Source organism: Cryptomeria japonica, chromosome 8 (genome assembly GCF_030272615.1).
Source record: "Cryptomeria japonica chromosome 8, Sugi_1.0, whole genome shotgun sequence".
NCBI lineage: Eukaryota > Viridiplantae > Streptophyta > Pinopsida > Cupressales > Cupressaceae > Cryptomeria > Cryptomeria japonica.
Genome location: NC_081412.1, coordinates 172,440,871 through 172,729,228, shown reverse-complemented (window position 1 = coordinate 172,729,228; position 288,358 = coordinate 172,440,871). Strand labels below are relative to the sequence as shown.

Genomic DNA, 288,358 nt, shown 5'->3' with positions numbered 1-288,358 from the left:
GGTGCAAATGAATATTATTTTGGAGTAGTTATAAATATGCAATGTCTTGTGCATGCTAACCCTATGAATGCAGCCATACTGAAGAAGCCCATGTCTAAGGGAAGAACCTCATGCTAGCACATTAAGCACTCATAAAGCAGATTCTTGAAGAAGTCCAAGTCCAAAGGAAGGAGATCGTGCTAGCACACCAAGCTTTTATGGAGCAGTTTCTTAAAGGATTCAACGGGTTGCTCAAAATATGGAAGACTTCCAGTTCTATTAGGAGGCATCTGCCTACCTCATAATTCTCATGTTCGATGGCAGAATAAATATAGGATAGGTTGTTTTGCTAGATTCACTGAAAATGGATTGAGTCATGTTCAAACACAATTTCCTTTCCTTATTCTATGCTTTCAATAAATTCCATCCTCCTAGTTGTTGGAAGCAGATCAGCTAAGTAGTTAGGATAGTTAGTTTCTTTTTCATAAATGCATTAGTCCTTCCTCTTATAAAAAGGATGAAGCAGTATACATGTAACAATTTTTCTTCAATTATATAGTTAATCTAAATATAGTTTACTCTTGTGCAATATCATTATCTTGTGAGAATGACTGATGAGTAAAATGATATACTTATTTTATGTGTTTGATTAAGTAACTGGGAGACTCACCCAAGGGGGCCCACTTGGTGAGGATTTTGTCTATTTCGTTAGCAGGTAGATTTTATTTGATTAGTATTTGCAATTTCGACAGTTGACTGTTCTTGCAGCCACATAAATCCCATTATGTGATTGAACAAAGTAGTTCCTCTCTACTTTTTGGAAACTCTTCCATTCAGTATGGTTTCTATTATTAGGACATGTTTGGTGTTTGTGAGAATCTATCTCCTTTTCAACAATTTCTTTAAGCAAAGCATTTTCCTTAAATTAATATGGATTAAGAGCAAATCCAAGTATCTCTTAGCGCACAGACTGTGTTGACCCATTATAAGTTACACACCCCTAGGTTGACATATAAATTAGCTTTGATGATGAGAATAATAGCTACTTATTAAGGATATCCTATCCCTAAGTTGAGGTTGTATACCCAGTTATTAGACCATTATTGGAGTCTAACACCTATCTCCATCCTATCCAAATCCATCCCTTGATCCTGATCAAAACTAAGGACATAAAATGCAAAACATGTTATTCAAAATCCTCTTGACATAACCATGCATGTGGACTGCATGTCATTCATTGCACCAAGCTATCACCTTACCTCGCTATATCTAGTCCCTTAGGTTGGATAAACATGTTATCTCATTGCGAAATAGCCCTTGGAAACCCAATAAACTTCATATTTCACCCATCCATTTATATCCCACTAGTTCCTTCATGTTGCAAGTTGTGCGCCCTTGGTCTCCTTGTGTTGTCCAGTGCATCACTCAAGTTTGTGACATGGCTTAACTGCCTCATGTGGATTCTATAAGTCTAGTGGTTGTATCGGGCATTAACAGGTCGATCCTTTGGTGCAACAACAACCGCACTTGTAACAAGTTGTATCAGAGCTTAGTCACAGGTTCAAACCCCTCGCTTGCGCTGGTGGGAATGTGGCAAGGTGTGTGCCCTTGGTCTCCTTGTGTTGTGCAGCTCAAAATTGTGACATGGCTTAACTGCCTTGAGTGGATTCTATAAGTAGTGGTTGTATTTAGCATTAATAGGTTGATCTTTTGGTGCAACGACAACCACACTTGTAACACTTCATACATTCTTAATGTTTTATGCCTTGCTAGACATTGGGGAAAACAAATATGTTTTGCTTGAGAATAAATCTTGATACATGTCTTTTACCTTAATTAGTGATCTAGACATCTATCAAAGTCCAAAAAAAAAAATCAACTATCAAAATGCAAAAAACTAAAATAAATCTCAAAAATCCTAAAATTCAAATAATGTCCTCAGAAAAATTTTAAAAAATCAAACAATCTATCAAAATCCAAAAAAAAATCAAAGTTTAAAAATTAAAAAAAATCAAATAATCCTAAAAACCCTAAAAACAAAGCAATAATAAAAAACACAAAAACAATCCATCAATCACAATTCACAATAAACTATCCTTTGCAAACAACAAACACAAAACGCAAAACAAATCATGCATCAATAGACAAACTGCCAAGCTAGCCTACAACCTAATTGATCAACATCTTATCAGTTTTTGGAGCAGTCACCGGTGAGGAGGGACCTCAAGGAGATCAGACCAGACTGGTCAGCAAGAGTAAACACAACGGAAGCACATAGATATGATGGAGGCAATGCAGAACAAATAGTTTTATTGCATGAAATTTGATTACATCCAACCGGTAACAACCGGGTTACAACATACCGCCACACAGGCCTGGTAGAATAGGTCACAACCGGGACCTTGAATCAAAAGATATATCTTCTAGGCACAGTCTATCTATCTGATACTCTGATTGATTCTAAATTGATTACATTCTAAAGCATGATTAAAAATATATATATCGATCCAAAGGATCTAGTTGGCTCAAAAAGAGACCAAAACCTGAAGAACAAGACCTAACGTGCAAAGTGAATAAGGTCGGCCTCTGCCAAGAGATTCCTTCGGAAAATCCAAAGGAAGAAATGTGGAAGGTCGGCCACACGCCAAGAAACATCGAGATCAATGCTTAAGGCTCTACAAGTTTCGGAATGGATTCTAGTAGATCACCAGGATAGGTCTCAAGCAACCGGTAACAAAAAATTGTCACGAAAAACTGGTGGCGATATCTTGCTGGAAAGTGATCCAAATGAGATGGGGTTTGAAAAAAGAAAGACGATCAAGTCTTCAAGAAGAATCCAACTCCATAGGATTCGGTGAGCCAAAATCAGGACACACAGAAAGGAAAACTGAAACTGCAAACATAAAACAAAACAAAAAGGAAAATGTTTTTGGTTGATGCAAGATCGCTGTGAACCAGGGATGCTCCTGCATCAGACATCTGGGGTTAATGAAAAGTGAGCCTCTCACTTTGTTGGGGTCAGAGGCAAACCAAGGTGGTCTACCTCTTCCTGAGAAATCCAAGATAAATCTTCAATTGGTATGCTCTTCCACTTCACAAGATATTCTTTGTACTAACTATTCTGGGTACTACGCCCAATCCTACTATCCAAAATCTATTCAATCTAATCTGGTTCCTTCTAGGGCAATTGTTTCTCCAAGTCTGCAACATTGTCCTCACTAAATTCTGGTTCATGGTACTCATGAATATTTTCAATGTTAAATATAGGTGAAATAATTAGACTATCTGGTAGCTCCACTTCATATGCATTTCCAGAACTGAACTTTCTCAAAATCTTGCAAGGTCCAAACTTCTTCATCTGTAACTTCTTATAAGTTCCAACTGAGAATCTCTCTTTTCTCAAATATACCATCACTTCATCGCCAACTTCAAATTTCTTGTGTCCTCTTCTCATCTGCCTTCTCCTTATATTTGTTGTTCATGTCTTCCAAATGCAATTTAACCTGAATATGCAATGCTGCCATGTGATATTCAAAATCTTCTACTTTTGAACTCTTCTGGTCTTCACTGATAATGTCTCTCAATTCTGCTATTCCTCTAGGATGCACTTTGGTAACAATCTCAAAAGGTGTTTTTCTGGTACTTCTATTAACTGAATTGTTATATGCAAACTCTACTTGTGCAGGGATCAAATCCCAACTCCCAGTTTTATCTCCCACTAAGCATCTCAACAAGTTTCCCAAACTCCGGTTAACAACTTCTGTCTATCCATTAGTCTGTGGATGAAAAGTAGAACTAAACTTCAAATTTGTCTTCATCTTCTTCCAAAGTGTTCTCCAAAAATAGCCAACAAACTTATTGTCTTTGTTTGAAACTATGCTCTTAGGTAATCCATGCAATCTCACCACTTCCTTGAAAAATAGGTCTGCTATATGTAATGCATCTGATGTCTTCTTGCAAGGTATGAAATGAGCCATCTTTGAAAATCTATGCAAAACCACAAATATAAAATCATTCCATCTTGGTGTCCTAGGCAATCCAAGTACAAAATCCATTCTTATATCCTCCCAAGGTCTTACCGGTACTGTTAAAGGTTTATACAATCCCACATTCTGACTACTGCCTTTTGCAACTTGAAAAAATCTACAACTCTGAACATATCTCTTAACATCCTTATGAATCTGGGGCCAAAAGTACTACTCACTCACCAATGCAGTTGTTTTGTCAATGCCAAAATGTCGAGGTAAACCTCCAATATGTTTTTCTTTGATTAGGTTCTCTCTCTTGGAACTCTTAGGTATGCACAACTGAACTCCCCTGAATAACATCCCATCCGGAATAAAATAATTCAACCATTTGCTCCTATCAACCATAACCGGCTCTCTGCATGTTTTCCAAGATTTTGTAAAATTCGGGTCTTCATCATACAAGGTCTTCAAATCTTCAAAACCTAATACTATCACTCTCATCTCTGTCAGCAAATTCCTTCTCCTACTCAATGCATCAGAAACTTTGTTAGATTTCCCACTTTTATGCTTCAACACAAAGGTGTAACTCTGCAAGAATTCTACCCAACTCATATGTCTTTGATTCAACTTACTCTGACTGTTCAAATACTGCAAAGCTTGATGATCTGTATACAACGCAAACTCCTTAGGCAACAAGTAGTGTCTCCATTTCTTCAAGACTTGAACTATGGTATTAAATTCTTGATCATACATTGAATATCTCTTTCAGACATCATTCAATTTCTCACTAAAATATGGTACTTCTCTCCCTTCATGACTCAAAAATGCTCCTATTGTTGTTCCACTTGCATCACAATCCACTTGAAATACCTTATTAAAATCTGGTAAAGCTAACATAGGTTGCTCAGTCACTTTTTGCTTCAACAATTCAAACTTATGTTTGCTTCGGTGGTCCACTTGAATTCTTTCTAATCTCCTCTCATGGTCTCAGTCATAGGGTTACAAATTAAACTGTAATTTTTGATAAACTTCTGGTAAAAACTAGCCAATCCATGAAATGATCTTACCTCTCCAATGCATTCCGGTGTAGGCCACTCAACAATGGCTTTCACTTTCTTAGGGTCCATCTTCAAACCATCCTCAGATATCACAAATCCCAAATAAACTAACTCATCCTTCATGAAAGTACACATCTTGATATTGATCATCAACTTTTCTTCTCTCAACCTTTGTAAAACTTGTCTTAACTGCAACAAATGCTCCTCTTTTGTTCTACTGAAAATTAGAATGTCATCCAAGTACACAATAACAAACTTACCCAAGAATTTCTTTATTACCTCATTCATCAGCCTCATCAAAGTGCCTGGTGCATTAGTCAATCCAAAAGGCATCACCAACCATTCATATAGTCCTTCATTTGTCTTAAATGTTGTCTTCCACTCATCACCTTCTTTGATCTTGATATGATGATATCCACTCTTCAAATCTTTCTTTGTAAAGTACTTTTCTCCACTCAAACAGTCCATTATGTCATCCATCCTAGGCAAAGGAAACTAGTATTTCACTGTGATCTTGTTTATTGCTCTTGAATTAGTACATATCCTTCATTCTCCATTCTTCTTAGGTGCTAATATTGTTGGTACTGCACAAGAGCTCATACTCTCCCTAATCAAACCCTTCTTCAATAGCTCCTACACTTTTCTATTCAGTTCTTCATTCTTTGTCGGTGTCAACCGGTGTGCAGCTTTGTTAGGCAAACTAGCTCCGAGAACCAAGTCCATGCAATGACTAATACTTCTAACAGGTGGCAATCCATCAGGTACATTATCTGAAATGATGTCCTCATATTCTGTCAAGAAATTTCTTATCTCTTATGAGTGTTCTCCTTCCAGTTCCAGTGTCTCAATCTTCTTAGGAATTAAGGCAAAACACACATTCTCATGTCTCAGTCCATCCATGAATTTCCTTCCATCTACTAAACAGATTCTGGTATTTGTACAGACTTCACTCTTCAAAGGTTCCTCCAAAGGTAACAAGGTTTGCTTCATCCCATTAGCCACAATAGTGTATGTATTCTTACTCCCATCATGTATTGCGTGTCTATCAAACTGTCAAGTTCTTCCCAATAAAAGATGACAAATATCCATAGGCATAATATCACACAAAACTTCATCATGATAATTCCCAATTTTTAATTTTACCAAACACTGTTCACTTACTAACAACTTATGTTCATCCTGAATCCATGCTATCTAATAGGGCTTAGGGTGTTTCAATCTTTCCAACTTCAACTTATTCACCATCTCTTTTGAAACAAGATTATCTGAACTACCACTATCAATAACAACTTTACACCACTTACCGAATACCTTACATCTAGTTTTGAACAAATTCTTCCTCTGCAAGGGTTTTTCATCTCCTCTAGTATGACACAAAGCTCTCCTCATCATCAATAGTTTTCCATCTTTCGGTTTATTGTCTGATCCGGTGGGGTTTTCTTCCACCACTGCTGCTCATCCAGTAGCCTCTGTCTTCTTACATTCAAATGCATAGTGTCCTTATCCTCCACACTTAAAGCAAGTTCCTCTAAATTTCCTCTTGTCTTCTCTTCCAAAGTTCTCATTCTGGTAACCATCTAGTTCTCTCCTTCGGTAGAAATTTCTATCATCCTTCCAGTATGAATTACCTTATTTTCACACTTCCTTGTCCTTGTTCTGATTTGTACTGGTTTGTCTTCGTCTGGTATATCCTCTTCCTCCTCTACCTCTCTGTCTCTGCTCATATCTTTTGGTCAATTTATCTTCAACCTTTAGTGCATACTGGTAAGCCTCTTCAACACTCTCCAATTTGATCATATTGAGTTCATCTTGAATAGACATCTGTAATCTGTTCAAATATTTTGCAATTTATTCAACTTCATCATCAACATGTCTGAATCTGATGTTCAATTTGTAAAACACTTCAATGTACTCCTTCATACTAGATTCCTTTTGTCTCAGGTTTTGCAACTTCCAGAACAAATCCACTTGATAATTCACCAGGACAAACTTTGATTTTAACTTAGCAATCATTTCATCCCATGTCTTAATCTTTTCTTTACCTCTTCTTTCTCTATCAACTTGCAAATGCTCCACTAAAGAGATGCATGACCTTTCAATTGGGTATAGGCATATTTCACCTTCCTCTCTTCTGTAGTGTTTTCAAAATCAAAATATTTCTCCATCTCCAAGATCCAATCCTTCAATTCATCTGAATCTAACTTCCCATCATATTCTGATGGGCTAAAATGAGGTTTAGTGTCTGCCCTACTCAAAACCCTTAAAAACCTTTCTTCATCCAGATCAACTACCGGTAGGTTCACTTTTTCTTTTGGGGCTTCTTCTCCTTCATCTTCACTTACATCCTCAATATATCAGCCTCTTCTTTGGGCTGTCTCCACGACTTCTAACTGGGCTGCTATTCCTCGCAACATCTCCATCACAGCAGGGTCTGCATTCCCACGCACTCCACCATTTCTAGTTCCTCTTCACGCCATTGTTTCACGCTAGTCCTCTGCAATTGCAGGTCGGATCTGCAATCCGCCACCATACAACAAAATTTAGGACACGCAACCTCTGGAATGAAACTTTGCTTTGATACCACCTGGAGAAGTCACTAGTGATGAGGGAACTCAAGGAGATCAGTCCAGACCGATCAACAAGAGTAAACACAATGGAAACACATAGATATGATGGAGGCAATCCAAAACAAATAGTTTGATTGCATGAAATTTGATTACATCCAACCGGTAACAACCGGGTTACAACATACCGCCACACAAGCCTGGTAGAATAGGTCACAACTGGGACCTTGAATCGAAAGATCTATCTTCTAGGCACAGTCGATCTATCTGATACTCTAATTGATTCTAAATTGATTACATTCAAAACAATGATTACAAATATATATATCGATCCAAAGGATCCAGTTGGCCCAAAAAGGGACCAAAACCTGAAGAACAAGACCTAACGTGCAAAATGAACAAGGTCGACCTCCACCAAGAGATTCCTCTGGAAAATCCAAAGGATGAAACATAGAAGGTTGGCCACATGCCAAGAAACATCAATATCAACGCTCAAGGCTCCGCAAGCTTTGGAATGGGTTCCGGTAAATCACCAGAATAGGTCTTAGGCAACTGGTAACAATAAATTGTCACGAAAAACTGGTGGCGATATCTTGCCGAAAAGTGATCCAAATGAGATGCAGTTTGAAAGAAAGAAAGATGATCAAGTCTTCAAGTAGAATCCAACTCCACAGGATTTGGTGAGCCAAAAATGGGACACACGGAAAGGAAAATTGAAACTGCAAACAAAAAACAAAACAAAAAGGAAAATGTTTTTGGTTGATGCAAGATTGTTGTGAACCGGGGATGCTCCTACATCAGTTTTCAACATCCTTATCAAATAATGTTCCTTTATGGATACATTGTTTCTAAAACAATCACCCTATTAGATATCATGCCCTAAAAAATACATATTTCTATGATGGGCATCATATCAAACAATCATCCTATCCAAAAACACTTATCCTTGGCAAGAATATTAGTATGGCTATTGACTCATTTGGTCCAGTGAGTCTTATTTTTTATCTGAGTTATTTTTACATCACATTCTATGCTACTTAAGGATGTCCACAAGTGACTAGAGGATTTGGGATGGTTTGTAATCCTTTTTCTTTGCTTGTATTTTATGGTGTACTTTCATGAAGTTATAGGGAACATGTATTCTTGGTGTCTATGTTGAAGCGTTCATTCGAAAAGTATTCTATACAAAAATGAAATTAGGAATCACTATACTTGTGACTATTGTACATACCTCGACACTTATTACAACAACCCCGAAATGAATGGATACACTCCTTGTCTGTTATATGTCTATTATTGCAATGGGAAAGCATTTACACCTTGATATTTCATACCTTAGTGTACAAACCTCCATTGATACATAATAAGGCTTGATGATGAAATCATTGCACTACCTAAGAAGCACAAGAATTCATGATAGTTCATTTTCTTATATCAACTATTATATTCATCGATCGTTTCTATTCCCTAATATTCTTCACTTCTTTTTAATCATTCTTCACTTTCATAATATTTCATCATTCATCCAACTTTCATCTATCATTGATCTTATACAACATTTGTCCTTTCTGAAACCAAACATTTTTTATATATCTTTGGTCTTATACAGGATGTGTCTTTATTGAAACCAGAGAATCATTTATTATTTGTTTTATATAGGATGTATCTTTCCTGAAACTAGACGATCTTTTTGTCTTATACAGGATGTGTCCTTCCTGGAACTAGACTTGATCTTTACCCATCAATCCAATTAATTTGATCAATCAATCAATCTACAAATCTCTCTAGCCACTTCTTTTACCCAATCAAACCCATACATGTCATCAACTAACGGGTCTTCTATCTCGCATATAACATTCTCTTTTTGAGAGATCATTCATGCCTTTAATGCACAAACAATCTCTTGAGTGAGCATCTTACCTCCATCTGTCACAATACTGGGGCATGTTTTTCACTTTTTCTTTGAAACAATGCAACTTCAAACATTATATCAAAGAGGGGCAAAATGTAGACACCTAAAATTGTCCCATGCCTACAAACACTATTTCTACTAATTATTCCTCTTTCTTCATTAAATAATTTTAATTATTTAATTAATCTAATTTTAATCTTCAAAATCATTGTTTCTCATCATTTTCATAATCTCTTCAAATTTCCATCTTAGTCATTTAATAAATTAACTATTTTTCCTCTAAATTAATTAAATAATCTAATTATTTAATTAATTTCAATTTTTTACTTTAATTAAATGACAAAAAAAGAAAAATCTTAGATAGAACTTAATTCAATATCTTTGTTGTTTAATTAAATTCAATTTCTACTTTTCCCATAATTAAATAATTTCTTTAAATTATTTGATTATCTAATATGTTTTCTAGTTAAATATATCTCCTAAATTTGTTTAATAAATCAAATTTCCCTCCAAATTCAATTCAAATTCACTTCCCACTAATTTCAATTTGATTTCATATTTTTGAAAACCCAAATTCAATCTAAATGACATTGCATCCTAGACTTTCTACATCACATGTGGAAATTCCTAACTGCCACTAACTCTCAGCCAATTCTCAATCACCTCCCCCTTTTTCGAAATCAACTTTTTTGAACTACTCAATCAAGTCAATTTCATTCCCAATCATGTCTCTTAACTAGTCAGCCAAGTGAGTTGTTCTTGTTGAACACACAAAAAGACTGGGGGGGTGAATTAGTCCGGATCTCTGACACAACTTTATTTCTAATCTATTAAACTTTTAATTTTTGCTAACATATTCTAATGAAACCATGAAAGCACAAAACATAGGCAACTCATGAACATCAGATTCACATGGAAAAACCAAGAAGGGAAAAACCACGGTGAGAATCACACTCACAATAGAGATATAACTAATTCCAATAATTAGTCCACATGTTAGGGAGCTCACTGCTCCGAACTTGCAAGCTAAAGCAAACAACCTTAGGGAAAGATGCAAAGGACTTGCACAACTAAAACTCACTTCTTCGTGGTAAGATAAAAAGAGTGCTCAAGAGAGACACATTGTCTTTCAACAAGAATAGTTGGATTAAAAGTGAATAGGATCTTATGATCATGAAATTGACCTTGAATCTTTGTGTTAAGTGTCCAATATCATGGCAAATACATTTGACCTCAAACTCTGTGACAAAACACTATCAAGGATCTTCTCAACTAATTGTCGCATACCTTTTCAAGGAAATCTATATGTATATCATTCACATCATTTTAAACACATCCCATACATTTGCACATTCCAACACACACTTTTACTCATCCTTATGTACAAAGATATTCATTAAAACTCTCAACTAGGTCAATTGAAAACAAAGCATACAAATTACATAAACTAGGCCATCCAAACCAATAATATCCAATACGGTCCAATCCAAGAGAAAGAGGGGACCCAAAACAACACCACTGATCCCTCTAAGTTGATTCCAACAAGCCACATCCTCTAACACATCTTCCAAAGCAACACATATTGATATCATATTCTTCTAATCATCTTCCACAACAAACTTCAACTGGGGCACCAATCAAACTCAATAAAACCAAATTTTGATACTCTTAATCAACAATATAATATAGAGAAAACTTCATTTACTTGCATGACAACACTTCATTTACTTGCATGACAACATAATAACAACTCACTTGTCCCCAACTATAACCAATAGTATTTTTCATACTACAAGACAACTCACCTATCACTAATGGTCATCAACAATATTTTGCACATTACAAGACAACTCATTTTTTACCAATTGTCACCAACAGTAGTTTGAACAGCACAAGATTGTATCCGAACTAGATCACATTCGGACCAACAAAATTGACATTAATGACAACATACAAGACTATATTTGGACCAAACCACATCCAGACCAACAAGTTTGACATCAATGACAAACTCAAATTTCCAACAATTTCCCCCTTTGTCATTGATGGCAACACTTGTACCATTTGCTGCTAAAATCTCTCCCCAATTGACATCAAAGACAAAGGGCATACATTTGAAATATAGTCACCTTCCTTCAAAGCTCTCTCCCCCTTTGTAATATTCCTTTGAACTCTTTTATCTTAGCATGTTCTCTTTCTTTGATCCATGCAATAGTCCCCCTGACAGGGACAACTCTCATTTGCAACCATTTTCCTAAAACTGAGGAAACATTTACTACACTTCTCCCCCTAAGAGAAGCTATCGCACCAATCCAAGTGACAAAAGGTAAGCTTTGAGTCTCTTACATAATACTTCATCTCATGAGATGAGTACCACAAAGAACTATCGCAAGTATTTTGCTACAACAATAGATAATGACACTGAATTTTGCTCCAAGAAATCACTCTACCACTATCTAAACTTATTTTGTTATCTACATTACAGATTGATTCCATATTTGAATCATATCTTCTACATTTCAAAAACTCACATTGGGAGCACAAGATTCCTAAGCAACAATGTTGAAGACAATTCAACACCCAAATATTTTAAGGGGTTTCATAAGATTTTTCAGGTAGATCTCCCCCCAAACACAACACTATTCTTAAGTGCCAAAAGAATTAGCACCAACTGAGGGTGTAGATCCAATCATATCTTTAGCTGATTTATTCATCCACAATGTGTTCAACTTCTCTTTAAGATTAATCTTATTTTCTAAATTAGTAGAATTTTCATTCCTTTCTCTACAATACTTAGCAATATGCCCAATCTTGTTACAGTTATATCATACCAAACCTTGATGTACTCCACTTCCATTCATTTTGCCATCGCCAGTCCTTTTGAATTTTTTATTAGACCACACGCAATGGCCTTGTGCCTAGAGATACTACAAGTATAAAAATATCCTTTGAAAGGTTGAACATTCCTACCATACCTTGAATTCATATTGTCATTCCATATTATTCTACTTTTGTACATATTATCTTTATGACCAAATTTATTACAAGCATAACATTGTTTATTGAATGAATGTGATCCCTTCTAATTTCTGCATTCACTTATTTTCTATCCAAATCTATTGCATGAAAATCAATTACCATTGAAATATTATGAGTACCTTATTTGAGAAGAAGACTTCTTAAAATTCTTTTTGTTCCAGACCACAGTGTTAGGGTTTAGGCAAATCCGGAGCAAATACAAATTAACAATTATATGTAAATACAAACACAAAAGATGAAGAAAAATACATAACATAGATAACACAGAGATTTAACATGGTTCACCCAAGATGAGTTACATCCACATAACACAGTCGTCCAATTTTTTCTTATTATCTAGTAAATTAGTACAACACCATTTTTGCATTCCAACCGCTTATAACAAGTAATTTTTAGGGCAACACTCAAAGTCGGTTTTTTTTAGGGTTTTTCAATTTTAAGGGCGAGGATACATAACGAGTGCATAGTACTTGCATGATCAGCCACCACATATAAACACACAGTAAGTTCATCTTGATTTAATTCATTTTTTATCTTTTCTTTTTCTTTATCATCGTTATTCAACCTACTTGTGAACATCCTCTTGATTATTGTCTCACTCTTGTTCACTGCTACAAGTACATGTTCTAATGTCTAACTTTCCTCAATCTGATTCATATCCTCTTCAACCATCTTTATCCAACTTTTATCTTCTATAAATTTCTCTTCTTCTACATCAATATGAATAACCTCATTCTGAACTTCAAGTGCAGTCTCAATATGATTCCATTTTCCACAAACTTGCACCAACAAATAGTTGCTTCCACTATTATCCTTCACATAATAGGCATTTACATATGTTCTCATACCTTCTGCAACTAGTTTTGTGATAGCTCCTTTTTTATTTCATATATAGACTCTTTAAATATGACCTCAAAACCTTTATTGCACATCTGACTTACACTCAACAAATTATGTCTTAGACCTTTGACATAGTAAACACCATTAGCCTTATGCTTACCATCAATTGTAATGCATCCTTTTCCACAAATAGGTGTAGTTCCCTCTTCTACAAACTTCTCTAATCCATCATCATACTTCTCAAGGTTAATGAACTTCCCTTTATCACTTGCCACATGGTTTGAGAAACCGAAGTCAATGATCCAAGCCTTCGATCCAACTTTAGCATACAAAGTAGCCTTTTAATTTACAAGGTTTCCATTGTTATTCATATGTTTTGTTCTTTCAAACCTTCCTTTATCCTTCTCCCTTACAGCCAAGAACATGAATTCTTCATTTTAACCATCTTCATCTTCAAGATATATATGTATCTCCATTGATCTAATTGACATGTAGATTTTGGTTGTCTCTTGATCTAATTGACATGCAAACTTTCCCTCATAGATACCTAGCATATCATAGTATCATGACTATTGAAAAGGGGGATTGTGTTGACTATGATTCTAATGATGGGTAACAAGTAGGTTTTATTATGAAATGAAAATTTTCAAATAATAATTAATGATGATTTAAATAATTGCACAAGAAAAATCTTGAAAATGGGATAGGTACGGAAGCATTTAATGACAAGCCTCAAGAGGAAAATAATATCGATAAAAGGAAGGATAGGCTGTAAATTCCTTGAGGAGGAAGACATAGGTAAAAAAATCTTCAAGAAGATAGTAAATTGGGATGTAAAAGATTGCTAGGATGGTCTATAATGTTAAAGAATTGTAGAATATTGACAGAACTAGAATATAAATATAAATAGAATATTTGCAAGTCAGACACAAGAAAAAAAACATAAAACCAAATGTGTAATAAGTTAGATCCAAAAGCACACATGTTATACTAGTAGAGGGAACAAATTGTGCATTACCCAACATAGACTCTACTAGCCCCAATAAACATCTACACATTGTTGATGGGGAATTTTTCACTTATGTCGACACAAAATAACATTTACAGAGTATATCCTATCCTCTCTTAAATAAGGTGATATTATATGCCCTCAAATTGTCCAAACAAGATGATCCCAAGGTTTCCAATGTTAGGTCTTGACAACAATTGGATAAACTCAATGATAATGTGATTTGATGGTAATCACAAAGGGATTTATGCATTTGACAAGCTAGTTTGCATCTAATATGGCAATTTGATTGATGTTTCACTTTTCAAATTGATTAAAATAAATACAAAAAGGATAAGGTTCAACGAATCTAACCTAAATTCATGGACAATGACAATAATGGCTAATGTTATAGATAGACAGATTCCTCGCATAAAATTGGTTCCTTCTTAACCAAAGACAACTCATAATGCCATAGAAATAGTGTGATCTTTAAAGGAAAATGAAAGATTTTTAGATCATGAACATACATCCAAGTACCCAAATTTGGTGCAACTCAAAAAACATCCACAATTGAACTGATAGTTTAATAGGGTCAGACTAACCATACACAAGAACTTACAATCAACAAATCCACAATGGTATGAACCGTAAATCCAACAAATATCCTCACACTTCACCATTATGTTCATTGAACTCTAACTAGTTTGATGAAAGAAACCATGCAAACAGGAGAAGGCAACTAGTAAACATCATACCTCAATGCTTTATTCATTTGATTCAATTGTTGATACAATGATTCCTGTCCAACAACTCCTACACTACCATCAACTACCTCTAATTTTAATTCCCTTTACAATGAAAGAGGCACTGGCCTTTTTATAGATATTGCATTTTACATCAATGATCAAGATTTGAATGATATGCCTTGTAGAAACCATGACAACTTTTATTTAATGATTCCAACTTTCTAACTAATTCCCAACAGTTTCTACTACCAGATGAAATTTACACATTTCTTAAGATGAAATAACAACTTTTTGTCACAAAAGGACAAAATTGCAAGCTGGATAAATAACTCACTTTTGGATTTTATTGTATTACATTAAATTTAGCAAAAAAATTGTTATTTTTATAATATATCATACTATATCTCATATTCAATTGTTATCTCTTTATTTTTGTATATTTCCTATAGCATTTCTTTGAAATCCATCACTATTTTTTGAAATTCTGGAAATGACAACCTCTAGATTGTGAAGGTGATCTTTCATATTTGTACTTTGTCTTTGGCTATGTATAAAATTCTTTATTGGCAAATTTTATAAATTGCCCTATCAGAACCAATTTTGTGAACATGTTACTCTCAATCTTCTTTAGGAATACATCATCTTCAAAATTTTGATCTTGTGCTTCCCACTTCTTCTTAATAATCCCGTGGCACATTTGGAAACAACATATTAGAGTTAAATTATTAGCTTCTCTAGACCACTCTTCACTATGATCATATCTTTAATCTATGCTCATTCCCCATCTTTTGGCTCCTTTTAATTTGAAAGGAAAAATGGCTCATTAAGTATCTTAAGCATTTCTAGTAATTGTAAGTCCTGTGATGTTCTAAATTGTTTCAACACACACATCCACCTCCTCACACATTCTTCACATGATCCTCTTACTCATTAAAGGATGCATCTTCTCATCTTTGTTGGGATTTGGAATTCTAATTTAAGTAGGTAGATTTGAAACCTTGGCACTTAGAACATGATTAGGATTCTAACTTCTTGATGCAGTTGTCTTAGGAAAGTCTTTGGATTTAGGATTTCGACACTTAACTCATCACTTGGTGATGCAAACTCGGGTCTAGGAAAGGATTTAGGAGGTATAGATTTTCTTCTTTGAACTCAGACCTCTAATAGCCGTTAGGACATTATGCACTTAAAATGCTCTTTGGAAACCTGGGATTTGTCCTTTTTTCCTTAAGACAACTTTTTGACAACTTTCTCCCAATCTTGGACTTGGGACAACTATTGGAAAACCCAATACATGGATGCTAATTAGGAATTTTGAATTAGGAAAGTGATTATGAACTTTAGACCAAAGTAGGACCTATAACTCAAACTTGGAATCAAATTTGTGTTAACCTTGGCTTATGGACTGCCTTTTGGATTGTTGACCTCAAATAGTATTTTGATAACTCATTCATAAACTCAAACCTTGGAGAAGAAGTATGATTTGTACTATTGGAAACTTAGAGTTTAGACTATTTTTTAGGATACCTCAATAAAAAACTCGGTGCTAGGAATGAAATCAAGATCATTGGTTGTCAAACTCGAAGATTGAAGGGATGTTGGGATCAATGCAAACTTGGGATATGGAAGGATTTTAAGATTAATCTATCGACTCAGATTTTGGAAACAAATTAAGAATCTATTGTGTCAAACTTGATATCAAGAAACCCTTCAGAATTACACACAAATTTGGCATTTGAAAGTGATTTGGGATTAAGGGCAAAATTGGTCTAAAACTTGGAGTTAGGAAATTTAGTCTGAACTTCGAGTTAGGAAACATTTTAGGAAACTCAGTCTGAAACTTTGAGTTAGGAAACATTTTAGGAAACTCGGTTTGAAACTTAGAGTTAGGAAACACCTTAGGATTAAGACCTTATCACAAAATGATGTGCAAAATCCAATTATTGAACCAGTTATGACACGTCTTATAAATCGAAGGTGGGAAGATTTTTGGGAATGAGGCTTATTCCCACTTGTTATGCAAAGTCTCATTTTGGGATTGAAGTGTTTTCTAGTTGGATTTTAAAGGCTTAAGAAGGCTTTCAAGTTCAAGTTTAAATAAATATAGATTCAAGCTCATCAATTTGTACTTAAAAACTCCTCTTTCATGCACTTCATCTCTACCATGATTCTCCATTTGAAAGTTCTTGTTCCTTGGAGACTTTTTATCAAATTTGTTCAATATGGACACTCCTAAGACAAATGCCTTTAAATTCTAGTTGCAATGAAATCATTTACCTTAGATCTCATACTCACTTATCACAACACTACAAGCCTCTTGTGCTCCTTATCATACTCTTGTGACTGTGAGGTGCATTTTGATCTAACTTCTCTCTTACTCTAGCAATCGTTGTAAGACAAATTTGAGGTCGACTACAAGCAGAGCAAGTGAAAACAAAGGATGTCCTTGTTGAATATGGGGCGTATGTGTGCAACACAACAAATGCTAACTTGGCTAGGGAAATGTTCATAAACATTTCAAGAATGACAATCTGGATCAAACCCAAAATCTTTTATTAACACTCTATAGACCAAGACAAATGACAAAAAGAAACATTCAAGGTGAAAACAAAATTACAAATTGAATATATATATATATATATATATATATATATATCCGCCTTTGTTTGGATTATAAAGTGTGTACATTGAGTTCATTCTAGCTTAAGGAGGGTTGGGGTACCATTGTTCCATTATGAAAAGATATGTATATGACTAACTCCAAAGTAACCTAGAAATTGCCTTGCTACCAATCAAGCGTCTATAGCCTCGACGAGGTTATTACAGCCATTCTCATGAACATTGTTCTACTACCATCCAAACATTCATAGGCCTAGTAGAATTGCTCACGTCTTCCCTTTATTGGATCATTAATCCATTTATTTTTTCGTTTAACAACACAACATCATGCATTTTCTTTTTTATTCAACATTTTATATTCAGAAGAAGTGAATCTTATCATGGGTGTGAGAATTGTCATGGTCACTAAAGCAGATTTTTAGATTTTTCAATTGGTATAACTTCCCTTTCATTGACCACAACAAAATTTAAACAAATATTTAAATGTAAAATGTGCAATGGTCGCCATGTTGGTGACAAGACACAATAAGTAATGACATTTTCAAAATGAATACACCTTTGAACCAAATGAGTTGATTGTATTGACAACCATTAGCTAATTGCTCTACTAAAGTTGGTATAAAAGAAATGAATTGAAGCATATCCTTAACCTCATACACCAAAGTTGGACAATGAACACAAACCCTTTGCAAAATGACACAGGACCAACCTTTCTAAAAGAAAACCCAAACCAAAGTAGACAAAAGGAAAATACTTTAGAGGCTAAAAGCAATCTATACTAAGAACTTAAAGTAAAATAAGATAAAGACAGAAAAGACACCTAATCTAAAGTAGAAAGAAAGAAATCTAAGCTAAGGACAAAAAACCAATCTTCTTTAAAACAAGAAAACTAAACTAAACTAATAATGTACAAGGAAAGGTTGACTAAACAAACTATGGACTACCTATGTGAACCCTTGACCTAGGATGATTTCTCAGAATATGCAACAGTAACAAGGTAAAGGGAATAGTCTTGAGTCTAGCATGTGTGTCTTTGTATTTTGAAAGAAATTTTTGTAGTGGGTCATTCTCATGCTCAACCAGGACATCAAGCAAGATAAATAATTTAGGTAATTCATTCGGTCCATGATTGATCCATATGCAAGTTATTTTTCCTAAACATCATAATCAAATTAATAACATTCAAAATTAATAGTAGTAGGGAAAGAGACAACTTGTTGTGTTTCTAAATCATGCAACAAATATTGTTTACCATCGAACAATGTGTCATTTGGTAAGACATCCTCAGTAGCTTCAGTAGGTCGCAACTAGTGGTGCAATATCCCACTTGCATTTGCATTATATAAATCAACATAATATTTATTAGTAAGCAGTGTTGAGTGAAAATCAAATTCATGTTTGAACTTTGGAGCATGAAACATCTCATTTATTGGGGTGTCATCATATTGCATAAACCATGCATCCATGTGCAACTCTGTAAGCATATCCTCAAGCACTAAGACCTCCTTGATAGGTTGATATTCAAATATCATCTCAGGATGCTCCTCTAACTTAATCTCCATGTCTTCTAAAATTTCTCCATCTTGATCAACAAGCAGGTCTTTACTTGGATCTTCTTCATTTTTCTATTGCATAACTGAATATCTATAAACAATGCCTTCTTCTTGTAGTTTGTCTAAATCATCCTCTTCCCCATGAACCAATGAAGCAATGAGTAGTGATGGATAAGGACATTCATATAGGCTATGCAATTTCTCTACAAAATGTTTAAATTCCTAGCTATCCTCAATATCAACAATAGCAATTTCTTGATTATTATCACAGTCAACTATTGGATCTTCAATTGTTCTTTTAAATTTTGTTACGATGTAATTCTCTAATGTAAAGTATGTTTTCTAGATTCTATCTATAATGCATTTGTCTACAGTGCTTCATTGTTCTAGTAGGCCCAATTGGACTTGAACTTGATTGATGGCTAGTTCACATAATGAGCAAGTAAACTCTAAGTGTGTTCTATTGAGAATCCTACACCAACAAGATAGTATTATATTTTCTAGCCTCGGTTCATCTTCAACACCCAACTAACTCTCAATCCACCCTGTGAATTTGGTCAATGCTTCGTATCTAACTCTTTGAGTACTAAAATCATTAAATTATATGAATGTCACTAGATTGGGTATGTCCCAAAAGAAGATCTTTCCTTGTAAGGCTAACTCTACCTTTGATAGAAAAGTCAAATAATTCAATTACTCATGTCTAGTTGTATCATGCGTTCTACATTTTCTTATACATGTATATTCAGATAAATTCCTAGGATACAGATGTGCATTCAAATTCCTATGAACTTGAAATATATCAATCAAAGAACTAACCTTATAATAGGGTTCAAGAAATGGTTTCCCACACATTTTGACTCAAAATTTTTGGTATTTTAAGATTTTCTACTTTTTGGGTATTTTTCTATTTTTTTTAGATTTTTCAATATAGAAGAGATCTAACATATCTTAGATATAGCATTTGAAAGCTCATACTAGAATCAACTTGTTACAGATTTGAGCACACCTCGTTCTAGTGCCAATTCTGTTGATGGGGAAGTTTGTACTTCTATCAACACAAAATAAAATTTATAGAGTATTTCCTATCCTCTCTTAAATAAGGTGATATTTTATGCCCTTGAATTCTCCAAACAAGATGACCCTAATGTTTCCAATGCCAAGTCTTGACAACGGATAAATCAGTGATAATTTGATTTGTTGGTAATCACAAAGGGACTTACGCATCTAACAAGCTAGTTTCCATATGATATGACAATCCGATTAATGCTTTACTTCTCAAACTAATTAAAATAAAGAGCAAAAAGATAGGGTTGAAAGAATCTAACCTAAATCCATGGACAGTGATAGTTTTGGCTAACGTTGTAGATAAACAAATTCCTCGCATAAAATTGATTCCTTCTCAACCAAAGACAACTCACAATGCCACAAAAATAGTGTGATCTTCAGACAAAAAAAAAAAATTAGATCATGAACATACATCTCAATTTACCCGATTCTAGATCATGAACAAACCTCCACAATTGAACTAACAAAAATAATAGGCTAAGACTAAACATAGACAAAAACTTACAAACAACAAATCCCCAATGGTATGTATATACGATGAAAAATGATGATGATAAACTATTGTAAAACGACAAAGATCCAGCCACAACAAACCCTAGTCCTACAAGGAAACATTCGCCATACACTAATGAAGATACAAAAGAACATGAAAATCAACAAATGCACAATATTACCATTCACATGCCAAGTAGGGTTTCAATCTCCATTGTCTCATATCTTCATTGATTGCGTTTTATATATTTTCTCTTAGATTTTGTATATGAACAAGAGCTCAACAAAGAACGAATTGTGGTTGTGAAGTTGCTTGATCGCAAGAAGGCTTGATTGCATAAGTATCAATTAGGGTTGATAATGATAAAATAATCCTCTTATATAGAAGATGCTTTCAAAAATTGAGGGATAAGATTAAGAGGTGAAAGAAATAAATGGTCGGCTAAAATTAAAGGGTAGGTAGAAGAAATAATAGAATAATGAAGGGGGTAGGTAGAGGAAAATTAAGAGATAAACGACACATGTCATACAAGAAAAAGCTAATGAATTAATTAAATAATAAAGATTTATTTAATTAATAGAGCAAGTGAGACCAATTAAATAAATACAATTATTTATTTAATTTAGGGAGAAAGATAATTTAAATAAATAAAAATATTTATTTAATTGTGAATAGGCTAGAAGGGGATAAATGAATTAATTAAATAAATGAGAATTTATTTAATTAATAGAAAACTTAGGATTAAAGTAATTAAACAAATAAAAATATTTATTTAATTAAATAGGACAATTTTAGGTGTCTACAATATGAACCAAAAATCCATCAAATATCCTCACACTTCATTAAAATCACTAAACTCTAACTAATTTGATGAAAGAAACCATGCAAGCATGAAAAGGAAACTAGTAAAACACCATACTTCAATGCTTTATTCATTTGCTTCAACTGCTAATATAACAATTCAAGTTCAGCAGCTCTTACACTACCACCGACTACTTCTAATTCCAAATCCCTTTACAATGAGAGAGGCACTGGCCTTTTATAGATATTACATTTAACGTCAACAACCAAGATTTACTCCTTTGAGTGGCCCAGATCTTCCTTTTAGAAACCCTAACAAATTTTATTTAGTGATTCCAACAACTTTCTAACCAATTCCTAATTGTTTCCAACTATTTGCACTATATGAAGAAATTTACACATTTCCCAAGACGAAATAACAATTTTTTTTCACAAAATGACAAAATTGTCAGCTAGATAAATAGTTGACTTTTGGCTTTTATTGTATTACATTAAATTTAGCCAAAAAGTTGTTATTTTTACAATAGATCATACTCCATCTCATGTATTCAACGATTATCTCTTTATTTCTATATATTTTATGTACCATTTCTTTGGAATTAGTAACTATTTTCCAAAATTTTGGAAATGACACACTTTGAACTGTGATAGGGATCTTTCGTCTTCGTACTTTGTCTTTGTCTTTGTAGCATGTTCTTCATTGGCAAATTTTATAGATTACTCTATCAAAATTGATTATGTGAACATGTTACTCTCAACCTTTTATAGGAAGACATCATCTTTATAATTTTGATCTTGTGTTTCTCACTTCTTCTTAGTAGTCAAATGACACATTTGGAAACAATCATTAGCTTCTTTTGACTACTCTTCACTGTGAACATATCTTCAATATGTGCTCTAAATTCCCCATCTTTCGACTACTTTTAATCTACAAGTACAAATAGCTCATTAAGTATCTTAAGTGTTTCTAGTACCTATAAGTCTTGTAATATTCAAAATTGCTCCAACATGCGCATATCCACATCCTCACATATTCTTCACTTGATTCTCTTACTCATTAAAGGGTTCATCTTCTCATCTTTGTTGGGATTTGGAATTATGATTTAAGAGCAAAAATTTGAAATCTTGGCACTTGGAACATGATTAGGATTCTAACTTCTTGATGCACTTGTCTTAGGAAAGTCTTTGGATTTAGGATTTTGGCACTTAACTCATCACTTGGTGCTACAAACTTAATCCTAGGAAAGGATTTTAGGGGACTGTACTTTAGATTTTTTGCTTTGAACACAAATGTTAAGACATGAGGCACTTAAAATTCTCTTTGGAAACCTGGGATTTCTCCTTTTGTCCTTAAGACAATATTTTGTCAACCTTCTCCCAATCTTGGACTTCAAACAGTTAATGGAAAACTCAACACATGGATGTTGATTAGGAAATCTAACTTAGGAAAGTGATTATGAACTTCAAACCAAACTAGGACCTATGACTCGGACTTGGAATCACATTTGTGTTAAACTTGGCTCATGAACCCTCTTTTTGATTGTCGATCTCAAATAGCATTTTGATAGCTCATTCCCAAACTCGAACCTTGGAGATGAAGTAAGATTTTTGCTATTGCAAACTCAAAGTTTAGACTAATTTTAGGATACCTCAATCAGAATCTCAGTGCTAGGAATGAAATCAAGATCATTGGTTGTCAAACTGAAAGATTTAAGGGATGTTGGAAACAATGCCAACTTCAAATATGGAAGGATTTTAAGATTAACCTACCAAGCAGGTTTTGGAAATAAATTAGGAATCTATTGTGTCAAAATTGATATCAAGAAATCCTTCAAGATTAGATACAAATTTGACATTTGTAGGTGATTCAAGATTAAGGGTAAACTCGGTCTAAAACTTGGAGAGGAAACATTTTAGGAAGCTCAGTCTGAAACTCAGAGTTAAGAAACATTTTAGGAAACGTGGTCTAAAACTCGAAGTTAGGAAACATTTTGGGAACCTCGATCTAAAACTCAAAATTCGGAAACATTTTAGGATTAAGACCTTGTTTTAAAATGTTGTGCAAAATTTGAGTTTTGAACCAGCTGTGACACATGTCTTGCAACTCGAAGGTATGAAGATTTTTGGGGAATAAGGCTAATTCCCACTTGTTATGCAAAGTTTGAGTTTGGGAGCAAAGTTTGCTTTAGTTGGATTTTAAAGGGTTAATATAGCTTCCAAGTCCAGTTTTAAAGAAATTATAGATTCAAGCTCATCAAGTTGTACTCAAAAAATCCTCTTTCATGCACTTCGTCTCTACCGTGGTTCTCCATTTGAAAGTTCTTGTTCCTAGGAGAATTTTGATCAAAGTTGCTCAATATAGAAAATCCTAAGATAAATGCCTATTCTAGATGCAATTAAATCATTTTCCTTGGGTCTCATACTCACTTATAGAAACAATACAAGCCTCTAATGCTCCCTATCACACTCTTGTGATTGTGTGATGCATTTTGATCTAACCTCTCTCTCACTCTAGAAATCCCTATAAGACAAAGTTGAGGCAAAAGACTGGCAAAGAAAGCAAAAAAAAAGAGGAATCCTTGTCAGAGATGGGGCATGTGTGTGCAACACAAAATACTCTTCCTCAATCTAGCACATGTTATCCTTCTCTAGCGCAATAATTTGGAACATCAACATAGGTATCCAATTAGCACAATGTACACTCTATCACTCCTAGTATTTTGTATGTTCAAGCTCAGCCTTTGAAACTCTAGAATATGATACTCTATATGTAGATTTACTTTATTTACAAACCACAATTGATAACATGCAACTATGACAGAATGAACAACCAAACACCATGGCAATGCAATTGAGTGCACCTACTATTTTTGAGCTACAAACTTCATAAACATACAACAGATACTTGTAGACAACAACACATGTGATGTACAATTAGGAACATCTCAAATCATAGAATAATGATAATATTAAGAGAGTTATCCAATCAGAGATTGTCATAGTCCTTCCAAAACACAAATTCTCAAACATGTCATGTCAGAAGCAATCAAAATTATTGTAGCTATTTGACACATGATATTGTGTACAATTATTAATGGTAAACAACAAAATGTTGCTAGCACACCAACATAATTCAAGCCAATTAGAAACTCCCCCTATTAGGTATAACTAGTTTTATATGAATCTTCTGAGCATTTGAATTCTTTTAACGCTCGTGAGAGATATAGAATTTGGATCTTTTTCTTCCCCTTTGACATCAATGGCAAAGGACAACAATCTCACCCTCCAAAACATCAATTCACTTGCATTTTCTCCCTAAAATATGAACTAAAACACTCAACAGGATTACCAAGTCTAGTTGTGGTAAGGAATGAACACTCCCCCTCAACTTGTATTCCCTCTTGAATTAAGAGGAGCAAGCAACCACTCCCAATTTTGGTTGGATATACTCAAAATTATCCTTTAGTGAAAATGTTTGTAATTTTCTCTTTAGTCTCAACATATTCTAGCTTCACTTACCTGCTATCTTAGGAAATTATACTTGATTGAAATATGTTTTGTCCTTGAATAAATCATCAAATTCTTGAAAATGTTTATGACACTTGTATTGTCATAAATAATAGAAGTAGACTCATCAAACTCTGCATTCATCTTCTTCAAGTTACGTTTTATCCATAAAACGTGAGTGCAACAAGAAACTACTACAGTATAATTTGCTTCTATTGTAGATAGGGATATTGAGTCTTGTTTTTTACTCAAGCAAGATAGAAGACAATCACCAAGAAAGAAAGCTTCTCTACTTGTACTCTTTCAGTCATCTACACTTGTGGCCCAATTTACAATTGTGTTGTATGAAATCAATTTGAACTTTTTACATTTGGGATACCATAAAAAAAAATCTAGTGTAGTCTTCCAATATATGAAAACATTTGATACTAACTCAACATGAGTTTTCTTAGGTGCTACTTGAAATCTAACAACCTGATGCAGTCATAACCGGTGAAACCCTCAAAAGAGAATTGATTGGCTTATGCAGCAAGAGAAACATAACGAAAGCAACATGAAAACATAACAAGATAACAGAAACCAATCATATTATTGCCTTAGAACATCTGGTAACCAACCGGCTATCATCATATAATCATCATAGAATATCCGGTAGCTAACCGGTTACATGCAGGCTATCAGCCAGATACAATCCAACCGAGACTCTAAGAATCAATCGGATCACTAAATGCGAATTTCAATCCTTATTCTCAATTACACTTCCTCTACCCCTACAAATGATTACATAATATCATATTTATACCCACTGGAACATATCCGGGTTGGCCTCATAAGATTACATTTACCAATGCAGGAAAATGAAATGTGTAACTAGGTCGGCCCTAAGAATTAAAGAAATCTTTCCAGAAAATAACAACCAAGAGGTGTGGTTCAGTAGGAAGGTCGACCACACACCATAGAACATCGGACAAGACCCAAAATAGATCCACATGCAAAGAATCACTTTGGTAATGAAGGAAAACCAACCGGTAAGCACAAGAACTATCCCGGAATCCCAGAAACAATCAACTGGAAGCGATAATTGACTGGAAAAGAACACAAATAAACTGAAAATCTATAATTAAGCACATGAACCAGCCTGGAAACTAAACATAAGATCTTCCACGAAAAGCAAGCAACTATCGGTACCAATCGGTAAGAACATAGAAACTGCACAATCACCTAAACAAGAGCAAAATTGAAAGGAAATATTTTTGGTTGACTCAACATTGCTCATCGACCGGGGATGTTCCTGCATCAGACAACCTAGGTAGAAAAATATGTTCCATGAGAGGCAACTCATGAACATCTCAAAGGATTTGGAATAAAGAACCCATGTTCATTTCTGATCCAAACATCTTCCTTATCTGCCAACCTCTTCTTTAGCTCCTCCGGTGCCTCAACCGGCTTTTCTAACCCCTGACTCTTTTTGTCTTTCTTCCTTTTCTTTAGATCTGCACACTATCTCTATTTACTGCTTTCCTTCTTCTACAACTCTAATTTGCTTCTGCCACAAGACTTCATCCGGTTTGTTTCCATAAGCTTTATGTCATCAGGGTCCATCTGTTCATCAAGCTCATCTTTTAAACCCTTTTGCAAACTCATGTCACCCTCCATTATAACCTCTGCAACTGGTTCTATTAGATCTTTCTGCAAACCTTTTGGTATAACCTCTCCAATCGGTTTCTTAGTACTGCAACTTTTCCCAAGGTTCGGATTCTTCACTTCCTTCTCCTTCTCCTTCAAATAAGTCAATGTGAACTTTCATCCATATTTCTCAATAGTGACTAGGTTTCTTCTATAGACATAAATAGCTCCTCTATCAAACTGCCAAGGCCTTCCCAACAAGACATGACAAGCACTCATAGATACGACATCACACAAAACTTCATTTCTGAAAGGCCCAATATTTAAATTCACCAAACACTGCTCCTTTACTTCTATCTTTTGATCATCTTGCAACCAACTTACCTCATAAGGACAAGGATACTCAAGCCTCTTCAATCCAAGCTTCACAACCATCTCCTCAAATACTAAATTATCAATACTCCCAGTATCCACAATAACCTTGCAATACTTACCACCCGATTTGCACACAGTCCAGAAAAGACTCTTCCTCTGAGTAGATCTAGTATCCTTTCTTCTGAACATAAGGGATTCTCCTTGCTTCGGTGCACAGTCAGATATGGTACCTTCACCTTCTGGTTCCTCATTTTTGACACAACTTCTTGCCATTCCCTGCTTACATTCATAAAATCTCTGTCCAGTTTCTCCACACTTGAAACATTTACCAGGGAATTCACTGCTACTGCCTTTCCTTTGTGTTTTATGTTTCGGTTCTTTATTCCACTTAGGTTTTGATTCATTTTCCTCAACCGGTTTCTTCATACTGTCACTCATTTGTCCTTTGAATTTCTCCTTCCCTCTATTCAATTGTCTTCTTCTCATCTTCTCCTCGGCCTTTAAAGCATACTTGTAAGCTTCCTCAACTGTGGAAACCCTCAACATACTCATCTCATCTTGAATGTTAAATGCAAGTCCATTTATGTACCTCGCCACCTTTTCTCTATCCATCTCTCTATGTCTAGTTCTAATCATCACCTTATAAAAATCCTCAGTGTACTCTTTCACATTCATGTTTCTCTGTTTCAAGTTCTGCAACTTCTTGAACAATTCCAACTCATAGTCTCCCGGAATGAACTTGCCCTTCAATCTTACAACCATCTCTCTCCACCGTGTGATCTTCAACTCACCATTCTCTACTCTGTCTTTCTGTAATTCTTTCCACCACAATGTAGCATGTCCTTTCAACTTAGTCTGTACCAACCGGACTCTTTGTGGGTCCTTGACATCCTCAAACTCAAAGTAGTTCTCCAACTCTCTGATCCAATCAATCAGATCCTCCAGGTTCAGCGTTCCGAAAAATTTTGAAACTTCCACTTTGTGAAATTTACTTGCTTGTGCCATTGCTCTCAAGAATCTTTCCTCTCTTCCATCTTCCAGTCCTTCAACCTCTTCTTCAAGCTCTTCACCAGCTTCTTTATACTCATCCTTAGATTCAGGGTTTCGTCGCAAACCAACCGAAGTGTTTCAGATTTTGTTCCTCACTTCATTCTTGAAGTCTTCCATCATCTGCTCCACCCTCTGGGGGTTTGTCCTTCTAGGCGGAATCTCCTCTTCCACTTCGGTGAGCTACCTCAACTCGGTGATCTGACTACCGATTTCAATTGCCTCTCCTCGGCGATCTATTGAACATGCGTGCAAACTACCTCCAATTGGCGATCTGTCCACCCAAAGGAATGCCTCAATGTTCACAAACAACTCTTCCACCAGCCAGTTCATAACCAGCTCTGATACCACTTGATGCACCATAACCAGTGAAACCCTCAAAAGAGAATTGATCGGCTTATGCAGCAAGAGCAACACAACAAAAGAAACATGAAAACATAGCAAGAAAATAGAAACCGGTCATATTATTGCCTTAAAACATCCGGTAACAAACCGGTTATCATCATATAATCATCATAGAACATATGGTAGTTAACCGGTTACATGTAGATTATCAGCCAAATACAATCCAACCGGGACTCTAAGAATCAACCAGATCACTAAATGTGAATTTCAAACCCTATTCTCAATTCTACTTCCTCTTCCCCTACAAATGATTACATAATATCATATTTATGTTAGAGTATTCAAGTATTTACTTGATTAATTAAACAATATTTGTTTAATTATGTAAGTTCCCTTTATCTCTTTTACACTTAAGCTAACTTTAGGTGCATAATAATTAATTCTTTTATTAATTATTATGTGCAAGCCTAGGTTTTCCTTTTTAGGGTTTCTTGACCTATTAGAGGTTGGATTCTTTTCATTGTATTGTAAAGATTATCACATTACACATTTTTGTGAATATTGAGCTCTCATCCTTTTGACCATTTTTTTCTGTGTATTTGTTTTATCTGTTATTTGCTTCCTTGCTTCTCCTTGTAATAGGTTATTCAGCTTGCAGAGATCATTTGGGCTCCTGTGGTGTTATGTTTCTCAACTCTCACAATTTATACCCACTGGAACATATCCGGGTCAGCCTCATAAGATTACTTTTACCAATGCAGGAAAATGAAACGTGTAACTAGGTTGGCCCTAAGAATTAAAGAAATCTTTCCGAAAAATAACAACCAAGAGGTGCGGTTCAATAGGAAGGTCAGCCACATGCTAAAGAACATCGGACAAGACCCAAAATAGATCCACACACCAATAATTGCTCCGATAATAAATGAAAACCAATTGGTAAGCACAAGAATTGTCCTAGAACCCAGAAACAATCAACCAAAAGTGTGACCGGAAAAGAACCCAAATGAACTAAAAATCTGGAATTGAACCAACTTGGAAATCGAAAATAAGATCTGCCACGAAAAACAAGCAATTACCGGTACCAACCGGTAAGAACACAAAAAACTACACAATGAACTAAACAAGAACAAAACTAAAAGCAAATATTTTTGCTTGATGCAAGATTTCTTATTAATCGGGGTTGCTCCTACATCACAACCATACCTATTGCTTGCATTTTATAAGTCTAGAAGTAGTTACATAAAACAAGCTACCTTGATCATTGACCTATAAAAGGTTTCTTTTTCCAAAGCAAACTCATCATCATTAGTCAATTTACACCTATTAACCATAGGTGTTCTTACCCATTTGCAATCTTTCATCTTAAACTGGATCAACATTTCTTTATTTACTTGGTTTAAAATAAGAATATACCCTTTTCTGATTGAGAAAATTGTAAATAAGAAATAAAGATAACTTACCAATCACTAACATTTCAAATTCTTTTTTCATAGCATCTTATAACTCTTTGCACATTACCTTATTACTATCTCCAAAAATAATGTCATCCACATAAACAATTATGATCAACAATTTGTTAACTTCAATTTTGATGTACAAATTATTGTTTGCACTACCTCTAAATCATTGTTGATGCATATGTCTATCCAATCTTGAATACCAAGTTCTAGGTGTTTTCTTGAGTCCATAGAGGGTCTTCTTTAATCTACACACAAAATCCATTTTTTCTAAGAGCTAGAATGCTTTTGGTTGTTCAATGTAGGCTTCTTCTAACTCTCCAATCAAAAATATTAATTTGACATCCATTTGATATACTTTAAAGTTCTTGAATGTTGATAATGTCAAAAACATTTCAATTGCTTCCAATCATGCTATTGGAGCAAATGTCTCCTTGAAATCAACTCCCTCAACTTGAGCATATCCTTTGCATACAAGTTTGGCCTTGTTCTTGATCACCTTTCCATCTTCATTCAACTTGGTTTTAAAGACCCATTTTCTACATATGACATTCTTGTCCTTAAGTCTTGGAACTAGCTCCCAAGTTTCATTTTTCTCAATCTAAGTTAGCTATTAAATCATAGATTCTAACCAACCTTTATCGTTTATTGCTTCTACATAAGTATTAGGTTCAATTTTTTACAACAAGGCAAAGTGTACATTCTCATTTTTTTTACATATTTAGTTGGAATATTTGCAACTGTATTTTTTGATTAACTTTCAATACCCTCATCTCCATTATAGAATGATTCATCATTGTCATCTTCATTCAGAACTTGTAATGATTGTTAGCACTTTCCCCTATCCTCTACAATCTTTTATTATAACATCTATATGCCTTGCTTCTCATAGAAAAATCCAAAATAATACCTTAATCAAATATAGAATCAAACTTACCCAATTTTTTTCATCCTTTCTGATACAATACTTACTTTCAAATATCTTGATGTACTTGACTAATGTCAGTCTTCTTTTCCATAGCTCATATTGAGTCTTAGTGGTCCTTGGCCCGATTTAAGCTATATTCAAAATATGCACTACTATTTGAACAACTTCTCTCCAATGTACATATATGATAACTTTGCTATACTTGCCATTGTTCTTGGCATTTCTTGTGCAAACGTGTTCTTTCTTTTCACCACTCCATTTTTTTGAGTCTTAAGAAAAGAGTATTGTCTTTGAATCCCGTGCATCTCACAAATTCTTCATATCTATCAGAGGTAAATTCTTTGTCTCTATCTAATCTTAAACATTTGATTGTTCTAGTGTTCTCATTCTCTACCATTGTTTTAGATAATTTAGACTTATCAAAAGCCTTTGATTTTTATTTAAGAAAAGTAAGTCAATTAATTCTAGAATAATCATCAATAAAAATCATTAAATACTTGTCACCTTGTAGACTATTTGTCCTCATTGGTTTTCACATATTTGTATAAATCAGATCCAATGGTTTTGTTGTGGAATACTCCTTGGTTCGTAATATAGTCCTTGTTTTCTTTCCTTCGTTACATGGTTTGCAACTAGTAGATGGAGGATTCTTAATCTTAGGCATGTCCCTTACTGCACCTTTTGAACTAATCCTCATATGATCATCAAAATTGATATGTCCCAACCTTTTATGCAAGAGCCAACCTTCTTCCCTCTGAATTGAAAAACAATTTTGTCCATTAAATTCACTAAGATGATACATATCACTATCAAACCTGCTTCCATCCACAACAAATTCATCAATATCAATTTTCTTGATTTCATAACACTTTGCATTGAATGAGATATTGTGCCCTTTATCACACATCTAACTTACACTTAGCATATTATGTTTCAAACCTATTAACATAACTATGGTTGTTGGGTGCAAATTGAGTAAAGATGATGAGTCCCCTCTAGCAAATAATTATAAATCTACGATCGGAAGTTTGTTTTTCGTAACTGCTTCTAGATTGGACATAATGAAAGTAGTAGATGTGGTGGAAAATTTTCAAGAAACGCCTAAGGGAACTCATGTAAAGGTAATAAAGATAAAAAAAATTTAGATATTTGAAAGATAAATTGAATTTTGCTATATGGTATCACAAAAGCAAGAAAATTGATTTGACACCATACACAAATGCAAATTGGGTCGGAAGTATGGATGACAAGAAGAGTACAAGTGGTGGAGTATTATTTCTTGGTGACATTTTTTTGTCATGGTTGATCAAGAAGCGAGACTCAATATACTTATCTATACCAAAAGTTGAGTATGTTGTATCAACCTTTTATTGCACTCGAGTTCTATGGATGAAACAAACCCTAAAGGAGATGAAGATTAAGTTTGAAGAGATCATATTTATTTCTTGTGATAATACATGTGCTAATGTGAATGTTGTAAAAATATCAAAGAATCTGGTAATGCATTCAAGGACAAAGCACATTTTAATTAATTATCATTTTTTATAGTAAAGACTACAAACAAAGAAATTAAAATGGAGTATGTTGAAATAAAGGAGTAGATTATTGACATCTTTACAAAACTTGTTCCAAAGGAAACATTTAAATATATCAATAGAAGTTGGGAGTGGTAGATCTCTCCTCTTAAGTCAAGAGGAAGCACATGTTTAGGGGGAGTGTTGACTCCCTGCCATAGAAAGATTTCGTGGTCTTACAGTAAAGTGAAGGATGTAAACAAGTATGCAATTTGTATAAGTTCTAAGGAGAGATGAATCTATGCAAAGATGTATGCGACCCTTTTCCATTGATACCAAAGGGGGGAAAAGAAGACTAAAATGCTTAGAGAACTCTAGAAGATGAGATTGTATTAGAGATTGTATCAACAACATATGTTCTACACAGGGGGAGCATTTCATAGGATTCAAAGTATTGTTCATAGGGGAAGCATTTTTGTACTTTTCCATCAATGAAAAATGAGAGATTGTTAAACATTATGTTGTTTGTTTTGTCACTTTAATGTCAAAGTTGTGTGTCATGGGATTTGTTAGACTGCCATTATATTGTCCTTGATTTCAAGGTATCTAAAAGTTTTTTGCATTTTTAATTACTTCTATCAAGTCATGTCATGTCAATACATCTATGTATTGGAAGGACAGAGTAAGCTATATTAGATATATCTCTTGAAGGATGTCATTATTATTATCTTGTAGTAGTTTTCATTTTTTGAAAAGATCCAAAAGTATCTGCAGTATGTTTTTGAGGCCTATTGCTAAAAAATTATATGTACTTAGGCACAGTGTTCTGTATCATATTCTATCATAGTGATATTTTGTGACTTGTAGTCTTAAAGATAAGAAAGGATACACACAAAGACAAATCTATTCAAGTTTTAGAGGTGGACTTCAAGATGGAAATTTATGACTAATAGTGTATTCATAGTGCTAGTTTACTAAATATGTTGATGTCCCTCATGAATATGTCAGAGTATTACATTGTGCACCAGCTGGTTAAAGTGTGCTAAGGTTTTTTGAGACCACATGAGATAGTGTTTAGTAACACATAACATGTTCCTACTCTTGGTGTAACAAGTCGACTTTTGGACTAGTCCTATTGCACATTTGGTTTAAGGTTTATTCATTTGGCCAACTTGTGGATGTTGAAAATAAGTTCTAGGTTGACTTGATGATATAATTAATGTAGGAATTTATATATGATAGTGAATGGATTCATTCCAATTTAGCAGATGTATTGTTGCAAATGTGAAGTTGATGGTGTGTCAATATGGTTGTGATTGATGTCAACATATTGATTCTTTGTTTCAGTGAATGGTTTATGCTCTGCATTTCTAATATGTTGCAGTTGCAGTCATGAACTTTTGGTATGTTGTTGGATGTTGCTTCGGGATGTCATGTTTATGATTTCGTGCTTTGGAAGTGTATTCAATGATGATGATGTTTGACAGTATTCATAGTGCTCCGCATTTCTCTGCATTTTTGGTTTTAATGATGATATCTTGGATTTATGTTGTCCATGTCTTTATCTTTGTTATTCCGATTCAAGATGTGATGATGTGCTCTAAAGACGTAGTTACAGACATGTTAATTTTAGGTCTGATTGACCTTAAATGTTCTATTTTTCACTTTCGTGATTATGGTGTATGGATAACGTGTTGTTTTTTATTGATGAAGTGCATTGTGGTGTGGTCCACTTCTCATTCCTTTCCACCACGATAATTTTTAGTGTAGACCTATTTCAAATTGTGTTTTGGTAAATTCTTTGGCTGACTTTGGAGACTTCTCTTTCAATAGATTAGTACAAATAAAGGATGATTGTAATGAATAAATATAGATGTAAGTGGATTGAAAAAGAAGATTTGTATCCTATTGGTGTGAATTTGTGCGAGGTTGTGTGTAGTTGTGGTTGAGCAATATGGTTTTGTATTGATGTTGTTTCATACCAGAGACACTGAGCTAGAGGTCTCTTTTGGCATTGCAGCTTAGTGGCAGTTGTGCTACAATGGTGGACTCTTTCTTTTTCCTTTTTCTTTTGGGAAATGAGCCCTTTTCTAGAAATTTTAGCCAAGAAGTGAGCCCGCCCATAGTGAGCCACCCTTTATAAAAATCACCTTAACCAGTGTCACCCTAATAGGTATTTTATACTTGATAATTATCATTCTCTTTGGTTTTTCCCCTCTTGGTTTTTCCATGTTAAATATGTTGTTTCATGTGTGTGCTCTCTCATTCTTATATTAGTTTATGGTTAAGTAATCAAGAATTAATTTACCAGATCTATTTCTATGGAAAAAGTAAAATATTTTAATTAACAACTGATTCACCCCCACTCTCAGTTGTTTGGGATATTCAACAATTGGTATCAAAGATTTAGTTCCTAGAAAGTGAGACTAACTACTCAAGGAGATCTGATGGCAAATAAATTGACTATTCCTACTTTCGAAGGATCCAACCATAGCTTATGGAGAGTGAAGATGAGAGGATATTTGATTTCTCTGAGTTATAAGACTTGGAAATTTGTGGAGACTAAGTATGTGAAGCCGGCAAATGGACCTACTACCTCGGATGAGATTGAAGACTATGAAGAAAATGAACGAGCAAGGTATGCTACCTTTAGTGCCCTATCTAAAATTGAATTAGTGAAGGTTGTGGCATTAGATACTACTTATGAAGTCTGGGAAAGATTATAAAACACCTATGAAGGAAATGATAGAGTTAAACTAGATAAGATGTAGACTACTAAAGGCAAGTATAAGAACTTAAGGATGGAAGAAGGTGAAGACATAACAAGTTATTTTCAAAAGGTTGATAGTGCAGTGAATGAAATCAGAGATCTTGGTTGCACCTTGGATGATAAGGATGTGTTAGAATAGATTATGAGGACTTTACCAGAGTGTTATAGTGACAAGATTTCAGCCATTAAAGAAACTTATGATTCATCCAAATTCACCAAGGAATAGATGTATGGTACCTTGACTACATTGGAGATGAGGAAGTTTGGCAAAGACAAAGCAAGAACTGAGATAACCTTTAAAGCCACAAAAGCTATGGATGAAAATCCAAATGATGAGAGCCTAGATGAAATGGAAGCAAACTTTATAAGAAAGTTGAAGAGAGGAACCAATGAGTATAAAGGTATGTTACCTCTTAAGTGTTTTAAGTGTGGAAATATTGGTCATTATGCATCTAGATCTCTAGAGAGAGGAACAAAAGAAAAGCTTAAAGAAAAGAAAGGAAAGTTCGATAATAAAGCCTACTATGTTAAAGATGATGTTGGTATTTTATATGATAAATTCAATTATGAAGATGATGACTATTTGTTCTTGGAAGAAAAAGATGAACCTAAACCTAGCAATAATAAGGAGATATCTCTGAAAGGTAATACTAAGATTGTAGAAATTGTTGCTTCAACATTTCATTTTAGAAGAGAAAGAAATGAATAGTTGGCTGATAGTGGATGTTCTAAATCATATGATCGGTGACAAAAGTAAGTACGTAGAACTTGAAAAGTGCGATGGTGGTAATGTTAGATTTGGAGATTATCAAACTGCATAGATTGTTGGAATAGATTCTATTACCTTTGATGGAAAACATAACACTGACAATGTATACTATGTGAAATGATCACATCATAATCTCTTGTGTTAGACAAATGTGCGAAAATGGTTACAATGTTGTCTTTCAGGATGGTTGTTGTGAGATCTAGAAAAAGTCCAAAACTGTTATTGTTGCAAGAAAAAGGACAAGAGGAAACATGTATCAATTGGAGGTTGCTATAGGGCATTGCCTGTTATCTCAGATCAATGAAAGTTGGCTATGGCACCGAAGAATGTGTCACATCAACTTTGACAATTTGGTGAAGATTAGTTTGACAAGATCTGTGAGAGATTTACCAAAAGTAATTACATCGAATAACAGTGTTTGCAGAGAATGTCAAGTGGGAAAACAGACAAAGGGAACATTCAAAGGAAAGGAACAATCTTCTACTGGACTATTAGATTTGGTGCACACAAACTTATGTGGTCCTACCATAACAAGGAGTTTACAAGGTGAGAGGTATTTCATGCTCTTAATTGATTATCATTCTAGAATAACTTGGGTTGCATTTTTAAGAGAGAAGTCAGAGTTGTTAGAGAAATTTAAGGTATTCAAAGATAGAGTTGATATAAGAATCAAATTCTTAAGACCTGATAGAGGAGGAGAGTTTGTTTCTTATGAGTTTGACACTTTTTGTGAGATATATGGGATTAGGAGAGATTTGTCTGCTCCTAGGACATCACAACAGAATGGTGTAGTGGAAAGAATGAACAAAACTATACAAGAGGAAACAAGAACTGTGATCAAAGAAGAAAATCTACTGAAAGTTTACTAGAAAGAAGTAATACATACTACAATATACACACTCAATAGAGTTCTATTCCAGAAGAAATTTGGGAAGACATCATATGAGTTATGCCATGGGAGGATTCTATCACTAAAATACTTCAAAGTTTTCGGAAGTAAATGTTACATCCGGAGAGATGAAGGAAATATTGGAAAGTTTGGTAGTAGAGAAGATGAAGGTATATTCCTAGGATATTCTACAAAGAGCAAGGCTTACCAATGTTACAACAAGAGATTGAATAAAATAGTTGAAAGTGAAAATATGAAGGTTGATGAAAATATTTCCAAAGATTCTAGTATACAAGAAGGATATGAATATGATGAGTCCACAAGCAAAGAAGGAGAGGAGAAGAATAGAGAAGAAGATAAGTAGAGATAAAATAGGTTTCTTCAGTAACTGTATTAAAAATTTAGAGGTATGTACAAAATAATCACTCTAAGAACCAAATTATAGGAGACAAGGACAAAGGTGTTATTACAAGAACCAAAGTTGTTGAAGAACAAGTTCTTTTGTGTTTACTTTTTAAAATTGAACCTAAGATAATTGAAGAAGCTTGTAGAGATTAGAGATGAAGGCTATGAAGAAAGAGTTAGATCAGATTGAGAAAAGTCAAACTTGGGAACTAGTCCCTAGACCGACATATAAGAATATCATTGGAACAAAGTGGGTGTTCTAGATTAAGTTGGATGAAGATGGATGTGTTGTAAGAAACAAGGAAAGATTGGTATGTAAATGTTACACACAAGTTGAAGGCACTAATTTTAAAGAGACTTATGCTCTTGTTGCCAGAATGGAATCTATTAGGATGTTTTTAGTTTTTGTGGTGTATAAAGATTTAAAAGTTTATCAAATGGATGTGAAGTTAACATTTTTGAATGGGGAGCTAAAAGAAGAAATTTACATTGAGAAACTACAAGGATTTAAGTTGTCAAATGATTTAAATATTGTCTGCAGATTGAAGAAGGCATTATATGGATTGAAGCAAGCTCCTAGAGCTTGGTATGGAAGGCTAGACAAGTATTTATTGGTTCAAGGTTTCCAAAAGGGGTTTGTCTATTAGACACAATGCACCACTGAGAGGGGGGTGAATTAGTTGTTCTCAAATTCTTTTCCCTTTAACTATCCTATGTGAGTATACCAGGTATCATATCTAACTCAATGCAAACTTACCGGTTAGAGGAGAGACCGCCACAAAAGAAAACACACACAAAGGGACATCACATAACACTAGTATGTACGAGGAAAACCCAAGATGGGAAAATCCTCGGTAAGCAATGTTGTTGGAGTCTACTGCTCCAATCCAACCTCACAATGAATCTCTATTACAATGTTTAGGGCACCAACCCCTAATTTAGGGTACCAAACCAAGGAGCACCAACCCCTAACAGATTTATGGGCTACAACCCAAAGGAGATACAACACCTACTAGTTTATGGGCACCAACCCAAAGGAGCTACAACCCCTGAACCGAGCTACAACTCAATGATCACAATGATAACTTCATATACAAAATTAGTTATACTATTACAAGTGAATCTTGTAACCATTCCATATACCTCACTCTACCGACGAGACACCATCTCTGCTGCACTGGTTCACTCTTATGTTGCTCTCATCTACTATTGTAATACTGGTAAACTCTATCGGTTTGCCTCTACTCTTGTTCTTCTTTGCTGGATCTCCTCCTCACTACTTTGCTCTTCAGTCCTCTCAATTGTCTTCCTGTCAGTACAAGCACCTATTGGTTATCTTCTCATATGCACTCTAACTGCTATATCGGTTGCTCAAACCATACCGATTAACCCTCTATTAAACCCTATCACCAATTTAACATTCAATCCCTCAGTCACTATCCTCTTCTGCTCTTTTCTCTTAGACTGATCTAACTTTCTCATGCAACACTAAATCACTTTGCAACATCTCTATCTTCTTCTATTCAGCAGGAACCTTCAATGATTTTGGCTTTCTTATTTATAGCCTGTTTTTCTCACCAAAAGCAAATTCAAAAACATGGGTGGTTAGGGTTTCCCAATCAACCTAGAGGCAAACCAAATCCAATCAGATCTTGTCTGATATGATCACCCAGATAGTTGTTTGCTCATCACCGCCATTAACACGCCTTCCAATACACATTTTCTAAACTTAGCAACCACGACTCTGTATCTCGACCTGCATCTGTCAAAACGCCATTAATAATTCTATTGTTTCCTTCTCGAGGTCTTCTCACAATATAATTTTATTGCTTCGATTCATGTGCCAACAACTCTCTGATTTTTCTCTATCGTTCATACTTCCTCGAGCCACACTCCTCTGATCCGATCCACAAATCACGAGATCCATATTAAATGCACATTTGTAGAAACACATGTCCCTACATGGTACTTCACGAACCTCTTCAAGCTTGCCACTTCATCTCTACGTGACATCCATGTCGACCTCCACCTCTACTAGATCATCTATGTTGGTATGAACAAGATCATCTACCTGCCACACAACCAATTCTTCTTTTATGCCGATTTACTAACCCTATCGGTAACTCACACTTTACCGGTTAACTCCTCATGTCTGCTCTTATTTGAATTGCCAGTGGAACTCCTTAACCAGTCACCAGACATGTCAATCCATAGAATGCTCATTCTCACTAGGTAGAGTCACATCTCTTAGCCTCTTCACTTCCTTACTGGTTCTCATGCTCACCGGTAGCCATCTTGATGACATCATGTCATCAACCTTGAGTGGTTTCCATCTAAGACATCTGCATGTCAGTTTCATTCTCTATTTTTAGCTGCTCCACTTTTCCTTTTTCATCATCAGACTTGAATATCATCTCAGGCAATTTGTCAAGATGACAAACCCATCACTCTTCATCTGCATCGGCATCCCAACATGCCTTCTCTGTCAATTCAATGCATAACCCTGATTTCATGCACTTGAGGTATTCCTTTGTTTCACGAGTAGATCCAGTGTGAGCCTTCAAACACTTGCCTTTACCTATTATTCTTTATCTCACAAAACTATAATGCACATTATGCATAATAGGAGATAAGCTCCACTTACCGGTGGAGTGATACCTCATCATCTGCATCCAACAATGCACACATGTGGCTTCCCTATTTGTGCAATACATCTTCAACCAGGTACATGTGATCCGGTATGGGCACATTCATTGTCAGTTATCTCTTCATATGGTGACTGCATCTTCATCCAGTGGGAGTCTCGTTGTTCTACAACCTCATAGCATACTGATGACCTATTGATTCTTCTCCTCTGGTGTTGATGTGATTTAGGAAACATTCTACCTCTTCATCACAAACAACAACTCAAGCACCTTGCCCATCCTACTTGTACACTAGTCATGAGCTTGTTAGTTGGAAACTACACACCATCAACACAACACTTATTAGTTGACATCCTTTCCTTACCGGTGATATATTGTATGGGTAACATTGCCCTTTCATCCACACAAGTCAGGCACTAACTTGTGTACTGGTGACTCCAGTGATCATTCCTCTGAATGACATTCTCTTCCTTACCTTACCGGTGTTCTGCAACACAAGGTGATATCAAAGATATCTCATTCTGTACTCCATGATAGTGTTGCACATACATCTCTCATACCAATAGTCATCCCATACCGGTTGACATCAATGACAACACAATGCCAACATTGTCAACAACAATCTTTACTTTAAAGTTGAATCAAATAAGATCCTAATCGTTGTAGTATATATGGATGACATAATATTTGGAGGAAATGATGGCATGTTCAAGAAGTTTGTTGATGAAATGCAAATAGAATTTGAAATGTCCATGATTGGTGAGTTGAAATTTTTTCTTGGGTTGCAAGTAAAGATATTTTTATTTCTCAGTCAAAGTATGTTAGAAAATTGTTGAAAAAGTTTGGATTGGAGAATTTTAAACCGGTATGTACTCCTATGACTACTGGATGCAAGTTGACTAACGATGATAAATCTCCTAAGATTGATGCAAGCAAGTACAAATCAATGATTAGAGGATTGTTATACCTGACTGCTACCAAACCGGATATCATGTATGTTGTCTTGCTTGCAAGTAGATTTCAGCAAGATCCGAAAGAGTCACATGTTGTTAGAGTAAAGAGAATTTTTAGATATTTGAAAGGAATAGAAGATTTTGGACTGTGGTATCCTAGAGGATTAGATTTTATTCTAAAAGCTTATATTGAATTAGATTTGGCAAGAAGTGTTGATGACAAAAAGATTACCAGTGGATGAGAATTTTTCCTTTGCTCCCGATTAGTTGCATGGTTAAGTAAAAAGCAAGACTATGTCTTTATCAATCATAGAAGTTGAATAAATTGCAGCTACATCATGTTGCACTCAAATACTTTGCATGCAACAAACATTGAAGGATATTGGTGTGATGTTTGATGAACCGATCTCAATTATGTGTGACCATACAAGTGTGATAAATATCTTCAAGAATCTGGTACTGCATTCTAGAACAAAGCATATCTCTATCTGTTATCACTTCTGAAGGGAGAAGGTGTTGGAAAATGAAGTAAAACTTGAGTATGTACCTACAAAAGAGCAGGTTACATATATATTTATGAAGGCTTTGTGCAAAGATGCTTTTGAGTATCTGATGCAGAGATAGGGCTTAGACATTAAAACAACAACATAAATACCACATAGGTTCAAATTTCCAAAGACTAACTTGGAAACCTTTCTCCAACTCTTTGAGGGGTGATTTGAATGATGGTTCAATTCCCAATCATACACACAAAACTCATCTTGACTTCATACAACTACTATCCTCAAAATTGTCATAACATGCCTATTTAAGAAAGTCATTAATAACTTTCACAAAACAAATGATGAATCCAATCACTTCAATGAAATTGAAGATAATATAGATGCATAATTTTATTGCAATTTTCATCAAGATCCAACGATGGAAAATAAATTTATGTCTCTTTTCTCAAACTGGAAACTCTAGGGCAGATTCAGACCTATTGTTACACAATATCATAACTTTTGAAAATCTAAATTAAAAAATGCTCAAACCAAAATAAAATGAAACTAGAATCATATTTATAAATAATTTCCAATAGGTCTCATGTCTTTTTCTTATCACTATAATCAATACCATGCCAAACAAGATGATTGTTACAAAATTGTCATGTGCAGTCTCACTTAAGACAACCAATAGAATATTTGTTTCCTCTATCAAAAAAAAAAATTAAATCTTTTTTATTGTTTGTTTAGAGACCATTTGATACCCTTATCCAACCTTCCACTCTTTTGGAGCCCAAACACACAACCAACTCATCAAAAATTCAGCTTCAAATGCACCATTCTTGACAGATACATAGAGATATCAATCATAATGTCCATATTTTTGCATGTGTCATCTTTGACCTCAAGACCTGCAACAAAGGAATTAAAAAAACATAAAAATACATAATTCTGCCTATTTATAGAATTTTCTTTGGGTGGAATGATGAGAAATACATTTTTTAAACCCACTACTAACCCTAACTAGGGTTTGGGGCTGCTTTTACAAAAATTGCAATAACTTTTACAAAAATTATAAAAAATTACTCAAACCAAAATAAAAAGAAATATAACTCCTTTCTCTAACACATTAAATTGATTTCAGACCCCTGGGAGTCCGTACAAATCCATACACAATGAAAGAGCAACAAAAAACATTAAAAATGCACAGGAAAATGAGGTTTCCTTCATTCACTTGCTTAAAAACGATCAAAAGGTCCATAAAAAAGGTTTAGATAGGCCTATTTATGCATATTGAATCTTCTCATAACTAACTCTTTTTTCAAGAAGTGAATTTTCAACTTTTTTCCAAAATATTGCAACTTTTGCAAAGTTGCTTAACAATGTTTCCGCAAAATTGACAACTTTTAGCAATTTTCAACAAATAGACTCCAAACTTCATGAAATGACTTCTAATGGTCCTAAATGACCTTATGTAGCCTCAAAATAACTAAACCAATCATAAAACACCAAAAATAAACCCATATACAAAATATGTCTTGATTAGGACTTGAGGGTGCTCCTCCACCATATCTAGCAGAAGTTGGGGGTAACACCCCTTCCTAGTTTGAAATAAATGCATTTAGAAGTGCATTATTCCAGGGATCTTCTTGTATATATTTTAGTCTGCACTAATGATTGGGCCTTCCTCTTAGGGGGAGGTGTGTGAGTTTTGAAGATGGTTCCAAATGTTGGCTTGTCGCCTGCCTTTGTCCTTGATGTCAAAGGGGGAGAGATTGGAGAGATTTGAGAGGTGGAAGAGATTTATGAATATAAGTTTATGTTTGTCATTAATGAATGTTTCCATCAATGATAAAGGGGGATATTGTTGCAAATGTGAAGTTGATGGTGTGTCGGTATGGTTTTCATTGATGTTAACATACCGATTCTTTGTTTCAGTGATTGGTTTCCGCTCTGCATTTCTGATATGTGTTAGTTGTAGTGATGAATTTTTGGTATGTTGTTGGATGTTTCCATCAAATGTCATGCATATAAATTAGTTCTCTATAAGTTGTGCTCCAGAAGTGTATTCAATGATCATGATGCTCAACAATTCTCGCAATGCTTCGCATTTCTAGTTTTGATGACAATATCTTGGATTTATGTTGTTCATGTCTTTATCTTTGTTATTTTTATTCGAGACGTGATAATGTGCTTCAGAGAAGTGGTTACCAATGTGTTCATTCTGGGTTTGGTTGACCTTGAATGTTCTATTTTTTTCTCTGATTATTTGTGGTGTATTGATAACATGTTGTTTTGATCGATGAATTGCATTGTGGTGTGGTCCACTCCTCATTCCTTTCCACTGTGGGAATGTGGTGCAGTCATAGCAAGAGGGTTCTAAAAGAGAACATTTTGGACCATGCAACAAGATTTAACACAACAAAAGTGACACAATGTGATGGAGGCAATGCAATATAGACTTTACTATATCATAAAAATTAATTACAAACTGCCGACAACATTCGGGCTTACAGGATTCGGCACACTGGCCTTACTGCTTACATGCTCAAATACAATATTTGGGCTCAAGCAAGAATGCAAACCAACTTCAGGCCTCCTAACCTTCATATCTATCTTCTATTTTTTTAACAACTAACTTCTCCATTCTTAATTACATTGATTTATATTATCAGGGATGATCTGCATCGACCCAAGATGAAACAATAGCCAATGAATCAAGATGTAACATATAAAACAAGGTTGGCCTTCGCCAAAGAGATCCTTCTGTAAAATCCATAGAATGAAGTGCGGACCAAAGGGAAGGTTAGCCACATGCTAAGGAAAATTAGAAACAACGAACTAAAGCTCTGCAAGCTATGGAAATGATCCGCAGGATTCACCAATGGCAACAAGAAGTTCTGGTATTCCAAGCCAGAAAATTATCTCAGATTCTGGAAGTGATAACTTGTCAGAAAAATATCCAAACGTCTCATGGACTTAGGATAAGGTAGATGAACATGTCCATGAACAAAATTGAGCTCCACAAGATCTAGTGAACAAATGCAAAGAAACGCAAAATTAAATACATTGAAACTACAAAATAGGAAAAAAATTGGAAAGAAAATGTTTTTGGTTGATGCAAGCTTTCCATGAACTAGGGATGCTCCTGCATCAGACATTCGGGGTTGTTGAAAAAAGTGAGTCCCTCACTTTTTGGGGATTAGAGGAAAACCAAGGAGGTTGACCTCTGCTTGAGAAATCCATGATGAATCTTCAATTGGTCTACCCTTCCACTTCACAAGATATTCTCTGTATTGATTGCTTTGGGTGCTACGCCTAATCCCATTGTCTAAAATGTCTTCAATTTGATTCAGCTGCCTCTAGGGTATCTGCTTCTCCAAGTCTGCTCCACTATCCTCATCAAGTTCTGCCTCATGGTACTAATGGAGATCTGCAATGTCGAATATAGGTGAAATACCCAAACTATTTGGTAAATCCACCTCATATTCATTTTCAGAACTAAATTTCTTTAAGATCTTACAAGGTCCAAACTTCCTCATCTTTAACTTGTTATAGGTTCCAATTGGAAATCATTATTTTCTCAAATACACCATCACTTCATCTCCAAATTCAAATTCCTTATATCTCCTCTTTTCATCTACTTTCTCCTTATACTTGTTGTCCATGTCTTTCAAATGTTGTTTGACCTGAGTATGTATTGTCTTCATATGCTCTGCAAATTCTTCTTCTTATACACTCCTTTTATCTTCATTATTGATGTCTCTCAATTCAAATATGCCTCTAGGGTGTGCTCCAGTAACAATCTCAAAAGGTTTTCTTCTGGTACTCTTGTTCACCGAATTATTGTAGGAAAACTCTTCTTGTGGAAGGATCAAGTCCCAACTTCTAGTTTTCTCTCCAAATAAACATCTCAAAAAAATTCCCAAACTTCTATTTACCACTTTTGTCTATCCATTAGTTTGTGGGTGAAAGGTAGAGGTAAATTTCAAGTTTGTCTTCATCTTCTACCAAAGTGTTCTCCAAAAATATCCAACAAACTTAGTATCAATGTTAGAAACTATGGTCTTAGATAATCCATGTAATCTCACCACTTCCTTGAAAAATAGGTTAGCAACATGTACTGCATATGTTGTCTTCTTACAGGGTATGAAATGTGCCATCTTTGAGAATATATCCACCACCACAAATATAGAATTATTCCCTCTTTGTATCTTTGGTAATCCATTTATAAAATCCATGCTTATGTCCTCCCAAGTTCTCTCTAAAACTGTCAAAGGCTTATACGATCCAACATTCTAACTACTACCTTTTGCATGTTCACAAATTATACAACTCCACATGAATTTCCTAGTATCCTTATGAATCTAAGGCCAAAAGTAATTCTCACTGATCAATACAAATATCTTGTCAACATCAAAGTATTCGGGTAATCCTCCACTATGCTTTTCCTTTATTAGGTTCTCTTTCATAGAACTCCTAGGTATACACAATTGAATTCCTCTGAACAACATCCCATCTTGAATGAAATAATCTAACCACTTACTTGTGTCCACCATAACCGGTTCCTTACAAGCTTTCCAAGGTTCTGCAAAATCTAGGTCTTTCTCATACAAGTTCTTCAATTCTTCAAAACCTAATACCTCTACTCTCATCTCTATCAATAGATTCTTCCTTCCACTCAATGCACCAACTACTCTATTTGACTTTCTACTTCTATTCTTCCAAATAAAGGTATAACTCTGCAAGAACTCTACCCATCTCATGTGTCTCTGATTCAACTTACTCTGACTGTTCAAATACTGCAAAGCTTGATGATCAGTATACAACACAAACTCCTTAGGCAATAAATAATGTCTCCATTTTTTCAATGCTTGAACTATGGCATAGAATTCGTGATCATACACTGAATATCTCCTCCTTGCATCATTCAACTTCTCACTGAAATAAGCTACCAATGTTCCTTCCTAACTTAACACTGCTCCAATTGCATTCCCACTTGCATCACAATCCACTTGAAATACTTAGCTAAAATCTGGTAAAGCCAACATAGGCTGCTCTATCACCTTCTGCTTCAACAATTCAAAGCTCTTATTTACTCTGGTTGTCCACTTGAAATCCTTTCTATCTCCTCTCATTGTCTCAGTCATAGGGCTACAAACTGAACTGAAATTTTTGATAAACTTCCGGTAGAAACTAGCCAATCCATGAAATTATCTCACCTCTCCAATGATTTTCAATGTAGGCCATTCAACAATTGCTCTTACCTTCTCAGGGTCCATCTCCAAATATCACAAATCCCAAATAGACTAATCCTTCCATCATGAAACTGTACTTCTCAATGTTTATCAACAACTTCTCTTCTCTCAACCTCTGCAAAACTTGTCTCAAATGCAACATATGTTCTTCCTTTCTCTTATCGAATATCAAAATTTCATCCAAATACACAATAATAAACTTACCCAATAATTTCGTCAATACTTCATTCATCAATCTCATGAATGTACTTGGTGCATTAGTCAATCCAAAAGGCATCACCAACCATTCATATAGTCCTTCATTTGTGTTGAATGTTGTCTTCCACTCATCTCCTTCTCTAATTTTGGTTTGATGGTATCCACTTTTCAAGTCTATCTCTGTGTAGTATTTGGCTCCACTCAAACAGTCAATTATGTCATCCATCCTAGGCAAGGGAAATTTGTACTTCGCTATGATCTTGTTTATTTCTCGGGAATCAGTACACATCCTCCATTGTCTATCCTTCTTAGATGCTAATATTGTTGGCACTACACGAGGACTCAAGCTTTCCCTGATCAAATATTTCATCAACAAATGTTTCACTTGTCTATTCAGCTCCTCATTCTCTGTCAGTGTCATCTGGTGTGCTGCTTTATTAGGCAAACTAGATCCGAGAATCAGGTCCATGCAATGGCCGATACTCCTCACAAGGGGTAATCCATCATGTACATTATCTGAAATGATGTCTCCATACTCTATCAACAACTCCTTTATTTCATTCAGTTGTTCTCCTTCATGCTTTGAAATGTTGGTCTTCTTAGGAACTATGAAAAAACACACTTTCTCATGTCTCATCCCATCTAGGAATTTCCTTCCATCCACTAAAAAAATTCTATCACTGGTACAAACTTCAATTCTTAGAGGCTCCTCCAAGGGTAACAAGGTCTGCTTCATCCCATTTGCAACAATAGTTTATATGTTCTTCCTCCCATCATGTATTGCTTGTTTATCAAAATGCCAAGGTCTACCCAACAAGATATGATATATATCCATAGGCATAATATCACACAAAAACTTCATCATAATAAGATCCAATCTTCAATTTCACCAAAAATTGTTCACTTACTTGTATCTTATGATCATCATGAATCTATGCTATCTGATAAGGCTTAGGGTGCTTCAATCTCTCCAAATTTATCTTATTCACCATCTCCTCCGAAATAAGATTATTTGAACTACCACTATCAATTATAACTTTAAAACACTTACCAGATACTTTGCATCTAGTCTTGAACAAATTCCTCCTTTGCAAGGGCTCTTTATCCTCTACGGTGTGACACAAAGTTCTCATCATCACCAGTAAATCTCCATCTTCTAGTTTATTAGCTAATTCGATATGGTCTTCTTCTACCAATGTTGCTCTCCCACTTCTCTCTGCCTTCCTACATTCAAAATCACAATGTCCTTCTCCTTTGCACTTAAAGCAAGTTCCTCTAAACACTCTTTTATCTTGTTTTATGTCTTCTTTTCTATAACCCTCATTCTGGTTCTCTTCTTCGGTAAAAATTGTTATCATCCTTCTGGTATGAATTAGCATCTCTGCTAACTTCCTTCTCTTTGCTCCAATTTGTATAGGGTCCTCTTCCTCTGGAATAGCTTCTTCCTCCTTGAAATCTTCCACCTCTACCTCTTTGCTTCTGCTCATGCCTTTTGTTCCACTTCTCTTCTGCTTTTAGGGCATATTGATAAGCTTCCTCAACACTTTGCAACTTGATTAGACCGAGTTCATCTTGTATAGACATCTGCAACTCATTCAAATACCTAACAACTTGTTCAATTTCATCATCAATATATCTAGGTTTGATATTCAACTCATAGAATGCTTCGCTATACTCCTTCACACTAGATTCCTTCTACTTCAAATTATGCAACTTCTAGAACAAATTCACTTGATAATCAACAGGTATAAACTTTGATTTCAACTTGTTAACCATTCGTTCCCAAGATTTAATCTTCTTTGTCTATCTACCTGCAAATGTTCCCACCAAAGAGATGCATGTCCTTTCAACTTAGTGCAAGCATATCTTCCTATCTTCAGTGGTGCCTTCAAAATCAAAATACTTTTCCATCTTCATGATCCAATCTAGCAATTCATTCGAATCCAACTTGCCATCATAATCTAGTGGGTTAAAATGTGATCCGGTATTCGCTCTAGACAATTCTCTTATAAACCTTTCTTAATCCGGGTCATTCACCAGTGAATTTTCTCCTTGTTCTCCAACTAATTCTTCTTCCTCATCATCACTCACATATTCAACATGTCAACCTCTTATTTGGGTCATTTTTTATGAATAATGATGAACAACTAATACCCTAACTGGTATTGAGAGGGGGGGTGAATCAGTACAGACAAAAACTTTCTCAACACTTTATCGTATTAAAACACCGCTGACCGGGTGTCTTCACCACTGAACTTAACCATGCGTATACCGGTTAAACTCAGATACTTCAGACATCTAAACCGAGTAACCAAATGTACTTTAACAAATCTTGGATCTTGATATCTACTTTACCAATATAGTCATGCATGAGTTGTATCAATAATACCACAATCACTTAGCACTGCATGGATATTCAACTTTAATTAAAAACTACTCAATCATCACATGAAAACTCACAACCCATAACACACAGATTTTTTACGTGGAAACCCAAATGGGAAAAACCACGGTGGGGATGAATACCCACAAGTTTGTTTTAAACTCTTTTGAAGTCCACTCTGTTAGGAGCCTAGTCTAGTTAAGGACTTTACAATAAGGTTATGTTAGGAACCGATCCTGTTAGAGATCACCCAGTTAAGGGATATTTATAAACCCTTTAAAAGGTTGAAACCCTGTTAAAGGTTACCTCGCTAGAGGATTTAAAGAACTCAATGAGCTTGAGTCACCTGGCTAGAGGATTTGCAACAAGCCTGTTAAAGCTACCTGGTCAAGGGATTTTCTTTCTGTTAAAATGGTTAGAAGTCAACAGGTAAAGTTTTGATCTGATAACAACACTACTTGCTAAGGAAAATACTTTTCAGCTCCTCTCCTCTACAATCACACTCTGCAGATTCCACACTCTGGTTTGGCAAGTATCTCAACATGCGGACACAAACACATCATTTGCTAACACAAACAATAACAAACATCATCGACCTTATAGACAACAATTAGGTCAGTAGCATAAACCCTAAACCCTAAACATTTTAGGTTTACAATTACAAGCAGTCCAATCCTGACCGTCAAATCCATTGCATAGAATGAAGAGATCTAAAACAGATCTTAAGTCATTATGCATCGTCCATTCTTCACCGCATCTGGAAATCAGTAGCCCATCACACGCACCTCATACACCGCTCAAAACATCGCGCATCCCCAAGGTAGACATACAAATGCATTCGATCTTCATGCTCACAAGCACATAGCTGACGTGGCAGCACGATCTCATCCTTATCTCTTAACTAACTCATCGCAGAATGTCATCAGTTGCACCGCATAGGCCAAACCGGAAACCCTAGAGCTGAACAGGGACTACCAACCGGTATTCATACTTAGTGAACCCTGACACTGATCCACTCCATCCCGATTGACCATAACCACTTCCAATCTTCATACTAGTTCATATCAGTTCACCTATTGACATCAATGACAACATACATTATCACCGCTTCATCATATGCCAACAGTTTTGATAGCTTCCATGCACTCCACCACCTCTAACATTTCCTCTTTGCACCATCTACACACTAGTCCTCTAAAGTTGTAGGCCGAATCCTCAATCCACCACCCTACAACCAAAATCTTACAGGATAACGCAATCTCCAAAATGAAATCTCTCTCTGATACCACTCGGTGCAATCACGACAAGAGGGTCCTCAAAGAGAATAGTCTGAATCATGTAGCAAGAGTTAACACAACAAAAGCGACACAATGTGATGGAAGCAATGTAGTACATACTTTATTATATCATGAAAATCAATTAACAATTGTCGACAACATGCGGGCTTACAAGATTCAACACATTGGCCCAACTCCTTACATGCTCAAATATAATATCTGGGCTCAATCAAGAATGTGAACCAACTCTGGACCTCCTAACCTTTAGATCTATCTTCTATGTTTTAATAACTAACCTTTACATGCTTAATTACATTGATTTATGTGTATACGGTGAAAAGTGATGATGATAAACTATTATAAAGCCATAAAGATTCAACCAAAAATAGCCTAGGTCCTACAATGAAGCATTCACCGATACCAATAGAGATAACTAAGATCATCAAAATAAAGCAATATTACCATTCACATGTCAAGTAGGGTTTCAATCTCCATTGTCTCCTATCTCCATTGATCTTGTTTGATATATTTGCTCTCAGATTTTATGTGTGCGCAAGAGGTCGGCAAATAATGGATTATGGTTGATAGCTTGATTGCAAAAGGCTTGATTGCATAAGATTGATTAGACACACTAACTAAGGTTGAAAAGGAAGAGGGCATCCTCTTATATAGAGAACATTGTAGTAAATGGAGGGATAAGATTAAGAGGTGTAAAGATAAATGGTCGGCTAGGATTAAAGGGTAGGTAGAGGAAATAATTAAATGATAAAGGGGGTAGGTAAGAGAAGAATTAAGAGATGAATGACATGTGTCATGGGTATAAAAGGCTAATGAATTAATTAAATAAATAAAGATTTATTTAATTAATGGAGGAAGTGGGATCAATTAAATAAATAAAATATTTATTTAATTTAAAAAGGACAATTTAAATAAATAAAAGTATTTATTTAAATAACGAGGAAAGGCTTAGAAGAGGATTAATGAATTAATTAAATAAATAAGATTTTATTTAATCAATAGAAGACATAGGATAAAATAATAAATTAAATAAAAATATTTATTTAATTAGGCAGGACAATTTTAGGTGTCTACAATATGATCAAGGATGATCCGTGTCAGCCCAAGATGAAACAATAGCCAATGAATCAAGATGTAACGTGTAAAACAACAAGGTCGGCCTCTGCCAAAGAGATCCTTCCGAAAAATCCATAGAATGAAATGCAGACCCAAGGGAAGGTCGGCCACATGCCAAGGAATGTTGGAAACAACAAATTGAAGCTCTACAAACTACAAAAATGATTCGCAAGATTTGCCAACAACAACAAGTGGTACTGGTGTTCCAAGCTAGAAAACTGACTCAGATTCCAGAAGTGATAACATGCCAGAAAAAGATCCAAACATCTCATAGACTTAGGATAAGGTAGATAAACATGTCCGCGAACAAAATCCAGCTCCGCAAGATGCAATGAGCAAATGCAAACAAACGCAAAAAGAAATGTTAAAACTACAAAACACTCAAAATAAAATGTTTTTTGTTGATGCAATATTGCCATGAACCAGGGATGTGTTGGAAAAATGGTCAGCGCTCCCCTTGGGATTCATGACAAGGGACTAACCACCTCCCATGTGATCCATATCTCTACAGTTTGTATCAGGCGTTGACAGATCGGTCTTTTGACGCAATGACAAACTGGGCCAACGGGATGCTCCTACATCAGAATGTTTACTGTAGACCTATTTCATTTTGTGTTCTAGTAAATTCTTTGGCCGACTTGGGAGACTTCTCTTTCAAGAGATTAGTATAAATAAAGGATGATTGCAATGAAGAAATATAGATGTAAGTAGATCAACAAAGAAGATTGTCTCTTGTTGGTGTGAATTTGTGTGAGGTTGTGTGTAGTTCTGGTTGAGCAGTGTGGTTGTGTGCTGATGTTGTTTGGTACCAGAGGCAATGAACCAAAGGTCTCTTTCGACATTGTCGCTTAGTGGAAGTTGTGCTACAGTGGTGGATTCCTTCTTTTTCCTTCTTCTTTTGGGAAGTGAGCCCTTTTCTAGCAATTTTAGCCATGCAGTGAGCCCACCTACAATGAGCATTCTGGTAGTAAGCTACCCTTTGTAAAAATCACCTGAACCGGTGTCACCCTAACAAGTATTTTATACTTGAGAATTAACATTCTCTATGGTTTTTTCCGTCTTGGTTTTTCCACGTTAAATGTGGTATTTCATGTGTATGTTTCATGTGTGTGCTCTCTCATGCTTATATCAGTTTATGGTAAAGTAATCAAGAATTAATTTACTAGATCTATTTTTGTAGAATAAATGAAATATTTTAATTGACAACTGATTCAACCCCCCTCTATATTTGTTGAGATATTCAACATGAATAAGTAAGTAGAAATTGATCGTGGCAAAAGTTGTGCAAGTTGTCTACGGAATTTGTATAAGTGTGTGAATTAAAATGCAAATCTCATGCACATTGTGAGAGTGTTTTGAAGTATACCAAATTAGGGAGATGTTGATGGTTCACCCTTAAAGTTCCAAATGACATATATTTTGATTTAGGTTGGTGCCTCATTACTTGAGTTGGTGCTTAGTTATGGGATTGGGGGATTGGTGTCTCTTGTAGGTTGGTGCCTGGAAATCTATTTGGGGTGAATCAATATATGCAAAATTTACCTTATTTCAATATTAAAATTACCATTAATAACTTCTCCAACTATAATTAATCAAAATTACAACAACCTTTTGAATACTTAAAATTGAGAAGAACATAATGATAATCTAATAGTTCCCATGGCATACACCTTTGACATGAATCATAACAAAAACAACAAAATGCTCAATAACCACAACCAAAGAGATCAGGTAGTTGCGTTAGACCTTTTTTTTAACAAATGAATATTGTCATAGGAAGCTAGGACTCTTAGACAATAATCAATGTCAAAATAATTTTGTTGCATGATTTCACTACGTGTACATATGTGCCTTTATGATTAGGTTCTTCATTTGAAACTAAAACAATTGTTGTAGCATTTTATTTCTAAGGTTTTGAGTTGTATCTTTTTGAAAGAATAATCCTCTTTCATCTTAACAAGAATGTGAAAATTTTAAAATTCTAAGTTCTAATTGATTAGAACTAGCAATTCTTTATATAGACTACAAGGTTTTGTTAAAAAATGGGTGTGAGTTTCCAAGTATTTTGTATTTTCTCTTTCAAAAGAAAGAAATTGAATTGAACAATTTTAATGTATATTTCTATGAAATGATTTGAATGAATAATTGATTGTTGATGGATAATCCATTTGTGTGAACGAGTGAATCTACCTCAAGCAATGGCTCACTTGAGGTATATTGTCACTATGTTATTAGTTGTTAATATTCTCTATTTGATCATTACTTAAAGATTATTTGGTAGTTCATGTAATAGTTACTAATAGGTATTGATTGTAGAACTTGACACTTAATTTACAATCACCCATAGTTGTAACTCTATAGCATAAATAAATAAAAAATTCACTAGTTTTCACAATTATTTCCTGGCTCAATATTAGCTACTTTTCATTTTAATGATTTTTTTACTACATGTAGTGTCATAAAATTGTGACCCTAGCAATTTTTGACCGCATTAGGGTCCTCATGTATGCAAGATCAAATCCTCTAGCTTGATCAGAGACCGGAGACTGCTCAACCCTCAGAATTTGCTTCATCCTTGGCCTCCGCATCACCCTGTATACACTCTGCTTTGGAGAAAGGGGTAGGACAGGGGCATGGCGCCCCTGTCCCTACCCTATTTTGGGGTAGGACCTTTCTTAGGCATGTATTGTAGGTTGTGCAGTGAGCAGGAAAACTTCCCCGATGTCGGCCTGTGACGAAAATCAGTTTCATTAACCCTAATTGACATGTATTTAAGTCGCATTTGCCCTCTCATTTGGGTAAGTTGTAAGTTGGTCAAGTTCGATAAAATTGAAATCAAGCGTTCAAGAGCATTAAAGCATTCATTTCCAGCATTGAGCATTCTCAAGTCTCTCTTCAAGGCTAGGTGTTGCATTCAAGTCAAGGATTCAACCATTGAAGAGGAAATTGATTCCAACATTCAATTCCACACAAGCATTTCTATCAACATTGCTATCACAACCTCCCTTGAGGTGATTTACATTTCAGTCTTTCATCTACATCTACTTGCAAGTACTTTCTTTCATTACTTGGTTAATTCCAAAAGTGGGGTTTGACCTAAAGGCAAACCCCCAATCCCAACCCACTTTTCTCTCTTTTATGTGTGTAGGTTGCAGGTGCACAACTGTACTTTTAGATTTGGGCTCCATTTGTAGGGGCGGAAAAACCCATTTCATTTCACGGATTTTTTGGAGGACCGTGTATATTCTCGACACGGTTCGGGCAACTTTTCCTCAAATTTGCAGGGCGGCTTCGTCTCAACATATTACTGCTAGATCCAGGTGCACAACTTCATCCCACACTCCGATCTCAATTTATAATCAGTTCTTTGTCACTTTTGCACTACATAATTCAATAAATTCCATTTCCATTTCAAATAGGAAGAGGGGATTAGCTTATCATTCCCATTTCACTCAGAATTCTATCTTCTTCTATGGAGATTGAATGTAGTGAATTTTCCTCTCCTCTTCTAATGTAATTGGGTGAAAGGTGTTTAAAGAGAAATCCGTAGTGAAACTCTCATCTCTTCTTGGAGAGAAAGGGTATTTTCCCTCTTAATCTCTCATTCACACATGTTTCACCCACCAATACACAGTGACCACATTACATTTGGGTGAACCCGACATGAAGCATGCTTTCCTTTGAACAAAATTGCATATTTTTCATTTGCAAGTTTCAAATTTCTGCAAACTTAGTGGTTAAATCATTAAAAACCCTAGTTTTTAAAATTAAAATTAAACTTGTGATTTGTAAAAATTGCTCGTGGTTATCTTAGATCTGAAAATTGTTTTGTTTATTAAATTCAATTTCCTCATTGTCTTGTTCAATTTGCAAATCAAATTTACAAAATTAAGAGGTTACTCGTTAAAACCCTAATTTTCAAAAATCATCTTGAACTTGTGCAAAAATTGGATTTCCATTTCATTTTCAGATTTTTGATTGTTCTCAAACTTGTTTTCATTCCTACAATTCAAATTTTCAATTTCCCTCCCTTTTCCCAAAATTCAAATTTCAAAATTAAGTGGTTGGGTCATAAAACCCTAATTTTCAAATTTAATTGGATTTTGTGCCAATTTCAATCATTTTCATTCAAATTCAGATTTCCAAACATTTTTCAAGGTGTCCCTATCCATTAGGTTTGACCTTTTTCTAATTTGCAATTCAATTCCTCTTTTTCATCAAAACCCTAATAGGGTCCTATTTTTACATTTGAACCATCTTTTCACCCATCTAGAAATCGTAAAATTCATAATTTTTTTGGGGTTAGCTTTGAAATCATCGTAATATTCATCCCTGAAATTTTTTGAGAAAAGTTAGTCGGACCATGTGCGTTCCCACCATGGTCCTCAGCTTTTTTCCCAAAATTTCAGGAGATTGTTATGACTGTGTTTAATAGCCTAAATCCAGAAGATTGGTTGATTTTGTCAATTTTTTATCCCTCTAGAATCGGAAATACCTCCAAAATTTAACATTTCAAATTTCAAGAATTATTTTAAAATTATGAGGTTAATTATAGTCTGCCCTTATTTTATAAATTCTGATTTTAAAACTAAGTGGTATTCCCTTGGCTCTAATTTTAAAATTCCAATTTCCTTTCATTTTTGGAAATTGTATCATCCTCCTCCTCCAACAAAGTTCAAATTGCATAATCATTATTTTGTTAAATTTTTCATTAATCAATTTTGTAAGCTTTGTTCCAAAATTCAAAATTCAAATTTTCCCTCTAGTGCATGAGTTTTACCACTATTAGTCCTACCTATCCTATCCCCGTTAGACGAAGCATTAGAATTAAGGCCTCCAAAGGTTTAATTACTATGGAGATGGAGCTTAATCTAGGTGACTTCTTTAATGAGGATCATGCTAATTCTTCCCATCTCAATCATGTGCCTATTCGCCCCATTGATGAATCCCATGATGAAGTAGAAACTTTAACTAGGGTCTCTATAGATCAACTTTCCACATTGGACAATCAATTTGATAACTTTCAACAATGGATGTCCCAAGAATACCCTAATAGTGAAGCTCTTCAATTAATTGAAGGGCTTAAGCGCATGATTCAAAGTGATAAGAATGAAATTGATATATTGCATGACATTGCACATATTGTTGATTCTAATGTCATGCCTATCAAGAGTTGTGTCGAAACCCTAGGTTATTCACAACCTTCAACACAAGTCAATCCTTCAATTCCTTTGACTACTCTTATGACTAGTATTCCTACTTTTACCTCCAACATCATGGCTACTTCAACTCAAAATGTCATTCCTACGACCAATGGTCATGGGGGCAATCCCTCTTCTTCATTTAATCCTCCATCTTTACCTATGTGTTCCATAAGTATTTCTATTATTCCTCAACCAATCAATGTGACACAAGGGGGCAATTCCTTCAACAAATTTGTTCCTCCTTTAAGTGTCCCTTTTCCTACCCAATCATCACCTATGCCTACTTATCATATGTCCCACCACCTTATTCTTAGTCCATGCCTTCTTTCAATAACATCACACCACCTTCTCAATCAACTATGTCTAATATCAATTCTTCTACCAAAGCGACAATTAACAATCTTGCTCAAACCATGTCTTCCTTACAATAACAAATTGCTTCTATGAGTCAATCCAAGTTTAGTGTGCCCACCTTTGATGTTGAGAGCCCACTTTCTCTTGATATTGTTAAAGTCGTGCCACCTAAACATGTTGAGATCCCTCAATCAGAACTCTATAATAGAAAAGGTGATCCTCTTACGCATGTCAAAACATTTCAAACCTTGTGTATCGATTTTTCTTATGATCAAAGATTGCTTGCAAAATTATTTATGAGAACACTAAGAGATAAGGCTTTACAATGGTATTTCTCTTTGCCTTCCTTTCAACAACTCGCAAATGCTTTCATCCAATAATTTCAAAACAACATTGGTCCTAAAATCACTTTGACTGATTTAATGCATTGTAAACAAGGTGTTAAAGAAAAAGTGGTTGATTTCATTGGTAGATATAAGCATTTGTGTGTTCAAATTTCTTTTCATGTACCTGATAATGATATTTAAACAATTTTCATGTCTAATTTACAAAAAGATATAAAGGACAAGCTTCTTTTGTCTGAGTTTACTTCCTTTCCACAATTGTGCGCAACACTCCACAATTATCAACTAGTTGTGAGTCAAATGGAGCAATCCACTCTTATGGCTCTGAGTGATAAGGGGGAGAGTGTTCGACAACCATTTGCGAAGTTCAAACCAACAAAAATCTTCATCAAGTTCAATGATACAATCAACAACCACAATGTGAATGCTACAATAGGTGTGCCTTCTATTTCTAATATTTTCCAAAGAGAAAGACAATTTACTTCTTTGAATGAATATTTACATGGTATTATGTCTCAGTTGTTGCTCAAAAATGTTAACAAAATTCCTCCTATAAAACTAGTTGATCCTTCTAAACTTGCATCCCCTTATTTTGACAACAATTCATTTTGCCAATTTCATCGTCAGCCTGGTCATGATACTAAGAAATATTTCACATTGAAAAATAAGATTCAAGATTTGATTGATAATAATACTATATCTGTGGCAGGTGTGAATGATAAAGGGAGTAAATCAGTAGCTCCTCCTAATCAAAATCTTAAGATTTTCACTGATCCCTTGCCTTCTCATACCTCTAACGTTATTGAGATTGTGCCTAATTCTTTCTCTTCTGAGGAATTCACCTTTATGGCTCCAAACTTGGTAAATATGGTAGAAAAACAAGATATGCCTAAGGATCCTTGTATTACATTTGACCCTAATGAGACAATTAGAGCACCTGATGGCCCTTTATACATAGTTGTGAAGGTTAAGGATATCCCTTGTCGTGGTGCCCTTATTGATCCCTATTGCATGGTTAATGTCATCATTGAGGAGTATATTTTCACTTTACGATTGCATAAACCAATATATGATGCTTCTAATGTGGTTGTAAAATTATTTGATGGATTCTCTTGTCCTACCATTGGCTCTATCATCCTTCCTATTGAAGTTCATACTAAATCCATGGATGTTGACTTTGTTATCATACCCTCTTCTGAGAAATTCCATGTGAAGTGGGGCTATCCTTGGCTATCTTCCATGAAGGTTGTTGCTTCTCCAATCCACAAGTGTCTAAAATTTACTCACAATGGAGAAATCATAACCGTGAACCATATCTTATTTTGTCCATTTGAAAGAAGCCTCGGTGTTCCTATTGATTTCTTTTGGCCTAAACAATTTCAATCTCTTCCATCAAGGAGCAATGCTCTTTTTTAATCTTATCAAAAATGAAAGAAAGATATTATCTTATCCTTAATTCAACCTAGATCCCTAACAGTTTACATTCCTATTATCCTTCAAGATGAGGTCCTTCCCCTCATGGATAGAACTAATCTCCCTTCTAAGGAAGATCGTCAACCTATTCCTATGGATGTGAGTATACTTTATCCTAAGGAGAATGCCAATATTCTTCCTAAGGTTAGACCTATACCTCCTCCTCATGATGGACCTGGTCTTCTTCCTACACCTACCATTCCTCCTTTCTATGGTGCAGTTCCACCTTCTTCCTCTTATCCAGAGAAGAGGCCTGCTTCTCCTCTTGTTCAACCAAAAAGACCTCAACCTAAACCTTCAATTATCAAGGAGAGAAACATTCCTGCTTTTTCAAGTGTTCCTCCTCCTTCTCAGCCTTCCACTAAGACTCACCGGAATCATTGTGCAAGAGAAAGTTGACAAAGATGCCATGTTCAAGCTCGTGAAGCTATCCCTCAAAATACTCAATCTCCTCAGACTCCGACAGTCGATATGATTCCCTTTTCTCCCAAGCAAGAAGTTTAACCTACATCTCCAAATCATAAGTTGCACAAAACATGTGATGGTTTTACTCCTATTCATGTTCTTACTCCTCTTTCTCTAAACTTTGATGAAGAAATGGGTGAAAATGTTATTCATGATGGCAATACAACTCCTAATGCTTCTGATAGTGAGTATGAATATGTTGATGTGGACAAGAATTTATCAACTGAATTTTCACAAACCCTAATCCTAGCTCCTAGAATCAAACAAAGTGACTTACAACATGAGCATAGTCCTTGTTTGGATCTTGTGATAGCTCCATCTGTTGTGCTCAATGTCGGTCCTTTGGTGTGTTGCTCACCTTCCCGAAATAGTGATCAACAAGATTGGGAGGCAGATGTCGTGCTAGATTAGCAATATTAGCACCGTATATCTCCTCTCTCTCTCTCTCTCTCTCTCTCTCTCTCTCTCTCTCTCTCTCTCTCTCTCTCTCTCTCTCCTTCTCCTTTCTTGCTCTTTTGTGACCATTCTTTTATGTGTATCCCTATTCTTCTATTATCCCCTTAATGTCTATTTGGGGATGATGCAAAGCATTGAGATCTTTTCTTGGTCTCTTTCATGTTGATTCAAAAGACATCCCCTTTTCCCTTTCTTCTAAGGTAGTGTCCTTCTTTGGGGAATGCTGATTATTATATGCATATACATACATGATATACATGAGTTATCATACAACATACTGACCCCAAGGAAAGTGAAACTACCTCGTACCTCATGTTTTTTGTTCATTATCCTTGGGTTTATTCCTTGATTGGGGGCTAAATCCTTGCGATAATGTGCTCCCTCTCTTCTCTCTCTCTCTCTCTTGGGTGTATCCTACCTTAAAGCAATCTCTTACGATAAGGCGCACGCGATCGCTTTAATGTGGGGGCATACACTACGCTCATATTTTCCTTCTTGATACTTAGAATTACTTAGTGAACTTTGTTTTGCTTTGTAATCTTTGGTATCCTTGCTTTAATGACTCATAGTGAGGGGAACTTTTCTACTTGTAGTCATGGTTCTCCCCCTCTTGATCTTCCCTTTTACTTTGTCAATCGAAGTCGTAAGATCCTAAGTCCACTAGGGGCTTGGCACATCTTGCCTCCTTGACGTGGTAAAAGTCTTTCAATCATGTTTCCTTGTACTTTATGGATAGTATTGGCGTACGCTCATACTCTCGCTAAAGTTGGGGCTAAATGTACTGTCATAAATTGCGACCCTAGCAATTTTTGACCGCATTAGGGTCCTCATGTATGCGAGATTGAATCCTCTAGCCTGTTCAAAGACCGGAGACTGCTCAACCCTCAGAATTTGCTTCATCCTTGGCCTTTGCATCACCCTGTCTACACTCTGGCCTGGAGAAAGGGGTAGGATAGGGGCATGGCGCCCCTGTCCTTGCCCTATTTTGGGGTAGGACCTTTCCTAAGCATGCATTCTAAGTTGTGCAGTGAGCGGGAAAACTTCCTCATTGTCGGCCTATGACGAAAATCAGTTTCATTAACCCTAATTGACATGTATTTAAGTTGCATTTTCCCTCTCATTTGGGTAAGTTGTAAGTTGGTCAAGTTGGATAAAATTGGGATCAAGCGTTCAAGAGCATTCAAGCATTCCTTTCAAGCATTGACCATTCTCAAGTCTCCCTTCAAGGCTAGGTGTTGCATTCAAGTCAAGGATTCAACCATTGAAGAGGAGATTGATTCCAACATTCAATTCCACATAAGCATTTCTATCAACATTGTTATCACAACCTCCCTTGAGGTGATTTACATTCCAGTATTTCATTTACATCTACTTCCAAGTACTTTCTTTCATTACTTGGTTAATTCCAAAAGTGGGGTTTGACCTAAAGGAAAACCCCCAATCCCAACCCACTTTCCTCTCTTTTCTATGTGTAGGTTGTAGGTGCGTAGTTGTAATTTTGGATTCGGGCTCCATTTGTAGAGGCAAAAAAACCCTTTTCGTTTCACAAATTTTTTGGAGGACCATGTACACTCCCGCCACGGTCCAGGCATCTTTTCCTCAATTTTGCAGGGCGGTTTCGTCTTGACATATTACTTCCAGATCCAGGTGCACAACTTCATCCCATACTCCGATCTTAAGTTATAATCAGTTCTTTGCCACTTTTTCACTACATAATTCAATCAATTCCATTTCCATTTCAAATAGGAAGAGGGGATTATCTTATCATTCCTATTTCACTCAGAATTATATCTTCTTATGTGGAGATTGAATCTAGTGAATTTTCCTCTCCTCTTCTAATGTAATTAGGTGAAAGGTGTTTGAAGGGAAATCTGTAGTGAATCTCTCATCTCTTCTTGAAGAGAAAGGGTAGTTTTCCTCTTGATCTCTCATTCACACATGTTTCACCCACCAATACACATTGGCCACATTACACTACATACACCATCTTAGGAATTCCAAATATTCCTTAGTGAACATACAATACTAGCCTCATTTTAAGTATATGTAGCTAGTCATTATTTAAATGTAACCTTTTGCAACTAATAATTTCTTGATATAGGATAATCCTATCCATTAAGTAGACGTGTGTAATCTTGTTTCTCCATATTAGTATTTGTTACAGGAACCATATATTTTTGGAACCATTTGTGGGGAATATGCCAAGCTATAAGAGTATCCCATTTTTTAAAAGTTATTTCTCGTTTTCATAGATATAGTGTATTTCATTTTCAACATTTAATATTGTTATACATCATACCAAATATCAAATTTTCTACTAACATTTCACACGAATGGTTGGAAGTGGTACATAAGTGTTTCATGCAAATAAAGAGAGATCCTCTAGGGAGATCTTTACCAAATTAGACTTATCATAAATACATATTTGTAGGAGTGGTATAAATAGGAGTAGGCCATGCAAGTGAATCCCAAAATCTTGATATATAGAAACCTAAAGAAAATTTAATAATCCCATATAGCAAAGAATTCAACAATACACCACTTTAACCTACTTCATCTATACCTAATCCCAATCCAAAAATCACAATGGGGGACTTGGGAGGAGCAAGAGGTGGACAACCTCCTAAAAATACTACTTTTGAATTCCACATTTCTAATACGGAAAGGAATTCTACCATGAAAAATATGTCCTCCTCTTCTCTCCCTAAATTTTATGGTCTTATGATAGAGGATCTTGAAACTTTCTTATTTGAACTTGATGTCCTCTATATGACTGATGATTGCACCATAGGTGGACATAGATTAAAATTGTTTCCAACCATGTTAAATGACTATACATTAATCTTTGGTTCATGGGAATTGGAAGAAATAGGATAACTGATTGGAACATTATGAAGGAAATATCCTTGAAGAAATATAAGTATTACTATAGAGGAAGAGACATGAAAGGAGATGAAATTTTATATAGTGAGTCGAAAGGAATATGAGCCACTAGAAAATTAGGTTGAAATGTTTGTATTCTACCTCCAAAAGTCTTGTTAAAATAGGCTAATAGGAGACTCCATTTAATTGATTTTCTTACAACGAGTCAATGATGATTACATGGATTCCTTGGACTTAATGAGAGGAGGTGACATGTCACAAGTTCCATGGGAGGATTTCTATAATCTTTGTAGGAAATACTCACATTCTATCGTGAAGAAGAAATGCACCTTGCAAGCAATGACCATCAAATACAAATCAATTAAAAGGCATTAATAATGAAATAATCAACCATATGAAAACCCAAATGGATAATTTTCATTCCATTAAGAAATAAGAGGATGTACAAGCAAGTTTATCAAGATATTGCCCTCATTTTCTCCAAAAGAAAAGAGATCACAAGTGTAAGAGGTTGGCAATAATTGAAAAAAAATGAATGGCTATAGTTAAATGAACTAGAGGATAAGGATGGGAAAGTAGTTTACCTAGCACAAAAGAAGCCATAGAGTCAATGAAAATGTACCCCTTAGGATCCATCAACTTATAGTTCTTCTTTCTCAAATTCTTTTGTAAAGAATTCCCAACGGTATAATCAACCTCATTGAACATGGCCAAACTATGTGCCAACAAGATAGATACCTCACAAGGAGTTTTTCCATAATAGTAATACCAATAAAAAGCCCAAAACTAGAATTGGCAATCACCTCAATCCTCATGACAACAATAAATGGTGGGGAAGACAACCTTGGTTTAATCCCAAAACAAGATACCTATAGTAGCCACAAGATTTGACCCCACACCCAACCATTATACCAAATGTTGTTAATCCTACCCCTAACCCACTAATAACTACATGAGTACCAACCTAGCCTATGCCTAATCCTAATAGTAAGCTTGTTGAACAAGTTTATTCTATGATATTATCCAGTATCTGACATATGTCATTAAGATCAACAACATGCAACTCTATTTAGGAAAAATGATACTCACTCCTAACTCACTCCTACTTCAATATTGATCATTAAAATTCCCTTTGAGTAATCTTATAATAATAGTTTGCAACCAAATCATTTAAGTTAGCACCTTGAGCAAGAGGAAGTTTTCAATAAGGAACCTCCAATTCTAGAAAGACTAAATACCAAGAAGTTTGAACTTGAACCTAAGTTTGAATTTCTTGGACAATTAAAAAATATTCATGTAAAATTTTATTTGTTCCGAGACATAAAATATGTTCCAAGATATAGAAAAACAATTCAAGAATTGTGCCTAAAACAACAGGTAGGAAAAAATGATGTCCAAATCGTCCACATTGTTGGACAACTTGCAGATTTCATGCTAGGTAAGGTGGTTGTTCTAGAATACACATACCCTAATAGCCTAGTTGGTGATCTATATAATAATGGTTATATGATATGCAATACCTTGATTGACTTAGGTGCAACCACTAATGTTATGAGTAGATACACCATGCAAAATCTTCTATTAAATGACCTCTGATATACCCCTATAGTATTACAATTATCAAATAGTTCGATCATTAAACCTGAATGGGTCATAGAAGATTTGATTACCATAGATGATTCATGGGAATTCCCTACTAATTTATTGATTATATAGCCAAAAGATAACTTGGGAGGATATCCCCTCATATTGGGTCACCCATGGTTGACAACCACAAACACTTTCATTGACTATAGGTTTGAATATACGATCATTTCTTGTGGGAATGTGACAAATAAATCATTCTTATACCCACTTACATAACCCTTTACTGAGATAGATAAACCAAATTGGCTAGAAATTGGGGATAGTGACTTTAATGTTTTACAAACATAAACGATGATTGAGAAAATCCCTGTGATTGAACTAGAAGATGAGGACACCATACTCTAACATTATGTGTAATAATTATGCAAGCGACACTAAACAAAACTCTTGTTTGGAATGTTTGTCTTACCCATTGCACAGTGAGATTTTTGCAACCTCTTTTATTAGATATACTTCAACTACATGTATATTTCATGAGCTATTACCTAATCACTATGATCTTAATATGTCATGTTTAGAAACTATCTCCATGATAGCCTTGATAAAGTAGGTTGAAATATCACCAAGTAGATTTGTCAATATAAGCAACCAATTAAACACATAGTAATAAATAGAGCAAATTTATATGTTACAAACCCATAACATAATATTTTCCCAGGAATACCTTGATATGAAAGACTTGGATCCTAATTTGTGTGCTAACAAAATATACCTCAAAGAAGAATGTAGACCAATTGAAAAATCCAAAAGAATATTGAAACTAATTATCTGATAAATACTACAAATTGAACTGCAAAAACTTTTCGATGTTGTTTTCATCTACCCTATATTAAATAGTCAATGGGGTCTCATCTCTTGTGATAGTTCCTAAAAAGGTTGAGAAATGGAGTGTCTATGTGAATTACAAAGATCTTAATAAAACTAATAGAAATGATCATTTAACTTTGTCTTTTATAGATCAAGCCTTGGATTCCTTAGTAGGAATGAATTGCTTCTCCTTTTTGAATGGGTTTGGAGGTTACAATTAGATGAGAATTGTACTAGAAGATCAAGATAAGACAACAATCACTTGTACATGAAGTAGTTATATGCTTATTCAATCATCCCATTTGGGTTGTGCAATGCTCTTGCCACAATCCAAAGGGCTATGAAGCATATTCTCTTACCTGACCTATGATTGTATGGAAGTGTATTGTTTGCCTTAATGAATCACGATGTGTATGGATTTCCCATGTGTTCAAGGTGGATATCCCTAAACGTGTGGATCATCGATGTTATTACATTGAGATGTGTGCATGTGTGTTATTGTGTTTGGCTCCTTGTGAGGGCTTGATATATTATCTCTTGATGATAGTTTATGTGATGTATCTATGATGGTGTTTACTTGACTTCGTATGCTTAAATTTAATGATGTTTGATATATTGATTAAAACTATTTTTGGCATTATTATTTGTATCATGATGAAAATAAACGATAATGTATTTAAAATCATTTAATCGCAATTAAGTGATATATGTGATACTTGACCCCGGTCGACGAAATTGTATGTGCTTTAACTACTAATATAGGGTATCCTTGATGTGTGTTGAGTAGTTGCATGTATAGGGTATTTACTTCACCTAGCTACATAGGTTTGAGTGTACCCTGACAATGGTTATGAGGAGATGTCACATGGGTTGAATATGTTTAACCCTAACCTGTTGTATTCAATTTGAACACGATTCCTATGTTACTACCACTATTACACCCTGGATACTGTGATTAGTAATATTCCATAAGCACTAATCCCTTATGTGATTGACTCACGAAGGGTGCCTAGATGTTTATGTTAATTTGCACTTTTTGTAAAATTTAATAATGATATATGCATTTTGTGAGTTTTAATGGTTATTTAATATTTTGAGAATCTATATGTGGCTTATTTATATTTATTTTGATTGCACTTCATTATTGAGGTTAAATTTCAATACTTGGGAATTAAAGTTTTAATTATTTTATTTAAAAAAAGTTATCTAAGTCTTATAAATGGAAAACTGCTCATTTGATAATTAGCCAAATTTTTGAGTTTTTGAGAGCTTGAAAAATTCTCTTCCTCTTATATTTTGAAATGAAGATTGTGAATGCATATGTAGGTAGATTCAAATGAGATTTGTTGCATTAGGATATGAATGGGTAGAAGTTTGTGTTTCTTCATGGGTTTTTCTTCTCATCTGTGTTTTTAGAGAATTTTTTGTTTCAATTTTGGTGCACTCCCCTCTCTTGTTCTCTAGTACCTAGTCTTATAGTTGAGTAGCATCTGGAAGATTTTCATGCCTTCCAAGTGTTGGTGTTGATTTATAAATATTTATATGGTTTTCACGTGAGATTGGCTCTATAATGTTGCGGCATACCTTGTGCTTGGATGTTGCAAAATTTTCATGCTTGATGCTATGTATTTAGCTTACATGGATGAGTGTTGTATCTCTTCTCTTTATCTTTTGTGTGTGTGTGTTTGTGGCATTTATTACTATCTCTTAAAATGGAGGGATTGAATAGTTTGGTTCCACATGGTCAAGTGGCAAGTATACCACCGTTGGGGTTCATAAGATAGTAGATTGAGCATGCTTGATGGTTTTTTCTCGTGAATGTACTTCATGTTTCTTGTTATTCAATTTATACAAATGTATATTCAAGTATATTTTAGTGCTCATGTAATGTATTTGTATTAGGGTATATTTGACCTCCTTGGTGAGGATATGTAAATGATTGGGATATGTAATTGGATATGGATTTTTTTTTGTGTCTCAGTGTTAGAGCCAAGCACAATCATTGTTATTTGATCAAGATCCTCATGTTTGGTTAAGGTGAATGATTCTAGGAATATTATTTAGGGTTTTAAATGAATCTAGTATATTTTAGAGATGCCTTGGAGGGTGTTGTAGATCCCTCATGTTGTCATCCTATCTTCTAGAGGCAAACCATGTCATGTTGTGAAATTTTTAGACCCATTGGAGGTTTTTCAGAGTCTTGTAGAGTGTTGTAAATGTGTATCAATGTCATTTTGTTGTGTCCTTTCATGTTTAAGACTAGGAAAAGGAGTTTAGGATGTTGGTGAGATCATTATGCACTTCAACATCCTCTCTATTTATGCATTGGTGACGTCTAGTGTCTTGGGGAGTCATTCTTCTTCCTTATTCCTTGAGTCTTTCTAGCATTTTCATGTTACTAGAGATTCATGGGCACCTTTGGTTTAGTCCAACACATTTGTAACGTCGTAGTGACCAATCTCTACCTTTGGGTGGCTCATTGGCCAAGGCAATTTTGTGTCTAGAGGATGACAATGCAAGTGTTGGTATGCTAGGGACATTAATGCCCAAATTAGACACTAGCATGCCCAAAGGACTAGGGTGCACCTAGAGGGCACTAGCACACCACACTAGTGTCCTAGTTGGGGGTAGAAATTCACCTAGGGTGCCAATGTCACCAACTATTTGGTGATGGAATTTTTGGGGCCTCAAATGTGTGAAACTTGTTCATTGAAGTTGCTTGTTGGTTCCTCAAGTATCTAGGGGAACTTTGAGGGGGTAAATTTATATATATACAGTGTTTGGTTGTGGTGTTGATTTCATCAAATTGTGTGCCCTTATTTCTAGGAGGTCAATCATCACACCCAGGACTTAGGAGATGATCGAGATCATCTTGTGACATTCAGTAAAGTCTTGTGAAGATTTGTAAGAGTCAAAACCCATTATTGATCATTCCTAAGATACCACAAGCCTTCCATTGTGGTTGGTTGGCATTTAAGGACCTCAATCTACCATTTTTACATAGTTGAGTTATGACATGATGATGTATGTTTGCAGTTTGAGCTAGTGAATTTCTGCTTATGTTGAAAGATTTTAGGCTTGAGTGAGCCGACCTAGTTTGATGTGGATTAGAGGTTAATGATTCCCTCATTGCATCCTAGTTTGATGAACACATGAGAGGAGGAGATCATGGTGTGTTCTTATTGTTGTTTGTCAAGGAGTTGTTCTTCCTCTCTCTCTTCTGTCATTTCATCATGGTGAGTGGTTCCACATTTCTTCATACTCCATTGTTGTCACCTTGCTTATGCAATGGTGAGGTCTTATGTTGGCATACCTATGTGTCATGGTGACACTCATTTTCACGTTGTCCTGCAAGTGCGACATGTTGTGTCATATCTTTCACAATGAAATAATCAAGTTCATCTGGAATGTTTCAAAAAAAAATATTCCATGTATATTGGCTGGTTTCCTCGGGGGTTCCTCGATGGAGCATTACATTAGGTTTGTAGTGGGTTTCAACTATTATCATCCATATAAAGTAGCATTGTTGGAATAGATTCTAATTGATGCAAACAATGAATTAGATATTATAGATTGAACATCAGGCCCATGAAATATTCTAGCAAACTAGTGTGATGTATAAGTAACAAAATAATTGGCATGATGTCCCTCACTAGTTCCATCTAAGTTATAAAGTTTGGTCGCGCCTTTTAAATGCAAGCCTTCATAGCCTAAATAGGAACCTCAAATCTTTACAATGTGAGCAATACACTTATCAAGCATGTGGACAACACTACACTATCTTGAGTTTCATCTACTACCCTATCTTGAGTTTCATCTAGTGTTTAATATAGAATGGTTTCAGTAATTTTTTTTGCCAATTTTGGACACATTAGGCATTGCTAAGAATTTATAGAGAATATAACTAGCAATTGCACCTTGGTGTGCAATGGGTATGTTGAAGAGATGTGTAAGCTCAACTACAAGAAACTTTGGTATTTGTATATAGTGAAATCAAGATTATAAACCATTGTAAAACCAAACTAAGATCCAACCACATAAAACCCTAGTTCTATAATTAAAATCCACCATACACCAATGAAGAACCTAAAACATGTAAATCACAATAAAATTGAAAGATGATACCATTCACATGCTTAGTAGGGTTTTATCTCCATTGTTTCCTATCTCCATCGATCTTGCTTGATATGGTTTCTCTTAGATTTTGTATTGTGCACAAGAGCTCAACAAGAATGGATTGTGGTTGTGTAGATGCTTGAGTGATTGATTGCTATGAAAGGTTGCATGAGCATTGATTGATTGATTAGCTAGGTAGGGATTTGACAAGGATGAAATGATCCTCTTATATAGAGAACACCTTAGAAATGGAGGGATAAGATTAAGAGGTGAAAGGATAAGTGGTCGGCTAGGATTAAAAAGGTAGGTATAGAAAATAGGAAAATATTAGAGAAGTGGTTAGGATAAGATCAAGAGATGAATGACAAGTGTGATGGAGGGAAAAAGACAATGAATTAATTAAATAAAAAATAGTAACTCAATATTGATCTGGTGCATGCATTTGGTACGGGAGAAACAATTCTATAATACGGGTGCTGCTTATCTAAGCCCTGCCCTTGCCTTTTCTCTTTGTGGTTCGACTTTTGAAGCAGTGTTTGCTTCGACTATATGGTCCAATGAAGATTCATTTAATTTATAGAAGAAGTAGAACCAATTAAATAAATAAAATATTTATTTAAATAGAGAAAAGCTAGAAGAAGATAAGTGAATTAATTAAATAAATAAATAACTATTTAATTAATTGAAGGCTTAGGACAAAGTAATTAAATAAATAAAAATATCTATCCAATTAGGCTAGGACAATTTTAGGTGTCTACAATTTTTTTTTGCATACATTTGTGCTGTACACGAGGTCAATTGGTAAGCCATTTATAAAACAATGTTTTAATGCAACAATAGTCCCAAAAAAGAAGTGAGATTTAAACCAATTGTGCATTCATTTATAGGGAACTAAACATAAGTAAAATAAAACCTTTGAATGAAAAATACATTGGACTCCCTTATTAATGGGTTCATGTTATGTTTGCAATAGTGAGAGGGGGAGAGAGATGGATAGATAAAGAGAGTCATACATGTCTAGAGATAAGAGAAGAGAGAAAGAGAGAGATAGAGATGGAAATGGAGATGGAGAAGGAAAGGGAGAGAAAAAGTGATAAATGAGAGATGTTGTTGTATCGAGCCTATTTTGACTTAGAGGTTAAATATTCCCCACTTCTATTGGTACAATTTTCCCCCAAATTATTCAACAGGGGTTTGGGGGCAACACCCCTTGCAGGGTCCAGGGGCAGTGCCCCCCCCAAAATGCTCAAACAACTTTTATTATTTTATAAAGGCGTCGAGAGTTATTTTTTATTGGCTGACATATACTAACCCTATTTTTGTAACCAACAAAAGTCTTGATAAAACAACTAAGGGTTAGGGTTTTCATTGAGATTTTTGTAGCATTTTACAACGATATTGAGTTGCAATAGATTGCTAGTTGTAATCTGTTCGATTTGGTGGATTAATATAATATTGAACTCTATGTTTGGTGGATGTAGCCTAAGTTTGGGAGAACAATGTTAAAAATTGTCTCTTCACTGTTATTATTTCTATGTTTTTCATTCCTTTGTTTAATCTTTATTTGCATTTAATGGATATTTTCTGCATGCAATTCCTAACAAGAGAAGGACAAATAAAGATTGAAGAGATAAATATAGAGAGAGATGGAGATATAGAGGCTTATAAGTAGAGGTCTAGGAAGGAGAGGGAGAGGGAGAGGGGATGAAAGAGATTTATGGATGGGTGAGAGAGAGAGAGAGAGAGAGAGAGAGAGAGAGAGAGAGAGAGAGAGAGAGAGAGAGAGAGAGAGAGAGAGAGAGAGAGAGAGAGAGAGAGAGAGAGAGAGACGTTTGGGCCAATTTGTAATTGACTCATCAACAAAGATGTTGACATAGGTTAACACATAGTATGGTGTCTATACCTTTGGCAAATATTTGAATCAGTGGTAATAACTTTTTTAAAAAAAATATTGAATTATTTGTAGTTGACATCCATAAACTCATTTTATTTTTATTTTCACATATACAGTATCCTTTAGTGCCTTATCCACTTAAACTTTTCAATACAAAATACACCCAAGGGATTTTGTAGAGAGTGCCAAGGAAGGAAGCTACTTAGAAATTGAATAGGAGGTGCCATTTTTCATTGAATATGTATGAGCTTTCATAAATTATTTATTGGTTTGGCTTTGTTGCAATTGATCTATTGTACATTCTTTCTCACTTGTTTGTACTTGTTTCTCACCTTTGGGAGTTTTAAATTACACTATGCCATTATTTTCCTCATTTTCGTATTTGCTTTGCTTTAGTTTCACATACAACCTTATGACCTTTAAGATACCATTTTGATTATATGTTCCTTAATATTGATGCATATGAGGTCAAGTCATCCTAAAGTCCATACAACCTTGCACCCTTTTAATGACTTTTATGTGTTGATAATTACATTAAAAAATTAATTAACATTAGGTTTGATATTCTATCCAACAACCATTAATTTTAATTTAATCTAAATTGTTCTATTATATCTATACATTATTCATAAATTTAATTATTAGCTAAAATATATTTTATTTCTATTGTTACAATGATATTAAATCAATTAAATAAATACAAAATAATATTAAAATAACTTATTATTTATTATATAATGTTAAATATAATTAAAAAACATTAAACATATAATTTACTATTAATTTTTAAAATACATTATTAATCATTTATATTTTTTTATTATTTAACAATATAAACCTTAAAAATAATAAATAAGAAATCTAAAAGAGAGATTAAAATAAAATATTCTAAAACTCAAAAAACAATTTCTTACGTCAAAATATTCTTCTAAGGATAGACAAATGTGCTATCAAATAAAATAGCATAAAATATAATTATAAAAAGTTTAAAATTGAAATGTTATATTTAAATAGTCTTTCCCTTTATTGGCACGTGAGTTTATGGGTTTTCCTGACACATGAACCAAAAACCATGGTAAAGTAAAATCTCCCTCACAAATGATAAAATGATGGTGGTAATAATGCAATCCACAAAAAAAAGACATGCAGACATAGAAGAAGAAGAAGAAGAAGAAGAAAGAATTTTAATGTCCACGAGGCTAAGAATAGCCTATGGGACAATCTGATCAAGCTGAATCAGTTTTTTTAAGGTCCAATCTCTGCTTATTCAGGCTGATGATGAGAGCACCCATCTTTACGATATGCTCCTCGCTGAATAGGTTATACCATGTGCTGGCAGTTAGGAAATTGGCAAACTTCTCTTGGCTGACTTTAAGTGCTTCACACTCCAAGATAAAATGTTTTTCAGTTTCCACACTCCCGCTGATGCAAAATGGGAAAACTCTTTCTTCCCAAATCTCTTTTGGCCTTTTCCACCGCCCGGTCTCACACCGAAGTTGGTGAGAGTTGGTTCTAAGCTGTGCGATTAGAATTTTAGCCTTCCATGATATATTAGCCCCTATATAGACTTTTTGAAGATGATCATAATTGGGGTTGAACTCATTAATATAGTATTGTTTCTTCCTTCCTAACCCAATACTCCAATTTTTCTTGTAAAACTTTTCCATAACAAAGACCTTTATCTCCCTTCTGTTTGTGGGGCATGAGTTCAAATAAATATCCCATTTTTCCAACCATTTGATGTTTTGTTTCATCCATGTCTTCTTCCTTTTGCACAAAGTGTCGTTGACAACAACCTTAGGCCGTCTATCTTCTCCCATTTGCTCATTTCTTTTTAAATAGCTAATGAGATGCACCATAGCAGCTGCCTCAATAGGGGCAGCACCCGTTTCACTTAACATGATATCATATGGGACCGTGCTTTTAATTTTGAACTTGCTTGTGATCAAACGTTTTTGAATTCTCTCAATTTGCTTCCATTGAGAATCTAAGGTACTGCTGGCCCAAACTTCACAACCATATAGAATAACCGGCAACACCAAAAGCCTAAAAAGTGTTTGGATGGTTTTCCAATCCCAAAGCTCAGCCTCTTTGCATCTATTTTGAAGTGCATAGAGTGCCTTCCAGCCGCCTAGAGTTCTCTTCTTCCTGCAACCTTCCCAACTAAGACTCTTGTTGAAATGAATTCCAAGGTATTTGTAATCTGCAACTTCTTCAAGAATGCTACCTTCAAAGTAAAACTTATGTTGCTCTTGTTTCCTTCTACTTGAGAAAACCATGATTTTCGTCTTGCTGATATTAACTTGCATTCCCACAATATTGCAAAAGCGCTCAAGGGCAAATAAGTGCTTTTGCAAACCACGGGCGGAATTAGCAAGCAAAATGAGGTCATCAACATAAAGGAGCAGCCTTATCACAAATTCACCCAATTGAATACCATCACCATTCTGCATGTTTAATCATTCTTCAAGTTTGTCAATGTATAAGCCAAACAAGGTAGGGGAAAGAGGACACCCTTGTTTGACACCAATATCACTCCTAAAACTAGTTGAAATGCCATCAGAAGTTCTGATTTTCACTTTAACCTCCTCATAAAGCCTATGAACAACAGCCCTAAGATGAGTCGGGATACCGAGCTCTTCCATTTTGTGCCACAATTTGTCACGTGGGACTGTGTCAAAAGCTTTTTTGAAATCAACAAAGCAACAGAAGACATCTTCCTTTTTCTCCCAGGTTTTTTCGATGATGTGTCTCAAAGTAATACCATGATCAACTATGGAATGTTTAGGTTTGAAACCAGCTTGGCCTTTTGCACGTTTATGATTTTCTTCTGCCCATTTGCTGATTCTATTTTCTATCATTCTGCCAAATAACTTAGCAAACAAAGGATTGATCATTATAGTCCTATAGTTGGAGGGGTTATTGACATCTCCACTTTTGAAAAGAGGTATAGCAAGACTTGTAGTCCAATCTTTAGGAAACCCATGAGGAATGATGTTATTGAAATTTTTTGCAATATGAGGGGCAAGGACTTTCATGCCCCACTTGAGAAACTCTGCTTGAAGTTCACCTAAGTCTTTAGCTTTACCAACACCCAATTTCTCAATACCCAATTCAATTTCTTGCACGGTGAAAAGATTAGTAGAAATGTTGACCAAGGGTGGGGGAGCCACCTCCAAATCATGTTCATAAAGTTGCCTAGCATAATCAAACCATTGAGTGGCTGTGATACTATTGTCAATCTGTTTCTTTTTTTATTGCAGCTCTTTCCAAAAAAGTTTGGGATTATATTTGTGTTGGTGAACAGATTGCCCTCTTACTTAATTTTCTTTTAATTTACTCCATGCCCAATGTTATGAAGAGAACAAAACCATTCACTACAGTTGAGAAAGTATTAATTCTACTTTAACTTCCTCTCTGAATTTTTCTGCAGGTACAGCTCCCTTAATGAATTCAACTTTTATAATTACACTTTTTCCTGAAAGTGCATAAGGTTCTCTCAACTACTCTTAGGTAGTGAGGTAATTACAAAATACAGATCGCAAATGAAAAGATTCACATACATATAATCAGCAAAATCTATCTCAAAGAATGGATTTTCTGCTAGATTTTCAACATATATCAAAACAGGAAATAGATGAACTTACGACTAACCAACAGCAATAAGGAAATTTCGAATCACTGAATTATCTCCGCAAAGTGATAATAATTCAACACTCAGAATGCAAAGTTTCAAAGTATAACTTGAAATTTTTCATATATGTATATCCAACTTCAATGCACAAAGTCTTTGGAAGCTAAAACATGCATATACTATCCTTAATCACTGTACTTCAGAAAAATCTATCTTAAAACTATATTTAACTTGCTATTCTTTTCTCCTCTATTGCTAATCCCCCTTAAACAGTTTAATGCCCCAGCATTTATAGTCCCTTTTTTTTTAAATCCCGAAGGGCCTCCCTTAAAACCCAGCCCTATCGGGTTAATACAAGAAACCGTTATGAAACTAGAAAGCGGTTATCAAAAAGACAGAACGCCAGCGGGTGATGATTCAGTTCCCACTATATTCGTCGGCTTCCTCCTCATTTCCGATGGTTTGTCGTACCAGCTTCCAGCTCTGGAAAGTAGACATGAATTCCTGCGTGGCCTGTGAGTGCGGGTTCTTTAAACTCATCAGCCGGGCTCTACATGCATCTTTCTGCCACCTGTACTCCTTCATCTTTAGGCTCTGACACGGCATCAACTTCTCATTGAGGCGCAACATGGATTCTATACCTGCCAACGAAGTGAAATCATCGACCTTGGGCGTTTCTTTATCTCTAATCCATTCAACTGCTTCGGTGAAACTCTTGGTTAACACTTCAATGTCCATGCTACCTTCATCCAATTGTAAGATGCCTGTGGGGTTGACAATCGTCATGTCTTTAACCAGTTCCTTATGCATGTCTGTGATTTGATTCTTGACGCTTTGGACCTCTTTGATGGCTTCTTTGTAGATGGACTCCTTCCAGCTCATATTACTTTTCAGGATAAATAATGTGCACGGGTCCGCGGCTTTCATGGGGTTTTCACCTAAGAATTTGAGAACTCCAAACTTTTCAACTTCAGTTACTCGGGAAACTATGGTTTGGCACCTTGACAATTCTGTCTCCCATACTGGTATCAAAGTTTGAATCTCCCCAAGCAATACCTCACCCTCAGAATAGATACTAGTAACTTCGGAAATAAATTTATTCCCTTGCTCTAATATGCTATTTACCCAACTAACCACAGCGTCAGACAACAGTTTTCCCCTCTGCGTCTGTTTCATCAATTGCTGGCTTTCGGCGGAATTTGGATCGAATGGCTGAGGCAGCTGGATTATTGGGTTAGGCCCTAAATTAATCAGCGAATTGATGTATGTGGCCATCGTCACCACCATTGCTTTCAATTCTTTCTTCTCTTTAGAATCTTTTTCTGATTGAGTGAGCATGTGGTCAGCAGAAAATTTAAAGAAATTATTACCAGTACTCCTATTAAGGGTACCTAGTTCAATGGAAGTGACTTTGAATCCTTCCTCATCAATTTCCCCTGATTCCCTTTTCTGTTTATAAGTAGCCACCTCCGCTACGATTTTCCCCGTCACTGGATCTTTAGTGAGACAAGCATCCGTTTTCATTTTCTTTGCTTTAGATCCTCTAGCCGCATACCTAGTGACAATATCTTTTACTGGCGAGGCCACTGGTTGTAAACTCCGTTTCTTATTGATTGAATTTGACAACCATAAAGGAACAGTGGGAGTGGTTGATATCATCTGAGTATCTTTAATCGGAGTCAAGAAATTGGGTTGATCTGTCTTTGGTGTTTCAATGAATTGGACTTCATCGTCTGCTTCATCTTGAAAAGGGGACTTATCACTTGAATCCCGCTCTGGTGATGTCGTTTTCTGCTTCTGGGAACTAGGCTGCTTCAAATCTTTGTTCCTGGAATGGGATCTCGTCCTAGGAGCCGTGACTTGGGAAGGAAACTTTATTTTCTTATCTGAGGCCAATGTATCACCTGCAACATGAGAAAGTGGAATGTCAGATTGAAGCGGTTCCGAGAGAGAAATCACCTTAGGAGAAGACTCATTGATGTTTCCATTTCTTTTCCTTTGCAGCCAATCATCCGTATGAGTTAATATGGATCTGGCTCTCAAATTAATATCATCATCTTCCTCCTTGCTCCAATCAACTGTCAAGAATTTTGCTTCGTTTGATCCTTCCCATCCGGGTTCAACTAAAAATGAACCATCTTCGACGATTCCCTGTGTTTTGAACTTCAATTTGAAAGAACTAATTTGCTGCAAGGTGAGTCTAGAATGATCCCTTTTCAAGACTTTTTCTTCATTTTCACAGTCTTCCCATAGATCTTCTAGTTGCGGAGCAACTGATGAGTTGATTTCAAGGTCGAGGGTCAGAGCTGCATATCCTTTACTATCGAAGTTTCTCCTGCTGCAGTAGAAACCAAGATTGAATCCCAGCAAATTGCTTCCGATGATGGAAGCGTCATTCATGTTATTACAAACCAAAGAGTGCAGCTTGATAGGGAAAGCCGTCTCCCATTTCTCCTGAGGGAGGTTATCCTTAATAACAGCAGAAAGTTGCCTGCACAATTCGGCTAAAATGAAACAATCAAGGGCATATCGAGGCAACCTCACAGGTTCTTCCTCAAATCCTCCGACTCTCAAATATGTGAACCTAGGAAACTGAATAAAAGAACTCCCATAATGTTGAACCAGCCTCAGTGATTCGGAAGAGAGTCGTGGCATCTGAACACCTTCTAGAGCCAAATAAATGTTTTCAAACAATATATCATGCACTTTACGGAAATCCTCCAGAACTCTGTCTTTTTGCAACAACGGACAATATTGGAAGATGGTCATTTCCTCATTCCATACCTCATGCGAAAGAGCGGTGAGATCACATGTGCAGGCAATACAATAAGTCAAATATGAGGCCATACGAAAATCTTCTCTAGACTCTTTGGCGCGTTTGAGCTGGCTTCTCAGGGAAGTGGCAATAATCTCCGCCCAATCCATCCATTGTTCACCCTTTAAGATAATTTCAATGTACCTATACATCCATTCTTCGAACAAACATACATCGGCTGAACCTTTCACCCTGTGTAATAATACCACCAGGTCGTGTATGTGGGGTTTCATGTGGCTTCTAGTAATGACCTTCGGAAGCCTAGAACCACCTCCATAGTTAACTTTGGTCCATTTCCTGGCAAGGGTGTTTCGGTACACACTAGGGTTTTCCCGATACTCAGCTTCAGCTTGAATGGGTGAGAAAGCGGCGAAGGTACTTGTTGTTAATTTCAAAACAGAGGAAATGGTTTCCCTGGAGACAGGAAGTATGACATTACCATTTTTGCTTACTATGCTCTTGCTTCTTACATCATAATGGTCAATGCAAAGTTGTAGGAGTTCAGGGTTTACGAAGGCGGGGGGAAACGCAGCAGCTTCAATTAACCTGCTCGTTAATATTTCCATACATCCCTTAACCTCTTCCGTATTCGCAAGAAAATTTGCTTGAAGACTTTCCACATTTACCCCTTCTAAATTGATATCACAAATCACTGGTCTTTTACATTCAAGGCTAGAAACATTACTGAGAAAATGCATAACCGACTTCATTCTCAACTTAAACAAGCAAGACCTCTTTCAGACAAACCTTTGAAAATAACAGTTTTGCAGAACACAACAAAGGTTACTAAATGCTCACCTGTTTTCCATTGAAAAGCAAATAATCTCCTCTAGCTTCCCTAACTGCTCCTTTTCTCCGAAATCAGACCTCCTCTCCTTTATCCTTTTTCTTTGTTTTTGGATAACTTACTAGGCAACTGAATGAAAATTTATCACAGGGGAACTTTATACATGGGAAGATCGGATAATGATAGTTCATCACCTCACATCAGGATTGACATGCTGGAGGCGTCGATGCATAAATGCCTCGATCAATGATTTACCCTTTCGCATGAGTTAATAATAATTGATTTCATGCGATATCCAGTCATTCATAAGACGAAGGTCTACTCACACTCATAACAATGATGCCCTTTTCCTTGAAAAAGAAATAAAATCTTTTGATTTGACATGCTGACGGGACCATTGATTGCTTTGAGAGAAAAGCGGCGCATCGTACTCCAAAAATAAACTCCCGCCGTTAGTACTTGCCAAAAACCACTTTGAATAGGCTTGAATCGAGCTTCAAAAGGGTTCAAAGTATTTCAAAGAAGACCGCCGCGATAAAAGATACTTCCTGCCAAAGAAAGAGTATTAGTATGAAAAATTTGGTCGAACCACTTTGAACTACTTCAAACCGAGGTTCGAAATGATTCGAAGCGATTCAAAAGGGAGGGGAGGAATGACCGTGGAAGCTTGCGACTTTGACCAACTTCTTCAAAGGACGATAGACACTTAGATGATGCAGGGGAGACCTCGAATAAGATAGGTGTGGTTTTTTTTAAGGGGGAACCCTTGAATTAATATGGCGACTCTAAACGCAACTAACAATTTGCTAAGAAAAATTAACTCTTCCCTCCTAGTACACATAAAATCAGCTTTCTTTTTCTTTAAATTATGTTTGTAAGCTTTGATGTGAGTCTCTTTATTATTTGACTTTCTTAAACCTCTTCTAGCCATTTTGCATTCCTCATCAAACCAAGCATTCACCGGGAAACAATTTGTCTCAGATTTTTTGTTTTTTGTTCTTTTGCATTTTGAGAGGGCCACATGGATTAGATTTGTTAACTTATGACTATTGAGATCATGAAATGTCTTTTTCTCCCATTTAAGAAGTCTCTCCAAAGCAGCCTGGAAGATACAAGCTTTTTCTTGAGTCAAAAGAATTTTGCCCTTTGAATGTTGTTGTAGGGAAGGTTGATTTTTTTCCACATAATACCTCTTTTCTGCCCAAACAATACTTAAATAGATCGGCTTGTGATCTGATTTGAGGTCCCATAAATGTCCACCAATCACCATATCTTTGATTTTTTCACATAGGCTATGCGAACAAACAATGTAGTCAACCACACTCGCCCCATTGTAAGTGTTGCAAGTGAAATTCTTGGAATTTGTCCATCTAATCAGACCATTACAGATAATTAAGTCAAACATGCCACAGAGAGTAAGCAACTCTTCCCCAAATTGGTTGCAATCTTTGGTGTCTTCTGACACTCTCTCCCATTGATAATTTTCTTCTTCTAGGAGTCAAATAGGATTACAATCATCTTTATAGCTAAAGATGCAAGCCTATTCACTTGCAGTTCTAGCATTGAAATCCCCCACAAGGAGGACCTCGCCAAGCTGAGAGAACACATCAATATATTTTTTTAGGGCAGCAAAGGGGTCTTTGCTGTCAAGACCACATTTCTTGTAAGTTTTGGAGACCTGCGGAGCAAAATAACATGCTGCAATCCTAATAAAATTGTAATTTTCTGAGATCTTAAACGATAAAAACTGTTTATTGGAGTCCTCTTTTTCAAGCTGAATGAGACGCCCTTCTTTTTCTTTCACTAACACCAATATCCCACCATGACCCTTGCCATTGCTAGCTGCTTTGTTCCACACTGTCATTTTTGAATAACCTTCGAACGTGGGAGTTTTACAACCTTCGTGTTCATGAGTCTCAACAAGACAAATAACGTCTCTACCTTCCGCAATAGGCCCCAAAATTTTCACAACAAATCTAACGATCACAGATGTTCAGATCCTTTTGCATCCCTTTTTCTTTATTGCAATTCGTTAATGGTCGAAGTTAGGTCACCCCTTTCAAACAAGGGAACGCCTTCGACATAATTAAACATTGACATCCAAACTATAGTGTTTATTAATTATATCATTGATGCAACATGGCCAAAGATACATAATATCAAAAAGTTCCACTCTATAAAGTGGCAATGCCAAGATGATTTTTGGATTAGGGCAAGTGGTCCAATAGGACCAAGTTTGACAAAAAATCACACATATGATGTAGAATATAATAGCATCATGCAATTGAGATGTGTGTGTGTGTGTGACCTAATACATGCAAGTTGTACAATGTTGTATTGAAAGAACAAAAAATCAGAGCATATTTTTGTGTCTTTCTATGTCTGATAATAACTAAGCAAACGAGTCACCATATGATTAATCACATTGACTTTTTTTTTTTGCTAATGATAAAACACTTTTGATCATTAAATTAGTATTATAATAGTTTAAGACTATTAACCCCCTATGTCTCTCTATATATGTACACACACACAAGTATGTGTATATGTATGTATGTATGTGTATACATATGCATATGTGTACATGCATATATGTATATATGTGTATATGTGTATATATATTTCTGTGTGTGTGTGTGTGTGTCTACACACGCATGTATACACACACTGATACACATCTACATACATATATACACGTGCGTGTGTAGACACACACACACACACACAAAATTAAATCCTCAATGATAATTGAGCCATGACAGGGAATACACCTCGACAACACTAGAAAGGAGCCCTAGCCTTCCTTTATGTCATTATAGCTAGAAACTACCATACCATTGCCTTTGTGTAATTAATCTAGTTAATGTTAGTAAATGAGGGACATATCTTCTATCCACAAAAGACTTATGTTAAATTCTTACGCTTTTGAAGAGTAATCCTCATATAATAGCTGTAATTTGGCTTTAAAGCTTAATGTTATTTAAAATTTGTTTATGACATAGAAGCTAAATCTTGCTTAATCGCACTCCCTCTCTCTATCCCTACCTCCCTAATAATAATTATGAAAGATGTAAAGTCTTATTCAAGGTTACAAAATTGTAAGTTATTGATACAATTATGGATAATATAATAGTATGTCAGCTTGAGGGCATTTCGTTTATGGACTAACAATGGAGTTTATCTTCTCAATCAATTTGATGCACTTACGTCTAAATGGAGAAGAGAACCAACCCATGAAATTGTTCCCAAAGAGTTCACATGAGATATTGTCTTGTTAAGTGCAAAACCCTAATTCTTTAGAGAAATAAGATCAAAGCTTAAACAGATTTGATAAAATAGACACTTCTTACATCTTAACTCTTTACCAAAAAATAATAATTCATACACTTGATTCCAAAATATGCAAAAACTAACCTTATAAAATATTTTATCATATAATAATTATAAAACTCAAATTAGGCTAATATGATAAGCCATGTGTCCTCGCCCTAAAAAATATTCCATCACCCTAAATAGATAACCAAAACCCAAGTGCATGCACATACCTTATCCATTTTTAATCACAGCTAAATTGATTTCGATGAGCACCTCCCGTTTCAAAATTTAAATTCAAAGCGCAAAAAGTAATATACGCCATTCCAGCGTTGATTTAAGCAGAGGCGAGGTCCAAGGATCGAGTCCCCATTGGCCAGCATTTTCCATGGCTCGTGCTCCGCCAAGATTTGTCGCATCCTTCTGGGGCGAAGCAGCAGCATCCCGCTCCTCTCTATCAAATTTCAGCCTCCGAAAAGGTACTTTTCAATCTTTTTGATCTCCTCATTACGCAGAACGAACCAGCGTAAATTCATTGAGAAATTATCAAGAAATTAGAGTCACCTCAAAAAAAAAGTGTAAATTGTCTAGCAAACATGTCAAAAGGACATTAGTACGCATTTAGTTTTTGCCCTAAAACCGGAGGTTAGCACAGCTTCTCAGTTTAAGAGAGTTCGGGAAATATGGAGTTAGTTTTTTTTTTCCAACGTTGATTGGAATGAATTTCGGCTTTAACGTATTACAGCCGAAATTAGTCTGTAGGATCTATCAAATAAAACGGCTGAAACCTGGTGCCTTTTTTAATTACAACTTTAGACGGGAACATCTTTGAGTCGTACGAGGCTAGCGTTTCTCTCCTATGCTGATTCAAGCAGATATCATTTTTCCCCCATGCTGATTACAAGGAGTTTACTTTATTGTTGACGAGGAGAGAATGGTGGCCTTTGGCTTGTAAATAATGTTCATGACAAACGGTTTGTAGGAACTATCAAGTAATTTGCTCTTCTTTTATTACAGGTTTAGAGTTCAACATCTTTTGAGTATCTAGGAATCGATTAGGGATTGGGAAAACTACAATTTATTCACGACGATTAAAAGGACAGACGACGGATATTAACTTTTAACTCGTTCAGGGTGGAATCAGTTGGTAGGATTTATCAAATAAAGGGTTATTTATAGGGTTCATCATCATTAGAGCTGTTTCTTATACTATAATAGTTATTATATTGCGCATAAATTATTTTTTCAATACCTTTTTCAATTCAGCTTATGGTTAGATAAGTCCCAAGAAAACTTGTAGGAACCAAAAAACTGCAGTATTGTGGTAATTTTAAGGGCATAAACTGATTTCTTCAACACATTTTCAATTCAGCTTATGGTTAAGTCCTAATCATTTGTAGGAGCTGAAAGGTTCTAGTGTAGTCGTAATTTAGACGCACAACTCTGTTACATTATGGCCTGGAAAAATATTAGTGTGATTAGATAAGTTTTTTTGCACATTCATCTCACTTTCTTCATTCTGTTCAAGCCAAGTCTTCATTGTTGTTGCATCTATCATTTCATAAATCGACCCTCAATAACAACACAAAAACACATAGATAGACGCCCTCAATACATTTTGGGAACAAAGGATTTGTAAGATGTGTAGTTTAATTGAAGATATTTTTATCTTTAATGGCACATGTTTCATTTCAAGAACCTAATTAATGCAAACTTCATGATGAAATAGAGAAACCACTGAAAGAGACCCTAGGAACAAAGAATTTTCAAGGTGTTTGCTTATAATAATTGGAAAACTATAAAAAAACCCAATAAATGTATTTAGAAAAGACATGTTGGAAACAAAGAATTTTAGGATGGATGGCTTAAATGATGAAGATGTGGCTGCGATGGTTAATGTTTCACTTCAAGAACCAACCCCAAGACAACCTAACAATGAAATTGACAAACCCTATGAAGACATTTTGGGAAGAAAGATTTTTTAAGTTTGTAACTTAAAAGAAGTAGAGGGTAAACCATAGTGGAAAAATTCTTTCTCAAGATTGATTTGGCAACCCAAAAGATCAAAAGCTTTTCAATTAATTTGGAAAAACTAGGGTAATTAAAAAACATTGAATAATTCAAAAAATAGAGAAAAACTCCATTTCAAAAATTTCATGCCAAATAATTTTCACAGAGACAAAAAGTGAAACAAAATGAGAGTGTAAGACATGAAATATGGATCGTTAATTTTGAGTTTGCTAATTACAATGCATAGTATATTATTACAATCTTTTCTCTAAGTTTCAAGCTAGAACCATTTACAAATTACAAAATACAAAGTCAATTTAAAAAGTAACAAAATAGGGAAGAAGCCTCGAAGGGTAGTGTTGTGACCTTTTCACACATCAATCCATTGAAAATGGGGACCCTCCCTTTTTCCTGCTTTCTAGGGTTTTTTTTAGAGCCTTGTGACCTTCCTGCATTGGTGTTGCCAAGTTTGTTAGTTTTGAACGGTCTGAATTTTGAAAGTCATGAGTTAGTTTGTGCAAACCAAATTAGAACAGAGTGTAGACACCGTCAAAGTGCCTAGAAAGGCCAAAGGACGAAGATTGCAATTGATTTGAGTGGATTTGGACAACTTTCTATTTTTGGAAAGTTTTTTTTTTTACTTTTTCCTATTTTTTAGGAAGTTTCGTTTTTGTCACTTCAAGCACGATCCCCGAAGTGGCTATTTTTAGAATTTATTTTCTATTTTTTAGGGATGTTTGCTTTTTTCTATTTTTGGAAAGGGGATCTAGGGTTTGCACTATTGGCATTGAGATGCATCAAGAATTTCCTCTAAAATCCAAGTTTTGACCCAAAAAGCCAACTTCCTAAATTTTAGGGATCTTGATGAATTCAGTGGATGAATGAAGTATGGTTTTCAAATTTCAAGATGATCTGACAGGAATTGCAAAAGTTATCAAGATTTTAAGGTTTGATCCCATGGTGCCTAAATCTCATGAAGTCCGCCCTAAGGCATATCATTTGATGCCTATGTTTGACTAAGTCCGCCCTTTGTGAGGTATATGACTTCAAGCAACCCCGCCCTATGCTACAAAGGCAATGTTCATAAGTTTCATCAAGTCCACCCTAGGGAATGGTTGCAAAGTGTACAAAATTAACCAAGTCTGCCTTCATGGTGCACAAGATCGATAAACTCTGCCCTTGGTTGAGTGTGAAGTGCAAGAGCTTAATGAAGACTGTCCTATGGATGATGAAGAAGTTATTAGATAAAGGAAGTCTGCCCTAGCATGATGTATGATGCCCAAGTTTGGAGAAGTCCGCCCTTGGTTGGATTTAATGGTACCCAACCTAAGGGAAGTCCGCCTTGAAGACAGAGAAATTTGGTGAAGTTAAAGTGCAAAGTACAAAGAATGGAATGGTTCCTAACTTCCTCCAAGTCCGCCCTATGCTGCAAGAGAAAAGTTCCTAAGTGTGGAGAAGTCTGCCCTGCCTTTGATTGAAGTGGAAATAAATCACTTGAAGTCCACCCTGCCTTTGATTGAAGTGGAAACAAGTCAAGGAAAGTCCGCCCAAGAGAGAGATACATGCTAAGTTTGGAGAAAAAGGAATATTCTTGAGTGATGTCAGCAAGATCTTCATGAAGTTAGAACTGAAAGAGAATTAGAAAGTTTTTGAAAGGAGAATATTGCAGATTTGGTTCGAATTATGAACTGAAAATCAATTTAGAAACTTGCACTTGGTGAACCAAGAAGAAGAGTTCGAACTTGATAGGGATGACAAGCCAACTAAAGACCAAAATAGAAACTTTCTTTGTAGACTCGATGGATTGAGGATGAAATAGAAACAAATTTTAAAGAGATCCTCTATGTTTCTAATTTCAGATTCGAACTTCATTACAAATACTTAATTTATTCTTTCATTCTCACATATGAAGTTCAAAGTTTTGAGCATATTGAGAGCAATTTTGAGAGTTCTTTTGCAGGTTGAAGGTGATTTTGAAGTGCTTTTTGCAGATTAAAGGTGTTTTTGAGGAAGTTTCAAGTATAAGCATGAGTTTTCAATCTCTTATTCACCAAGTTATACTCAGGTTTTGAAAATTTCTGACTGGTTGGAAGACAACACCCACTGATTTTCTGAGTGTAGCATCTGAAAGTTGTTCTTGACAGCTTTTTTTCTCATTCTTCTTCATTCTTCGAAGGTGAAAGTTCATCAAGAAAGAGTAAATTTCACAAATCAATCTTCTTCTCTTTCTCATTTTTTGCCCTTCAAAGCAAGATTGAATGGAGTTTCTTGGACTTAATGTTTTCAAAATCTGATTTTGAAGTGAAAATCAGACCTTAAAAGGTTTTCTTAAGATTCTCAGAATAATCAAGTGTGGAAAATCCCATTTTTGTGGCTAAGTGTTGGAAAGAAAGTGAAAACCACAATTACTTAGCCATCAAACTCGCAAACTACGTTTAAAAGTATAGATTTTAACTTAAGTTGGTCTGATTGTTTTGCAGATTTTGGAACATCTCGCAGCCAGGATGAAGTTTCAGGTGGATAAAGATTCTCCTCCAGAATCTAAGATGAAGTCCAAGTGGAAGCTGGTCGAAGACACTAACTTGGGACATATCAACTTGAGAGAATTCAAGAAGCGAATGTATGGCCTAGACAACCTGATGCCTACAACAACTGCCAGAAAGATGATGAGAAATGGAATTGTATAAGCTGCTGGTTTCCTTCCAGCGATGTAGTGTACTGAGTTGGTGGTGGAATGCTCTAAACACTACAATCCTATGAACCGAGAGATTGCAACACCTGACGGGAGAGTCTTGGCAAACATTAGTGAGGTTGCTATCAGGGAAGCTTTCTGCATCCCTGAATACCATAAACCCGTCTACATGACCAAGGAGGAAGCAACACAGTTGTATCAAGATAATGTTGAGGAATGTGAGGCCAATATCAACTATTCGTGGTTGGATAAGCCAACGAAGGGTGCTTCTAAGTTACCCAAGGATCTCGTGAGAACCTACTTCAAGGAGGATATTGGAGACATGATAGCTTTGTTGAATAGAGTCATGGGTAGTCCACAAGGCGCGCCATTTGAGCCTTGGATGTACTACTTCATCAATGAAATAATTACCGGGGTGAAGATGATTGATTGGGCAAAGATTATAAGTAATAATCTTGGTGACCAACTGAAGAACTTGGAAGAGAACAGGTAATTTTATGTGAGTTCTTATTTGGTATACTCTCTTGCTCAAACTTACAAGTATAGAGGACTCACCTGTAGAGGAGAAGTGGGGAATAAGGAGAATGAGTTTGCCGTTTATGATTGCTACCCACAACTCCACTTGGAGGAAAAACTTCACTTTAAGAGAGTCAACGATGCACATTACCAAGATGCTCCAAGGTGGTCTTCATCAGAGGCTCTCTCAGGAGTCTAAAGATTTGGTCAGCAAATTCGGGTATTGGTACATCCAATACCCTAGATTACTTACCTAAGAGTTCAAGGATTCTCCGGACTTCCTTACAAGTTACCCATGTATCTCACCAATAGAGTAGTGTTGCTTGAGGTTATTAGGCAGGTTGAAAGTTTTATGATTGTTTAGAGAGGGAAGCAAAAGACAGGAGCGTCTTTTCCCCTTCATGTTGGAAAGGGATTGGAGACATGTTCATCAGCACAAGCTGCCACTAGTGTCAAAAAGGAGCTTTCTTGGTACCCATTCTTTCAGTATAAGGCCATAAGGCATTTTGACCCTTTTCACCGGATGAAAAAGGTTGATGGAGAGATGTTCCAACATAGACCTGATCTTGAAGACTATTGGGCTAATGCAGATGATAGCTTTGAAATCAGAAGGAGATTATGGTCTAGACTTCCCTTGAATTTGATTAGAGTATTAGAAGTATTTTGAGTAGCAGATTAGCTTGAGGATGATCCTATGTTTGAGTAGCCTCACTTTGATAAATTGAGAAATGAGCCCCTTGCCTTGGTTGATTGGTCAGATACTGAGAGGTCTGATTTGAGCGACCTCATGAAACCAGTGATTGAGTATTCGAAATGGTGGGCAATGGAGAAGACAAAAGGTCTTAGATCAAAAGGTGTCAATCTCACATATGATCTCATGGGAACTAATGAATCAATGTCTTCAAACCATGGTGTTTCGTCAAGTGTTGGGTCCAGGAAAAGGAAAGAACCCACTGAAAATTCTATGAGGGGTAAAGGAAAGAAAATAGTTGGAGATGCAAGTAGAGGGTATAAATCAGATGAAGGTCATTCGACCTTAAGTGCCGCATCCACTGCTCTAGTCAGGACTATAGTTAATGAACAGGAGATGAATACTAATATGGGAGATAATGAAGTAAGAGTTCCTTCTCCTTCAATTGAAGAGATAATGGAAGAACCAGCTCAAGAGCCAAATTTTTGCCAAGGCTGTAGAAGTTGAAGAAACTGAGCCGTCAAGAGAATTCCTTGATGGCATTGTCACTGCGCCTAAGGAAACTGAAGATAAATTTGATGAGAGTGGCATGGAGCAATCAACCATTCCAGATTGGTTGAGAGAAAGAATAAAGGCTAAAGCTCTTGAGGAAGCTCATTCAGAATAGAACACAACAACATTTCTGGCAATGGTGAATAAACCAATTGAGATAAGACCACCTAAACCAGCTAAGAAGTTCTCTTTAATTCAAAGAGATAGTGCAGGATTCAGATCAGTACAGGTAGCTGTACCCAAAGAGGTAAAACTCGGGATAATATTGCTCCAGAAGATTATGAGATCACCACTGTTAAACTTGGAAAGAGTACCAAAATCCAGGAAGTTCAGGAGTTTGATATTACTTGCAATACATTGAAGGAAAGACTGAACAAAGAAGTAGAGAAAAGGAAAATATTGGAAGAAGAGAACGAGCAATGGAGGAAGTATGTGATGCACTTGATGAAGCCACTCAATCAAGAAATACCAGTTGCTCCTCCTGCACCTCTTCCACAGGAATTCATGAGGGACTATGATGGTATGAAGGCTACCTTTAGAGAAGCCAAGGAATGGACTTCTAAGGCATTAGAGCGTTTAGATACACTTGTTGAAAATCTGGTATCAGCATATGAGTCTACCTCTTCTTTGTTGGTCAGAATTCATGATTTGTTTGAGAATTGGGAAGAAGTTGAAGAAATTCAGAATAGGGTTCTCTCACAGTTGAAGATCATCCGGGGGCTTTCTCAGCCAGAGTTAGTAGATGGAGGAGTCGTTCAAGTAGGAAATAGATATGACTTAAACACTTGGTATTTTACTTTGATAACTAGGGTCAAAACCTTGAAGAAATCTGAAGCCAAGTGTTTGGAAGTCGAGAAAGTTGTTAAGGATATTCAAGATAAGGTATTTCATGTGGCAGCAGAAATTTGGCAGCGAGAGGTGGTGCGAGAAAAAATTTGCATGCCGAGAATTTGAGAGCTAGAATCCAATCGAACTTTTTTAAGGTTTCAGGAACGATGCTCAAAAGATATTTCTCTAGAATTTCGAGTTTTCTCCTCATTGATGATAATTTCCTTGCACAAGCAGTTGACTGGGAATGCATACTCGCCACCTATTCTGATGATGTGGACATGGTCGACTTCCAAATTAGCAACTTGCCAAGTGTCACCATGGAGGAGGTGCGACTTCTTGTGTCCAGATACATCGAATCTACAAAAAAGGAAACTAGACACTCACCTCAGCGAGAATAGCTGCTGTGCCACTTGTCTCCTTCCTATTCATTTTAACTATTAGAGTTTGAGGAAACCCTAATTAGGGTTTTGAACTTTTAATCTGAGCCCTTGATCATTGTTCGATCTCGGTCGTTCATAGTTTTTGGACTCCTATGTAAGGTTGCCTCCTCTCATTTGGAGAGTGTGGTGAGGTTTTTGAAATATTGTTGCGTGAAGGTCATTTTTCAGATAATATATTATATGTGTGCTTTCTCTTAAGGCTTTGTAATCCCTATTGTTTGAGTGATTAAGCAAGGTTTTCAATTTCTTCAACACATTAATTAGAATTTATTTTACGTTGTTAGATGAATGAAAGATCTGATAAGTATTGGTTTATGGTGTATCTCTGCTCATACTTTTGGTGAATGGATGATTTTCATTCACTGTGCAAAGTTAGTCTGAGCTTTCCATTTTGTGTATGCTTAAACTTCCAATCATAAGCACATCCCTTGAAGATTGCATCCACTTTGTGTAAGTTGTCTTAAGTGAGGCAGAACAAAGTGTGGTTTATTGAGTTCACCGAATCAATACCGTCTCTGGAATTCATAGGATTAGAGTAGATTTCTTAACCCTTATCCCTTTTGTCCTTTTTTGAAAGTCTTAAACCCCAAAAATCCCAAAAAGAAAGAAAGAGAGAGAGCTTTAATTGACAAATCCATCTAAGTCCCAAAGTTGTTGATAATTCGTTCAAGTATAAGTCCCTTTGTGTATTACTAGCAAATCACAACACCCATTGAGCTTATCCACACGTCAAGACCTGACAAAAGAAACCTTCAAATCGCCATATGATCTTCTAGCAATCTTAGCATAAGCGGTGATTTTTCAAGAGAGGGTAAATTATCTTTGGGTACTTTATTCTAATGTTTGGTAGATGATAAAACAAACACCAACAGGTAGCCACTACAACTCAGGATGGGGCTGCAAATCTGCAATGTCCCTGTCCTAAACAGTTGGTACAGTGGACCATTGGCTTATATAGTTTGGTTTCCATAGGCTAATGAGTTAGGGTTGGAGAACTTTGGAGGCAGTTTGTAGAGCAGTCTGGCAGTATTTGATGTGTAGTTGAGCTTTGACCGTTGTTATGAGCATAAAGCCCTTTTCTAGAGTGATTTCGGGTCAGTTTTCCAATATTATTTTTAGTAAGTCACTTTAAGGCACCGATTGAGCCAACTGGCAGGGTTACTATTTTTAGTATTGTTGGTGGATTCACTTTTACAAGATTTTGGTTGAGATCAAGTATGCAATGGTTGAGGTTATGAATTATATTGTCTTAGGACAATAATTGATGTGTGAACTCCGAGTTTCAGAAGTTACAAAGGGTTAGAAAGGTTGGTAATTTGGAAAGAGCATCCTTGGTAGTGTTGAAGACCGTAACCAATGTTCACAGCCAAATTGCTTAAGCTCAAAAAAGTGAGTAAGAGCATCAAGTTGTCTTTGCAAACCTTTGAGGATTGAGAGAGGAGGACAATGCCATTGCCAACAATCAAAACATGATGCAACAAGCATCCATCATACGCATGAGTGTGGTGCCAAAGAAAGTCCTTGAGATTGTCAATGTAAAGATGAATTAGGGTCAAGTTGAGAAGGTACCCTTGCTGGACCCCAGTGGCACTTAAAATAAAACCTGAGAAACCATAGGGAGTCTGAAAATGGCCAATAACTGCCTCATAGAGTTACTTTTTTTATTGTTTGGTAACTCATAGAGTTACTTACTAGTGAGCTCAAAATCCACAATAACACAATCTTTAAAAAGCATCCTATAATGTAGTTGAAGGTCAACAAAACAACAAAAGACTTTGGAACCATGGATGACATGGCCATTTGACATGGATGGTGAGATTAGAAGGAACTCATGGAGAGTAACACTCCACAAGAAGATTGTTGATTGATGTGTACGAGGCATCCATATTGGCATGTATAATTGCACTTGTTGTTGGTTTAATTCCTGAATTGTAAAATCCAAGAAAAGAGCAATTTGTAGAAATGTATTTTTTTGTACTTCCCATAGGTACATGTATGTTTGCATTTGTTTTGATGCAAGATGAGTTATAAGTACCTAAAAGGGACGGATTCTTAAGTTTGAATTTGAAGACTCCAAGAGAGCAAAGATAGGTTTCCCCTTTGACAAACTTGATCTTGAATCTTTGTTGTAGGATGTGTATGTTAGTGTTATAATTTGTCTCTTGCAAGATAACACAAAATAGAATAGCACATACAATAGAACTATTCTTCAAATTGTATGGCAAAGCTTTTTGAGAGCAAATTAAACCTAAAACTAACCTTAGATGAAAACTATAAACATAATTTACAATTATGCATACTATACAATAATTCAATGGAGGGTTTTGCATGAATGAAAATTACTAACTGCCTAGGATTTTACCTTGGACGCACGCATTTCACTTTTGATCGTCAAGCATTGCAATGAGATTTTCAGATTTAACAGAGGGTAAACTATCAAGCATAAATTAATAGTTGGCTAAAGTACATATCAGTGTTGGATTTTGACAAATATATTGGAGAAAATTTAGAAGAACATTTACTACTAGCTAAATCAAGAATAAAAAAATTAGCATTAGTAGGCAAAAATTAAATGAGCGAACACAACAAAATTTCATGAAATAAACATCTAAATTGCATACAAAGCTACAGTTTAGAAAGATGGATCTTGCTGATACGAAGCTTGACTAAATGTAATTTCATGTCAATTTACTTCACGAAATTATGAACATGCAATCACAGTTACAAACTTACAATAACTTAAACGAAGTAATAGTTTTCGCAATATAGGCTTCGCATCAACTATTTTTAACAATTTATGTGCTTAAAGTGCTTATTTATAAGTTCACAAAGGGTAGCTTTTAGGGATTTAAGAGTAATAACTGAATATTCCCAAAAAGTATTGCTTTAAAGTGATTTTGTCCCCATCCGTGAAAAAAGGTAAGTAAAACTACTTTAAAGCAAACTAATTCTAAAACAATTAATGAAATGCTAAAGGCCTAAAAAAGGCTCATATCCATTGTTCAAGAATAGCCACTTCAAGGGTTGACAATTCCTTGATTTGACTGTTGCTAAAAAAATAGCATGTGCACATAAATGATTTCTACGAAATTTTGAAGCAATATCGTAGATCTTTTGAAATATGGCAAACCTTACAAAGCTTTTGAAACCCTAACCATGATGAATCCACCGACATCCTTGAAAAAATGTTTTTTAAAAAAGCAACATTCTTAAAATAGAAAGGTGGATCTTTTAATTTCTCACTATTCCTTGAAAAATCATACCTACTAAAAATATTAGTTGCTAAAAATAGAGTTGTTTTGAAAAATGGACAAACTTTATGTTGAACTGTGATGAGCCCTTTCTTAAATTCACCATAAAAACATAAATTAGCAAAAAATTTAGGATTTAGGAATAGGAGCTCACCCTCAATAAAAATTGACTGTTTCCATATTATCCAACCACAGCTAATATCATGCATACCTATCAATCATTTACTTATGCCAATAATGAAATGTTAAAATATTTTCAATTAAGATGAATAGATTGTTAATTTGTTGTATGATTTATTTTCATAGCTTTCATGAGACTCCTCTTCCCTATTCTGCTAAACCTTACAAGATGGAAGATTTACTATGCCAAGGGCACATGACACAGTCTACATGCGGCTCCCTCAAGGTTTACTACCCGTGTTGGGACATTTTTCGCCACGTGACTGATTCACTTTGCCTTTCCCCCACACACACCCTATCTTTGCAAGTATTAGAGAAAGACGAAGAATCAGATCACTGCAATCTATGGTTTAAGAATTAAATTTAATATGGCATTATCCCAATTACATTGTCAATTATTTTACATGGTGAATTGTCCACATTTCGTTGCTATCTTTACAGTAGTAAATTTGACCAATAGGAGGTGTATTGTTTAATTATTACGAGTATTAATATTATTGATAGAATTAACTTTGTATGAATGTTTTGTATTATCATGAGTACTTTGTATTAATTGTATTAACCATATCAGATTGTATTAACAGTGTTAGCCTCAAATTATTATATTATATTGGCACCATTAAGTTATAACAATTCAATGGTATTATTATGTACTAACAGAATGGAGTTGTGTTAACAATATTAAATTGTATTAATATTAATTAGTTTAACAATATTAAATTGTATTAAACAATATTAAGTTATATTAACCATATTAAATTATGTTCTTAGTCTTTAATTGTATTAATAATGCTAGACTGTATTCATAATGTAAACAGCAGGTGAGAAGCAACTAACATACCCGAAATGCTGCCCTGTCAAAGTGACTGCAGTTCCCTTTTTGCTTTCCCTCCGTATTCTCCCTCTTTCTTATCTGCCGCGACTTTCTCTTATTTTCCTTCTCTCCTATCTGTCTCACCGAACCCTTACTACCTATCCTTCATTTATGCTTCTCTCTCCTCCTATATTTTCTTTGCCCCTTCTGTGTCCCCGTGAGCAGTATCGGGCTTTTCTTCTATATTCTAAGTGGTCCGATGTCTCTTTGGGGAGAGACATGGCTTTAATGAAGGTCACGTCTCCCTCTAATAGTTGCTTGTCTTCCTAACCCCTGACTCGTAGTTTAGCTTTCGTTATTATTATTCATTGCTTGGTAATATTCTTTTGTTAATTAACATAGGAAATATTTACTTATTATTTTTAAATTGGTGTATCATATAATTAACTACTGATTATTAATCAGTAAATGATACATCAATATAAATCTATTAAAATAATCAATATAATAATGCATCAATCTAATAATCAGTAAATAATACATCAACATTTAATACATCAATATAAATGTACACAAAAGAATTATTGATTAGAATTTGAACCATTGCATTTACAAAATATGATTTTTATTAGTTTTGGTTTTTTAGTATACATAGAGTAGGCATGGTTCATGACATGAACATTTGCCCATGAGCTTATACCCAACACTCAAGTTTGGATTTCCATAGTGGCAATTTTGTGTTTGGAAGATGAATTCTATATTGTATGAACTTGTCTCAAGGTTTCAAGATGAGGTGGAGAAAATAGATGGGAAAGCCACAAGGAATGTGCATTGGAGGAGATTCATTTGGCTTCAATCCATCAAAAGTGTGCTTGGAGGAGTTATCTCATGGTAAAGCTAGCTGGGAAGTGTTCTTGATATGATTATAATGTTTCTTGGCATTGGCCATTGAAAAGTATGCTTGGAGGAACTTTTGGATGGTAAAGCTATCACAAAATTATGCATTATTGTGGTCCCCAATTTGACTGTGTCCAATTGTGCTTGAATCCTTGCCCCCTTAATGCATTGGCCTTATTTTTTCCATCATAGATAATTGATTTGAGATAGTTTCTTATGGGTCTTCTTGTAAATGTATTGTAATTTCCAATTTAATGGACAAGCTATATGCAGGATGGTGTATTTCAATTTGATATTATGTCAATGACATTAATATTGTTATCTTTCTTTTACTGCAGGTAAGGAGAATGAACATGTATCGATTTCAATGTAATCTCCTTTGATTGGAATGATGTATAAATAGTAGGGTGGCCACGATCAAGTGGCACCTTGATCGGACATGTCTTTTAGACATGTCCAACCAAGATATCACTTGGTCGTGACCCCTACTAACAACACCCAATTCATAACTAATCGGTGCTTCAATCATACCCAATAATGCATCGGTATCTTTAATGATAACAACGTTTATAACATGCCCGATAATGAATCGGTATCATCGCTGATGATAATAGTGCTTAATCATATCGATCGATATGTTAATGATAATAGTGCTTAAACATATCCGATCGATATCATATGTCTTTTGTTAACTGTTGCAGATATATAAAACATACCCGATTATGAATCGGTATCAAAGCATATGGATTAACATAAACAATAATTGTTAGCATTATATGCTATCGGGTTAATACCCTGATAGCATATTAATGCCGATATGAATCGACATTAATATGCTATCGGGTTAATAGCCCAGATAGCTTTACAGATTGACGCTTAACATAGTTAAGCATGTTGTCAATCTAATCCAATATCAATATCATAATTGTGACTAATGTTATAGTCTGATAAGCATGAAATGAGTAAACAGAATATAGGAGATTACTGAGTTAGGAGAGTCTTATCTTGCAGAGGCTACTAATGCATTAACACTCCCTCTTAGCTTTTGGAAGATAAGGTAACCTGCATCACATTTCTTTTTCAAAATGTCAGTCTCCAAGAATATATATCATCTATACATATAATATGAAGTACCATCAGAACATAGGATACAATCATAAAACATTATCCTAAGTATGTGACATAGGGTACCAACAATTTATGTGATATAATAGATTCATCATTTTATTATAACAAGATATAACCTAAACACGTGATATCAGTATTGCCTAAACACGCAATACTGAGGATAAACATATGAGGATGGTTAAATTCTCATCTTATCCAGGTTGTGATATGTGCACAAACATTTCATACAAATGTTTTATCACAACAACATCATGGCACATCCACGACATACCAGAGATCCAACATGATAACTGGTTTGAGAATCATAAGATCGTCACCTTATGATGTCTGCATACAAGTGTTCATAATCTGAGAGATCGTCACCTCTTAGATATGAGCACAGGGGGTAAAACCCAAAATGTCCTAACATGACAAAAGAAGTTTACATTTTCAACATCTTATTTACAAAGCAGATTTCCTTTCTATCATACCTAAACCCTTTCTGAAGTGATCAACCTTCACTCTGGAAAGTGGTTTGGTTAGAATATCTGCAGTCTGATCTGTTGTACTAACATATTCTAATTTGATCACATTTTTGTCTACCATGTCTCGTACATAATGGTATGGGATCTCAATATGTTTGGATCTATCATGGAACACTAGATTCACTGAAAGTTTTATGCAACTTTGATTGTCGCAATGGATGATAGTAGGTTTCATCGGATTGCCAAACAATCCCACAAGCAACTGTCTAAGCCACACTGCTTCTCGTGCAGCCATGGAGGCTGCAATGTATTCAACCTCGGTGGAACTTTGCGCTACAGAAGACTGCTTTCTGCTGATCCAGGATATCATGGCTGATCCTAAACTGAAGCAGCACCCAGAGGTGCTTTTTCGATCAGTCACACTTCCAGCCCAATCCGAATCTGAGAATCCGTGTAGATTAAGATCAATTTTCTTATACTTGAGACCAAGGTTTAAGGTGCCTTGTAAATATCTCATAATGTGTTTTACTGCTACCAGGTGTATCTCTTTTGGCTCACACATAAACTGACTCAAGGCATTTACTGCATAGCAGATATCTGGTCTTGTGTTTACTAGATACATAAGAGACCCAATCATTTGCCTGTATGGAGTGGAGTTAGTAGAAGGTGATTCTGCTGCTGCTTCTTTAAGTTTATGAAGATTGGTTTCCATTGGAGCGGTCATAGGTCTACAGTTGAGTATTCCAAATCTCTTCAGGATATCTAATGTATACTTGCCTTGGTTTAGCACAATATTGTCAGGATTCTGCCATACTTCCAACCCTAGGAAATAATGAAGGAATCCCAAGTCCTTCATATCAAATTCTTTGGATAGCTCTTTCTTGCATTGATCTATAAGATGATCCTCTCCTGTGATTAATAAATCATCAACATATAAAATCATTATTAGCATATCACCTTTATTCTGTTTGTAGTAGAGATTAGGATTTGCTTCATTTTTAGAGAAGCCTAGTGATGATAGATATGTGTCAATTCTTTCATACCAGGCCCTGGGAGCCTGTTTGAGCCCATATAGAGCTTTCTTGAGTCTGCACACATGAGATTCTGCATGATGGATCTCAAACCCTTCAGGTTGCTCTAGGTATACTTCTTTAGATATCTCTCCATTAAGAAAAGCTGTCTTTACATCCAGTTGATGTACCTTCCATCCCTTTGCTTCTGCAATGGCTAGTATAGCTCTTACTGAGGTATATCTGGCTACAGGAGAAAATGTTTCTTCATAGTCTATCCCTTCTTTTTGAGAAAAACCTCTGGCTACAAATCTTGCCTTATATTTTTCAATGCTGCCATTTGCTGCATGTTTGATCTTGAAGAGCCATTTAGAAGAAACAACAGACTTCTTAGTTGGTCTAGGGACAATTTCCCGTACATCATTTTTCATTATGGATTGATACTCTTCAGACATAGCATCCTTCCATACTTGATGTTTAAGGGCATTTGTTACATTGTCAGGTTCGTTTTTAGATAGATCATTCATAAGAGCAACATAGCTAGTAAATTTATTAGGTCTTTTGCTTTCTTTGAAGGTTCCAGAAGGAGCAGCAAACCTTTGAGCTTCTTCTACAGTTTTGGTGGCCCATAGTGGTCTTTTCTTGAGATTTCTAGGTGTGTTTTCATTTTCATTTTCAGTTTCATCTAGATTCTCCCTCTGAAACTCAGGGGCAGGATTTTCATCTAAGTTAGAGGTAGGTACATAGATTTCAGGTTCTATGAAGTTCTGGGCTCTTTTGAAAGCTAGGTCTTCTTCAAATATTACATCCCTACTTAGTTCAATATTTCTTTGACCAGGTACATAGATTCTGTAGGCTTTGGAGGTTTCACTATATCCTACAAGCAATCCTCTTTTTCCAGAAGGTTCTAGTTTTAGTCTCTTTTCTTTAGGTATATGGATATAGATAGGACATCCAAATATCCTAAGGTGACTAATATCAGGCTTAATCTTAGTGAATACTTCCTCAGGAGTTTTGTCCTCAAGATGGGAGTGAGGGCACCTGTTTTGTATATACATAGCGGTGCTGGAAGCTTCAGCCCAGAGATTAGTGTTAAGGTTTTGATCTAGTATCATGGCTTTGGCAGCTTCAACTATAGTCCTATTTTTTCTTTCCGCTACCCCATTTTGTTGGGGGTTATAAGGTATAGTAAGCTCCCTCTAATCCCATTATCTCTACAAAATTCTTTGAATGAATCTGATGTGTATTCCCCCCCATCTTCAACTATAGTCCTATTTTTTCTTTCCGCTACCCCATTTTGTTGGGGGTTATAAGGTATAGTAAGCTCCCTCTTAATCCCATTATCTCTACAAAATTCTTTGAATGAATCTGATGTGTATTCCCCCCCATTGTTGGTTCTTAGGGTTTTAATTTTGTTTCCTGAGTGGTTTTCAGTTAGTGTTTTAAATTCTTTAAACCTAGAGAGGATCTCTTCTGATTCTTTACTTTTCAGAAAGTAGATCCAAGTCTTCCTAGAGTAGTCATCAACAAATATTACATAATACAAGAATCCCCCTAGAGAGGATACGGACATAGGTCCACATACATCAGAATGAACTAATTCTAGAATTTTGCTTGTTTTCCTAGTACTATTTTGGAATGCACCTTTGGTATTCTTACCTAGGGCACATCCTTTGCATGCCCCTGAATGATCTTGCTTTAATTTGGGTAGACCTGTGACAAGGTTTCCCATTGAAGATAAAGCCCTAAAATTCAGATGGCCTAATCTTCTATGCCAAACTTCATTTGCATTAGTGGCTTCATGGATTAGAGCTAGATTGGTTTCCATGCACAACTCATACAAATAGCCCTGTCTCTGTCCAATGGCTTTGCCTTCTTGATGGAGGAGTTCTTTGGCTAGGCCAATACTTTGTTGTCCATGAACGTCACTCTGTATCCTTTATCTTCCAGTGCTGATATAGAAACTAAGTTTCTTTTGATGCTGGGGACATATAGTACTCCTTCAAGCTGTAAGGTTATGCCTGTCTTCAATTTGATGGTGCAGGTTCCTACTCCTCTGACTGGATATGTGGAGTCATCTCCGATGGTTACGTCCTCATCACTCTCCTCTGTCATGGAATCAAGTGCTTCTCTAAACCCAGTGATGTGCCTGGATGAACCACTGTCAATCACCCATGAGTTGATTTTGTTAGAAGCTTGACTTGTGAGTGCTGAGTAGAATACGTATTTAATGGAGTCATCTTCCCCTTTAGTCTTCCCTGCTTTGACAAATGTAGCATGTTTCTTGGTTCTTTCTGGGCATTTTGCAATGAAGTGTCCGAACTGATCACATCTGTAACATTGAATGTGAGATAAGTCCTTCTTTGAAGTGTTCTTGCCTTGACAACCTTTTCTCTTTCTAAACTGCCTTTTCTTGTTTTGCTTGGTGGAGTTGGTGTTTAGAACTTGCAGGTCTTCATCTATATTCTTGTGTTTCATTCCTATTTTGTTCAATCTTGATTCCTCTTGGAGACAGTCATCCCTTAATCTTTGAAATTTGGGATATTTAGACCTTGCACTGATGCCTTGAATGAATGTGCTCCATCCACTAGGCAACCCATCTAAAGCAATGAGTGTTAGCTCTTTGCTTTGGATCTCGTAGTCCAGAGTTGCAAGTTCATCTTTTAGAACTGATATCCGCATAAAGTAGGTGTTGATTGTCTCCCCCTTGTTCATGGTGATATGATTTATTTCTCGTTTTAGTGCTAGAGTTCGACTTGCATTTGATATCTCAAATGTGCTTTCAAGAGCTTTGAACATTTTATAGGCTGTCTGATGTTTTCTTATGATGGGCATTATGTTGTTTCTCACTCCATCAACTATTATTTTTATTGCCTTTTCATTTCCCTCAATCCATGCTGTTTTGTCAGGTTCATTTTCGGGTTGATCATTTTTAGTTTGAACAAACGAATCCACTTTGTTCTCCTTTAAGATCATTTGAATTCTGAATTTCCAGGCTGAAAAATCATCGCCACCTCCGAGTCTGTCTTCGAATCTGATAGCACTGGCCATTTGAAGAAATGTGATGTAGTATATAACCTTGTTCTTTAAATTTGTTTCACGAAATTAAATAGCCTCAAGTTCGATCAACTTGGCTCCGATACCATGTAAATGTATTGTAATTTCCAATTTAATGGACAAGCTATATGCAGGATGGTGTATTTCAATTTGATATTATGTCAATGACATTAATATTGTTATCTTTCTTTTACTGCAGGTAAGGAGAATGAACATGTATCGATTTCAATGTAATCTCCTTTGATTGGAATGATGTATAAATAGTAGGGTGGCCACGATCAAGTGGCACCTTGATCGGACATGTCACCTTGATCGGACATGTCTTTTAGACATGTCCGACCAAGATGTCACTTGGTTGTGACCCCTACTAACAACACCCAATTCATAACTAATCGGTGCTTCAATCATACCCGATAATGCATCGGTATCTTTAATGATAACAGCGTTTATAACATGCCCAATAATGAATCGGTATCATCGCTGATGATAATAGTGCTTAATCATATCGATCGATATGTTAATGATAATAGTGCTTATACATATCCGATCGATATCATATGTCTTTTGTTAACTGTTGCAGATATATAAAACATACCCGATTATGAATCGGTATCAAAGCATATGGATTAACATAAACAATAATTGTTAGCATTATATGCTATCGGGTTAATACCCCGATAGCATATTAATGCCGATATGAATTGACATTAATATGCTATCGGGTTAATAGCCCGGATAGCTTTATAGATTGACGCTTAACATAGTTAAGCATGTCGTCAATCTAATCCAATATCAATATCATAATTGTGACTAATGTTATAGTGTGATAAGCATGAAATGAGTAAACAGAATATAAGAGATTACTGAGTTAGGAGAGTCTTATCTTGCAGAGGCTACTAATGCATTAACACTTCTTTGGTCAAAGTTTGCTTAAGTGTTGTTCTTCATCACCCCCATGTGCCTATCATGTGTTGGAAGTTGTAAAGGTCCCTAAAAGCTTTAAGTGTGGAGGTTTTATGTTCAAAAAATTCCCAAGGATTGTGCTTTGTGTTGGAGTTTTGGAGTTTCCCATCTTAGCATAGTTTTTCCTTGATCCTTGCCTCTGTCCCATTTTCTTGTCAAAATTTTGTAGTTTTCCTTTGTTGCATCCTTTTTCTCCAACCTCTGCCCTTTCCCTTCTTCTTGTTAAAGTTTCACACTTTTCTCTATTGACATGTTTTTCCTCAAACCCTTGACTCCCCGATCCTTCATAATAAGTTATCTTTTGGAGACTTTTGGTCATCTCTTTACTTGCATTCATTGTGGCATGACTTTTGTGGTATCCCCAATCCTTGGCTTCTGATATGTCCCTCCATATATTTTTTCAGAGTTAGAGTTGCAGGAATATATCTAATGCGGTGCTTCTGGCATGAGTTACTAAGTTTCGCTAACTCTCGGTCCTTGATATTTTCCCCTATTATTATATTGGGTTCACGAGTTCAAACCTATTCTTATTTGCATGCCTTGTGGGATGAATTCCTTAGTGTCTCTGATCCTCAATTCTCATTAACTTCACATATTCTTTTGCAGTCAAAGATGCAGGTACCCTTATCTGTTTGTATTGAGCATGAAGTATGCCATACTCTTGATCCTTGATCTCCGACAAGTGACATGGGTTATGAGGTAGCCTCGGTCCTTAATCATCGAATATAATTCCCCCTTCTTAGGCCTTGTTAGCAGATTTGATCATCAACCTCTTCTAGAGTTCACATAGGCTAATTGGTAGTGGTTAGGAGACTCCAATGATCTTGGAGAACTCAAATTCAGTTTTTCATGGTGGTGTTGAGCTTAGTTGATGTCTTAGATTTGCAATGATGCTTTCTGAAGCATTTTTGGCCTCTTGGGTTGTTCTCGACACTTCTTGGAGAACAGACCTATTTTTAGTGGGTCTTCGAGTTAGTGTTGATCTTCATCCCATTGCCTCAAGTTCATCTTGGCATGTTTAGTTTTGGTTCCCAATGCTTTGGTAGTGCTTTTCACAACTTAGATGAGATTTCTAAAAATCATACACTAAAGTTCTAATGTTAATGGTTTATAAGTGTTATAAATTTAATGAAGTTACGCTATTTATCCCAAAATTGGATGCTCAGGGAAGTGGACTAACACTTAAGTCATGTTTAATTTCAAAAGTGCTTGCTGGGGGGGGGAGAATGAATTATTTGAATTTTTAAATTGGCTTTTTTCCCTCCAACTCTATAACAAGAGGTCTTGGGCTCTCATTTGGGGGATACAAACAAGTACACATATAGGATGCTATCGGATTGAATCGGAGAGTTGTTCCAAGGATCGATTTAGGACAAAAGCCCTCATTGATTTACTAGTTTTGGATCTTAGAGATGGTACCTAGCTGGTTGGAATGATTCTACATAGGGGTCACTGTTGTTTTCATTTTGTTTGCAGTTCGTAGTTTCAGGAAAAAATGAAGATTTTCAAGGCTCTCTTGCTTGTAAGGTTTTGGGTTTGTTCTTTGATGATTTTTTAAAAGATTCTTGGTGGTGTTTCTAAAGCTGGCCGTGCAGTTTGCCTAGGTGTGGCCATACCATGATTGTTGATGAAACTTTGACAGGTTTTTGAAATCACTAAGGGCCATCTAGGTTGTTTTAATCATTGATACAGTTATGTTTGGAATAGAGGCCATTTGCAACAGATCTAATATTTTTGGGAGGGTTGTACGGTGTACCTTTGTGTAAGCTGTACCTATCATCATTTGCTAGCATGAGGCTTCTAGTGCAAAATTGCAGGGTGTTGAGGGGTCTTTATTTGCTGAACAAGGGCACCAATATTATTGAAAGGGATTAGAACAGATTGGAGGTGTCGTTTTGGTGATAATGGATGCCTTTATGAGGCTGTACATTTCTGGGGTTGAAAGGAAGATTGCTGTCACAGACCTAATACATGCTCAGATTTGATTTGCAGACCTGTTCATTCTAATATCAGTCAATTTGCAAGGTGATGGAAGTGTTGTTTCAGGGGTGTAATCTCAGTTCTGACTTTTGGTAGGCATGGATGGTGAGTTTGAGAGTGCTGGGTTAAAAAATATTCGCTCGATTACTTGTAGCAGCCTTTGGGTGTCATCATCAGACTTGCAACCTATAAACTTATCTCCATTTTAAGGTATTTCATACTAGGTTTAACATATTTCTTAATTCTTATATATTGAAATATTGTTTGTATCATCCAAGAAGCATGTAATTACAGCATTGCGTATTGAAAATTTCAATATCGGAGCTTGTAACAGCCAAATGTCACTATCTTGCATGTTTATTGTATGAATTCCATTGCAAAAGAATTAAAAAAAAAGTAGGGTGGTTATTACATTGAAACTCGTGTTTTGCATGTTTCCACCCACCTACCTCTCTGCACGACCTAGGTCACCATTAGTGACCATAGTTGACAGCACAACTACTCCAAGGGGATTTTCTTGCCTAAAAACAATTGTCCACCTTAAAGACATGGATTCAAATGTATTTCAAGCAATAGAGGATGAGGAATGCCATGCCACCATTAGTGCGATGATTATGTCTCTGAGGCAGATTGTTTTCATGCAAGCTCTAGGATGCCATTTTAGTGGATTTTGTGGGATCTAAGCTTGCCTTGCATGCCTCATCCACTGATTGCCAGTTTCTTCTCAATTCTTGCAGCAACAAGGCAATCAAGAAAGTGCCATTTATGCCAGTTTGTGTTCCAAAAAGAAGGTCTATCAATTTTCCCTTCCACTTGACTACAAGCTGAAGTAGCTTGTAAGGTTTCAACTCCTACAAATCTTATTGTCATTAAAGCAACATAAATTGTAAATCTCAAGGAGGTTAATATTGTTAATGATTCTTGTAGTTGAATGTATCCATGGTTCCATTTGTGGTTTTTTTGGCGAGTTCTGGCTTGGGCTTTTCTCTTGCTAGTTTTCTGGCATGAATGTAATAGGTGTTTAATGAATGTTGCAACATTCTAATGCATTACAAGCTTTGCAATGGTTATTTCTTTATTACATATGATTTTTTGTAGTTTGGGACGGATAACTAAGAATGTTCAGTTGCTTCATGTCATTATTTGTGTTGTATGTGTATGAATAGCTCATTTTTTTGTGATTTTGATTTGTTGTTCCCCATGGTATAGTTGGACTTTGACCTAATGAATAGACACTGGTTTTGGCAATAATGATCCACCATGCACCTAAACAGAAAACATCATTCACCAGTAGATTAGGAGTAGTAAGTTGTTTGTATGCACTTTGTGATTCAACATTCTAACCAAGGAAAACATCTTCAACGATCCTTAAACTGCTATCATTCTAGAGAATCATGTTGTGCATACCCACATCTTGGTGTTATGCAATGACGTTCTTATCAGCTTAATAGAGGTATAGCAATAGGTTAGTCCTTGGCCTAGTGATAGCTTTTGGGGTCAGGCATACACCCTGTCTATTTTTAGTTGTGTTTAATCCTGTCTAGTATACCTCTAGGGAAGCCCCTTGGGTCTAGTTGAGCCTGAAGTTGAAGGTCTTACTCACTTTAGTAAATTGGTCTAGTATTGCCCATCTTGATCATAAGTTAGAGATTTGTTGCTCTAAGTTTGACACCCTTGGTGCTTAGAGATCATCTTGAATTTAGGGATTTGGTAACTACAACTTTGTGTACCGACACAGAAAACGCGTTTGAAAACTTCTCACATGCTGTGAGCACATAACTTCCATCTTCTACAAGGAAGTTAGTAGCAAAGCCACTCAAAAGTGTGCCCTATTTTAAGTCCCTTATTCCCTATGCTGGGCTCATTTCACTTAAGGTATTGCCACTTTGGTGGGATTTTCTTGTGGCAATGCCACCTGAAAAGGGCACTTAAGACTGATTTTGAGCAGAATTATTTGTTTCTTTTGCCAACTTTAATTGGCTGGCATGGAACTGCTGAGTTTTAGCCTTGATTTGTGTGATATTTTGCTGGTTTGAGCCACTAAAATGTGTGCTCAGCTAAAAGACTTTCTACTGCTGCTGGATTTGGCATGGGTTACTGTTGTGACGTATTCACACATCGCCCCATTGCAAATGGGGACCCCTACCTTTTTGCTTTCTAGGGTTTTGTTTCTAGGTTTTTTAGGGTTTTGTCTATTAGCCTTTGCATGCTAAGTGTTGCCAGGGGGATCACTCGGATGGCATGCTCTTCTTGAGCCAAGGTGAGTCAGTGGATGCTCCGGGTCAGGATCATCTTTGAAAGTCTTCCTTAGGACAAAGTTTTGCTCTTATTGCTAATTGTATCTTGTTTGAGTTTGAGGAGGTCAATGAAGCTTGGTGAGTGAATATCATCTTTGAAGGTCTGAGTTAGCTCAAATTGGTGAGTGATGAAGTCTTGAGCGTTGATTAATGAATAGTTGACCTATCTGTCCTTTGGAGACGCCTTGGACAAATCTAGACATGATGATTTGATGAAAACGTCAAGGAATTTGAGCGAAACTTGAATTTCGCTCCTGACCCTTCCAAAGGGTCCAGAGCGAAATTTCACAAGGAACCTAAAATTTGACCTTAGTCAGTGAGTGGTTGAGAGAATTGGTAAAGATAGGGAAGGAAATGCATCAAGGGCACAACGAATTCGCCTTGAGAAGACTGGAATGTCATCCTGATCCTCAAATGTCCTGAAATTTGGCTAAGTCTGGAATGTCATCCTGATCCTGAAATTTGACTAAGTTTGGAAAATTGAAGAATCCTCCAAAAACTAGATTTTGCATTATAACTCTTGGAGGTCCGAAACCACTCTCAAACATCCTGACAATATATATGGAATATAACTTAAAGTATAAGTCACTTATATTTAAATGTTATATTCCATATATGAATCCTGATGAAGAGGCTAAAATGTCAAATTTCGCTCCTAACCCTTCCAAAGGGTCCAGAGCGAATTTCAATTTCGCTCCTGACCCTTCTAGAGGGTCCAGAGCAAATTCCTCTATAAGACATTCCACCTTGACCCAAACTAGGAACTAGCTCATTCCCAGGAATCATTGAAGGCAATTCACTTGTTTGGATGAAGAAATGTGAGAGATGAAGTCAAGATTTGAGCCTAAAAGTGAATTTCGCTCCTGACCCTTCCAAAGGGTCCAGAGCGAAATTCTTGTATGACCCTATTTTTTTCACAATCTTGAACTAAATGCCAATTTGATGAGCAAATTCACTTGATGATGATTGAAGGAGGCCTAACAAAGTATGTCCAAGGCATGAAAAGGAGAAAATAAGTGAGAAATTAGCTCAAAATGAGAATTTCACTGTTGACCCTTTGCGAAATCCTCATTTGACCCTCTATCTTGCCTAGGACATTGGAAAGACCTTGTTTTGAACTAAGTAGGTGTCAAATTCACTTGAATGTGGTGAGAGGAGGGTGAGTTTGATCAAGTTTTAAGATGGATTGGATGAAAGAGGTGTGAAATCAACCAAGATTGTGAATTTCGCTTGTGATTCCAAAGGTTCCAGAGCGAAATTCTTAGAAGACACCTTTTTTCTTCCTTGTTTGCATTGAAAGCCTTGTTCCTTGGACATGGTGGGGGTAGATTGATATGTTCTTGCCTTAGGAAGTGATTGAAAGCATTGAAAAGTGAGGATTTTGTCCAAGATTGTGAATTTCGTTCCTGACCCTTCCAACGGGTCCAGAGTGAAATCCTTCATAAGCCTCATTTGCTTCCTTGCTTAGACTACCAACCTTGTTCCTTGGGCGTATTTGGAAGTAGATTAACATGTCTTTGCCTTTTGAAGTGATGGAATGCGAAGAAGTGAAGGATTTTAGCCTAAAACTAGAATTTCGCTCCTGACCCTTCCAAAGGGTCCAAAGCGAAATTCCCAAAATCTACCTCCTTCTCTCAATTTTGTGTCAAGCCAAGTGTGGATCAAGATTGAAGATGTCCTTAAGCATGGCTTTGAGTTGTTTGTGATCACCAAATGTGAAGGAATTGAGCTAAAACTAGAATTTCGCTCCTGACCCTTCCAAAGGGTCCAGAGCGAAATTCTTGAAGAACACCTATTTTTCCTTGGAGAAGGTCAAATCCTTAGTTTTTATGGCGTGGATGGGAGTGGAGTGATGTTTCCTTGCCTTTTGAGGTGGATTGGGGTTGAAAAAGTGAAGAAATGAGCTCAAAACAAGAATTTCGCTCCTGACCCTTCCAAAGGGTCTAGAGCGAAATTCCTCAAACCACCTATTTTCTCCTTGTGTGAAGCCAAAACATTGATTCCTATGGCGTGGTTGAAGGTGGAGTGATGTATTTTTGCCTTGCAAGATGAATTGAAGTGAAGGAAATGAAGGATCAAGTCTAAAACTTGAATTTCGCTCCCGACCCTTCCAAAGGGTCCAGAGTGAAATTCTCAAAATATCCTTTTTCTTCCAAATTTGTGTTAAGCCAAACGTTGATGAAGGTGAATTGGACTTAAAGATTGCCATAGGCATGTATTTGAATGGGTTATGAGTTCAAAAAGTAAGGATTTTGAGCTAAAGAATGAATTTCGCTCTTGACCCTTCCAAAGGGTCCAGAGCGAAATTCCCAAAATCACCTAGTTTGCCCATGATGAAGGTCAAGGTATGAATTCCCAGGCCTTGGTGGAGAGAAGGCTAGTGTATGCTTGCCTTGGAAAGCATTTTGGAGTAGAGAAATGATAGAATTTGTCCTAGAATGTGAATTTCGCTCCTGACCCTTCCAAAGGGTCGAGAGCAAAATTCTTGAAACCTCTATTTTGCTCTAATTTTGCATCAAACCTAGTGCTGATTGAGATTAAGGGCATCCTTAGGCATGCATTTGAGCAAGTATGGTCACAAAATGAGAAGAATTTGAGCCAAGAATGCAAATTTTGCTCCTGACCCTTCCAAAGGGTCCAAAGCGAAATTCTAAATAGGTTCTGCCCTTGGCCTAGGTCCAGAGCAAAATTCCCTATAGGTCCTGTCCTTGGCCTAGGTCCAGAGCGAAATTCTCTATAGGTCCTGTCCTTGGCCTAGGTCCAAAGCAAAATCCTTTTTTTGGTATTTTTGGGGGTCAAATCAATGATGTCTTCAGGAGAAAGCGATTCAAAGGTCAAGAGAAGTTCAAGGCAAAGAGATGATGAAATTTGAGCTAAATAGCAAATTTCGCTCCTGACCCTTCCAAAGGGTCCAAAGCGAAATTCTTCTAGGGCCTGTCCTTGGGGAGGATCTTGAGTGAACTTCATTTTAAATGTCTTGTTGTTGATGATTTAAGGTAGAATACTATGTTAGAACAAATTTATTATGTGTCCTTAATCACCTTTTGATTTGTTTTGCAGATGAAAGAAGACCAGGCCAGGACAAGGACGACCTATTCCAGTCTCATCATTGTCAGGGACATTCCAAGTGCATAAAGGAGGACTCAAGGTGTTTTGAAGCATTGGAAGACTTCAAGTGTTCGAGGAGTTGCATGCTAGCTTTAAGACCTCATTCTACCACATGAAGAAACCACATGATGACAGAGAAAAATGACCTTACCAACACTTCAAGGCGAGGTATGCTACCGGAGAAAGAAGACTTGACAGTAAGGAAGCCTCATCAAGCACATGGGAGTCAAGGAGATACACCATTCATCACGTCAAAGATAGAGGAGGATCAACCAAGACACAGACGTCAGACAAGGTGGCATCCCAGTCACTGCTCCTCCAGTCAGATTGGTCCACCTCAGCATGTCTAGATTCAATGTAACTGACTCATCGGGGATGACACAAACTCCGGTGTACCTACCCTTGCTTCTTATTGGTCCTTACTCCTGGAATGTAATTTTCTCATTGGCTAAGGAAGTTTGTTGTAACAAACCCTAATTAGGGTTTCTATCCTTTAATCGTAGCCATTGATTCTAAGTCAATCAGAGCCGTTAATTTGTAAAGGGCTCTCTATATAAAGCTTTGGCTCTTCATTTGTAAGGGTTAATAGTCGAGGAATAGTTAGAGATAGTCAATAGTCGGTAGTGGTAGTTCAAGAGCAATTAGTTTTTAGGGTAGAGTAGAAAGAGAAGGCAAAGATTTTTGTCAAGACATTGTTGCAAAAGACATGTAAACTTCATTGAAGAAATGGTGAATTCTATGTGTTGATTCAACAATTTGCATGGTCTCTATACTTCTCAAATTTAATTTCATGTTATTAGATGAATGGAAGAAATTTGTATGATCAATGGTGAAATTTGTATATCCATACTACTAGTGGTTTGTTAATTGCAAACTTGCCTTGTGTAGTGAATTGGAATCATTCAACTTAAGCTTAACTTCAATTATCGCTCCTTCATTGATATGCATCAACCTGACGGTGTCTATGCTTGTAGCGGTGATCAGAACATCATAAAGCTATCCTTAGAAGATCGCCCTAACCTTGTGGAGATGATCATAGCATTTCAAAGCAAGACTTAGTTAGAGTTTCATCAAGGGTCATCCATTGCTCCTACATTCTTAGTGTTAGAATTAGATTCCTCTCCAACCCTTATCCTTTTTCCCTTTTAAAAAATATCAAGGATCAGTAAAGACCCACGTTCCAGTGATATCCCAAGTAAATCAGACGCTCAGGTCATCAAATGTAAGTCCCCTTGTGATTCCAGCAAAATCACATCATACCGCAAGAGCTTATCCACACGTAGAGACCCTACATATCAGAACCTTGGAGTTGCTCCGATTGATCCTTCGGCGAGATCTTCAGCAGTCGGGGAAACTTTGTTCAAGAGAGGATAAGATACCTTGGTATTTTATTCTGTGTTCGCATGTGCATGAAAAACACATCAACAGTTACCTGTCTTTGCCTGTTTCAGTGTGGATCATTACTGTTTTATTGTAATGTCCTGAGCCCGTACAAAGGCTGTTGCCGTACGGTGACTGGGGTCACTCGAAGGCTTGGTGTCGTACGGTAACTGGTCACTTGTACGGTGGCTGGGAAGGTCGTACGGTGGATGTTGTCCGGCCGTATAGGGTGTACAGTAGTGGCCGTACGGTGGGTGAACACCCGCCAGTAGATGTTGTTTGGCCGTACGAGGTGTACGGCAGGGGTCCGTATGGTGGATGAATACCCGCCAAGTTTCACCCTCATAGCCCTCCGGATACTTCGTCAGTTCAATGTTGCATAGAGGTGTGAAATGGATTATTGTTATGCCAGACACAAGAGACTTAGATGAAGATTCGAACATACAAAGAGAAATTATATTGATAAGATTGGCACAACAGATTACACACTCCAAATAGAAGTAGAATAGGGTGAGGGATGAATCCCATCGAAACTACGGATACCAAGTAGGGAGGGTCTTTCACCTCTGAAATGGTGGACAACAGAACTCCAACTGGAATTTGCACAAACAAGAAAAGATACCAGATTCCCATCCTACGACAATGACTAACTCGGCCATATATATGGGCTCCAGGAAGTTTCCCGAAGGGTTTCAAACGGGCCGACATAACTTAAACTAATAAAATAAAAAGGGGCCTGAAAGATTTTATTATTAAATTTAGGGCCATACAATAATTAATATTATTTAATTATATCGGGGACATTACATTTATCCCCTTTTCTCCCATGTTTGGCACACATTTTTAAGGGCAAAACCATCTCCAAGGTGTTTTTTACTTGATTTCAATTCCTTTCTATGCTGCTGGTGAAGACTTGGTAATATTTTTGCCACATTCCAACTTGCTGGGTGGAGAAAATTTATGGCTGAACCACCATAAAAGTGCTCCCTAACTTGCCTGCACAAAAGCAGAATATGACTGTCTTTGCCAATTTTCTCATTGCTGCTGAAACAGTCTTCATTCTGCTGTTTATAGATGCAGGCTGCTATTACTCTTCTGCTGAAGGAAACAAATGCCTAATTCTGCTACTTGAATGTGGGTTCTGCTATTTATTCCCTTTATTCAGTTTGAAAAGGTAAATGAATGTGAATAAACAATGGTCTTATCCTACACATATATGTTTTGCTCACAATAGCATTCTACATTGGTCCAAGGTAAAACCCTATAAGGATAGGTCAGCTTTAATCAAGAAGTTTTGTTTTGTTCATTGGAAAATTTTCAGGGTTGTGACAGTTTGTAACTTTGTAAGCTTTTGTGGGATCAAAAGGCCTTGTAATTCAAGAGGTGTGATCTGAATTTGATCAGATAAATATTCAATCACAGTTGGATTGTTTATAACTTTAATAGTATGCAAATGAAGTTCCTTCTGTAAGGGGAAAAATAACATAAGGAAGGTATCTAAAATGATTTTTTTGTGTATGGAATTCTCCTAAAAAATTACAGTATCCAAAAAATGGCTTCTAGTTTTGAGTATATTAATGAGAAATATGACCTTTGCAAGTTGCAAGACACTGTATCGGTGACAGTTTTGGTTGGGGCCAAAAATGTCATATTATTTTGCTAGGACCGAAAATGTCATGATAGTGAGGATTAGTTGAGAGTTTCAGCAACAATCAAATTCATCTCACGTACGAAAAAAAGTAGGACCCAGATTCATCCAGGAAGTTGAATCAATTCTTCTTCTATCTTTGCATATGGGAGAAAGTTGAGCTACTCTTGTCAACTTATGTGTTCATCTTTGGGCAATAATACAGCCTTTGGGGTATGAGGTAAGGGAAATGTAAGAAGTTGGAGAGAGCTTCAAAGGAGCTCATTTGCGAAATTCAAATTTATTCCAAATTTTTATCCCAGATGTTTGACAATTAAAGATTACAGTCCATTGCCATGGTTTTAGAGATAATCTGACTATGTTTAGTCATTGAATTCACTAGCTGCAAGTGAGAGGATGCATTGTTGTTGATGTCGTCAATGACGCTTATGAATGGAGCAAGCTTATACAAATTGGTTGACAGTGGATTCTTTGTTGGAGTCTTCTCCATATTCAGATTCCTCTAGGGTAAATGATTTGCGTATGTTTCTTTCAGGCGATGATGTTTCTCTTACATGCTTATGCTATTCCTTGCAAATGGCTAACATCTTATAACACATGTAGATAAGAATCATCTATATGTAAGAATGAACAGCTGTATGAGTAATCACAAGCATAGTTCTTATTCTTCCCTTGTAATTGTTGGATTTAACTTCACATTAGCATACTCTTGGTTGCACTATGGTTTTGTGAATTGGTTAAGCATTCACATGTGTGCAGAATGTTTGACCTTGTAACAGGAATGTGTGCTGTTAGAAATCAGCCATTGAGCTGTAGAAACATCATAATTTGCAGCCTTAAATATTTTTTGACTAAGCATAGAACTTGTGAGTACAAGTTGTTGAGTAAAGAATTTGTGTTATTGAATATCCATGTTGATTACAGATCACTTCCTCTTATGGAGTTTGGTTCTCCTCTTGACCAATCTAGTTTAAATAGCTCAACCACCTCAGTTTTGCTTTTTGGAATAATCTATTGCTGGAAATGTGTTTTCTTTTTGTGACCATATAATGCGATTCTGTAGCTAAATTTCCTTTTGTGTGAGCTTGAAAACCATTCTATATTTGTTTTAGCCTTTCTTTTCAAGAGTCTGTTGTCAATGACCTGTAGCATTTCATCCACAATTTTTTTGACTAATATAATATAGAAGGATTGGATACAGTAAAATTTTATTCTTCTGAGCTGACTGTCTTGCTGCGTTTTTTTTATATTTCCTTATCATGCTCTTTTACTATCCGCTCTCAATATTTATTCATTATTTTTTCTTTGTACAAATTTACATACGATTAAAATGTTCTAGCATGATAATTTGGAATATATAATGGGATCCTTTTTGTTCTTACAATTTTAATCTTTGCGTATAAACTTATGATTAAATGTAATAGCTTTCATGACATGCCACATTTATCATTTTGATGTGCAGCTAATTCATGCAAGTCAAAACATCTGCTGGTTGTCTCAAGAAAATTATCTGGTCTAGCCGATCTTCTATTCAACAGAAGGTTGGTCTTCAAATTCTTATGCCTTTGTTTTGATAGGGCTTTGGATATGTGGAAGCATCCTTCTGTCTAAGTGAAATTCTTTTTAATGCTACCTAATCAACTTAAGGAAATTTAATAACCTGGTGCGATTCTAATTTCTGGATTCGATTGTTCAGAAGTTTTTGATTCAAAAACTTTTACACAATTGAATCCAGAATTTGGAATTACATCAAATTATGGATTCTGGAAATCTGATATCATTGATTAATAACCTGTCATTGTGCTTATGTATGAATTGCACTCTGATCGTACAAACTCAAAATAATGGATCAAAAATACTGATCAATCAGGTCCAATTCATAGACTATTTCAAACGGTTGTGCTTTGTCATCACAGGCCTTTCTGTTGGAAACAAAACCGTGGTCATGAAATTTGGTATTTCTTACACATTCTAGTTATTAAAAGAGTAGCACTTAAATAACGTTATATGAATTACACTGAACAAGTTACATTTGGTTGTAGGGATACAATATAATAGAAAATGTCGTAAAACGAAACCCACAGCTATGTTTAATGAGATGCAATATAATCAACTGCCAATTATCCTTTTCTTTTTTGGTTAATTTCTAGCTAATGATAGGAAGCAGGCAGTGGTATTGGCCATTCTGAATGATTATTTTAAGTTTAATTTCTTAGTTTATAGTTCTACCCTAGAATATTTTCAGGCTTAGACCAATTGAGTAAATCTTTAATTTTAATTAATTCTTCTGGAAATCTTAATTTTAATTAATTCTTCTGGAAATCTTAATTTTAATTAATTTTTCTCTAACCTTTCTAATGTTTTGTGTCTATTTTGAATCTGTCCATATTCCCAGTTTTGGTTTTGGTCATAGTCCTAAATGTTCAATTTTCAGCAATTCCTCGCAAGGAGATCAGATTTTTGACACAACATTTTGCATGGGGTATTTCATTTCCAGTCAGCTATATGAAGATTCAGGTGTCATGTCCCCTTTTTTTTTTTTGGTTAATATCTGCTGTCTGAATGTCCCCTTTTTATTTGATTGCATCTTATTTGATCACCCTTTTCCATGCTGCATCGATTCTCTGTGGTGATTCAGTTTGTTTGGGTTTTTGTGGGCAAATCAGTTTTTATCAACTTAGTGTATCTCTTTAACTCTCAATTTGGTTTGTATTATCATTGCTGTCAAAATGATTATTTTAAGACACTAATTGTAAATGTATAGTACAGATTGAAAGTATCCGTGTCTTTTCCCTAGCATCACATCATACTGTAAGCTGTGTGGCAAATGTCTGCTGTAGCTATTCTAGGTTGGTTTGTCATTTATGATGCAATCTGATTTATATTTTAATCCCACTGTAGTTGCATATACATATGATATCCAGGTATTACTTTTAGCATATTTCATCAGTAGCTGCTCTTATGTGATAGTGGGATGATGGTGGTCTTCTTGTGCTGATGGTATTTTAGTTGATACACTGACCATTTTTTTTAATGACATTCCCAACCTTCACCTACACACAACACACAAAAGAAACTGTCAGTTTTCAAGTAATGAGGTCGAAACAGACCATACTAAATGGTAAAATGACAGCATCAATTAATCTAACTAGTCTAAACCAAAATAATGGTATTCAGGTGACTACAAGATATAAATTATACTCTTATTATCTCTGTCTGAAACTATACTCTTAGGTATAGTCCAAAATCAGGTCAAATAAAAAAAAATACAAAAATAAAAAAAATACAAAAATCACTTTTCATTTCTGGTTAATTAGTTTCATTTCAGTACTTTACATTTTATTTTTGCTGCAGAGTCTTCTATTTCAAAGTTAGAAAACTAAAATAATACTCAAATCAAAAGAATACAAAAATCACTTTTCATTTCTGGTTAATTAGTTTCATTTCTGTACTTTACATTTTATGTTAGCTGCAGAGTTTTCTATTTCATATCCATCACAAAATGCAAAAAAATAAGAAAGTTCAGAAAACAAAAATTATATAGTTCATTTACTTCGGAACAACCCTAGGACAGGACAATATCATGCTAACTTGGCAAGTTGCAAGACATCCTTTAAGTTTACATTTATTTTGTAAGTGGAGACCCTTATCCTATTTTATTTATTGTAGGCTAATTGGGATGTGGTAAGGGAGAAATTAATTAATTAAATTAAGTTGTCTAAACTCAGTCATTTTATGAGCAACATATATTTAATTAATTATTTTATTGAAGTTTGATAGTTTATTAGAAAGATGACTTTTTGGGGTTCCAAATTTTAAGTTAAATTAAAAAGAAATATTAAACGTTACTTTGAGAGGGAAATGAAATATAATATTTCAAATATTGGAAGGGGATATAAAAAAGAGAGTTTGAGAAGAGAATTTTATTCTTGGCATTTTATATTTCAATCACCAGCTTTGGAGATTGAGCAATTGTTTTTCTTTCCGCCTTAATATGAAAACCCTATGGCAAAGATTGGTTTTGAGGACACAAACACTCCTAGCCAATTTGTGGGTGGATTCATATAGGATTCACAAATGTGCTAAATGTTTGGAATTTGCGGAGGTTTGTGTTAAATGAAAAATAAATTGAATGAATGATTCAATAATCGGATGATTACATTGAACGATTTACACACGTATATATAGAGGTTACAAGACGATGTTCTATAATTAGAACATAACATTAAAGTAAAAGATTAAAGAGCTAAAAGCTAAATTAAGTGTGAAAGCTAAATTAAGCTTAAAAGCTAAATAAAGCTTAAAAGCTAATTAACTAAAAAGCTAAATGCTAAATAAAGCTTAAAAGCTAATTACATAATAAAAGCTAACTTAACAAGCTAAATAAGTCGACAACTTAAAATAGAAGATGATCACTAAAAATAGAAGATGACCATTATAGAAGGTATTAATATTATTTTAACACCCTCCCTAATGGTCATCGTACTCAATACCCTATAGAAAACACTGCAGGTGTTATGATCACAGATGCAAAGAACACTGCTGCTATGGAGACCCTCCCAGGATTTGTAGAATGTAAATGACCGAGAGTACCAAAAGCCATCCAAGTGAATGTAGCCTTCACATGCGAATTAGAGATCTGGCATGCACGAATTACTGAAGCCTGAAACAATGATTTTGAGGAAAAAATCAGCAAACCATGGTTGCAGATGTTCGCCTTGGCAGGTGCGACCCAAACTGACTGCAACAAAGCTCGATTTTTGAGGAGAAAAATTAATCAAAACCAGAGAACTTCGCGAATCACAAATCCCACGTGAACTTCGTGTATTACAGATGGTTTTTGAGGAAAAAATCGTAAAAACCAGTAAACAATTTTTGAAAAAAAAATCGTGAAAATCTAAAAATCCCACGCAAGCTTTGCGGATGACAGATAATAATTTTTAAGGAAAAAAATTTGAAACCCTGCAAACAATTTTTGAAGAAAAAAATGTGAAAACCCTCCCATGATTTTTTGTGGAAAAAATCAGAAAACCGACAGACAATCTTTCAGGAAAAAATTGTGAAAACCTTGGGACCTGTAAGATGAGGTCTGGCCTAAATCAATCTGATAAAAGTAATGATATTCAGATATCGTGAACATGCATTATTGTCTCGGTGTAGAAGTTTGGCAGATTGATAGCCACATATTCATTTCTCAGTCAAAGTATGCCAAGAGCCTACTAGATAAGTTTCGAATGTAAGATTGTAAACTTGCATCTACACCTATGGAGATAGGGCTCAAATTATCAGCCAAATCAGATTCACCTGTAGTGGATGAGTCTTCATTTAGGCAACTAGTGGGCAGCCTCATCTATCTCACCGTCAGTAGATGTGACATTAGTTATGCTGTGAGCTATATTTCTCGCTTCATGTCAGCCCCAAAAGTTGAACATTGGGTTGCAACGAAGCGTGTGCTTAGATATGTGAAGGGCATTCTTGATTTTGGCATTCTGTACAGCAGAAGCAAAGATCCTAGGCTGGTTGGTTTTACAGACTCAGATTAGGCAGGTTGTGTTGATGACAAAAAGTCAACTTCTGGGTATGTTTTCAGCTTGGGTATAGGTGCAGTCACATGGACTTGTAAGAGGAGGTCTGGCCTAAATCAATCTGATAAAGGTAATGATATTCAGATATCGTGAACATGCACTATTTCCAGGTGTTGTGGCAGTTGTTGAACTTTTGTCTATGTTCCAACATGATGCTGGTCAAAGATGCCATCACGCAAACCGAGGTTGATCGAGGTCAACTGAGTGAAAGAAAGAGACAAAAGAATTTGATTTAATTAAAAAATCAGAATAGAAGCAGCTGCACAAAAAATCTGAAACCCTGGAGGAGAATTTTGGCACGAATTCTAAGGTGCGAATTTCGAGGTTTGGAAGAAACCCATAAATTAAAATTTTCTGCAAACTTAAAACCTGAAATTTTTCCGAAAAATAATTAGAAAAAATAATAATTTGCAGAAAAATAAAAAAATACCTTTGATTTTTTTTTTTGTAAAAAAAAACAGAAAAATATAGACAAAAAAATAGGGGTAGAAACCCTAGGTCGGATGTACAACATAAACAACGCCCACAGAATTAGCAGAAATCGTGTTCTGTTTTTAAATTCCAAGGCAAATTTGCAAGCACAAAATTTGAGGCACGCAAAACGAGGCACCCAAAAAATCTGAGACCAACTGAGAAAATCTCTTGAAAAATCCACCAAGAATCTGAAATCAAAATGTAGATCCGATGGCTCAAAAATTGAGGCACGGAAAACGATGCACAAAGAAAATCTGACGATGACCTAGTTGAGGTCTCGGAAAACCCACCAAGAATCTGCAACCAGAATAAAATTTCGATTTGAACTAAAGGGTCAAAACCCTAGTCGAAAATTTCAGAAACCCTCAAAAAGTCTTCAAAAAAGAAAATCGTTTTTTTATAAAAAAACAATAAAAAAAAAATTTGGAAAATATTCCAAAAAGAAGGCCATGAATTTTTATTAAAAAATTCGCCAAACTTTAATGAATCCCATTGACCTGCTTTGATACCATGAAAAATAAATTGAATGAATGATTCAATAATTGGATGATTACATTGAACGATATACACGTATATATAGAGGTTACAAGACAATGTTCTATAATTAGAACATAACGTTAAAGTAAAAGATTAAAGAGCTAAACGCTAAATTAAGCTTAAAAGCTAAATAAAGCTTAAAAGCTAATTATCTAAAAAGCTAAATGCTAAATAAAGCTTAAAAGCTAATTACATAATAAAAAGCTATCTTAACAAGCTAAATAAGTTGACAACTTAAAACAGAAGATGACCACTAAAAATAGAAGATGACCATTATAGAAGGTATTAATATTATTTTAACATTAAAGAGTTAAAAAATATTTCCAGGTTTGTTTTTGGTATTCGCTTATTCGGAGAAGTTGTAGATTGAAGGATTATCAAAGATAATTGTGTAGTAAATAATAATCAATATTTGAGTGCTTGCCCTAGTTTGGAGTTATATGTTGGATAAACAAAATATTATTTAAGATTTGATCAAACCCTAGTTGTGAATTTAATTGAATATTTATTGAAAATATCTACAAATCACATAAGTGAGAGAGTTCATTGTTTTCTGGCCCTTGTAAGACTGGTTGTAAGGAGCAGGCCAAATATTGGCCATATCATTTATTCCCAAGAATTGTTGCACAAAGTCAAGAAGAGGGGCGTGTGAATGAAAGGGGGGAATAAATTCATATTTTGAAGACTTTGGGTGACTGTTTCCTTACCCACATTTTCCTCTAGGATCAAATATTATTTACGGAGTGATCGTAGCTCTTTGTGAAGGAAAGATAGGGCCCTCAAGGGATCAAACTGCCTGATGAGTCTCTGTTAATTAACATTCAATTTGCGGATGGTACAACTTTATTCCCTGTTTTGGATAGAGATAATATGATAAACCTTAGAAACATGTTGGAGTTATTTTGCCTTGCATCTGGGGCCAAAATATTTGAGTCCAAATCCATCCTGCTTGGTTGGAATAATGTAGCTCTAGATTGGGTAGCAGGATTTGGCTGGCAATGGGGCGGACCTAACAAAATTGTCAAATATCTTGGCATTCCATTCTTGGTCTCCTCCACCCTACCTAACATGTGGAACTGGATATTTAGTAAAATTGAAAAAATATTGAATAGCTGGAACAGAGCCTACCTATCCCTGGATGGCAAAGCCCAAGTTTGTCAGAAGGTCCTCTCTTCTTATACTATTTACTACACATCTGTGTGGTTTTTTTCTAGTTATCAAATGAATACTATTTAGAAGGTTATTAGGAGACATCTATGGTTAGATGGGAAGGGGGGTAAAAAGAAGCATGCGATTAGATGGGAGTGGTGTTGTATGGACAAGCAAGATGGGGGAATAGGACTGAAGGATTTTAAAACCCAGAGTATAGCACCAGCTATGAAATGGATTAAGAAAGCTATGGAGGGCAATGAGCCCTGGAAAATCTTAGTCAGACAATATTTTAGAAGCCTACCCTAAAACTGCAAGGAAGTGGGATAACATCCACATTGTTGACAACCTTTTCTCTAAATATAGCATTATGCCTTCAAGTTTTGTAGTCTTTCACAGCATTTGGAGGGCTTGGGAGACATGTAAAGGTATGGTAAGATGCAGTGATGCTATTGTTTATAATCAAGGTATAATAAGTGGTTGTAGATCCCCGTGGTGGAACATAATGCACAAGGGCAAACCTCTAGCTTTGTTACAGGGGTGCTCTGCTAGGAAATGAAACAACCTTGGTATCTCCACATTCAAAGATATTTTTTGCAATGACAATTTTAAAAAGTGGCACACATTACAGGAAGAATTTAATCTGTCTTGTAATAATAAAAGAACATATGCAGTTCTAGAGAAGAGTTTGATGTTTTTAAAGCAACCTGTGCAAATAAAAGATGATAATGAATGCCTTTCTTGTGCCAAATGGGCAGATGGCTCTCCTTTTTTGAAGCTTAAAGCCATATGTCTGTATAAGATCTTAGTCCATTCTGATTGTATTCTTGAGTATGTTAGGTTTAGAATCTGATAAGTTAGAATGTGGTCCAAAGTCTTTTCTAATTGTTGGTCGGGTCTGTCTGATCCTAAAAAGAAACCTTTTAGATGGCAAATGATGATTCGGAAATTACCATTGGATGATAGGTCTGCCATGTGTCTTTTGTGTGGATGTCTTGAAAATTATGTGTCTGTTCTTCAATTGTCAGTATGCAATCTTTGTCTGATCTTTGTTTATGGGTCAGATTGATGGTTGGAACGTATGTGATATGAACTCTTGGTCTGAAATTGTAACTGGTCATGTTAAAGGGCTTAAAAAAAGGCATAATATGTTTTGGTTCTGTCTTTCTACTAAAATATTATGGTTCTTGTGGAAAAAGCATAATGAACATCTTTACCAAGGCAAGGATAGAGTTCTTACTGGGTTTGCTCTTAGACTCACATCCTCATTGATTATTGAGCAGGTCACTCTAACACTTATATTACTAGCAGATAGATTTATGAAGTTGTAGAAGAGGGCTGCTCTTTCCTGTTCAAAGAAGACATAAAGGAAGCGGATTATTTCCAAAATGTGTACATCAAAGAGCATCAGTATCAGCTCAAAAGGGATGCAATGGCTAGATACATGGAAGTGTCCCACCAGAACTTTGACACCACAAGTTGGGAAAAGATTTCCCCTCCACTAGGCACATATGAATACTTCAAGGAAAGAAAGGGATAGCCAAAGCACCAAGACAAAGGTAAAAGGAAGGGTAAATAGGTGGCAACTAGTAAGGCTCAACATGAAGAAGAAGAAGATCAGCAAGAAGAGGAGGAACAACAAGGTGAGGATGCTTATCAGCCGGCTGAAGAGGAAGGACAACATGAGGAAGATGAGGAACAATATGATGGTGATGAAGTAGGTGATGCAGAAAAGCAAGTGGATGTTGTTTTTGAGCAGGAATATGATGTTGAAGGGAGGATGGATGATGCTGATGACGTGGGGCAAGATAGGAACGATGACTAATGATGATAATATGTGCTTTTTGATAATTTGGAGACACTCTATGTATGTGCTTGTAATAGATCTTAATATATGCTATTTTAGACTTTAATATGTTGGGTTCACGATATACTGTGATCTTTTGCTATTATTTTTGAATTAATAGAATTGGTATATGATCTTCAATTTTTAAATTTTTTTTTGGCCAAGTCCCGATTTTTCAAATTTTTTGGGCTTCTTGAGTTATTGCTGAGTTCGAGTTTTTCAACTATGGCCCATACCCACATTTGATGGCTCTAACAAATGCACAATGCATTCATGGGTTCAAAAATTAGTTCCATGTGTTTCATTAAATTCCATGTTTAAAGATGAAGCAATAAAATATGCCACTTCATTTGGAGAGGGATGCTCATGAGTGGTTGTGCCGTGGGATAGCGGCACAAGGGCATAGTCTTATAGACTCCTATGCATATTTTAGCTAGAGAGTGATTGATAGCTTTGATCAGAAGGATTTGGATCTACATTTTAAAGAGTTAGCATAGCTGAAATAGTATGGCTAGTTGACAATCATGTGTCTGAAATTTAGAGGCTTTCTATGATGGTTTTTGATGTATTAGAGAGAAGACGTTATTTTTATTAAGGGCTTGATAGAACCACTCAAAGGTTGGGTGAAGGCATTTGACCCATGTTTTGTACAGGATGCTATAAATAGGGCAAGAAACATGGAGTTTTCCACACCCCAAAATAAATTCCAGCCTATGGCATACCTACCAAAGAAAAGACAAAATACCTTTTAAGAAGGAATGGCTTAAAAAGGAAAACATGGATGAGGAGAAAAAGAAAGAGTTGCAGAGGAAGAAATTATGTTTCTCATACAATGAGCCTCGAGAAATAGGTCATAGGTCTCTTGGAAGGGGCAAGGTTCATTACATTGAGGTTGTCTCCTATAGTGAAGAAGAAAGGATGTTGAGTCATGAAGCAAACATGAAGACGGAGATGTTGAACCAAGAGACCAAATGGTTCGAGTTATAGGATGGAGTTTTGCTACATTATCAAGTACACCCAAGTACAATTCATTTAGAGGTGTAGAGGAGTACTACATGGGTAGAGAGTGATTGTTTTGATTGATGGTGTAGCAACCACAACTTCAGTGATGAGGGTCAAGTGGTGAAGAGGACTTGATGTGGAGGATTCGAAAGATTTAATGTAATAGTTGTTGATGGGTTTATTATGACACGGACGAAAAAGATATCACGGTTGATGTTATGCCCCCGCCTTGATACCTTATTGAAATCTGATTAAGAAAATTGTCTTATTTATAAGACATCACAATTTTCTCATATCTGGTCAACTCCCTTATGTAAACACTTAGGTTTGATGAAAATAAGTAAAATTAATGCTGGCCGACCTTTATGAACAAAGAACAAAATGGTCAAAATGATGAAGGGCCAACCCAGTCTTGATTGCCCAAGATAAATACTTAAGGAGGTGAAGTAGTTGAGAGCAAGATGAAATTAACTAAATAAGGGCCGACCTCTAAGTATTAGCACTACGTTCTTTGTGGGGTTTTAAACAAAACCAATAGTCATTACTAATGGGAGGCCGACCCTTCAAAGCCTCCCTTTTAAATACTCACCCATTTTGAAGAGGAATGGAGGGGTATAAAAAGAGGATAAGGTGGGAGTGGGAAGGGAGAAGAAATTAAGATACAAGAGTCCATTCAAAAAGCAGAAGCATCAAATAAGTGCAGATCTTATATAAGGTATCAGAGTCAGCCATACAGCAAATTAAGTATTACACTTATGATGTGGTATGATATAGTAATAATTGTGGTAGGCAGCATAATGTAATTCTTTGCATAACTACTCACACATGAACAATATGTATGCAACCTAATGATACAAGAAGAGAACTGATACAATGCAGCCAGATTCAGGCATACACTCATTAGGTATTACACTCGTGATTTTCTGTTAGGCAATATAATGTGATTCTATATTGATGCAATCCAATATTATATTATTATATGATCACTTACATATGGAATGCAGACAATAATATGTAATTCTTCATATGTTTGTTTAAATGTTGTAGAAAACTATGATAGGGATAATGAGTTAATACAAGGAGAGGAAACAGTTATGAGGTCCTCTTCTAAGCACACCACATCATGGTGGTGACGAATAGTCCCATGAGGCCATGGGGGTGCAAGGAGTGCCCCACCCTTGGGCTTAGAAGGGAAGGATATTCCAGATACCCTATTGTACCGTGGTTGTCCATTGGTTTAAGGAGCCCAATCATAGGGAGGAGAATAAGGATGGCATGATGAAGGGGAACTGTTATAGAATTCCTCAGTTGATACACCCCCCTCATATGGATGGCAAAGGGCCACATGAGGCCAAGAGGGATGGTATATCTGCTCTTGGGACTAGGGTAGAGGTTTGTTTTAGGTACCCTATTATATCTCTACCTTACCCATACTCTCGTATGATTGAATTCCATTAATGAATTAGATATATCATATGATTGAGTTAATGTTCCCAACTCTAGTAGGATTTTAGGTAAAAAACCAGGGCATTTAAAAAGGGGACATTACAATTGGTATTAGAGCTTAAATCCTGCCAGCTTGTGGGACAAACCTACTTTGATAAACTTTCACTTGGGTTTCAAGTAGGTCAACAGTGCATTTCTTTATGTGTTGAGCATGCTTATTCCATGTGTATTTTATATGCATGCTTTTCTCATGTATGCCTTGTGTTTTTTTCATGGCTGACATGTTTTCAGCATGTGTTTTTTATGTAGGCTTTATATTCATGTGTACACTTCATGCTTTACCATGTATTCGTGTGTAAGAATCATGCCTTATGTGTATGCTCCATGTTTTATGTGGATGCTTCTTGCCTTACGCGCATTCATGTATATACTCCATGCTTTACACCTTATGTGTATGAATCATGCCTTACATATATACTTCATGCTTTTAGTTGGATTATTCTTGCCTTATGTACATTCATATGTATACTTAATGCTTTGCACCTTATGTGTATTCTTGTGTATGACTCTTGTCTTATGTATTCATGCGTATGCTTCATATTTGATGTGTTGGATTCATGCCGAATGTGTTTTCCGCATATTAATTGGAAGGATATTCAATAAATTGTTGTTTTTCACCTCTCCACCTTTCTTTCTTTTATACCTCACGAAATACACCCTTTCACCCAAGAGGCATGACTGTTCAAGGAGGGCAGCCATGAGGGGAAAAACTACTTTATTTAACTTCCACAACCCTTCCCTGTTTGGGTGCCAATATCAAGAGGGCTCGGCCCCTTTTAAAGATTACTTATTTGCAATTTTTAAATGACTCCAAAGAGGGTGCTAAATTGCCACAGGTTGGCTTAGGCAAATAAATTAAATTCCAAGTAGAAAAAATGCTAGACATGGTTCAGCCCATGTAGGAAATAATGAAAAAATATTTACGTAATTTAATATTTAGATTGCCTCCTCTATTTTGATCACCAAGATGAATTAAACACTTGGTTTGGCCATCTCTAGATTTTGGACTTGCCCTTTGACATCAATGACAATAACTCAACATATTGGAGAAAGGTGGAGCTGCATGGGGGCTCAATCATTGCAACTTTTATAGTGGTTCTTTAGCCTCAAATTTGTGACATTATGGATACACATTTGTATTAGATAGACACATAAGAAAAACTGTGCAAGATAGTCATGTCTCTTGCAAGAGTATGCTTTGTACTAGACATAGATCAACACAGTTTTCTGTTCCGTTCCATTATCTTTCTTGTGCATTATTCTTTGATTGTTATTTTGTATATTGCTTCCACAATAACATATATGGATTGTAATAGTTATATGAGTGTTTTCCTCTGGATATCTTCTAGGCTCAAGCTAGAAGGTAAAAGTGCTGTTTTTTGAGATGCTAAGGATCATGGACTTAAGTTTTAATGATGTGAATATATGTTGAGCATTAAAGGGTAGGATGGGGTGCCAAAGTTTAGGATCAACCTAAAGTGAAGTTCACGAAGAGGTTTGTCAAACTGGGCCCAGGACCTCAAAGATAACTTCAAGTGTCTGCTTTGTGATCTTTTGAAAAAAAACATAAGCATACAATAAAGAAATGTTTCAAGTTTTGAGATGGTGCTGGAGAATTTCTTTCAAGGAATATTAGCAACCAAGCAAGGGAATCCTCGAATAGTGGTAGGTCTACATAAAGGGAAATTTGTCATTGGGTTTTATAATATATTGCATTGAATGAATTGGACTTGGCAATAACTCGATAGGCCCAAAAAATTAAAAAATTCCGGACTTGGCAAGAACTCAACAGATTTTTATTAATCAATCTCAAATTAATTTATAGTCTAATTATATTGATTACATACCAGTTTTATTTACTTCAAAATTACATAATATTTATCAGAGGAAAACTATAGTTTAACTAAAGTATTTGTTAAATTAGTAAATAATTCTTGGAAGAAAACTAAATATTACGTAATTTTGAAGTAGAACCTATCGCATCAAAATCATTGCAACCATTTTTTATTAATCAATCTCAAATTAATTTATAGGCTAATTATATTTATTACATACCAATTTTATACCACTGCAACTTTAAACATTCAAAAATTATGACAATAAAACCAACTTTCAAACGTTATCTACAACCTATTAGCAGACACAAAGAGAAAACAATTAGGCTCATCATCCTCACAATTACATAATATATAGCTAAATTGCGAATCCAAATGATGAATATGAGTTGTGTGCTGCTGTCGCTGTGCCCTTTGTTGCCCAGTATATTTTTCATGTTGTCAACAAAACAGCCAAAAACCCTTTTAAATAAATTGTGTTTTAATATGGATTGGACTAATATTTTGACAAGACAATTTTTTATGGATTTTAGGGCAACAATGCACACAATTTTGCAAATTTTTGATGAAAAAGGCCCTGCATGTTTTCAATTAACTCAAGGTTGAGTTATCTTGCAAGTAATTCGCTGCCCCTTTTATGGCACGAGTATTTACAAGTACTCTCAAAGTCTTGCAACATTGGTTCAGAATTTTATTGTATAGATCTTATAATATTAGCTACACAGAAGTAACTAGTTTGAAGGAAGAATTATAGGCTAATTGAAATGCCAAGATTTCCATGGTCCATTGGTCTTAAGGAAATTGTAGCGAGCACAAATCTGCTCTAGAAATAGGAGGAGAACAAGGCATAGATTTTTTCTAGGGAAATGGGCTGAGAATTGAAATTCTAGAGAAGGTGGAAATATAATAAAGCATGAATTTTTTTTATATATTACCAGTTAGAGGTTAACTTGTTTTACATGATATGTTCATAGTAAACTTATTCTCTCTAGATATAGAATAACATTTGTTCTAGTCATGATATGCATGTTCTTATTTACATTCACATAGGTATGTAATATAATGAGAAGCTGGTAAAAAATTCCAAACACAGAAGAAAAACATGCTTTGTTAGAAGATTGCTTGAGAAGAACAGCAAAAGCTTTCCCTTTCATATGTGTATGTGTGTGACAATGAGGGTGTGCTGTTGTTGTAATAGCTTCCTATTTTGCATGTGGACACTAATCATCTCTGTAGTTTAGAATTGCAAATGGACAATCATAAATATGTGGCAGTTACCATCCTACTTGATGACACAGCATGATTAGATGGGAGTTAGGAGTCCACATGATTCTTGTAGCTTTGAAAGTACTGATAGCTTACAAATATCCATGAACATAGACTAGAGTTCATGTAACATCCTTCTAGTGCTTTGAAGCTCTTTCAAATGGCATTCTTGAATTTCTCTCACCATATAAATCTTCATCCATGTTTTACCCATGCATTCTTTGGTATCTCTGTGTTAAAGCTGTCACAGACTCATAGTTCTGGCATGTCCACTAAAAAGTTCAGAAAATCTACTTGTGCTTCTTTGCAAAGTAAATGAAGTGCTCTTTAATTTAGATCTGGTCCATTCTTTTGTCCAAACCAGGATAAAGCATCTTTGTTTAGGTGTTTTAGGTCTTCAACACCCTCAAGAATCTAGTGTTTTGAATTGTTTACTCATAGCTCTTACCAGACATTTTTTCATCAGTATATCTAAATATAGATTTGTTAAGTCTTTCTTTGCAAGGAGAGAAATAAGCTAATTTTATCACCACATTACATAGACATGAAACAATTTGTCTCCCAATTCTAAGGAACAAAAGCCTCTAGGCTTAATGGTGAAGCAAGAACCATAATTAAGTATCGTATTATTCCTTAATATTTTCTTCTTCAATGCTTGTAATTCCATGGTTTCTGTTGAGATCGTGCTATTGAGTGTAGTGTTAACTGTTAAGTCATAAGCTACTTCTCATTAAGTCTTAACAGTAGCTTGATCTTTCCTCATGCCTCTTGATCATTTAGTTTTATTTCACACACACACACACACAAGTTTTGACTAGAAGTTCATAAGGAATACTACTTTAGGATGGTTATATTGATGGCTACTCATGCTCATGAATGTTCTGAAGAAATGGTAATAAACAAAAGTTCAATGAACAATAAACATGTATTGTTCTTTCTCAATGGAATAACTTTAACTTTAAAGCCAATTTATTTCTTGGATATAAAATTTCTGTTGTTTTTATTAGATGAAGATGCTGTTTCTATTTAGAGAGCCTCATTTGTGCTGCTTATAAATCTAATTTTTTTGGGTATCATTTGTGCAAAATAGTGAATTTCTACTAGCTGTCATCTGTGAACAACTTCTCCTTTTTGCAATCTTGTCAAAGATCAAAATGAGTTTTAAGATTTTAAAGTCATGTTTTAGAGCATGGTTATTTCCTAGATTGTTGATTTGTGCAGGAGTCGAGAGCAAGAACAGTTAGAGTGGCGACATACACATACTAGATTAAAGCCTGGAAAATTATCACCTCCATTACCTGTTCCAGACCATATATTAAAGCCACCTTATGTGGATTCAAACTTTGTACCTGAAGTTGCATATGGAACACAAATACATGATGCTGAGGGGATATCACGTATGAGAGCTTCAGGACAGCTTGCCTCTCGTGTCCTGGATTATGCTGGAACATTGGTTAAAGTATGCTTTAGTATCCAAACTTTCAATCAAACTATTTGGTCTAAATGATTTTTCATTGAGAAAAAGAACATACAAAATATGCTTTATATACAATCGAAATTTGAATTAGGCATAAATTCCATCTACAAAGAAGTTCTTTTTTTTTGTTTTTGGTGTAAACTTTGAGAAAAACAAGTGGACGGGTTGCATTGCATGGATTAAATTTTCTTTGGCTTAGATTCCAAGCTTATGGACCATCTATTTCACTGAATCCACCTGACACATTCACCTGGCTTCAGTTTGATTCCATGTAATTCTGGTCAGGCTGACCACATTTAGAAAGGATCTCTGGTCAATAGTGTGGAACTCCATCCTATTGTTTTTAAAACAAAATTCGACAATAGTATCATGTTTTCACTTTTTACTAATCCTTTTACTTTAAGTTTCATGAAATGTTTTCTGGTATTATTTTTTAAATGTGCATGATAAACTTGAAAGTAATTATTGCCTATATTATATGTTGGAATGTTTGAAGCTTTGAAGTAATTTTTGATCATTCTCAGATATATGTACACATAAAACTTATTGGCATGTTATTATTTATTGAACTACTACATGCTGAATGGAGTATACATGCAAATATTTCCATTATAGTTAGCCAATTCTGTAATAAACCAAGATTCTAGTCACAAGGGAGAATATCGAAGGCCTAAATGTAGGAACTTCAAATTTTTTTGCTGTGTTTAATCTTGGTTTTATGTGTAGGTTTATTCCCACATGACATATGAAGATCACACAGCAAATACTGAGAGGGGGGGTCAATCAATATTTGGGCCTTCCCAATTTAAATATCACTCTTGAAAACAGAAAATTAGAAATCAGAAATGCATGAAGATAGAGACACCAATATTTATCACATGGAAAACCCTTTCGGGTAAAAAACCACATTTTCAACTGATTCTTTCAAAACAAAATGGGCACCAGCCCAGATTACAAAGGTGAGCGCCAACTCACTGAAAAAAGAGACTTAACAGAGCACCAACTCTGATTACGGAGGCACCAACCTCTAACTGAAATAGTTCACACAGAAGATTTTAAAAATAGAATGGCAACTTTCAAAAATTGTATAAGTGATCAGCACTCCACATGAAACATTAAGGACATCACAGCTATTATTCAATATAGCTTGATACATATCCAAAACAAATCATAGAACATATAGCCTTCAAACCTCAATCCCAAACAACCTTCAGAGACTATTCAACCTATATGTACATCAACCTCTCCAAAACCAGACTCTCTGAAAATTAGTATCCAGTTATCTGTCACTATATATTTATTATTCCCAAAGGAAAACTTTCTATGATACTATTCACATAGAATCAACGCTCAGCATGACTTCTTTTCAACAGTTTAAATATTGCTTCTGTAAAAATCTGTATCACCACATAGCCCAGTGAACACGATATCTGCTCCAAAAAACTAATTCAACTCCCTATACCATCTCATACTTCCGCATAAAGTCTGCAATTAATTTCTCACTTTTCAATACAGCAAAACGTGGGCACCCAGAATTCGTGTTTTTTTCTTTTCAGATCATAGACTTGTGCACATTTAGTGAGGCACAATTTCCTCAAAAACTTCACCCACACACCACATAACTCCAGTTTTAAAAAAAAACGTTATTATATATTCCTCCAGCTTCTTACCGGCACATAAGAGATATTCAATAAAAATCATTACCCTCCACGCATAGTTAGAAATTTTGACAACACAAAAAAAACGTATTCCTTCTTTAAATCTGTATGCCATGTGTATGAGAAATAACATGTATCAGCTCTCGAAAAAGTGTCTTCAGAAAACGGCACCAAAAAAAAACGAAACCTCTACTTCAAAAAATAACTTTTTCAGCCGCATCACTTATTCACTGCAGACCCACGATATCTCTGTTCAGAAAAAAGTCAGAGGGTCAACCAATAAAGCTGCCATAATGAAGCCGCCACTCCCTTTGGATAAATAAATTTTTGAAGCCACCGAACCTTGTACTAAATATAGCGCATGTATTGGTGTCTTTTTTTATTTTTTGAACAATTCTTTGAGATTTGAACTTAAGACCTCCCATGGAGGAGGCTTGCAGCTAATCGCTGCAGTGTGGGGTCATCCCCTATGTATTGGAGTCTTATGGCAATGATAAATAAAGATTCAAATGCCAGCTGTAGCCTTCAAACAGAAATAAAAGAAAAGTCGGTTTCCTCAATAAATTCCCAAAAACATTCAACATGCTACTATTGAATTAAAATAATAGGTTCTTTGACTATTCAAGAGAGTGATGTGGCACATGGGTCCTCAAGTAACTTTTCAAAAGCTTTAGACATTTCGATTCAACTTCTTTGACAAATCAAAGAATGACGTGGCACAATGTATGATTAAGCAGTTGATAAAAAGACAAGTAAGCAAACACCTAGCTGAAGCTGACAGCCAGACACCACAAGAAGCCAACTAGGCACCTCAACCAACCAAGCAAGCAGCTGGAGCAAGCAGGCAAGGAGCTGAAGCAGGTCAAGCACCTGAAGCAGCTCAAGCACGTCAAGCAACTCAACCAAAATTGAGAAAATCTAATGAATAAACAGTAGCTTGAAAAGCACTTCAAACTCAGTCCAGTATTACTTTGAGTTTGAGTAATCCTCCAGCTTGAATACCACAAGCTTGACAAAAACACTTGACATCAATGACAAAATATCTAACAACATATCTATATAAGGATTGCAACTATGGCAATTTGTTGTAAATACACTTTCTATCTAGTCTTTAAGAACCAAGAACAAAAACAACTTAATGATATATAGTCTAGATGGCTACTTATGCCTCCAAGCAGTTGAACTTGTAGTCATCTCTTAAGTACAATTCAGATCTATTTTGGTTGTTCACTGGTTAGTGTCCTGCCAACTACCAAAACATCATAACCCTAAAAGACTCTTTAAATGTGAAATTCACATAAACTGTGAACTGTGATAAATTTTTGTAGGGAGTATCACTTGTATATGGATGGATTTTTTTTAGGAATAAAGGAATATGGAAAATTAAGATTTGTAGAAAAAATATATAAACAAATATTGACAGTAATATAGATTCAAAATATGAAATTTGACTTGCCAGATGCATCACATTTGAATTCAAAGGTTTTTAAAGTGTAGTAGGATTTTTCTGTAGTTACAAGATTTGTAGATAATAGCTATCTGTAGGAGTTGTAGCAGCTTTTTCTATCTTTAGCTTGTCATAATTCAGAGGTACTGCTCAAGCTCTTTCATCAGATACGGCACTAATTCATTTGAATCATTTCCAGTCTTTGTTGTGTGAAAATAAGGATCCTGACCATCATTTGTACTAGTATCACTCTAGAACCTTTCTTGTGAGGAAAGAATATCTGTTATATGAATTTCAGGACACATAAGAGAATCATTCAAGATAAACAATTCAGTAAACTCAACCCTTTTGAGCAAATGCCTCCCATAAGCACATGGATCCATTTTATCATCATAAATTCAGGTGGAAATCCTGACATATACTAATCTGCAGAGATGAAGTTTATATTTATTGGTACCATGATCAATACCTAGGTACATATGGGATGGGCATTAATAATGCTGAATAAAGAGGCAACTTTCTGTCTATTTAATATTACAGATCCAGGTGTACATGTAGAAAGTATCTGCTATCAATATTCAGCCCAAAGTCTAATGAAGAAAGTAATTAATCAGCATTGTGAAAGTAATCTCCTTCTTGATCCAGAACCAAATATGTGAAGAATGTTAAACAAATATCACTAAAGTGACCATCAACCTAAATCATTCAGGTGTGAGGCAATCTATATGATTTCAGCTGCTAATCCAATCAGATCCTTGAGCACACAGCACGAAAAGTCATACTTAGTAATATCTAAAGAGAACTTTTAAAGCTTTTTGGGGCTTTTACGTGCATCAGTAAGGAGAATGAGATGATACCTAATAACATCCTGAAACATACTTAGAGAGCACCGCACAATTTCTAGGAACATCTTTGATGCAGGAGCATCCAAGGTGCAAGGGCAATCTTGCATCAACCAAAATGATTTTTTCCTTTCTTTGTTTTCTCCATTGTTTTGCATGGAGGAGTTGGTGAGCAATTTCTGAAGTTTATGGTTCATGACCAAGTGACAACATCATCTTGTTAAGAAGCCAAATGGGTGCTCATATTTCAAATTTGGGAGAGTTTGGATCAAATTCAGGCAAGTTACAAAATTGTGGAACTTTTGGGTATGTCTGGACCTGTGGAACTTTTGGGTATGTCTGGACCTGTGGAACTTTTGGGTTGTTCTGCATGCCTATCGGATCCCTGCAATTCCTCTTCTATCTCATTTTCCCACAAAATCGGCTGAGGTGTTTTCCTATGGAACTTTCATGTGTTTCCAGTGTAAATGTTATTCAATTTTCAATTCAAGATGCAAGTTATATTCAAGGTTATCTTTTCTTTCAAGTATGTGTTAAATCTTAATATAATAAATCTGATTATTGTCTGGTATGTTGCAGATGGAGAAAGAGCATTTATCAATTTCAATGTTCTTCTCACAAATACCGATTAATATATATATATATGTCTGCAAGGAGGATCAAGCAATACCTTGACCGGTCATGTCTATTGGACATGACCGATCATGTCTATTGGACATGACCGATCAAGATATTACTTGATCGCACCTTTTCAATTATCATCGCATTTACTAATCAGTATATATATAAAACTTAACAAATCACCCGATACTAATCGGCATGTATATCATAAACAAGTCAACCGATACTAATCGGTGTGTATGCAGTTATAAACTAAAACCCGATAACAATCGGTGTTCACACAGTTAACATGTTTGACCGATACTAATCGGTGTGCATACGATTTACAATGTAAACCGATACCAATCGGTATTCTGTGCTATAAGATTTACAACCGATAATTATCGGTAGTTAAGCATTGGTTTAAGAATCTGATATTGATCGGAATATGCAAGTAAGGTTGTATATATATAAGTCGAAGAATATCAATAACTTGAAGTCTTTATCATAGTCTATCGATAAGATAGATGATTGAATGAGAGACTTCATTTATCTCTCATTCAATCATTTATCTTACTGAGGCTATCATGCATTAACATCCAGACATATCGTGCTGCCTCATATTTTCCTGTAATCTTCCAAATTTCCAATGACTCCTATTTCCTTGCAACATGGTGAATGATGGTTTTTCCTTCGCAAAGGCGACCCTTGCAGAACTTTCCTACAACTCTAGATATTATCCGATTGCCCCTCAAATTTTCGCAACTTCCCCTTTAGCCTTATTTTCCTGAAAGATCAGTAATGACGAAACCTTTCTATGCCACATGGATAAATCCCTATACCTCTCAATTTCTGTAACTGTCCTGAATGCCTAGAAAACAACAAAATGATGATTATAATGGCCTACACATGGATCCTAAGGGCCAATAAATGCTTGCCACATGTCCTATCATGCCTGAATGTGTGGTGGTGACCTCTCTTCCATCTCATATGCTATAAATATGGATTTTGAACTCATTTGGAGGGAGCTTTTGGGAGAGTCTTCCACAGGGTTACAAGTATGGTCAGCAGAGTTAAAAGATTACAATGAGCAAAAGCTGGAGCAAGTTTCTTGAGTTGATGCATGTAAGACTGTAAGGCTTGAATGCCAAGGTTTGTGTGAAGGCATGTGAGAATGTTGGCCTGAGATGTCATTGTAATGATTTGTACCTGTGTTGTTATTTTTTTAATTGCTAAATAATAAAGGAAAATTTCAGTATTGTGTTTGGAAATGTGAGAGTTGTGTGCTTTACCTACATGACCAGGTGATTTGATAAGACCCCCTGGTCACAATTGTACCAATCTTGAAACATACTTAGAGACCATAGCATACCTAGCAACATTCTGAAACATACTTAGAGAACACCTTGAAATATCATTGCAATACAAACAATGAAGAACATGTCCTTAAGAACCAAACATTCAATGACAAAACTATGTAGAAAGTTAGAAACACAACCAAAATGCACAACACATGTATAGAGGGTACAAATGTAATTAAATAAGGACAATTTGCTATCTAATTGATTGTGTTGAATGGTATTGCTTCTCTAAGAAGATAAAGTGATATCTATCTTACATCATCTTGATATATACCTGCTAAAAATAAATCATGTGGCTAAATTGTGAAGAATCAGGATTATATCTTGTGCTATGTTTAAATTAGATATTATGTAATGTTGATTTAGTATTTTGAACTATTTTTGAGATGCAACCTGCTGTTCAAGGAGGCATGTAGAGTTAAGGATATATGTTATAAATATTCATCTTTAAGAATTTAACTTTTCAGGCATCCAGTAGGTTCTCAATAATAAATAAGGCACAAGTTGTTATTCCTTTTTTTTCAAAATTTACTTGTGTTGTTTCTCACAGCCAGGAGTTACAACAGATGAAATCGACAGAGCCGTTCATCAGATGACCATTGGTGCTGGAGCGTATCCTTCACCTCTTGATTATGGTGGTTTCCTAAAGAGTGTATGCACTTCAGTGAATGAATGCATCTGTCATGGCATACCCGATTCACGACCATTGGAGGTTGGTTTCCATTGATTTGTGAATTCATTTCCTGTAATGCTTGTTTTTCTTTAATGTTAACAGATCAGAGCATGTTTATATTTTTTGCGGTTACTTATTCTATTATTGAAATTTTCAACAGGATGGTGATATTATCAATATTGATGTAACAGTTTATTTGAATGTAAGTATTCATCTGTGATGTAATTTTAGTGATCTATATCAGTTGTAGTATTTTTTATTTATATCTTAAGAATATTTCTGAAATTAATTTTTTTTTTCCATGATTAAATATCATTTGTGATAAAGTCATGCTGAATTGATTTCGTTGATAAATGCATGAAGTTTATATATTATTGTGTTGGCTTGAGCCCACCAAAAGATTACCAATTAAGAAACATTCAGTAAAACATATATATAGCTTTTGAGATCAGTGCTACCTAGAAACGCGTTTCCACCCTAAAGGCACATGTTTCAGAAATGGAAACAGTTTCAGGTACGGGTGGACAGCTAGAAACGTTTCCAAGCCGTCCCCGATCAAGCAAAATTTTCGGAAAACGTCTTGGAAACTCAGAAACGGTCAATGATGTGGTTGGAGACCGTTGACCGTCCTCTGGATGGCTGGGGATGGCCAAGCCATTCCCCAACCGTCTCAGGGATGGATGGCTGTTTCCAGTGGCAGGAGGCATTAAAAACCAATTTTTTTTATAAAATCTATTTTTTATATTAAAACAGTGATATTTTTAATAGCGAAGTGCAGTGATAATCAATGGAATTAATAATTTAATTATTAAATTAAATTTTAATATCGATATTAATTGATGGAAGTGATATTCATATTCATATGATATAGATATTATATCGATATCATATCGTGATACCCAACAAAATTTGCAAACTAATAAAGATTTCAAATTGCAGAAGTAACCCTAATTTTATATTTGCATCAGAATTACAAATAGACAATGAAGATACACAGAAACATATCTGGGCTGTCATGTTCCCTCCTTGATCATTATTTATATCCCAAATGAAACAATTACTATTATAATTAATGATACACAGAAACATATCTGGGCTGTCATGTTCCCTCGATCATTATTTATATCCCAAATGAAACAATTACTATTATAATTCATATATTTATCAACGAATGATTATTTTGAATTATTAGCTATTTATTTGTTTGTTAAATATTATTATTTAATTAATATTTATTTAAATAATAATAATAATATTTTTGAAATATTTAAATCAAATAAACTAATATTATATTATGAGATGACAATAAAAGAATACAGCGAATTAGTCAGATGACCAATCATTAGAAACCGTTTATCATTCACAATCATTATCTACCCACACGATGGCTATCGGGTATGAATTTAATATCAATTAAGCAATGCAATGATAACATAATAATCATCGATAGTGAATTGAATTAGTCATAAAAAATGTTAAGGGATGCGATCAATAGGATATATTACTTTAATAGAGAATGCGATTAAGACCCCTTAACCATCATCAATTAAAGACTGTTGCGTACCGGTTACGAACTCTTGTGAAGAAATGGGATCTCTAGAAGAGATAGGTAGTAAAGAATAGACATCGATTGGGAACACAGCCTTTCATGTCTAAATACAAGGTATATTAATGCATTCTTTTGGACTCGATTCAAGATCGTGGAGCTTATATTTTAGGTCTTCAACCATTTTCGGATTTTCTCTTTGAGAGCAGCAATCAACAAGATCTTCCATGCACGTAAGAAAGAGTCGATACACAGAGACAATATCCACTAATTGCAAGAACCAACCAAGTAAGATGTGAAACAGCGATAGCCTATTACCGACAATCACTGGATCCTCGCCATTACAAGCCTCGTATTAAATAAGTGATCTGTTGACGTGTTTTTTAGGATAGCGTCTAACACAGAATAAAGTTACCAACGATCACCTTACTCTCTCTTGATCAAAGTGTGATTGCATGCTAAGATTGTAGGAAGTTCAAACAATCGACTCCAAGGTTCCTTTATGCTACGAACATGACTCAGTTGGCTGATGTGATTGCTGGTAATCCAAGGGGTCTTACATTTGGATCGTTTTTTCACCTCTTTGCTGTGGCTAGAACTCCATCATCGGATGTGGCGATTCTGCGATGCTTTTGGTTCGAATGAACTAAAATGAACTGAAAATAAAGGGGGAAGGGTTTAGAAGGATCTAAATCTACTCCTAAGGGCAATGATATCAATGAATAGTGCTCTGGTGGACAAATTCCAACTAAACCAAACTCTGCTTTGCCAAGTTTAACTACAACTCCACAAGAACTGGTGCAATCTTCTGAGGATGTTGAAGGATTTTCACATTGAGAAAGTGCATTTGAATACCCAACTCGATGCAATCCAAACGACTATTCACAATCAAACTTAGCACAAATTTGGTGGCTTAGGCTAATGTTACATTGCAACTTACAATCAATAAGATGCAAAAGGTATGAACCATGAAAATTCATCAAACACCATTACATTCTCCATTGAAATCAAAACACTTTATCTGACAACTGAGAATAAAAATCTACTCTAAGTGAGGAAGGTGAAACCATGCAAGTTTTGAAAAAATAACTTAAGTGGACACCATCAAAGAACAATGTTTCATTGTTATTATCTCAAAAACTTATCGCTACAATTTCATACAAATCTCCCTCCCTCCACAAATGAGGGGGGTCACCCCTTTACATAGGCTTCATACCTTGAGGACACATGCAAAGCCTAATTAGGGTTTGCCCAAAAAGATTCCCCACACATGATGCAACAAGGTGGAAATCAGCAATTAATGACCCATCATGCCCATATACAATTAATTTTACGTGCCCAAAATGGCATCCATTGTGCATTAAATGCACCACTTCTTTCAAATTCGCCCAATGTGTAATAAATGCTCCATCATCTCTAGAAGACGATAGTTACATGTGAAAGATGCTCCACCACTACATTAAGTACGACGACTGCCATGCAATGAATTAACGCCACCATGGTCAAATATTCCAGCAATGAATGCGCCACTATGCCTTCACGTGACGACTGCATGCAAAAAGATGCTCCATTGACTCAACATGTGTTGACCCGACTACCACTTGGCGAGAAACCGCTGGAGAGAAACCGCTGGAGAGATAATAATTTGGTCCATGAAGAATTTTCTTGAAGTTTTTCGAACTTTCCTTGCTCTGGAGGAGATATTTAATGATTTTCCACCATCTCCAATTTTTATAGGAACTTTCCAAAAATAGGGTTCCAAGTTCCAGGAGAGAGAAAATTCTCTCACGAATCCAAATCTGAAAGAATTCTGAAATTTGGATGTGATTTGATGTCCGAAAATGGATTTTTCAAACTCTTTCCCAGGGGAAATTTCTTGTTTAGTTCATCCTTGATTCCTTCCTTGCCTTAGAAATTTTATCTTTAATTCATCCCTGGGTGTGATTTCTTCCTTGCTTGAAATTTCTTCTTGAAGGAAGGAATTTCCAACACTTAGTCAATTTTTCACCTTTTCTGGAATTCTAGGCGGAAGGAAGGAATTTGCAACACTTAGTCAAGTTTTCCAGTTTCTTGGAATTCTTCACCTTAGGCGCATTTCTTCCTCGAGGAAGGAATTTTTGTGCTTTTTGAGTTCATCTTGTCCTGAGGAGGCTTTTTCATCAATTTGCCACATTTCCTATTTTTTTGGAATTTTTCTAAAATTTAGGACTCGGGTCTAGGAGAGAGAGAATTCTCTCACAATTCAAAATCTGCAAAATTTTTGAAATTTGGACGAGATTTGGTGTCTGAAAATGGATTTTCCAAAAAAATTCTTGAGGGGATTTCCTGCTTCTTCATTCCATTCCTGACCTTTGAATTCCCCTTTGCCTTGGAAAATCTCCACTCTTGGGCATGGAATTCACCTGGTGATGGATTTTATGTCGTTTGACGAATTCCATGGCACATGAATTTTGGCACCCTCCAGACCCCACTTGGGCGCTAGATTGACCTCATGAAGGAATTCCTTCGTCTTTCATGAATTCCTGACTACTCAGTTTTGGCGCCCCAGTTGCTTCCTTGGGTGGAATTTTTACCTAGTCTTGGATTTTACATAATTTCACAAATTCCATGGCACATGGATTTTGGTGCCCTCCTGACTCCTTGCGCAAAATTTTGACCCGGTCCTGGATTTTACGTAATTTCACGAATTCCATGGCACATGGATTTTGGCACCCTCTTGACTCCTTTGGCGGAATTTTCACCTGGTCCTGGATTTTATGTAATTTCACAACTTCCATGGCACATGGATTTGGGTGCCCTACTGACTTCTTGGGCAGAATTTTGACCCGGTCTTGGATTTTACGTCCTTTTCATGAATTCCGGACTACTTGATTCCAGTCACTGCCAGATCAAGATGACATGTTTGGATTTTGAAGTGATTTTCCGGACTAAGTGATTTTCAAGCTTTCCATTCTTGGACTGAATATCCACCCTTGCCAAATTCTGATCACTTTGCTTGCTCTTTGACTTTCTGAATTTAGAAATGATCGTGCATATTTGGTCTTCAGTGTTTGCCTGCAAGGACCAGCAACAAGTAGACTTTCCAAAAATAGAAACTTTTTCAAAATGTCAGCGTTAGAGCAAAACATGATGTTGGGAAACTTTCTAAAATAAGAAACTTACTAAAAATAGAAACTGCTAAAAATAATAAGTTTGATTTTCGGTGAAATGAAGACAATCTGGGAGGCAGTGAAATCCCTAAAAAATAGGAACTTTCTAAAAATAGAAAGTTGCTCAGAATTCACTCAAATTTCACATGGTTCCTTAAGGGATCTTGACTCCAATGCAACTTTTAGTTTTCAAAAATCCTAAAAGGAAATCCCGAAAATCTAGGATTGAAGGAAAAAACCCTAAAAGTGACAAAACGAGCCCTAGACTTGGCCAAAATTACTCAAACGAAAAGTAGACTAGATCAAATTGGACCCACTCACTCGTAGACTTGGAGCATTGACGAGATTGCCGCGAAAAGACCCATAAACCAAAACCAAAAGACCGAGAGGGCCTAAAAAAGTAGGGGGTTCCCATTTGCAATGGGGCGATGTGTGAAAACGTCACAACATGATCCGATCCAGTTGGTCAGCAATAGTAAAAATTGCATATACTTTAAAAGTATATATAGGGAATATTATATACTCTTAGTCAGTAGCAATTCCATGTGCATATACATAAAAATAATATGAGGAACAACAGTCGATATATAACATACTCTAACAGTGAAGATCGCAACCATAATAAGGAGATATTCATATCGACTTTGTTATCCAAGGCATTTGGATATAAATATAATCATTGCAGACCAAGGATAATTTCCATCATTTGTTACAAATACATTAGATAAGAGGAAGTAAATAATTGCAATAAGCTTATCATGATTCATGACTATCCAAATTCATTTCGGTATAAGTTTTAATAGAGGAAATCTCTTGCAATTGAAATTATAAGAAATTGGTCTTAAATCTTAAAAGATAAAAAATAAAAGGGACATTACATGGGCATTATCTACTTAGCTTATCATTAGAATAGAAATCTTTCCATAGATCAGATCTGCCTTACAATTCATCAGACAATTTTCTATCAGATTTTTCAACAAAAAATACATCAATGAAACTCAGATTTGAGCAATCAGCAATGTATCAATTTAATAATTTCACCATACTGATACTTCACCAGTTTGCATACTCCAAAATACATTACTGTGTAACATTCAAAAAATATATATCTGAGCAATGTTCAGGAACTGAGTGGTAACATAGATCTGGGCATTATCTACTTAGTTTATCATTAGAATTATGTTGCTATGATTTATAAGTTTTATTATGTTGCTATGATGAATGTTTATTGTGTTACAATGTTATAAAAATATATAATTCATGAATATATTTAAAATTGCAGATCTCCATATATATATATATAGCCATCCCCTGCTTTGGAAAAAAAAAATCTCGGAAACCCGTTTCCCCGCCCCTTGTCCTGGAAATTCGTGGTAACATAGTTTGAGATCTAATCTAGTGCTGCATTGCCATATTCATCTTACTTTTCGTCATCAAATGACAAATCATATTAAAAAAAGAAAATAGAACAACAGTAAAGAAGACATTAGTTAAAACCATTAGGAACATAATGGCCAGTGGGCTGTGGAGCTCATCAATTTGCAAAATCATGTGTCCATTTCCATCTCTGCATTGATGCAGAATTCATAATCATGCTTGGAAGCTGGATAGAAGCTTCCTTGTTATCGGGAAAAATGGCCAGTTTTCAGGGTAGCAAGGAGGATATGTAAATAGCTACTTATTCATAATTTTTGTCTCTTGCCAGATCCTAAACTACATACTATGATCCTCATATCAAATCATCTGAGTCTGTAGTTGTTTGGCCAAAGTAGGGAAATGTTTGCTCGTGGTAAATAAATCTCATTCAAATCTTTTCTTCCAATTTAGGAAATTGCTATTTAGTGTGATTAAACTGCACATCAATATTCTACTTTAGTTTAGAAACAACTTCATGCGAATTGGGATACAATGTTGTAGCTACAAAATGGATATTAAACTTGGATTTAGTTCATCTAGGGTTGTGTGGAATAGTGGAGGATATGTATGAAGAGCACACGGTTATTCTGAGAGGGGGGGTTGAATCAGTATAACAACAATCTTTTACCAATTAAACCTTTTTCAACTTCAATCATAAGTATATAACTTATCTCATTAACATATTCATTTCATATCAACATTCACATGTGATCTAACTAATATGAACACAAATAGAACACAAGATATATACGAGGAAACCCTTCCGGGAGAAAATCACGGTCAAATCAATGCTTTATATATTTCTTCTTTTACAATGTTTGTAGGCACCAACCTACTAGAGGCACCAAGCCCTAACACTGTTTGTGAGCACCAACCCACTGGAAGCACCAACTCCCACTTCAGAATCTGTGAGCACCAACCCACTTCACATAAATCTGATTTTCCACCTTTACAATGTTGCTGTACCAGCTGATGATGGATACTATTTCTTTTCACAAAACTGACTATATCTTCTTCTTCAAAAATCTGTTATAATTTGATGAAAATCTGCCACCAAAGGGGTCACAGTCTTCACTTCAAAATCTGTTATAATATTGTCAAATATCTGCTGTACAAGTCTGAATGCTATCTTCACATAAGCTGCTTAAATACCCATAAATCACCTCCTCATAGTCTTCTTTCAGATCTGCATTTAATCTTCTTAAGAATCACTTTTGTCTGATTTATTTTTGTTATTATGCAGCCATACCAATACACTGTATATCTTCTATCTTCTTTGATAAATCTGCTTCAAAGATTACTCTACAGTTTACTGTATAATGTTCTTCAATCAGTCTTCTTTCTTCTCGTGGTCTTCTTATATTTTCTGTCCCTTGAACCCTCTTTCAAATCTGCATATTCATGTTCATATATCTGCTAGTATATATGATATGTCTTTAACACACAACACACCTACGAATCTGGAATAATTTTCTTTGATAAAATCTGCAGTGATTTCATTGATATTTAATTAAATCTGTATGCTCATTCCTTTGGTGTATAAGCGTTTTCCTACTTATACTCACCCATACAACTCACGTACTTCTCCTATACTCTTACTTAATCCAGTGCACATATTATATTTGATTGTCTTCTTCACACAGCACACCTGTATGCAGCACTCTACCCACATCCACCTTAAACTACAATTTTGAACTTCTACATTTATTTATAACTTCTCATCTTCTTAGAGTCATTTCATTTCATCAAGTAGACATAACTCTTCACACAAGTCATATCTCTTCGTGTTAATAATAGTATTTCTTATTACTAACAAAACACACCATTCATAAAGTCGACCACAACACTTTATGAGTCGGTTTATACTTATTAAATATGAACCGACTTGTATTAACTAATTGCAATGTTTAATATTAATCATCGACTTTTTACACAACAAACTACATGTCTTTGTTGTTACTTGCTGCTAAGATCAGACTTGTTCATGCTACGACTCCATTAAAAGATTATCAAGTTGCACTTTACTTTGGATAATCACACTTTTTACTACGTTCACATTATAGTCGCTGAATAGCCAATTTTAACGCTACAATCAATACAATCGATTGCATATGTACATTGATAAGTCACTGCTTTCAATATTATCTCTGCATGAATCAATCAAAAACATCATACGTTATACCCAAGTCGACTGTTATTTGTCCAAAGTCAGTCTCTTAGTTTTGTATAAACTTTCCGCCACTTAATATGCTGCATATTATCTCATACGTTAATTGCTTTCATGTATGCGCAGGCTGTACACATATCATTGCTGCTCTGTGTATGAAACAAATTTAATCCTTAATAAAGTCGCTACTTATTTCTTATGAGTCGCGGCTGTTTGGATTTGTTCTGCACCAAGTCGCTGCTCTTATATAATCACTGACATTAATATAGATCTTAATCGCTCCGTAATACATAGCAATCATTTCCATCTTTAACGTATACAAATCCTTTCTAATTTGTTGCTGTGTGTTTCAAACAGATCGCACTTAATGATGAAGTTGCTGACCATGATTGTTATCCCTGTACTTAATATCAAAATCTTCTTATAAACTTTAATCGCTTCTTCACAAATAGAATGTTACTTTTGATGAATTGCTGCTCATACAAATCGCCACCATTAATAATTTTAGTCGCTTCTCTGATATTAATATTCCTTTGACCACGATTTTTGACCATTAATATTTTATGGTCTCACTAAAATTGCAGGTCTTTGTCTTGCCTGTGTATGATTCCTTCTTTGTATCGCAGATCTTCCTTGGGTGTCGTGACATCCATCAAGGTAATATCGGCATCCAAAACATGAAAAACATGAGTTTGCCATGTGAAATGCAAAACTTACACAGCTATGACTTCAGGCTATGTGTCTTATGAATGGTGATCTCTCTGTCAATAATGCAGTCTTTAGTCAGTTGTTCACTATCGAATTAATATGAAAAACATTTCCACTTTCTTTGCAAGGCTGCAAAGTCTCAATACTTGGACTTCATACATTTGCAATTGATACCAAAAGCATATTATATGATTTGGACTTATAACTATGTGGCACCATCCATATTACTATTAATGCAATCACTGCCACCTGTACATGAAGTTGACCACCACGATTCTTTTTTATTTTCTTGGAGTCATCTCTTACTCTTTTCAAATCTTCATATATATAAATATATATCTTTAGATGAATGTCTTCTTTGATGAGTCTTCTGGATATTAATGATCATATTTCATTTGTATTGTTTATTAAGCTCTTTGATATAAATCACAACCATCCAATTCCTTAACTAATGACATTCTCACCTTTGACATCAATGACAATATTTCCATCAAGGTAGGATAATTTTTTGAGAAGTGTTTGGTTTGACGAGGACTGATCAAAGCAATAAGCATAACATGAGTACGAAGTATGCTCTCTCATGACTAGTGTTAACCTCTGTCATATTGGCATAGGAAACCATATATAGGGGTAGGCGATTCCTATTGTCTTATTTTAGCAAAAAAAAGAATTGTGGATAGGGAAGGGATTTTTCTATATCATGGTGAAGAGACGGTAACTTGGGAGGACATAACTAAAAACTGCCCCCAATTTTTTTTTTTTTTGGTCAGTAATAAGTTTTTGATTTTATTAATATATCAATACAAAAAAGTGCATAGTTCTAAAAATCACCATCCCAAACATCTACCCAAAAAACCCCTCCAAAACATGCACAGGAAAATACCCCTGAATTGCCTAGTCACTACTGCACAGTGCATACTATAGCTGTGCATCACGAAATAGTTTCAGGGGCAGTTTATCATCCCGACAAAGATAAAAAATTACATAAAAGTTTTTCAACACTAAAATTGAAAAACTGTAAACATAGGCTAATGCAAACAAAGTTCTCAACTAGCATTTCAATGTTCTTCATTGAACCTGGCAAGAATTCGCACCACCTCCTCCGTGCGTGCCCTCGGTTGCAATTCTTGTCCCACTTCCACCCTGGCAATTTCATGCGCCGCACGAAGGGCTTCTTCCACCCGCATTAGCTGTGCAAAAGTTTTGAAAGCCTCCCAACCTCTCCACACTGAAGCTTTGCATCTTGCTTTTGTGTCATCCTCTGGCCAACGGACAAACAAAATAGGGTTCACATGTTCAATTGATCCTTCCGATATTTCTATGCTCACTCTCGGGACAACCTACTCAAAAATAGAGTCCAAATTACCCAAGTAATTCTCTGCAATTAAATCATTCATCACGTTTTTCACCTTAGCCACCGTATCTTCGAATTCAAGTCCCCAAGCAGCGATTAAAGAGTATATTTCCATATTAGTCCTGTATCTGTGATTGATATGAACAATGTCTGCTCCCAGCATAAGCTTCACCGCCTCTGTCAATCTTTCAGCCTTGTGAAGGAAGAGGCCTTGAATATGTCTGTTCGACACCTTCCCCACAAATGGCACAAGCTTCTTTTCTATTTTGAAAGTGAAACAAGCCTCCATAATTATTTGCTACAGTGCCACCACCCTAAGACCCCAATCTCCACTCTCTGCAAATTCTTACAATGACTGCAAGAAGAAAGAATGAAAATGGAAACACAAGGCAAACATCACTCGTTATTGCTATTAATGCATTAAGCACTTCGCCCAAGCTCAACATCCAACACTGCTGCCAAAAGCCAAGATCATAAATGCACAACCATCAATTCTCTGTCCGAGTATGATTTCCCTTTGTGTCCGCACGATTCGGCAATAACTTCGCCTCTGAATCGTGCCAACTACCTTGACCCTCTTCCGATGCATCCTCTATCCGCCATTCTCGGAATTGCCATTTCCATAATGTCTTTGCCCACGTCATCCTCCAACAGATTGTGAAAATCTTCTAATTGGAATTCCTGTACAACTTCAAATGTGCAAGCCCATTTTGATAATATATCTGCTTCTCTGTTTCCATCCCTTAACACATGAGTGACTTTAAAGTCATTAAAATAATTCAAATCATTTTTGACCTTCTGAATATACTTATTTAGCATCCAAGCTTGAGTATCTCCTTTGATTATAGCATTGATTATGATCAATGAGTCACCCTCCAAATGTAGTTTTTAAAAACCATATTTAAGACCCCACTCAACCGCCAAGAGTGCTGCTTGCATCTCGACAACATTGTTCCTGCCTCTCTCCAATCTTTTGGCACCCCAAGCTACAATATTGCCTTGCCAAACCCTGAAAACCACCCCTGCACCAAAGTTTCCTGGATTTCTTTTTGATGCCCCATCAAAATTGGCCTTTGTCCACCCTTCTTCTGGTGGAGTCCACTTACAATTTATATGAGCATGTGGATGCCCAATAGACAGATCATCCTGCCTAGGCCCATGAACGAGCCAGTTTTATCAGTTTTATTAATTTCAATGCACATACATTTCGTCCACAATTTTGCGTACCAGCTCTTCTGAGTTTGTTTCAACGGTTTTGGAAAGGATACTGGAAATAAGTATTAAAGCATTAACTTCCTAAATTGCTTAACTGCATCATTTATTCAAGTAATGTTTTTTTTCTTTGGAAAAGGAGGTAAAAGTTTATTTATCACCAAGAAAGATTTCAAAGCAAAAGGTGACAGGCCCAAAAGAGAACAAACAAACAAGTAGAAAGAAACCCTGATAGGATCACCGAAGAAGAAACCAGCAACACATTCTTGTCTTCCATAGGTAACTTTCCCAGGGCTTGAGAACACTTTGGAGATAACACTCCCCAATCACCAACGTTCCACCCCTCCAAATACTCAAAAACCCATTTAGGCATACAATTTGCCAGTCTATTCCGCTCTCTAGGAATATGATGAAAGGAAACGGATTCCAAGGAGCAGCTCAAACTTAGAATCTTTCTAACCACTAGGGCCAAGTGCCAGTCAACCATCCAACTTTTGCTCATTCAACGTATCCACTGCAATCTGTGAATTAGATTCACAAATAATCTTTTTCCATCTAAGGGAGCAACCTCTTTCTATTGCATAAAGAATAGCGAGGGCCTCCATGAGGTTATTGGTGTGTTGCCTTTTATAGATAGAAAAGATGAACATGGCACTATCTTTGCCAATGTGAAGTAGTCATCGGTTAGGAGGGACCTCAAGGAGATCAATCCGGACCAGTCAGCAAGAGTAACACAACGGAAACACAAATATATGATGCAGGCAATGCAAAACAAATTGTATGATAACATGAAAATTGATTACAACCAATAGGTAACAACCGGGTTACAGCATAACCGGGCTCACAGGCCTGCTAAAACATGCTCAAAGTACATAATAGGTCACAATTGGGACCTTCAATCTTAATATCTATCTTCTACGCTCAGTCTAGCTACTTGATTGTTCAATTGTTACATTCTAATGCACAATTACAATTATATATACGATCCAAGGGGATCCGGTCGGCCGAAAAAGGGATCAAAACCCGAAGAACAAGACCTAACGTGTAAAACCAACAAGGTCGGCCTTTGCCAAGAGATTCCTCCGGAAAATCCAAAGGATGAATTGTAGATTGCGGGAAAAGGTCGGCCACACACTAAGACACATCAGAATCAATGCCCAAGGCTCCGCAAGCTTCGAAAGGGGTTCTGGTAGATCACCAAAATAGGTCCAGGCAACCGGTAACAAGAAACTGTCAATTGGTAACAGGAGATTGTCAAGGAAACCAATAGTGATATGTTGCCGGAAAATGATCCAAATGCGATGCGGTCTAGAAATAAGAAAGATGATCAAGTCTTCAAGCAAAATCCAACTCCATAGGATCCAGTGAGCCAAAACCGGGACATACAGAAAGAAATGCTGAAACTGCAAACATAAAGCAAAACAGAAAGAAATTTTTTTTTGGTTGATGCAAGATTGCTATGAACCGGGGATTCTCCTGCATTAGACATCTGGGGTTATTGAAAAAGTGAGTCTCCCACTTTGCTGGGGTCAGAGGAAAACCAAGGCGGTCTACCTCTGCCTGAGAAATCCAAGATGAATCTTCAACTGGTTTGTCTTTCCACTTCACAAGATACTCCTTATATTGATTGTTCTGGGTACTACGTCCAATCCTATTGTCCAAAATGTCTTCAATCTGATCCGGTTCCTTCCGAGGCAACTGTTTCTCCAAGTCTGCAATACTGTCCTCACTAAATTCTGGTTCATGATACTCATGAAGGCCTGCAATGTTAAACATAGGTGAAATACTCAAACTATTTTTTAATTCCACTTCATATGCATTTCCATAACTGAACTTCCTCAAAATCTTGCAAGGTCCAAACCTTTTCATCTGTAATTTGTTATAAGTTCCAACCGGGAATCTCTCTTTTCTCAGATATACCATCACTTCATTGCCAACTTCAAATTCCTTAGGTCTCCTCTTCTCATATGCCTTCTCCTTATATTTGCTGTTCATGTCCTCCAAATGATGCCTAACTTGAATATGCAAGGCTGCCATGTGATCTGCAAAATCTTCTGCTTCTAAACTTCTCTGGTCTTCACTGCTAATATCTCTTATTTTTGATATACCTCTAGGATGGATTTCGGTAACAATCTCAAAAGGTGTTCTTCCGGTACTCCTATTTATTGAATTGTTGTAGGCGAACTCTACTTGTACAAGAATCAAATCCCAACTTCCGGTTTTATCTCCCACTAAACATCTCAACAAATTTCCCAAGCTCCGGTTAACTACTTCTGTTTGTCCATTAGTGTGTGGATGAAAAAAAAGAATTGAACTTCAAATCTGTCTTCATCTTCTTCCAAAGTGTTCTCCAAACATAGCCAACAAACTTAGTGTCTCTTTGTGAAACTATGCTCTTAGGTAATCCATGCAATCTCACTATTTCCTTGAAAAATAGGTCTGCTACATGTAATGCATCTGATGTGTTCTTATAAGGTATGAAATGAGCCATCTTCAAGAATCTGTCCACTACCATAAATATAGAATCATTCCCTCTTGGTGTTTTAGGTAATCCAAGTATGAAATCCATGCTTATATCCTCCCAAGGTCTTGCCGGTACTGTCAAAGGTTTATACAATCCCACATTCTGACTACTACCCTTTGTAACTTGACAAACTCTACAACTTTGCACATATCTCTTAACATCTTAATGAATCTGGGGCCAAAAGTATTGCTCACTCACCAATGCTACTGTTTTGTCAATATCAAAATGCCTAGCTAATCCTCCATTGTGTTTTTCCTTTATCAGATTCTCTCTCATAGAACTCTTAGGTATGCACAACTGAACTCCTCTGAATAACATCCCATCCTGAATGAAGTAATCCAACCACTTGCTTCTATCTACCATAATCGGTTCTCTACATGCTTTCCAAGGTTCTACAAAATCTGGTTCATCATCATACAAGGTCTTCAATTCCTCAATTCCTAATGCTGTCACTCTCATCTCTGTCAGCAAATTCCTTCTCCTACTCAATGCATCAACAACTTTGTTAAATTTCCCACTTCTATGCTTTAACACAAAGGTGTAACTCTGCAAAAATTCTACCCATCTCATATGTCTCTGATTCAACTTACTTTGACTGTTCAAGTACTGCAAAGTTTGATGATCTGCATACAACACAAACTTCTTAGGCAACAAGTAGTGTCTCCACTTCTTCCAGGCTTGAACTATGGCATAAAACTCCTGATCATACACTCAATATCTCCTCTGGACATCATTCAATTTCTCACTGAAATAGGCTACTGCTCTCCCTTCTTGACTCAAGACTGCTCCTATTGCTGTTCCACTTGCATCACAATCCACTTGAAATACTTTATTGAAATCTAGTAAAGCTAACACATGCTGCTCAGTCACTTTCTGCTTCAATAGTTCAAAGCTTTTGTTTGCTCCGGTGGTCCATTTGAATTCCTTCCGATCTCCTCTCATGGTCTCAGTCATAGGGTTACAAACTGAACTGAAATTTCTGATGAACTTTCGGTAAAAACTAGCCAATCCATGTAATGATCTTACCTCTCCAATGCTTTCCGGTGTAGGCCACTTAACAATTGCTTTTACTTTCTCAGGGTCTATCTTCAAACCATCATCAGATATCACAAATCCCAAATAGACTAACTCATCCTTCATGAAAGTACACTTCTTAATATTTATCAACAACTTTTCTTCTCTCAACCTTTGTAAAACTTGTCTCAATTGCAACAAATGCTCCTCTTTTGTCTTACTGAAAATCAGAATGTTATCCAAATATACAATAACAAACTTACCCAAGAATTGTTTCAATACCTCATTCATTACCCTCATGAAAGTACTTGGTGCATTAGTTAACCCAAAAGGCATCACCAACCATTCATGCAGTCCTTCATTTGTCCTGAATGCTGTCTTCCACTCATCTCCCTTTCTGATCCTAATCTGATGATATCCACTCTTCAAATCTATCTTTGTAAAGTATTTCGCTCCACTCAAATAGTCCATTATGTCATCCATCTTAGGCAAAGTAAACCGGTATTTCACTGTGATCTTGTTTATTGCTCTGGAATCATTACACATTCTCCACTCTCCATTCTTCTTAGGTGCTAATACTGTTGGTACTGCACAAGGGCTTAGACTTTCCTTGATCAAACCTTTCTTCAACAGCTCCTGCACTTGTCTATTCAGTTCTTCATTCTCTGCCGGTGTCATCTTGTGTGCTACTTTGTTAGGCAAACTAGCTCCGGGAACCAGGTCCATGCAATGACTGATACTTCTCATAGGTGGCAATCCATCAGGTACATTATCTGAAATGATGTCTTCATATTTTGTCAGCAAATCTTTTATCTCTTCCGGTTGTTCCTTTTCGTGCTCCGGATTCTCAGTCTTCTTAGGAATTAAGGCAAAACACACATTCTCATGTCTCAATCCATCCATGAATTTCCTTCCATCTACCAAATAGAGTCTAGCATTCATACAGACTTCATTCTTGAAAGGTTCCTCCAAGGGCAACGAGGTTTGCTTCATCCCATTGGCTAGAATAGTGTATGTATTCTTCCTCCCATTAGGTACAATATCACACAAGATGACAAGGTCTACCCAACAAAAGATGACAAATATGCATAGGCATAATATCACACAAGACTTCATCATGATAATTCCCAATTTTCAATTTCACCAAACATTGCTCACTTACTAACAACTTATGTTCATCTTGAATCCATGCTATTTGATAAGGTTTAGAGTGTTCCAATCTTTCCAAATTCAACTTATTCACCATCTCTTCTGAAACAAGATTATCTGAACTACCACTATCAATAACATCTTTACAACACTTAACGGGTACCTTACATCCGGTCTTCAACAAATTCTTCCTCTGCAAGGGCTCTTCATCTCTTCCGGTATGACACAAAGCTCTCCTCATCATCAACAGTTCTCCATCTTCCGGTTTATTGTCTGATCCGGTGGGGTTTTCTTCCACCACTACTGCTCTTCCGTTATTCTCTGTCATCTTACACTCAAAAGCATGATGTCCTTCTCGTCCACACTTATAGCAAGTTCCTCTGAATGTTCTCTTGTCTTGTCTTGCAAAATTCTCATTCTAGTCGCCATCCAATTCTCTTCTCCGGTAGAAATTTCTATCATCCTTTCGGTATGAATTACCTTCTTTGTTCACTTCCTTGTCCTTGTTTTGATCTGTACAGGTTCCTCTACCCCCGGTATATCCTCTTCCTCTTTGAAATCTTCCTCCGGTAAACCTTCCATCTCTGCCCCTCTGCCTCTGCTCATGTCTTTTGTTTAGCTTCTCTTTTGCCTTTAGGGCATACTGTTAAGCCTCTTCAACACTCTCTAATTTGACAAAACTAAGTTCATCTTGTATAGACACTCGCAATCCATTCAAATATCTTGCAACTTGTTCAACTTCATCATCAACATGTCCCGATCTGATATTCAACTTGTAAAATGCTTCGGTGTATTCCTTCACACTAGATTCCTTCTGTCTCAAATTTTGCAACTTCCGGAACAGATTCACTTGATAATTAGCTGGCATAAATTTTGACTTCAACTTAGCAATCATCCGATCCCATGTCTTGATCTTCTCTTTACCTATTCTTTGTCTATCAACTTGCAAATGTTCCCACCGAAGAGATGCATGACCTTTCAATCGGGTACTGGCATATTTCACCTTCCCTTCTTCTGTAGTGTTTTCAAAATCAAAATATTTCTCCATCTCCGAGATCCAATCCATCAATTCATCCAAATCCAACTTCCCATCATATTCCAGTGGGGTAAAATGAGGTTCAGTATTCGCCCTACTCAAAACTCTCAAAAACCTCTTCTCATCCGGATCAACTATCGACTTGTTCTGCCAGGGCTTCTTCTCCTTCATCTTCACTTACATCTTCAATGTGTCGGCCTCTTCTCTGGGCTGTCTCCACAATTTCCAACCGAGCTGCTATCCTTCGCAATACTTCTATCACAGCAGGATCTGCATTCCCACGTGCTCCACCATTCCTAGTTCCTCCTCGTGCCATCGTGTACGCTAGTCCGCAGTTGCAGATCGGATCCACAGTCCGCCACCCTACAACAAAATCTTAGGACACACAACTTTTGAAACGAAAACTTCGCTTTGATACCACTTGAAGCAGTCACCGGTTAGGAGGGACCTCAAAGAGATCAATCCAGACTGGTCAGCAAGAGTAAGACAACAAAAACACAAATATATGATGGAGGCAATGCATAACAAACTGTATTATAACATGAAAATTGATTACAACTAACCGGTAACAATCGGTTACAACATAACCGGGCTCACATGGCTGCTAAAACATGCTCAAAGTACATAATAGGTCACAACCGAGACCTTCAATCTTAAGATGTATCTTCTACGCTCAGTCTAGCTACTTGATTGTTCAATTTTTACATTCTAATGTGCAATCAAAACCCAAAGAACAAGAACTAATGTGTAAAACCAACAAAGTCGGCCTCCGCCAGGAAACATCGGAATCAACGCCCAAGGCTCCGCAAGCTTCAGAAGGGGTTCCGGTAGATCACCAAAATAGGTGCAGGCAACCAGTAACAAGAAACTGTCAATCGGTAACATGAAACTGCCAAGGAAACCGATAGCGATAGCGATAACTTGCCGGAAATGATCCAAATGCAATGCGGTTTGGAAATAAGAAAGATGATCGAGTCTTCAAGTAGAACCCAACTCCACAGGATCCGCTGAGCCAAAACCGGGACATATAGAAAGAAATGTTGAAACTGCAAACAAAAAGCAAAACAGAAAGAATTTTTTTTTTTTGGTTGATGCAAGATTGGTATGAACCGGGGATGCTCCTGCATCGCAATGCCATCAATTCCTTTATGTCTTGGATTCCCATGAAGGAGCCATTAGTGTTTACCTTCAGAACTCCTTGAGGAGGAGGAAGCTACCAGCCTTCATGATGAATCTTTTTTTTGACTTGACAAGGTTGTAAACCTACAGACAGACCAAAACTATTGCCAACAATATTCAATTTCCTTATGATAGCCAAATCACCAAGATCCATTGTAATTGAAAGATAACATTTTGCCGAAATAGTCTCCTGAAGCCTGCTGATAACCTTTCGCCATAAATGAACCACCACCATTTTTGTATCCTAGAAAATCCTTCGCTTCATTTCCAACCAAAGATGCCAAATAATGAAAGTAGGGCCAATAGCCGAAGCTACCTGGAGAAAAGAGGTCTTAGCTGGAGGCAAACCCAAGCTTTCCTAGGACTCAACCAAAGAAGTATCATGAACATGAGCTTAATTCCAAACTCCCCACCAGAGGTGCCAAAGCTCCCTAGACTAAGGACATTGGAAGAAGATATGTGGAGCACATTCTTCATTGTTGTCACAAGGAATACAGATCGAAGGACCTTGGACGCCTATCTTTTGTAAATTCCCCTAGGCAAGACAACTGTGTTGGAGCACTAGCTATAATAAGTAGTTACATTTGGGCCAAGAAAATTTGTTCCACACCTGCTTCCACTAAGGAATTCCAAACCCTCCCATACAACTATCTATCCAACTCCAAGTAACCTTGAAATAACATAGAATTTGCCCTTCGGACCAGAACCCCAAGCGAGGATATTTGTCCCTTGAAGGGAGAGATACACATCCTACCTGCCAAAATCTTAGCTAACTCTTGACAAGCCTCCTCAATACGCTCCAATGGCCATTCCTAAGGATCTGTAATGTCCCCACCTTTTTAGCATCTCAGTGGAGTTCTTAGCCTTTACATTCTCCGAAGGCTAAGTGGAGAAATAAGGAGAAATTGATTAAATTAATTTCTTATTAAGTCATTAAATAAAATAAAATAAAAAAAGGTGACTTTATATTTAATTAATTTAATTAAAAGTGACTTAAGTGATTTATTTAAATATTTTAATGTTATTATAAAGTTATAAAGTAACTTTATAATAATAAAGTCACTTTAATATTATAATGTGTGAATATGTCTTTAATCCCACATTGGCCAAGAAAGTGTTCGAGCTCTCATAAGAAAGAATAAAAAGGGACTTAAGAGTTCATTTTATATCATCCATCCAGAGAATTGATATTTGTTTGTTATGAACTTGGGAGAAGAAGCCAAGGGTTTCTGATTCAGTCAGCCATTGGAGAGCGACAATTCTTCAGTGTTGCAACCATTTGAGGTGGTGAAATATCCACTGAATTTGGCATTTCAGGAGAGCTTCATTCTGGAGTTCTATTTGGGCTTTAAAAAGAAGGGAAGACATCTAGGGTATGCAGATTTTCGAATATATATCAATTGCAGACCTATAGTTTCATTTGGCAGCCATTAAAAATCAGAATTGAAGCAATCATTTCAAGATACAATTGTTGCTATAGTACCCGCGCTACAGTAGATGCTACAGTAACCGCGCTATAGTAGACGCTACAGTACTCGCGCTACAGTAATCCGTGAATAGTGAAACGCTACAGTGGCGTGAATAGTGATGTGCTACAGTACTAAGAAATCAGGCATTTAATTGGCAAATTATTCGTAGCTACAGCAGGAACGTGTTTAATAGGCAGTCCATTGTAGAGTGGAGACCATCATTTGCAGCAAGCATTTTACATATCAGGTTCTCTAATTTTGCTGTCATAAGTTTTGGAAATTACATGTTATACCTTTGTAACTATTTGGTGTGAGAATAACTAATAAAAACTTCATTATGTTGCTGCCACATAATTTCTAGTTTGCATGCCAAGTGTTTGATGATTTGTCAAGCAGCTGTAGTTGTTATTTTTAGTTACTTATATGCATCAAAATCAATTGGCATATCATTTCTATGACATTGTTAGTCAATCTTTCATGGTTAGAGGCATTCAAAACATTAATTGCAGTGTACAAGACCCAAACAATACAAACAGAAAACTCATAACAGCAAGTACAGACTTTGCAAGACAAGTGTTTGACAAAATTCCCAAGGGTAGAAATCAATGATTTAAGGGCAAAGTTAGTAAGGGTTCTTACATCCTTCCAATGCATTACCTCCACTTGACCCAAATTCTGAACAGTTTTGAAGTCTTCCACTTTTCTCCAGCCAGCTTCTTGCAAACTGTTGCAAAGGGTTTGTAAAAGAGAAAACATTGATATGATAGGGGGAAAATTATTCCAAGAATCATAGCAAAAAAGAGCATATAAGCCCTTATTACAAATTCAAAACAGACCCTCCTTCATAAGATTAGCCCCCTTTTTAAGAGTATTCCAAGAATCCAAAGCATAGAACCCTTCCCCATAAGGATACAATGTGGTACATCAGCGTTGTTCACCCTCTAGAGGTACATAAGAATTTTGGCTCACACTTGGTCTTGACATGTACACCATCACCAATATAACTTGGCAGCTAAATCTTGACCATTCAAACCTGCAAGCCAAAGCCCAAGATCAGCTTCTTGCTTCGGTCAGCAAATAGATTCCCAGTTTACTAGACTCCACTTCGACAAGAGTAAATTGCCCACCCATAAAAATTGATGGGCAAGGACATCAAACTCCTTATCAAAGCTTGAAGAGGAAACTTGAACAAAGCACCTGCAAATAGGAAGGGCCTGGACCACTGACTTCAAGAGAGTTAGACGACCAGCTGTCCAAAGCCATCTACAAGTCCAATGGCTCACCTTCTTGTGAAACTCATGTAGAATATCTTGGCAAAACTCTCTAAGCTGAGATCCCACCACAAGGGGAATCCCAAGGTATACTAGAGGAAGGGAGCCAATCTAGATTCGTTGAATCTAAACAATCCTGCTCTTAATAAGGCGAGGAGTGTTGAAGAAGAAAATAGACGACTTGTCCTCATTTAAGTATTGTTGCACAAAGTGAATACAAAAATTTTCTCTTTAATTCTTGGTATTGCTGTTGCAAAAATAAAATACAAACAATTTCATCCAACATTTCCATGTTAATATTATAAACTTAGATCTGCTGACTTGGACTTGGAAAAGGTCAAAATCTAATTAGAAACCCTTTTTACAACTTCATTGATGCTTTATAGCTTCCTCCATATGTTTACAACACCGTATGTGAATAGTACGATAGCTTAAAAATGAAAACTTTCCTTAGGCTGTGATACTCCTAATATTGTGGTCGGTGTTGGGCAGCCTTTGGCACATGTTGGTGTGTGTTTTATCATATACCGAACATTAGAATAAAAAATATCCAAGGATGCTCTATCCTCTCCTGAACAAAATCACTACTTGTACCAAGATTGTGAGAAAGACCACAAGGCGACTCCAAGGTCTATATATGTGAACGAGGGACTTTATGTTGGATAGCTTCGTTGGTGATGTATGCTGAAATACAAGGGGGACATACGCTCAAAAATATGTCATTCACAAGCTAGGACTTAGACAAATGTGGCAACGAATGTTCTCTTTTTTTTTTTTGCTTTTGAATTTTCAGATTTTGGACTTACTCAAAAAAAGGATAAAAACGATAAGGGTTCAGGAGTTCTATGATATTTCTAAGCTATTCCTTTGAACTCAAGAGACGGTCAAGACTGGGTGAAAGCAATAACAACACTTTGTTTTGCCACTCTTGGACAACTACGCAAAGCGGGTGCAATCTTCTAGGGTTGTGCTCAAGATTTTCATACTTATGAATAATACCAACAAATTTTCATACTTATGAATAATACCAACAATTGAACAATATTACTCAAAGTAGAAGTTAAGCATTCATATCCAAAGATCAGGCTAACTTTACACATTGAACGAAAATCATCCATCCAAAGAAAGTATGAGCAAAAGTTTCACCAATCTAAACTATCAATCCTTAATTCATCTAACAACTTCAAAGCAAATTACTTAAAGCAAATCTATTCTATGTGTTGAAGAAAATATGCTACCATGCAAACACTTGATAATATTAAGACTTCAAAACAATACTAATAATGAACTTTTTATTATTCAAGTAGCTCTAAGCAACAATTTCATAAATCTCTCCACACTGAAATGAAATGAGAGAATGAGTTTATTTATGGTTTTTGAAAACAAATGAATGGCCGAGATCAATCTAAGATCAACTGTTGAGATTAAGACTACCTAACCTTAATTAGGGTTTCCCAAAATAAAATCAATATCAAGTGCATGTGAGACAAGTGGCACAAGGTGCTATCTTTTAGGATTGCAACCCCTTCTCCTGTTGAGAGGCAGAATGTTCAATGAACTTGGACACAATCTGATCAACCTCCTCGATTGTGACATGTGGCAGCATACTGACTCTGAATTCTAATCCTTCCAAATCATCTGCACATACATCAAAAGTGATCTCCCAATCTAGTTCATGTTTCTAGAAAGTAACTCTGATGGACAGGAGGTTTGATGCCTTAAACAAATTTTGCTTTAAGATTGGTCCAGTGGAGAAGATTTCCTGTGTCTTGATCTTTAGGTTTTCCGGCTGCATATCCTTGTCTCGAATGGTTTCTTTCTCAAGCACTTCCGCAGCTACAAGGAAAACCTTGTCTTGGATTTCTTTTATTTCCTCCTTAGCTCTGTCAGCATCAGCCTTAACTTTCTCCAAGATCTCATTCCGTGCAACCAATGTCCAGTGCGAACTGCTGAAATTATATGCTACCGCTGCTTCAATTATATTCACATCTATCAACTCTTGTTTTAGAATTCCTTTTAATGTTCTAAGGCATGAGATAATTCTATCTTGAATGTCTTGAAGATCAGTCCATGCTTCGGCCATGCTTGCAATCCTGGAGAGTAGAGAGGAGGTTTGTCCATATGTTAATGCTCAGAACTTCTGACTATTTCCTATGAATTCAAGAGTTGAGGAGCTTTTGGATTTGCTTGATCAAGTGGCTTAATCAAATGCTGAATATAATCGCTTAGACGCTCAACTTCTTTCTTATATTCCTTCTTCTTTTCTACTTCCTTGTCCAGTCTTGGCTTCATGGAAGGAACTGAATTATCCAAGTCTTCAACTTCCTGCTTCTTGGTAATTGGTCCTAAACTGATTGTAGTGATTTCATATTCATGGGGACCAATATCTCCCTTTGCCTTGTCCACTTTTGGCACAACAATTTGCACCGTGTAGCATCCGGCTTCATCTCTCTAGATGGTGGAAAACCTTTTGGTTGGCTTCTTTATTGCAACTTGTTCTAATCTGGCCAAGAAATCTGCCATATCATCCTCTTCTTGAACTTCTATTTCTTGTGTATTTACTTTCAATCTTTCCTTCAACTAATCAGGAACTTAAACCTCTTCTTGAGCTGCTCAATGCCTTAAACTGCGTGATTGCCTTCTTCACATGTAATACCCCAAAGGGTGGAAATCATTTTTTCTTGAAATTCACCTTCCTAAACATCCATTTCATTGTGGGACTCCAATACTTCTGTGTCGGTAGGAGACAGAGGTTGCTTATCTTCTTGATGGATTGACTCTACGTTTTCTCCATGAACTGGGGAAGGAAATTTCATCTTTGCCAATTACTCATCAATGGCCAATATGTCATTTATATTTGTTGATGCGATAGAACGAGATGGTTCTAGCCTTTGTTTCTTCGGAGCAAGTCCTTCATTCACAACTACCTTACCTTTCTTTTTAGCATTTTCAATTAGCCTGACACTTTGAGATGCCTCTGCATTGGAAGAAAATTCTTCTGCTTCACCCATCAGGTCATAAGTCAAGGCTATATTTCTTCGTCTTAATCTATGATTCTGCCGATCAACCCACCACTTGGAATATTTCATAATTGGCTGCATTAAGGTGGTCAAATCTGCATGCTCTGGTTTTGACCATTTGATAGGGGAAAGAGGTGCATGCTCATCAAAGCTAGGCTGAGTATATTATGCATTAGCTTCTAGCTGATCCGGCACAAGGGAAGGTTTAGTCGTTCTGATCAAGCTTCTTGCCATTCTGGACCATAGTCTTTTCCTAATGTCAATCTTATCTGTAGCATTTGCCCAAAAATCCTCTATATCCACTCTATGTTTGAATCTTTCTCCATTCACTGATCCAATATTGCTGTGAGGATCATAAGTACCTCTGGATCGGTAGAATGTAAAGTGATACCACTGCATTTGTAGCTTGGCACTTTCAGCTGTCTGTGTTGTCGGACAAGACTCTTCCATATTTCTAATAAAGAACGAAAAGGATATAGATGCCTTCTGCCTTATTCTTTTGAAGCTCTGATATGTTTTTAGTTGTCCGAGAACTTGAAGTAGGACCATCCTGTTGGTTGGATAGATCTGAAGTTGGTAAGGACGACTATCAAAACCTTGAACTCTTATGTATGTAAATTTCGGAAACTGGATAAACCAGGATCCATACTTGCTGATTAAACTTTTGGCTTCAGGAGATAACCTTTGGTGAGTTCCTCCTTGTAATGTCCTTGTGATGTACATCAGGAGTGCATCATTGACTCGCTTGAAATGGCTCTTCTCCTTAAGCTGCAGCTGCAGGTAACAGTTATAAGACTTGAATTCATTTACTCCATTGCCAACTACGCCTTTGCAAATCAGTCCAAAATATTTAAAATTTTTGGCAAATGAGTTGATAATGTAGGAGCTCATGTAGAATGACTTTGTCTCTCCAAATTTATCAACTGTTCATGAAGATTGTTGCTGATTATGTGGGACCAATTGAACATCTTGACTCTCGAGGTGATTTCATCTATGAAGTAGTACATCCATATCTCAAATGGGGCACCTTGAGGGCTGCCCATTACTGTATTCAGCAGCAAGACGATGTCACCATATTGTTCCTTGAAGTATGCGCGCAACAAATTCTTTGGCACTTTCCCTTGGAGTCTTTTCTTTTCCAACCATGACTTGTTAACATTTGCTGCACAAAGTTTAGACTAGTCATCATAAATCTTTTTGGTATCTTCTTTGGTCTTGTAGGAGGTTTTATTGTAGTTTGGTATTCGGAACGTCTCTTGAATGGCTAACTTTGAAAGATTAGCTAAGACCCTTCCATCAGGTGCAATGATCTCTCTTGATTGTGCATTGTAGTGTATAGCACACTCAACTATTAGCTCAACACATTCTTTAGCTGGAGGAAATCCAATTGCTTGGACGATGCCATTTCTTATCATCCATCGAGCAATGGGTGTTGGCAGGTGTCCATCATGACCGTACATTCTCTTTTTGAATTCTTCTAAATCCACATGTCCAAGGTCGGTGAGTGTGACATTCTTCTACTTGCATTTGATCTTGGATTTCGGCTGTACTCCTTTACTGGCAAACTTCATTTGTGCTTTTCTAGAAGGTGCTCCTTTGGTGGTCATTAACCTGCATAATACATGAAAATTCAATATTATTTTCAAGACAACTTGCTGATTTTAATTCTGATTTTTAACTTGAAAATTTCACTTTCAGCTTGTCAAAAAATTAAATTTCTGCGAAAAAGCAAACTGAATGTGAAGAATCTGGTCTAAAAATTGATGAATTTTGAGAGAAATAAGACAGAATAAAAGAAGAATTCATTCAAACTCAGATTTTGGTTATTCGAAATTGATCGTGACTGAATTCAGTTTCAATTCTGATGATTCTGTTTTAAAATCAGAAAAAAGCACTTCGTTCTTGTGTTTCAAGTTCAACACTTAGAAAAAAATTTAATCCTTCAAAATTCCTTGTTGAAAATCATTTTTCCACAAAATTTGAGATACAGAAAACTTCTCAATTGCACTCCAATCTTCCAACCTGATAATGAATTTGATAGTGACTGGTTGAAAATATATACAACTTGATAGGTTCGATTTTAGGAGCCTTAAGTACCTTTTTTTTTTTTATAATTTTTTTTATGTTTTAATGCTTTAAATCTTTCTAAAATGGAAAGTTTTGTTTTTCTTCCAAATTTCATCCTTAGCTAAAAAAAGCAAGGAATCTTCTAGATCTTTCTTCCAAATTCCGAAATTCTTGAATTTTCGAAAATCTTTCTATTCCCTTCAAAAATAATTCAAGTGTTGGAAAATATAAAAAATATTTGATGTGCCAAGTTTATTTTCCAACTAGTTCGTTGATTGACCGTTGATTTCATGTGCAATTTTTTTTGTCGAAATTATTGTTCCTTTAGCCAATTTTTTGTCTTTTGGCATGGCAAGTTGATTGTCTTCATGTTTTACCCATAGGTCATGGGTGAATTTTTATGTCATGCTCAGGCATCTTCACATATTCTATTTATGCCTAGGCGAACTTGGTAGGTCTAATGTTTTATTCATCTTGGCCAATTTGTTTTTCATGTCCAAAATTGTAATTTCTTCTTTGAAGTGTGCTTAGCCAAGAGTGGGTGGTATTCATAGAAGTTTGCACATCTTGTTTACCTTTGTCTTGGCCTTGAGCGAGTTTGGATGTTTATGTGCCAAGGTTTGGCCATCCCTTTCTTTTCCCTTTGAACCTTGTCTTAGGCGAACTTGGTATATGTTTGCCATATTATCCTTAGCAATCTCTTCCATAGGCGGACTTGGAATGTTTTTAGACATGGTGGACTTTACCTATGGTTTGGCCATCTTTTTATGTGCCTAGCGGACTTTCATGCTTGTTAGACCTTCCTTACTAGGGCGGACTTCAACTTCCCATTTGCCATGCTTTTTATCATCCAACCTAGGCGAACTTTGAAGCTTTCATGCCAACTTTATTTTAGCTTTGCCTTATTCCATCATAGGTGGACTTGAGAAGTTTTAGACATGTTATTTTATTCCAACTTTGTCATGCTTTTCCAAGGGCGGACTTGGACAGCCTTGTGCCAACTCGTTTTGCTTTTCTCACAAGTGTCTTGGTTTACTTTCAAATGGCAAACTTGGAATGTGTTTTGCCATCCTTTCTCAAGGCTAGGCGGAGTTGGAAGACCTCTTGCCAACCTTGTTTTAGCTTTTATCTTTCAAACCTCGGCGGACTTTGGACAGCCTTAGACATTGCTTGCTTTATTTGCTTTTCATGTTTCCATACTTCATGCCTTCCTGGCGGACTAGGATGTATCTTTGCCAAGGTGGACTTGGCATGTGTTTGGCCAAAGTAGGGCGGAGTTGGATGTCTCTATGCCATCATGTCTAGGCGAACTTGCTTTATTCCTTTGCTAGGCAGACTTTACCTCCCTCTTACCATCTCCTTTGTTTGCTTTGTCTTGGACATTCTAAACCATAGGTAGGAGTTTGCTTAACTCTTGCCATGGGTTTCTTAATTGAAGGTAGGAGTTTGCCATTGATTAGGCATCTTTCCTTATATGCCTAAGCGGAGTTTGAAGGTGTCTAGCCAACTTTGCTTCTTGCCATGCTTGAATGTGCTTAGGCAGAGTTTGAATATGATAGGATATAGCCTTGCAACTTGGGCGAACTTTGGCTTTGGACAGCCATGTGCCTTCTTGCATTGTCACCTTTGTATTTGATTAGCCGCGTTCATGCCATGTCCATGCTATGCCTCATTCCACGGGGACGCTTCCCCACCCTTTTTGGGCGCGTCCCCCTGTCAGAAACGTCTCGGGGACAGGGGGACGGGGACGTGACGTCCCCCGCCGTCACGCCACCGCCACCCAAGTGCCGCCGGGACGCGGAGACGTCCCCACGTCCCCGCGTCTCCCAGGGAGATGGGGAGACGTGGAGACGTCTCCTTGGGAGACGTTTGGGCGTCTCCCCCGTCCTTCGAGAGACGTGCAGACGTCTCTTCAAGGACGGGGAGACGCCCCAGACGTCTCCTGTCGCCCCCACGTATATGCAATATTTAATATTAAAATTTTAAAAAAAAGTGACTTTTTAAGTTTTTTGAGGGTTAAGGGGTAACTCTAATTGGACGTGGGCCAAAAGAAAAATAACACCCGACGCCTTTAGAAAATAATAGGGGGAAACCGCGCCGATAGAAGTAGGGAAAATCTAACCTCCGAGTCTGATTAGGCTCCATATAACAACACAACTTAGAAATCTTGGTATTTAGATTTAGTATTTCAAATTTCCTATAGTCTCATTTGAAATATAATTCTTACACTGTAATACTGTCATACATCTTTTCAAAACTAGTTTTTCAAGTACTATATGTATATGTATAACTATATCAGCACCACCACCCCGCCACCCCCCCCTGCCGTCCCCAAACTTAGGCCCTTGCTCCCCCAGTCCCAGAAACGCGTCCCTGCGTCCCCCCGTCCCCAACGCTCGTGGAACACTGATGCTATGTTTTATCTGGAACAAAACCCTAATTAGGGTTTTCACCTTGCTTTTTTTACTTGAAGACATAATTTTCAATTCTGAGGACATGGGCACTGATTATATGGCTTAAGAAGTGATCTTCTAGAACAAAACCCTAATTAGGGTTTTTAACCTGCTTTTTACACTTAGAGACCAAATTTCTCAATTCTGACAACATGGGCAGTGTGTAATATCCCTTGTTCTTATATGTCTGAAAATGTGCTTATGAGACACAAGGAATATTGTCAAACATTTCATGTACAGCCTTCCAGCTTGCTGGTCTTAAGTATCAGTCTGATATGTTCTTATTAAAATGACTATAGATGGCTCCCAAGGCTTAAGAATCAACACTTCAATGCACTAATTGACACTTTGGACCCTTAACAAATGCATAGAGATGAATTTACAATATTAAATATTTCTGAAGACAATGGGCAGGCATGGTCAAGTTCTCTCTTATCTCCTAATAGTGATCGATGCCACCTTCCAATTGTAGCGCTACCTTCCAGGGTGGAGTTCGATTGCTTCTAACCAACACAATAAGCCAAATCATGGGTAAGTCTGACTGTTGCAGGTTTGTAGATTTGGTAACAAATTATTACCAACATGTAAGGCTTCTTTCAGTCCCTAAACCTTATCGCTGATCATTCCCAAGGATAGTGCTTTCATCCAATGCTAGGTTTGTTGCCCAAACAAGAAGATCTTGTCAAAATCGTGGTATTGGTAAATGTAATTCGAACTGCTTCAGATCTGATTATACCCCTGCATCTTCACTTATTCACCTTCAAAGCATCATAAGATGAGCTCACCTTGAATCCGACAACAAATAGATGCCAATGTGATCTTCTATGAGCAAGTCATGGGTTTCACCTTAGCTATGGCAGGTCTGAAAATGACTGGGATAAACTCAGTAAACCAGAAGATGTAATCAGCATATTTGTAGCCCAACCAATGAAGACTTTCACACCAAAAAAGGTCTCCCTTATTTCCTCCAAAATCGAACTCTAGCAAGTTGGCCCTTGGCCACAATTGAGCACACTTGAGATGACTGAAGTATCACCTCCTCAATGCAACCCCTCAAGAAATCTTCCACTCCCTCAGTTATGCAATCCATGGGAGTTTTTGTTCCCAAAGACTATGATCTGTAGACACCTCTCGGTTCTACAAAACCCACTCAAAATCAAAAACCAAATCCAAGCTGCCTTGAAGCTTTATCTTGATCTCCTTTAATACTTTTTCACCCCAACATCCAGAAGCTTCTAGAAGTGACTTTATGATATATTTTGTAATTAGTCACTTTATTAAATTAATTAAATATAAAGTCATCATTAATTTTTAATTTATTTGATAACTATATAAATAATTAACTTAATATTATTAATTAAGATAATTAATTAACTAGCTTGCCGGTTTGGGTTCGAGCACCGGTTCGAGTTCGAAGAACCGGTACGACAAAATTTTGAAAAGGGATTTGGGTTCGTTTGGGTTCATTAGTACAAAAACATGTAAATTTGTTTTTCATATATATATATATATATATTTTAATATTTGTGCAGCCTATAAGCATGAATTAAGATTAGCATGTCACTTTGCATCATATGAACAACATAACAAACATAAACTTGTAATCATAGCATCATGATCATACCATAATAGCATCATGATCATATACATTAAGTTTAATATCAAAATGACAAAATATTCAAGTATCATGGTTTCAACTTTCAAGAATATAAAGTTTAAATCATCAAATGGGTCAGCCAATTCATCATCTTCCTCCTCCTCCTCCTCCTCATCATTGACATTGACATTAGATGAGCCAACGCCACTTGCACTTGCACTATAAGTTTGCTCGCCCTCCAAGTCATCAAGTGTCAATGCAGGAAGCTGAGAAGCGGGAGCATCCAAATCAGTATGCTCTGGCTCTATATCTCACATCTTCGTTTCCCCTTGTGTGTAGTCATGTTGTTTGTGTGAAAGAAGACGTAGGTTGGAATGCACATATACTAAATTCTCCGCTCTTTTTAATAGCAACCTATTGCACTTTACTGAGTGGATGAAAGAGTATGTGTTCCAATTTCTTTCTGAAGCAGATGAACTAGCAACCTATGAAGACAAAGTAAACAATTAAAGTTATACATTAATCAAATTAAAATTAAAAATTACTAGCAACCTATGAAGACAAAGTAAACTATAAATAAACTTGTGATAATTTTAATTAATTAAACTTACTTGTGATAAAACTTTTACAGCGAGGGGTTGTAGGTGTTGGAAGCATGCACCATGGAAGTACCACCAGCTATGAGCATCATTCTTGGATCTATGACGAAGTGCCTCAACACTTAGACCATTCCCATTTGCGAATTCTATGAACTCATTTGTAACAATATCTCGCAAATCATCATCATGATGTAGTCTAAGAAATGCTGCCTTGTACCCATCAGATACTTCTAGATCTCTCCATGGTGGAATCCTTCCTGGTTTATCAAGAAACTGATTGCTATAGTACTTTGGTGTCAATGTATAGGCAAGAAGATGCAAAGGAGTGGTCATCTTATTCCACCTTTCTACAATAATTGCTTTCACTTCTTTGAAGAATTGCTCCTCGGGATCATTCTCTTTTGCATTTATAGTGAACTTTATTTTTTCAAGCATTGAGTCATTGCCATCATAAATCTCACCAATGCAAGGCGTATCCACGTCGTTATAGCGAATCATACTCATAATGGGCTCAGTGATACTTAGGAGATATGTAACAAGATCCCACCATTTCTCATTCAATATTCTCTCCCTAATTTTTTCTACCCTCTCATTGCTACTCTGCTTCCATATCGTCCAATTGTTTCTGATCACATATTGCATAGTGCCACTCTAACTTTCACAAGTCGTCTCAAGACGATTGTGTTTGATGCAAAACAGGTCTCAGCAACCTATAACACAAATTAATGCGAAAATGATTAAAAAATAAAGCTAAACTTTAAAGAAGAATACACAATATAGCTTACACAATGATATTATGAACATTGAAATTAAAAAAATCAGAAAATGTAAAATTTAACTACAATTTCACTTACCTTCAATAGCTCCAAATTCGAAAAGGATCTAAAAATCCCTTGAGACGTGGTGGTTTGTGATGAACATCTGGATGTCCTCAGCCTCTGCATACACATCTCTAATCCATTTTATTTTAGTCCCAATCCTTTATAGCATAAGATTGAGTGAATGGACCGCACAAGGTGTCCAAAAGATGTGATCATAGCGTTCCTCAACCAACAAACCAACAACTCTACAATTTCTTGCATTGTCCATTATGACTTGGACAACATTGCGAGGTCCCACTGACTCAATGGCGGAGATGAGAATTTCTGCAATAAATTGGCCATCTTTTACTTGGCCCTCACAATCCACAACTTTCAAAAACATTGCCCCTCTAGGGGACACCGCTATGAGATTGATCAAGGGATGATTTTTAGCATCCTTCCACCCATCTGAAACAATTGTTACACCTATCTCTGCCATGAATCCCTTATGGGTTTCAATGCATCTTCAACCCTCTTCACCTCTTTGTCCAATAATGTTCCACGTACCTTCTCATAACCAGGGCCCTTATACCCTGTTGGAGCCTCATTAACACTTTTTATCATTTGCTTCCCATATGGGGAGCGAACTACATTGAAAGCCAACCCATTTGCATAAATGCACCTATCTATATCTTGATCAGCAATGTCTCTACTCTCATTTTGAAATGTGGTTTCTAGAGGCCCCTTTGTTCTTTTGCGTGTCAAGGGTGGTTCATTTTCAGGTTCATTTGTGGAAAAGAAGGGGTGGTCTTGTACTACAACATCGGGATGAGATGGGGCTTGCATTCCCCTTGTTTTCTTTGCAGAGGTTTGAGTCAATCTACGGGCTTCTCTCTCTTCTGCCTCATGCTCCTTAAAATATTTCATCATTATCTCATTTGGTATAGGGTTACTATCTTTTCCAGGGCATTTTTTGATGCCTCTTCCTTTTATTCCACACAAATGGCCTACTACCCGATAATATGAATTATTACGTTCAATATCACATCCTTGGCATCTCCAACAGAATCCCCCACCTCCAGGAAGTGGGTTTAAAATGTCAACATACTTCCATAAGGGAGAATTCAGATCATTTCTTTGTTTTGTAATTGTTTGTTCATTGCCAACGGAGGAAGAGGTAGATGCCATTTTAGTTCCTATAGAAGGAAATAACATAAACATATTAAAAAACAAAAACAAAATAATGAAAAACAATTAATGTTTCATGTTTGAAAATTTGGGAAACAAAAATAGTTGGGAAAAAATGTTAAAAAATCTACCTCTTGTAGGCAATGGGAGCTTGCAAATGTATGGAAATGATGCTACCGCACTTGTTGAAGCTTCAAAAATCAGTCTTCAACTCCTCCTATTTGATCTTGGAATTCAAATTTTGTTCACCTTTTCTTCAACCTGCTCTCATAAAACTTTTGTTTGCAACACAAATGAGGTGCACTATGCATTAGGCATCCTTTAGTAGCTAGTATGACTTCTTTGAAAGTCTTAATAAGTATTGCTTCCTTGGGAAATCCTAAGGGGGTATGGGTGGGTATTAACTCGAGAAAATAATATAATATTTTTATTTTTTCTTTCACAGCACACACTACACATATTTTCTACTTTTACACCTTTGCACATAGAGCACTATAACTTCTGCCTTTGATATTTTGCAGACACCACAATAACGAATTAATTATTTGCTGACAAATCTCAATTAATTTATGTTTAGAAAATTGAAGTTGGCAACTGCAAACAAATCCTTGTTTTTTCACTTAATCCCAAATGTGAATCATGTATGAATCCATCATATATTTGACTGGAAAGAAATCTTTTATCTTTGAAGCCAAATACCACTATGGTTTCCATCCTAGGGTTTGAAGTTGAACTCGCAGTCCAAACTTGTAAATGAGAATAAAATGTCCAATATGTGCAAATAAGCCCTTCATTACTCTTTTATAACTTTCACGGGAAGATTTAATTTTAAATTCACGTTTAATAAAATAATACCTTTTGGCCCCATAAAGTTACATTTTATTTCTGCATTTTCACTCACTCACTTTATAAAAATAATTAAATAAAGTCACCCGCAACAACTTAAGGTGACTTAATTTAATTAATTTAAAATATTCCTCTAATTCTCCAAATGATGCTACAGGAATAAAATAGGCTAATGACATTTTCTCAAACGCCTAAGATGAAGAAGGGGACATTACAGCTACATGTCAAATTTGAGATGCTGGATGGGCACTCTTCTGGAATCTATTGAAAAAGCAATGTTTATACCTATATATTATCTTCATAATTTGTCTTACAACTATGTTCATATAATTTTTGAGAAATTGGAATTTACACCCCATAGAGTCTCATGGAAGGATTGAGTGGTAGGATTTATAAGGGCTTATAGACAATGGATATAAAATAGGATAGCCCTCTGGGATCCCTGTACATTAAGGATGACATCAATTGTAGTTTGTACTCTAGGTTGCATCAATTTCTTCCTTGTTTGGGTAATGATTTAGAGTAGCCTTGGACAACACAATAGGTATATAACAAATAAGAATTTTCATAGGAGTATCTGCTGTTGGGTAGCATATTTGCATATCACAAGCTCATCTTCTAATCACAATCCTAAGATAGATATTTTTTTGTGTTAATTAAGGTGAGATGTTATATGTATTAGCTTACCATTTTCTCAATAGTACTACCTATTATAATACTTTTGAGTATGTATTTCCAATTTGTCCTGCTCATAATTTTTCACTTACTCAAGCATTCCTTGTAGTCTCTTGGTTTCTATGCACGCCTTTAACAATGCTAACCATTTTTTTCCCGCAAAATATTTTTTACTTTGTATATTTATTGAAATTTAGCATTGATAGTTGCATTACAATCTGTGTTAGGGTTATCATGGAGATACTTCAAAAACATTCTTTTGTGGGATGGTTTCAGAGGAAGCTAAGCAACTTGTAAAGGTACAACAATTGCCTTTCTATTTTATAAGAAATCTGTAACATTGACTAGGGCTTCTTTGAACAATTGGGAGTTTATTTTTGTAATTTCTATTATATGTTGAATTGGTTGGAGGGAGGGTGCAATTTCCTGAATTTTCTTTTGGCTAGAGATTTGTATCCTTTATCATGTGGGTTTGGAGTCTTTAATATGCTCATTTAGAACAAGCATTTGAAAGTGTATTTTATCAGGAGGGGGTGCAATAGAGTTGTTGGACACATCTAGTTCCAAACTTTAGTTAATATGTCATTAATTATTTTGGGATTGGTTTCTATTCCACTCCAAATTATTTTCTAAGTAGATTTTTATATGCATATAGTAATAAGGTACCTAGCTTCTATTCTCAGTTGCAAAGAAGCATACGCTGGTTTAAAATTTGCTTGTATGGCATTGATTTAGGTTTGTGGAGAATAATCTAGGCACAATATGCCTTGGCATATTCTATTATGATATTATCTATATTGAACTGCTGTATTGGCAAAATTATAGTTTAATAGTAAAATTCTCAATGTTACTGTACTCTCATTGATGCAATATAACTTATGTGATTATCTTTATTAGCAACGTTTCTTATGTTGGCCATTGTTTTGGTGTTGTCAAATTTATCAAGCATGCATTTAATTTTTTCAATCGTTTTTAACATGAATCACTGGACCTGCATGTAATACGTTCTTTGAATGTTTCATACTTGATGTTTTAATTGTTCTATGCATATTTTATCCACTAGGTGACTGAAGAGTGTTTGCATAAAGCAATAGCAATTTGTGGACCAGGAGTGGAGTTCAAGAAAATTGGTCGAACAATAAAGTATGTATATTTGAAAGTATTATAGCCTTCTTGCTAATTGAATAAATAATGTTTTATGTTATTTTTGTAGTTAAAATATATCATATATTCCATGTTATTTACTAAATATATCTGTCCTTTGATTTAATCGGATTTCCACAATCCATTAGTTAATTATCAAGCTGCTTCTGGATTTTGATTGTGTGTTTATATATGTCCTTGTATGGTAATTATTTAAAAGTCTTGAATATAACACTAGTTCTTTTAATCCGAATTCAATTGATGAGTACCCTAACAAACATGACTTCGATCCTTTCAACTGCAAATTCAACTATCAAATATGCATGATTCTAACTTAAATTTGACCTCATGGAGGGTATTGTATATGAAGATTCAGTTTAAACGAAGGATCAACAATTGGATCAACCAAGTTGCTTGTCCAAGGTGATAACAGATAATCTATTTGAATAAACATACACACACACACACACACCAAGTTGCTTATTTTAAATTTTAGCAACTATAATGAAAAAGTTGAAAGCATCCACACAAGTAATATCTTACAATTGTAAACACAAGATGCACACACGATTTACATGGAAACCCTTGTGAGAGAAAGCCACAGAAAAATATTGCTTTTATAGGAAACTTCTTACAATCTTCGTAGACGCCAACCTATGGGAGACACCAATCCCCTCCACTGAGCACCAACTCAGCAAGAGACACCAATCTCTTTGGATCAGAGGCACGAACCTTCAAAATGCGATGATTTGTTTTTGACTTCTTGGATCTGTCCTAAATCACCTTAAAAAATATGCTCACTCTTTGAGCAAAGTTTGCTTTAAAAGTAAAACTATGTTCTCAAATCTGCAAAATATCTCCACTCAGATCTGCAAAAAGATCTTCAATAAATGCTCACGAATTTGAAATATTTCTTCACACAAATCTTCACTATATCTTCTCCAACATGTAATGTCCCCTTTCTAGGTGACAGGAGATGAGTAGGGATTGACCTATCGTTTGAGTTTCCATAGGTCAACCAGATGGCTAGGGGACTCATTCTGAGGGGCATAGAGCTTTGCATGGGCTCTGTGAGCCGTTTTGGACCTTCAGACGACAGTTCCTACTTTTTAGTGAGGTCTCCTATTTTTTAGGGAGAATTGACAGTTGACTGAATGACCACCCGAGGGACCAGGGAGCAAAGCAGGATCCTTTTGAGTAGTTATAGGTGTTTGGAGAGAGGTTCCTATTTTTTAGGGCATCAGTGAGCACTGTGCTTCAGACGAAATTCAGATCTGAGTCCTGGATTGTATTTTATGAATAAATAAGGAAATCTTAAAATATTTTAATATTTCCTAAGTTATTGTTATCACAAAGCTTGCACCCTTGCTGAGCTATCAACTCAACAACCTTGTGAAACATGGAAACAACCCCGAAGTGTGGGACCTTGCGCAAGGGGGTTGAATCTCGAACCAACTCAACACTTCAAATCTTACTTCTAAACTTATCCTAACAACTTGCAGAGGAAAAGGGAAGAGAGAAATGCTAAAAATGAAAGGAGGTGATGCACCAAGATAAGAGATGATTCTCTCCCCACTCGAAATGGCACAAAGAATCAATTGAAATAGGCAGGAGATGCACAAACTTTAGTTGCATGAATGACCTTAACGCGCGTATGGAGGATAGGACTTGTTGAATGTCAAGAGGGGAGAAGGTTTCCCACAAGTTGTTGATATGTGGCGACTGATCAGCAAAGTATCGTACACTCAGCACGTATCCTCGCCAAATTTTTTGCCCTTTTTTTGTTGATGAAAACCGACATTGTAATAAAACCCTAAAAAGGCCGACTTTGTTTGTTGCCCTAAAAACACATGTTATAAGTGGCTGAGATGCTTAAAGCATTGTAAGGTTGATGTACTGTTTTTGCCGGATAATAAGAAAGATTGGACGTTTCTGTATGGTGGACGTAACCCATTCTGGGTGAACCATGTTAAATCTCTGTGTTATCTGTGTCCTGTTTTATTTCTTTATCTTTTGTATTTAAATCTGCATATAATTGTTAGTTCATATTTGCTTCGGATCTGCTTGAAACCCTAACACAAGTCACACCCAAAAACAGGTTAACACAACATATATGTGAAAGAAAGCTACAAACATACACTTACAATGAATGTAAGAACACATACACAACATACATAAGTTGAAGTCAGGAAAGAATGATGATTTCAATTAATTATAAGGCCGATGGCCAAACTTACAGTTGCAGAAATGCAAGATAAATACAAGTCTTTAAGAGAAGTGAAACAACATAGAATAGCTCAAGCCAGCAGGGAGAGAACCCTTTACAATGAGGCATAACAACCTTATATAGAAAACTGGTCGCATAGGAGAGGCCATTGGTCAAGGGACACAAGCCTTGACCCTTGCGTGTGCAGGGAAATGTCAGTCAGGCAATGCAGAAATGTGCATGTACTTGACATTGTGTACATGCAAGCAACCTGGCCATACCCTGAAAATGCATTCCCAAGAAGAAAGGTACTTCTAGAAGGTGGATTCATTGACATTCCAAAGTCAGAGCATGCAGGCATGACATAAGTAACTACAAATAAGAATGGCCCTGTACTTCTCTTGATGGAAATCTTACAAAAATCATTAAATAAGCCCCTGTAGCTCTAAAAAAGGTGTAGAAGTCGCAAGAGTTGTTGGAGCATTAAGAGCCTTGAGTGTTGATCACGCCATTTGGAAGTGTTGCAAGCCAGAAGGAAGTTGGGAAGACTTCGGAAACACAGGTTACCAAAGTTGGGTAGACTTAGGCTTGGGATTTCAGGATTCCGAAGTTCTGGGGTTGAGAACTTAGGAACTTGAGAACCTGGGGGTTCCGGAGTTCCAGGGTTGAGGACTTAGGAACTTGGGAACCTGGGGGTTCCGGAGTTCCAGAGTTGAGGACTTAGGAACTTGGGAACCTGGGGGTTCCGGGGTTGAGGAAGAGAAGACTTACGAACTTGGGAACCTGGGGGTTCCGGAGTTGAGGAAGAGAAGACTTAGGAACTTGGGAACCTGGGGGTTCCGGAGTTCCGGGGTTCAGGACTTAGGAACTTGGGAACTTGGGGGTTCCGGAGTTCCGGGGTTGAGGAAGAGAAGACTTAGGAACTTGGGAACCTGGGGGTTGCGGAGTTCCGAGGTTGAGGAAGAGAAGACCTAGGAACTTGGGGGTTCTGGAGTTCCAGTGTTGAGGAAGAGAAGACCTAGGAACTTGGGAGTTTCGAAGTTCCAACAAGACCACTTTATACTTAATGATTCCTTTGTTTTCTCTTTGATCAACTGAGGCAGTGCTGGTCCATAGAACATATGTTTGATCGGTTCTCACTAATGGACCAAGGGTGTCATAAAATGACAACAGTTATTGTTTGCCTCACTGGGTAAACAGAAGGAATATAGAAATAAACAAGGCAATAACAACATGAATACAAGAATAAGCTTTCCATTAATAACTCAAAGTGTATACATTGTTCATAGCATTATCTATCGTAAACTACAGACCCCTCAATACCCGCAGGTAGTACAATATATAACAGCCGAAGGGGTGCGACCCAACCGTCGCGACTCCAACTACCTACCCGTCGGCTAACTAACTACTAACAAACAACATTACTACCAAAACATAAGATATACATATTTCCGGACAACAGTTATGAATTTAAATAAATTATATTAAAGTGATATTATAATCACTTTATAATAAAATAACTTATAATAAGTTGGCCCCCTTTTTCGTAGGCGTTTGAGGTATAAAATGTTGTAATAAAAAGGGGAAAACATTATAATAATAAAGTATAATGCTTAAGGGGTCAATGTTTAAATAAAGGCATAGATTTTATTAAAAATAATAAGTTGAAAATATGAAAGCCCTAAAAGTGATGACCTAGGGTTTGGAGCCTTTTAAAAAGGCATTCGGAGGTCATTTTTCATTATTATTGAACTCATTTATTATACTTTCAGCATTGGAGAGGTCTGCAACAGCAAGCCACCATTGGAATTCAGTTTGCGAATGAAATCTTTCAATCTTTTACAGTGTTTGGACGAAAACCCACACACTTTCTCGAATTGAAGGATCCTCTTTCAAGCCATTAGGGGCCAAATTACTGAGGAATATTGCATTTACAACAGATTTGAGACAACAATTTGTAGATCTGAGCAGTATAGAAGACATTTCTAGCAAGCAGAGAGCCAATTAATGCAGGCCGTACCTTCCTTAGTAGGCCGTACCATTGAAATCTTGCCTGAGAAATAAAAAATAAATAAATAGAGGAGTTGTAGAATTGAATTTTGTTTCAAAATTCACCGTTGGTAATAATAATCGGCAGATGAGAGGTTCAATCAGGGTTTTGATGACTTATTTGATTGGTATCAACGATTTATTGGGGAAAATCAGTCAAATCCAAGGACGTTGCTTGGCAACTTTGAAGAACTTGCACCAGATTTGCCATTTATCCATCAATTTGATTTAGATAATTATTTATTAGGAGAATAAAGCTCAGTGGAGTCATCAGCTACAGCTGGAAGTGCTCCTATCACTCTATTTCTCATTTCAAGCAAATAAAGTCTTTATTGAGGCCAGCATTGGATCCCTGGTACGCCAACTTTGACTTTGGTTGCGGAAAGTAATCATTTATTTACATTTGTAAATTGCTGGCAAATAAATCAGAATTCTGAAAATTCAATTCCAGTCAATTATTCTTTTATGTGTCGCATTTGTTTTCCATTCCTTGTTATCAAAACTACAAGCACAAAACCTCAAAAAAGAATAAAACTCAAAACTTCTCAAAAAAAACCAAAACACCTATTCGCTGGTCAAAGCCTCAGATGGAAACAAACAAATCAGATTAGTGCCAATTCTTAGTTGGCATCTTACACAACATATGTTTGATTTTTGCTCATAAATTTACCTCAAATCTTCCTTAAATGGGATTACATGTATCTCATAAAAGTTGCTCGAATTTGTAATGTAAATCTGCTGTAATAAGCCTTAAATTCTGTCCTTTATACACAATTGATCTGTTTGAATGAATTGCCTTTTGATTGCCAAATGACTTTTATAAATACCGTTCATCTTGCCTCTTCACCCAATGGTCAGGCCTCCTCAGTGAGGTCAGCCAGCAACAATTAATATATATTTTTAATTTATTTCCCTTCCATAAGGTTAGCACTAGGCTCTAGGGAGGTCGTCCTTCGAAGAGGAGCCCAAAAATCAATTGAAAAAATATTTTAGATTCCCTTAAATAAGGGGGCTCTGAAAGGGGTCGTTTAATTATTTTATTTGCATTTAATTTATTTCTTTTTGGATGCTTAGCATGGGTTGGCTCGTGTAGACGAGAAAATCAGTTTTTTTTGCTAACAAAGACTCTATAAAAAGTGCCATAAATTTGGCAAATGTTAACTTCATCCATTTTAATTCTTTCATCCATGACTATGCTAATTGGTCCTTTGACATAATGAAAATAATTCAACAGTTTTTCCGTTGTCATTGATGGCAACCCTATAAAAAATTATCTCTTGAAAGCAGCTGGATTAAACTTCCCCCTGATTGAAATACCCCACCCCACCCCAACTCTATTTCTCCCCATTCGACATCGATGGCAAAGGGTATTTGAGGCTAACGGAATGAATATCTCCCCTTGAACACATGGTTCACTTGAGTAAAAAGTGAATGGATGAAAGTGACATCACTCCCAATTTTTCCCTTAGGTACTCAAAAGTCTCGTTTGGAAGAGGCTTCGTGAAAATGTCTGTGATTTGTTCCTTTGTAGCAATATACTCCAACTTTACTTGCTGATCAAGTGATATTTAATCGAAATATGCTTCATCTTAGAGTGCATAACTATGTTCTTTGAGATGTTGATAGCACTTGTATTATCATAGAATATGGAGATAGGGTGCACGTATTCAACCTTAATATTTTTCAAAGCCTGATTCATGCATAGAACCTCTGTGCAAGAAGATGCTGCTGCAATATATTCTGCCGCTCCTGTAGGTAGAGAAAGTGAAGCTTATTTTTCACGCAACCAAGATACAAGATTGTTGCCAAGGAAAAATGGTTCTCTACTTGTGCTTTTTCTAGTCATCAACACTGCCTGCCAAATCCGTGTTCGTATATGTTGTAAGGGTGAAACTTTCACCTCTTGGATACCTTAATCCAAAATCCATAGTCCTCTTCAAATATTTGGATATCCTTTTGACTGCATGTACTTGGGTTTCCTTTGGATCTGCCTGAAGCTAGGCCACCAACGAACAACTTGCATAATATCATTCCTTGTAGCTGATAGATATAGCAAACTTCCAATTATAGGTCTACACATAATCCAATTTGCTGGAGGAGATTCGTCATCTTTGCTTAATTTACAACTAGTAATCATACGAGTGCTTATTGGATTATAATCTTCCATCCCGAAATTATTCAACATCTGGTTAACATATGTGATTTGTGAAATAAATATTCCGTTATCAAATTGGGAAATTTGCAAACCAAGAAAGAAGGATAACTCACAAAGCATTAACATTTCAAACTTTTGCAGGTTCAATGCGAAGTCTTGACATATCTTGTCACTCTTACCCCCAAAAATGATACTGTGCACATAGACCACAACAGTCAGCAAGTCATCTCCTTCATTCTTGATATACAAATTGCTATTCGTAATTACTCTTCTCAAAACTTGAAATGTCCCTTGCTAATTCTTCCCTCAAATCACTGATTTCTACCCTTGGGAATATTGTCAAACACTTGCCTTGCGAAATCTGAACTTGCTGATTGGTGATTCTCGTTCGTATTTCAATGAAGATAATGATAATATGCATTCAATGGACTCAAATGAACGTATGCAAATGACTGAAATGAATTTAGGATGTAATACAAGGTATATATAATGCAATAAGATCACTGATATGCACCTACAGCCAAGGGACATTGATGCAAACACACGGCAAGCAGCCTACCTATGCAAATAGACACCTATAGCAAGGAAGTATTTTAACAAAACTCTTTTATTACATCATTTTAAACTGATTACAATGATTGAAAATGCATAGGCATTATTACAAATAGTTGGCATGCAATACTTTCATACCCGGATTTCAATGTCAATGACTGCAGGTCAGAAAACTGTTATGACAACAAATTTTGGAAGTGCAAACCAGTAATCAAAGTTCCCAATAAATATTCTCCAATAAGTATGCCATCTACACTTAACAAACTTTAATCATTGCTTGATATAAACCCACATGCCAAGAGGAAGGTGCTGTAGCAATTACTGTTCATGGGTACTGTATTGTCACTGGACACGAGTACTGTAGCATCAATGTATATGGGTACTGTAGTGTCACGGTTCATGGGTACTGTAGCAGCACATCAAACCCTTGTGAAACCTTTGAAATATTTTACCAATATGCACAATGTTGATTCGTGAATGGAACCAATCAATTACAGGCAATCTTTCGCTGGTATCTCACAACCTCAAAATGCACAACTTCAAAGTAGCTACACTCTCCAAAGTGATAATGGCAGAGAAACTTTGGTTTTCCCTCCAAATTCCACAAGCAACAAAAGCAAATAACATAGAATGAAATACAATGCTTTATGAGTGCTATTTATACCCTCCTTCACATGGCTCGATTTCCAACAATTGGCCTATTTTATAATTTTAAATTATATCAAACACTAAATGTTTAATATATGTCTCACAAGTGGGCGTCCAATCATTAATAAATAAATTAATAATCATATTGACTTAGAAGATTATTTAATATCTCCTTCAAAACATAGTTAATATAATTATTAATGATATGCCATTATTAACTCATCACTAATAATAAGTATTATTAAAGTATTACCTTAATAATAATTATAATATTATAACTCCAAAAATAAATGGCATTTATGAATTCTATTGACATTGCCGATGTACCCACTGAATAAACTGTCCATTTGAATGCCTTACTAAAATTAGTAAAGTCCACCACTATCAACCCATTGACTTACAAAAATAGTAAGTTCATGCAAATTAAGCCGTAAACTCCTAAATATCGCCACCACCAAATCAACCAATGAATTGGAGAGAATAATCATTGCCAATTGCCTCTTGAAGAGCTCATGAGTGCCCAAAATGGACCCTCTAATCCACCATACTAGCCTACGAGGGTCAAATGATAGGCTAGTCGTTTGAACTCAGGTGCTCACTGAGAAGGGGACACTATAGTCTGCCCTCCCTAAAATTTGCTTGTCCCCAAGCAATTTGCATTTGCATAGCATACCAACTGCTATTGGCACATGTATGCCACTCTGAATAACAGGATCCCAAGTCTAAGAATCATAATACATTCTGAGAGTTGTTGGATAAGTATTCGCACATAAATCCACCAAAGGGAGTATCCTCACGCTGCTAAAGGATCCCTGTAACATAACCACCCATGGGTGTGCTCCACCTGGATCCCACAAACAAAATGGCCATCCACCTTCCCTGATATCTGAAAACTTTCGCTGCTCTATACCGGCTACAGGTGGAATGCCAAACTGCCACAACACTGCCTCTCTAACTTGTAATCCAAAAGAGTCCATCGCAAAGAAGCAAACTGGAAGGTCTGCAAGATTTAGCTTCCTCATCCACAGGAGGAGACACTTCATACCACTCATCCACCCCACATGTATATGTCATCCAAAACATCAAGTCATTTGTGGATGAGCTAAATGAAAAAGAATATGCATACCTCACGGTGTAACACCTCCGCTATGAGGCCAAAAGGACAAAACAAAATAAACCAATAAAATGCGAATAATTTTTTTTTTGAAAAGAGGAAATGAATCCTACATTAACAATGCCACAAGAGATACAAGATAAGATATAAAGAACATATAATCAAACAAGTCCTCAAGGCCTCACAACGACATAAGCTAAAGGACATAATCAAATGTAAATGATAATGAGAGTAACTATTACAAATAGTACAACATTGTCTTGCTCAAGGGACAAGGTTCAGATTACATTGCCATGAATATACATATGATCATAATTACATTACAAGGTATCCAAAAGGATATAATTCTACAAAGTACAATAATGCCACGTGCTCGAAATCTGGAACACAAGGTAGAACTTCAGTCTTCTTTCAAACCATCTTGATCAGAATGCAACTCGTACCAAACTCCAATGGGTGCAAATAGCACTCCACCCAACCATGTGGTACCATCAGGGCCACCCCCTGTGCTAGGAGGTATCAGTCAGACCCCAGAGACAAGAGGTAGCATTAGCATGATGCAATAACACATTCAAGGCTTGAAAGAAAACAACACAAATATAACACAGACAAGATCAAGAACTCACATGGAAATCACAAGATGGAATAGAGAATTCAAAAGTTCAACAATCAATTTCCAGATTCTAGAGGCCCAAGCAAGCACATAGAAATAACCAAGGAAACCACTAGGTATGCAACTGGGAAGAGTGTCATCACTAGGTTGTCATGAGTTACCTTGGTAGGTCTTCACTAGGTCTCGACATCCATCTTGGGTTACCCTGGTAACCCCTCTTGACCCCCGACCCCCATACAACTCTAGTGGACCACACCAACCTTTTGTGGGGACAAGATTGGTGGACGCCATTCCAGGCCTTCTCATCTTACCCCAAACCTAAACGAGCGTTCGGGAGTAAGAGAGGCATCCAAAAAAATTATCTTATTTAGTGTGAAATAACTACCCATCCCCAAATTAATTATGTTATGTTATCACTTATCAACAAACTTTCATTGGGTTACCTTGGCGACCACTTTGGGTCCCAGCCCCCAATGAAAGCCACTTTCCCACGAATGCACCTAGGAAACTAAAATCAAAGGTCCAAACAGGAATACCCAACATGATAAACTCAAAACACCGTAGCAAGGCCTGACCCTCTTGCTATAATAAATAAAGAAAATCTTAGGAAGGATTCATGAAAGGCCAGGAATCACCATCTAGCTTCCAAATAAATATTCAGTCTGGAAACTTAATCCAAGAAGGAAACATGACCATACAATGAGAAGTCCACAATTACCTTCCCAAGGCCTCTGGAAATAAACATAGGTTCATTGAACTGAATAATACACCCACAAGAACAAAGATCCAAGAACAAAACTAAGGTCTCAAATTGCCAAAATTAGAGGAATTAAACCAAACATCCAGTTCACACAATCGCATCAAGTAACAACATCATTATTTCATCAATGAGGTTATAAGAGGCAAGAAATTTCTTTAAGCCATTCGTTAAAAGATTCCAATTGCATGACATCACCAGAGGTTCCTATCTAACTTTATTTCCCAATCACTCAAAAAATTCATATAGTTTCAATTCGTATCTAATAATACCATTTTAGTAAGAGTACTAATATTTTATTGATTGTACAAGTATGGAAACCAAGTCTCGTTCAACAATTTTGTTTCATAACCCGATAATCCTATGAAATAAATAAGGGACTTTATTCTTTAAGGACGTACTTCATAGATTGAATACACACACACACAAACACACACACACTATATATATATATATATATATATATATATATATGATAACATTAAATATAATAAAATACTGTCGAAACTGAAACCCATTAACCACAGAGACCAAATAATCCATAGCGGAGCCACGAAAATCACAGCAAAAGAAAAAAGGAGGGGCCGTGGATTTTTACCCACGGCTGTGGGTAGTCCCCCATAGTCGTGGGAAGCACCCATGAAAATAAAAAAATACCCAAGCTCAAAATAATATAAGCTTTTGAACAACATAAATATATATATATATATATATATATATATATATATATAGGGTGAGAAACTTTTCACTTATTAAAATGATTCTATTTAAAAATTAAATAAATTTATTATAATAAAAAGTGTATGGTATTTAATTATGTTGAAGGTGTATTATATTCATATATGGATGTAAAAACGTTTGTCAATAAAAGCTAGAAGCATTTAATTTGATGTCTTTGTGACATTTATATGCATGAAAAACTTTGAATTTAACTAGTATAACCGATCAATCAATTATATATATATATATATATATAAAAGAAATCCAAAATTCTCCAAACAGAGAACAGTAACCACAAAAAAATAGAACGCAAAGTTTTAACATTAAAATAATCATGAATAACTTAATATATATATAATCCCGATTACAAAAGAATTTACAGACAGGTATAAATATACCAGAATTACAGCAATTACACAGAGGATTCCATTGCATAGAGAATATCCAATTTCTCCAAACCCCCAAATAGCTTAAAAAATCAAATGCAACTCAGCTGAAAAGATGTCATTTCACAATTAATCTATTCCCATGACAACCCCATTTCCAATTTTTTTTTTTTATTTCCATAGAAGCATAAAGAAAATCTACAAATCCTTTGATTAATTTTCCCAATCACCCAAAATCAATTTAATTAGATTATGAAGAAATACAGTTTTCCCCCATTTAAAAGAAACTCAAGATCCCCTAAAGCCAATTTTCACAAAACTAAAATCTGAAACACCCAGCCATTTTTTCAGCATGAAAATAAATTTTTATAAAACTTGCAAAACCAGAAATAAAATCTCTACCTCAAACGCTTTCCAGGAAGAAATTTTGAAGAAACTGAGGCAAGAAACACATAAGATCTTCAGTTTATCCAGAGAGCTCGACAGATCCAAACAACATTCACAATTTCTCCAAACCAAGAATAATTGCAAAATAATTTTCCCTAAACCCCCAAAAAATTTCATCAGCAAATTCCCATTTTTACTTCATGCACCATTTTCCTCCCCAAAAGCTCCCCAAATTTTTTTCCATGCGAAGCGCTTCCTGCACCACCCCCAAAAATATCCTCCTGTCCAGCATGCGAGAATCCCCAAAATAGTTTCATTAATGACATTTTCATAACTCCCAGCATGCATGTTGTCAAATATTCGCCGAAAAGAAATTTACTTCTTTTTAAATTATAAAAATTACATTAATAAGAGAGTGGGATAAAATTTATTGATTTAGTTTATTTTTTTAATAATATAAGAATTATTAAATGAGAGTCCACAAAACAATTATAGTATATAAATATTTTTTTAAACCCTAATTTCTTGAATACAATTACCCGTTTAGTTAATTTAATTTATAATATGCATTATAAACATTCAATAATAATCAAAGATATAAAGAGCTATTTAATATAGAATTAATTCTTGCGAAACTAATTAATTTAATTTACTCTTGGACTATTTTCATTTTATTAACTTAAGTGAATAATCAAAATTTTTAGAATGCTATTTAATTGCAAGATTAATTTTACACTAATTGACATAGAGAGAGCAACTATGGTCTACAACACCTCACAAGGGTAAAATTGACAACACAAGGCTAACCACAACCTCAAGGTTACCTGACAAAAGGGGGTAATGTCTAGGGTCTGACTGATATCTCCGGTTCCACTTTACCATTGGGTTGATGAGCACGCTCAGACTTGAAGATTTAGGTGGAGTCGATGCTCAGTACCTGCAGCTGCATAAGCAAACGTCGAACATGTGCATATAACATATAGCATCACATCGTGAAAAGGGAATGGAAGCGGCGTAGCTTGCCCATAAAGAGCAGTGCGGCGCTTTTCCCCTTCACCCTAAACACATCAGAGATAACATGCAATGTAAGATCAAAATAGATATACATCTAAGAGCATCAAGATCAAATTCTAACATTACATAAATAATCATCTATAATCATCTAACACTCAGAGCATAGATATGTCAAATAACATCACATGATTAAAAAATCGTTATTCTAACATTCCATATAACATAAGGTATCAAAGTCACATAGAAATCCAGGAAGCATAGTCAAGCATCACATCAAAACAAAAAATCGACCAACACCAAAGGGGTAGAAACTATACACAGAAAGTTCATAAATCTAAAGTCTGACTAGCTAAAAGAGAGGGGGCACTACATCCGCCCCCCTAGAGTCAGGCTTACTCCTGGAAGCCTGCAAAGAGATATGGATAAAGCTCATGCATACAAGGAGCCTCCTCCCAAGTAGCAAAAGACTCATCATTAGGATCCCATTGGACCCTGACCTGCTTAATGTCTCTGCCTCTGAGAACTCGATGCCTGTGCTCCAAAACATACTGAAACATGGAAAACATCATGAATGCGCAAGAGATTAGGCGGCAGAGCAAGTCGATAGGCAACAAGACCAATCCTCTCTAAAATCTCAAACGGTCCCACAAAGCGCGGTGCAAGCTTAGAGCCCTTCCCGTAACGGATTGGACTCTTCCACGGTCGCACACGCAAGAACACTCGATCCCCAACAAAAAACTGACTATCCACTCTGTGCGCATTGGCGTACTTCTTATGCCGATCCTGCGCCGCTACTAAATGCTCTTTGATCCTCTCTACCTGGTGCTCCATATACCTAAGAATATTTGGACCCAGATCTATCTTGTCCTCTAATCGGTCCCAACTCAAGGGAGTCTGACAAGGACGATCATATAACGCCTGAAAAGGAGCCATGCCGATGGAACTGTGATAACTATTGTTATAAGCGAATTCCACCAAGTATAGGTACTCCTCCCAACGTCTGTATTGGTCTACATACAAAGCATATCCTCCAACATTTGGTTGACCCTCTCAGTCTATCTATCGATCTCAGGATGATAGCCTGAACTGAAATTCAACTCGGTACCCAAAGCCTGCTGAAGAGACTTCCAAAGGGCTGATGTGAATACATGATCTCTATTCGAAATGATCTTTCAAGGAATGCCATGAAGTCTGACAATGTCCTCCATGAAAATCTTGGCCATCGTCGCTGCATTATAAGAAGATCGGACAGGTGAGAAATGTGCAACTTTGGTGTAATGTCCCCTTCTCATTGATGACCTTCCAGTGGTCCATTAGCCTATTCCTAAGACCCTTAGGCTAGGTGGAATGAAGAATGAGGGTCCAACATTGATGAAACGAGGACTTACTATTTTTAGTAAGTCAGGGAATGGCCATTCTGGTGTTACTGTCCTACTGAGCTCTCCATGCTTTTCCTCTGGACGCGAAGATCATGCTTTTTTGAGCATTAGTTCTTGACTTACTATTTTTAGTAAGTGGCAGTGTGGCACAATTCTATTTTTGGCAGTAGACAGGGTTCTGATTCTGCAACAGTTCTGTGGTCGTCCTGGCTCAGTTTCATCCTAGTTGTGATAATAATTAGTACGGGAGTCTATGCGACATAATTAAATATTATTTCCTTATCCTAAGGTTTAATATTTAATTAATCTGATTATTTGCTACTGATTTATTAAATTTGGGATTAATGCCTATTTTATCCTAAGTATTTGGCGAAACTCATGTGTACTATGGGATGTTGAAATATTGTAGAGGAATATTATTTTATATTGCATCTCCATTATTTGCCAAGTGATTAACGTGGGTCCTTTCCCTTTTGGCGTGAGGTTTGACTTATGAAAAGTGGCGCTACACTTGGGTCCTCATGAGGGTGAAATGAAATGCAAATGAAGGAGTGGAGTTTGGAGGAATTTGCATTTGAATTTGGTTGTTGAAGAGTTATAAATAAGAGCCTTGGGCTCTCATTTGGGACATCTATGAAAATTGCATCGTTATGTTGTCGGTTTGGCGACTGAAAATCTGAGCTTCGAAGTGTGGCGTCCTAGCTAAGTCTCAGTTTCGTACTTGCAAGATAGTACCTAGCTGTGTCCATGTATTCCCAATGCTGTTGGTGAGTGAGTTGCAGATTGTGGAGTGTTCTATGTGGGATTGGAGTGTTTCTTGGTTGCTGGTCGCAGTACTTCTGAAAGTGTATTTTGCTCACACCTCTTGGCCAGGCGATTCCATCATTCTGGGTACTGGCTCATCCTTCCTTCCTAGCCATGGCGATACATTGTGTAAGTTTTTAGCAAGTTTAATTAAGCAATGATTTTTCTAGACAAAATCGAACTTCCTAGGTCTAGCGTTGGTTTTTGTGCTTGCATTGGGATGCGTGCCAAATAGTTATGGGGTTGTTTGGGTTGTAGTTTGGATTGGTTGCTATTGTGAGTGAAATATGGTGGGTTTGGGACTGGTTTGAGTTAATTTGGATGTAAAATGAGGGAGTTATGAGCATTTGGGTGTTTCCATGCGCTGCTGATTTGTATTTTCAGCCTGCAGATTGATTTTAACAGAAAATTATATTCTTGCTGTAGAAATCTGCATTACTCTCCTTCTTTCATCTCTATTTTTGTAAGGTTGTTTTAGTAGTACTGATCAATCATTCTTGCTGTCCTTATTTTGTAATTCCCATTGCATAAGTGGAAGAGGCTGGCTTAGAGGCCTTCTTACTTTGAAATTCAGTTTATGTATTCCGTCCTCCCACTGAATAAGTGGTCGAGTGATAAGTTCAATTGCAATTGTCCTCCCGATGAAATATGCGGTAGAGTGATAGTTTAATGTAATGTCCTCCTGTTGAAATATGCAGTAGAGTGATTGAATTTCAGTTTCTTGTCTTTTTCCCTTGGCTGTTTTACCGTCGAGAGTTTGGTTTCTATCCTGATGAATAAGCAGAAGGGGCTGGCTTGCCGCCTGGGCATTGTAATTTCAGTTTGATTATTGGTGCTAACGATCCCCGGAACACCGTATGCTCTCACCCTCCCAGACTGGGCCCTCGGTGAGCAAAAGGTGGAAGGGTTCCCTTTCAGTAGTTTGGATTATTTCTCTAACCTTAATGGGTTGTGGTGTTGCTTGTATCTCTTATTGTTAAAAAATAATAAAAAAAATTCACTAGGATATTACATTTGGTCAACCTGTCCATGGTGACCACGATAGCATCATGACGAAGCGGGGTCTTGGGTAGACCCACAATAAAATCCATAGAAACAATGTCCCATTTCCATACTGGAACAAGATGTTGTTGCAAAAGTTCTGTCGGATGTCAATGCTCTGCCTTCACTCTCTGACATTCTAAGCACCAAGCTACAAAATTTGCTATATCCCTCTTCATACCCGCCCAAAAATACAACTGCCAAAGATCCGCATGCATCTTCTTGACACCAGGATGAGCAGAATATGGTGCCCGATGTGCCTCAAAAAGTATCAAAATGCGAAGATTCTCGAAAGAAGGTGCATAGGTACGTCCCAACTGTCGCAAAAGACCATCGAGATCAAGGGAATAACTTGCAAATCTCCCTTCCAAAGCTCTATTGGATTCCACCTCAGAACGAACTTGTTGATACCAGGTGTCCGCAGGGAGTGCTGCCACAATACGACGTCTCAAATCCACCTCTAGAGTTACTGCTGAAATGTCATGCTGACGACGACTAAGAGCATCTGCAACTACATTCTCCTTTCCCTAAATGTACTTAACCTCAAAGTTGTACTCACAAAGGAATTCCATCCATCTCCTTTGTCTAGCATTAAGGTTCGGCTGCGTAAATATGTACTGCAAGCTGAGACGATTTGTATGCAACTTGAACCAATGCCCCAAGAGGAAGTGCCTCCAACGAACCAAAGCATGCACTACAGCTGCCAACTCTAAATCATTTGTAGGGTAGTTAAGCTCATGGTTTTTTAGTATGTGGGACACATATGCAATCACTCTCCCATCCTGCAGCAACACCGCACCTAACCCTTCCAAAGACGCATCTGTGCAAACCATGAAATCATCGGACGGATCGGAAACTGCCTAAATAGGCACACTGGTCAACTTCTCCTTAAGAATCTGAAAGGCTTCCGGACACTTCTCTGACCATACAAACTTCTTCCCTTTCCTCTGCAGGGAAGTGATGGGATGAGCAATTCTAGAGAATCCTTGAACAAATCTCCGATAGTAACTTGCCAAACCCATGAAACTTTGAACCTCTAATACATTCGTAGGTGTAGGCCACTCAAGAATAGCTTGGATATTTGAGGGATCTACTGCAATACCATCCCCTGAAATGACATGCCCAAGGTATTTGATCTCGATCTTAAAGAATTCACATTTAGCCACATTTTCATACAACCGGTTCTCCCTCTGACATTGCAATACCTGTCTCAGATGCTCCTCATGCTCCATGGTTTTGTAATAAATCAATATGTCATCAAGAAACACGAGGACGAATCTGTCTAGATATGTCTTGAATACACCATTCATAAGGCTCACGAAAATGGATGGAGCATTAGTCAACTCGAAAGGCACGACGGTGAACTCATAATGGCCATAGCGTGTGCGGAAAGCCGTCGTATGAATATCCGCCTCCATGATCCTCAATTGGTGATATCCCGATTTCAGATCAATCTTAGAAAATACCTTCGTCTCCTTTATTTGATCAAACAGATCATCAATCCTCGGCAACGGGTAACGATTTTTCACTGTTAATTTGTTCAGCTGTCGGTAATCAATGCATAAGCAGAGAGACCCATCCTTCTTCTTCACAAATATAACAGGTGCTCCCCAAGGAGAGACACTAGGTCGGAAAACGGAGTGTCTCTAGAAGGAAAATGTCGTTTATGTGAAAGAGTAGTGGTCCAAAAATTGCTTGTGGAACAAAGAGAATCACAAGAAGTCATGTCTATGTTCCAAGTGATGTACATTGACCTTTAATCCCACAAACCAATTGAGGTTGCATACTACGCCATTGCTTTCTTTTCTTTCAACATCATCTATTGTAGGTTAAATTAATTAAGGACAGATAAATTAGGCCTTGGGTTATTAAATTAAGGCTTAATGGCTACATCATAGATGAGTAATGAATGCCATTGTAGACCCAAAGTATGTAAAAGAAATTTCAAATTGTGGCTATGTATTTTGCATATCTGTATTTGTAGTAATCATGTAAAACGCAAGCTGTTTCAATTTTCTACACCCAATTTGAAAACAAAACTTTTTGCATGCTGTTTACCGCTACGATTGGTAAATTAAATACATAAAATAATAATGTACATGACAATGCATACCAGACCTGACAGTAAAATATATCTTTATTCGCACATGCAATTATTACAAAGAAGAAGACCAAAGATGGTCGGCCAAGGATTACAACAGATCCGACAATATCATCCTCCTACCCTGGCGGTACACAATATATTTAAAGAACTTGACGGTTGCCGTCAACTAATCGACACCTAACTACCCGAGAGTGACAACTCACTTAATAAAAATAATTAATATTTCGGTAGATAACAAATATTATCAAACATAACAATATGCATTTTATGCGAACCACATTATCCCCTCAAAAGAAAAAGTCGTCTTCCAGAGGACAAGTAAACATCAAGTAATATCTGGAAAGACTAATGACAAGAGTATAGGCCAAGACTTGTATTTGACAACCCCAACATGAAGTGTACCTGCCAAGTCAAAAGGGGGTTTGGGGGCAACGCCCCTTGCTCGTGTTGTACCTCTAATGCCCTTCCTGAGTTTTGTCCGCTAGATGGAATTTCCATCTTGCCATGGGGCTCCGTATCACTAGACGGAAGTTCAACTCTGCCAGGACCGCCAGATAGTTCCATTTTGCCAACTCCGCTAGGACCACCAAATGGCAACTCCATCTCGCCAACTCTGCCAAGACCGTCAGATGGCAGTTCCATTTCGCCAACTCTACTAGGGCCACCATATGGCAGTTGCATTCCGCCAACTTCGCCAGAACCGCTCGATGGCAGTTCCATTTTGCCAATTCTGCCACGACTGCCAGATGGTAGGTCCACTCCGCCATGTTTAGGACCGCCAACTCCACCAAGACCGCCAGATGGTAGGTGCACTCCGCCATGTCCATGTCTGCCAACTCCACCACAATTGCCAGATGGCAAGTCCACTCTGCCATGTCCGCCAAGACCGCCATGCCTGCTAAGATCACCAACTTCACCATGTTCGCCAAGACTGCCAACTCCACCATGTTTGCCATGTGATGGTAGCTTTGGAATGTTCTCTATCTGGACACCCAATGTCTCTAGTAGCCATGAATCAATTGTTTATTCCTGCCCATCTGTATTTCTCGTGGGTTTGCACCGCGTCAAGGTGGCTCGTGTCTTGGGTGCAGTCCTGTATGGCGACAATGCCTCGACGTCAACTATATCCATAATGACTCATTCTAGAACATTCTGCATCCCCTCTTCCCTTGACATTGGTATCTCCTCCATCTGACCAATAGAGCTCTCGTGACTACTGGGAGTTTCCCTTACTTCCGTGGGTGGGTGGTGCAATGTCGGGCATCGTCTCAGGAACTGCCTGAGAAACTTCATTTTCCGCTACTCCTTCTACCACCCATGTCTCACCGACCACTTCCAACAACTTTCGTGCCAGATGTACACTTCCCTCCGCCAAAAGGTTGGAGCAATCGTTTCCTTGCCCGTACAGATGCCTCCAACTGTCACTGTATGAGATCTCTTCAGCCGCCAATTCTGTATGGATTCCTTGAAATTTACCCTCCAACTCCGGACGGATTCTTGGCAATTCTGTACAGATCTCTTCAATCTTCCCTGCCAACTCTGTACGAACATCTCCAAACTTCGTACGGATGTCTTCATTGTTCGTATGGATTTCTCCTGCCACCATATGGATTTTTGATGCTTTCATACAGACTACCTCTTCTTCAGTACGAATTTATGTGTGACGATTCTGTACGGATACGTACAACAACTCCTTGTGTGCTATCTGCTTCCTCTATACGGATTCGTATAGCAACTGTGCCCTTCTCGTGTTCTGCTTCCGTACACTGACTCCCGACCAATGTCTCTCACCTCCCGTACAGACTCGTACGACAATTTTACCTCACTTCCGTTGGGCTTCCACCGTACGGATTCGTACGATAATGTCCCTCTGCCAATGTCATGTTCTTTCTGTACGGATTCGTATGATATTACCCTTTCTGCCAGGGACTCCCTTCGGTGGTACAAATTTTCTTTTTCTACTAGGCAATACCTCTGATAGTGCCGATTGATTTCTATCGAGAAATCCACCAAGCAATCCCTTCTATTCTCTCCGTATGAAATTTTTACTTCGGCTAGCGAATCCCCTTGAACCTATCTGTAAAAGACTTTTCCTTCGGCCAACTTGTCTGAGTGATGATTGTACGAAAATTCTATGGTGGTGTCTTGGCAACTGATGTTTCCTTTTGGAATTTCCTCTTGGCAGTTTGGTGTTCGTACGATGCCTCCTTGGCAGCTACTATTTCCGTACGAAATATCCCCTTGGTAGTTTGGTGTGTTGATGTCTGGGTTGCTGGTGTAGTAAACATCTTCTGTTTGTAAAATGATAGCGTGGTTGTTGGCGTACAAAATATTTCCCACGTACGGATTTTGGTCTCCTCTTGTCCTCGTTTCTCTTTCCATATAGATTCTTTCGTATAGTTTGAGCATTATTCCCTTCGCAGGGCTTACTTCAATTCTGTCATCGTATGGTTCCACTATATGGCTTTCCTCAACGTTGCCTCTATACAAATTTGTGGTACGGATTCCTTAGGTCCCTTCCTCATTCCTGCAACCACTTTCTATAGTTTTTGGCCTCCAACTTCTCTTCTCCTTCTCATATGACCTAACACCATACAATTCCCTCGAGCCTGTTCCTGTACATAATGTTCAGACTTGGCTTGTGTACGAACTTTGCACTTCCTTAGTTCCGCCAATCTGTAGCATGTTATAGTCGGGGTGGAAGACTTCGTAATCCTCCATTTGCTAGTGAAATAATCCATTCAAAGAACTCGTCTCATCTTCAAAGCAATCTTCCATTTCGAGCACCCCTTCACATTGGGTTACGTGCCTTTCCTCCCTTCGTCCAGACCAAACTCTCGACCCTCAGACTCTGAGTCAGAGGATGCTAGTTCTTCCCTCAAGACCTGGTTCCTCAAGTCAATCACATATTTGCGGCCATTGTTCTCGATGGAGAGTGTATTTCTCTTCCAGTTGTGATTTGCCTTGGTCATAATCAACCAACCCCTTCCGAGGAGACCGTCGTAAGCTTTTCTCTGCAATGGGATGACCACGAAGTCAAGAAGGAAATGTTGTGTGCCAACCACAACCTTTTGTGCCATGAGTGTTCCAAGGGGCTTGATGCCGTGCTGGTCCCAACCCACAAGGTGGAATGTTGGTGGCCAGAGGGTTGGTTTGCCCAGGCTCCTCCATGTCTCCTCTGGTAGCACGTTCACCCCGGATCATCGTCCATGATTGTGTTAGTCAACTTTTGTCCCATTATCTCTATTTGCACCACAACCAACTTTCGACCGATACTCACTCTGAGCAACATGGGATCTATGGCAAACGTGCCAGGTGGTTCTGACATGGGGTCCGTGCTAGATGGTTTTGTTGCCATCTGACGCTGTTCTTCGTCGACAGTGTTGTCACCAACCACATTTGTAAGAGCCATCCTCAATTGTGGCATTGTTTGCAGAAGATCAAATACTCGTATAGTTATGGTGGCTTGCAACAGCTATTTGATTATGGTTTTTTTGGACCTTGATTGAAGTGGAGTATTGGCAGCGTCATGGGAGGCCCGTCGTTCGTCTGCCATCACCCGTTCAACACAACCTTTTTGCTTTGCAATCTTGTAATTGCCAGTACCTCCTCGTCTGGCTCCTTGACGTCCAACATATTCACCCCTTTTTGTTTTGGGCAGTCAGTGTCCTCATGGTCACGTGGTCGACACCATTTGCACAATAATTGTACGTTGTCTTTCTTGTTCTAGCAATCTCTCGCAAAGTGTCCCCATTCACTACATTGTCGGCATTGTATGATATGACGTCCTCTGGAGTCGTACTATATTTGATTTCGCCCTCATTGATTTCCATAACCACTTGGTGATACATTTTTTGATTTAGATGGGTTGGACTCTCCCTGTGTGAAGAGTACTTGTGTACTTCTCATCTTCAAATTGTACGGGCACTCCTTGATTGAATGCCCCAGCACTTGGCAAATTTCACAAAACATATTTCTAGGACAATTACCTTTCGTGTGCCCCTCCCTTTTGCACTCAATACACCATAGTTCATTACCATCTTTGTTGGTTCCTTTCTCAGCCTTCAATTCTTTCATCATTCTCAACATATCCCGTCGAAGGGCTTGTAAGGTTTTGGATTCCTCGTCACTGCTACCTTCGGTGCTCTCATCATTTTCGGTTTTCCTCTTCTCTCGGGAGGAGGTTTTGTTTTCACTCTCGATGTCCATCACCTGATTGTAAGCATCGGCGTATGAGGACGAAGGCACTACTTTCATCTTCTTGCACAGTGAGGGTATCAATCCCTCCGTGAGCCATCTCTTCTTCAACCCGTCGGCTGGCTGGTTCTCCATCCTTTTCAACAGTTGTAAGCACGTACACTCTCATTTGTCCCTTGCTTAGGATTATAGATTTTAGCCACGATCTCATTATCATTCCTCAGGAGTTTGAATTCCTCTTGGAACACCCTCTTCAGATCACTCCATCTCATCTTGTGCTGGGCGTCGAGGTCTATGTAACTATCAATGGCGATCCCTCGAAGGGTGACGGGAAATACCTTCAGCCAGTAGTCCCTGTCATCTTGGCCATTCGCCTCCCATATTGTTATACATGTCTTACAGTGTCGTTGTAATGTCCCCTACTAGGTTTAGGCATGTTTTAAGCATAATTAATCCATCTCAACAAACTTATGACTTAAACTAAGGTGATTAGGAGATAAAAGTATCTTAACATGAATTCAATCAATGATAACATAATCTTCTTTCTGATATTGATTTGATAAATCAATCTTATTTATAATCTCAGATTTACTTGTTCATTCAAGTTACCATCTCTCTGTCTCTCTCTATATATAATTTATTTTCAGATTGTATTATACTATATATTTTACTGCCGAATAGTCCTTATTAAAATATTATTGTAATTATAATCATTAAATTATTATTAAGTTCTGCATAAGACACATTATCATTCTTCCCCCTTTCCATCTGCTCTCAATTCCTCCTTTATGTTTCCTTAATTAAATAGTACATCCAGATTTATTTTATATTCTTATGTCTCTTATATGAATTTAGAATTCATTGTTAATGACTGCTGTTTCAGTTGTATTAATTAAATTGTATCATTAGTTTTAATTGTATTAAATTGTATTCATAATATTGATTGTATTAACAATGTTAAATTATATTAACATTATTAAACTGCATCGAATGATATTATTAGGAGCTCTTATATTCATACCCGTAAAGTTCCTAGTCAACATGAATGCTGACCTCTTCTTCCTCCCATATTTTCCTCTCCTTACAGTCCAATTCCCCTGCCTAAAAACATAAGTTGATTGTATAATTTTGGCTATAAAGGCAGACAGATCTGACGTTGATTGTATAATTTTGGCTATAATGGCAGACAGATCTGACGTGCGTCAGATCTGGTTTGCCACTGTATATTAACTATGACTGTCATACGTATTGTAGTCTATATTGATATTCTGCATAAAACATTATCAGGATTTGAAGCATACGTGTTGACACATCCCCATGCATACCACCATGAACAAAGACGTTTCTGCCTGTCATTTGCTACACGTACTGTAGGGGTCGGCCTTGCCTTTCTTTGTTTTTTCTTCTTAAAGTATTTTCCCCCAAAATTCGTATCTGCTTGGATGGATTCGATTGCCATCTTATATTCCGCTTTTTGAATAGTTGTGTTCCTTGGATGTTAAGAGACATCTCCCGTCAACTTAAACAATTCGATTTATTACTCCAACGACACCCTTCCATAATTAATTATTATTATTCTTTTATTTATTTCTGATTTCATTTATATGATTAAAGAATATTACTAAATATTAATTAAATAATAATATTTAATAATTTCAAATAATCAATCGTTAATAATTATTATATTCATTAATAATAGTAAATGTTTAATTATGTTATATATATAATGATCAAGGAGGGGGCATGACAGCCATACGGTGTCCTCTGATCCATCCCTCGTGAACTTCGACAGTTTTTGCTTGTCTTGGGTGTTCAACATTGTTTTCACTCGGAAGGTACGTGTGTATTCGCCTTATGTGTCGGACCTCGGTGGGCTATTTTGACCGCTATGTTCCGGTGCTTTCCCTGCACTCTCGGCCACGCAGGCATCCTCTACACATCCGCCTTCAGCGTCCCCAACACTCCAAGTACTTCCAAGTGTGTCGGACCTAGGTGGACTGTTCCGACCGCTATGTTCCAGTGCTTTCCTTGCACTCTCAGACATGCGCGCATCCTCTACACGTCCACCTCCAGCGTCCCAACACTCCGAGTACTTCTAGGCTCTGACTTGTCTCTGTGCTCCCTCCAGTCGAGGGTCGGATCATCTAATCGCTTGGTCTTGACCACCCTGTGGCCTCTTCTCTCCTTTAATGGGATCTACGGACATGAATCACTCAAGGCTGACCCGATTTCTTTTAAGGCAACGACACCAAAATGTTTACCGCTACAATTGGTAAATTAAATACAAAAAATAATAATGTACATGACAATGCATACCAGACCCGACAGTAAAATATATCTTTATTCGCACATGCAATTATTACAGAGAAGAAGACCAGAGATGGTCGGGCAAGGATTACAACAAATTCGACAATACCATCCTCCTTCCTTGGCGGTACACAATATATTTAAAGAACTCGTCGGTTGCCAAGAGGTACACAACCGTCAACCAACCGACACCTAACTGCCCGAGAGTGACGACTCAATAAAAATAATTAGTACTTTGGTAGATAACAAATATTATCAAACATAACAATACGCGTTTTATCATTATGCCAACTACACATGCTGTGTAGCACAACTACTTAATAAATAGAAAAAAGCTTAAGAATTGAATATGGTATTGACTATAGTTTATTAGATACATATTGTTAAATTAGAACATAATGCAATATTCTCTTTTTAAAGGAAGCATCTGATACTACACCAAAGAGCATTAGAATTTCGTCAACTAAATCCCAGCGTTATGTGTAAAGTCTCTCTCTACAAAGTTTGAAAATGCCACATTTGATCCTTGGTCGGAGAAGTAAGTAGTCTGCATCCTTTTGAATGCAATTAACTAATGTGCATAACTATACTCCTTTCTAAAAGTATTGATCACCTCTAAGCAGGTAAGAAGACTGTCAACAATCATGCCTTGCATGTTGTCAGCGGAAGGCAATCAATAGCTTTTGTAATTATTTGTTTCTTTTTCTTCCCAATAATTTTAGTCTGGCTGTAGTCTCAAGCGTTCATTTTGTTCCAATCTTTTCATTCTCCTTTGTATCTACTCTAATACTTTGTGGTCACATTTTATACTTTTATTTCCTTGTGTACAATACCTCTCCTAAAATGTTATATCTTAGATGTTTTACTTGGATTATATCATAGTAAAGGCAAGAGGTTTCTGTTATTTTTTGACAAATGTTTCCTAATTATATTCAATTGATTTAGTGATTACGCAGATAAATTTCACTATGGTGTTGTGAGGGACTTTGTTGGTCACGGGGTTGGCGAAATTTTCCATTCTGATCCAGTGATACTACATTTTCGTAAGTTTGTAGAAAACATAAGCTTACTCAGTAAGGTAGAGGCTATTTCTATTCATCTGTATTCAAGTGCCCATAGAATCATTATTCATATAGTTGTAAATCAAAATTATTATTCTGACAAAGGGTCATTAATTGACATTTTCTTGAAAATTTATTCAAACAGAGTATATGTAAAATATGAAGTGATTTCAATTTCCCTCACAAAACAAAGTATAATGCATGACATAAAACATTGAAATAGTTATCTTCACATAAAGATCATATAAGAAACATTGCTCCAAAAATGTATTTAGGTAAGCTCTGAATGCATACTCATAATATTGTACGATGTCATAAATGTTTCTCATGATGATGTTTTCTCATATATGATAATCGGTGTGGAGGTGCAACATATATTATAGAATATATAAAGATCCAAGGAGGCATGGGAATGCAATTGGCCCAATGGTTGGAACCACGCATGCATAAATATTTTAGTTGTCTAGTCAAATACAAGTTGTAACAAAGCATATTACTCCAAATGCATTTATTTCATTATCATCCAGAATTGTATAGTGTAACAATCAAAGAGTTGACAAGATTCACTTTAGATGATGGGAGAAAATGTCTTTGAAGCGATGGAAGCCTAGTATGTAAGTGGAAACACAAACAGATATATTTAAGCATTGGAAAAATATATCAGAGATAAATGATTGCATCCAAGGAGTGTGGAACTTGAGATAAAACATGCTGCACATGAACATTTTTCGCAAGAAAAGTCAATTATATTTAGGATTGAGAGAAATCACTTCATGCAGCAATTATTATTAATTAATAATAATATCAACATACATAGCACTTAGAGTGGAACAAGATGTACGGAAACATTTTATTATGCTCACAAATAATCAGGATATAACATGACATGGAATGGTTGTGGGTAACGATTTGATTGACAGCCCATCAAATTGCAGAAGCTTAAGGTTTTATAAAAGCATTTTTAGAATGAAGTTCAAAGCTAGGCCTATGAGAGTGTATTGTGACCTTCTGCTAAAAATCTTCACTGAATTGGAGGAATTTGGAATTAGAAAAATGAACTAAGTATACTAACTTTGGTGAATTTTGTGTAATGATGTCTCAAATTGGAAAGAAGGTTAAGGCTCCAATTTGTGGTAGTGCTGACGCAAAGAGCTCGAAACCTCAGGAAATTCAGTAAAGGATGAGATCTGGTGGTCACTAACATAAACATTAAGTGCATTGCTTTGGCAACTAGGAATTGAAATGTAGTATCCCAAGGAAAAATATTCTTGGAAATATTTAATTAAAACCTTGAACAAATAAAGTTTGCATTGGACAAATACATTTGTAAAAGTATTCAAATTTATGTTCAAATTTGGAATGTTAAGGGTTTTATCTTTCTTTTAATTTCTTAGACAATATTCAATGCTATTAATGTGCACACACTTAATTATTTTCCAATCATGAATTTAAACTTCTTTGGTTGCAGGAGGCTGTAGATAATATTTATGAATTTCGATATTGTCTTCAGCATGCTTCACGGCATATATAGGCATTGCCTTGAGATCAAGGCATGCCTTGACCAGACATGCCTCATGACATGTCTTGATCAAGGGTAGTGCCTCTTCGTGGAGCAAACCGATAACTATCGGTTAATGTCAAAACCGATTTAAAACAAATGCCAAATGATTTGTGATTAGAAGTGGTTTGTTTATCATTGCATCCGATAATATATTGGTTAGATTCTAATGCAATTTAATTATTAACCGATCACCAATCGGTTTATACTTAATGCTATTTTGTAGTAATCGGTGGTAAATGTAACCCGATTATGAATCGGTATAAGAGCAAAAATATGTTAAGGTGATAACTATTGTAGTTATCATATGACAACACTAATTAGTGTTGTCATATGACAACTAGAATAGTTATGCAGAACCGATTATAATCACAGCATATAAATGAAATCACTGCATAGCAAATACGATCATATCTTGATGCTTATAAGGATGATTATGATGTCTACCATTAGTATGTAGATTTATCGATAGGATAGATGATTGAATGAGAGACTTCATTTATCTCTCATTCAATCATTTATCTTACGGAAGCTACATTGTTTCAACACTCCCTCTTAGCTAGGGAAGATAAATAATCATCTACTTATATAACATCACTTTTCTCATAATAGAATGTATTACATGACTTCGTAATACAAATGATCAAGTCAGATATGCTCGTGACATGATGTATCAACATAATACGTGATACAGAAATATATCACATCATCTCGTGATATAGAGATATCACATAGCACGTGATATTAGCATTGCATAACACGCGATACCTTGGATAAATAATTTGAGAGTATTGAATTCTCTTATAGCCAGGTTATGGTATGTGGACTGACATTATGTCACATAATGTCTACCATTACATATCATGGCACATCCATGAGTCAAGATGATATCAAGTCAGCATGATATCAACTGTGATGTCCCCTTCTAGCTAGAGACATCACTCTAGCTTGTGATTAGCCTATCAAAGACCCTCGTAGGCTAGTAGGATTGGATAGAGGGTCACCTTGGCGTGGAGATCTTCCGGGGACAGAGCAAAGTACACTTCTGGGTTGCCAGAGTTTGTTTATGATGAGTTTTGCTTTGAGTTTGGCTTGGCCAGGCTATTTTTAGCAATTGGAGATGGACCCTTGCTATTTTTAGCCGACATCACGGTCAGATGGGTGGTCAACTGGTGAGCTCCAGTTTCAGACAACATAGCTAAATTCAAAATATTCATGGAGTTAGACAAGTTTGAATAACTTAGCATTTATTATTAAGTGATTTAATAATAAAGTTATAAAGTGACTTTATATTATAATCACTTAACTTGAGGGTCAACTCGTCATTAGATGGGGCCATGTTTTTAATTAAATTATCTGAGCCAGACTATTGAAATATTAAAATTAAATGCCCTTTTAATGATTAAAATCGTTTTGACACCCAAAGTGAAATTAAATGAAACTACAAGCAAAATTGTAATTAAGAGGATTAGGGTACGATTTGCAAAAAAAGGATATATAGCGTTGAGTTTGGAAAGAAGAGGATGGCAATTTTTATTTTGACATTGTGGAATTGAAAGGGTTTTGCTCTGGAGACTAGGGTTTTCAGCCACCATTGGAGGACGTAGTTGCTTCAATGTTCACCATCTGAGCTGATGAAATATTCAGTGATATTTGGTTTCAGGAAGACTTCATTCAGAGGTCTTATTTACATCTAATTGCGCAAAATTGAAGAATAAATTCACGGGAAATTATTGCAGATTTATTGAAGAAATTTTGGTGATTAACAAGTATGGTACGGATTGCTACAGTACCGCAGTACGGACTGCTACAGTGCCACGTGAACAATGTGGCCGTACGGATTGCTACAGTACCGCGTGAACAGTAAAAAATTTAAAAAATTAAAAATTTGCAGTTTTGCAGATTTTTTCATCTACTGGGACAGCAAAAATCAGGTTTTAATCTTACATTGTAATGAATTTGTTTTTTCAGGCATATTAGCCATAGAACAGAACAAACATTTCCTTGATAGTTTCATAAGTTATTTCCAGCAGTAATATTATTGTTTCAGTATTATTTTAAGCATAGGAGTTTATTTCAGTATTGTATCATTGCTCATTATGACCAAAAAAACACAAAAAAAATCCATAAACATTCAAAAACCAAAACAAATTCAAATCTGCTGCATTCAAAAGAAACAGTCAGCAGAGGAGAGCCAAGTTGGGTTCTTACATCAACATTACAAGATCATCACCTTGTAATGTTCAGTACAAGTGTTCATTATCTAAAAAGTTGTCACTTCTTAGAAATGGACACAAGGGGAGGAGCCCATAAAGTCATAACACGACAAAAGAAGGTATACACATTAAACATCTTATATATTAGTACAGATTATAAAGCAAGTTACAATTCAATCATACCGAGTCCTTTCCTGAAGTGTTCAACTTTTACTCTGGATAGAGGCTTGGTCAGTATGTTCGTTGTTTGGTCTCCTGTACTTATATACTGCAACTGAATCACATTCCTATCCACCATGTGTCTCACATAGTGGTAAGGAATCTCTATGTGTTTGGATCTATCATGAAATACAGGGTTCACAGAGAGTTTTATATAGCTCTGGTTATCACAATGAATTATAGTAGGTTTCAGTGGCTCACCGAATAATCCCACGAGTAGTTTTCTAAGCCATACAACTTCTCCTGCAGCCATGGAAGCTGCAATATATTCGGCCTCTGTAGAACTCTGAGCTACTGAAGACTGTTTCGTGCTAATCCAAGATATCATGGCTGAACCCAAACTGAAGCAACATCTTGAGGTACTTTTCTTGTCAGTCACACTTCCAGCCCAATCTGAATCAGTGAACCCATGAAGATCCAAATCAACTTTCTCATACTTGAGTCCATAGTTAAGAGTACTTTGAAGATATCTCATAATATGTTTCACAGCCATAAGATGTATCTCCTTAGGTTCACACATGAACTGGCTGAAGGCATTTACTAGATAACAGATATCAAGTCTAGTATTGACCAAGTACATTAACGATCCAATCATGTGTCTGTAGAGAGTGGGATCTATCAAGGGGAATTTGTTGCCGTCTCCTTCAATTTGTGAAGATTAGTTTCCATAGGAGAAGACATGGGTCTGCAGTTCATCATACCAAATCTCTTCAATATGTCTAAGGTGTATTTTCCTTGATTGAGCACAATATTGTCAGAGTTTTGCCAAACTTCCAATCCAAGAAAGTAACATAGAAGGCCTAAATCCTTCATATCAAATTCCTTTTCAAGGTCTTTCATACATTGTTCAATAAGGTGATCTTTCCCTGTAATCAGAAGATCATCAACATATAAGATAAATATCAGCATATCACCTTTGATCCTTTTGAAGTATAGATTTGGATCTGCATCGTTTTTTGAGAATCCCAATCCTTGAAGATAGTTGTCAATTCATTCATACCAGGCCCTAAGAGCCTGCTTTAAACCATATAGGGCTTTCTTCAGATTCATGTGTTTTTTTATTGTGGATCTCAAACCCTTCTGGTTGTTTTAAGTAGACTTCCTCCTCAATTTTACCATTCAAGAAGGCAGTTTTCACATCCATTTGATGGACTTTCCAACCTTTGGCTGCTGCAATGGCCAGTACTGCTCTGACTGAGGTGTACCTGGCAACTGGAGCAAATGTCTCATCATAGTCTATCCCTTCTTTCCGTGAGAATCCCCGGTCAACAAATCTGGCTTTGTGTTTCTCTATGCTACCATCTGCGGCATGTTTGATTTTGAACAGCCACTTGGATGAAACAACGGATTTCCCTTTTGGCCTAGGAACAATTTCCCACACATCATTGTTAAGTATGGAAGTATATTCTTCAGGCATTCCATGTTTCCAAATTTGATGTTTAAGAGCATCTGGTACACATAGCTAGAAAATCTTTTGGGCCTCTTACTTTCTCTAAAAGTCCCTGAAGGAGCTGCAAAGTCCCTTGCATCTTCCATTGTTTTGTGAGCCCATAGCTGTCTTTTCTTAGGGATTTCTTGGGGAGGAATCTGTACTTCATTTTCTTCTGAACACTCCCTCTGAATCTCAGGAGTGGGATCTTCTTCTAGGTCTGAAGATGGAGCATAGGTTTCAGACTCAACAGAGTATGTAGCCCTTTTGAAGGCTATGTTTTCTTCAAATATAATATCTCTACTGAGTTCAATATTGCTATGTCCAAGTACAAAAATTATGTAACCTTTAGAGGTTTCACCATACCAAACAAAGATTCCTTTTCTTCCAGAGTGTTCTAGTTTTGTCCTTTTCTCTTTAGGTATGTGAAAGTAAACAGGGCAGCCAAATATTCTAAAGTGGGTGATATCTGGCTTTATCCTGGTGAAGACTTCTTCAGGGGTTTTGTCTTCAATGTAGGAATGAGGACATCTATTTTGTATGTAAACAACAGTGTTGGAGGCTTCTGCCCAAAGGTGAGTTTCTAAGTATTGATCAAGGAGCATGACTTTGGCTACTTCTACAATGGTTCTATTTTTCCTTTCAGCAACCCCATTTTGTTGGGGGTTGTAAGGAACAGTGAACTCCCTCTTAATCCCGGCTTCTTTACAAAATTCCCGAAAGATGTTTGAGGTATATTCCCTCCCATTATTAGTTCTTAGGACTTTTATTCTCTTTCCAGAAGAGTTTTTAGAGAGGGATTTGAGTTCCTTAAATCTCTTGAGAATCTCTTCAGTTTCTTTACGTTGAAGGAAGTAGATCCGAGTCTTCCTGGAGAAGTCATCAATGAATATTACATAATAAAGGAACCCTCCTAATGATGGTACAGACATTGGCCCATATAGGTCAGAATGAACTAGTTCCAAAACATTGCTCGTTTTCCTAGAACTATTCTGAAAGGAACTCTTGGTATTTTTGCCTAGGGCACACCCCTTACATGTACCAAAATGGTATTGTTTTAACATAGGCAAACCAATTACTAATTTTTTCATTGAACATAAAGCACGAAAGTTTAAATGACCTAATCTTCTATGCCAAATTTCATTAGAATCTACAATCTCATGAAGTAGGGCTAGGTGAGATTCAGTACATACCTCGTACAAATAGTCTTTTCTATGTCCTAGGGTTATAGCCTTCTTGATGGAAGAGTTTTGTGGCCATACTAGAACTTTACCATTCATGAAGGTTATTTTGTACCCATCGTCTTCAAGTGCAGATATGGAGATTAAGTTCCTCTTGATGCCAGGAATGAATAGGACTCCAGTGAGTTGGAGGGACATGCCTGTCTTCAGCTTAATGGTGCAGGTACCGACGCCTTTCACTGGATGTGCAGAGTCATCACCAATGGTTACTTCTTCATCAGTTTCTTCTAACATGGAATCCAATAATTCTCGATACCCAGTGATGTGTCTTGAAGACCCACTGTCAATGATCCAGGTGTTAGATTTATTGGATACTTGACTAAAGAGGGCAGAGTAGAATACATGCTTCTTAGGGTCATGTTCTTCCTTTTTCACTTTTGCAAATGTAGCTTGTTGTTTGATTCTATCCGGACATCTTGCTGCATAGTGTCCATATTGATCACACCTAAAGCACCTTATGTGAGAGTTGTCTTTCTTAGATGACCTTTTCTCATATCGATTCTTTCTCTTCTTGTAATGTTTCTTCTTGCTTTTCTTGTTGGAGTTGGTATTTAGGACATGGAGATCTTCATCTATGTTCTTTTGCTTGATACGCTTTTTATTTAACCTTGACTCCTCTTGAAGACAATCTGCTCTTAGCCTATCAAATTTCGGATTTGTAGCCCTTGCACTAATGCCTTGGACGAATGTTTCCCATTTACTAGGCAACCCATCTAGAGAAATGAGCGTTAGCTCTTTACTCTGGATCTCATATCCAAGCGTTGCCAGTTCATCCCTTAGGGCTGATATCCGCATAAAGTATGCATTTATTGACTCTCCTTTGTTCATACTTATATGATTCATTTCTCTTTTTAGAGCCAGGGTTCTACTTGCATTGTTTATCTCGAATGCACTTTCGAGTGCTTTGAACATTTGATAGGCAGTCTCATATTTTGTTATTATTGGCATAATGTGATTTATCACTACATCGACAATGATCTTCATGGCCTTTTCATTTCCCTCGATCCATGCCGATTTGTCAAGTTCATTCTCAGGTTCGTTAGATTCAACTTTTACAAATGATTCAACTTTATTCTCTTTTAGAATCATCTTAATTCTGAATTTCCACGCTGAGAAATTGTCACCTCCTTCAAGTCTATCCTCAAATTTGATAGCGTTAGCCATGGAAATGTGATGTCTATATCCTTGTTTTGAACTTCTCAAATTTGAATGCCTTAGTTTCGATCACCTTGGCTCTGATACCATGTCAAAGTATTCAAATTTATGTTCAAATCTGGAATGTTAAGGATTTTATCTTTCTTTTAATTTCTTAGACAATATTCAATGCTATTAATGTGCACTCACTTAATTATTTTTTGATCATGAATTTAAACTTCTTTGGTTGCAGGTGGCTGTAGATAATATTTATGAATTTCGATATTATCTTCAGCATGCTTCACGGCATATATAGGCATTGCCTTGAGATCAAGGCATGCCTTGACTAGACATGTCTCATGACATGTCCGATCAAGACATGTCTTGATCAAGGGTGGTGCCTCTTCGTGGAGCAAACCGATAACTATCGGTTAATGTCAAAACCGATTTAAAACAAATGCCAAACGATTTGTGATTAGAAGTGGTTTGTTTATCATTGCATCCGATAATATATTGGTTAGATTCTAATGCAATTTAATTATTAACCGATCACCAATTGGTTTATAGTTAATGCTATTTTGTAGTAATCGGTGGTAAATGTAACCTGATTATGAATCGGTATAAGAGCAAAAATATGTTAAGGTGATAACTATTGTAGTTATCATATGACAACACTAATTAGTGTTGTCATATGGCAGCTAGAATAGTTATGCAGAACCAATTATAATCACAGCATATAAATGAAATCACTGCATAGCAAATACAATCATATCTTGATGCTTATAAGGATGATTATGATGTCTACCATTAGTATGTAGATTTATTGATAGGATAGATGATTGAATGAGAGACTGCATTTATCTCTCATTCAATCATTTATCTTACTGAAGCTACATTGTTTCAACAACATTTTATTAAAACCAAAGCCTTAGAAACCCTAGATTATTATGCTGAAGGCATATTACACTAAGAGAAAGGATGCAAAAACCTCCATTAGTAAAAACTAGAAACATTATGCTTTTAGTTTTTTTCGTACACCATATTTAGCCTTAGCTACTGTAAAGAAAATCAACTTTTTTCATAAGGATAAGGATAAAAATATAATGATATGATAATATAATAATGTAGCCTTACTAGATTTTTTTTTTTTGTCCTGATTTTAATAGAATATAAATATATAATAACAATAAATATATTAAAACTTAATAATATAATCATATCTTAAAAATAATTCAATAATAACTGCAATATCGTAATATAATAATGATTTAATATTTACTAATATATAATAATATAATGATTTTGAAAGTGGAATAATGAACAAATGTGATATCTTTCGGCGTACTTCACCTATCTTAATATTTGCATAACAACTTAAATAACGTCGAAATATGCCTCAAACTTTTTATATCACATTAAAATGCGTTAATGTTCACACAACAACATTAATGGCTTAAGATTATACTTTCAGTTCAATATTCTACCTACTGTAACAAACCCTAATTGGTTTCTACTAATCTCTAGCAAACCAAAAAAATCTAACTTATCTTCATGTAAATAACATCAACCCTAATACTACAGCTTAGATTCACAAGCAGAAGACAGTCTGCATATTAGATATCCAATCCTTGATTTGCTTTCGCAAATTTACATCAACCTTAATACCGAGATTAACAAATGAAGGTAGTAGATTGTAGGTAATGCTAGAACACCCTTTTTTATATATGTTAATGTTTGAGATACACTCAGCTTACCAAAACATGAAGTTGACGGATAATTATTGACAATATGTTGCACAATAGTGGATATAGTTGCATAAATTGTTATGCACAAGCCCACAATATGACCTTGCATGAATCTTTTGCTGAGATGTTACGCCATGTACAAAAGGTAGTCCAAAGATTGAGAGGGAGGTGAAAGAACTCCTTGCAATATATGAGGAACAATAGAGGGAATGGCAGCCCAGTCCCAGATTTTAGTTCGACAGGCTCATAGGGAAATATGGGTGGCTCTTCTTTCATTGGACCATGGATACGTGGAACAAATATGTGGGCGGGCTTAGTTCTATCTTTTTTGTTCCTCCTAACACTCTTAGTGCACAACCTTCATTGGAAGGTATTGCATAGAATAGAGAATTGCAATGAAGCAAAGTTGACATGTTTAAAATTTTGTTACTAGAATAATATTTTGTTCAATGTTGCATATATTCCTTATTGGTAACAATTTGTCAACGTAATGATTGTGACAAGTAAGGGGTTTAAGACCCCAAGTTACCATTACTTGAGTTGGCCATTATTGTAGGACGAGTTCCAAAACACATGTTGGCTAGTTTAAGAACAAAATAAAATTGAGACAAAGAAAGGCTGTGCCATTTTATTTGATGGGTGGATAGATGGTAAAAGTAGGACACATCAATTTTTTTAGTGGTTTTAGGGGGACAACTAGTATTTTCAAAATTAGTTGATGCCTCAAATCAAATGAAAAATGCGAGGAATTTGTGCAACATGTTGGATGAGGTTGTGATGGAGGTGGGAGTGAAAAATGTCATTAAAATTGGTCTGACTCTGTAGTTGCATATGTGGCAGCTGGCAAACTTCTAGAGGTGAGGCACGCAACATTATTTTGGAGCCCTTGTGTTGCCCATTGCAATGTCCTTTTCTTAGTGATGTGCATTCAGTGGTCCATTGGCCTATTCCGGAGACTTGTAGGCTAATTGGAAAGGAGAATTAGGGTTTCCAACTTTTGTGGAGTTCTGCATGAGCTTTCTAGGGTTTGTCAGGAGGGAATTCTTCAGTTCTGCTTATGGTTTCCTTCTGGGTTTTCCATGAACTCCAGGGTGGCATAACATGCATTTGTTTCTTTGGTGAAGTCAGAACTTACTATTTTTAGTAAGTTAGGGTTTGGCTGTTTGGTTGATGCAGTTCTGTTGAGCTTTCCAAGCTCTTTCTCTGGGTGCAAAGATTATGTTTTTCGGAGTAGTATTTCTTGACTTACTATTTTTAGTAAGTGGTTGTGTTGAGCATTTCTATTTTTAGCAGTCTCGGACAAGGTTCTGACTTAGCACAATTCAGTGGTCTTCATCGCATAGCTTCATCCTTGATTTTGGTATTAATCAGTATTGGAGTTATAAGTTATTTAATTAAATATTAATTCCTTATCCTAAGGTTTGATATTTAATTATTTTATTACTGATTAATCGTGTTTTGGGTGACTTAGGGAAAAGGATAAATATATGCTACTAATATCATTATTTCCCTTAGTCAGGCGGCGCTGAGAATGTTTAAACATGTCATGTTCATATTGTTTTAATATTGCAAGTTGTTCACCTAGCAAAAGTTCGAACTTTGCCTAGGGAGTTGGAAATAAGTGGACGCCATTTTGAAGGGACATGTTTAATTAAATTCAAATGTGTTGGGTGCATTGGAGGACATGTAATTTGGGCGAATTTGTGTGCGTTTGCATTTGAATTTGGTGGAGCAAGAAGTTATAAATAAGAGCCTTGGGCTCTCTTTTTGGATCATCTTGAAAATTTGTAATGTTATGCTGCCGGTTTGGCGATAGAACTTGAGGCTTCGGAGTGCGTCTCCCTAGTGCTACCCGGTTTCGTACTTGAAATACAGTACCTAGCTGTGCATTGTATTCTCCTACATTCTCAGAGTTTACCATAGACATTTTTGGTGTTGAAATGATTCTGGAGACTCGTTGGTTTTGCCTATGGCTGAAGCATATTTTTCGATCACACCTCTCTGCTGAAGTGACTGACAGTTATGGGTATCAACTCTATCTTCCTTCCCAGCACTGGCGATAAACTTTGTAAGTTTATAGCATGTTTGTTGGAGTTTTGAATTTATTATGCCAAATCGAAATTCTTAGGCTAGGCGTGGGTTTTCTATGTTGCATTGGGATGCGTGCAAAATAAAAAGGGTTTGTTTGGGGTGTGGTTTTGATTGGTTGTCATTGCTTATGATGTACGGTGGGTTTGGGACTGGTTTGAGTTGATTTGGATGTAAAATGAGGGAGTTATGAGTATTTTGGTATTTCTATAGGCTGCTGGTTTGTACTTTCAGCCTGCAGATTGGTTGTAACAGAAATTTATATCCTTATTGTAGAAATCTGCATTACTCTCCTTCTTTCATCTCTATTATTTTAAGGTTAGGTAGTAGTACTACTAACCAGTTCTATCTTTGTAACTCTCATCCCATTGAATAAGTGGAAGAGGCTGGCTTGCCGCTTGGTATTCAGCAAATTTGTAATTTTCAGTCCTCCCACTAAATAAGTGGTCGAGTGATAAGTTAATGCAATTGTCCTCCCGCTGAAATATGCGGTTGAGTGATGTCTTGATGTAATGTCTTCCCGCTGAAATATGCGGTAGAGTGATTGAATTTCAGTTTCTTGTCATTTTTCCCTTGGTCGGTTTATCGCCAAGAGTTTGGTTTCTATCCTACTGTATAAGCAAAAGGGGCTGGCTTGCCACCCAGGCATTTTAATTTTAGTTGATTGGTGTTGCTAACGATCCCCGAAACATCGTATGCTCTCACGTTCCCAGCTTGGGCTCTCGGTGAACAAAAGGTGGAAGGGTTCCCTTTCAGCAATTTGGATTATTTCTCTAACCTTAACGGGTTGTGGTGATTGCTTGTATTTCTTATTGTTAAAAAATAAAAATAAAAATTACTGGGATATTACACCCACTGTATTGACCTACTCCTTAAGGACATAGGGAAATAAGTTGGGTGAAGAATGTGGTTGAAGATGCAAGCAATATCACAAAGTACATCTACAACACATGGGTCCTAAATAATATGACAGAGCGCATTGATGGTAAGGATCTCATGCAATAAGGAGTCAAGGCTTTGCTACTAATTTCCTTGCTTTACAAAGTATATTAGTTACAATGCCCAACCTTACACGCATGTTTGTGAGTGAAAGATGGTTAGAGAGTCCTTATTGTAAGAAGGCTGAAGCGGAGAATGTCATGAAGACCGTTTTTGATGATAGATTTGCCAGAGTCATGGAGGAGATCATCAATGTAAGTTTTCAAACTTTGATTTCTATTTATTTTTTTATCTTCTAATATTACAATTTGTTGATTTTCTTAAATTTTGATAGCTATGCATCAAAATGATTGGTCAGGGTTCTACGATTAGTAGATGGAGATCAAAACCCCATGGGGTATCTATATGAGGCCATGGATAAGGCTATAGAGGCGATTCAACATTTGTATGAGTCAAACAAGATCAAATATGAATCCATATGGTCCATAATTGATTGTAGGTGGAACCAATAATTCCACCAACATATTTATGCTATTGCCTACTATTTGAACCCCTAGTTTTATTTCTTCCCTACTTTCAAAGCAGATGCAGAGTTTCTTCTTGGCCTCAACATATGTATTGAGAGTCTTCATTCTTAATTAGATACAGAGTTATAAGAAGGTTGAGGGTGGATTGTTTTATTCAATTTTTTGCATTTGTAGGAGAGCCACTTTGCAACCAAGTAAAAGAAGCATGTATTTAATTTTAATTGACTATTTATTTTAATTATTAAGTTTATTGATTTAAATTTTAACTGATTTAAACTAATTTTATGCTAATTTCTAGTGATTTATGTATAATTTAAGTTGTTTTTTTGTAATAAAAATTAATATGTTGTGCTTTTACTTTGTATGTGTAGTTTAAATACTTCATAAAATGGCAAATAGAGAAGCTTTTGCATCATGTTCAACGTCAAGCTCTGCCCCATTGATGCCGTCGCCACCATTGTTTGTTGGCACTCGTCTTGTAGGAGCTAGAGACCCTACTTGGAAATATGCCTATTATGGACCGGAACTTGGGTCGATTTATTGCATTAAATATGAAAAAATATATCATAGAGGCATAAACCACCTCAAATACCATATTGCATTGACAATTGTAGGAAAAGGCAAAAGGCACCTTCTTGTAAAGACTCGAGTGGGAGATTAGTTAATTTCATTTTTATGCTCATTTATACTTATAGTAATTTATGTTGAATTGTAGGCTAAATTTATGTTCTCTAATTTATAGTTTATGTTGAATTTAGGCTTTTCTTTTTAAAAAAAAATAAAAATTGTGTACTTAATTTCATTTTGTACTTGTAGGTTGCTCATATATGTAGATGAAAGGGAAAGGGTAGTGGTGAAAGAGCAAAGAAAGGAATTGAAAAAAAATGGCTGCTCTATTCTTTCCAATGGGTGGAGGAATGGGAAAAACTACACCATTATTAATTTTTTGGCAGCATCTAAAGGTGAAGTTTTTTGGAAATTGGTGGATGCCTCCAACAAAGTAAAAAATGCAGAACATTGTCTCAAATGTTGGTGGTAGTTTTTATGGAGGTTGGCATAGAAAATGTGATGCAAATCATAATTGCTAATGTTGTGGTTGGGAGAATTCTTCAAGTCAAACATAGTTTGGTCACCTTGTGGAAGACATTGCCTTGACCTTTTTTTGAAGGACCTAAGAAAAATTGATTGGATGACATCAATTATAGATGATGCAAGGATCATCACAAAATTTATTTGCAATCACCCTTGGGTTCTTCATTTGATGGGAGATCACACCCAAGGAAAAGACTTGATAAGATTGTGTGTCACAAGGTTTGCAACGGCTTTCTTAACGTTGCAAAGCATTATTGGTTCATTGATGACTTTGAAACAAATCTGTGTAACTCAAACATGAAGAGCACGCAGTTATATTGAGAGGGGGGGGGTGGTGAATCAGTATAATGAAACTTTTTGCCAATTCAATATTTTATATGATAGAATCAATCACCGAAAAATAGTTATGCACATGAACACAATAATTTTGAGTGGAAACCCAATGCGGAAGAAAACCACTAAAATGATGTTATATATATATATATATATATATATATATATATATATATATAATTCTTCTTTTACAGTTGTTTGTGAGCACCAACCCACTGGAAGCACCAACTCCCAAATCTGAATTTTTGTGAGCACCAACCCACTGGAAGCACCAACTCCCACTTCTGAATTTGTGAGCACCAACCCACTGGAAGCACCAACTCCCACTTCTGAATTTGTGAGCACCAACCCACTGGAAGCACCAACTCCCTAATGCAGAATTAGTGAGCACCAACCCACTTCTCGTAAGTCCGATATTCCACCTTGACAATGTTGCTATCTCAACGGATGATGGATTCTATTTCTCTCCACAAATCTGATTACAACTTTTGATCTTGAATGATATACATCTTTCTTTCACAAATCTGATCCAAGCTAATCTGTTATTCTTTCTTCACAAATTTGGCCATAACTCAAACAATAATCTTCTTTCAACTCTTTTCACAAATCTGCCTTCACTCTTACTATAAATCTGCCATCAACTCTCTCACAAACCTTTCTTTAATATGCTTCATGATGCTGCTCCAAAGTCTTCTTTATCTCTGCATGAAACCCTCTTCCAAAAAGTCTTCACAATTGGGCTTACGGAGTTTTCACAATATCCTCACATGATCTACCATAAAACTCTTTGTAATCTCCTTCAAATAATCTTCTTATAATTTTCTCTTCATCTGCTGGTGTATATATATTATATTTATTTTTTATTCATCACACTCACATTTACATCACACCACACTACTCACATTCTTTTTCCTTCTATATCTTCTCATATGGAGCCATCCTTTGCGTATGGGTATGTCTTTTACTAAGATTACACCTCTTCACATGAGTCGCAGCACTCCACAATAATCATACACATCGCACTTTTTCATTTCTTAATAAACTTTCTTTAATGAAATCATGTCTCTTTAATTTATTTGTTTTATCTTTTGACAAGTCGATCACTATTATTATACTCCACGCATTTCTTTTCTGATTACTTCACATTGTCTTTTAACAAGTGCCAATGGATAAGCCAGCCAGGAATGCCCAGTAATATTTAAGCTACTTGTTCTTTTGTGTCTTATCTCTGTCTATCAATTTTATATAAAATCGCTGCTATTATTATGTGAACTAATCCCTTATCACAGTCGCTGCTTGTATTTACAATGAAGTCACTCCTTACTTCGAGGAATATAGTCGTTGCCTTTAGATATGATCTCTTACACTGGTCATTGTGATTCCTTCTTGGAGTAATGGAAATTGTTGCATGTTATATATTATCATTGCCTTATTCTTTGTCAATATTAATCGCTGTATGGATTGGGCTTGCTGACCTTTCTTCAAACACGATTACAGCCTTTAACTTTTCTTCTATGTAATTTCTACAGAACTTAATCGCTGTTAACATTAACCCTTTTTCTCATCATTCAACAATAAAGTTACTTAGACCAGTATGTATGTTGCTAGACGTTTCTGTTTTATGTAATCAACCTTCGGCCCTATCACATTTAATTTTTTTCTTCCATAGTCTTAATTAAATTGCGCTGCTCTTTAATAAGTCGACCATATTATATGTTGAAGTCTACTATCCAAACAAATGATTTGGCTATCGTACTTTCTTCTTGATCGCTGCTTTCTTATGAATTTTATGCCTTTTTTATTTATCAACATGCTAATTTGTTTTCCATCTTGAAACTTTATTGGTTTTGTACATAACTAATCGCCTTTCATTGTATATTCTTTAACCATTACATTATTACTGGTTTGTTCTTTGAAAGTATAAAGTATATCACCATTCATCAATTCCACCAGCGAACATCAATATTTGAAGAACTCAAGTCGACAACTACCTTTTCGATTGTCTCCATTTCCATCTGATACTAAGGTTCACTTTCGTCTTTTAATTGTCTTCATAAATTCAGCAGTATCTTCTATCTTATATCTGGATTCAACGATGCAAGCGAGAACAAGATTACTGATGCACTAAAAAACACAACCGCATCACATGATGTGATCACGACTTGGCCATCAATATCAATGGTTTCATGACATTTGAGGAGAATTCTATCTATACGGTTAATAGAAACGATATCATTTCATATGCATATCTTTGTATTAAGAAACAATTAATTCTTCTTATTCTTCTTAATCTCAGTCGCTGTGTACTATAAATCTTCTTAATCGCTTCCACATATTACTGGTAGATTAATCACTGTCTTAACATTGCTTAGTCGGTTTGCTGACTTTGAATTTAACAGATCGCTGCATACTCCTATCCACGTCCTTCTCTATACTTCAAGCCACGTGGAATCACTTTGTCATGTATTGCTGCCAACTCAGACCCGCTGCTTTTTGACGTCAATGACAATACTTTCATCAAAACATGGCTAGAGTCATCTTATTCAAATAATCTTGAAGGAGAAAGGGTTGCAAGCTTAGTCTTTGACGACCTTTTTGCACAAACAACTACAAAGGTTGTTAAGGTAACTTCAAAACTTCAAATTGAATATTTCATTTTTTAATTTTAGTTCTTACATTATAAATTTGTAACTTAAATCATTTTGTATTTCTAAATTGTAGGTTTGCAATCCCTTGATTAGGTTTCTATGTTTGGTAGATGGGGAACAAAACGCAATGGAGTGTATTTATGAGGCCATGGATAGGGCCAAAGAATCGATTAAAAATTATTATTATAAGGGCGACCACCACAAATTTGACCTCATATGGGAGATTGTGGATAGGAGGTGGAACAATCAACACCAATCCATCCATGTAGAAGGTACTTCCTCAACCCTCGTTTTTTATACTCAGATACTTTTGAGATCCCAATGGAGAGGTTATGGAGGGCCTCACTATATGCGTTTAGAGGATGACACCCTAGGTTGATGTGATAGACCTCATTGTCGATGTATTGCAAAGTTACAACAAAGTAAGGGGTAGGCTCTTTTCTTCAGAGCTAGCTAAGCAAGCAAGAACCACTCAAACACTGGGAATAAAATGTGGAGTCTTTCACATGCATCTTACAAGTTACAAATATCAAATTTACAAGTTTACAACTATTGATAATTTTATAAAATATGTTGACTTTGCTTTCTAACTCTTCAATATTTTATTTTGTAGTCTTGATAGACAAATTGGGGTGGAAATACCCCAAATATCCAAAGATTTTCCCACTGCATTTTATGATAATGTTGTAGGGCACCCAAATGTGAGCACAATTAGAGCTTGTTTGAGGCCATCTACACAAAGAAGAGGAACAAATTAGCTAAAAAATGCCTCAATGACCTTGTCTGTGTGCAATACAATCTTTGGCTATGCAAAAGAAATGTAGAGGACATATCAAATGATCCAATTGATTTGGATGAGATAGATACTTATAGTGATTGGACAAGGTAGGATGAGAAGCCTTCATTGATTACTGAGGATGAGATCATTGATTTGGAGAGGCAAGCATTGGAGGAGGTGGGTGCAACAAAAGATTTGGGATTGGATGACATCGATGAGGCTAAGGGGTCATTGCCACCAACATCTACATCCATGATGGAGGTCAAGCCACAATCTTCCATGCCAACTGAGGTGGAGAAGCTACAAAAAACTCCAAGGACTAGACCCTCTAGTTCTACCTCGCCCGTAGTTTCTAGTAGATTAGGGAATAGGAAGGTGTAAGATTTTATATTTATGTTACCTCGAGTTTCTAGAACGGGGATGGTAGGGGACAAGGGTACGTGTTTCCGGGACGGTGATTTTATTTTTGCCAATTTTGGGGATGGCTATGTAAAAATAGGGAAATTTAAAATATTCATATGAAACATGAATAAAGCATACACATATACATTATAGAACCTTAACATATAAGAACTAGCAAAGTTCTTATGCTAAAGTTGTGTAAAATTGAGAGTCAAAGTCATATTGCTTATAGAATTCATTGTCAATATGCAGAATTTATGTAATGTATCGTATCGTACAGTAACTCAACTTCCACGTACGTTCTACACCACTACCACTGTACCTCCACCGTACAGCCAACACTCTCCACTGTACGGCCAATACCTTCCACCGTACAGACAACCCACCATACAACCAACACAACCCCCGTACACCCTCCACCCTACAACCTCCATCGTACGGCCCTACACTCCGTACGCTCCTTGCCTTCCGTACGGTCAATTGATTCTCTATGTACAGACTAATAATCATGGCCCTGGAAAGATGGTTATGTTATATGTAATATGTTGGTGCTATGACTATGTGAGAGATGTAAAGGCAAACAATGATGTTACGAACAATTACTGGAATATTGGAATGCTCAGATTATGAATATTATTCAGAACACAATATCAGATATCGTTGTCTAATATAGATTTGTCTTCGAATGAAGACTTCACAAATTTGTAGCATAATAGGAAATATCGGAATGATATTTCCAATGGCAGACTAGGGTGGCTGTGAACCACCGAAACTGCGATCACAGAATAGGGAGGATCTTGCACCTCCGAAATTGCACATTGCCAAACTCCAACTGGAATTCGCAAATACAAAGAAAACATCAAATTCACCATCATACCTACAACTATGCCAAACTTGGCTTTATAAATGGGCTTCGGGAAGTTTCCCGAAGGGTTACAAACGAGCGACACCAAAAGTATATTATTTTATTAATTTGGGCCCCTTTATTTAGTAATTAAATTAATTAATTAAATAAGTCCTTATGATATGTTTTAAAATTTAGGACCACTTAATTAATTAACTTAATTGAGTCACTTTATTAAAATTGGGGACATTACATTTCTCTTGGCTCAAAGATTGCTTTCCCTCAAGCAATCTGCAACTATTTGCCATTTGACAAGCTCCAGGATCCCAGACCATGCGCAAATGTTGGTAGCCGTATCCGTTGAAAGCTTGACGCCACACCATGACTGCGAGCACCACTTGCAAATCCCCAATCAAATTGCGTTGCTCCACTCTGATATTGCCCTGCTCGGAGTTGAGAAATAACTCATCAAAATCCATCTTGCTTTTTTCATATAGATGCCACTCACAAGGAGAGATGACAATCATGCATCCCTCATGCCCAACCAAAAGGGAAACTTCGTATTCAACCAATTGTAGAGATTGCTCCTGTTAGGGATCATTGCTAGAGTTCGCATCTCCATGAAGTTGATCAACCACTGCTGGCATGACAAAATACATACAAACATCTTCATCCTTGCAGTTATCATGAAAGTTTAAGTGTTCTCCACTTGAAGGGACAATTGTTGTCTTTGGCTTGTCCATATCCTCTTGTCGCAGGGGTGAACATGAGGACTTATCTTCATCTTTCTTTGACTTTGATTGAGTTCCAAATTCAGGATCCAACTCCTCTTTTCTTTTCCTTACATAGTACCTATCAAAGGGTTCGGTAGCCTTGATCTGCTCAGGTTCACTTGACTATTCATCAAAGATTCTGATAACCTCCTCATGCACAGGTATACTTTTTTCGGTCAGAACTAGATATTCTTGAAATGTCAGAAGATTCTTCCTCCTTTGATATTTGTTATACGACTTGGTGATTATTTTATTAACAATTTCATTATCCCTTCGATTTTTGTATTCATCCCAAGCATTCCACAAGCTGGCAGGATTTTAGCTCTGATACCACTGTAATTCACCATACCGTACGGTAACTCAACTTCCACATACGATCTACACCACTGCCACTGTACCTCCACTATATGGGCTACCTCCACCGTACGACCAACACCCTCCACCGTACGGCCAACCCACTGTACAACCAACACAACCCCCATACACCCTCCATCGTACGACCCTACACTCCGTGTACGGACTAATAATCGTGGCCTCAGAAAGATGATTATGTTATATGTAATATGTTGGTGCTAATACTATGTGAGAGATGTAAAGACGAGCAATGATGTTACGAACAATTAGTGGAATATTGGAATGCTCGGATTATGAATATTATTCAGAACACAATATCAGATATCGCTGTCTAATACAGATTTCTCTTCGAATGAGGACTTCACAAATTTGTAGCATAATATGAAATATTGGAATGATATTTCCAATGTCAGACTAGGGTGGTTGTGAACCACTGTAACTGCGATCACAAAATAGGGAGGATCTTGCACCTTCGAAATTGCACAGTGCCAAACTCCAATTGGAATTCGCAAATACAAAGAAAACATCAAATTCACCATCATACCAACAACTATGCCAATCTCGGCCTTATAAATGAGCTTCGGGATGTTTCCCGAAGGGTTACAAACGGCCGACACCAAAAGTTTATTATTTTATTAATTTGGGCCCCTTTATTTAGTAATTAAATTAATTAATTAAATAAGTCCTTATGATATTATTTAAAATTTAGGACCACTTAATTAATTAACTTAATTAAGTCACTTTATTAAAATTGGGGACATTACAATTTATGGGGACGTCCCTTACGAGTCCCCTATCCTTGGGACGTCCTTGGGATGGGGATGCCTAAAAAAACTGGGGAGGCGTCCTTGAAAAAAACTATGGACGCGTCCCTGGGTAACGTAGGTATTTGCTTTTAGTTTTACAAATATAGTTTACTACTTTCATTTTGTTTCAGTCTATCAACCATCAAAATTTCGTATGAGGATGCCATTATATACTCAATTTGCATTCAAATAAAAGAAATATAATAGAGAACACTTTTCTACTCATTGGATGCATCTTCTCATTAAATTTATATACATGTACATATTATTTGAATTTTTTTAACAGATAACAGGTCTGTTTGAAATAACCAGAGCCAAACATCATATGAGGATACACTGTTATGTCTAAAAGAACTATTTTGAGTTAGGAAGTTTGAAGGTTATTAAAAAAAAAAGCTTACCGCTTTTTAGAAACACTTCTGTTGGAATTAATGTAAAAGCTTCAAGTCTTTAATTTCATTTAATGCTTTTGGTGGAATAGATTTGATGTGCATAATCTTTATAAACTTTCAATGCCTAGCTCATTTATTATAGCTATGTTCCATAGTAGAAACATATCCCAAGAGAAGATAACTGAATTTGTTTTATTTAATTTTCTTAGGTAGAATGTACAGTATATACAATAAATATTTCTGATGTGTTTTGTGTTATTCAATTGTAGGGAACAATCAACCAGGACGCATGGTAGTAGGTCAAACTTTCACAATTGGTGAGTAAGCTTTTTGTTAATTACATCAGTTCATAGTAATTTCTCAATAGTTCAATTTCTTGACTTCAAGTCCAAGAATATTGTAGCCTATAAATGTACAAAAGTTTGGATTTTACAAAAAGGAATAGAAGTTCTATTGAGAGTCAATCCTTTTCTTGTTAAATTCAATTCTTGTGAGCAGAAAGAGCTAAATAAATTTGTTCAAATCAACATAACTTCTTAGGAGATTAAGAAGACATCTACTGCAACACGGGAATCAATAGGAATGCATGCTACAAGAGCTATGAAATAATAGCCCAATAGATGATGAATTTGTGAAGTGCATAAATTTTGCTCTTTAAGGATCATGCTAATTCTTGTTTAGCAAATATTATGTCCTTCAGAACACAAGTATACCACTTCCTAAAGAGCCTATAATAATAGTGTTGTATAATTCTTGGGGTTAATTTGGTCTGCATAAATGCTCCATTCTATATTGATTATTTAGAACCTATACATTTTTCCAATCTCTTTTTTGTTAGTTGGGTCCATTTGTCTGAAACACCAATGACTCTATTGCAAAAAGCTCAGGTTCAATTAATTGACGTTAGTTCCAAGAATATTGTAGCCTATATATGTCCAAAACTTTGGATTTAGGAAAAGGAACAGAAGTTAAAGTTTTTGTGGTCCATCGAGAGGCGAACCATTTCTTGTAAATGGAGAAAACAAAATAAATGTTCAAATCAACATAACTGCTCATGATATTAGGAAGTATGTAATGTCCTTTTCCAGGTCCACTTCGATACTTTTCGGAACTCCACACTTCTTGGAGAGACCCATCATCTTATGTGAGGACCAAGTTTCAAATGATCAGTTGTCATGTGCATTTTTTGCACTCGTGGTGAGGTTGAAAATTATACTCTTATCATATTTTAATATTTTTCAAAAATTTGGTGGGGTGTGGAAAATAAATGAAATATTAAATAGTTAAATATTAAAGTTATTGAAAAAGTGCAATATTAAAAGACAATTTGTATTTAATTATTTAAAAAGACAATTTATTAAGCTTGGAGAGAAAAGATGAATTTTTAATTATAATTTTGTTGGAAATAAAAGAACAAAAAAGAATTATTAGGAAAATAAGCAATTCAGTCTATCATTTTTCAAATTTCAGAAGCCCTTTTGCAGAGCTCTGGTTCAGCATTTCCTTTGAGGACAGAAACCCTGTCAGATCTTCGGGAATTGGAGGATGAAAACCCTTCAGTATCGTGTGTTGGCTTCATTCAAGAGTCAAATTTGGGCGTACAGGTATTTCAGTTAAAAAATATTAAATTTTTTTTTTTTTTTCTTTCATTTCTTTAGTGAAGGCAATTATAGCATAAATCAGAAATTCAGCTTGTAAGATTAACCAGGAGAGTCATACAAATCAGAAGCTCCTATAGTGGTTGTACCAAAAAATCAGAGACAATCATTATTAAAAAAAAGAAATTAAGAGTCCAACATGGGACCCTCAGTATTGGATGCCATTGCCAAGGAAAAACATAGAAGACAAAAAGTTTCAAAGAAAATTGTAGTCGCTGAAGGAATTTTGGAAATTCTGATTTTTTTTGGAACTGTTTTTTTTTGACCAAGCATGATACCCTATGTTGAACCCAGCTGCTGCCTCATCAGAATTTTTAAGGAATACTTAAATTAAAGTTTGTGGTCCTTCAAAAGTAGTTGCCACTTAAATAAAAAGAAGGCTAGTGCAGCTTGGAAGGGAGGTTGACGTAGGGTAGAAGGATTAACAAGGAGATAACAATTGTGTTTTGTGAATTTTGGTAGATCGTAGGTCCCTCTTTTGACTCATTGCTAGGTATGACATGAGCATTTGGCAAGCACTCAGTGAATTCTCTAGCGATTCATCAGACCTATATCACAAGGTACGAATTCAAATTAATGTTTGACAACAATAAAATTCAGATGAAATTCAACAATGAAAAAGAATTCAAAAAAAAATTGCCATTAAATTCATCTTATATAAACTATTTTTTATAAGTATAAGTAATATATCCATAATATTGTCAAAATAGTTTAACATTTCTAAATAACTTAAGTTTGGAGTATGACATTTTTTTATTTTTGCATATGGGCTTGTATTTATATTAAAATGTGTAAATATTTAATATAATGTCAATATATGATTTTATAATATTATATTTATATTCATTTGTCATGTCTCGTCCTAGATCTATATATAGAGAGAAAGGGAGAGACCCTAAATGAAGAAATTATTATTATTAATTAATATAATAATTACCAATGAATGATTATTTAAAATCCATTAATTAAATATCATTTATGAACATGATTTGAATATTATTTATTATCAACATAATATTCAATAATAAGTAATAATACAATTAAAATACAAAAGAAGAAAATAATATTTACTGATTATTAATTTATAGATTATTAATTTATAAATAATAATAAACCATAAAATAATTAAATAATATTTACTAATTGATAATTTACAAATTATTAATAAACCATTATTAACTTGCATCGATTAAGAAATATTATAAGCTTTTCGGAAGCAGTGACTTTTCAAGGAGTCACCGTCATTCCCAAAGCCATTCTAATGGACACGACTCCCCACTAAGGACGCGGAGGAGAATAAAAGGAAGGTTCGCGGAAGATAGAGAGGGGGGGCACGAGTGGAAAAAACATTAAGAAACCCATAAGACAGCGATCCCTAATTAAGGAGAGAGAGGTGTGATTAAGAGTTTTGTGTGAGAAGAGGTATGTCTTATAAAGGAACAAATACCTCTCTTGGGAGGTATAAGAGAGGATGATGAAAGTACGTGGATAAGGGGGGAGGAAAAAAGGTTACGGAATCACCAACATTAAGCATTCAAATTCTATATAGAGAGGAAACGTCACAGCACGTGGTCTAAGGACAGCTGCGAACAGCAAAAGGAACTGCAAAGTGGAAGCTGCTACGGGGGTGCAGATAGGTAAGGGATGTCACAATGTAGATATAAATGAATATAGTTAATAAATATTTATATTAATGAATATTAATAATGAAAATTTTAATACATATATTAACGAATATTAATAATAAATATTTTAATACATATATTAATGAATATTTTAATATATATATTAATGAATATTAATAATGAATATTTTAATACATATATTAATGAATATTGTAATACATATGTTGATGAATATAAGTAATGAACATTTTATCACATATGTTAATGAAGGGTTCTTAAATGTTAATAAATGCATCTCAATGCATAGTTAGGAATATACGTTAATAGATAAATATGAATATTGGATAATGGATATTTTCTGAATATATGTTAGGGAATACATTTTAAATTAGGAATATGTAAACATGGATTATGGAATGGAAAATAGTAATAAATTGTAAAATGTGATATAAAGGTGATTACATGATGGAGGCTATAGGGAGGAAACTTCCTTAGTCTAATGGAGGGATTATGACAATCCCTAGGGCAGTATGTATACTGAATACCTATATGCATATGTATGGTTTGGTTGACTAAGTTCAACCAAGAAGAGACGGATCTGGCCGGTCCCCTCTGAGGACTTGAGTGATGAGGTGCATCACCCAAGGCAAGGAATGGACATAGGGTCCTCCTTGGATGGCTTGGGTGTAAGGAATTACACCCAAGACAGGAATCGAATTAACCTTCGATTTCCTGGAGGGCTTGGATGTATGAAATTACATCCAAGACAGGAATCGAATTTACCTTCGATTTCCTGGAGGGCTTGGATGTAAGAAATTACATTCAAGACAGGAGTCGAATTCACCTTCGACTTCCTGGAGGGCTTGGAACCAAGATGGGTTCCAAGAAGGCGAGCCTCACGGTCGCCTAAGGACATATCTTCGTATGGCAATCGTATCCTTTTTAATTGATGAAAATTGTGATTATGTAATTAAGCATTTTAAAGCTAGATTGCAAGTTAAATTAGTTTATCTATCTATCTATATATATATATATGTTGTATTCTAACAATCTGTTTTGCAGGACAGTGATTTCTAACTAGTAGGGGCATTACATTATTATATTTAAATTTATTAATATATTTTCATCAAGAAAATAAATAATATATACCATATATTGCCTATTATTTGGGATAGGAAGGTTGATCTTTCTTCAAATTCTCGAGAGGGAATAGCATGGAAGGAACCAAAGATGTGGCGAGTGAAGATCAATTCTGATGGGGCATCCAAAGGCAAGCTTGGAATCAGTGGTGTTGATGTGTTTTTTATGACACTTCGAACATAGAATAAAATACTAAGTATTCTATCATCTCTTGAACAAAGAAACCTCGTATACTAAAGAATATGATTAAATGAGACAACTCCAAGGTTTACAGTGTGAACAATCGACTTTAATGCTTTGGATAGACTTAGTATGTTTGATGTGTTCTTGCTGGTAATCACAAAGGGACTTATGCTTATGAACACTACTAGAACGTGGAATCTATCTTAACTTGCTTGGAATAAAAGACGAAAGGGATAAAGGGTTATGAAAGTCTACGTTACTCCTAACAATGTAAGAAATAATTGTTGACTGAGTGCAACCAAACCAAGCTTTGCTTCACCATAAGGAAACAACTACACAAAGATGGTGCAATCTCCTAAGGATAAGCAAATGATTTTCATATCACTTATCTACGACAATGTTATGAATAACGAGTATAAAGAAATTGAAGTTAAGTCGTTAGATAAGTTCAATCTAACCACTCACTGCAACTTGCAATCAACAAATTCTAAGTGGTATGAACAAGGTTTCACTATTCATCAACAATAATGTCTTCAATTCATCTAACACATCTAATCTATGAGAAGTAGAGATTATGAAACATGTTGAAACAACACACACCATCTACCATAACTTCAATGAAAATATTATGTTTACTACAACAAGCCTTAGCAACAATCTCCTTTTCTCCTACTCTATAGCTACTAACTATTATCTATTGATCAACAACTAACTATTAACCTTTAGGATTGAGAATACTGAGCCTTATATAGAGGTCTCAATATGTGATGTCCCCTTCTAGCTAGACATCTGTATCGGGTATACTAGCCTATCATTTTGGCCCTCGTAGGCTAATGAGTGTGGACAGAGGGTCTTTTGAGGTAGAGATTTGGTCAACAGAGGTTCTTATCTTCTCTAGTATTCAGTATGTTTTGTTTTGATGTTCGTTTGGCTTCATTTGGGCCTAATTTGCTATACTTACTATTTATAGTAAGTCAGAGGTTGATCGAGAAGGACCCTTTCTATTTTTAGCAGAGCGTTTGGTCATATGGTGATTAGCAATGTTGACTCCCATTTCAGACGATATAGCAAAATAATAAGTATTTTGGGAGATATTAATATTTAATTGGTCTAAGTGATAATTATTTAATTAAAAAGTTATATTATTAAGTTATAACTTAACTTAATAATTGAGGGTCAAGTCATCATCGAAAGGGGGCCATTATTACAATGAAATATGGGGTCCAACGTTAATGAAAAATTAATTTTTTTTCCTAAGCTCCATGCAATAATATTATAAATTGTTATTAAATGGCTTTTTGAGCAAAATCGAACTTCATGAAGATTATAAGGGGCTTCTCAAGAGAAAATCTAATCATTATGTGATTACCATTTGACTTGTTTGACATTCGAGAGCATTGGGATTTGGAGGGGACGAGGGTTTTTGCAAATTTCAGAGCTATTGGGCATTGGAGAGCGTAGCTTTTTCGTTGTAGCAGCTATTTGAGGTTGTGTAACATTCAGCTGAAGATTGGTAATCAGTTGGCTTCACACAAAGGTCAAGATTGTGCAAATAAAGGGAAGAAATTGTTGGAACTCGGTTTTTAGGGTGCTGGCGTAAGAGGACTTCAAAACTGCTTATATGATCATTGCTCACCTAATCTGAGGGAATACGGCCTGTATATTTCCAGTCATAGCTTGCAGCAAGGCGGAACTCTTGAAGTGGTGCGATTTTGGTTAAGAGGCTTCTAAATATCATAAGAAAATCACGAAGGAGGCACTAGAGTTGGTAGAAGGGATTGGTAACGCCAGCAAATGATAAAGTTGCAGATTTGAAGAGTTTCCAATCAGGTTCTAGTTGCTTTTTTCAGTCAGCCTTTACATTGGAGTAATGATTTCTATTATGTGTTGTATGCATATGATTGTAGATGCTTTATCATTTAATAAATGAAGGAGAAATGATATGTATTGTTTGGGTGCTCTAATTACATAGCCTGTTTAGTATTCAGATTTATTGAAACTTTATGAATGTTACAATTGCTTTTTATGTTAAACCCTTGCAAATTTTGGAAAATAATTACAAACTACAAGACACAAAAGCTAAACAATTCCAGTATCAGCAATTAGAACCAGCTGGGTCAGACATGGACCAGCTATGACTCGAACCTAGGACCTTCCATACGCTGCTGGAGTGCTCTACCACTGAGCTACTGGCCCCTCTTGGACCAATCCATCGTTGGTGCAAGTGTGGCTTATTTCCAACACCAACACCCCCCCTTAAGCCACACCTCTTGTGTGCTTGGGTCTCCTAGCCTGAACCTGGCTCTGATACCATGTTGAGACATGGACCAGCTAGGACTCGAACCTAGGACCTTCCATACGCTGCTGGAGTGCTCTACGTCTGAGCTACTGGCCCCTCTTGGACCAATCCATCGTCGGTCCGAGTGTGGCTTATTTCCAACACCAACACTGGGTTCTTACACAATACAATTCGAAGGCCAAGGTTGATTTGAGATCAATGGCTGATATTACAAGATTGCTGACAATTTTTTCATTGATGTCCACTTCGCAATTTTTGATGTTGCAAGCGTTTGTTCAGTATTGTCAGATGTTTTGTTTGATTAGCTTTGTCTTTTATCTGTCTAGTTTGAAAGTTTGGATTTGAGTTCAAACTCATCAAGACTGTAATAATTTGTGTGCAGAGTAAGGTGAATTAGAATGTTGCTCAGTTTTGTCAGATCAGTTATGTAAGTTCGAAGGTACAGCAATGATCATGAATTCAAGACTGCTGTATAAGAAGTTGCAGTTGCAGGAGTTAGGAATATCAGTCCCAGTTTAGTGTTGTTTCTTTCAGAATGAGTCGACCTCATTATTTAGGACAGTTCTGCATTATACTTTCAATTATTTTTTGTCATTGGCATCATATTCATGAGTATTTGACAGGTGCTTGCAGTCTGATAAGAGGTAGTTTTCTCTGACATAGGTTTTGCTGGGAGTTCATTTGTTGAACTCTGAAGATTTACAGTTGAGGAGAGAAATTGACAGTAATATTCTGCAGTTACATTAGATGAGGAATGAAAACAAAAAGAAAACTGAAGCATGTTTGTGATTATTGAATGAAATAAAGAAGATCATATATTTTTGTGATTGATAGAGTATATCCTTATGGGTAGAAGAAGTTTTTAGTTACTTGGATTACTGGTTTCTCACGTATCATTACAACATATTGTTTGCAGTTGTGTGCTTGCTGATTGTGTTTATCGGCAGTACACTTATGCTCAACACGTAGTTGTTCTTTATACACGTGGAAAACTATTCATAAAGTTGGTGGTGATCAGATAAAAAGACTGATTGTTGTGAGTGTACAGATGTTGTGAGCTAATTTGGGAAGTTTCTAACGCAAGGCTATGTACAGAATGATACAATTTTTAATAAAGAATCGTTCTTTAATAATGGTTTTGTGTAGTTGATTGATTTTGAACTGTTTTTAAAAAAAAATTTGGAGTTAATGTGGTGTGCATGTAAGTTTTCTACAGCTTGGAGAACCATGATTTGATGCTGAACAACATATACAAGGATATCAAAATGTTATGAAGGCAAATTGATTTTGAAGAAATGAAGGAAGAAGTTTTGGAGAGATTATTTGATCATACAGTGTGTTTCATTTAGTGAGCTTTTTCAGTTATGGTTGGGTGCTGTCATGTTCATTTGGTGCTGAGTCTTTGTACTTTATGTTCAAATGGCAGTATGTTATATTGTATCCTGAATATTTCACTAAGTGTTGCTGGGGTTTCAAAGTTCTCATTTTAGTAAACTTGTTTTCAAAAGGATGTTAATAATTTCTATTGAGTTGTAGCTCAAACAGAGGTTAGAGTCTCTACTATTTTGGGAGTTGGTTCTCCTTAAAGAGTTGAAGCTCTTGAATATAACTGGGTTGGAGCCTATTTTTTATTATGATAGCTATTTTGTGCCATGGTTTTTTACCCCCGAGAGGGTTTTCCACGAGATAAACTCTGTGTCATCTTTGTGATTGTTTGTTTGGTTCTTTTCATTTGGCTAAATCTGTTAAAGATATCTGAAATACTAATTCAATGCCCCCCCCCCCCCCCCCCTCCTCAGTATTTCTGTTTTGGTTTTCAATTGGTATCAGAGCAGGATACCTTCTTTTAAAGCTTAAAAGCTTGAAGGATTTATCCCTTTTGCACACAGGATGAGTGTTCTTGAAGGACTTGCAACTAACAAAGCTCCTTTGTTCGATGGTTCTATCTCTGCGTTTTGGAGTGTACGAACCTATTTGATGTCTCTTGGTTTTGATGTTTGGACGAGTGTGGTAAATGGTTATACTGTTCCTCTTACACTTCCTACGGATGCTGATGGAAAGAAGCCATTTGAAAATAATGCTAAAGCTATGAATGCAATATTGTGTGGCTTATCAGAATCAAAATTTGTAAAGGTCATGCATTGCGATACAACTCATACCATGTGGGAAAAACTTCAAAATGCATATGAAGGAGATGAAAAAACTAAGAATGCCAAACTTCAAACTCACAGAATGCAGTTTGAAAGCCTTAAATGCGAGAAGAAGAAATTTTTGCTGCATACATTTAAAGAATTGACGAAGTTGTAAATTCTCTTAAAGGCCTAGGTGAAAAGATTGAAGATAAGACTATGGTTCCGAAAATCTTAAGGTCTTTACCTTTAAGATTTGATGCTAAAGTCCTAGCTATTGAAGAGATGGTTGATCTTGACATGTTGTCTGTTGACAAGCTTCATGGCATCCTAACAGCCTATGAGATGAGAACGAATACTGAATCTTCTTTGAAGAAAGAAACTTCATTCAAAGCTTCTAAGAAAGGTAAACAAAAGTTACAAGTTTCTACTGATAATTCTGATGATAGTTCCAAATCTAAAGAGGCATTTTTCATGAGAAAGTTGAAAAGAGGTTCTGGTAAATATAAGGGTAAATTGCCTCTTAAGTGTTTTTAATGTGGCAAGGTAGGACACCCAAATGTCTATATGAAAAGGATGAAGCCAGTGGTTATGAGAAGGATCCTAAGTTCAGTAAAAGGAAATTCATGAGAAAAGAAAGGAAGACTTGTAATTTCAAAAGAACTTTCTACTCTGAAGAGGAAAGTCGTTCATCAGATGGTAGTGAAGAGGAGTCCTTGAATGACAAGATTTTATTCATGGCTTTAGAAGAGACCTTCATTGAAAATCAAGAAGAAGAAGACTACATTGATTAAGAAGAGGAAGAAGTAGATCTTGAGCAAGAACTTATAAGCACTCTGAGTGAAATTAAGAACTTAAGAAAGAAAAATCAGAATTTAAAGTTGCTGTTACAAGAAGGGAGTAACAAAAATTCTGAAACATCTCTTGCATTAGAGATAGTAGAAAAGTTGATTACTGATCTTAAGGTTCAGAATGAAGAAGCAAAGAAAATTGAACACCAACTTGGAAAACAACTTAAGTCTAAAGAACAAAACTGTGAAAATCTTGAAGCAGAAATTGTGTTGTTAAGGAAGTTGGATAAATGTTCACATTTGCTGAATCATGAAAAGATTCATCAAAAAGGTACTCTGTCTTTGGAGGATTTGTTAAACACTCAAATTGTTTTCTCTTGACAAAAGTGGAGTTGGCAATGAAAAAGGTCAATGCTCAAATTTTTTTAAAGGTGAACAGTAGAAAACTAATGCCGATCCTACAAGAGATTCATTCCTCCAAAATAGAAATAATAGTTTCAAAAGATCTTCTACTGCTACACAAACTTGTATGGCTGGGTTAAACAACTCTTACTTTTATGGTTACTGTTTTTCGTGCAATTATTCTGGTCACTGTGATAACCCCATGTAAATTTATAAAATAATATTAATATACTAAGAGGAAATGATCATTAAATATTGATTAATTAAATAAGGTTAAATGATTAAAATATTAATGCATTTAATATATAAAATAATAAAGGAAAAGTATTATTAAATAAATGACTAAACTGGTAACATATTTAAGGTATTTAATAATAAGAAAACTATTATTAATTTAAATGATTAAAATATCAACGTATTGACTATGCACTAACCCCCCGCACGAAGTGGTGCGACGGTAGTCGCAGCCTGGGCTGCGACCACCATCACATCCCTTCGCGCGAAGGGACCCGTGGAGGGATGCAACCTTTCTCCTCCACGGGGTATTAAAGAAGAATATCAGCGCAAGGGAGTGGGGGGAGTCTGGAAACGGCACGACAAACTGCGAACAGCAAAAGGCAAAACTACAGTTTGGAAACTACTACTGCGGGTTGCGAACAGGTAAGTGATTTCACAGAGTGTATATATGTATATAAGTAATGAATATTTTAATATGTTAGTGAATGGTTTTTCATATATGTTAATGAATGGTTTATAATATATGTTAAAGAATATGTGTAATATATGTTAATGAATGTGTAAATATATGTTAACGAATATGTGTAAAAATATGTTAATGAATACATATTAATGAGTAGTTCTAATTATACGTCAATGAATAATTGTGAATATATGATAATGAATATTTTCGAATATATGTTAATGAATATTCCCGAAAACATGTCAATGAATATTTTTCTTGAATATATGTTACGAATATATATGTTAAGTTAGGAATATGTAAATGTAGATTATGGAATGTGAAATGATAATGAATTGTAGAATGTAATATGAATAATGGGCTATATGATGGATGCTATTGGGAGGAAAATCCCTTAGCCTAATGCAGGGATTATGATAATCCCTGGTAGGTAGTATATACTGAATATCTATATGCATATATGTATGGCTTGGTTGACAAAGTTCATCCAAGAAGAGACGGATTTGGCCGGTCCTCTCTGGTAGACTTGGATGATGAGATGCATCATCCAAGGCAAGGAATTGATCATATATGATGGTCTTCCTTGGTATGGCTTGGGTATAAGAAATTACATCCAAGACAGGAATCGATTAACCTTCGATCTCCTGGATGGCTTGGGTGTAAGAAGTTACATCCAAGGCAGGAATTGAATTAATCTTTGATTTCTTGGATGGCTCGGGTGTAAGAAATTACATCCAAGACAAGAATCGAATTAACCTTCGATTTCCTGATATGGCTTGGAACCAAGATGGGTTCCAAGAAGGCGAGCTCCACAACCGCCTAAGGACGTGTCTCAGTGTTGCACTCGTATCCTTTTTAAGAATTGAAATTAGTGTTAATTAAGTAATTGAACTTTAATTACAAATTAGATTAGTTATGTATATATTTTTGTTGTGTTTTAACAATCTGTTTTGCAGGACAATGATCTCTAACTAGTAGGGACATTACAGTCACAAAGCCATAAATTCTAGCGTGTTTGCTAGGAGAAATTTCAGTTTTGTGAATAGAAATTCATTTGCACCTTTGAGGAATTATAAGGTTGTTTGTTAGAAATGTAATAACCTTGGCCATACTACAATATGTAAGAATGACTTGACAGACTTTACCAAGAAGTTTGAAACAAAGAGCAAGGCAAAGGAGAGTTCCAAAGTGTTGAGGAAAAAGGAGAAGCAAAGTATTGAAAAGTACTTAATTGTGTAAACAACCTTTATTGCACAAAATGAAAAGGATATCTTGTATGTTGATAGTGGCTGCTTCAGACATATGATTGGGGATAAGAGTAAATTTTTTACTCTTAAAAGGATGAATGGAGGTAAAGTTAGATTCGGCGGTAATTCTTCTACAAGAGTTGTGAATAAAGGAACACTTGTGTTAAATAATGGTGAAACCAAAGTTGAAAATGTTTTGTATGTTAAAGGGCTGAAACATACTCTGTAGATCATTAGTCAGCTGTGTAATCAAGGACATAACTTGATCTTTAATTCAGATTGTTGTGTTATTAGTAAAAATGGAAAGCATGTTGTTGATGCTACTGGAGCTGCTAACAATTTGTATATTCTTGATGATACTAATGGTGAAAAGTGTTGTTTAAGTTAGACGAAGCTTGGTTGTGGTGTAGAAGATTTGGGCACATGAACTAGTACAGGAGCACCAAAGTCAAAGATGGTCAAAGAATGCATATAGGGGTCTAGGGTCACGTTTATTGTCCATTTGATGTAATAAGGTCATATTAAGACCATTTTGCATGTTTTAGTTCACGTAGGGTCATTTAGTGCAAAAATGCTAAAGTTGTCAAAATTTGTTGTCAAAGTGCTTAGCAACTTGACAACTTTGGAATGTGAAGGGTCATATTGTTCAAAAATCAGTTGTGGTCGTTGGAATTCAGGCCAAACCTGTTTAAATAGCCTCAAAATGCTCGAGGCATGGTTGTTGAATACTTTTTCTGCAAATTTAACCGTTTTTCTGCGTTTTCTGTGTGTTGTACAGTTTGTATAGGTAGATAGGATTGTGAGACCCAATGTAAATGCAAGGGTTCTGAGTCTACTTTATTTTGCATCAAGTTTGGTTTAATTTCATAAAGAAATAAGCTAGTTATAATTGTTTCTTTGCAGACTACCTGTAAACCCTAGATGACAAGGGTTTGTACACAAAAACATGAACAAAACTCCATTCCACCATACAACAATTGGCCAAACTCGGTGGAATGGAAGATTCTGATTTTGTTTTAATGTTTTTGTCAAAAGTTTTAGTAGAGGATGGAGTTAGGAGGGGTTTTATCCAAACCTTGGCCTAACATCTTTGTGTTAGGCTAGTTAGGAAGGTAAATTGTGAGGACAGTAAAGAAGAGAAGAGTTTCAATGAAAATGATGGTGGATTGTGAGCATACATGATGTGCCAAAACCCTACAAGCTGGTGGGAGAAGTTGGAAACCCGATTTGTTGGGATTTGCTTTGTAAAAGTGGCCTAATTGGGCCTTGCTGCAGCAAGAAATCTCTTTTTTGTGATATGTTCCAAAAGACCACATAGCCAACTAGAGATATAATTTCAAATTCCTTAATGGGTGTGTAAATCTGCTCTCTGTTTATGAAGGAAAGGTCTGTGTAAAAAGTTATTTTTGACAGTCTTCGTTGGACGGGCTACTAGGCCTCTAGGAGCAAGATAGTGAGTAGGCCTTAGAAGGTGTCATCAAACCCCTTGGGTGGCAAAGTTGGAAGTCCATTTGTTATATGGTGCCCTTGGGAGGCCTAGTTGCACACAGACCGTTGTTGCATAGGTGAGTTGGGAGAAAGATCTCACTTGATAAGAAAGTGGTGCCTTTGTAGAGTTGTAATTGTGATTGGTTTGAATCATACTTCTCTACTGCATCAAAGTGGTATCAGAGCAACAGGTTTTGATAGGGAAAGATAAGTTTGGTTGAAGAATAAGTTGGTTGTTATAGACAAGGACAAGATGCCTCCAAAGAATGCTATTGCAAGAGAGGTTAGTGAATTGAAGCAGAAGCATGCCAGGGACATGAGGGAGCTGGAAGAAAGGATGGCTGCAAGAATGGAAGCCTTAGAAGCCAACCAGATAAGAGATGAGGTCGTGGGAGATGTGAGTGACTAAGGGGAAGAAGAAGAACCCCAAGGAGGGCTCGAGGAGCAAATGGACCCTAAAGAAGAGAGGATGGCTAGGTTCTTGAAAGCAGTCAGAATTATCGGTCATAAGCACAAAACATACTTACCCATGTATGGAGAGATTTGGATGGAGAAGAGCTCATAGATTGGATAGGGGCCTTGGACAACCATTTTGTGTGTGAAGATGAGGAGGAGGAACATAAGGTGAAGGTGGCCAAATCAAAATGAAAAGGTCATGCTTTGCTATGGTGGGACTTTGTGCAAACTAAGAGAAGAAAGAAGGGGAAGCCTACGATAACTTCTTGGGACATAATGGTAGCAAAGCTGAAAGGGAAGTTCCTCCCTAGTGACTACAACATTCAGTTATTCAAGAGGCTACAAAACCTCGAGGAAAAGGAGTTGGAATTCATTTCACATACTGCAGATACATCATCACGTTGAGCAACCACACTCTCTTGCTCACATACCTTGTTCAAATTCATTTTATGCTCCTATCTGCCTTTACACATACTGTAGATACATAATCAAGTTGGGCAACCACACTCTCTTGCTCTCAACCACAAATTGCCAACACTACAACAAAACAACTCATCGACCTTATAAATAAAACAATAGGTCGGTAACACATCACAAACCTAAACATCTCATAGAGATTACAAACAAATCGGTTCAAGTATGATTGTCGGATTACATAGCAAATTACATAGAAATCAATGCACATCATTCAAGCTATCCTTGACCGCTCCTTGATCACCGCTTCATTGAACTCTGCAACTCATCATGCGGTTTCCATTACATGCAATGAACTGGTTCATTCCCAAGACAAAAACCGTTATCTCTACGTGCTAAAAAATCATTTGAAACTCTTCTCATACAACATGCATACGTGTCATAATCATTACCGCTCACCATTTGATCATAAACCAATACAACCGATTCACCAAACTCCATCGGTTAGGGTTTATCGGTTGATTTCACTTCTCTAGTAATATCGGTTTCCTTCACAAGCTCACTTACCGGTTACAAAACAACATTATAACAATATCATTACCAGTTATAATTGACATCATTGACAACATAAAAGTTCATCAATGCAATCTTCATGCAAATGCCAACAATCTCCCCCTTTGGCATTGATGGCAATACAAGTATCAATACCCTTGATTGCTATGATTGTGAATAGGAATCTTGGTTTACATTTTACCATGTACTCTCCTTCAACTAAGTCTTCATGTCTTCAATTGGTAATCGGCTATAGATCTTTGCCTGTCAATCATATAGATCATCTCCCCAATCTTTTTTATCGTCTCCCCCTTTGACAACTATGCCAAAGTGAAAGTAAAACCTGCAATGTCAAACTTCACTGTTCTACAACATCAATCTGCAACTTGATGCTCTCCCTATGGAATAACTCCACTCTACACCAATCCTGCTGTAAAATTCTGCAAGTAGCTCCGGGACTGATGTATTCTACATCATGCTCAATTGACCTCGTGTAGGGGTACAACCCCTAGCTGACCTCTAAGATACTCAAAAGTAGTCTTAGGCAAAGGTTTAGTAAAGATATCTGCTAGCTGCTCCTTGGTAGATACATGCTCCAACAATACATCTTTACTCTGCACTTTTTCTCTCAAGAAATGATATTTCAGCTCAATATGCTTGGTTCTAGCATGCAAAATAGGGTTCTTTGAAATATTAATTGCACTGTTGTTATCACATAAAATCCTTACTAGATCTGTAATCTTCATCTTGAATCCTTCCAGAATGTGTTTCATCCAGATTGCCTGGGTACAATTCATATATGCCGCAACATACTCAGCTTCAACAGTGGATTGTGATATACAGCTTTGCTTCTTGCTGCTCTATGAAACAAGTCTTCCCCCAAGAAAGAATGCACCACCGGTTGTGCTCTTCCTATCATCATTATTACCTACCTAGTTTGCATTTGTACTCACCTTCAAATCAAAATTACCTGCATATGGATACCATAAACCATAGTCAATAGTACCTTTCAAATATTTGAATATCTTCTTGGTTGCTATCAAATGTGTCTCCTTTGGATTCTTCTGAAATCTGGCAACTAGACCAATTGCATGAGCAATATCCGATCTGCTGTGAACAACATAATGCAATTTGCCTATCATTGACGTGTACTCCTTTTCATCAACAGATGCGGCTTCATTCTCCTTAGACAATTTCCAATCTGTAAACATTGGTGTCCCAACTGGTTTACAGTCACTCATTCCAAATGTCTTCAATACCTCTTTCACATACTTAGACTGTGTGATAAAAATACCACTCTTCATCTGCTGAATTTGCAAACCTATGAAGAATTTTATCTCTCCCACTAGAGACATTTCAAATTCATTTTTCATCTCATTTGCAAAGTCATCGCTCATGTCATCACCGCCTCCAAATATGATATCATCCACAAACACTTCACTAATTACTATCTTATCTCCTTCAGATTTGAGATATATATTGTTGTCTTCACTAGTTCTCTGAAAACCTATCTTCATCAGGTGTGAATGTTGCCTTTCATGCCATGCTCTCGGTGCTTGCTTCAAACCATATAGTGCCTTGTGCAATTTACACACCATATCTTTTTCATCAGTCAAAGCATAACCATCTGGCTGCTCAATGTGTACTTCTTCTTCCAGTATTCCATTTAGAAATGTTGACTTCACATCCATCTGATATACTTTGAATCCCTTATATGCTGCAAATGCAAGTAAAGTCCTGACACCTTCCAGTCTAGCCACTGGTGCAAAAGTCTCACCATAGTCTTCTCCTTCTTTCTGTGCATAACCTTTGCAAACTAATCTAGCTTTTCTTCGGACTTCTACTCCATCTTCATTCAGTTTATTCCTGAATACCCACTTAGTACCTATCACATTTTTATTCACCGGTCTGGGTACTAGGGTCCATGTGTTGTTCTTCTCAATTTGATCGAGCTCCTCCTCCATAGCTTTGATCCAGTGATCATCTCCAAATGCTTCCTTAGAAGCTCTAGGCTCAATAGTGGAGATCATGCAAGAATTTTCTCTTATTCTTCTTCTGGTTAATACTCTAGCATCCTTATCTCCAATAATCTAGTCAGGATTATGATTGAGTCTCACATACCTCGGAATAACATGATCATTATCTTCTTCTGAATCTACCTGTTCCGGTTGAACTAGTACAACAGCATTGCCTTTACCAGTTTCAGGTTTCACCGGCTTTGGTTCCAAAATCAGAATACAAGGATCTTCATCCTTTTTCTCCACACTGGTTTTTCCTGATACTTCAGGATACTCATCCACTCGAACATCAGCACTTTCAATGATTCTGTGTGTTCGGTTGTTGTAACATTTGTAGGCCTTACTCTTGGTGGAGTAACCAAGGAATATGCCTTCATCACTTTCAGCCTCAAACTTACTAACACAGTCACCTCTCTTAATAAAACATTTACTGCCAAATATCTTAAAATAACTGACATTAGGTGATCTACCATACCTATATTCATAAGGAGTTTTATCCTTACCTCTCTTTACCAATATCTGGTTCATAGTGTAGACAGTTGTGCTGACAGCTTCTCTCCAGAAAGTTTTTGCTACACCTCCTTGTATCAACATCGTTCTAGCAGCTTCAACAACTGACCAGTTGTTCCTCTCTGCAATACCATTCTGCTATGGTGTCCTCGGTGTAGAAAGTTGCCTCTTTATTCCATTCTCTTCACAATATCTAGTGAATTCTTCATAAGTAAATTCACCACCTTGATCAGTTCTCGGACACTTTATCTTCTTGCCACTTTCCTTTTCAGCTAAGGCCCTGACTACCTTGAACTTACTAAATGCTTATGTTTTATCTTTCAAGAATGTGACCCACACCATTCTTGAGCAATCATCAGTGAAGATCATAAAATATCTATCACCTTGAATACTTTTAGTCCTTATGGGTCCACAGAGATCTATATGAACCAGATCTAACAAATGTTCTACTAAAAAAGATTTGCTCTTAAAAGTTGAGGATGTCATCTTTCCCAACTGACATTCCTTACAAAAAGCATTCACCGGTTTGTCCAACTGAGGCAAATCTCTCACCGACTTGGACTTACTGACCTTAACAATGTTATCAAAATTTGTATGGCAAAATCTCCTATGCCAAAGCCAACTATCATCTATTTTAGCAATTAAACAGTTGTTGACTTTAGGATTCAGGTGAAACAGGTTACCTTTTGTCTGCTTGCCAGTTGCAATCGACACCTTTTGTCCCATAGATTTTGCACATTCCATTCTTAAACTCCAATGGATATCCTCTGTCATTGAGTTGAGCTACACTTAAAAGATTGTGCTTTAATCCTTCAACCTAGTAGACATCATCTGCACTGCTTTTTTCATTAAGAGAAATAGTTCCCTTTCCTTTTACCATGCAAGGTGAGTCATTTCCAAATCTCACAACTCCTCCATCAAATTCTTTCAAAGTAAGAAATTTGCTCCAATCATCAGTCATGTGGTGTGAACAACCACTATCAATGATCCAATCATCAGAATTATCCATGCGAGAAACTAATACCTTCTGATTGGATGTTTCCTCTTTGATGGCTACAAAAACAGTGTCTTCATTAGCATCTCCCTCAAATTCCTCATCAGTGATACCACCATCAACTGCAATGAGACAATCTCTTTTGCCTTTTCCCTTGTACTTCTTGAACTTCTCACGCTTATGCTCATTGTCACCATTAGGACAATTAGCTGCAATGTGTCCAATCTTGTTGCATGCAAAACATTTCAATGGTAATTTACCTCTCTACTTACCGGTACCTCTCGGCAACCGCTTGGCCAACAATGCTTCAAGCTCAAACAAACTGTCTTCATCATCAACTTCTCTGCTGGATCTAGATTCATAGCTGTGACCGACATCTCTACTTTTCCTCATAGGAGGGTTAGAAACTGAAGCTCTAAATGCAGATTTAGATTTTTGAACACTACCATCATAACCATTTAATTCAAATGCAGTAAGCTTACCAATGATAGAGTCAAGGGTTACCTTAGTTTTATCAATAGATTTTAGCTCCTGAATGGTTGCAACTCGGATAGCGTAGACCAGTAGAAGGGTTCTCAACACCTTACTAACCATTGTGCCATCTTCCACTTTACCACCAGCACTCTTTATCTCACCAACTATCTCTTTGATCCTCTGACCATATTGTTATATATTCTCACCTTCAGTCATCCGCATATCATCAAATTTTCCTCTTAGACTCTCTTCTTTGGCAATCTTCACATGCTCATCACCGCTATAGATCTCTTCAATTTTCTTCCATACCTCATAAGTAGTCTCCAGACCATGGACATCAACATACCCTGCATCAGACAAAGAACTGATAATGGCCTCCAATGCTTGATTATTTTCTTGTTGCTCTTTCTTCTGATCAGCAGTCATAATCCCACTAGGTGCAACATATTGAGTACCAACATGTTCCCAGTATTGACTTCCTAGACTCTTGATATAGATTTTCATTCTATCACTCCATATTCTGTAGTTTTACCTATTAAACTTCGGACCTTCTTTCTTCATCATGTTCTTCAAGATCTTTACCTGAAGCTATTAGGCTTAGACCTTAGAGGACTTGAAATGCTCTGATACCAATTGATGGTATGATGAATCAATAAGGATCCAGTCAACTACTGAGAGGGGGGGTGAATTAGTAGATAGAAAACTAATATAAACTTTTCACCAAACAAAAACAACCTCTCAAGTCAAACTCATAACTGACAAATTGCAATATCATTGTCAAGTAAACCGGTTGACTGTCATAACAAAATAACAGTAAAACATCTCTGAAACTCTCAAAACCTTTAAACCAAAATATCTAATACTTTACTGACAAAAGTAGAAGCTCATTTCAGATTGTTGTCAGTCATCATATTATATCAAAGTGGATTTAGCAGTTAAGCAAATTAACCATATCAAACATAAGCACAAAAACATTCACCACTTGACACAATGATTTTGACGTGGAAACCCAAATGGGAAAACCCACGGTGGGGATGAATACCCACAAGTATTCTGAAATCTTTTGAAGTTCACCCTGTTAAAGCTTTACAATAAATCCTGTTAAGAACAAATCCTATTAGGGACCACCCGGTTAAGGGATTGACTATAATGCCCTATTAGAAGCAATACCCTGTTAGGAGTAACCTTGGTAGAGGATTTGAAATCCAAGCTAATGGACCACCTGATTAGAGGATTTGAATAACACTAAGCTTGTTAGAGCTTCCCGGTTAGGGGATTTGATTGTTGTAATTGTTAGAGAACAATAGGGGTTTGCTGATCTTTTTGAATAGCACTACACTGGCTTATTCAGATCCATTTCATGCTCCTATCTGCCTTTACACATACTGCAGATACATCATCATGTTCGGCAACCACACTCTCTTACTCTCAACCACAAATTGCCAACACTACAACTAAACAACTCATCGACCTTATAAACAAAACAATAGGTGGGTAACACATCACAAACCTAAACATCTCATAGAGATTACAAACAAATCGGTTCAAGTATGACTGTTGGATTACATAGCAAATTACATAGAAATCAATGCACATCATTCAAGATATCCTTGACCACTCCTTGATCACCGCTTCATCGAACTCTGCAACTCATCACGCGGTTTCCATTACATGCAATGAACTTGCTCATTCCCAAGACAAAAACCGTTATCTCTATGTGCCAAAAAATCATTTGAAACTCTTCTCATACAACATGCATACGTGTCATAATTATTACTGCTCACCATTTGATCATAAACCAATACAACCAATTCACCAAACTCCATCGGTTAGGGTTTAGCATATCAACAGGTAGGGTTTACCGGTTGATCTCACTTCTCTAGTAATACCGGTTTCCTTCACAAGCTCACTTACCGGTTACAAAACAACATTATAACAATATCATTACCGGTTATAATTGACATCAATGACAACATAAAAGTTCATCAATGCAATCTTCATGCAAATGCCAATAGAGACTCATTTGGAAGCAATATCTTAGTGAAATTAGGGACGCATTAGAGAATGTAGAGGTGGGCAAGGGCATCCCTCTCCCTTGTGATTACTATGTGGTTAAGTGTCGTGGTTGTGAGGTAGGTAGGTATTCACTTATCAGTTTTGTGGACTCTTCCCTCTTTCCATGAAGGAGACTTGCAATTGAAAACAGTATACTGTGTTTGAAAAAGGTTCTAGGATTGGTTTTAGATGATGGTATGAGGTGGCTCCAAAGGTATTTGAAGGAAGAAGGGCTGGTTGAAGATAACAAGGATGAGGAAGAGTTTGGAGTAGAAATCAAACAAGAGCAGCAAGACTTTGCAAGTGAAGACGACAAAGCTATAGGAGCATGTGGCTTGTTGGCTGACATGTCCAATCAAGGATAAGGTAGCGGCCAAGAGGGTGGAACGGTCTAGTTCGTGAGTTGGGTGTGGTACAATTACTTCTTAGTATAGTAAGTATAGCTTTTCTATTATAGTTTGTTGGCAATTTGGTTATGTAACTATGGGATTGTCCCTATTTTGCTTACGAGGACATTGTGGGGGCATATTTGTCACTTGTTTAGGTGTGGATTTTTGGATAAAGGTGGTTTGGGTAGTTGATTGGTGTTGCTAGAGGTGACTGAATAGAAACAAAACTGGTGTATATTTTTTATATCAAAATGATATAATAAATATGATATATAAATATTTCATTGCTAGCCACTTCGACATATATAAAGAATGATGGATAGTGTCAATTTGAATCTTACCATGACTACGCATTGCTAGATGTATCTTTGCATGTGAGCCCTTCTTCGACCATGAAGAGACCTGCTTCTATTTCAATATGCATGGAGTTCAAGGTTGTAACAAAATAAATTGTGTTAGAACATATTAAAGATAATAAATTGAGGGTTAGGGATTCTCGTGGAGGAGCTGTTAGTGTCAAAGCGTCCAAAGCAAACAAAAATTTGATCATGCAAAATGGAACTCACAAACTCTTCATGCAACTAGAAACCTATGCAGGCTAAATGTGTGATACCAAATGAAACCTAAAAAATGTATTTTTAAAAAATATATTTTGATCAAAACACAATGCGCTTCATCCATACAAATATTTGATGGATTTTAACAAAAACAATTATATTGCTTTGAGGCTCATCAAATTTTGAACTTCATGGCCGAAATTCAACGAACTGTCACTATGAGAAGGGAATTTTTTTTTTCTAACATCCGCCACTACTTGTGCTCAATGTTGGTCAAGGAGATTATTCAAAAAAATTACATTGTGTTTTTAGGTCAATAGTCCTTACACCAACCAACAGGCAACATTATAGGTTCTATAGAATAATTTAAATATTATTTAAATTTGATGATTCTTTTATTCAATTGTCATAAATACTCTATATTTTTTGAATTCGTGTGTATCTATTATTTTTTAGAATAAATATTCCTTTTTAATAAAATTTGCATATTTGGAAACAAAATTGTGAAGAAATTCGACAATTTTGTGGAATGGTTGGAAAACTTCATAAAGGCATATTTCAGTGGTACCAAAGTATCTTTCTTGCTAGCTATGGGGAAAACATTTTGTGAAAAAATTCAAATTTAATTTCATGTATAGAGGTGACAAGGAGTTGGAATTTCATCGGAGGGAAAGGAGGAAAGATCTGGATCAATTGGAAATCATTGCAGACCGGCAAATTGTAGTGATACCCCAGAAAGACAAGAAGGTGATGAGTCAAAATAATAGGAATTCAAATGATATCCAATTTGAGAGGCTTGTCCAAGGATAGGAATGGTTAGGAGATATGATTGAACAATTGGTCTCAACTATGTAGAATAACACCATGATGAGGACACACAATGGTGAAGCTAGCTTGTCGAAAGTAAACGCTCACCAAGACATCCAAAGGCCGATTACATGTTCAAACTCGAATGGATAAGGTAATTGTTGAGCTAGAAAACTACACATACATAGGTCAATTATATGTTCTAACTCAAGGCATTTCTAGCCTAATTTCAGTCATAGGGAGGAGGTAATTGTTGAGCCAAAAAACCAAACTTCCATTTCTACTGACATAGTGGCCAATAACAAGTATAGATTCCTACTAGCTTAAATTTAGGAGGCCATGTCACTCATGAATTTTATGAGCTTGAAGAAAAGTAAGGATGGACAATTAACAAAGACAAGGCAACAAACAAACCCATGATATCTTAGATAGGCATTGGGAAAGTTGGACCTTCCCACATTTGATTGATCAAATCAGTGTACTGCACACTCTTGGATTAAAAAATTAGATACATTTTTATCATTGAGACCCATGAGGAAGGACAAGGCCATCAAATTCACTACCCTTCATCTTGAGAGTGTACCACATGAATGGTGGTATTGTCATGCATGTATTTTTTACAAGCAAAACACACTCAATTTTTAATTTTATTTTAAATGTGTGATGTCCCCTTCTCCTTAGCATGTGCACATTCACGAGGTTGGCCTATTATTTGACCCTTGTAGGCCAACGTGTTGATTAGAGGGTCGATTTGGTGGATACAGATGGCTTCACACTTTTATTTCTACATGGTTTTGATGAGATTACACGTATGATGTTATAATTGCACTTTATAACATAATATTATTTTATTTTAATAATTAAAGTGTAAAAAGAGAATATGAGCTAGTTAGAGAAGAATCTCCTAGAAGGAACCAATCATGTGGAGAAATAAGGATAAATAGAGGAGGTTGGTTCATTGTGCATCATCAGTTATTTGTTATCTTCTCTTGTATTGTGGCTGTGGAGCCAAGGGTTGTCCGCATATTTGATCTTAGGGAACGATACCTCAAGAGTTGCTTGATCGGAAGATAATTGAAGCAGGGGCTGCCTATGACTTCCACAATTGGCAATGGACTTTGGTTGCATAGAATGAGGTCTTGGAGAAGGTGAAAGATGATGCTAATAGAATTGAAGGACAGATAAAGGCAATTCAGGACAAGATCTTTCTTGTAGTTACAGAAATAATTGGGAACGAGACCATCCGGGAGAGAGATATGAAGTTGGAGAATTTGAAGGCTAGATCTAATTCAGGACATCTTCTTTACCGTCACAAGACCAGTCTTGAAGAATAATTTAGCTAAGGCATCAAACCTCATCTCCATTAAAGATGCCTTTCACAAACAGGAATTAGATTGGGAGAATACTTTTGCTCTGTGTGCAGACGACTTGGAAGGGTTAGAGTTCAAGATCAACATGTTGCCACATGTCACCATGGAAGAAGCTAACTAAATTGTGTCCAAATTCATTGGATATCAGAAGAAAGGGATACAATCCTAAAAAATAGCATGTTCTACCACTTGTCTCTTTTGAAGTTGATCTTGGATTTTATTTTAGAAACTTTATCTAGGGTTAGGTTGTTTAGATCTCAGTTGTCGATCTTAGATTGATCTCGGCCGTTTATTGTGCTTTCAAAAACTCTATATAAACTCTCATTCTCATTTCATTGGGTTGTGGAGAGATTTATGAAATTGTTGTACAGAGTTATTTGAGTAATAAAATATTCATTATCAGTATTGTTTTGAAATCTTTTTTATTGCTAAATGGTTGCATGGTTGCATATTCCCCTTCAACAATTAGATTAGATTTGCTTAAAGTTGTTAAATGAATGATAGATCTGATAAGTATTAATTGTTGAAATCTTGCTCATACTTTTATTGGATGGATGATTTTCTTTCAATGTGTAAAGTTAGCCTGAGCTTTTAATAAGGATGTTTAACTTCTACTTGGAATGATATTGTTCAATTGTTGGTATTCTTTCTAAGTGTGAAAATCTTAAGCATAACCCTTGAAGATTGCACCCTCTTTGCGTAGTTGTTCGAGTGTGGCGAAACAAAGCATCGTTACCAACTTCACCCAATCTTTACCGTCTCTTGAGTTCATAGGAATAGCTGAGAAATAGCATAGAATCCCTAAACCCTCATCCTTTTTATCTTTTTTTTAGTCCTAAACCAAAAAATCCAAAAACATAGAGCATAAATTGTCAAATCTGCCTAAGTACAGTTTGTGAATGATTTGAGTTCACACGTAAGTCCCCCTTGAGATTTTCAGCACACACTACCCAAGCAGCTATCCCACTAAAGTTGCTCGTTCGCACATATAGACCTTGGAGTGGCCTTGTGGTCTTTCTCGCAATCTTGGCACAAGTAGTGATTTTGTTCAGGAGAGGATAGAGTATCCTTGTGGTAATTTATTCTAAGTGTTCGATAGACGATAAAACGTCCATGTAATATTCCTCTTAAATTTTTTATTTTTTTTTAGCAATAAGAATTACAAGAAAACACCATAACCCGTTAAGGTTAGAGAAATAATCCAAACTACTGAAAGGGAACCCTTCCACCTTTTGTTCACCGAGAGCCCAATCTAGGAGGGTGAGAGCATACAGTATTCTGGGTATCATTAGCACCATAAACCAAACTGAAATTACAATGCACGGGCGGCAAGCCAGCCCCTTCTGCTTATCCAGTAGGATGAAAACTAAACTCTTGGCGGTAAACCAGCCAAGAGAAATAACAAGAAACTGAAACTCAATCACTCTACTGCGTATTTTAGAAGGAGGACATTACATTAAGCTATCACTCTACCGCATATTTCAGCGGGAGGACAATTGCATAAAACTTATCACTCGACCACTTATTCAGTGGGAGGATTGAGTACATAAACTGAATTACAATGCAAGAAGGTGGCTAAGCCAGCCTCTTCCACTTATGCAGTGGGCAAGCAACACATCAAAAATGGTTAGTAGTACTACTACTTAACCTTACAATATAGGAATTAGAGAGATTGAATAGAAAAGTAATGTTGTCCAAGCTGATAAATATTCCCAAGCAAATGCTAACTCCCCAAAAGCCCTTCAACATGAAACTATGAATTTCTAGGAGCAATGACATGCAGACCAGCAACTTCAAGAAGCTATGACACACTCATATCTCTCTCCAAACTCACCCAAATCTCTCCAAATCACTCCCAAATCAACTAATCTACTCACTCTCCTAAATGCACACCCAAACACTAACTTTTGGAAATCTGTAATTTTTGACAGCAAGCTAGAAACGCATAACCAGCAACACCAAGACACACTAAAATGCATAAAACAATCTCACAACTCGCCCAAATCACCCAAACTGCAAATATATCAATACTAACCAAGAGCAACCAATAAAATGACCACCAAACATCCCACTTAACTCAACTTACTTCCAAATGCCCATACAAAGAAAAACGCCATAGCTGGGAATTTCGATTTGCAATATTAAATTGAATGCTCAGAGATTAGTGCTGGAAACTTACAAATTCCTTCGCTTGGGATAGAAAAAATCAAAGAGCCAATACCCAGAAGCAGCAGGTGTAATGCCCCGTCAGGAAACCCCGAAGGGATAAAGCTATAACTCAAGAATGGAGTGCAATAATTTTTTTTTAAAAGTTACACCACATTAAGATACCACAAGATATCAAAGATTCAGATTACATAGCGGAAGACATCAACTAACACCTAAAGAGTTTCCCAACGAGATTACTTAAATTTCACAATTCACTTAACTCACACAATTAATCCCATAAGCTGATTATCTTAATAACGAGATAATTCTTAACCGGGCTAATTTCTTTCAAAAGATGAAAATATAATTCACAAGATAAGGTTCATCCATCAAGATTTATTCATACCCATCATTAATACTTTTCATTAAAATATAAGCCATGCATCTAATATTCTAACAGAGTAGAATTTTATCATAAACATGTGAGATCTTTCCATGCATATTTAATTTCCTTAACAACAACTAAATAGATTCCATTACTCTAAGTTACGTTCTTTCATATTCCAATTTACTGCATTTTAAAAGACGATTGCATACATGCATCTACGATAAATCTCATCTAAACCACTTATGCATTCGATCAAAATGGCATTCATACATGCTAACACTAAACATGAAATATAAGAATAAAAGCATCACATAACACCAAGATGATCTCGGAGTTCACCCCTAAAGGGCTACATCTCCGGGTCTGTTCAACTGCAAGACCCCTCTGATAATTAATAAAGTTAAGAATACAAGAGGTTACACCATTTTCAATCCTGCCATCAAAGCGAAACATAAACAATATACAAGCGACCGCATCGGTCAATAAATACATAAACGATCCCTAAAAAGGAAAGGATCCAGCTGAACAAAATCAAAGCTAATAAAAAGGTCCATTAGAGCACCCATAAAACTGAGTCATCACCACCCAAGGTCTAGCATGAAACCAGGTACTCACAAGGGCATAGACAATAGGACGACCCACAAACGTGCTCCTAACAGGATAAAACGACAACACACTAGCGAACGTAGGGACAAGTGTCATCACACAACCTGGTATGGTTACCATGGCAGGTCTTCATAGGTTTTGGCCCCATACACTGGGTTACCCTGGCAACCTAATCCGAGCCTCCAGCCCATCCAAGCCTCATGTGGACCCACACATCCTTTCATGAAGACAAGGATGATGGTTTGCCATTTCAGGCCTTCTCACAGCATGTCGAGTCTGTGTTAGCACTCGTCCCATGTGTGAGGCACAATTATCTTACTTAGAGATTAACATTCTAATCTACTGTTAGGTTATCACTTATTAGACTCACTTTCGATGGGTTACCCAGCAGCCACTTTGGGCGTGGCCCCCAATCGAAAGCCACTTTCCCATACGACACTAGACTATACTCAAGCGACCTCGGAAATCGAGGAATACACATGGTCAAGCAAACGGAGTTCAAAAAGGAGGGAACAACCATTTGGTCAAACACGACTCAAAAGAGGTACACTTACTGACGGTACTCTAACCAGAGACCTGACCAACTATGGTCAACCATGAATCATTATTCGACACCCACATAAAGGATATGACCAATACAACACCACAACAAAATAACAGTCAAGTCGAGACCGAGGATAGAAACAGGTACCCAAATCAACCATACGACAGGGTCCAATCAAACAAAGCAAGGCTTGTCATTACTGAAGCAAAAGCGAATACAGAAATTAAACTCGCATAGGCAATAACCGAAAGAAAGACAATCTTTTTCCATATTGATTTAAACATTAAAATCGATCCAATTTTCTAATTGATCTAAGTTTGATTGCAATTTGTCTACCTTGCCTAGGCACAGGTCGTTCATGGTTTCTAACTCAGTAAAGTTCATTCGCATCATAAAACTACATAAATACGTCATCATGAGTTTTCAAACCAAATTCACATGAATATAAATAAATAAACATAAATCAATTAAAATATGATATTTATTCATCAAAATAAAACATCATTCTCACACTGGTTCGGAAACAATTTCTCAAAATTCATTTTTTTCGAGAACCAAGTTACTCTCTTCAGATTAAGGAAATATACATTTAAAGAAACCAAAAATAGATAAACATCTCCCAAATTACCCAAAATATTTCCTTGCGTATATTTAAACAAATATACAAACCTAAAATAATAATTATTATATATATCTCTAACTATATATACCATAATTTATAAATTCACAATTCAACCGCAATTAATATATATTTAAAAAAAATATACATTAATTAATAAAGATAATTAATATATAATTAATAATACTCATTAATTATAATTCACTACAATTAATATATATATATAATATAAATTAATTAGTAATTAAAAATTAATATATTATTAATAATATACATTAATTTAAAAGTAATAATAATAAAAAGAAACTTAATTTAATTTTGTTTTTTGAAATAATAAAAAGAAACTTTAATTAATAATAATAAAAAAAGAAACTTTCTTTTCTTTTAAAAAGGGTAAGGGGAAACCCACGTGGTTCCCATTCCTTTGGGAAGGGATGTCCCCACAGCCTTGGCTTTTGGCAGCCCAAGCGTGAGGTTGGGGTTGAGCCTTGGCTCCCCCACCTCACGTAAAACAATAAAAATGTTTTTGTTTTTTATTTTGGTTAATTTAAATTTTGAATTTTTTTTTTATAAATTTAAACAATTCTGCCCTCACAGAATGAACAGACACAGAAAATTCTCAGTTAATTTCTGGGAAATAATTTTCATTTCAAATCCCTCAGGCATAAATAAACATTTTTTTTTTACAAAAAAAATCTCAAACCAAACCCCAAATGAAATATACTCAGAAATTTTCTGAGACAAAACAGAAAATGAATTTAATCAATCTAAAACAAAACATTTTCATTCTCACAACTAATTTAACAGTCTATAAACCAAATTGCAGGATTCATTGGAGGAATTTTGGATTTCTTACAAATCCTATTTACACACAGCACTTTAAATTTAACCCATCATTTCTTTTTCAAAATGAAGAAATGGATTTGCATCCATGAAACAAAGGATTCAATGCAAAATTAATTGTTCAATTCATTTCCAAAATGAAGGGGTTTTCTTAAAGAAAGAAGGGTAGCTACACACACAGGAAGCTCCTTTAAATTCAAGCAAATTCAACAAAAAAGAACAAAGGATTAACCAAAATACCAACCTTGAATGCTATCCTGGAGGTGTTGAAGATGAGTTCCACCTGCAAAAATACCCAAAATCCTTCCACCAGAAATTCCCCAAATTCTTCCCCGTAATCATCCTAAAATATTTTTCCAAAAATTTTTTTTTTTCCAAAAAATTCAGTCCCCAATATTTTCCAAAAGTCTAGGTTATATGGAAAAGTTTGACCAAAAATCTAATTTTTGGATTTAAATTTTTTATTTAAAATAATTCCCAAAAATCACTATTTTCCAACTATATCAACAAATTAAATGCTTTTCAATTCAAAATTGATTTTCTCAATTAATTCAATTTAACCTTTCTATTTCCGAAATGCCAAGAAGATAAAATTAATTCTATTTCAATTAAAATTAAATCTTTCTTTTTGTAGGCATAAACATAATACATTTAATATTTAAATTTAACCATTTAATTGAATTTGCTCCCAATTTAAATCGAGCAATTCAGATTAACGATAAATCACATAAAGAAATCTTGTTTAATTTAGTCCATTAATCTTTACTGCACAAACACATATTTAATCAAATTAAATACTAAGGACTAATTAATCAATTTAACCATACACACCAAACACGCAAACCAAGAAGGTCAACCGGACAGACGACTCGCAAACCCAACCAAAAGGGAATACCGATGATGACTGACGGAGCTCACTTGAGCACGACTATGGTCAAACTAGGGTCTTACGACCACCTAATCCAACTCTTAAGGATTAAAGAGGTACACTCAAACCTGCAAATCCAAGTGAAGACGAACCTCGCACTCATGCGGTACTGTATCTGAAATCTCCTGCAACCAAGAGTCATACATGCATACATATATAAACTTAATGAAAGCATTAGTCCGATATTAATACCACGAAATAGGAACACTAACGACTTGCATACAACTGGTGCAAAAACCACATTAACAAATATGCACTAAATCAACACATCTGACTATAATCATTATATTATGATAAACTAACCAAGATTAAACTGAGATTAAAAATTGATTAGGGCAGGGGTATTACAGCAGGCGATCAATTGGAGACTTATGAATGAAAGTATGCTTCAGTGATGACTTTCCCAGCAGCCTGGAAACACACTAGAATTTAAACCACAGCAAATCCAGCCATCCCACACTTCAACAAACTCACCAAGGACATTGAGAGAACACGGAAAACAGCTAGGTACTGTCTTGCAAGTACGAAACTGCACTTAGCTAGGAAGGCTCACTTCGAAGCTCAGATTTCTATTGCCAAACCGGTAGCAGAACAATGCAATTTTCAAGATATCCAAAATGACAGCCCAAGGCTCTTATTTATAACTTCATGCTCCACCAAATTCAAATGCAAATGGCACCCAAACTCGATTCAAACTCCTTTCATTTCATTCATGTCCTCACCTAGACATGGTACCCACTTTCCCTTCTAGGCAAAGTTCGAACTTTACCTTAGGTGACAATTTTTCAACATAAAAATAATATAACATGAGATGTTTTATCATCCCCAATTGCCACCTTATTAACGCCCCTAACTTAGGAAAATAACAATATTGATATCAGATAAATTTTTTTCCTTAAGTCGCCCACAATACACTGAATAAGTAAATACAAATATTTAAATATTAAACCTTAGGACAAGGAAATAATGTTTAATTAAATCACTTATGACTCCAATACTGATTATCAACAAAAACCAGGATGAAGCTGAGCAATGAAGACCATTGAACTGCTGCAGGATCAGGACCTCGTCCAAACTGCCAAAAATAGAAATGCTCCATACTACCACTTACTAAAAATAGTAAGTCATGAAATACTCCTCCGAAAAGCATGATCTTCGCACCCAGAGAAAGAGCTTGGAAATCTCAATAATACAGCATCATCCAATCAGCTAAACCCTAACTTACTAAAAATTGTAAGTTCTCACTTCACCAAAGAATCCAATGCATGTTTATGCCACCCAAGAGATCATAAAAAACCCAGAAGGAAACCATAGATAGAACTAAAGAATTCCCTCCTGATAAACCCTAAAAAGCTCGTGCAGAACTCCACCAAAGTTGGAAACCCTAATTCTCCTTTCCACATAGCCTACGGGTCTCTGAAATAGGCCAATGGACCATTGAAAGCACATCATTGAGAAGGGGACATTACTGGAAACATATCAGGTATGAACCCAACACGGAGCATACACATAAAAACATGAGGCATACACATGTATATATGTAGACATGGAGCATACATGCAAATACAATTATTGTTAGATCCCTTCTCTTCCACTAGAATGCATCCATTGATTTATTTTTACCCTACAGGTTGGCAAGATCAAAGAAGAAAGAAAGAAGTATTTGGATCTACAAAAGGCAAGTCCATTTAAGGGTTACTACTCCTATGAGGTGGGAAGGGGGCCTAATGAGCCACTTAGAGTCGTATGGGGGCCTAACCCCACCTTTCTACTCCCATGAGCCGAGAAGGGGGTTGTAACTACTAGACTTGTTCCTCCACAAAGCTCCATTTGTTTATTGTCCCTTCTTCTTTCGATTGGATATTCTTAAAATCTCCTTCATGGTACATTGTTTTCTTGCTTGGATTTCCTTTTGCTTCTTCGCCAGACGACATTGCCTCTATATTACATGCTTCGCTTCTTTTTCCACGTGTCCTAACCTCCATTCTTCGTTGCATTTGAAGCACAAACCTTTCTCTTTTGGGTCTTCTCGTTGTTTTTTAAGTTTTTCTTGATCACAATTATGCCCATTTTCCCTTGCATCAAAAACATAATTCCTTGTTTTTGAGCTTCTTTCTTTCATTGAAATATAGAGGGGGATAAGGTTATTTTTGTATGGTATTTGTCCTTTGTATGTGTGATGTTTAATTTAGGGCCTTTTGGATTGCATCTTCAAGAGTTGTCGAATCGAGGGCACTTACTATACCCCTAATAGATTCTTTTAATCTCTCTACAAATAGGTATACAAGTCTCCTTTGAGAAACTTCTAGTACCATGACTGATAGTTTTTGGAATTCAATGGCATAATTTTCTATGGTTGTTGTTTTAGTTGTGTTAGTTCTTTAAAGTACCATTTGGGGTGTGTTTGATCAAATCTTGTGATAAGCCTTTGAGTGAATTCATTGTAAGTGGTTATGTGTTGATGGCCTAGGGCAATAAGGCCATGATGCCACCAATCATGGGCTATTCCTTTTAAGTGGAGGATGGTGTATTTTATGGCATTTTCTTCTATCGTGGGGCTAAGTGAAAGATAGGTGTCAATCTTTTGGACCCATGAATGCACCGTTAATTTTCTAGATCCATCAAAGTTTGGAAGGGTCATTTTACTTATCCATTATTTTAAATATTTGTCGAGATGCCTTCTTCTCCTATTAGGGGCAGTTTGTGTTTTAGCATCACAGTAATCCCTAAAGGAGACATTTTTCTTAACTTGGGGATCTAGTCTTGAATATGCTTCTACAATTTCAACAACATTATCAATGGTTGGATTACTCGCTTTTTCCTCTATGATGTGTTCTTCCCTAGATAGGAAGGGAGCTCTTGTTGGCCTAGGGGCTGATACCCTTGCTGGGATGTTGTTATTTTTGGAGTGGTTGAAGTTGGTATCCCTCCCATTGGTCTGGTTGGATCAAGAATAATTGTTAGTTGAAGCATGTGGATAGACAATGGAGTTCCATGAAAACATAAAGAAGAGAGGAAATTTACCAAATGTTGTAGTTGCAGAATGCAGAATGTGGAAAGGCAGTCGAAGCACGTGAATTGTTTCACAAAATGTCTAAAAGAAATGTGCTCCTATGGAATGCAATGATTGCAGGTTATGCACAAAATTGTGTTTGATGTAAAGGCTTTAGAAACTTTCAGGCAACCACAATGGGCAAGGGCAATGAAGGCAAAAAGAATGGTGTGGGAGAGGGAAGGAGGGCATGGTAGAGAGAGAAAGAGTGAGTGCATGGCAGAGGGAAGCCAAGATGGAGCAAGTTTCAGAGCAGTTCAAAGGCAACACAAACAAAGGATAATGTAGAGAACCACGAGGAAGACCTGGCCAAAGAAAACACTATCTGAAAAGAAGAATTAAGCACTACCATTGGAGTGAATTGCATCAAAGATAGGTCAATATATCATGAAGAGATCTTAATAATAAGAGGGCAAGGAACTACATTGCCCCAACCTGATGTTAGACTTTTTAATCACTGGACTTTTGAAGATGTTGAGATTGGGAATGATTTCAAGTTTAGCATTGCAGTTAAACACAAAGTGAACGAAGGAATTTGTAGAAGGAAGAAATTCTCTATATGTGAAGGAATTTGCAATGGAATTTTGTTTCTAGGGTTTTGAAGTGTGCATGACTCTTGATCTAACTTCTGGGTTCTCAAATCTCACTAGCTAGAACCTCCTGAAGAAGCAAATCAGTGAGACCCCTGGACAGTCTTACCGAATATCAGTTTTATCCTCTAAGTGTACTAGGTAGTTCGATCGACAAGACTCTGGCTGATCTAGAAAATGCTCTTGGAAGTTTTGTCTGTGATCATATCGGTCGGACTCTGACCGATGAGTAGCAAAGAATCGTCTTCGGAGTGACTCGTGATGTCGGTAGGTGTCTCACCGACAAAGCGTCTCTGGCTGATGGTGTGTGGTTGGGGTGACTCTAGCCGATGACTGGCCAGAGGGTGTTATGGGGCTGAAACTAGACCTCGACAAGAGTCATACTGATTTGGGAAGTCAGGCCGATGGATGATTGTCGAGGTGAGTCTTGCCGACGTGAAATATCATCGGGGTGACATTGGTCTTCGGGCTAACTTGGAGAATGTCGTTCCGACAGTATATGTCTTGCCGATGGATTAGGTTGTGTAGCTCATCGGTGAGACTGTTACCAATTGATTGAAGGCATCGGAGAGACTTTGTTCTTCAGTTTAACTTTTCTCATCCCTGCCTGACAGTTGTAGTCATGCCGATGGATTTTCCCAATTGATCATCGGCGGGACTCAGGCCAACAAGCTGATTGAATGCTGGAAGGGGATGGACTTTGCATATCATTCTGGTTGGATTTGCAAGACTCTAGCCGATCTGGGAAATGCTCTTGGAAGTTCAGCCCATGATCGTATCGGTCAGACTTTGGCTGATGAGTAGCAAAGAATCCTCCTCGGGGTGACTCGTGACATCGTTGTAGTCATGCCGATGGACTTGCCCAACTGATCATCGGCAGGACTCAGGCCAACCAGCTGATTGAATGCTGAAAAGGGATGGACTTATCAGTCTGAGATCTCAGACTCGCGCCAATTTTGGCTTTGTAATATGTTATTTTAGTCTATTTTGATTAGATAGGTATTGTTATCTCAGGCTATAACCGGAGGTTTTCTTTTCTAGTTCTTTCCTCCTGGTATGCCCTTTGAACCAGATTTTGTAAATCTTATTATTATTAATATGTATTAGTGGCTTGCCACTTTTGCCAAAAAAAAAAAAAATGACGGCAAGGAGCTGCAATGATTGAAGATTGACTATTATAGTCAGTAATTCAAGGAGATGAAGATTGGTGTGGCTTTAAGGAATTAGATGTTGGGAATAAAAGTGGACAACTGGAGTAACTGGGAAATTCTGAAGGTCTCTGGCAGGTGTAAGAAGTGGCTAGATTCATATTGCAGAACTCTTTGAACTCTCACAGGCAACCACCAATTATTAGAGTCCTATTCTGAGCAAGAGGGCATTGTAATTTCTGGTAGTGTAGGTCTGTTCATAAACAGGTCAGAAATTGTACTATTTATCTCTGCATTCTATTATTTCAGTCCTCTTAGTAGAAGCATCTTCAAAATTGATCTTTGGCAACAGATTTATGTTTGCAACATTTTGGTTACTTCAACATATGTTTTTTTTCCCATTACTATATTCTGTCATCAAATGAGTAGCTTTCGTTCTATGTATGTTGGGCAACAAGAGTTAATAAGATCAAAGCGCAATGACACATACAAAACAATGCATATTGGAAAACCATTTAAGCCTACTATAAACTTAGAAAATCTACAAATTGTTTGACAAAATCCTCAATGAGAAAATAGAACAACCTTTTGTTACAAGACTCACTGGGTAATTTTACAGAGTGGATACTTAAGTGAAAATTCATATGGTTTATTTGATCTCAAATGAGTTTAGATCACATTTTCAGACATAACTTAGATTGGAAAATAAAAAGAAAAGAAAGAAAGATCTTCAACATAAACATAGATTATTGATTAGGCAATGAAGGTGAGATTAGGAGGGGTTTTATAAACTAAGAATTTGCTATAATCAATATTTATCTATTTAAATAACTTTATTTTGAACATTAATGGAAATGGATGAGTTTAAAGCATGAGTTTCCCTATATTTTGTAATTATAATAATATGTTAAGGTTGGCATCCTATAATGTTGGCATTTTCAATTTCGAGAAGTATTTATATCCATGTTGGTTTGGAGTAAGAAGGTATGATAGTTGGAGAGAGAGTCTAGTATATATTTATATCTAGAAACCTTAATGATAATCCCCTACCTCATTAAGTTGATGTTGAAAAATAAAACTTCCCTTGTTAGAACTCTTAAGACTGGACGGGTTGACAGGCCTTGTTGCCATTTGGCAAAAGTGATATTAGATCTATTAGTTTCACTAGTAGGGGATAGGAGCTCAAAATTGTCTTAGCTTGGCTATGTGAGGAATGTTGGTTGCATGAATATGTATTACATTGGATATGGTTTGGATTTAATTTATTTACTCTTGGCTAAACATTGGCATTATTCTATTTAAACTATGCATTATTATAGCCATCATGTGATGTCTAATATGAAAACTATGGTGCATGGAAAATTAAACAAGGAATTTGACTATTATTAACTCTACAACTATTGTTCATTAAACCTTATCTGTTAGGATATAATCATAACACAGACTTCACATACCTCAGTAAATAGTTGCATATATTATTATACAATAGAAGGTCATTCATCACTAGGAAACAAATGTTCACCGTACTATTTTGTTTAGACGAAGCTTCCTATTGCATGAATTTGGCTGGTTTATATTTTGCAAGTTGTATAAACTTAAACGATCTAGTGCAGTATCTTTTACTTTCAGTATTCTTGTTTATCATACTTTTACACTTCTTCCAAGTTAATCCTTCTTATCTTTTTCAGAGCCCATGCTGACACTCGGCAGCATTGATCATATAATGTGGAGCGACAACTGGACAGTCGTTACAGCTGATGGCAGCTTATCTGCACAGTTCGAGCACACTTTATTGATTAGAGAAGACGGTGTAGAAATTTTAACACGTTGCTAAAACAAGTTCTCTCAATTCCAGATCTTCTGCAATGGCTTGTAGTCAACAAGGAGTAACTGATTTACACTAAGAAGCCAAGCGGCCATTTTTGTATGTCAAAAGTTTTCTTTTGTTGATCTGTCGATCGTTGTACATCATTCAATGTAAATAGTGGACATTTGTAGACTAACATTCAACATGAGTAAGGCCACTCTGAAATTTCAGTGGCTTGTTAATTGATTTGGGCTTCAATCAAGTCGCAAGTTCTTACTAGTCATAATACCTCTGTGTAGGATGTAGCGTGTTCAGAATTTCAAACAAGTAATTAAGGAGCAGAGAGAAGGCAAGTTATTGGACTAAATCATTTGCAAACATCTTACTGCTCAAATTTGAAGTGCCAGAAGGAAGACGAGAAATTCACAGATAGAAGGGTTGTGTGATGTAGAAATCTAGAACAGGATGGTTGAAGCTAGTAAAACAGTTATTTATTTATATTTAATAGTTGACCGAATTGATGTTTTGAGAATTTGTTTTGAATAACCAAAATTGATGTTTTGTCTAAAGTGGTCACTTAGGCGAAAAAGACTAATAGGCTTCATATTGTTGAATCAGGGACCTTTCAAATTTTTCTTTTTCCTGGTAATCATCTATTGCACGAGGTATTCTTTTACTGATACTTCCAGCGTAATTTGATCACAATGAAGGGGCCATTAGTTATTTGGTTGCCGAAAGTTAAAATTATGCATAAATGAGGTCTACATGCAAATCTTAGTGGAGTTTTTTTAAATTGTTTGTCCATCTTTGAAGTTCCCTTTGACATAACGCTGTGAATAAATCACTTATATGAAAACTAATTAAAAACCATAGTTCACAAATAAAATTTTAAGAAAATTCACAGAAGCTTTAAAAAGAATCGTTCAGTTTACGAATTTAAATAAAAGAATTAAGACTATAATAAATAAATTTTGTATTGATAAAATTATAAATATTTTTCACATTAATTAAAAATAGTAATAAAAACAGAAAATCACAAGGACTCATTAAACAAACTTATCTTTCTTGATAGGTATTCCTTCATTGTAATATTAATGTCAAATGTCGTTGGATGCACTCAAATCAATGTAAGTGACACAAAAATGACTACAAATTAGAATGTGTAGTAGGCAAGTTATACTGTATATCTAACAGTAAAATGTAAAGTGAAAGAGCATAAATTGATTCTGAATAAGACTTGTGTTTGACAACAATTTTTAACATTTTTATTGGTAATTTTAATATTTTTTAAGAAATTTTTAAGTTGTTCTTTAAAAAAAATCTAAGTTCAAAGTGAAGAGTTATCCAATTTTGTAAAATTGTCACAAGTATTCAATGATTTTTTAATCCTTGTTAAAAACATTAAGGTTACATGAAGAGGTCATGAGTTGTATTCCTCTATAAATAAGAGGCATCTTACAACCAAATATTAATTTTTTTAAAGATAACATGGGTTCAATCTTACAAAACACATGATAAAAGTACTCTTTTATGATCATGTTTCATTTTTATATCCTCATAATATTTGTTTTTAAGTATATATATATTGTTGTAGGATAGAAATACATACCTTATGTTTTTACTCATTTGTTTTACACTACTTTATGTATTGTCATGTAAATATAATCATGGTGCTCAATTTGTCTTGTTTGTCATACAATCTAACCCTTGCCTTGAACATATCAAGCAACCAACCGATCCATTTCAAAAGAGTCTAGATGGATTATCTTCTACAACCTTTCCCTTACTCATAATTACTAAAGTGTAGCATTATCCTTTAATCATGTCATGTTGCAATCTGGTTTCTCATTTTTTAAATATAAAATTTGACATAGCCATGGTTATAGGATCTAATAAAATACTATCTATCCATACAACAATAATAACATTCATCCAATTCACACAATGAATAAATAGTAAAATAACATAATGAAAATAATTTTTTTTATTTCTTCATAATTTAGTTTCATTATGATGAACTTCCATGATATTTAGGCTTAGACCTTGAAATACACTCCAATTCATCTTTTCAGAACTCAAAGTGAATTGAAATTCAATCTTGCTATTGAGTAAGGTTACCTCTTCAATTGATTTGTCACATTTTTATAGTGAAGACTAATGTGATAATGCAACACCATTCAAAAGGTATTATGTCACCATATAAACATGTGATAAGGATCAATCACACCACATTGAATAATTTCATTTTTTCTTATACCTTGAGATTTAATACATTTCCTTGAAACTTGTAAAATGACAACCTTTGGTACAATGAGGTGATATATCACAATCACACCACATTGAATAATTTCATTTTTTCTTATACCTTGAGATTTAATACATTTCCTTGAAACTTGTAAAATGACAACCTTTGGTACAATGAGGTGAGGATCTTATAAGTTAATGTGGATTCAAATATGAAACTTGTGAAGACTAGTAACTAATTATTTGACTTTATATTTTCGTGTGAAGTTCAAATTTTTGATGCACAATTTATGTAGGTATCTTTTACAATGTCAATTAAATCACATTTCATAATAAGACATTAAATACAAAACTAGACATGTAACATATTCATTAAATGTTACATTCAAATTGGCATTAATATTAGCTATAATAGCAATAATGCATGGTTCAATTAGTACTAACTAGCATAATTGCGCTATATCAAAAAATCTGGTAAGATCATGATGATGACGTATAAGAAACTATGCAAAAGAGAAAATATAGTGCAAAATAAATATTATTTGTTCATACAATATTACTCTAATTCTCAAGATGCTCTCGTATCAAACACATTGGATCACTGAAAAGTGAGCCTCTCAATTTCATTTATGGGTTTAACTAAAGGAAAACTATAATGATATATCTCAATTGTGGAATACCTATGAGAAGTCTTCAATAACACTACCTTTCCACTTTATTAGATATTGTTCAAAACTATTGTTCCATTTCATTTTCATGATACTTTTTATTGCAAAATATCTTTTATCCCTTTTGTTATTCTAACAAATTTGACATCCAATCCACTTCTATACCAACTTTTTTAGCATGCACTTGTGATACTAATGCAAATTTGAATAAATGTGATATCCCAAATTGTGTTGATAATTTCATAATCAACTAGAAAATTTCTTCATTATTGTCACAACCCTCCTTTATCACTTTTGGATTTAAAATACAACTCTATTATATTTTTGGATAAGCTATTTAAATGATTGAATGAATATTATAAAAGGATAAAATAATAATACACACACATGGAAAATATACATTATTTTTTATTTATTTATTTTCCACATCCAATTATGGCACATGTTGTAGGAAGAATAAGAAGCTTCTAGAGGATTCTCCACCACCTTGCATGTAACTCCTCCCACTAAGTCTAATCAATTTGCATGAAGTCCAAAATTGGGAAAGAAACTCTTTTTTTATTTCAATTTTCAAGATAGTGGAATGGAGGGAATTTTCTTATAAAATTATATGCAAGTTTCAAAGAAGAGAGTTGATTATATTTTTGAAGGAAATTTTCCCAAGTTTTTCTTTGGTGGTCTCATTTTATTGCAGGATTTTTTTTAAGTTGTGGTTGGAAGATCTCTCTAGTTGCAAGGAAGGATCAAGGATAGCTAGAGGATTCAACATCAAGCTTCAACAAACCAGGTTCTCTATTTTTTGTCATATGAGAAGTTTATATTATCAAAAAAAATAGCTTCTAGATCTTCTTTCAAAAGTTTATTAGAGTGTAAGTCTCTTCTTCTATGTAGGAATAAATATTGATAAGTTTCTTCCGCATAAAGCAAGTAAAAGATAGTTCTATTATTTATTTTATTTTCCTTAAGTAATATGTTCATAATCTTGTCTTTTGTTTTTCCAAGATTTTAGATTTATGCAAAAAAAAAAAATCATATTTCCTTTATTCTTGTAAATCTCTTTTTCTGAAATAAAACCCTTCCCTGTGCGATTGAATCTTAATCTTTATCTCTAATTCATTTCTCTAGAAATTTGAATCTCGTTCTTAAAATAAATTTCTCTGTGAAAATTAGTTGAAATGAAAGGAATAGTTTTCGCTGTGAATAATCCTTATGATATTCTCATTGATTTCCTTTTTCTGGTTATATCTATTTTCTCTGTAAAAATTCGCTGAAGTGGAGGGATAGATTCCCTGAGAATAATCCTCTTGTTATTTATCATTTGGTTCCATTATTATTTTTGTGTCTGGAAATCCGAATATTGTTCTTAAAATAAATTTCTTTGTGAAAATTAGTTGAAATGAAAGGAATAGTTTTCGCTATGAATAATCCTCTGTGATATTCTCATTGATTTCCTTTATCTCTGTAAAAATTAGCTGAAGTGGAGGGATAGATTCGCTGAGAATAATCCTCTGTGTTATTTATCATTTGGTTCCATTATTATTTTTGTGTCTAGAAATCTAAATATCGTTCTTAAAATAAATTTCTCTGTGAAAATTAGTTGAAATGAAAGGAATAGTTTTCGCTGTGAATAATCCTTTGTGATATTCTCATTGATTTCCTTTATCTAGTTATATCTATTTTCTCTATAAAAATTAGCTGAAGTGGAGGGATAGATTCGCTGAGAATAATCCTCTGTGTTATTTATCATTTGGTTCCATTATTATTTTTGTGTCTGGAAATCTGAATATCGTTCTTAAAATAAATTTCTCTATGAAAATTAGTTGAAATGAAAGGAATTCACACTGTGATATTCTCATTGATTTCCTTTATCTGGTTATATATATTTTCTCTGTAAAAATTAGCTGAAGTGGAGGGATAGATTCGCTGAGAATAATCCTCTGTGTTGTTTATCATTTGGTTCCATTATTATTTTTGTGTCTGGAAATCCACTTCTCTCTGGATAATAGCTGAAACTAAGGAATAAATCCCTCTGAATAAACTCTTTGTGTTAATTACTCTTAAATATAAATCCATATTGCTTTCATTTTGTATGCTGGTTAAACTCTACTCTCTTGTTTAAATAAATTAAAACTGGAAATCATATATATATATATATATAAACTTAGGTAATTTCCGAAAAGTATATATTATTTTTTTTAGATTTCCTTTTCCAATTGTAAATTAAATTGTATAATTGCCTTAGGAAAATTTATAATAATAATTAAATTACCTTTTTGCAATTTTCAAATTGTAAGTTAAAATTGTATTAAATTTTATAATTGGAAAACTACTTAAAATTCGTTGGGTTACTTAGTTGGTATTTGGACTCATTGAAAAGCAATTATTGCACATTATCATGATTTGAATCTAATGACTAAATTAATCGCTATTTTGGAATCTATGACCATAGGAATCATGCATTGCTTAATCATGCACGCAAGTCACACTACTCTTATAACATGCAAATTACTTATAGATTTATTTACATTTATTGATTTTTTTCATGCAAGTTGCACTATTCTTATAACATGCAAATTATTTATAGATTTATTTACATTTATTGACTTTTTCATGCAAGTTGCACTACTCTTATAACATGCAAATTACTTATAGATTAATTACATTTATTTGCATTTCCATCTCCATGCAAGTTTCACGTTTAAATATTATTATGCAAGTTTCCTAATCATTATTATTATGTAAAGTTATATTTCAAGTTTTGAATAATAAATAATGTTAGTTATGGTTTTTATTCCATGTAATTCATCAAGTAGTTATTTCAAGTAATTGAGCTTTGCAAATGTCTAAATTCATAATTATTTTTCAAGCATGATATTTTAGAAAATTAAATAAAGGAAGTTGGAAAACCAAAACCAAGTAGTGTTTGGTATATACAGTGCCTCTGGGTCACGCTTACGGGTAATGTCGTCGTGTTGAACTACTGCACTTAACACCTAATAAAGCTACATCAACGACGTCTGTGGCATTGTCCCTATAAATCGTCGGGGAGTAATAAGGGGCACTCGGAAGTTAAAATCCAAGGGGCAGGTAATCCCCCTTGGATCGATAATTTAATAAGATAACTCTAAAACGATCTTTCATCCGCTGAGTTCAACTATAGTAAACCCCTATAGGGATGTGATGAGTGAAATGTTTTTATAAAACTGGTTTAATCTCGAAGAATTGTTGTCGATTGGCAATTGGTCAAGGGTGACGCTCATGATAAGAATTAGGATCTAGTTGTTTTAGGCCACAAGCAATAAGCCATCTTGAGCCTTTGCTTAAGTGCTACCATCGTGGGTAGCAACCGCAGAGAAACTGTCTGGGACATTGACCCTAGAAAGGGTTGTGTACCCACTAATCAATTTACATCAAACCATATAGTAGAAAATAGAACTACATACTTTACGCCTTGATCTCGTGCCGAAGCGGGTATGTAGACAGTCTTGGGATGGAGTTGTCCCTTGTACTCAGGCGTTCGTGGGTGGGGTCTAGGCTTGGTATAGAAATATTGAGTAAGAATCCTATTTTGAAAGATAAGATAATTAAAATTGGAAAAAGTAATTCAATGCATACTCGGAAGGAATCCCGTATGGGTTCGCTTGTCTTCCCGAGGCTTTAAGCCAAATTCCGAAGTGGAATTCAAGCTTGTATTATGTTATTTAATTACTCCTAAGGACGGAGACCTTGGTGCACTTCTGTTAAAAGAGTGTAGTACTTAGTGAGTGGCTCAGGACCCGAATGGTCCCGACGAGTCTAAGTCTCTGGGCAGAGCACCTCCTATCCCGATTGGATAGATGCCTACCCCGTATGGGTAGATGCCTATCCTGTATTGGATAGATGAAATCTTATGTCCCGTATGGACCAATGCCTAACCCGTATGGTTAGATGCTCATCTCGGCTGGATGAATGCCTAATCCAAATGGATGGATGCCCAAAGTATACGATTGAATCAAACATAATGAAAAAAAAAAAAAAAAAGAATGGTCAATTTTGTTGAGTTAATTACGATGGGTTATTACAATTATCTTGAGTGGTCCAAATTTCTTTTTCTTCAACTGTTTGTTGTTCCCTTTGAAAACCTTGCCTTCTTCAAATAAACCTTGACTATATTTGAAACTCCATCTTTCTTATGTCTTCTTTTCTGACCTACATACTATTTATATTTATCATTCATCTTTTCCAATTGTCTTTTGAAAATTTGATAATATTAAAATTTGTTTTTTTGTCACCATTTTAGCAACTTAAAACTTTTGTTGGTTGCACTATTCCATCTAATTTTTTTTTTATCATCTTTCATTGTCTTTATATCTTGTTGAAATTTCTTATGAATTAAAAAAATATTTACCAAACTACACAAAATTGTTGACTTTTAGAATACTTCCTGACATAGATCACTCCACAATAATTTTAATCTTCTTTATATTTATATATAATTCAATTGTAAAAATAAGAAAACCAAATATACTAATTTCTTTTAATGAAATTACACTTCTTCACATTTATCAATAACTTTTATTCTTGCAAATCCCTACAAATCCAATCTAATATACTCTAAATATGTTTTCATCATACTAAAAAATGAAATATTACTAAAAGGTATACAAATTTATTAATGTAAGGTTTCAAAGTTTCATTTATTAACCTGATTAAAATATAAGTGCATTAGTTAATTTTGAGCTAACAACTCATAAAAATATTTATTTCATAAAAGTAGTTTTTGTGAGAGCATATTGTTATTAGGGTCATTCCCTTGTAATATTTATATATTGTTCTAATATTAGATTATTAAATCTTATATATTGTATATTTTATTGAGCATATATTTATTAAAATAATTGTAGTCTAATAACTATTAGATTATTGATTATTTATAAATGGTATATTTAATAGGTGTAACAAATACCTTTTTTAGGTATTTTTCCGCATCTTTTAAGGAGGTTCTTTCTCATTTAAAGTTTGAATGGATTGTACTTTCTACACAAGACTATAAAGGCCTATGTGGACGTGAGGAGAAGTATCATCCTTGAATTTTGTCCATATTTTTATATAGACAAGTGTGTAAGCATTTTACTTATTAAAATGATGTATTATAACTTTTTTAACTCGACCATGTATATATTGTGTAATGTGTTGGATCTGTGCATCTTGCAATTATCATTTTATTTATCTTATACATTTTTAATGATTAGTAACCTAAGATCCTAATTTCTTACATGTATCACCATCAATTAGGAAATGCTAATTTATATTTTTTAGATCCCTCTGCAAACCTTTTAAGAGTTTGTTTTCCTAGAAGACATGTATCTCCAAAAAAATGTCAAAATAGCATTTGTAGCATGTCTAATAAGGAAAAAAATTAAGTTTCAGTATCAACCTTTCAAAATGAGAGATGAAGGGATCAAGGTTAGATTATGTCATTGGCCTCCTACTATATAGTGTATACTATCTTACTCACTAATTGATGCATAAAAAAGCCAACCTAATCACCACAAAATCAAGCATAAAGAAAAATCACTTGAATATAAAATTTTCATCATTACAAAATTCATTCATTTTAGACAATTAAAGATCTCCAATATATCCAACTATGGTTAAAACAACATTAAAAAAAATTGTCAAACAAAATAAAAATAATATATTTGTTATTGTCAAAAAGAAAAAGATGAATGTTGGCTTCTTCTCATAGTTTGTTGGTTATGTGGTTGGTTTTTGTTGTGACCTCCAAGGTTCAAACCCATGTTGGGCCATTGTGATCACAAACATGTGCCTTCACTAATCCAATGTGCTCGTTGGTTGGAGCCTTAGCATTGTTATATGGGGATGAGGTCCCCTATTTGTGACTATTATTTAAGTCTTTTATTACAAAATCATCTTGGAAATAATGAAGATTGATAGAGATAAGAATTACACGTGTTTATATCCATTATATCCATGCAACTAATTTTATAAACAACATTTGCACAATGACCAATACTTGACCAAATGTAACAAACAAGTTTGTAGCCTTGATCAACTATTCTTCTATGTGACCTACATGTATCAAATTTCTTCCTTTCTTTGGCCTCTAGTCAAGCTTCCTCATCAATTTTCTTTTCTCAAACCTTTTTCAATTCATCTTCATCATTTAAAATCTTTTACAAAATGGTGAGAAGAGGTTGAATTATATGGTCAAGAACATAAATCTACATAGTGATTGTATCTATAAATGTAGCCACTTGGATATACTATTCTAAAATATCTAGTTGTTATGCCACAATATGTTATAGAAGACAATAAAAAATGTGACTTAGTAGACAAACCAACTACTGAATTGATCGGTGCTCTTTCTCTAGAGTTGTTATATTTGTAACTTGTGTCACACAATGTACCTCTATTATCATATATTTGCATTGGATTGCATCAACTCAAGATTCAATGACCTTAGCCTCTTTAGCTACCATGTGTGCCTCCTCTTTTGTCACTGTGAACTCAACTTAAGCTTGAGCAAGTTTTGTGGTGGTGGTCTCTTTGATTGTATCTATGCTTCCACATCTTACACTACGAGATTGAGATCGAGATTGCACTTTGATGAGATTCATATCTTCTATATGCTATACTAATAATATTTTGCAAGTCATTGTTTCATTATTTCATGTGTTTCAATTTTGAGATGTGAAAATATTCTAGGATATTCTTTTGCATGGACCAAGGTATCATCCACCTTATATGTCTAAAGAACAATTTTGAAAACTACTGTATGTGATATTATGGGACAAATTATGTGGGTTTTTTTTCTTGTATTAATCTTGTCAGTAGTGATACCACATTTTTTTTCTTTTTTTAAATCATTAACATTTATTACTTATATTATTTTTTATTTTTTTTCAATAAGTAAATAGCTGCATAGGGGCAGCACCCTTGTATTAAACAAAAAGGAGGATACAAGGCCTGATTCAAAAAGAGTAGTAGGAGGAAAGAATTAGGAAGAAAACCCCCTACCTTAGCTCAAGTCTAAGACAAGAAATACCAGCCCTAAAGGCTGGAAGAGTACAGACATAAACCAACCTCTTACAGATACAGAGGTTTTAAGACAAAAACATACAAACTCAAAAAGCAGAGAGACCAGAGGGCCTAGTGACAACCGGAGTCAAAGAGAGTCTTCGGAAGCATCATCCGCTAGCGCATTAGCCGCATCCAGAACAATGGGACATTTCATGCCACAATTCGAATGAGCAGTCGATTCTGCCTTCTCCTTTGAGAGTCGGTAATCGTTTGGTAACCACTCTTCACCCAACCCAAAACCCCAATCATTTCCATCCACCAGATCTTCATTCTCCAAAATCCCAAAGTCATCGATTCCCACTATATCTTCATCACACAGAAATTTTGCCCGCCATTCCAATGTGAAACCGCTTTGTATTCCAGCTACTTTAAACATAAAATCAATGTTCCTGGAGATGCCAGGCCAGGTTGCTTGGAGAAACTCGAAATCCAGAGAATTAACAATCACAACCTTCTCAACCTCTGCTCCGTTGCCTAGTGACATATAGTAATTTTGGGGTAGCAGAATTCTAAGATTGGCATCAATATTGTCCAATACAGCATCTATTTCCCTAGCAGGCGATGCTTAAACATCATTTGCGTTAACAGTTTTGGTTTCTGCTTACTAGTACCCATGTAAATTATCATTGCAAGAAAAAAAGCTGGGATATCGACGTTGGCTCTGTACTTGTGATACGCCATGAGGAATTCCTTTCCTAGAATCTTCTTAACGTTGTGGAGAATGAGAGGATGCTGAGAGGAGAGGACCTCTTGCAGACGTTTGTCCGTGATTTCGCCCAAGAAAGCCATCTGGTGACAAGTAGCTTCAAGGAGGATTGGGGTCTCCATAGCGAATCGCCAAGAAAGAAAAGCAATTGTTTGATGGAAAGAAGGGTATACCATTGTTAAATAGTGCGGCATCAAACCAAAGAATACGACGGCCTGCAATCAATTCATACCCAATAAATATCCACACACGTGAGCTGGCAGTATCCACAAACCATCTGCGCCAAAGCTCCTCAACTTGGTGTCAACCAACTTTAAGCATCAAGTGATCAAAAACAAATCTTGAGAGAATCTAGTCGTGACTAGATATTAAATTACACTTATATTTAATTTCCCCGAGGCCAAAACCGGCACTAATCAATGATGTCAGCAAAGTGTGACATCACACTGGTAAGAAGAGACCATAACAGGTAAATAGGGCAAATGGTCGATCTCTCCATCGAAAACCATGACCGAGGGTAAAGCGGCTACCGAAGAGCAAAGCAACAATTTGCTCCACAGCCTTAAGTTGCAGAATGAACCGGAGAGCGCACAACCATCAACAGACCCAACCAGAGAGTGTCCCCCTAAACGGAGAGCGAGGATAGCATGTTAACCGGTGGAACTAATGCCACATCACCAACCGGCCCCAAAAAACATCATCGGTGAATATTCAGGTGGGGTCACCTATGGCTATAGCCAATTTAGAAAGTCTATCAGCTTCACCATTACCTTCCCTGTAGATGTGGCTAACCCGAAATTCAACAAAGGTAGCTAGCAGCGCCAAGATCGGTTGAAGCCACTGGTTAAGACGCCAACTAGGGATGCTATTACAACGGATCGCATTAATAACATTTAATGAGTCTCCCTCCAAATGAATTCTTTGTACCCCTAGCTCCTTCCCTAATTGAAGACCTCTGAAAGCCGCTCTGAATTTCACTTCATTATTAGTGGCCACACCAATCTTTTTAGAGATTGCTTTTATACAGAGACCATCAGAGTCCCTTAGAATATAGCCAACTCCACTTTGACCCGGATTTCCTGCAAATGCACCATCAAAGTTTACCTTGATCCACCCAACCTCTGGTGCATCCCATTTCACCTCCACTCTTGGATTGATCTTATCCACCGAGGTACCCAGTCCGAAGATCGGAGGGATGAGGAGGTTTGGAAGAGCCAGCTTAATCTTACAATCCCATTCCATGAACAAATTTTTCTTTAATGATTTGGATTGGGCAGCCTCAGTCGGGAGTTTAGTTAGGTTGTTCTCAATTTTCCCACAAAGAGACAATAGGCTCATTTCTTTACCCTAGAAGATTCTGCGGTTCCTTTCTTTCCAGATTTCCTAGATCAGAAGAGATGGGAGGATAAAAAGAAAATCACCAAAAACAGCCTTACCTATCGGTTTAGGCCATTGCAAAAACCAGTTTTCCAGCCCTACTGGAAAGAGGCCGAAGATTTGCAGTTTACCCATGAAATGCCACCAGCAATGACTGGAGAATTTGCAGTGGAGAAGAAGATGATCCACGGTCTCTTCTTGTCCCAAACATAAAGGACATCTGTTGGGTCCATTGATACCCATTGACTGGAGTCCTTCTTGAGTCAAGATTTTTCTCTAACAAGCTAGCCAGGCAAAGGAGATTGCTTTGGGAAGGAGATTTTGATGCCAAAAAAGATTAAAAGGCCAATCTTGTTTGTCAATAGCCGCTTCTTTCAGTTTGTAACCAAAACATACTTTGTATTTACCATCGGAGGAACCGCACCACCTAATAATGTCCTTATCAGGGGAAGGGAAAATAAACCTTTTGTTGAGAATGTCAATAAACAGGTCCTTCTGATGTTGATCCAAGTCCAGCTGATCCAAAGAGTTCCATTTCCTTTTGGCAATACCATTTTCTTGGATCGGATAACCATAATCACACATATTATGCCCCCAAAGGCGACAGGTTTCTGCCATAATAGGTTGTGGCATAGGGCAGCTTCACCAGACCAAGAATCAAACCAAAAGGAGGCATCCTTGTCATTCCTGACATCCCAAGTAACTTGATCACTTATGATTTCCCTGTTGTCCATAATGAAATTCCAGATAGCCGAGCCTCTGGGAGGATTGTTGATAGTCATAATCCTTTTAGGTTCCAGAGAATCCAAATATTTATGTTTCAAGAGGCTTACCCATTTTTGCTTCCCGTCACTACAGATCTCCCAAACCAACTTAGCACCCATTGCTAAATTCATAATCGAGATTTGGCGAATGCCAGCACCTCCTGCCTTTTTTGGTTGGCAGATCTTTTTCCAGTCTATCAAAGGGAATTTACCTTTGTCATCCAAACCATTCCAAAGGAAGTTACTCATTAGAGAAATCAATTCATCTTCAATTGCCACCGGTAATCTCAGGCAAACCATGGAAAAAACTGGGAGCGCTGAAAGAACCGATTTTATCATAGTAAGCTTCCCAGGAGAGGATAGCCACTTGCCTTTCCAAGATGCAAGTTTGGATTTACACTTATCAATAAGATTCTTCCAATAGTGAGATATGTTGCTACCAATGAAGAGGGGAGTACTAAGAAACTTCCCAGGGAAGTTAGCGACTCTGAGATTAAGAATCCTTGATAATACAACTTGTAGGTTAAGCGAGGTGTTGACAAAAAATACTTCAGATTTATGCCAGTTGATTTTCTGCCCAGAAGCCAAACAATAATCATCAAGGCATGATTTAATAGTTCTAGCTTCCCTCCTACAAGCCGAACCAGACAGAATGGTGTCATCAGCAAATTGAAGATGAGTCATTTTTTCAACCCCTATTGCCACATTGACTCCAACCCAATGATCATCTTGTTGAAGAGCTCTAATAGATCGACCTAGAGCTTCAACCATTATGGTAAACAAAAATGGTGATAATGGATCACCCTGTCTGGTTCCTCTTGTCGAAGAGAAAAAATCATGGGATGAGCCATTAACCTAAATAGAGAATTTGGGGGAAGAGAGACAACTAGTGACCCAAGTGAGCCATTCCTTGCAGAAGCCAAATTTATTAAGAACCTCAAATAAGAAAACCCTATCCACCATGTCATAAGCTTTTAGGATGTCCAGTTTTAAAATCATACAAGAGTCCTTGGTCTTCCTGGTTGTGTGAAGCATTTCATGAGCAACGATAATGCCTTCCACAATGGATCTTCCAAGGGCAAAATCGCTTTGCTCATCTGATATGATGTGATTAAGGAGGGGCTTCATTCTGTTAGCTATGATCTTTGTTACAATCTTATATACAATGTTGCATAGAGAAATGAGCCTAAAGTCACTCATCTGTTGTGGATTTTGCTTCTTTGGAATTAGAGTAAAAAAGGTGTGATTGAAAGCCCCTAACATAGTCATCTTCTTTCTTGATTCTTCTACTGCAAGATGTAGATCTCGAGCAATAATATCCCAGAAATGATGGAAGAAAGTAGCAGGGAAGCCATCCAGGCCAGGAGTCTTATCTGGTTTCAGCTGGAAGGTGGTAATCTTTACCTCATCAATTGAAATAGGAGTATAGTGAGTTGCATTTTGATCACCGAATATAACAGATGGGATTGAGTTTAGAATTCTGGTTCTTTCTTCATGATCAATCTGATGGACCTCGTTCAACAAAGAGACAAAGAATCTTACAGCTTCCTACGCAATGTCCTCATAATTCTTGACAGTGACTCTGTTCGATCTCATAATCTCTGATATTTTGTTTCTATTTCGATAGGCAATAGCCGACCGGTGGAAGAATTTGGTGTTTTTATCACCTTCCTTAAGCCATAACTCTCTTGATTTTTGACACCAGTGAATTTCCTCACACCGAAGGATTTCATTTAGGTCAGACTTGAGATAATTTTCTTTGATAAATAGATCCTCAATCATTCCAGAAGTGATAACAGAGCTGGTTAAGTCTGTCAGTTCAACCTTAATTCTTAATTTCTCCATATGAATATTCTTGAAATGGCTCTTATTCCATTCTTTGATCTTGACCTTAATATACTTGAGCTTTTTATTGAGAATGAGAAGTCTTGAATAATTCCAAAAAATTGTTTCATTCCACCAAGTAGCTATAAGGTCTTAAAGTTCAGGCACTCTGAACCACATTTTCTCAAACCGAAACGGGGTGCCCCCCTCCGCTTGACCCAAGGCGACCTCCATGCAAATCGGGTAGTGATTTGATCTGATAAGCGGGAGAATCGACGATTCTAAGGCTAAATTTTGTCCTAACCACTCACCAGAGACAAGAAACCGGTCAAGCCGTTCAGCAATATTAGTAAAACCTACTCTCTGGTTCGTCCATGTGAAAATACCATTTTTCGGGACAATGTCTAAAAGGTGATTCTTCTCAACAAAATCCAAAAAGTCCTTCTGGGACGTACCAGTTCTCTGAATACCCCCACTTTTCTCAGTGCCAGAGAGGATCACATTGAAGTCCTCAGCTACCACACAACTACCATCGGTAATACTGTTTAGTTTGCTAGATAAGAGATCCCAGAGAGCTCGTTTATCACCAGCAGTAGATGGTTCGTACACATTGAAAAGATTAAAATTCTCATTCCGTCCAAGAATGGTAACCGAGCAATGTTGCCAATACTTATCTTCCCCTACAAGTGAGATCTTAACATTCATGGGGCTCCAAATGATACCCAAGCCACCAGAGGCTCCATCCGATTGCCTAAAAAACCCATTCCACTATTTCCAAACTCTCATTTTAGCAGCAGTCTCAGCCTTGCTCCATTTAGTTTCCTGAAGTAGCCAAATATCTCCTTTAGTATCATCAATCTGGCACTTAATCAAGCGCCATTTGTCAGGGGCATTGATGCCCCTAACATTCCAAGATAGGAGTTTCATTGCTCCTGGGGAAGGGTATTTCCCTTCCCTAAATTAAATTTGGTTTGACCACAGGCAACACCAACCACTGCTAGCGTAACTTTTTTGGACTTGCGCCCCCGCACACCTTTTGGCTTAAAATTAGGTTTGTCAATAGTTGAATCCGATTTACCAAAACCTTTTGAAGTACCCTCCAGTATAAGATCTGAGTCCGGTTCAAAGTCTTCCTCCCCCTCCGAGGCGGAGGTTTCAATTTCACCATCTTCCAACTTAATGCCTATCGAGGAGCAGATCTACCCTCCCATCTCCCTCATAGTGCCAGTCTCCATATCCTGAGAGTGAAGATTGTCATCTTCAATTACCAGTTGATTCCTGGGCACACATGGGGAGGGTGGAAGTGAATCCACTAACTTGGATTCAATATCTGCCTTAGGGTTTTGGTCTTCTCCAAAGTGTGAGAAGAGCTTGTTGACTCTCGCATTGATCAGAGGAGGGAGTAATTATGATCCAAGGGGTTGCTTCCGTTAGTGGAACATTCTCATTGTCAAGAGTGTTGTTGCAAATAGCTTCCCCAGTGTCAAAGGCAATAGGAGGTTCCGGTTGCAGATTTACCTCAATAGGAGATTGCATACATGAGTAACTTCATTGTATCATAGCCGAAACATCACAACTAATACCAGTATGATCTAACGAAAAGCATTTAGGAAAAATATGCAGTTGATCTTCTCTATCAATCTTTTGGATCCAGATCTTCCCTGCCCCAATAATTTTGACTTGGTCGGGAATCTTGGTGATTTGATCCATGCTAATACAAATTCTGAGGAAGCTTCCCCATAATTTATCCTCCAAGATATCATCTGTTGATACAAAGGTGCCAAGGTCTTTGCATATATCCTTGATGAAATCAATGTGCCAATAATTTGAGGGGCAATTATACAGTCTTGTCCATACCTTGTTATCCGGCAGTACATACGTTCGGGGGTTGAAATTGTGTTGCCAATCAATGGTGTGAACTTCAATGCCATCTAAGATGTATGGACCTTTATTTTTCGCTTGCTATTTATCCTTATTGCTCATAAATTCAATCATATAGAAATCATTCGGGAGGATATTAATGTTAATATACTTACCCCACTGCGCTCTACACCAGGATTCAATGTTGTCCTTAACCCGTTTTCCACCACCCCACTTGATGAAAAGGCAAGACTCAAGCAAATTTGACCTAGCAGAGTTAATTTTATTCTCATCCAAAAAGATGGTGGGTCTTGAGGTTTTTCTTACCGGTTTATGAAAACGAGGTCGCTGAGGAAGGGAGGTGGCTCTTCGAAAGTCAAGGCGTCTTTCTTGGCTTGACCAAGGGTTCCGATTGTTAGGGCAGAAATTGGATCTCCAGAACCTGGCTTGGTCCACCCTTGAGTTGTCTTTCCTGAAGCGCCCATTCCTCTTTTGGGGATTACCGTGATCATTCAGGGGAACCAAAAAAGAGTCAGTGTGAGGATTGCCTCTCTCGAGTGCCGCACCGAAAATGCCATGTTCAGGTGGTGGATACCAGTTTTAGGGAGCCTCAGATGCGGGATACTAGTTGCCATTTGAGTAAGGGTTTCCAAAGTTTAACCGCGGTCTAGAATGTTTGTTTGCCCTAGACCATATTTGCTTTCCGAGCATTCAATGGTTTTTGAACAACCTGCAATCTACCTGTCTCGATGGGGAAAGAAATGTCTCCTTCATCGCTCCAAGATCCAACCTTCGAAGACTGGGCGCCAGAATAACGCACATCAGTAACCCTGTCCTATCACCAATGTCGATCTTGCTGCCATCCAGTGCCACCATTTCGCTCCCCACAATCTTAAATTTTTTAAAATGAAAATTTCTTCATTACTTATATTATTATTTTTACACATGGCATCCAATTGTTTCATCAAACCAATGGTATACTAAATTAATTTTTTATACCATTTCAGCTCTTAGTCTTATTGTACTACCATGCTTTGTAGCTTTTCCACTATCAATATTTTAAGTTTATTAGCACTCTTTTCAAAAAATTCAATTTTATAATGATCCTAATCAAAATGCCACGAAGCTAGCACATTCTGAGGTCAGCATATATCTTTATATTATAAGTGGTGTTGCTAGTCGCACCATTTTTCTCACATGCCAAGGAAAAGAAAAAGAAAACAATTGAATTTCCAAACAAGAAAATTTAAAATGGAAGATTTACATCAAGGTATTAGTTCATACTGCATCTCACCTTGTCTATATAACAAGGTCATTGTACATTTGTAAAATATCCTCACTAATTATCATTTGATCATATCTCAAGTATCTCAATATTCAAGCAAGCTCATTTCTTGCATACTCTCTTGTGAAAGGCATCTTTTTTTTGTGGGTGATCCTGGAGTCTACAACTCCTACACGTGTAAACAGTAATAGGAACATTAAATGTGGCTTTAAAATATCAAAAACACCTAAACCACCAAGAAAATCATGTGAAAGTTCCAAAAAGGATTAAAGAAGGTTATTTTGTTGAGATGTTATCTCAATACTCCCTAAACCCCCCAATGAAACCTTTGTATTTGGCCTACAATAATAGGGTATCCTTCATGTCCACTTATTATGTATAAATATTACACATGGGATTGTAATTAAATGCCACAAAACTCTAAACAGAGAAGAATTCAAATGTTTAATTACCACATAAGACTTAGAAATTCAAACCTATAAAGGAAGAGAACTTAAATATTTTTTTAAATGAGGTTGCTCCTCTAACTTAGCTCTTGAGGAGGTCTACTCAATAAAGATAACAAGTTGACAAGTACACACCTCCTAATTGGAGGTGTATTATTTTCTTTGACAATGTCAAAGAACCTAGAATAGTGAAGGGGACAATGCATAAAAATAATTATGTGTCTTGGAAAGTAGCCATACATGGAAAAAGAGTTGAATTGAAGAAGAATGACCAATGGTATTTGATACCATTGCTCAATGTACAAAATCTTGTTAGATGTAGATAGGTATCCAAGGAGGATTCTAATTCAAATGGATTATTTGAAAAGTATAAGGTAGATTTATATTTGAAAGGATATTTCTAGGTTGAAAGAATAGACTTAAGTGATATATTTCCTTGAACACCAAATAGAATCTATCAGAATCCTATTATTTTTTAGCAATAGTTTTTTATGTGGAGACAGATTTATCATATATGAACTTGAACATACTTGTAGTTCATATTACTTACATATAATAATATGAATGGATTCAATATTCATACTAACAATTGATAAATGAAGATGGATCTAAAATTCACAAAGAAATATCAAATTGATATGAACTAGGACACACAACAATACACAATAATTCATACATGTACACCTACATGAATAAAGGATTCATAGTATTGTTCATAACAAAGAATAATTTTGCATGAGTAGACAGACACCAAACTATTTTTAAGAAATATACAAATAGTGGAAGCATTCCTCGCAATGCTTATTCTTAGGTGGGAATATGCCTTATCTCAACTATTCTAGTTAGATTGGGCCTCCCCGAACATTTATGACACTATTGTAGTGAGACTAGATCCTCCCAACACTTTCCTAATGGAGAAAATCTCACTATTTATCTTGTGTATAATTGGAGCATGGTCTTCATCTTAATTTTAATTGACGATAATTTTGTCCTCTTGTAATTATGATTTGACATGCGAACTGTGAGCAATGTGGCTGATTTGAAAACTATGCACATCATTGATTACCTTGTTGGTGAGTGAATCAGCCACTTCATTGGCTTCTTGATAAATATGGTTCATCATATATTCCTCATACTGAGCCAATAATTGTTTTGCTTCCTTGAAAAGGGATTCCAATTTCTAGCTAAGCAAGTTATTAGTTTGAATAACATTTATCACCAATGTTGAATCGACCTCAGTTTTTAGCTTGCTTATTCTAAGGTTCATTCATAATTGTAGGTCGGGCTTGTATTTCAACCTCATTATTTATTTCTTTCAGCAAAGTTCTAGAAGAAATGCCAATAGTATATCCCTGACAATCTTTGATCACATAACCTGCCCCCAAAACCTCGGCATTGCCATGAGCGACACCATAAAAATTCAATTTATGTCAACCATATTGGGGTGCTATCCATTTGGCTTCCAATATTTTTTTCGCAGTCTCAACATCGACAACCTCTTTAATAGGGGGCTCACTCCAACCAAATTCTAGTTGTATTGTTATCCCACTCCAAAGTTCTCTTCTTTTAATTTGTGTAGTTTAAAACCCTAGTGTTAACAACTTCCACTATCATTGTCTCAACTTTGTTCAAAAATGATGGTAAAGGCAGATTTCTATCTTGAAAAATTATTATTTTTTCTTTCCTTTCAATTTTTCCAAATCTAAATTGAAGGGTTGATTAACCACAGGTAGTCACATAGGATTGGTCATGCCTCGAAGAGGTTGTGTAAGGACTCACATAGTGTTACTAATTTTTCACTATAATAAATTTCTCATAATTGCATCATTTTTTTCTATATTAAGTATAGATCATAAACATTACATTAATAATAACGATGGAGTTCTATACAATCTATGATTGCATCAAAAAGAATAAAAAAATAGGATGTAACCACAGAGTTTAGTAGTTGTTAAGCATCCATCTACACACTGTATACTACTTATGTACATGATATGCATATGCTAGAGAACCTGCAACTACTATCTATCATCATAGGTGCCCAAAATACAGACATCACTAGTTGTATCCTTAGAAGTTCATACTCTCACTATGGCTGTCCCAATCAACCCAACCGATTGGGGGGTTTATGTCTAAGATATCCTCATTGGAATTGACTACCTCCATGGCCAAACATTCTCCAATATTTTGGTGGTACCTTGACCCTCCTTTCCTTCCTTGTTTATCTGCTACTACCATTTCTTCATAATTGCATCATTAATAAAAAGAATAACATTTTATACAAATGTAATTACAACTCTCCTTATAATCAAATAACAAATAAATAAATAAAGTACCTTTCCACAAAAGTACATCTACAACATGGAATCAACTATTCCAATACAATACAAATGATTGATAAGTCAATACATGAAGATCAAATATGATAACATAAGTCCTCTGATCATTATAGCCTCTTAGTCTTCTACTGATTGAGGGATGAGATCATAATTGACACAAAAAATTGTGGACTCTACTTGAAGTGCCTAGAAACCTGAAGACAAGTAGCACGAGGGAATCCTAGTGCAAGCCTGATCTACATGCATATTCCTCATCTCAAATGTGCTCTGCTAATTAGGATGTGGAAGAGAATAATATAAAAAAAAGATTTGCTAGGCAATGTTCATCTTTTTCAATGAACTCGTGACTTTGGCCAAAGAATTTTGCAATAAAAGTGTGAATTTGGAAAGAGATCTACATTATATGTGACCCCACATTCGAACCTAGAAAATAAGATTTCCCAAACGCAAGCATGTATAGAAAAGAAACTCAACATACACTTTGGAAAACACATCATGCACTCACTTTCCTTGTATGCGATATTAGTTAACTAATGCATGTAATGATGTAAAAGTCATATAGTTTATTGCATGCAATTGCCTTTACTACATTTGAATGTTCATCTATTATGTTTTATCATGAATAATATAATTTTATAACATAATTGTTCTTAAGAATTTATGGTAAATAAAACAATCTATATCACATGAATTTCCAAGCATTTCATTCATTGAAGCTTAATCTAATTTCATTTTTCATTTTGTAGGATAACAACACGAGAGAATAATATTTCTTTTAAATGTTAACATATCATGTAATGCATGTATTACATACGATATGAGCATCTATATTTACATACATCCATGCATAGTTCATGGGTATATGTAGATACATGTGCTTATATACATAAGGAAAATAAACCTAACAACATATTACTAAATTCAATATCATGAGGGTTTTACGTAATGGCTCTCCGGAGCTGTTTGAAATCTCCACGGGCAGGAGCTAGGGTTTCTTTCTCCCTGTCGAGCTGCAAGGACAAAGTTTTTGGCTTTTCCGCTCACCAAAACTGCTCTAGCCTGGCTTGGAAACATGGTTTCGAACGCACTGCAAAAAAATATGTCGGTCTTCCCTCGAGTGATGATGGTTTGATGTCGCAGATGCAGTGATGAGATTTCCGTAGTTTTGAAGATGGCAAGTCCTCACACAATGATGTGGATCTGCCCTTGTTAGTGTCAGTTTTACATGCAGTTTGCATGATTCTCTCTCTCTCTCCATGAATAATGGACCGCTTGCATGATCCTCTCCATTCTCTCCAAGAATAGTGGATCTATCTTCCATGCAAACTGTAGATGAATAAGTCTAACTAAGCCTCTTTCACCACTAATTTCATATTTTGTGTGGTGGTTCACTTTGTATAAATCTGCATTTGCATAATATAATTTGACACAATGAATTAATATAATTTCATTCTTGCAGCTCTGTTTTTTTCTTCTCTGTTTTCTAGAAGTTTTGTTTCTTACTTCCTAGCTAGGTCTGTATTCTGCTATGTAGAAAATTTAACATGGTATCAGAGCCTGAGAGCTTGGAGGAAGGACAAATTATTTGCATTCAGATTTCTGAAGAATGGAAGCTGATGTAAACCTCTATTCGTGGGCCTTGCCTTCTTCTTCTTCTCCTTTGTGACACATCATTTCAGTGGACCTATCTTGTTTCTCCTTTGTCATATTATGAGGGAGATTTTATACTTCATGTGCTACGTGCATCTTCGAATGTTAGATATTTTTCCTTTGTTTTCCATTTGATCATTGTTCGAGTAGTGTCATTGAGGGCACTCATGCAGATTCTTGATCTTGATCATCATCTTGGCTTGTGAGGAGGTTCTTCATTCAGCACTCTGGCGGTCATCATTCGACAGTTGTTCACACTTTTCTTGTATCTCAAAGGATTTTCTTTTGCATTTCATAAGTTACATCTCTTTTCATTTTGAGGGCGGGTTTTGTTCCCAATGGGTTTTCCCTCTTTCCTCTTTCCATATCTCTCCTTAGTTAGACTTAAGGAAGGGTGTAAGTGTCAGTTTTGCATGTAGTTTGCATGATCCTCTCTCTTTCCATGAATGATGGACCGCTTGCATGATCCTCTCCATTCTCTTCGAGAATAGTGGATCTATCTTCCATGCAAACTGCAGATGAATAAATCTAACTAAGCCTCTTTTACCACTAATTTCATATTTTGTGCGGTGGTTCACTTTGTATAAATCTGCATTTGCATAATGTAATTTGACACAATGAATTAATATAATTTCATTCTTGCAGCTATGTTTTTTTCTTCTCTGTTATCTCGAAGTTTTGTTTCTTACTTCCTAGCTAGGTTTGTATTCTGCTATGCAGCAAATTTAACAACCCTATGGTGGGCACAGTCGTGCTAAGGATACCACTGTTGGGGATGGGTGTGCACAGTAGTAAAAGGTCATCTAAGATGTTCAAGGGTGTGGAAAAAAACTCTACCGCATACGGTCAAACCGACACCAGGGCAAAATGGTGTTTTGGGTACCTCTTTAAAGCTTTCATCCAAGGCTTTTTGTTATGTCTTTGGATGTGGAGGCTGAGGAGGAAGTTGCTCATAATGTTTTAGCATTTTTTGAGTTGGGGTTGATTGGATGCTTCAGGGGCCTATATGCTTGGATCTCTGATAACTGGGAGCCTATTCTTGATGGGCGTGTGTAGATATACCCTGCATCAAAGGGTTTATTTATTGTGGTGTTTGAAATGATTAATGACATAAACAAGGTTTTGTGTGAAGATTTTTGGAGTTGGGAAGACAAATTCCCCTTGATCTTGAAGCCATAGCATCCAACCTTTTGTCCAACTACCGAGGTTTTTGACAAGATCCCGATATGGGTGAGGCTTCTTAATCTCCCCTTGCATCTTTGGTTTGATTCCTATTTAGAGGCAATAGGAAACTCACTAAGAAGTTTCTTGATGATTGATGAAGGATCATCTAATCTTTTTCACTCTACATTTGCTCGTATTTTGGTGTAAATGGATGTCTCTGATGGGCTTCCTCCAAAAATATCGATTAAATCTTCAAAAGGCCGTTGGGTACAACCTTTGGATTATGAAGGGATTCCCTTTATGTATAGGAGGTGCTTTCAAAACAAGGCATATGGCAGCGAAGTGTGCCAAAGATAGAATGTTTAAGTTGGCCACTTGGTGGAAAGAGGTTACCCAACAACTCTATATCGTAGAGAAGAAGGTTGGGAAGAAGGATGGGTTGCAAAAAAAATTCTCTCAAGTTGTTTCTGGGGAAACAATTCAAAAAATCTACAGATCCTTCGCCTCAGGATGAGCATGCGTTACAAGATAGGGTTGATTCTGGTTCAGGTGGGTGTGATGGGGAGATGTTGTTGGGAAAGGGAGCTATTACCCCAAAGGAAAAGGAAAAACGCAGGTCTTTGAGGTCTCATGATATGGAGGAGGCTTTGTTGATAGAAGATGATAGGTCCCAATATGAGGTTCCCTCTACAATGGATCAGGTGATTTTTTCCAAGGATAAATCTTTGGATTGGCAGGTTGAGGCTGCGAGGCTTGAGGATGGTTGGCACATTGTGAAAAGGAAAAAAAAGAGAAAATTGAAGAATAACCCCTTTGATATGGCCCTTTGTTCTCATTCAAAGGGAGGTGTTAACTTCAAAATTTAAATTTTCTTTGCATGTGGTTTTGGGTCTTTTCAGTTCTTTGTGATTTGTTTATGAATCCTTCTGCTCTATTTCATCTTCGGGATGGTGGTATCCCTAGTTGTTACCACCCTTGGTCAGGGCCAATTTTTTCTCTGGTACTATTAATAAAAGCATAACCTATTACCGACCAAAAAAAAAAAGCAATATCATGAGATGCATTGATTATTATCTAACTCTCAATTGAATACTGAAATTCATGCATGATAGATTCTATTTAATGCATTCATATGAAAGATGTGCATGGTTGCATGTAGATGTTTCCATCATCTACCTACTTTCATGCATGTGATGATTGCATATTTGAAATCAATTTAAGAATAACAATTACAAGAATGCAAAAATACATATTCTAGATGATTACAATAAAAATATTCATCATTACAAGAAAATTAAACAATAAAGATACTTCAAATGCTATAAATCTTGCTCCCTTACTGCAATTGACCTCTTCTATTGCTACCAAAAGAATGAAATTAAAACTTATCTATTTACTGTGAATCTCCTTCTACAAACAAAAAATGTTATTTTCTCTTCTCCAAAATAAAATATTGCTGCTCTAAAATTGAATTGATGTTGCAATGAAATGAATGACAATCTCGTGTAAAATTAATAGTAGTTCAATGTATATAGGCACTTGTGAAGTGGTTAGTTTTATTGGGTTTTAAAAACAAGATAACTTGCCCAATGTGTACCTCTTATCCTCATGCCTCCTCACATAATGCATCTTTTTAAGTTTAAATCTATTTTGTTTCTACTTTAGTTTCCACGCCTATGTTAGATAGTGTCATTTCAGGCTTTTTTAATATATCTAATACAAGGCAAAGAGGTGAATAGAATAGGCACACCTCATCTTATCTTTGCAAGCAAGATATCTCTTATCCTTAAAAAAAATGTGCCAAACTTTATTCATGCTAAGATTATCACTTGCATTACATATATATAGATATGTTTGTATTATTACATATTTCCAAGTTATCAAAATAATATTACAAAACTACATCGATAACATTTCATTTTTAAATATATATTATATGTATATGTGTGTGTGAATATATGATATTTCATTAAATCTCGACATGTCAATGTCTATAAAAGCATTTATTTTTTAGCATGATTACTAAATATATACTAAATTGATGTAATAAATATGTATACATTCACAGTACAATGTACTTTGTATACACATGTCCATTAAATTTGTACACCTATGGATATTAAATGCATCATACTCATTAACATTATATACTTATCACATTGAGTTAGAATTGACAATATTATTAATCAAACGATCAATACAACATGCATCTCAAGTAAATTCTCATACATCTAAGTTTGTATTAAAAAATAAAATTAAATGCAACATTCATATTACAAAAAGAAATTATTGTTCAAACTATGATGCAAAACAACATGAGTTAGGGTGGTGTGTGTGTGGGATCCCCTCATACTACTTACAACCAAGAAGTTAGGTCGCCTTTACCTCAAATATGATATCCCCTTCGACGATACCTACACACACTTGTACTCACATTTTCATTAAAAGCTTAATCAATATTCAAAATTGAAATGAAATTACACAATCATTTTTACATCATTGTACCATCATCATAATATTGCATAATTAATTAATAATTATATTAAAATATCATTAATCAAATCATGTCAAGTTGAGATGTGATAGGTTGTGTATGTCCTTGGGAAGCACCATCACCTAGCTTTAACTTTGTGCATAGCCATCTCCAACATTCTTGTGAGGATTGGTAGCTCAACAGAAGGTGATCCACATTTCTTTCATTCTGAAATCATAAAGCACATTTGGTGGACCCTTGAAAGATAAAAATCAAAATTTATTTGTCATAAGGATTTTATTTTGAACCACAACCTACGTAAAAACCTCAAATTTAGGAAACCATTCTTTGTTCCAACATAAATATGTTGGGATGTTTCACTTCTTAGATTCATATTCTAAGATCATATATCCCTTTCTTGCATTGTAATTGCCATAGCCAAGTTCCATCTAATACTATCCTCACAATTTGAAATTAAAATATGTCTTTCTTTCACAATATCTCTTAGTCTTAATTTTTCTTCCTCAGGGATATCAATGTCATTAAAATATTTTTAGGTCCATCTGGAGAGGGCAGTGGGAATATCAATCCTAGTGTATTCAACCATCCTAGAGCCCCACATATCAGTAAATCTCCTTTTGACATGAGAGAGGTGTGCCATAATACTAATGGCCAAAAAAATAACCCATGAATCATCTAGAAGAGGGTTGCCCTCTTGTTTCTAATGTACTAGGTTAAGTAATTTGTTACCAATCCTCTACATGTAGCCATGAAATTCCAAATTCTAGAGCTTGGAGGGAGAGAACGAGTAATAACTATGCTCTCATTAGCCAAACTATCTAAATACTTATTTTGTGGGATTATTACCCAATTTATCTAGGAATGTGAGTACATCCTCCAAATCAAAATTTACCCTAAGGCTTTGTTTTGAGAAACTTGGTTTCTCAATCTTACCCCACCATCATTTTTTGACTTGTACATTGAATAGAGGAATTTTCTTTTGCTTTTAAGTACCTTGCCAGAAAATATTCCTAATGCTCTATATTAACTTTTTACTTATCCCTTGTGACATACAAAGACATAGCATTAGGTAGAGAGGAATCACTAAAATAAATGCTTTTAACATAGTGATTCTTCCAACCCAAGATAACCATTGACCCTTCCAGGAAACCATTTTATTAGAACATCTTTTTAGTAGAGGGTCTCATAGCGTAGTATTCTTCAATCCAATTGTTAATGGAAGGCCTAAGTATGTACTAAGAATGTTTGTGTAGGCTTAAGTTTACTTACGTGACCAACATTTTACATTATTAGATATTAGTTAGTGTTGGTGTAGGCTTAAGTTTAATTATGTAAGAAACATTTTGTATTATTAGGTATTAGTTAAGACTATTTAATAATATTTTAATTAGTGCATTAATTTTTTTGGTTGAGGTAGTTAGTTGTCAATTTATCATACCTCCATTATATATTCAAGGTGTTTGTAGATTTTGTATCATCTCAATCTATTATTCAATTCTAGTGAAATAGAATCTCTCATTACTTAAGCCAATGATCAATGGAAGGCCTAAGTATGTACTAGGAAGTATGTCACTATTGAAGCCCAAAATTCTCATAATTTATGCTTTCTAACATAGGCTAGTACCAAAAAAGAATACTTCTAATTTAGAATCAGTTAATATTTTTCATAATCTTTGGAGCATTCATTCAAAATCTCCCTCATAATTTTTTCTTCTTTCATTTTTGTAGCACCAAATAAGATAGTGTTATTTGTGAATTGTTGATGAGAAACTTAGAGGAACATTACTTTTTATTACAATGTCCTCTAACCTCCCTACTTGTATTGTCATCTTGAAGGCTCTTCCAAGAGAATCAACCATGATGATGAAAAGGAAAGGGGATAGTGGGACTCCTCAAAGAAGTCCCCTCCAAAATTTGAAGAGACCTTGTTTAACACTGTTGACAATTCTAAAAATATTGGGCTTGCTACCAAACTAGAAATCCACTTCAACTAGTCCTTGTCAACACCAAAAGCTTCCATTATCTTGAAGATAATCTCCAATCAACTCTATCATACACTTTTTTTATTTCTAATTTTGCTAGAACACTCTACTTTCCATTAGCCAAGGATGAATGAATTGTGAATTTTGTGGGCACTAATTACCCCATTAGTGATAGATCTCCCTAGAACAAAGTCGCTATGTTACTCAGTGATTATCTTAGGGAGAATTGGATTCAATTGATTTGCAACTACTTTGGAGAGGATCTTATAGGTATTGCATATAGATATTGGTTAGAACTCTTTAATGGATGCATCCCGCTTCTTTGGGAATAAGGGTTATGAAAGTATTATTTAGATATTTTAGTAAGTTGTATTTTCTATGAGATTATTCAATAGGTCTCATTCGTGTCAGCTCCCAAGATATGCCAACATTTTTGACAAAATATTTCCAGAAAGCCATTAGGCTCTGGCACCTTGTTTGGATGCAATTACATTATATCTTCCTTTAAATATTTTTCAATGAAGGGTTATTTTAACATTTCACTATGACTCCCCATTGCCAAATTTGTAATGTTTCTTGTGAAGAGAGTCATAGATCCACCATTTGGGCCTTCCTAATTATTTAATAGATTTTAGAAGAAATGTATAGCCTCCTCATTGATGAGGTCCTACTCCTCCAAAATAGATATGTTTGTGGTTTTAATATTGTTGATTATATTCACCATTCTCCTTTCCTTAGTTTTATTATGGAAGAATTGGAAAATTTTCTTTGCTCTTAACCAAAATTCCCTATAGTTATGCCTCCAAAATATTTTCTCTTTAGCTAGGACATCTACATTGACCCATTAAATTTTTTTCTCCTTCATACCTATCTTGATCCATTGCATAAAAGAACAATTGCTCATTTACATCTACAATATCTTCTTCCAACTTAATTTTTTTCAACAAAGACGTTTTTGAAATTTTCTTTATTCTAATCTTTCAACTTTTCCTTCCCATGCTTGAGTTTGGAGAATAGCCCATATGTTTTGGTACCCTTGTGGGCCTCCTTTGTCCACTAGGTTTCTATGCTAGTAGGAAAATCTAGGTCCTTTATCCATATATTTTCAAATTTGAAAGGGCATTGTATTGAGGGCTTATCTTTTGTATTGATTGGGTGGATAGGGAAGTTGTTAGATATTGAGAAGGAAAAATTGGAACACTCAAACAATTTGACACACTATCCTAGATCTCCTTTCTAGAAGAAATGGTCCATTTTTTGGTATAATACAAAAATCTAACCACCTATTTGTCCATGTATATGTACCATTTTTAACTGGAACTTCAACTTATCATTCTCCACAGAAGCTTCAAAATTAACTTGATATTGTCCTTTCTTTTTCACTCCCCCATTTTTTCTTCTTCATGTAAGATGGCATTGAAATCCCCTACAACAATGACAAATTTATTTGGCATATATTGTATCACTATTATTGATTCTATCCATACTTGTTTTTTATCCATGCATGCAAGAATTTAGACCATAAACATTAATGAGAACTACTTTAAAGCTTGATTTGAGACAAACTATTTCCTATGTCTAATAGGCTCTATTTTTTGAAATATAAATGTAATGTTCCCATCTTTATGCCTTCCTATTCCGCTAAGGTTGGCCAAATTCTAGGGTTTCCTAGAGGTTTCTAGTTTCACAATGAGTATTCTTATATTATTTTTGAGCTCAGTTCTCATTTTCAATGGGTTTCATTAGAAATTGCTATTTATAGTAAGTGCTTACATGGCACCAATCTTTCTAGGGTTTTCTGAGTTTGTTCTCTTTGGTCCCTAGAGAACATTGTTAAGTGTTTGCATGACACTAATCTTTTGGGTTTTTTGGGGGTTTGTTCTCTTTGGTTCATGAAGAAAAAAACTATTTATAGTAAGTGATTGCATGTTGCTAATATTTCTAGTTTTCTATGGGTTTTTTCTCTTTGGACCCTAGAGAACACTACTATTTATAGTAAGTGTTGCATGACACTTATCTTTTTGGGTTTTTTAGGTTTTCTATATTTGGTCCTTGGAGAACACTTCTATTTATGGTATGAGTGTGTGTCAAAAATAATTGTCACCTTACAAATTCAATTGGTTCTAGCAGATTTACTATTTTGGGATAGTCAATGAATGTGTTAATGATATTAATGACTTATGGTCTGTGAAGAACATTGTTATTTATAGTATGAGCTTGTGTTGGCACAAGTTATCTTCTGACAACTTTAGTTTATTTAGGCAATGTTACTATTTATAGTGAATGCCATTTTAGGTAACAGGTTTGAGTCTCAACCTTTCCTTAGCTTCAAAGTGCAGAGTCTACAATTTTAGGACTTGGTGAATTTCCTAATGATGGGAAACAATATTTTATTATTTCACGTAAATATTTTAATATCATTAAGGAGCCAAAGTAATATTTTATTACTTAACTTAAAAAAAGAAGACATCAGAATTAAGGAGGCAAAGTAATATTTTAATATCATTTTATGCGGCTTCCTAAAGTGAAAAAGAAATAAAAAATCTAATGATATTTTATGAGCAAAAATGGCATAGATCATTATTTTATTACTTTTTGAATAGCTTTATTCTAGTGTTGCCCTATTTTTCTCATTGAGACTCTATACAATAGAGTTTTGGCTCTCATTTGGAGTATGTTGAAGATAAGTATTTCTAATATTTTCTCTAATGAGAAGAAAACTATGTGTGGTTTTTGGAGTTAGTTTAACTTATCCTTCTAGAGGTTGAAATCCCTTCTAAAGAAGATCGGCTATGGTAGTGGAAGTCTACTCTACCTAATTGTTGGAAATATCATATAGATTTTTTACATGTGTACTAAATTTGATTTCCAATCATTAATTTTGGTACAGATGTGGGTGACTTTATTTACAACTTATCATCCTTAATTCTTGAACACTTTCGAGCAAATTGTAAGGGTTTCAAGGAAATCATGGCTTAGCCTTTGGCTACCAAACCTAGTCTGATTTTATGGAGTTAAGTTTTAGATTGTCATTGTTGTTGTGGCTTCTATACTGAGTGGTCATTACACATATGATATTGTAGCTTTAGCTCCCTGCACTTGGGTGTGGATTAATAACTTGTTGTCTTCGTATTAGTTGAGTTGATTTATGAGAATCATCACTATTCTTCTTGTGGGAATTGTTTGGTTATTGCAATTTAAGGAGTGAGATCAATTCTAAAAAATATATAGACTAATATCTAATCATTGTTGCTACTATTTGGCTTGGACGTAGAATTTTGACAACATTGGTGGTGCTTGTGAAGGTATATGATCAACTATTTAGTAATTTGCATTGAATCGATTGAACAGAGGTTAGAAAATCAAATATTAATACCTATGTATTTTGAATAGCAAGTTATTTAATCCTCCATTGGTTATTTTTGTAGCATTGTAACTTGTACTCCATTAATTATGAGTCCAATTTCATGCTCTCCTAGCAATCATTTTAGTATTGATCATTCCTTTGTGCATTATAGGACTTTTTATTCAATATTATGAGTCCTATTTCATTTTAATACATCAACACTTATTATTTGAGCCCTTATTTTAAGTGTGCCCTTCATAAATTAATTCATCATAAGTCTTTCCCCATTTCAAATTTCAAAAAAACTTTTCCCTCGCTTAAACATTATAACTTTTCACATAAATTATAGTTATAGAATCAAAACCCTATTATCTTGCGACCCTAAATTATTGGGCCTATTTTGTTGAAACACTGCTACCTAGCATCAGGCATTGATGTTTCTTGGCTAAAATTTTAGAAGGATAAAGAGTTGGTCTTGTCATTTCTAGAACTATTCCCAATTCAAAAAATGATTTCTAAGTCGACCAAATGGTGATTTTACATTGAAATCCCTATATAATACATAACTTCTTAATCATTTTATCATCTTCTTCTATCTCATTATTCCCTTCCAAGATCATTTATTATGATTCCAGAGCAGATGTGAGTTCAAGGAGAAGCAAGCTACACCAAGGCATCTTCAATTATGTTTTCAATTATGATTTTATACGGATTTTATAATGATTTATCATGTTATTGCATCAACACATGGAGGATTTATCTTAAGAGAATTGCATCATTAATTGAAGGAATAAACATCTCAATCGAGCATTTCTATTCAAGCATTTTTATTCAAACTTATATTCCTATTCATCATTGATGTAGGGTTGTCATATCTTGGGCTTTAAGTAAGGTAAACCCCTATATAGCCCCAAACACCATTTTTCTCCTCTTGTGTGTAGATCCGGGTTTAGCCACAAGTTTTCGATAGAGACAAAAGACAAAAAAATTGATTAAGACCCATAGGCAAAGTAGCTTTCCAAATTTCTCTAGAATCATCTAGACAAGGGCACCTAACATTTCTGTCCACTAGGAATAGGGAGCCTAGTATCCTTGTCATCCCAATTTAGGCTCATAGTTGGCAGGAAGCAAGGATAAGATCTCAGGGTTTCAAATCTAGTTTTAGTACTAAAAAATTCATCAATTGGATAGGGACACTTAGTGTAAAGCGGAAAAATCGAACCCTAGTTGTTCTCCCCTCCCCAACTCCAAGGAGAGAGAAGGGAGATTCACTAGGGTTGACGGTTTTCACTTAGGGGAGACTTTACATTCAAAAGAGGGGTTGAAACCCACAAGATCCAATCCCACGCAATGCAAGATTGGATTCTATATGAGTTTCAAGGGTTGTGATAGCAAGGATACCCTCTTTTGTAAAGAAATGTAGATAGAATGATTAAGCTAAGAAGGCATGTAAAGTGGGAAATATTCGCTTATAAACAGAGATAGGGATATGATATGAAGCTGCGGACCTGGAATTAGCAGTAAAATGTCGAGACGGCACTGTCCTGCAAATTTGAGCAAAAGTTGACGGGACGATGGCGCCCGGCATGCACACGGTCCTTCGAAAAATCCGCGAAACGAAGGGGGATCTGTTCGTCTCTGCACAAGGATTCCAGATCTTCAATTTCAGCCGCGTACCTGCAACCTACACACAGAAAAGCGAAGACGATTGGGGGGTTAGGGATTAGGGGTTTGCCCTTAGGTCAAACCCCGGTTTTGGAATTAACCAAGAAATGAGAAATGCTGTAAATGTAAATGACTGTAATGTAAAACAAGTACTAGTACCTTGTTGTAAGGATGTTTGTATCCTTATATGCGAAGGTATAGATGTTGTTATTTGTTGTATGTTGTATGTTGTAGCATGTGATCTCCTCTTCAATGGTTGAATCCTTGTCTTGAATGCAACACTTAGCCTTGAATGGAGACTTAGAATGATCAATTGCTTGAAGGAATGTTTGAATGCTTGAATGCTTGAATGCTTGAATGCCTGAATGTTTGAGTATCGTTTCCACGCCTTTTTCCCTCATACCAAAATGAGAGAGGAAAAGTAGTTTATATACTTGTCAATTAGGGTTAATAGACTGATTTTCCTGACCTTAGGCCGACCAGGAAATGTTATTTTCCAAATTGCAAACAAAAAGGCCCAAAGTCCCATAGGAGACTGGGCCCAAAATAGGGCCAGGGACCAGGGCGCTGGGCACCCTAGTCCTGAAGGACCAGGGCGCTAGGCGCTCTGGTCCCACCTCCCGGGACAACAGGGTGCAAGGAGGATCAGGCAGGGTGCTGGAAAAATGCAGTTTTTGATGTCATGAACAAGTTTCAGGGTCTCCATTCAGGTTCAGTGTTGCGTCGCCATCGTGAAGACCCAAATGCGGTCGAAATTGCAAGTGTCGCAATTTTAGGACGCTACATTTAGCCCCCACTTTAGCGGGAGTATAAGCGTACGCTCATACTTCCGGTAAAGTACAAGGAAACAACATTGAAAGACTTTCACCACGTCAAGGAGGCAAGATACACCAAGGCCCTAGTGGACTAAGGATCTCACGACTTCGATTGACAAAGTAAAAGGGAAGATCACGAGGGAGAACCATGACTATCAGTAGTAAGG

General features: G+C 36.1%; 2 protein-coding genes across 6 annotated transcripts; one reads left to right on the top strand and one right to left on the bottom strand.

The window, feature by feature from the left end:
- Positions 1–72,465: 72,465 nt before the first annotated feature.
- Positions 72,466–73,692, bottom strand: LOC131857578 (uncharacterized). The gene has a single exon (XM_059210260.1). The coding sequence runs from the start codon at positions 73,690–73,692 to the stop codon at positions 72,466–72,468; it is 1,227 nt and encodes a 408-aa protein (XP_059066243.1).
- An 8,325-nt stretch (positions 73,693–82,017) lies between these two features.
- Positions 82,018–255,011, top strand: LOC131050631 (methionine aminopeptidase 1D, chloroplastic/mitochondrial). 5 transcript variants are annotated; one of them, XR_009106987.2, is made up of 11 exons: positions 82,018–82,266; positions 113,159–113,237; positions 128,118–128,355; positions 134,832–134,993; positions 135,115–135,156; positions 169,621–169,692; positions 170,457–170,536; positions 195,915–196,012; positions 217,818–217,865; positions 254,361–254,596; positions 254,779–255,011. XR_009106987.2 is itself a non-coding variant. In XM_057984829.2 (11 exons), exons 1-11 carry the CDS (start codon positions 82,176–82,178, stop codon positions 254,370–254,372), a joined length of 1,011 nt encoding a protein of 336 aa, XP_057840812.1. In that variant the 5' UTR covers positions 82,018–82,175; the 3' UTR covers positions 254,373–255,011. The 5 variants fall into 5 exon arrangements, 4 of the variants coding, with proteins under 4 accessions (XP_057840812.1, XP_057840810.1, XP_057840811.1 ...); XM_057984829.2 differs by adding an exon at positions 219,064–219,152 and having other exon boundaries at positions 254,361–255,011; XM_057984827.2 differs by having other exon boundaries at positions 254,361–255,011.
- Positions 255,012–288,358: the final 33,347 nt, after the last annotated feature.

Excerpts from the sequence above, each read along its gene's own strand:
- LOC131050631 (XM_057984827.2), top strand. The coding sequence starts at position 82,176 with ATGGCTCGTGCTCCGCCAAGATTTGTCGCATCCTTCTGGGGCGAAGCA. Across the intron at positions 113,238-128,117 it reads GATCTTCTATTCAACAGAAG|GAGTCGAGAGCAAGAACAGT; the intron begins GTTGGTCTTCAA and ends TGATTTGTGCAG. Across the intron at positions 134,994-135,114 it reads CCGATTCACGACCATTGGAG|GATGGTGATATTATCAATAT; the intron begins GTTGGTTTCCAT and ends AATTTTCAACAG.
- LOC131857578 (XM_059210260.1), bottom strand. The coding sequence starts at position 73,692 with ATGCAGAATGGTGATGGTATTCAATTGGGTGAATTTGTGATAAGGCTG.